Source organism: Heterodontus francisci, chromosome 30 (genome assembly GCF_036365525.1).
Source record: "Heterodontus francisci isolate sHetFra1 chromosome 30, sHetFra1.hap1, whole genome shotgun sequence".
NCBI classification, from domain to species: domain Eukaryota; kingdom Metazoa; phylum Chordata; class Chondrichthyes; order Heterodontiformes; family Heterodontidae; genus Heterodontus; species Heterodontus francisci.
Window position 1 is genome coordinate 42,466,859 of NC_090400.1, and position 288,358 is coordinate 42,755,216.

General features: G+C 43.9%; 3 protein-coding genes across 6 annotated transcripts in view; 1 reads left to right on the forward strand and 2 right to left on the reverse strand.

The window, feature by feature from the left end:
• Nucleotides 1-63,424: 63,424 nt before the first annotated feature.
• On the reverse strand, nucleotides 63,425-99,325 carry LOC137346441 (EF-hand calcium-binding domain-containing protein 5-like). Its single transcript, XM_068009891.1, has 7 exons — nucleotides 99,292-99,325; nucleotides 97,632-97,918; nucleotides 92,931-93,100; nucleotides 85,789-86,008; nucleotides 84,219-84,371; nucleotides 81,436-81,542; nucleotides 63,425-63,719 (listed from the first exon to the last, which is right to left on the reverse strand). The coding sequence occupies exons 1-7, from the start codon at nucleotides 99,323-99,325 to the stop codon at nucleotides 63,425-63,427; spliced, it is 1,266 nt and encodes a 421-aa protein (XP_067865992.1).
• Nucleotides 99,326-133,681: 34,356 nt separating this feature from the next.
• On the reverse strand, nucleotides 133,682-243,068 carry LOC137346711 (serine-rich adhesin for platelets-like). 4 transcript variants are annotated; one of them, XM_068010445.1, is made up of 6 exons: nucleotides 242,865-243,068; nucleotides 239,685-242,005; nucleotides 233,632-233,788; nucleotides 222,025-222,088; nucleotides 184,571-184,644; nucleotides 133,682-133,912 (listed from the first exon to the last, which is right to left on the reverse strand). In XM_068010445.1, the coding sequence occupies exons 2-6, from the start codon at nucleotides 241,988-241,990 to the stop codon at nucleotides 133,904-133,906; spliced, it is 2,610 nt and encodes an 869-aa protein (XP_067866546.1). In that variant the 5' UTR covers nucleotides 241,991-242,005; nucleotides 242,865-243,068; the 3' UTR covers nucleotides 133,682-133,903. The 4 variants fall into 4 exon arrangements, with proteins under 4 accessions (XP_067866546.1, XP_067866544.1, XP_067866545.1 ...); XM_068010443.1 differs by lacking the exons at nucleotides 133,682-133,912; nucleotides 184,571-184,644 and adding an exon at nucleotides 218,369-218,828 and having other exon boundaries at nucleotides 242,895-243,068; XM_068010444.1 differs by lacking the exons at nucleotides 133,682-133,912; nucleotides 184,571-184,644 and adding an exon at nucleotides 218,369-218,828 and having other exon boundaries at nucleotides 242,889-243,068.
• Nucleotides 243,069-274,418: 31,350 nt separating this feature from the next.
• The window catches only part of ssh2a (slingshot protein phosphatase 2a), a 175,127-nt gene continuing 161,187 nt past the window's right edge, over nucleotides 274,419-288,358 (forward strand). Inside the window, exon 1 of the mRNA XM_068010447.1 lies at nucleotides 274,419-274,654. Coding sequence (XP_067866548.1) covers nucleotides 274,592-274,654 — 63 coding nt within the window. The 5' untranslated portion in view covers nucleotides 274,419-274,591. The remainder of the gene's footprint in view (nucleotides 274,655-288,358) is intronic.

Consider the following 288,358-nt stretch of genomic DNA (forward strand, 5'->3'; position numbering starts at 1 on the left):
TGGCTATTTGGACATAACTTAAACACAGACTTTTTAAACATTTTGTGTAAGTGAATCCTGCAATATATATTACGAATATATTTAAATCTCCCTTCCGTATCCTCTAATTACGGCTCATTTTCAGTTGAAATTTTAGGCTCAGTATTTCAAAAGTTTAAAAATTGATAACATTGGAAGAACATTTCAATAATTTGTGAATTCCATTCATATTATTTCCTGGCTGCTGCTTATTAAATGACTATTAATTTTAGTTCCAAAAGCTGCTTCAGTTTTTTTCCAGATTTAGAAAACCTTTGTTTCCCATTCCTCTGGAACAGCTGAACCAATGAAATGCTGATTATTTACTGCTTTCTACATCTGTCCCTTATGTAATGAGAAGCTTTTTATGTTGTCTGATGCAACATAAATTAGATGTGTGGAGTTCAGTTGATTGAAGACCTCAAACAGGTTTATTAACAGCTAACAAATATATACAGTGCAGAGCTAACTATTTACATGACTTGCCTTTGGGTGTTACAGTTACTGAGTGAGACTGGCACCTAGTCACATGACTGCATCCTGGCACAGGCTCATTAGCATATGAAGATCTTAAAGGGACATCACTCTTAAAGGCAATCACACAATACCTTAATTCGAGATAAGTATTACTAAGACATTATGGTCAGCAGAGTGATGGAAGGTGTCATTGACAGTGCGATCAAGCAGCATTTATTCAGCGACAACCTGCTCACCGATGCTCAGTTTGGATTCTGCCAGGGACACTTAGCTCCAGACTCCATTACAGCCTTGGTCCAAACATGAACAAAAGAGCTGAACCCAAGAGGTGAGGTGAGAGTCACTTCCCTTGACATCAAGGCAGCATTTGACTGAGCATGGCATCAAGGAGTTTTGGCAAAATTTAAGTCAATGGAAATCAGGGGGAACTCTCTCCACTTGTTGTAGTCCTATCTAGTATAAAGGAAGATAGTTCTTGTTGTTGGAGGTCAATCACCTCAGCCCCAGGACATCACTGCAGCAGTTCCTCAGGGTAGTCCTAGGCTCTACTATCTTCAGCTGCTTCGTCAATGACCTTCCCTCCATCATAAGGTCAGAAGTGTGGATGTTCACTGCTGATTGTACAGTGTTCAGTACCATTCACAATTCCTCAGATACTGAAGCAATCCATGTCCTCATGCAGCAAGATCTGGACAACATTCAGACTTGGGCTGATAAGTGGCAAGTCACATTTGTGCTACATAAATGCTAGGCAATGACTATCTCCAACAAGAGAGAATCTAACCATCTCCCCTTGACATTCAACGGTGTTGCCATTGCTGGATCCCCCACCATCAACATTCTGGGGATTACCATTGACCAGACACTTAACTGGACTAGTCATATAAAAAATGTGGCTAGAAAAGCAGGTCAGATGCTGGGAATTCTGCAGTGAGTAACACACCTGAATGCAAAAAGTCTGTCAACCATCTACAAGGCACAAGTCAGGAGTGTGATGGAATACTCTCCACTTGCCTGGATGAGTGCAACTCCAATAACATTCAAGAAGCTCAACACCATCCAGGACAAAGCAGCCTGCTTGATCAGCAACCCACCCACCACCTTAAACATTCACTCCCTCCACCATCGGTGCACAATGGCAGCAGTGTGTGTACCATCTACAAGATGCACTGCAGCAACTCGCCAAGCCTCCTTCAACAGCACCTTCAAAACTGATGACCTCTACCACCTAGAAGGGCAAGAGCAGCAGATGCATGGGAACACCACCACCTGCAAGTTCCCCTTCAAGTCACACACCATCCTGACTTGGAACGATATCACCTTTCTTTCACTGTCACTGGGTCTAAAACCTGGAACTCCCTTCCTAACAGCACTGTTGGTGTAACTACACCAGATAGACTGCAGCAGTTCAAGAAGGCAGCTCACCACCACCTTCTCAAAGGCAATTAGGGATGGGCAAAATTGCTTGCCTTGCCAGCAATGCTCACATCCCACAAAAGAATAAAAAAAAGTTTGTTTCAGATCAGATACCTTGGTGAGAAGCATTATGGTAAACTAATATTTCTATTAGACATTGATAATACATAAGAGCATAAGAACTAGGAGCAGGAGTAGGCAATTCAGCCCCTCGAGCCTGCTCCGCCATTCAATACGATCATGGATGATCTCATCTCGGCCTCAACTCCACTTTCCTGCCCATTCTCCATAACCCTTCAACCCATTACTAATTAAAAATCTGTCTGTCTCCTCCTTAAATTTAGCCAATGTCCCGGCATCCACCGCACTCTGGGGTAGTGAATTCCACAGACTCACGACCCTTTGAGAGAAGTAATTTCTCCTCATCTGTGTTTTAAATCTTCTACCCCTTATCCTAAAACTATGACCTCTTGTTCTAGATTGCCCCACAAGAGGAAACATCCTCTCTATGTCTACTTTGTCAATCCCCTTAATCATCATATATATCTCAATTAGATCTCCTCTCATTCTTCTAAACTCCAGCGAGTAAAGACCTAAACTGCTCAATCTCTCTTCATAAGACAAGCCTCCCATCTCTAGAATCAATCTAGTGAACCTCCTCTGAGCCGCCTCCAATGCAACTACATTCTTTCTCAAGTAAGGGGACCAAATCTGTACGCAATACTCCAGTTGCGGTCTCACTAATGCCTTGTACAGTTGCAGCAACACTTCCCTACTTTTATACTTTATTCCTTTAGCAATAAATGCCAAAATTCCATTTGCCTTCCTTATTACCTGCTGTACCTGCATACTAGCTTTCTGTGATCCATGCACAAGGACACCCAGATCCCTCTGCACCGAAGCATTCTGAAGTTTCTCTCCATTTAGATAATAATTTGCCTTTCTATTCTTCTGACTAAAATGGATAACCTCACACTTATCCACGTTAAACTCCGTCTGCCAAAATTTGGCCCATTTATCTAATCTATTCATACCCATTTGTAAATTTCTTATTTCTTTGTTGCAACTTACTGTCCCACCTATTTTAGTGTCATCTGCAAATTTGGCTCTAGTACCTTCTATCCCTGCATCCAAGTCATTAATATAGATTGTAAATAGTTGGGGCCTGAGGACCGAACCCTGTGGCACCCCACTAGTTACATCTTGCCAACCAGAAAAAGACCCATTTATCCTGACTCTCTGTTTTCTGTTGGTTAGCCAATCCTCTATCCAAGCTATGGGCGGCACAGTGGCGCAGTGGTTAGCACCGCAGCCTCACAGCTCCAGGGACCCGGGTTCGATTCCGGGTACTGCCTGTGTGGAGTTTGCAAGTTCTCCCTGTGTCTGCGTGGGTTTTCTCCGGGTGCTCCGGTTTCCTCCCACAAGCCAAAAGACTTGCAGGTTGATAGGTAAATTGGCCATTATAAATTGTCACTAGTATAGGTAGGTGGTAGGGAAATATAGGAACAGGTGGGGATGTTTGGTGGGAATATGGGATTAGTGTAGGATTCGTTTAATGGGTGGTTGATGTTCGGCACAGACTCGGTGGGCCGAAGGGCCTGTTTCAGTGCTGTATCTCTAATCTAATAAATTACCCCTAACCCCATGTGATCTTACCTTGTATATTAACCTTTTGTGCAGCACCTTATCAAATGCCTTTTGGAAGTCCAGATATACTATATCTACAGGATCCCCATTATCCACCTTGCTTGTTACAGCTTCGAAAAACTCTAGAAAATTAGTCAAACACGATTTACCCTTCATAAAACCATGCTGACTCTGATGGACTGCGTTTTGACTTTCTAAATGTTCTGTTATTACTTCCTTCATAATGGATTCTAATAATTTCCCAACGACAGATGTTAAACTAACTGGTCTATAGTTTCCTATTTTCTGCCTCCCTCCCTTTTTGATTAAGGGTGTTACATTAGCTTTTTTCCAATCCACTGGAACCTTTCCCGTATCCAGAGAATTTTGGAATATTATAACCAATGGATCCACTATCTCTACTGCCACTTCCTTTAAGACCTAGGATGTAGGCCTTCAGGCCCTGGGGACTTGTCTGCCTTCAACCCCAATAGTTTGCTCAGTACTTTTTCCCTACTGATGATGATTGTTCTAAGTTCCTCCCTTTCTATACCCTCTGCATTACCTGATACTATTGGGATGGTACCAGTGTCCTCAACCGTGAAAACTGAAGCAAAATACTGATTTAGTGTCTCTGCCATTTCTGTGTTCCCTTCTATTAACTCCCCAGTCTCATCCTCCAAAGGACCAACATTCACTTTATCTACTCTCTTCCCTTTTATATACTTATAGAAGCTTTTGCTATCCGTTTTTATATTTTGCGCTAGTTTTCTTTCATAATTTACCTTTGCTCTTTTTATTACTTTTTTAGTAACCCTTTGTTGATCTTTAAAAGTTTCCCAATCTTCCAACCTGCCACTGGCCTTTGCAATATGGTATGCCTTAGTTTTTGTCTTTATGCTATCCTTAACTTCCTTGCTTAGCCATGGATGTTTTTCCCCCTCTTAGAATCTTTCTTCCTCTCTGGAATATATTTTAGTTGGGATAAACTGAATATTTCCTTAAACATCTGCCACTGCTCATCAACTGTCCTACCTTGTAGTCTTCCTGCCCAGTTCACTAGGGCCAAATCTGTCCTCATGCCTATGTAATTACCTTTGTTTAACTCCAGAACACTCGTGTGGGACTCCAGCTTCTCGTCCTCAAACTGAATTTGAAATTCTAGCATGCTATGATCACTTTTCCCCAGAGGATCCTTAACAATGAGATCATTTATTAATCCTACCTCATTACACAACACCAAATCTAGAATAGCCTGCTCCCTGGTTGGTTCCACAACATATTGCTCCAAAAAACAATCTCTAGCTGTCTTGATGTTAAGATACACAGAATTAAAGGTATTTAGAGAACACCACATGAAGTAGTTTACCAATGTCTGACAAACTTCAAAGACTTCAGTCACATGGAAGAAGAGGAGAAGGGAACAATATACAAAACCTGAGACAGCAAGACAACAGCAGAAGGAAAATTAATCTCTTTTCATGTGTTTTAATTTGAAGGCCTGAACTGATGATTGAAAAAGCAGGAGTTCAAACCCCACACTGGGCTGTTGTGAATTTGAATTCTGTTTTTTCTAAAAAAAAAACATAAATCTGGAATTAAAAAACCTCTAGGATGGAATGATTCATTCCTGTCTACTAGTGCAAAGCCCGTGTGTGTCTCAGTCTCGCTGTATTTATTAACAATTTAAGATGATGGGGTAGAATGCCACATACCCAAGTTTACCAATGACACAAAAATAGGCAGCATTGTAGCAGTGTAGCTGGAAGCATCAAATTACAAAGAGATATTAATATCTTAAGTGAATGGGCAAAACTGTTGTTGACAGATTTCAATGTCAGTAAAAAAGACTAGAACAGAGTACTTTATAAATGGTGAAAAACTAGAAACACTGGAGGTCCAAAGAGACTTGGTGGGGTGGGGGGTTGGCAGGGGCGGTGTCCATGCCCATTTGACTGCAGTGTAGATTTCCCAGAATGATTACTGGACTCCAAGGGTTAAATTATGAGATGATATTACACAAACTAGGGATGTATTCCCTGGAATTTAGGAGGATCAAGGTGATTTGATCAAAGTTGTTGAGATATTAAGGGGAACTGATGGGACAGTTTGGGAGAAATTATTTCAGCAGCTTGGGAACATAGGAACAGGAGTAGGCCATTCAGCCCATTGAGGCTGCTCTGCCATTCAATACTATCATGGCTGATCATCCACTTCAATGCCTTTTTCCTAGACTATCCTCATATCCCTTTATGTCATTGGTATTTAGAAATCTGTCAATCTCTGCTTTAAACGTACTCAATGACTGAGCTTCAACAGCCTTCTGGGGTAGAGAATTCAAAAATTCACAACGCTCTGAGTAAAGACATTTCTCCTCATCTCTGTCCTAAGTGGCTTCCCCCTTATTTTGAAATTGTGTCCCTTGGTTCTAGACTCCCCAGCCAGGAGAAACATTTTACCTGCATTTACCCTGTCTATCTATAACGTTGACCCCAGGGTGTCCACACAGCCTGTCTCCCTGTCCCCTTGCTTCTAAAATGTCTCAGGGTCTCCTGGCACGTTCTATCTCTCTGCTTCTGTCTCTATCCCTCACTATCTCTCTGTTCTCTCTCCATTTCTATCTCTCCCTATCTCTCTGTTACTCTACCTCTGTCCCTGTCTCTCTGTCTATCATTCTCTCCCGACATGTTGGTTATCATTAGGGGTCGAGTTAAATCACAGACAAAATAAATACTTCACCTGTCTGCCCCGGCATAAATTGCAAAATTTGTGGCTATTTTATGTCTGTATTCAGACAATATAGACAGCAAAGTATATTATATGATGGGATGCTGCAAATCGATTTACACTAGTACTGTAGGAAAAACAATTTAAAAACAATTATTCACAAGTCTAGTCTAACTTAACTACAGATTCGACCCGATAAGGTAATAAATGCCAATACTCTTGAGTTTGTTGGAGTACCTTAAGCTTTACTCTGTATGGCTTTCAGAAATTAAACATTACACATGTACTACAAGATTAAAGATTACACGTAGGTTCTTCTTCTTTGGCCTCCTTGTCTCAAGAGACAATGGGTAAGCGCCTGGAGGTGGTCAGTGGTTTGTGCAGCAGCGCCTGGAGTGGCTATAAAGGCCAATTCTAGAGTGACAGACTCTTCCACAGGTGCTGCAGATAAAATTGGTTGTCGGGGCTGTTACACAGTCGGCTCTCTCCTTGCGCTTCTGTCTTTTTTCCTGCCAACTGCTAAATCTCTTCGACTCGCCATGCTTGAGCCCCGCCTTTATGGTTGCCCGCCAGCTCTGGCGATCGCTGGCAATTGACTCCCACGACTTGTGATCAATGTCACAGGACTTCATCTCATGTTTGCAACGTCTGTAAAGCGGAGCCATGGACGGCCGATGGGTCTGATACCAGTGACGAGCTCGCTGTACAATGTGTCCTTGGGGATCCTGCCTTCTTCCATGCGGTTCACATGGCCAAGCCATCTCAGGCACCACTGGCTTAGTAGGGTGTATATGCTGGGGATGTTGGACGCCTCGAGGACTTCTGTGTTGGAGATACGGTCCTGCCACCTGATGCCAAGGATTTTCCGGAGGCAGCGAAGATGGAATGAATTGAGACATCGCTCTTGGCTGACATACATTGTCCAGGCCTCGTTGTCGTAGAGCAAGGTACTGAGGACACAGGCTTGATACACTTGGACTTTTGTGTTCTGTGTCCGTGTGCCATTTTCCCACACTCTTGGCCAGTCTGGACATAGCAGAGGAAGCCTTTCCCATGCGCTTGTTTAATTCTGCATCGAGAGACAGGTTACTGGTGATAGTTGAGCCTAGGCAGGTGAACTCTTGAACCACTTCCAGAGTGTGTTCGCCGATATTGATAGATGGGGCATTTCTGATGTCCTGTCCCATGATGTTCGTTTTCTTGAGGCTGATGGTTAGGCCAAATTCATTGCAGGCAGCCACAAACCTGTCGATGAGACTCTGCAGGCACTCTTCAGTGCGGGATGTTAATGCAGCATCATCAGTAAAGAGGAGTTCCCTGATGAGGACTTTCCGTACTTTGGACTTTGCTTTTAGACGGGCAAGGTTGAACAACCTGCCACCTGATCTTGTCTGGAGGAAAATTCCTTCTTCTGAGAACTTGAATGCATGTGAGAGCAGCAGGGAGAAGAAGATCCCAAACAGTCTAGGTGCGAGAACACAGCCCTGTTTCACGCCACTCAGGATTGGAAAGGGGTCTGATGAGGCACCGCTATGCTGAATTGTGCCTTTCATATTGTCATGGAATGAGGTGATGATACTTAGTAGCTTTGGTGGGCATCCAATCTTTTCTAGTAGACTGAAGAGACCACTTCTGCTGACGAGGTCAAAGGCTTTGGTGAGATCAATGAAAGCAACGTAGAGGGGCATCTGTTGTTCACGGCATTTCTCCTGTAGCTGGTGAAGGGTGAACAGCATGTCAATGGTGGATCTCTCTGCTCGAAAGCTACACTGTGCCTCAGGGTAGACACGCTCAGCCAGCTTCTGGAGCCTGTTTAAAGCGACTCGAGCGAAGACTTTCCCCACTATGCTGAGCAGGGAGATTCCACGGTAGTTGTTGCAGTCACCGCGGTCACCCTTGTTCGTATAGAGGATGATGATATTGGCATCGCGCATGTCCTGTGGTACTGCTCCCTCATCCCAGCACAGGCAAAGCAGTTCGTGCAGAGCTGAAAGTATAGCAGGCTTGGCACTCTTGATGATTTCAGGGGTAATGCCGTCCTTCCCAGGGGCTTTTCCGCTGGCTAGAGAATCAATGGCATCACTGAGTTCCGATTTTGTTGGCTGTACGTCCAGCTCATCCATGACTGGCAGAGACAGGGTTGCATTGAGGGCAGTCTCAGTGACAACATTCTCCCTGGAGTACAGTTCTAGGTTGTGCTCCACCCAGTGGTCCATTTGCTTGCGTTGGTCAGTGATTGTGTCCTCTGATTTAGATTTGAGGGGGGCGATCTTCTTGACAGTTGGCCCAAAAGCTCTCTTCATGCCATCATACATCCCTCTGATATTCCCTGTGTCAGAGGCCAGCTGGATATGACTGCATAGGTGTTGCCAGTCATCATTTGCGCAGCGCCTGGCTGTTCTTTGTGCAGCGCTTCTGGCAGCTTTAAGTGCTACGGATGTTAACTCGCTGGGGGCTTTCTTGTAGTTCAGCAGTGCAATGCGCTGAGCGGCTATGACAGGTTCCAGCTCTTCAATGTGAGATTGAAACCAGTCTGCATTCTGCTTCACACAATTGACATAGGTGGTGTCTCTGATGTGGGCCCACTTGGTCCCCGCATCCCCTGTGGGAGTGTTTTGAAGGGCTTTTTCAAGTGAATTTAGAAACTTGCGTAATAGCTGTGGATGAGACATTCTGCTAATGTTGATGCGCGGGCGGCCCTTCTTCTTGGAGTGATGCAGTTTCTTTGGTTTGAGTCTACCCTTGCTGCACACCAGGGAGTGGTCGGTGTCACAGTCCGCACTGTGGAAGCTGCATGTGATTTGAACGCTGTTTAAAGAGGCTCGCCTTGTGACGATGAGGTCCAGCTGGTGCCAACGACGTGATCTTGGGTGCCTCCAAGAAACCTGGTGACAGGGTTTAGTGTGAAAGAACGAGTTGGTGATGCAGAGGTTATGATAGGTACACAACTCAAGCAGTCTCTGTCCATTCTCATTCATCCTTCCAATGCCATAGCGCCCAAGGCAGGAGGGCCATGAATCATGGTCGGCCCCAACCCTGGCATTAAAGTCCCCCAGCAGGAACAGGTGTTCGGTATTGGGGATGCTACTAATGATATTATGGAGTTCCTCGTAGAACTGGTCTTTAGCTTCAGGTGGGGAGCAGAGTGTTGGAGCATAGATGCTGAGTGGGTGTACTGGACCAGAGGCGGTGAACAGTCGGATAGACAGAATGTGTTCTGAGCCATTTGAGGGTGGCTCTATCATGCTGAGCAAAGAGTTTCTGATGGCGAAGCCCACTCCATGCTGTCTTGGTTCTTCAGGATCCCTACCCTGCCAGAAGAAAGTGTAGTATTGCTCTCTTAGAGATCCGCTTGCAGGGAGGTGTGTCTCCTGAAGTGCTGCAATGTCCACATTGAGTCTACTGAGCTCATTGTTAATGATGGCGGTCTTCCGAGAATCATTGATCTGTGTAAGGTCTTCCGACTGGCCAGACACACATTTCTGACGTTTCAGCTTGCAAAACGAAGGGCTGGTACCTTCTTTCCTTTTTTAGTTGTGCTGTTTGCTGCGGTGTTACAGTCCACTTGTTGGGCAATGACCCTGAGCTCCAAGCACCCATTGAAGCAGGTGGACTGTGGTAGGACAGAACCTTACTGACTGGGGGCTGCCCGGTTTGAGGCGAGCGGTAGCTGTCCAGTGACATGCGATGACCTCTCCCACTGACAAAGGCAACCTGTGGCGCCCAATCTCTACGCCAATTGAGCTGGACTTATAACGCGTAACTGCTGCCTTCCGTGTTGTTTTGGTCGCTGTGAGGCGACTATGGAGTGACCACTCCATGGCGCATGCCTGGGCGGATGTATGGAGGTTGTGAGTTGCCCAAGCATCAAAACCCCCCTCTCAGCCTTCCTGGTGGGGTCCAAAGGAGTGCAGAGCACGACGTCTGGCACCGGTATGGCTGCAGGAACTGCCGGAAACATGCCAAAGGTGACACATGACCGCCTTCGGGGTTCCGCTCTGGATTTTCTGTTAGGGTTTACTCCCTTAGCCTTGGTCTCTCCTGAGATGCCCACAAGGCAGTGTGTTGTTAGGGCCCCTGCTCAGGGGTATGTGGATGCCGGTGGGAGGAGGTGGGGGAAGGAGGTTTGGGGGAGGAGGGGGTGCAAGGGGAAGGTGTGCGGTGGGAAGGGGTGGAGGGAAGGGGGTGCGAGGCTGAGCTGGGAAGGGGGCTGCAGGGGGGTAGGGGAGGGGGTGCAGGGGAAAGGGGTGTGAGGGGAAGATGGTGCGAGGGGGGAGCTGGGAAGGGGGTGCGAGGGGGTGGGGAGAAGGGGGGTGGGGGGTAGAAGGATTCCCAGCACACTCTAATCAGACTAATCCAGTCTATATGCATATTAAAATCACCCATGATTATTGCTGTAGCTTTCTTACAAGCCCCCAGTATTTCCTGGTTTATACTGTGCCCCACTGCTGAACTACTGTTTGGGGACCTATAGATTACTCCCACCAGTGACTTCTTTCCCTTGCTATTTCTTATTTCTACCCAGATTGATTCTACGCCTTACTCTCCAGTGCCTATATCGTTTCTCACTACAGCACTGATCTCTTCCTTTACTAACAAAGCTACACCATCTCCTTTTCCTTCCTGTCTATCCTTCCGAAATATTTAGTACCCTTGGATATTCAATTCCCAAACCTGGTTTCCCTGCAACCACGTCTCAGTAATCGCCACTAAATCATACCCATTCATCTCTATTTGCGCTGTTAACTCATTTATTTTATTCCGAATGCTTCATGCTTCAGATACAAAGCCTTTAAGTTTGTTCTATTATTAAATTTCCCTACTCTTGTACGATTCATAATATTGATACATAATATTAACTCAATTATTTGATAAATTACTCAAATTTATTAGTTTTCAGCCTGCTAACCAACACTGCCAACAGTAATTCTGTGTGACACTCCATTCCAGGCATATTGCTGTTTAAATGGATTTGTGATCCTTATTGGCTTAACTTTGGAGTAAAAGACTTGTGTAATTTGGATGATAAATTCATTGTGCTGTAATTAAACTTTAAGCAAAAGGCTTTCCTAATGTAAACAAATTGTTTTACAGCATTATGTTTGTATTGACATTTATGATAGGTTGTTAATGAATCTAAATTAGGTCTATACAAAATGCACATAAATTAACATAATTATATAACCACATGTACAAAATTCATATTATTCATACATTAATGATAAGTCCAGTCTACTGACCAAGAAAGGTTATTGTAGCTGTAGATAGGTGCAGGTAATAATAATAAAACTAGATCTCAAAGTCCTTAGCTTCAAATTTGTATATGGCCCCACTCTGTGCGACATCTGCAACCTTCTTCAGCCCACGTCCCAGAGAGCATCCTCTGTTGTTCTGACTGTGCATCTCTGATGTCTTCATTTCACTATCAAAGGCTGAACCTTCAGCCACTATATGCCTGCATGATGGAATTCTTATTCACATTACCTTGTAACCATTTTCATTAGCTTCTACAAGACTCCGTAAAACATGGAACATAGGACTTAGGAGCAGGAGTTGGCCATTTGGCCTTTCGAGCCTGCTCTGCCATTCGCTAAGATCATGGCTGATCCACCTGTGGTCTCAACTCCACTTTCCTGTCTACCCCCACCCTGCCATAACCCTTGACTCCCTTATCTATCAAAAGTCTATCTAACTCAACCTTGAATAAATTCAATGACCCAGCCTCCACTGCTTTCTGGGAAGAGAATTCCACAGACTAATGACCCTTTGAGAAAACAAATTCTCCTCATCTCCATCTTAAAAGGGGGTCTTCTTATTCTTAAACTGTGTTCCCTCTCAAGTCCCCTCATGAACTTATATGTTTCACTAAGATCACCTTTCACTTTTCTAAACTCCAATGGGTATAGGCCCTACTTAGAAACATAGAAACATGGAAAAACAGGAACATGAGTTGGCCCTTCGAGCCTGCTCTGCCATTTAATATGATCATGGCTGATCACCCAAACTCAGTACCCTGTTCCTTCTTTCTCCCCATATCCCTTGATCCCTTTAGCCCTAAGAACTACATCTAACTCTTTCTTGAATATATTTAAGGATTTGGTCTCAACTGCTTTCCGTGGTGGAGAATTCCACAGATTCAACACTCTATGGGTGATGAAATCCCTCCTCATCTCAGTCCTAAATGGCTTACTCCTTATCCTTAGACTGTGACCCCTGGTCCTGAACTCCCCCGCCATTGGGAACATCTTTCCTGCATCTAGTCTGTCCAGTCCTGTTAAAATTTTGTAGGTTTCTATGAGATCCCCTCTCATTCTTCTAAACTCTAGCGAATACAAGCCTAATCGACCCAATCTCTCTTCATATGTCAGTCCTGCCATCCCAGGAATCAGTCTGGTGAACCTTCACTGCACTCCCTCCATAGCAAGAACATCCTTCCTCAGATAAGGAGACCAAAACTGCACACAATACTCCAGATGTAGTCTCACCAAGGCTCTGTATAATTGCAGCAAGACATCCTTGCTCCTGTACTCGAATTCTCTCGCTATGAAGGCCAACATACCATTTGCTTTCTTAACTGCCTGCTGCACCTGCATGCTTCCTTTCAGCGACTGGTGCACAAGGACACCCAGGTCTCGCTGCACCTCCCCCTTTCCCAATCTATCGCCATTCAGATAATAATCTGCCTTTCTGTTTTTGCCACCAAAGTGGATAACCTCACATTTATCCACATTATACTGCATCTGCCATGTATTTGCCCACTCACGCAACCTGTCCAAATCACACTGGAGCTTCTCTGCATCCTCCTCACAGAGCTCACATTCCCACCCAGCTTTGTGTCATCTGCAAACTTGGATATATTACATTTAATTCCCTCATCTATATCATTAATATATATTGTGAATAACTGGGGTCTTAGCACTGATCCCTGCGGTACCCCAGTAGTCACTGCCTGCCACTTGGAAAAAGTCCCATTTATTCCTACTCTTTGTTTCCTGTCTGCCAACCAGTTCTCTATCCATGTCAGTACCTTACCCCCAATCCCATGTGCTTTAATTTTGCATGCTAATCTCTTATGTGGGACCTTATCGAAAACCTTCTGAAAGAACTATAGGTTACTTGTTCAACTTTTTTCATAAGATTAAGCCCCTCATCCCCAGAATTAGTCAAGTGAACCTTCTCTGAACTGCTTCTTATGCAATTATATCCTTTTTCAAAGAAGGAGACCAAATCTCTACACAGTACTAGTGATGTGGTCTCACCAAGGTCCTGGACAACTGCAGCAAAACTTTCCTACATTTATACTTGATTCCTCTTGACATAAACACCAACATTCCATTTGCCTTCCTAATCATTTGCTATAACTGTATATTAACCTTTTGTGATTCATGTACCAGGACACCCAAATCCCTCTGTGTCACTGAGTTTTGCAATCTCTTTTTGTATTTATTTGTGGGTTGTGGCCAGCATTTATTGCTCATCCACATTGCTGTGGCCTGGCCAGACCAGATAAAGATGGCAGATTTCCTTCCCTAAAGGGCAGTAGTGAACCAGATGGGTTTTTACAACAATTGACAATGGTTTCATAGTCACCATTAGATTAGCTTTCAATTCCAGATTTATTAATTGAATTCAAATTTCTCCTTCTGCTATGGTGGGATTTGAACCCACATCCCTAGATCATTGGCCTGGGTACTACGTTACTAGTGTGTCATTACCACTACACCATCGTCTTCCCCACTTAAGTAGTATACAACTTTTCTATTCTTCCTGCCAAAGTGGACAAGTTCACATTTTCCCACAATATACTCCATCTTCCAAATTTTTGCCCACTTACTTAACCTAGCTATCTCCCCATGTAGACTCTTTACCTCTTCTTGACAACTTACTTTTCTTCCTATCTTGGTGTCATCGTTAAATTTAGCTGTCATACATTCAGTCCCTTCATCTAAGTCATTGATATAAATTGTAAATAGTTGAGGCCCCAGTCAACCTGAAAAAGACCTGTTTATCCCTATTCTCTGCTTTCTGTTAGCTAAGCGGTCCTTTATCCATGCTAATATGTTACCACCTATGTAGTAATGATAGATTATGTAGTAATCTTTGATATGGCACCATATCAAATCCCTTTTGGAAATCCAAGTACACAACATCTACAGGTTCCCCTTTATCCACCTTGCTTGTTACTTCTTTGAAGAACTCTAATAAATTAGTTAAACATGATTTCCCTTTCACAAAACCATGTTGGCTCTGTCTGATCCCATTATGATTTTTAAGTGTCCTCCTACAAACTCCTTAATAATAGATTCTAGTAATTTCCCTATGACAGATGTTCGGCTAACTGGCCTATAATTTCCTGCCTTCTGGCTCCCTCCTTTCTTGAATAAATGTGTTAACCTGGGACCTTTCCAGAATCTAAGGAATTCTGGAAGATTATAACCAAAGCTTCTACTATCTCTGCAGCTACTTCTTTTAAGACCCTAGGTTGCAGGCCATCTGGTCCTGGGGACCTGTCAGCCTTTAGCTGTAATAGCTTTCCCAGTACCTTTTCCCTGGTGATGGTGATTGTTTTAAGTTCCTCCCTCCCTTTCACCTCTTGATTTTCAAGTATCTTTGGTAGGTTTTCTAAGTCTTCTACTTACTCTGCCTTTGGTAACCGTCCTCTACCACTCTCTTATTTCCTACCCACTGCCCTCCTGTAAAGTGTTTTGGGACAATTTCTTAAGTGCAAATATATATATATATATATACAGCTGATAAGTTGTTGCTAGGGTCCCAGAACAGTCAGGAAAATAGAGCTGTTCAAAGCATAACATCTTATGTAAGCCATTGCTGGAGGCTAATTAATATCCAGATTTCAGATAAAGCATAAGCAATAGACTTTTGGAAATCTGTTGTGTTACTAGCTCATGACACCTGGCCAAGGCCTAAAACATGTGGTATTTTGATTCACAGGAATTTCTTTTGATGGTTCAGCAATCAATGATTATGGGGTAAAAATTTGTCCAGACCCGTTTCAGACCAGCATTGCGATTAACACCAGAGGTCTGAGGATCAATAGGAATAGATTCTCAGGCCTCGTACACACTTGTGGCAAGCCTCCACAGGCAGCTCAACTGACGAGAGAAACGTATTTGAGGCCAGCAGCAACCCTCAGGTAAATACTAGTGGTTGGAGTGGCGGAGGGGGGTGGGGGGGGTGCAGGGGATTGAGGCAATCGTGATGCCTGTGGAGTCGGAGTAGCACTCCTGTATAAGATTCATATACTTGCAGCAGCATTAATGACATCATGCAGCATCAACTCCATGTTGGAAATAATTTATTATTGACACAGAATACTAAAGTTTCCTTCCTATTTTAGGCAATCTACATTATAAAGCTTACTAATGTGAGCTGAGTAGCATATCATATAGACACATACACTGTAATATTAGACATCTGTAAGCTAAAAACTGAATTTCAGTGCAAATGTAATTGAAGAATTAAGGGCATTCATATTTTTAACCACTTAGAACATAAATTTACCAGGATGCCTTTGTACTGTGCACAGTAATAGCTCTCTTTTCAGATGCCTAACCAACAGACTTAATAATAGTAGCTGAGCATGCAGCAGAGGCAGAATGAACACTGGCCATTTTATCATTGGATGTCATAAGATAAGGCATAGGGCAATATTTGTAATGAAACCTGCTGCTGGTTCTGTTCTGAAAACAATTTATTTCTTATCTGTAAAGCTGTACTAAAACAGTAATTTTGAAAGATAATAAAATATATGCAAAATACCAAAAATATTATTGTAGCAGTGCTTTATTAAAAAGTGCAGTATTACAAAGATAAAAATCAACATTTCAGAACTATTATTAATGTCAACGTAAAATTCACAGTAAGCAAGCTAAAATCCATCATCCTTCATCAATTAAAATAAAACTCCAGTGATTTACTATGTTCAGATGTGAACAAGCATAACATTCCTTTCGCTTGTTTTTAGAATAATGTAGATCATGAGCCTCCACAACTCAAACTGTAAACCACTATCCACAAAGTTTTTGACAAGCCTTCCACAAATGCGATTTGCATTTTTGTCTTTTCTTATTTATTCATTCATGGGATGTGGACATCACTGGCAAGGCCAGCATTTATTGCCCATCCCTAATTGCCCTTGAAAAGGCAGCATTGAGCTGCCTTCTTGAAACACTGCAGTCTGTCATAATGGTTTTGATACAACTGAGGGCTGGTTAGGCCATTTCAGAGAGCAATTAAGAGTCAACCACATTGCAGTGGGTCTGGAGCTACATATAGTCCAGACCAGGTAACAACAGCCTTCCCTAAAGGACATTAGTGAACCAGTTGGCTTTTTAACAACAATTTGACAGTTTCATGGTCACCATTACTGATGTCAGCTTTTTATTTCCAGATTTATTTAATTAGCTGAATTTAAATTCCCAACTGTTGTGGGTTATTTGTCTAGGCTTTGAATTACTAGTCCAGTAACACAATCACTGTGCTACCATATCCAGAGGTTAAACAGCCAATGGTTGTTGGTTTGTTCAGAACTGCAATCATGCTATTCATTGACGTTTGCTGGGAGAAAAACCCAGAATATTTGAAACTACCGTCAAAGGCTCTGTTGGGATTTAAAGCCACATCAAGCTGGAAATAGCTTGAGCAGTTAATACAGTTTCTCATGGGCCTGGGCCTGCTGCACAAAACTGAGACTATCAATCTTTCCAATTTATGGGCACCAGCTGGCTGAAACGAGAAATGGAAAATAAGTCACATGGTGCTCTTCTAAGGTGGATTAATGAAGCAGAGGAGAGAGAACTTCATTCTGCATCTAACCATGCTATGTGTAGGCTGGCCAGATGCTGACACTGGGTGATCAAAGTGGAATAGTGTTCTATTTCTCAGTGCTAAGACTCTCATTTTGATGAACACAAGAAATCACACCACCAAAAAAGAACTACCTTGTGTTTCATTGTATGGTGAGACTTTTTAAAACCAGATCAAAGTGTCTTTCAATAATCAGGAACGAGGGGTCAGATTCAGGACTAATGGGCATCTCTTCCATCTTAGACTGCAAGCTAAAACTGAACAATTCGTTTGTGACTCCTGTTTGCTGATGACTCCTCTTGTGGTCCAATCCCATGATGATATGTAATCGTGAACTGCTTTGCAACAGCTTCTCTGTAATTTTGCATGACTATGAGTTGTGAAAAGACAGTGGTCCTTGTCCAACCACCTCCAGGCAAAGATTACACTCCATCTATCAGTGATCAGATGCTTCAGGCTGTGGACAAATTCATCTACCTGAGTAGCAACCTGTCTGGAGAAGTACATATCAATACTGGAGCATCCTGCAGAATGGCAAAATCCAGCTTAACTTTTGGCAAACTCCATGAACACGTCTGGGACAAGAGAAGCATCGGCCTACAGACCAAGCAAAAAGTATACAGGGCTGTTGGGCTGACAACTTCACTTTATATCTGTGAAACTTGAGATCTCTATGCATGTCACATGAAGAAACTGAACCACTTTCAACTAAGCTGCCTGAGATGACTAATGAAGATCAAATGACTAGACAAGATCCCTGACACTTACGTTCTTAAAAAAAACTGACATGTTGAGTATGGATGCTCTGATGATGAAAGCATGGCTAAAATGTTCAGGTTCTGTGAAGTGAATTCCAATTTGATTTCCAAAGAAGAGCTTTTATGGCGCATTGACAAATGGGAAGCGATTTTGTGGTTGAGAACAAAAGAGATATAAGGACTGCTTAGAAGCAACATGGAAACAGTGAAAATAAAAGTGGGAACGACTTGCTCAGTATAGGAAAGAATGGTAAAAAAAAATTATGACACAGAAAGAGGCCATTTGGCCCATCATGTCTGTGCTTGTCTACGAAGAGCTATCCAGTCTAATCCCACCTTGCTGCGCTAGGTCTATCACCCTGCAGGTTGCAGCTCTTCACATATATATCTAAATACTTTTTAAATGTGGTGAGAGTTTCTGCCTCTACAACCCTTTCAGGCAGTGAGTTCCAGGTCCCTACTACCCTCTGAGTGAAAAAATGTTCCCTCATCTCCCTCTACTCTTTCTACCAATTACTTTAAATCTATGTCCCTTGGCTTTTAACCCCTCTGCAAAGGTAAATATGTCATTGCTATTTACCCTATCCAGGCACCTCATAAATTTATACACCTCAATTAAGTTACCTCTAAGCCGCCTCTATTTCAAGGAAAGCAACCCCAGCCTTATCTAATCTTTCCTCTTGGCTAAAGTTTTCCAGTCCCGGCATCATCCTTGTAAATTTCCTCTCCACCCCCTCCAGTGCAATCACATCTTTCCTGTATTATGTTAACCAGAACTGTACACAGTACTCAAGCTGTGGTCTACCTAGTGTTGTATGCAGTTCTAGCATAACCTCCCTGCTTTTATATTCCATGTCTCAGCTAATAAAGGAAAGTATGCCATTTACCTTCTTAACCATCTAATTGACTTGTCCTGCTATCTGTAAGAATCTGAGGACATACACTCCAAGGTCCCTTCTGTTCCTCCACACTATTCCCAGTTATTGTGTATTCTCTTGCCTTGTTGCAACTCCCAAAATGTATTACTTCTCCAGATTGAATTCCATTTTCCACTTTTCTGCTAAACTGACCAGACCATCTATATCTTCCTGCGGTCTAAAGCTTTCCTCCTCATTGTCAACCACATGGCCAATATTTGTATCAGCTGCAAACTTCTTTATCATGCCCCCTACATTTGAGTGTAAAATCATTAATATAAAGTACAAAAAGCAAAGGACTGAGTACTGAGCCCTGCAGAACCCCACTGGTAACAGTGTTCTATTCTCAAAACACCTGCCAACCATTACCCTTTACTTCCTAATTTTGGATCCAATTTGCCACTCCCCTTGGATCCCATGGGCTTTAATTTTTTGACCAGCCTGCCATGTGGAACCTTGTCAAAAGAATGTAAAAGCCAGCTGAGGAAGTCCCATTTGAAAAATCAAGATTCCTGACCCAGTGTATGCAAGTTTCACTGCACAATCTGCAGATGCTCATTCTGAGCAAAACTAGGTCTCACCAGTCATCAAAGAACTCAGTGCAAAAGGTGAGGTATTCTAGCTGTCTTCAATATCAAAGGATGAACAATGACATCCACAAAATCTCAGTAACTGTCTTTCGCAGATGTTTTTTTGTGGGGGGGGAAAGGGATTTTACAGGTGTGAATAAAGACCGTTAGATCAAATCTGACTTTAATGCTGTACAAAGGCTTTGCAAGCCCACCTAGAGTACTCCAGGCAGGCTGAGGGCCAATACGAGTCCTGCCTGCTTGAGATGTACTCCCTACCTGTTCTAGAATTGGATATTCCAGGAAACATATCCAACTTAAAACTAATTTCATCCCCAGGTCCCTACTGGACATGTAGGCCCAGGCACTCCTCAGCTTGCAACCATTGCCGAAGAAATCACATAGAATTTACTGAATAACATAACATATAAGCAAATGTTAAGAATGGCTTTTTTCACAGATCTGCCAATGGTTTCTTTTCCCACCCTGGTTTCCTTTTGCTTGTGGATTCTAATATCATTTGATCTAGTGGCTCCTCCTTTTGTATTTATCACTCTTGCATATACACAGACATAGGGCAACATTACTTCATAGTAATATTTTCCCTTGTTCACTCCCTTTGTGGATCTGCATCCATGCAGTTTTTATTCCCCTGCTCTGACAGCACATGCCATCAGCTCCAATAGAAAAAGCTGATACTCTGTCATAGCGGTTCATCTGCCACTTATTGAATACTGCACCAGAAGTCTTGACAAATGTTTTCCCCCTTTCTTGCCTTCTTCATGGTCCTTGAGTGTTTCATATATAATCTGTCTAACAGGTATGCTGAAAGCTCTAGTCTTGCCACTGCTAGTTTCTGCTGTCATTAGCACACCACCATCACCCTGGATCAAAGGGATGGGTTCATCTTGGATATCTGTTGAGAGAAGCCAGTCCATTTGCTCTACAGCCTAGGCAATATCTGGCATAACACCTATCTCTGAAAATGCCGCCTCACAGAAAGAATTCATATGAATAATCAGTTCTGAATACTGAGGAAAGTGATGGTTCATGTTGGGAGTGCAGCCAGAGTCAGGGCCATGGCATTATGTGTGGCTCAGCTGCACAAGGGGACACAAAGTAGACTGGAAGAGCAATAGTGATAGGAAATTCAATAGTTAGGGGAATAGGGTGTTTCTGCGGTCGCAGACATGAATCATGGATCGTGCTGCCTCCCTGGTGCCAGTGTCAAGGATGTCACTGAACGGCTGCAGAGCATCCTGAGGGAGGAGGGTGAACAGTTAGCAGTCGTGGTCCACATTGGTACCAATGACATAGTTATGAACAGTCCTGCAGGCAGTGTTTAGGGAGCTAGGTAAGAAATTAGCAATCAGCACCTCAAAGGTAGTTATCTCCAGATTACACCCGGCACCACGCACAAGTGAATATAGAAATAAGAGGGTAGAATAGATGAATGTGTGGCTGGAAAGATGGTGCAGGAAGGAGGGCTTTAGATTCCTGTGACACTGGGACCAGTTCTGGAGAAGATGGACCTGTACAGCACGGACGGGTTGTACCTGAACAGAGCTGGAATAAATTTCCTTGTGGGCCGATTTGCTAGTGCTATGGGGAGGGTTTAAATCAACTTGGCAGGGGTATGGGATAATACAAGAGAGGAACACCAAGATGCACAGAGATTTGGGAGAGACAGATTACACTAGTGTAGGAAGTAATAAGTTATTGGATGAGGTCATAGTAAGAGGAAAAGTAATAAAGTCTAAATTAGGGTTACTATGTATGTTTGTGAATGCGCGAAGTGTGGTAAATAAGGTTGGTGAGCTGCAGGCGCAGATTGCCACATGGCAGTATAATGGTGTGGCGATAACAGTGACCTGGCTCAAAGAAGGGTAGGACTGGTACTAAATATTCCTGGTGTTCAGGGAAGATAGGAAAGTGGGAGGGGTGGGCAGTTTAGATTTAGGACAACATTGCAGTGCTGGAGAAAGAGGATGTCCCAGAGGGGCCAGGGACAGAATCTATTTGACTGGAGCTGAGGAACAAAAAAGGTGCAATTACATTGCTTGGTGTAGTCTATAGGCCACCAACTAGTGGGAAAGATGGAGAGGAACAAATTTGCAAGGAAATTACAGGAAGGTGCAAGAATTATAGAGTGGTTATAATGGGGGACTTTAATTATCCGAATATAGACAGGGATAGTAGTAGTGTAAAGGGCAGAGAGGGGCAAGAGTTCCTGGAGTGTGTTTGGGAGAATTTTCTACAGCTGTATGTTTCCAGTCCAATGAGAAAGGAAGCACTGCTAGACCTAGTTCTTGGGAATGAGGTGGGCCAAGTGGATCAAGTGTGGGTAGGGGAACAATTAGGGGACAGTGATCACTGTATCATAAGGTTTAGTTTGGCTATGGAAAAGGACAAGGAATAATCCAGAGTAAGAATAATGAACTATGGGGAAGCCAACTTCAATGGGGTAAGAATAGCTCTGACCCACATAAATTGGAATCAAAGGTTGGCAAAATGGGAACTGAACAATGGGCTGCCTTTAAAGAATGATTCGGGCACAGTCAAGGTATATTCCCATGAAGGGGAAAGGTAGGGCAAACAAACATCGACTCTGGATCCCATGAAGTCTCATGGCATCAGGTCAAACATGGGCAAGGTAACCTCCTACTGATTACCACCTACCGCCCTCCCTCAGCTGATGACTCAGTACGCCTCCATGTTGAACACCACTTGGAGGAAGCACTGAGGGTGGCAAGGGCACAAAATGTACTCTGGGTGGGGACTTCAATGTCCATCACCAAGAGTGGCTCGGTAGCATCACTACTGACTGAGCTGGCCGAGTACCAAAGGACATAGCTGGTAGACTGGGTCTGCGGCAGGTGGTGGGGGAACCAACACGAGGGAAAAACATACTTGACCTCGTCCTCACCAATCTGCCTGCCACAGACGCTTCTGTCCATGACTGTATTGGTAGGAGTGATCACCGCATAATCCTTGTGGAGACAAAGTCCCGCCTTCACTTTGAGGATACCATCCATTGTGTTGTGTGGCACTATCACCGTGCCAAATGGGATAGATTTCAAACAGATCTAGCAATGCAAAACTGGGCATCCATGAGGCGCTGTGGGCCATCAGCAGCAGCAGAATTGTACTCAACCACAGTCTATAACCTCATGGCCCGGCATATCCCCCACTCTACCATTACCATCAAGCCAGGAGACCAACCCTGGTTCAATGAAGAGTGCAGGAGGGCATGCCAGGAGCAGCACCAGGTATACCTCAAAATGAGGTGTCAACCTGGTGAAGCTACAACCCAGGACTACTTGCATGCCAAGCTGCGTAAGCAGCATGCAATTGACAGAGCTAAATGATCCCACAACCAATGGATCAGATCTAAGCTCTGCAGTCCTGCCATATCCAGCTGTGAATGGTGGTGGACAATTAAACAACTAACTGGAGGAGGTGGCTCCACAAATATCCCCATCCTCAATGATGGGGGAGCCCAGCACATCAGTGCGAAAGATAAGGCAGAAGCATTTGCAACAATCTTCAGCCAGAAGTGATGAGTTGATGATCCATTTTGGCCCCCTCCTGAAGTCCCCAGCATTACAGATGCCAGACTTCAGCCAATTTGATTCACTCCGCATGATATCAAGAAATGACAGAAGGCACTGGATACTGCAAATGCTATGGGTTCTGACAATATTCCGGCAATAGTATTGAAGACCTGTGCTCCAGAACTTGCCGCATCCCTAGCCAAGCTGTTCCAGTATAGCTGCAACACTGACATCTATCCAGCAATGTGGAAAATTGCCCAGGTATGTCCTGTACACAAAAATCAGGATAAGTCCAACTCGGCAAATTACCGCCCCATCAGTCTACTCTCAATCATCAGCAAAGTGATGGAAAGTGTCATCAACAGTGTCATCAAGCAGCACTTGCTTAGCAATAATCTGCTCAGTGATGCTCAGTTTGGGTTCCGCCAGGGCCACTCAGCTCCTGACCTCATTACAGCCTTGGTTCAAACATGTATAAAAGAGTTGAACTCAAGAAGTGAGGTGAGAGTGACTGCCATTGACATCAAGGCAGCATTTGACCGAGTATGACATCAAGGAGCCCCAGCAAAAGTGGAGTCAATGAGAATCAGGGGGAAAACTCTCTGCTGGTTAGAGACATACCTAGCGCAAGGGAAGATGGCTGTGGTTGTTGGAGGTCAATCATCTGAGCTCCAGGACATCACTGCAGGAGTTCCTCAGGGTAGTGTTCTTCGGCCCAACCATCTTCAGCTGCTTCATCAATGACCTTCCTTCAATCATAAGGTCAGAAGTAGGGATGTTTGCTGATGATTGCACAATGTTCAGCACCATTCGCGACTCCTCAAATACTGAAGCAGTCCGTGTAGAAATGCAGCAAGACCTGGACAATATCCAGGCTTGGGCTGATAAGTGGCAAGTAACATTTGCGCCACAGAAGTGCCAGGCAATGACCATCTCCAACAAGAGAGAATCTAACCATCTCCCTTGACATTCAATGGCATTACCATCGCTGAATCCCCCACTATCAACATCCTAGGGGCTGCCATTGACCAGAACCTGAACTGCAGTGGCCATATAAATACTGTGACTACAAGAGCAGGTCAGAGGTTAGGAATCCTGTGGCAGGTAACTCACCTCCTGACTCCCCAAAGCTTGTCCACCATCTACAAGGCACAAGTCAGGAGTGTGATGGAATACTCTCCACTTGCCTGGATGGGTGCAGCTCCAACAACACTCAAGAAGCTCGACACCATCCAGGACAAAGCAGCCCGCTAGATTGGCACACCATCCACAAACATTCACTCCCTCCACCACCGACGCACAGTGGCAACAGTACGTACCATCTACAAGATGCACTGCAGCAATGCACCAAGGCTCCTTAGACAGCACCTTCCAGACCCGCGACCTCTACCAACTAGAAGGACAAGAGCAGCAGATGCATGGGAACACCACCACCTGCAAGTTCCCATCCAAGTCACACACCATCCTGACTTGGAACTATTACGCCGTTCCTTCACTGTCGCTGGGTCAAGATCCTGGAACTCCCTTCCTAACAGCACTGTGGGTGTACCTACCCCACATGGACTGCAGCAATTCAAGGGCAATTAAGGATGGGCAATAAATGCTGGCATTGCCAGTGATGCCCACATCCCATGAATGAATTAAGAAAAAAATTTTTAAATCCAGAGCTCCCTGGATGATGAAAGAGTTAAAGGTAAAAAAGAAAAAGTGTGCTTATGACAGAAGATAGGTGGATAACATAACTGGGAACCAGGTAGAATACAGAATGTTCAGAGGGGAAGTGAAAAAGCAAATAAGAAGCAGAGAGAGAGTATGAAGAGACTGGCAGCTATTTTAAAAGGGAATCCAAAAGTCTTCTTTCGCCATATAAATAGTAAATGGGTAGTGAAAGGAGGAGTGGGGTCGATTAGGGACCAAAAAGGAAATTTACACATGGAGGCAGGGGGCATGGCTGAGGTATGAAATGAATACTTTGCGTCTGTCTTTACCAAGGAAGGAGATGCTGCGCAGGTCATGGTGAAAGAGGAGGTAATTCAGGCACTTGAAGGGTTTAAAATTGATAAGGAGGAGTTACTAGATAGGCTGTCTGTAATTAAAGTTGATAAGGCACCAGGACCAGATGAAATGCAACCAAGGATACTTAGGGAAGTGAGAGTGGAAATTGCAGAGGCACTGGCCATAATTTTCTAGTCTTCCTTAAATTGAAGGGTGGTGCCAGAGGACTGGAAAATTACAAATGGTACATCCTTGTTCAAAAAAGATAAGCCCAGCAACTACAGGCCAGTCAGTTTAACCTCAGTGGTGGGGAAGCTTCTAGAAATGATATTTTGGAACAAAATTAATAGTTACTTGGGCAAATGTGGGTCAATTAGGGAAAGCCAGCACGGATTTGTGAAGGGCAAATTGTGTTTAACTAACTTGCAGGAGTTTTTTGATGAGATAACAGAGGTTGATCAGGGCAATGCTGTTGATGTGGTGTACATGGACTTCCAAAAATCATTTGATAAAGTGCCACACAACAGACTTGTGAGAAAACTTGTAGCTCATGGAATAAAAGGGATGATAGCAACATGGATGTGAAATTGGCTGAGTGACAGGAAACAGAGAGTATTGGTTAATGGATGTTTTTCGCACTGGAGGAAAGTTTGCAGTGGAGTACCCCAAGGATCTGTGTTAGGACTCTTGCTGTTGTTGATATATATTAATGACCCAGACCTTGATATACAGGGCACAATTTTAAAATTTGTGGATGATACAAAACTTGGAAACATTGTGAACTGTGAGGATAGTGTAGAACTTCAAAAGGACATAGACAAGTTGGTGGAATGGGCAGACAAGCAGTGGATGATATTTAATGCAGAGAAGTGTGAAGTGATTCATTTTGGTAGGAGAAACACAGAAACACAATATAAAATAAAGGGTACAATTCTAAAGGGGGTGCAGGAGCAAAGGGACCTGGGTGTATATGTGCACAAATCATTGAAGGTGACAGGACAGGTTGAGAGATCGAGCATACAGCATCCTGGGCTTCATTAATAGGGGCATAGAGTACAAAAGCAAGGCGGTTATGTCAAACTTGTATGGAACACTAGTTCAGCCTCAACTGGAGTATTGTGTCCAGTTCTGGGCACCACACTTAAGGAAAGATGTGAAGAAGCAATTGAGAGAGTGCAGAAAAGGTTTCCGTGAATGTTTCCAGAGATGAGGAATTTCAGTTACGTGGATAGGTGGGAGAAGTAGGGACTCTTTTCTTTGGAGAAGAGAAGGTTAAGAGGAGATTTGATAGCAGTCTTCAAAATCATGAGGGGTATGTACAGGGTAGATAGCGAAAAACTGTTCCCACTGGTAGAAGGATTGAGAACAAGAAGGCACAGATTTAAGGTAATTGGCAAAAAAAGCAATAGTGACATGAGGAAAAACTTTTTCACACAGCAAGTGGTTAGGATCTGGAATGCACTGCCTGAGAGTGTGATGGAGGCAGATTCAATTGAAGCGTTCAAGAGGGAATTGGATTGTTATCTGAAAAGGAAGAAAAGTAATCTGCAGGGCTACGGAGAGAAGGCCGGGGAGTGGCACTAGGTAAACTGCTCTTTTGGAGAGCTGGTGCAGCTACAATGGGCCGAATGGCCTCCTTCTGTACTTTAACAATTCTGTGCTTGTGATTCTGTGATACTGGCAGAAATCATTTAATGTAGGAATCTTCTTTGGCCTCCTTGTCTCGAGAGACAATGGGTAAGCGCCTGGAGGTCGTCAGTGGTTTGTGAAGCAGCGCCTGGAGTGGCTATAAAGGCCAATTCTAGAGTGACAGACTCTTCCACAGGTGTTGCAGATAAAATTGGTTGTTGGGGTTGTTACACAGTTGACTCTCTCCTCTTGCGCTTCTGTCTTTTTTCCTGCCAACTGCTAAGTCTCTTCGACTCGCCACACTTAAGCCCCGCCTTTATGGCTGCCCACCAGCTCTGGCAATCACTGGCAACTGACTCCCACACTTGTGATCAATGTCACAGGACTTCATGTCGCGTTTGCAGACGTCTTTAAAGCGGAGACATGGACGGCCGATGGGTCTGGTACCAGTGACGAGCTCGCTGTACAATGTGTCCTTGGGATCCTGCCATCTTCCATGCGGCTCACACGGCCAAGCCATCTCAAGCGCCGCTGGCTCAGTAGGGTGTATATGCTGGGGATGTTGGCCGCCTCGAGGACTTCTGTGTTGGAGATACTGTCCTGCCACCTGATGCCAAGGATTCTCCGGAGGCAGCGAAGATGGAATGAATTGAGATGTCACTCTTGGCTTACATACGTTGTCCAGGCCTCGCTGCCGTAGAGCAAGGTACTGAGGACACAGGCTTGATACACTCGGGCTTTTGTGTTCTGTGTCAGTGCGCCATTTTCCCACACTCTCTTGGCCAGTCTGGACATAGCAGTGGAAGCCTTACCCATGCGCTTGTTGATTTCTGCATCGAGAGACAGGTTACTGGTGATAGTTGAGCCTAGGTAGGTGAACTCTTGAACCACTTCCAGAGTGTGGTTGCCAATATTGATGGATGGAGCATTTCTGACGTCCTGTCCCATGATGTTTGTTTTCTTGAGGCTGATGGTTAGGCCAAATTCGTTGCAGGCAGCCGCAATCCTGTTGATGAGCCTCTGTAGACACTCTTCAGTGTGAGATGTTAATGCAGCATCGTCAGCAAGGAGGAGTTCCCTGATGAGGACTTTCCGTACTTTGGTCTTCGTTCTTAGACGGGCAAGGTTGAACAACCTGCCACCTGATCTTGTGTGGAGGAAAATTTCTTCTTCTGAAGACTTGAACGCATGTGAGAGCAGCAGTGAGAAGATCCCAAACAGTGTAGGTGCGAGAATACTAAAGTATTTATTCCAACATTTGAGACAATGACACTGACTGGAGCAGTTTCCAGCTTGATCTTAAAGTATCCGAATTAGATTGAAAATATTTGAGTAAAGAGTGAAGGAGCATTTCTTTTCATAAAATATTTATTCCCTTTCCCTTCCTTCTTGGTCTGTCCACACTATACACCATCCTTGGCTGAGAGGAAGGGTGGACGACAGCTTTCTTTGTAAATGCCCCTCTAAAATCAGTCATTGAAGAGTTAGCTAGAGTAGTTCAGGATATTTCTGCTTTAGACTTTTGTTTCCCCTCATGTGGGGAACTATCTCAGCTCCACTCAACACCTTGGGCTGAATTTTACCAGCCCCTCAACACCATGGGTCATGGCGGGGGGAGGGGGGCCTGTAAAATTCTGTGGGGAGAGGTCCGCCTCAACCTGCGACGTTGAGAAGGGCCCACCGCATATTACCAGCAACGGGGGGTCCTCGGTGTGGCCCCTGTGCTGCCTGGTGGCAGGCCCTTCATCTAAATATGTAAATGCACAGTAATGATATGTTAATTGACCTACCTGCAGGCGGTGGCTGTCCCACACCGATTTTACGGCTGCCGTTCATCCTTCGCGCACCTTCGGAACTCCATACAGAGTTCCGAGATGAGATCCTGGTGGGGAGGGAGGAGGAATAAAATTCTCAGGGCGGGAGGGGTGGGGGAGTGGGGAAAAGAATTTTTATTCGACGTGGAGATGGTGGGAAGGAGTTGAAGGGCAAAAGTTAGAAAGTTCAGGTAGGGAAAAAGGCAAGTGTTGGTTATATCGGACATTGAAATGGCCATGGTGGGGTGGGGGGGGGTGGCGGTTGGGGAAAAGCCTCCATATCTTTAATAATTGTTAAGTAAAAATTCCTAACACTTTACCTTTAAAAATTAAAATAACTTCAAAAGGCTTCAGACCCTTTAAAAATGTCACCGCACCTGCGCGGTGGCACCCGACACTGTTGTCAGGGGCGCAGCAGCCACCCCCTCTATGTCATCGGGGGCGGTCGCTCCACCCCTCTATTTAAATCAGCATAATATTATGGGGCTCAGGGACGGCGCATCTACATGGGATGCACGCCGCCATCAGTTCACGGTGGTGCACTAGTAAAATTCAGCCCCTTGTGATGACAGGGTCAAAGAAACAAAATTATTACATGGGTAATCTCAGGTAGAAACCTAAATCCTACCAGCTAAGTGATTAAATCCATCAGGTATAATGCCAGACAATGTAAATTTTTCATGCATGACAGAAGATTGAAAAGCCAACACAAATACATGGCAACAGCATGCATCTTCACAAAATATAACTTTGACCGCTTCATTGGAACACTTAATTTGAAAAAAAGACTTTCATTTATATGACATCTCATCCCATCTACCAGAAAGGTTTCACAGTGCTTCACATTCATGTTACTTTTAAATAGAGTAATTGTTATTAATGTGAGAAAGTGTGACACCTATTTGTCACACAGAAAGATCCTACAAACAGCATTGATGATTGACCAGTTAATCTGTTTTGATGATGTTGACTGGCAAAGGACTGTTCTTTTCTGTACATCTTCACACCTTATTTCTAACTACACACCATACCCCTGTGAACTAAACCTTCAAACACTCTCAATAATGGTGTTTATAATAAGACACCAACAGTGGAGGGAGCAGAACCAGAAAGCAGTAAGATTTAGATGAATAAATGCACGTCTGTTTCTACTAATCACATGGCATTTACAAAAAGGTAAATAATCATCAAACATATTTCTGAAGCTACAAAGCTTCACCCACCCATTTGTTCTGAAGACACTAAGGTTGTGATGTATATCATATCAAGCAGGTACTCTGCTGAAATTGGATATGCAAAGTGACATTTGAGTTTTTAAAAAAATCTCGACAGAAATGCATAGGAAAACTTTTCTTGCTGGTTCTCTTTCTTTTAAGTCTGAAATGAGTAAAAGCTGAAAGTAAGGCCACATAAAGTTGTACTTTGTCAGTTATTCACTTTGAGCTACTCTCTTTGCCATTACTGTCACACACTTTGAAGATAGAAGTATCTTCACCGCTCTGTTATTAAAGTCTACAGAATCAACTTTATCAGATATCATTTCCACTTCTGGTTTCACATTTTAATAAATGATTTGACATTTATACTATATCAAGCTGCTGAAAGAGCACAAACATCCCAGCTCATTTAATGCTTATCATCTGGCTTATCGAAGAAAGTTCAAGGCAAAATGATGAACGATTAAATGTTTCCTTAGTGTGGATGCTGCCTCAGCATGGAACATGTTTAGGACCATTAAAAGTCACTGTCAATCAATGCTAGGGCAGACGATGGAAAAACATATTAGTACTCCTTAGATCTGTAGAGCCTCAGAAGCTATATTTTTTTGCAGTGTTGTGTCCGTATGTTTAATCCTTTTAAAAATCTAGTCTCAGGATGTGGGTGACACTGGCAAGAGCGTATTTATTGCCCAATCCTAGTTGTTGTTTTGTCATTGACGTGTCCCACTGTGCCTCTATCCCAGCCCTGATGGTAAAATTGTAGGTTCAAGTCGCACTCCAGGGACTTGAGCACAATATCTCAGCTAATATTTCAGTGCACTGCTAAGAGAATGCTGCACTGTCAGAGGTGCTGCCTTTAGGATCAGGCGTTAAACCAAGGACCCATCTGCCCTCTCAGATGAACATAAGAGATCCCATGGCAATATTTCGAAGAAGAGCTGGGGTGTTATCTCTGGTGTCTCAGTCAACATTTATCCCTTAGCCAACATAAAATAAACATTATCTGGTTCTTATTGCATTGCAGTTTGTGGGAGCTTGCTGTGCCATGTTTCCTACATTACAACAGTGACTAAACTTCAAAAGTACTTAATTGGCTGTAAAGCACTTTGGATTGATCTGTGCTATATAAATGCAAGTCGTTCTTTTCTTTTTATGTTATCTGGCCTAGGCTACCACCATCTCCATCACCATCCAACGTCACCCCCCACCGATGTGGCTGATATCTTGCACCTCACTGCATCTGATCCTGTAAGCCATCGACACCTGGGCTGATGTGTCACGTAGCCAGCGTCCTGTTAAAACCCTGTGAGGCCCTGCTGTCCACTGAAATTTCCTGGCTGGACCTACTGTGACCTCAGCTGTGATTCCAATTCTTGATGCAGCTCCCAGCCATTATTTGCAAACGGCTCCCAATGTCTGCATGCCACGCTTAGCATATTGCACAACTCCCTCCTTACAGCTGCAGGATCTTTTGCCCCAGGCCTTGCTTTGTTTTATGCATATTTTTAACAGAAAACCTTGACAGATATTTGCAGTCACACTGGTACATTTTGTTTTAAAAAGGCAATTGATTTTATTTTTAAATACGTTTAAAGGGTCCATTTGATTTATTATAACTCTCCTTAAAGTCTACTTCTTTGATTTTTTAGTTACCACTTAATGTCTCTTCCTTTGGCTCAGCATCAATTTTTGTTTGATTACACCCTTTCTCAAGCAGCTTGGAATGTTTTTCTTCTTAAAACGTCTATATAAATACGTCATTGTAGTCTTTGGGTTTAGCTGATCAACTGCACCTTGGCTGTATCTTTGAGCCTGACATTTGAATATTTAGTGTGGATGCTGTGGTCATACATAAAATAAACTGTTAATTACTGGATCTGTTGCATATTCATTATTTGGAAATCACTTCTCTATGTCAGAGTCACATCTGGGGTTGCACATTTCTAGCACAAGATAGAGCTCCAGAAGACCAGAAAGCCTCACGTCAAGGACTCTGTGGGAAATTCGCTTTGTCTTTACGTTCTGTGAACAAAGCCACAGAGATCCATTGGAATATTAATACAAATCTTGTACTTCCTGTACACAAATCTTATTTCCAGCTGTCATGATTTTTGTCAATTTTTCGGTCAACGTTTACCATTAAAAATTGTCATGTCAACATTTGTCAACTGTCATAATGTAGTTCCAAGCTCTGGCTACTGTGTGGGTCTGTGGAGTGAGATTTTTCATAGTCTCTTCAAATTCTTTTGCTACTGTGCATTAAAAAAAACTTTACGTTCACAGCTGACTGCAGGCAACAACTTGAATTAAAAAGTTATAAAAATTCCACACAATTAATAATAGGTTACAAATTGCTTTTCTTTATAGATATTAATGCAAATATTAAAATACCTTTGTTATTCCTTTTTATTTTTATGTTGAAATGGGTAAATGCTGTTAATATTCACATGTGTAGTTCAGGCACCTGAAAGAATGTGTGAAGTTCTTCCAAATGTAAGGGTAGGGAAGATTCCAATGTGACACACTTACATGGATCAGTATGGGCGGTACTGGTAAACAGATACGACATTTTAAACTTAGATTTATATTGAAAATAAGGAAAGAAACAAAGAGAACCAGCACAGGCGGCACAGTGGCGCAGTGGTTAGCACCGCAGCCTCACAGCTCCAGGGACCCGGGTTCGATTCTGGGTACTGCCTGTGTGGAGTTTGCAAGTTCTCCCTGTGTCTGTGTGGGTTTTCTCCGGGTGCTCCGGTTTCCTCCCACAGCCAAAAGACTTGCAGGTTGGTAGGTAAATTGACCATTATAAATTGTCACTAGTATAGGTAGGTGGTAGGGAAATATAGGGACAGGTGGGGATGTTTGGTAGGAATATGGGATTAGTGTAGGATTAGTATAAATGGGTGGTTGATGGTCGGCACAGACTCGGTGGGCCAAAGGGCCTGTTTCAGTGCTGTATCTCTAATCTAATCTAAAAAACTTTTGAGCTGAATGGCCAGATTCATATTGCATAAAATAGTTTAGGCAGCACCTGTGCAGAAACAGAGTTAATGGGCTGAATTTTATTCTGGTGATGGGGGTTCCGGCGGTGGGCCGGAATGTGGGAGGAGACCCCACCTCAGTCCTCCGTCGGACCCCCGTTGTAATTCCATGGCAGACAGGTAATTGTCTGCCTGCCGTCGAGGCCACCACTCCTTCAAGGGTCGAGCTCCCACCTCCAGAACTGCCGGCCAATTGAAAGGCCAGCAGCTCTGCAGTACCAGCAGCGCCACTTGGAGATGAGGAGACCCCAGGAGAGGTAAGTGGGGTCAGGGTTGGCGGCGCCATTCAGGCAGGCCCTGGTAGACTGTGTGGGGGGCTCTTGCCGGCAGGGTGGCAATTGCCGCTGGGAAGGCCCTGGATTGCCCCCAAAAGAGGGAGCCTGACCCCACTAGGAGGCCTCCAGGTGTTACCTAGCAGCATCTCCACGTGGCGGTGGGCCCCTCCGTCCAACATTAATTTAAGGTGGAGGCGGGAAGAGATTCATAAGTGACCATTAATTGGCTACTTAAGGGCTTCAATTGCCTGGGCAGGAAGACTGTCCTAATCCTTCCCCACCCTGCACTAAATTGGAAAGTGTCGAGAAGGCTACGGGCACTCCAGCCCCTGCCTTCCCACACAATTTTATGGCCCCCTCCCACCCCTCCCCTTCATTCCTGGCCCTAGAGGGCCCATACAATTCAACCCATTAACTCTATTTCTCTCTCCACAAATGCTGCTTGATCTGCTGAGTATATTTATATCTTCTGTTTTTATTTTAGTCTTCCAGCATCTGCAGTATTTTGCTTTCGTTACATAAAATAGAATTTGTATTTGTAAGATAGGCAGAGAATAATTTGTAGAACACAAAAGGATATTAACCAATTGAACAAAGCAGTTTTAACCTCACAGACTTGTTTCAGTGCAGAAGGAGGCCACTTGGCCCATTGTGTCTGCACAGACTCTCTGAAAGAGCAACTCCCTCAGTCCCATTTCCCTGCCTTCCCCCCATAACCCTGCACATTCTTCCTTTTCATATAACTGTCTAATTCCCTTTTGAATGCTTCAATTGAACCTGCCTCCAGCATGTTCTCAGGCAGCGCATTCCAGACCTTAACCATTCGCTGAATGAAAAAGATTTTCCAAATGTCACTTTTGCTTCTCTTACCAATACTTTAAATCTGTGCCCTCTCGTTCTCGATCCTTTCACAAGTGCGAACAGTTTCTCTCCATCTACTCTGTCCAGACCCTTCATGATTTTGAATACTTCTATCAAATCACCTCTCAGCCTTCTCTTCTCCAAGGAAAACAGTCCTAACTTCTCCAATCTATCTTCATAACTGAAATTCCTCATCCCTGGAACCATTCTTGTAAATCTTTTCTGTACTCTCTCCAAAGCCCTCACGTCTTTCCTCAGGTGTGGCGCCCAGAATTGGATGCAATACTTCAGCTCAGGCTGAACTAGTGTCTTATACAAGCTCACCATAACTTCCTTGCTCTTGTACTCTATGCCCCTATTAATAAAGCCCAGGATTCTGTATGTTTTATTAACCGCTCTCTCAACCTGTCCTGCCACCTTCAATGACTTATGCACATATACACCTAGGTCCCTCTGCTCCTCCACCCCTTTTAGAATTGAATCCTTTATTCTATATTATCTCTCCATGTTCTTCCTACAAAATGAATAACTTCACATTTCTCTGCATTGAACCTCATCTGCCACCTGTCTACCCATTCCACCAACTTGTCTATGTCTATTTGAAGTTCTATACCATCGTCCTCACAGTTCACAATGCTTCCAAGTTTTGTATCATATGCAAACTTTGAAATTGTGCCCTGTACACCAAGGTCTAGGTCATTAATATATATTAGGAAAAGCAAGGGTCCCAACACTGACCCCTGGGGAACTCCACTACAAACCTTCCTCCAGCCCAAAAAATATCCATTAATCGCTACTCTTTGTTTCCTGTCACTCAGCCAATTTCATATCCATTTTGCTATCATCCCTTTTATTCCATGAACTACAAGTTTGCTCACAAGTCTGTTGTGTGGCACTGTATCAACCGCCTTTTGAAAGTCCATGTACACCACATCAACAGCCCTGCCCTCATCAGCCCTCTCTGCTACCTCCTCAAAATACTCCAGCAAGTTAGTTAAACATGATTTTCCCTTAAGAATTCCATGCTGGCTTTCCTTAATTAACTCGCATTTGTCCATGTGACTATTGATTTTGTCCCTAATTATTTTTTCTAGAAGTTTTCCCACTACCGAAGTTAAACTGACTGGCCTGTAATTGCAGGGCTTATCTTTATACCCTTTTGTGAACAAGGGTTAACATTTGCAATTCTTCAGTCCTCTGGCACCATCCCCGAGTCTAAGGAAGACTGAAAAATTATAGCCATGTAAGTTTGATAAAATGTTCCAAATATTAGCATATGTTTTGTAGGAGTTAAAAAGCAGTGGGGTTCAATTTATTCCAGAACAGTGCCACTAGGTAACAACAGTCCTGCAATCCATGTTGCTAACACTGTTGGCTAGTACGCTAAGCACCACAGTTTAATCCGTCCTATTATAGATGCGAGGTGGCAGGTGGAAAAAGGTAATTAGAGTGGGAGGAGGCTTATGTGAAATATAAACACCGGTATAGACCAATTGGGATTAATGGCCCATTTCTGTGCTGTAGATTTTATGTAATTTTCTGTAAAAATTCTTTGTAATTTTGTCACTTCAATTTCACCTGCACAAATCAGATCATTGACTCTTATCAGTATTCACTATACACACACACACGTAAACATGGCACTGTAGTTATTGAACACTTACAAGCTTCATTAATACAATGAGAAAACATTTCCTTGAAAATAAAGTGCAAAATTGAAGTTTGAAAATATTCTACTGGGAGTAGGTTTTCCCCTGGACTGTGAAGCATTAATGCATTTCTGTCATGTAGAGACCAAATGGCAAACAGAGGGAGGTCTGTAGAAACTTCCTAGCTTCCTAGTAAGTTGTTTCAACGAGAAGCAGATGAATGCCCAGTGATACAGGTAATAGATGGTAAAAGAGCCAAACTTCCACACTTCCTCAGTATCTAGACCTAGAAGATATGAAAATCAATAGTTTTGAACCCTCAAAAAAATTTTTATTACACACAAAATGTCTTAGCTGCAACATTATATGAGCTTTAAATAAAATATTGCAATGTTGCATTTAACAAAAACTACATGCATATTTGATATTTGTTTTAGTCAGATATCTGCCTTTATCTGTACTTATACCTCAAGGGTTCTGCAATGGTTTATGGCTCTCACATGGCATTGTTTAAAAAATGGTAATTGACTATAAGACAAACAGACAAGTGCAAGTAGCAAGGATCAATATTAAATGCAACTCACTAGATGGTGGATTAACCAAGAAAGCTCCAATATTATCAATCATCTTTGTGCCCTGGCATTGAACAGAATCTCTTTATGCATGAGGTAATGGGCTTTACTGGTGGAATGGCTTTTCTTTCCCTTGTCAATATTATTACAAATTCTATTTCCCCAAAGATGTCTGAACAAAGTGTGAACTTTTAAAGGAATGCTGAAAGTGCAGAGTCTGGTCCCTTAATTTTCTTGCATTTTCAGCCACTTCTGGATTATTCCACAGCAGCGAGGCCAGGTAAGTAATCTGTTGCCAGGCCTTTCCTGATTCCACTATGATCTTTCATGAAAGGTCTTTGATCTGAAATGTTAACTCTGTTTCTCTCTTTACATATGCTGTCTGAGCTGCTATGTATTTCCAATATTATCTGTTTTTATTCATTTACCACGTCTTTGCCCCGAGAACCTTAGTATAGCAACTTGATACAACTGAATGGCTTCCTAGGCAACTTCAGAGGACAATTATGCATCAAACACGTTGGGATGTAACTGGAGTTATATATAGGCCAGACCAAGTAAGGACAGTAGGTTTTCTTCTTTAATGGACATTAGTGAACCAATTGTATTTCTACAACAACTCAACAGCTTCATTGTCAGTTTTATTTTCCAGATGTTAAAAATTGAACAGAGGTCACAAACACAATTTTGTATTGCTTTGTTCATCGCAAGGTCATTGGGGGTTCCATCATCTTTTGTATATATTAAGTAAATGAAGTTGTACTAATGTTATGACATTTTTATATCAGAAAAGAATATAAAGTATAAAACACAATAACTCAGAGTGCTATCCTTGAGGATGATAACCAAGATCTCATGGATGGGGATTGTTTGGTATTTTATTAAACAACGTACAGTGCCTCTGCATGGTCAGGAGATGATACTACACTCGAACAAGGCACAACAACAGTAGTCTGTCATTCACATATGCTCTGACAGACTATGAATAGTTATCTTTTAATGAATATTTCCTCCTTTTTAAATATCCCCCTTCTTCTCAGGCTCATATTTGGCTAGAAATCCCTAGGGGCCAGGTGCCATCTCAGACTTCACCTATGTATACATTCTTTACAATCCCGCAGAGCCAGTGTCAGCAGGTTACAAATGAGGTCATATTCAAACTTAAGCCTATCCTCAATGGCTAACACTTTACAGCCGACATCACTAGGTAGCAATCAGGACTGGGAATTCTGGCTCAATTGTCATCTCCCCACACATCCTGGGTGTGTTGAGGCCCACTGTAGTTCTGTAGTTCAGCTGATGTCCTACCTGAGATCAGCTAACTTATCACAAACTAGAGATTCAATCTGGGACCTTCTTGCTTTAAATGGCTCAGCTAGTGAAACCTTCCATATCTTGGGGAATTTCACAGCCAGTGAATGGATTCAGTTTCACTGCGTGCAGTGAATTTTCCAAGTAAGCCATCAAGGGGGCCTGCTATATTGTTTTAAATACTAATTAAATATCTAAGCTTGATCCCAGTCTTGGGGTAGAAGACTAGTGTGGAGCATTATCACCAGCTTAGAACAATTGGGCCTAGTGGCTAGTTGCTGTGCTGTAGACTTTATGTAACCCTATGAAACACTCAGCCAGACTCACAAAGTTTGAGATTTAATTTAGTCCACTCCAAATTACAAAGTCCTTTGGTTATTTAACCCCAATGATTAGTAGATAAACATCATCTGACTCATTATCCAGATCAAAAGTCAATAGTTGTTTGCCTTTGACAATTCTCAGAGACCAAAAGTCTGACCATAGCAAAACCACCTGGGCCTTCCTTTGTTTCCAGGTGTTAAACTTTTCAACTCAAATCTGCATTTTAGAGCTTCTGGCTCCCTGTTTACAATCTGAGAGTCTGGGAAAGCAAAACCCATTGTCCTTTAAGCGTTACAACCTTGCACCCTGCTTCAAAAAGATCTTTGATCTGGGTTCCTTGTTCTCATGGTAACCAAGATCCCTAGCTTGTCTCTGGACAGATTTTGTATGAGGTCACATGTTTCCTCTGAATGTCCATTTTATACTACATTAAAGATCACAGTTTTTAAAACATATCCATACCACAATGTCCAGTGTTATGAACACCTCCCCCCATTATCAACATATAACATTTTAAACATTTTAATCATTAACATTTTACATACTACACAGGTAACAACAGTATTTTCATATCTCCGAGTTGTTTTCCTCTATTATACCTTTGCTTTAAATTCGGGACAGAGTATTGGCAATTACATCGCTTTTTCCTGTAACATATACAATTTTTAAGGTAAGTGGTTGCAATATTAAATTTCATTGCAATAATCTGGTGTTGTTGGTCTTGAACTTCTCTAAAAACCTTAATGGGTTCTCGTTGGTATAAATGGATATCTTCCCTTGACCATTATTGAGATATACTTCAAAATGTTGAAGAGCCAATATGAGATCGTAAGCCTCCTTTTCAATAGAAGAGTACTTCTTTTGGTACTCATTCAGTTTTCTAGAGACGTGACTGACCGGTCATTCAATACCAGCATTGCCATCTTGGAGTACATTGCTTCTACCCCCACATCACTGGCATCAATAGCCACTTTAAAGGGCTTGCTAAAATTTGGTGCCGCTAGGAAAGGTTAATTTATTAAAATGGCCTTAATTTCTCAAATGCCATTTGACATGATTCTGTCCACTCGACCTTCACGTTTTTCTTTAACAAGTTCATCAGCGGGGTAACTACTGTCGTGAAGTTAGGAACAGACTTTCGGTAAAACCCACACATCCCTTGGAATTGTAATATCTCCTTTTTTATCTTGGGGACTGGAAAGTCTATTATTGCCTGAATCTTAGTTTCTCTAGGCTACACTTGACCTTGACCTTGACCTAAGATATGGCCCAAATCAGTGACCTTAGGCTTGGCAAACTCGCTCTTTGCTAAGTTCATTACCAAATTGGCTTTCTCTAACTTGTTGAATAGAGCCTTTAGGTGTTCAACATGATCTTCCCAAGTGTCACTGTATACCAATAGCTCATCAACATACACAACACAATTGCTTAGTCCAGCAATCACCTGGTTCATCACTCTTTGAAATGTGGCCAGAACATTTTTTTATACCAAACGGCATTACTTTACACTGAAATAGGCCACCTAGGGTCACAAAGCCGGAAACTTCTTTGGCTTGGTTGGTCATGGGGACTTGCCAATATTATTTCAGCTAATCAATCTTGCTAATAAAAGCTAATTCCCCACTCTGTCATTACAATCCTCAAGTTGTAGGATTAGATAACTGTCTGCTTTGGTTACTGCACTGACTTTCATATAATCAATACAGAACCTTTTGGAAACGTCTGGTTTTTTTTTATTCGTTCATGGGCTGTGGGCATTGCTGGCTAGGCCAGCATTTATTGCCCATCCCTAATTGCCTTTCAACTGAGTGGCTTGCTACACCATCTCAGAGGGCATTTAAGAGTCATAGAGTTATACAGCAAAGAAACAGGCCCTTCGGCCCATCGTGTCAGTGCCGGCCATCAAGCACCTAACTATTCTAATCCCACTTACCAGCACTTGGCCCGAAGCCTTGTATGCTACGGCATTTCAAGTGCTCATCTAAATACTTCTTAAATGTTGTGAGGGTTCCTGCCTCTACCACCCCTTCAGGCAGTGCGTTCCAGATTCCAACCACCCTCTGAGGGAAGAACTTTTCCTCAAATCCCCTCTAAACCTCCTGCCCCTTACCTTAAATCTATGCCCCCTAGTTATTGACACCTCCACTAAGGGAAAAAGTTTCTTCCTATCTAACCTATCAATGCCCCTCATAATTTTGTATACCTCAATCATGTCCCCCCTCAGCCTTCTCTGCTTTAAGGAAAACAACCCTAGCCTTTTTAGTCTTTCTCCATAGCTGAAATACTCCAGCCCAGGCAACATCCTGGTGAATCTCCTCTGCACCCTCTCCAATGCAATCACATCCTTCCTATAGTGTGGTGCCCAGAACTGTACATAGTACTCCAGCTGTGGCCTAACTAGCGTTTTATACAGCTCAATCACATTGTTGTGGATCTGTAGTCACATGTAGGCCAGAGCAGGTAAGGATGGCAGATTTCCTTCCCTAAAGGACATTAGTGAACCAGATGGGTTTTTACAACAGCTTTGGCACTCACACAACCAGAGAATCCCAGCTACTTTGACTGAAGTTCAATTATATCATTCTTGGGCATATATTGAATCTCTCTCTGACCTGAGCCGATTTATCAGGATTGAGTTGATAAGGGTTCTGTTTAATGGGTGTAGTTGTCCCTACATCAACCCCATGAATAGTCACAGGAGTTTGACCTGGTTTATCGGCACATACTGCCTTAATCTCTTTTAACAGCTCAGCCATGTCCTTTTTATGTTGTTCAGAAAGATAGTGTAGAACTGTATCTGAACTTTCTAACACTTCTCTGTTTGCCAGTTTCACCACAGTGGGTTCAATTTGCGAGTTCTCAGTCTCTGCCTCTTCATCCAGCTCATTAAAAGTAACACGATCTTTATTCTCATCTTATCATTTGGCATACATTTACTGGCTGACAATGTTCATGGTTATAGTATCTTTTCAACATATTCACGTGACACCCCTTAACTTTGCTATCTGTCTGGGGTACTAACCAAATAGTTCACCTCACTGAGTTTCCTCAATGAAATAAGGTCCACTGAACCTGACTTTCATTGTTTCGCAGGCAAAGGCAACTAAACTGGGAGCCTATCTCCAGGTTGAAAACTACGTGCCTAAGCTATTCTATCCACTTGGGTTTTCATCAATTGCTCAGCAATCTTGAGATGTTCTCTGGCCATCTCACAAGCTTTTGCGAGTCGCTCTTGAAACTCTGATGCATAATCTAAGAGAATAGTTTCCTCCTCCTGTGCCAAAAATCTCTCTTTAATGAGGTTAAGGGGACCCCTAACCTTACGCCCATGGACCAATTCCAATGGACTGAAACCAGTAGACTCAGTTGATGTGTCCCTGGTGGCAAATAACAAAATGATATCCCCTTATCCCAATCATGGGGATACTCAAAACAGTAGGCCTCAGTCATACTCTTTAGGGTTTGGTGACATCTTTCCAAAGCACTTTGTGACTGCGGGTGATGAGCGGACGATTTGATCTGCTTCACTCCCAAATTACACATGACCTCTTGAAATACCCCTGAAATTTGACTCATGGTCCGAATGATTTTTTTGACAACCCATATCGAGTGAAAAACTGAATCAACCCCTCAATCACAACTTTTGCTGTGATCTTTTTCAAGGGTATTGCCTCTGGAAACCAAGTGGACAAACTCATGATGGTTAGGAGAAACTTGTGACCTGACTTAGTCATGGGTCAGGGTCCAACACCCCCAATCCACAAGAACCCGACTAAACAGTTCATCAAAAGCAGGTATCGGTATTAATGGGGTGGCTTAATTGAAGGATGTGGCTTCCCAATCATCTGACATGTGTGACATATCTTACACAAGTCAACCACATCTCTGTGCAGCCTCAGCCAGTAAAAATGCATCATTACCCAAGCCTGCATCTTCCGAATACCCAAATAACTTGTAACTTGAATCTCATGGCCCTGTTTTTATTTAATTCCTGAATTTTTGTCTGAAAGCCAATTCATAAGTATTGAGAACAGCAGTCTTTACTCTATCACAGTCCCTTGAGTGTTCATCTGAAAAAATGAGTAGACCTACAAATATTTCCCTGCTAAAACACTCTGTAGCAGCACTGGCCAAGATGATTTAGGCGACTCCAAATTCATGGCAATTTGCTCAAATGATACAAAGTACATTTCTACTCCCTCTTCACTAAACTTAGATACCAAGTGTATATTCTTTGCCAAATCAAAACTACAATGAGCTTCATCTGGGCCATCCTCAATTTTCACCCCGATGCACGCCCACTGTCTTTGAGCTTTTCCATTCCCACTTTGTAGTCTAATGCCAATTTTCTCATTTCCTGTTCTCTTCCTTTTTCATCTCTTTCCCTTTCTCTTTTGAATTCAAACTTTTTTATTTCAAATTGTAATTGTCTTTTTCTTTTTCTGTTTCCTCCTCTTTCCTTTTCTTTTTCTTCTCTTGCACTTTCTCTTTCCAATCTCAGCTTCTCCAACTCAGTTTTGGCTAGTTCCACTTGTTCTAGTGGAAAAGGTATTCTTGCAGTTATAAGTCCCAAACTCCTCCCAGCTGCAATGGGTTGGCTCTCCCAGTGTCCTTTGCAAAGCCAATGTTCCTTTCACTCATTTCTGCTGAGAACATTTGACTGGATTTCTATTAATAAGGCAACTGGTCTCTCCCTCTTGCTCTCTTTAGGCTGCACAGCTGACTGCTGGTCTTCGTTTCTTCCCTTCAGCCCCCAGACCTAGGAAAACCTCTCAAATTTGTCTAGATCAAAAGTCAATAGTCATTTGCCTTTGACAATTCTCAGAGACCATAAGTCTGACCATAGCAAAACCACCTGGGCCTTCCTTTGTTTCCAGGTGTTAAAATCTGTGAGTCTGACAGAGTGAAACCATTTGTCCTTTAGGTGTTTGATCTGGGTTCTTTGTTCTCATGGTAACCAAGACCCTTGGCTTGTCTCTGGGCAGGTTTTTATGAGGTCACATGTTTCCTCCAAATGTCAACTTTACACTGCGTTAATGCTCACAGTTTTTAAAACACAACCATATTACAAAGCCCAGAGTTCATAACAATCCTGACAGGTTTGCTCGAGGAGCCGGGGAAATCACTCCTGCTTGAAGGTGGGGGGTGGGTGGGGGGGGAGATAGAGCAGGACTTAAGAAGAAAGTTCCATAGTTTGAGGGAAAGATAATTGAAGAATCTTCCAATGATGCTACAGTGAAGAGAGAGGTGGCAGAGAGATCCAAGGGCAGGTGCAAATTCAACTGAAGGCAAGAATCAAAATAAGCCCTTAGACTTCCAAATTTTGACCCACTGCCCTTGCAAACTACCATCCCAGCTCCAACTTCCCTTTCCTCTCCAAAGTCCTTAAATGAGTTGCCGCCTTCCAAATCCGTTCCCATCTTTCCTGGAACCCCATGTTTGAATTCCTCCAATCAAGTGCCATAGTACCGAAACAGCTCTTATCAAAGTCACAAATTGTGACAAAGGTAAACTTTCCCTCATTGTTCTTCTTGACCTGTCTTCATCCTTTGATAGGGCTGACCATACCATCCTCCTCCAACGCCTCTCCACTGTCATCCAGCTGTGTGGACTGCTCTCACCTGGTTACCTTCTTATCTAATCATGGCCAGAGAATCACATGCAATTGGTTCTCTTCCTGCTCTCGCACTGTTACCTCTGGTGTCCCGAAGGATCTATCCTTGGCCTCCTCCTATTTCTCATCTACATGCTACCCCTTGGTGACGTCATCCCAAAGCACAGTGTTAGCTTTCACACATATACTGACGACACCCAGCTCTACCTCACCACCACCTCTCTTGACTCCTTCACTGTTGCTAAATTATCAGACTGCTTATCTGACAACTACTACTGGATGAGCAGCAATTTCCTCCAATTAAATATCGAGAAGACTGAAGCCATTGTTTTTGGTCCCCACTCCAACCTCTGTTCCCTAGTTAACGACCCCATCCCTCTCCCTAGCAACAGTCTAAGATTACGCCCATCTGTTCACAACCTTGGTGTCACATTTGACCCTGAGATAAGCTTCTCACCTCATACATTCATGCCATCACTAAGACCACCTATTTCCACCTCCATAACATCGTCCGACTTTTCCCCATCTCAGTTCACATGCTACTGAAACCCTCATTCATGCCTTTGTTACCTTTAGACATGACTATTCCAATGCACTCATAGAGTCATTGAGTCGTACAGCATAGAAACAGGCCCTTCGGCCCACTGCGTCCATGCCGACCATAATGACTAATCCCACCTGCCTGCATTAATTCCATATCCCTCTATGCCTTGCTCATTCAAGTACCTGTCCAGATGCCTCTTAAATGTTGCAACTGTTCCTGCCTCCACCACCTCCTCAGGCAGCTCATTCCAGATACCCACTATTCTTTGTGTGAAAAATTTACCCCTTTGATCCCCTTTAAACCTCCTCCCTCTTACCTTAAATCTATGCCCTCTAGTTTTAGTCAGCCCTACCATGGGAAACAGACTCTGGCTATCTACGGCTCTCATAATTTTATATACCTCTATCATGTCCCCTCTCAGCCTCCTTCGCTCCAGGTAAAACAGACCCAGCCTATCCAATCTCTCTTTATAATTCAAGCCCTCCAAACCAGGCAACATCCTTGTGAATCTTTTCTGCACCCTCTCTAGCTTAATCACATCTTTCCTGTACTGCGGCGACCAGAACTGCACACAGTACTCCAAGTGCGGCCTAACCAACGTTATGTACAACTGCAACATGACGTCTCAACTCTTGCACTCAATGCCTCAGCCGATGAAGGCAAGCATGCCATACGCCTTCTTCACCACCCTGTCTACCCCAAGGTCTCTGCTCAACAACACTCCCCAGGGTCCTGCCATTCACTGTATATGTCCTGCCCTGGTTTAACTTCCCAAAATGCATCACTTTGCACTTTTATGCATTAAATTCCATTTGCCAATCTCTTGCCCACTTTCCCAGTTTATCTATATCCTGTTGTAACCTTAGACAATCTTCTTCACTGTCCACTATACCACCAATTTTGGTGTCATCTGCAAACTTACTAATCATGCCCCCTACATTCTCATCCAAGTCATTAATATATATGACAAACAACAGAGGGCCCAGCACCGATCCCTGCGGCACACCACTGGTCATCGGCCTCCAATCTGAAAAACAACCCTCCACTACCCTCTGCCTCCTATCACCAAGTCAATTTTGTATCCATTTGGCTGGCTCACCCTGGATCCCATGTGTTCGAACCTTCCAGACCAGCCTACCATGCAGGACCTTGTCAAAGGCCTTGCTAAAGTCAATGTAGACAACGTCCACCGCCCTGCCTTCGTCAATCCTCTTGGTCACCTTCTCAAAAAACTCAGTCAAATTCGTGAGACATGATTTCCCACGCACAAAGCCATGCTGACTATTCCTAATCAGACCATGCCTTTCCAAATGCATATAAATCCTGTCTCTCAGAGTCCTTTCCAATAACTTTCCCACCACTGATGTAAGGCTCACCGGCCTGTAGTTCCCTGGCTTATCCCTGCTGCCCTTCTTAAATAAAGGCACATTAGCTATCCTCCAGTCTTCCGATACCTCACCCGTGGCTAACGATGATCCAAAAATCTCTGCCAGGGCCCCAGCAATCTCCTCCCTTGCTTCCCATAGCATCCTAGGATACACCTGGTCAGGCCCTGGGAATTTATCCACCTTAATGCGCTTCAAAACCTCCAGCACCTCCTCTTTTGTAATGTTGATATGCTCCAGGATATCGTTGTTTGCTCCCTTGAACTCACTAGCTTCTATGACCTTCTCCACGGTAAATACATACGAGAAGTATTCATTTAAGACCTCGCCTATTTCCCGTGGCTCCACACATAGATTACCACACTGATCCTTAAGGGGACCTACTCTCTCCCTAGCTACCCTTTTACTCTTAATATACTTATAGAATCTTTTAGGATTCTCCTTTATCTTATCTGCCAGGGAAATCTCATGGCCCCTTTTCGCCCTCCTAATTTCCTTCTTAAGTGTACTCCTACATCCCTTATACTCCTGGCCATTTTCGCACATTCTACTCTCCGCAAACTCGAGGTCATCCAAAACTCTGCTGCCCATATCTTAACTCACACCAGGTTCTGTTTCCCTATCACCCCTGTGCTCGCTGACCTACAGTAGCTCCTGGTCAAGCAATGTCTTGATTTTAAAATTATCATCCTTGTTTTCAAATCCCTCCTTGGCCTCGCTCCTCCCTATCTCTGTAATCTCCTGCCGCCCCACAACCCTCCAAGATAACTGCGCTCATTTAATTCTGGCCTCTTATGCATCCCTGATTTTAATTGCTCCACCATTGATGGCTATGTCTTCAGGTGCCCAACCTCTGGAATTCCCCCCTATACTTCTCCTCTCTACACGCTTTTCTTCTTTAAGACACTCCTTAAAACCTACCTCTTTGACGAAGCATTTGGTTATATGATCGAATATCTCCTTTTGTGGCTTGGTGTCATACATTGTTTTATAATGGTCCTGTGAAGCGCCTTGGTATGTTTTATTACATTAAAGGCACTATATAAATATAAGTTGGTGCTGTTCTGGTCCATAATAAATGCTACAAAAACACCTGCTGCAGTCAGCAGCTTCCCCTTCCCTTTAGCTGCTGGGTTTCCTCAGTCCCAGAAAACCCAGCCCACAGCTATTAAATTCAAATTGACAAAACCTGAGGTACTCAAACTCATAAATATTAACATTAATGACCTGCCTCTCAGGCGCGGATTACTCATCTGATACAAACCAGCCCTGTTAAACTGGAAGTAGGCACGTTTGCAGCACAGTGGAATCGTGTTTCTCATTTTTAAAGATTAGACCCCACTCCTTGACACTGTCCTGCCTGTCCTGGGAGGTTAACATTACTCCCACTGTATAAATGCAATTTGTGTTGGATACCACGAGAAAAAACAATAGACAGCCAGTGCCACTGGAAAGTATTAAGGACTGCTTGGGAGTGCTCACTTTCTGATTTTCCCTCTCTCTGTTTTGGGAACTGCCTTTCCTCTGCTCCACCTTTTCCAGCCACAGCAAGGGTAAGATCAGAGTCTCAGCACTTGGAGAATTGGATACACAATTGTGACCTAGCACAGCCTAGTGTAGTACATAAGAAAAACTAACCTCTTGTGATACTAGGTTGGCCATGGACATAAGTATTTTAACTACACAGCACAAATTTGTTAGCTTAACATGCATCACAATTTTTGATTGTGTCCTGACAAACTGGTAAACTGTGTTGGTTTCACTACTTTTGTTCCACCAGCAGAGGCCACTGTTGCACTTTAGAACAGTTGCTCTCGACTGATCACAAAAGTAAATTGGAGAAAATTAGTGGCATTGTTCTTTGCTAACAAAGAAATGATTGATACCTAATGGGATTCGAGCAAACCCTATACAACTCACCAGATATGTTAGTCAGGCTTCATTTGCCTGCCTTGGTTGTGTTAATTGCAGAAACTCATTACAAATGATGACAACAGCTTCAGGTGAGGTACAGAGGGTAGAAAACTGGAAAACAGCAAACTAGCCTGCTCCTGCCCCACTGAACTTATTTCTTCCTATCTAGACTCTATCTTTTCTCCGCTGGTCCAGTCTCTTCCCACCTGCATCCGTGACTCTTCTGACGCCCTAAGTCATTTTGACAATTTCCAGTTTCCTGGTCCCAACCGCCTCCTCTTCACTATGGACGTCCAATCTCTCTACACCTCCATCCCCACCAGGATGGTTTGAGGGCTCTCCGCTTCTTCCTGGAACAGAGGCCCAAGCAGTCCCCATCCACCACCACCCTCCTCCGCCTGGCTGTACTTGTTCTCACATTGAACAACTCCACGCACTTCCTTCAAGTAAAAGGTGTCGCTATGGGTACCCGCATGGGTCCTGGTTATGCCTGTCTTTTTGTGGGATATGTCGAGCATTCTTTGTTCCAGTCCTACTCAGGCCCCCTCCCCCAACTCATTTTCCGGTACATTGATGACTGTATCGGTGCCGTTTCCTGCTCCCGCCCCGAACTGGAAAACTTTATCAACTTTGCTTCCAATTTCCACCCTTCTCTCACCTTTACATGGTCCATCTCTGACACTTCCCTTCCCTTCCTCGACTTCTCTGTCTCCATCTCTGGGGATAGGTTGTCTACTAATATCCATTATAAGCCCACCGACTCCCACAGCTACCTCGACTACACTTCTTCACACCCTACCTCCTGTAAGGACTCCATTCCATTCTCCCAGTTTCTCCGTCTCCGACGCATCTGCTCTGATGATGCTACCTTCCATGACGGTGCTTCTGATATGACCTCCTTTTTCCTCAACCAAGGATTTCCCCCCATTGTGGTTGACAGGGCCCTCAACCGTGTCCGGCCCATTCCCCACACCTCTACCCTCACCCCTTCCCCTCCCTCCCAGAACCGTGACAGGGTTCCCCTTGTCCTCACCTTTCAACCCATCAGCCTCCATATCCAAAGGATCATCCTCCACCATTTCTGCCACCTCCAGCGTGATGCCACTACTAGTCGCATCTTCCCCTCCCTTCCCCGTCAGCATTCCGAAGGGATCGTTCCCTCCGCGACACCCTGGTCCACTCCTCCATTAACCCCACCATCTCATCCCCGTCCCATGGCACCTTCCCCTGCAATCGCAGGAGGTATAATACCTGCCCATTTACCTCCTCTCTCCTCACTATCCCAGGCCCCAAACACTCCTTTCAGGTGAAGCAGCGATTTACTTGTACTTCTTTCAATGTTGTATACTGTATTCGCTGCTCACAGTGTGGTCTCCTCTACATTGGGGAGACCAAGCGTAGACTGGGTGACTGCTTTGTGGAACATCTCCGCTCAGTCCGCAAGCAGGACCCTGAGCTTCCGGTTGCTTGCCATTTCAACACTCCCCCCTGCTCTCATGCTCACATCTCTGTCCTGGGATTGCTGCAGTGTTCCAGTGAACATCAACGCAAGCTCGAGGAACAGCATCTCATCTACCGATTAGGCACACTACAGCCTACCGGACTGAACATTGAGTTCAATAATTTCAGAGCATGACAGCCCCCCATTTTACTTTCATTTTTAGTTATTTTTTCTTCCTTTTTTTTACATTCTTTTTTACATTTTTTATTTGCATTTATTTCATTTCATCTTAGTGTGTTCAGTTTGCTTACCCACTGTTTTTTTTTCAGGTTTGCACTTGTTGCTGTTCAATATTCAGTGTATTAACACCTAATCTGTACTAATGCTTTGTCTTTCAACACGCCATTAACATATTGTTTGCCTTTGCTCCGTGACCTTTTGGTCAGCTATGTGGCCTGGTCCAATCTGGACCTCCTTTGTTATCTCTTGCCCCACCTCACTTGCTTATAACCTGTGACTTTTCTAATATTTGTCAGTTCTGAAGAAGGGTCACTGACCCGAAACGTTAACTCTGCTTCTCTTTTCACAGATGCTGCCAGACCTGCTAAGTGGTTCCAGCATTTCTTGTTTTTATTTCAGATTTCCAGCATCCGCAGTATTTTGCTTTTATATTAGACTATAAACAATTTGGTTTAGTGGTAATGTCACTAGTCTAGTAATCCAGTGCTTAGACTAATGCTCTGGGAACGTGGGTTTGAATCCCACCGTGGCAGATGGTGAAATATGAAACTATTATCAATTATTTAAACCCATTTGGTTGGCGGCACAGTGGCGCAGTGGTTAGCACCGCAGCCTCACAGCTCCAGGGACCCGGGTTCGATTCCGGGTACTGCCTGTGTGGAGTTTGCAAGTTCTCCCTGTGTCTGTGTGGGTTTTCTCCGGGTGCTCCGGTTTCCTCCCACAAGCCAAAAAGACTTGCAGGTTGATAGGTAAATTGGCCATTATAAATTGTCACTAGTATAGGTAGGTGGTAGGGAAATATAGGGACAGGTGGGGATGTTTGGTAGGAATATGGGATTAGTGTAGGATTAGTATAAATGGGTGGTTGATGTTCGGCACAGACTCGGTGGGCCGAAGAGCCTGTTTCAGTGCTGTATCTCTAATCTAATCTAATCTAATATCCTTATCTGGTCTGGCCCAGATGTGACTCCAATCTGGTTGACTCTTAAAATGCCCTCTGAAATGGCCTAGCAAGCCACTCAGTTCAAGGCAATTAGGGATGGCCAATAAATACTGGCCTAGTCAGAGATGCCCACATCCCACAAAGGAATGAAAAAAAACAATTAATTTGTACCACCAGATGCAATTGTTGATGACATCAACACATTGCCAATTGCTGGGTTTCTACTGAAGTAATGGCCCTTAGACCTTTATTGCACACAAAGAATGCTGGATACTTCAGTATTACATACATCTGGAATGCTAGGACTTTGATCCTGAGGTTCTATTTGTCTACAAATCTATGTTTATTTTGTGAAGAGCTGCTGCAGTAACAATCACATGAAGGTGTTTCTTTTGCATATTATTGAAACTCTGGTGGCAACATCCACAAAAGACTGTTCAGTTACCAGCTGTGTGCCCACCGGCTGCAACACAGAGAATTCCACCCCTTCCAGAACAGCCAAGAGCTCCTGAATTCTGAATAGGCACTTGAACATTACCAAAGGCAGATGTCCCTCTGTCAGCTACACTCCGCAGTGTAAGCAACCTGCTATTAGCAGAATTAGTGATATCATACACCCATGTAAATGAATGTATTGTTGAGTGAAAACAACCAGTGTCTCTGAAATAAAGGCAGAGAGCTGGTCCCAGAAGTTTGCATCTTGGGTCTCAGAACTGTACCATTGGTCTCACTCGACTACAGAACCCAGCAGGGGGATGATACTTCCAGGTCACTCTCTGAAACAGGATATTTTAATTCTGTTTAAGTGCCAAAGTAAAGATGCCTAATGAATGAACTGAGTTGGAGATTCGACTGCAATGTGAAGCTTGCTGAGCACTGACATCAATTCTTCACCTCAGTTCACAGTGTCATGAAAATGTGCTTTATGTCAAATGATGATTTTTAACCCACCAGCTGGAGACCCAAATTGAATTTAAAAAAAAGAGACTAAGGGTGGCTTGTTGCTCGCAGCTAAAGATGGCTAACCCAATTTGTATCACTGTACCTTCCACATTCCAATCCTTTGAGATGGAGACACCATGTCTGCAAAGACCCATCAAGGACAATGACCTGGGGAATATGAGTGAACCACATATCCTGTCCCCATTAGCAAGGCATCAAGGCAATCACCTGAGGTATTAAACTGGTGGAGACAAACCACTAAACCTAATCACTTGAACAACGGAGCCCTAGCTGTGAGAAGGGGATTCCAAGACATGGACTAATTAAGTTGCAAGGGGGAATACTGTAGTAACGCCCATGCTTGAATCACTGGGTGATGGTCATGTCCACCCTTGGTGTGCTTTTTTCTACCTTCCGTTTTCTCTGCAGTAAAAAGCTAGATGCTGACGACAGTAGACCCGAGTGGAGTCCTTCCTTCCTCCCGCTCTCTCTCCAACTCACCTTGCAAGCTTCAAATCCTGTCAGCTGACTGTGACCACCCAGGGATGCCCCTGCTGCAGATCCAGATGTCTCGAAGGAAATCAACTCCACACTGCTGCCTCCAGGAGAACAGCCAAATCAGCCATCCACATCTTCAAATCGGAAGCCTCAGGACCACTGAGGGCTAGTCAGACAACCATCAAATTCAGCCTGAAGCCAGCTGAGTCACCAACTTCCACAGTCTGTATACCCCTTTTATTTCTCTGGAGTCTAATTCGATCAATCTATCCTTCCCCACTCTGTAACCTATTTGTGCGTGTGTGTGTGAAAGTCAAAGCGTGTTTTATTGTTTTACTTAGATCAGTTTAAGTATAATAAAGCTAATCTCTTTCTTTGTTAAACTCAAGAAAACCTGTCCGATTGGTTCTTTTATGATCACAGCGTGTAAACAGTTAAACACTCACTGAATTGGCAAGTATATCCTTTTCAGAAAAGAAGTAAACCTGTTGCAGCCAAACAAGGAGAGGAAAGAAAGGGAACCATTCGACCCCTCCTCACATAATCATAACAAGACATATGAGATGATTCTTAGCTGACTGAGTAAGAGACAAGAGCTTTATATTGCTCTGAATTTCACTCCAGGGAGCAGAAAGATTTTCATTCATTTTCCACTTAAAAATTCAGTACTGGGAAAGATACTGGCAACACATTCAAAACAGGAAGCAATGGGCTACTGGAACTAACTGCCCACTGACTATGAATGGGTGATATATCTGGCCTAGTAGAACTAATCTCAAATTTTACGATTCATTGCACAATGAATTCTATTATGTGGCAAGGCTGGCACGACAATGGATTTAAAGCCATTTAAAGTTTGGCGCAAAAAAAAGAACTGAGGGTATAGTAATTTGTAATCAAATATTGTGTGGAATAATTGTTCTTTGAAAATATAAAAAAATTGGTCTTCAGCTCTGCCACCATGCTGACCTTTATCATCCATCAGTCAAAATCATACATCACGGAGCTGCCATGCTCACCACCCTGCAGTTTAAAAGAAAATGGACTATAGACTATTAAAGGAAGTACTTGCATTTACAATACGTATACTGCCACATTTTGTTGTCAAAACGATCAGAATGCTTTGCATGGTGAATTAAGCTTTGAAGTGTAATGGCTATTGTATGCATGTAAATTACCAAGAATAGTCAGGTGTAGTTCAGTGAGGCTGTACTCCTGCAATGGAGCTGAGCAAGATGGGAATGCAGATTCGGGATGGAGAGGTACAGTCCTATGTCCATGCCCCCCTCTAGTAAGGCTCTCCACTGGAAGGAGAGCCTTGCTAAACTTGTCGAGGTAAACTGATGGCAGTGAGTTTACGGTACTAATTCCATTTCATGGTGCATGTGATGCTGACGCTTCACTCGTTATGATTTTCTATAAACACAGCACATCTTACCTTTAAAGTAGAGTGACAAAAGTTGGGTGTTTACATTAACAAGCATTTTAGCAGGGTCAAAGGCGTAGACTTTTTGAATTAAATCACTGTTCAAGTTCTGAGAGGAGAAGAACAAAAAAGTGTTAACAGGACACAGTTGGAACTCCTATGGAATCAGAACAGCAGAAAAATACTTAAGGTGTTACCAGGCTATTATACAGAGAGATCAAATATTTCTCCTGTGCCAATCAGCAAAACAAATCACTTAATGTAAAACACTGTGGTGCAATTTTGTAGTTTGCCTATTACATTTTGAGGTTTTTGACTATTTGCATTAGAGTAATTTTGAGTTGATTTATATTAAGATGATGTTATTAAGTTCAGCTCACAAAAAAATAAATCCACAGGTCACGCAAGTTTTTGGGAATATAGATTAGATCCAGACAATGCAAGTTTGCAAGAATGGGGTTCATTTAGATTTTCTAGTAGCATTCTCACATCATCAGTGAGGGGTGGTGGAATAATCCAGGAGTCCAGTTCCTGATCACTATGTGGTGACTGCTGCCGAAAAGTACATGTGTGTGTGGACACTGGGTAGGAGACAAATTGGGCTGAACTGTGACATCCTTATAGTAAAATAGCCTGCCATCCTCACTGCTTTGGCTCACACACACAGAATGGCTACTAAGACTAAGTAACAGAGAGTGGCTAGCACCTGTGGAACTATATTCTAGCTTGAACCAGTACCTTCAGGGAAGGAAAGATGGAAATTATTGAGGGAAAAAATGTTAACACTTCCATTGAATTAGTGAACAAAGTAATGCTGCAGAAATGTTTTATATGTCTTTCTGATGAGATGTTAAACCAAGGTCTATTTGTCCTCTTAACTGGATATAAAAGATCCCATGACACTATTCAAATAAATTGCAGGTGTATTCTCCCAGTGTCCTTAAAAATATTTATCCCTCAAACAACATCATCACTTAAACAGATTATCATGAGTTTAACAACTTTCGATCAGCTTAACCATTTTCTCAGACAGCAGGAGCTGGTAATGGAGGATGGCAGAGCTACTGGGAGTGGAGGACCTTTGGACTGGTGCTTGGGATGATGATCCCCTATTGGTACATGTGTGACATGGTGGTCTGTAGCCCTGTGGTCCACCTGCCTTTCTCACAGGAGCTTTCTCTTTGCCAGAATTTTCATGCTTCCCTCCCTCTCTGCTATTCTGCCGTAACGATTTACACCTCCTCCGGACCCATCTATGGTGTTTTATTATGTTAAAGGCACTATATGAATGCAAGGTGTTGTTTTTGAAGTTGTCCCATTACCACCTCTTTTTATCTTGCAACATCATCCTTTTTGTCATTTAATCACTCCTGCACTCAAGCCTATCACAGACCTTCCCCTTTGTTCTTTTCTCCCTCAACCCTGAAGAGCATGTTTCTGTGCTGTATAACTCTATGACTATGACCATGACTCTATGACAATGACCACCCCCACCGCCCCCAACTACTCACCTTTTCTAACTCTGTTGCTGGGTCAAAACCAGGAACTCTGTCCCTAACAGCACTGTGGGTATACCTACACCGCACGACTGCAGCAGTTCAAAAAGGTTGCTCATCACCACGTTCACAAGGGCAATTAGGGATGGCAAAAAATGTTGGCTTTGCAAATGACCCTCATACCCCATGAATGAACAAAAAAAAGTACTTGGTTAAAAACCATTAATCTCTAACATCTTCCAGTGCTGATGAAAAGCCATTGACCTGAAATGTTGGGCTGAATTTTACAGCGGGCTTCGGGACCCTGACGCCGGGGCAAAAAGTGGGTCCTGATCGCTTGGCACTTGCTGGAAGCGGGACCAGCTTAGCTACTTTACCATCCAATTAAGAACAGCAGGCAGGCTCCTAATACTACCGGACCAATCAGCTGATTCAGTAGACTGGGAATTAAACCTCAGGTCTTCCTGGTCTATATGACCTAGAAGCAGTGTATCAGCATGCTGCAATTTTAATGATGTTTCTGAAATGCATCTTTTTTAAAATTCATTTTCAGGATGTGGGCATTACTGGCAAGACTAACATTTGTTGCCTATTCCTAGCTGTCCTTGTCCAACTGGGTGGCATGCTCGATCATTTTAGAGGGCAACGGACAGTCAATCACTTTAGTGTGAGACTGGAGCAAGAGTAGGTGAGGAAAGCAGATTTCCTTCACTAAAGGATGTGAACCAGTTGAGATTTTATGATAATTAAACAGCTTATTGTCACTTTTAAATTTTCACTCTATTTACAGGTACTTTTAAACTGAGTTTAAATTCTCAAACTGCTACAGTGAAATTTGAACCCACATTCCCCGGATTATTAGTCCAAGCCTCTGGATCATGAGTCCAATAAGTTTTTATGGCTGGAATTTTATGTTGGGCATGAGACCCCGTCCACTGGCCAAAAAGACGGGAGTGAGCCCACCTCCACTGGGCCTGGGGAGCCACGCCAGGATTTTGCACTCCCCAGGCCCTTAATTGGCCTTGGGCAGGACGTCCACCTCCTTGAGGCAGGAAGCCCTGCTTAATGGAGCTGCCAGCCAATCAACGGGCCGGCAGTTCTTAGTCTCAGTGGCGCCACTGGGAGCGGTGGCAACTTCTGGGACTACACCCAGCCGAAGAGATGACAACCCACGAAAGATGGTAAGTTTTTTGGACCTCACCGAGGCCAGGTCCTGGCGAGGTAAGGGGGGGGGTCGGTTGGGTGGGGGTGGGGTTGGAGGAGTGTTGTGCGGTGGGGGTGGTTGGGGCGTTGGAGGCGGCCCTCCGTGGGGCACAGGGTGCCTGATCAGGAAGGCCCCCCCCCCCACCCCGCAGCCCGCAAGAATGCCACCAGGTTTTACCTAGCGGTGTTCTTGGGGTCTTTGCCATCTGGTCGCCGAGGGTAAAATACCAGCGACAGCAGGAGACACTAAAGGGCCTTGATTGGCCTGGGGCGGGCGGGCTGTTTTTCGCTGCCCCGCATAAAATTGCAGCGAGGACAGGAAGGCATCGGGAACCGCCCCCCATCTCCCACTTGAATTTACGGCCCCCCCAGTGCCACCAGCCTGCTTGTTGTGGGGCTGTAAAATTCTGGTCTATGGTTCTGTAACATAGCCGCTAAACTACCTTAACCAATTGGTAAACTCTAAAATCTATTGAAAAATATATTATTAAATATGCAAACAACTTTTATCCTTTCAAGGAATTCTTCATTAGCATACCAAAGCAGATGATTGGCTAGTGTAACAACCATTTTCATTCATATAGTGCCTTCAGACTAGTAAAACATCCCAAGATGCCCATCATTTGTTAAGAGTGTCTTGTGACATTATCTTGAATTGAACTTGAATGGACAGCCAATTTAAAGGCCAAATTCTTTTGCTTTTCCAACTATTTCCTTCCCCCTCTTCTGAAGCACTCACTCTTGCGTCTCATCCAAGTGACCATTATTCAGGTGTCAGCTGTGGTGTTGCGTGGGCAGACTAGTCAAACATGGGGAGAGGGTATCAAAGCTAAAACACATACAGCAGGGGTCACTGGAGGTGTGGGAATGTTGGACAATTTTAATCCAGAATGACTAGGTCCATTATAGTGGTCCTATTGTTGTTCAGGTTGACTTTAGGTAAATTGAAGCAGACTTTGCTGGTCTGTATGCTCTAACTATTTGCTGGATACATTAACTAAGACAGCAGGGGGAGCCAAGCATTCATTTTTCAACAAGTCAACGAATATATGCATCACAGTTTTGGAACTGCCTGGTGCATTTACTCTCATACATCTCTGCAGTGGTCCCAAGTGATGCTTTCTATGTCCAACTTTGGTTCCAAGAGATACAACACGATCTGAAGAATGTCAATGACTATTGATGGAGGATCTTCAGAACTCTTGAGCTCTGCAAGTTCCTGCTCACTCAGATTTTTGATACTTTCTCTCAGATCCTGCAGCATCAATTGAAGAAACAGCATCTTTGCCCGCTTTTCTTCATTATCATGGTCTGCTGTTGGAAAGAGCAAAATGTTAATGAAAGGAAGCAAGAATTTCTGTCTACCAATGTCCTGTAATCTCTGTACTTTGTTTAATTCTTTGTTATTGAAGGTGCATTAAAGAGCTTATAAAGTTTATATCTTAAAATTCTTGCAATACAACTAGTATAATAAAGAAATACTGCAAGCACATTAAACTGTATACTGCAACTAGCATGAGGGCATAAATTTGATTTCTTTTAAAATGAATGGTAGCTCATAGCCAAGTTCAAATGGTCAGGTGATTGTAAAAACAAGTTCATTCTGTACATCACATCAATTTACTCTATACAGAAAGAAGCAGAAAGTAGCAACATTTCTTCTTATATCTAATGTAACAAGAAATCAAGAAGCAAAACAGTTCTAATGTGAAGTACATTTTTGTTTAAATACACTGAGCTCAGCTGATCTCAGCCAGGTGGGAGACTATTATCACTGCGACTGGTGGCAGTGACCATGGGCTGGGAAGAGGAGAAAATCAGGCAGCATTCCTCCTCTTGAATGATATTACTGCTGGAAAGTATGGATGAGCAGGCCCAAGTTGAGCTCAGCTATGATGCCCCCAGTATCAAATAGGTTGCTGACACAATGACCTGGATTTTTTGATTGACATTATTTTAATGCTCGCAGTAAATGACTTACTTTAACTGGTTAGAAAAAGCTGCATAGAAAATGCAGATTTTACCATCTAATCTCACAAAAAAGTAATGCCAAAAGAAGGCAGCTGTGCACCAGCACACATTAGCACCTTCAAGAAAAGGGGGTAGGTGTTGAAAGTTGGAGAGCGATTTTTAAAAAAGAAAATAAATGTTTTTAGGAAGTTGACATACACTGCAAAGGTTCCCTCAGTGGATTAGTGTTCATGTTGGTTTGCAATTGCTTATCATTAAATTGGAGAGGGTACTTGTTGCTGTAGGGGCTCAGTGTTATCCAATACACAACAGTGATTTAGACTGGTGCATGGTCCACTGCTATAGAGCAATAATAAGTTTATAATGAATCCACAAAATGTGGCTGTTATATATGTTGTATATACAATCTGTAAAGTGTTAGGAACTAATTTGCTAGGAACTAGTTATGTTTAAGTGTTCCAGTGGGGGACCTCATTCATGTCTGCACTGGGGAGTCATGTTATATGTAACACACGAATCAGGTTGCACAGTACAAAGCATGGTGCTGAAATAAACAAGACTTACTCCAGCCTTTTCCAAGATTAAAGTGTGATTCTTTCCAACATGTGGGAACCAGAAACAACATAAAGACGAAACAGTGGCAGCACATGAATTGAGAAGCTACCTTGAATAATTTGATGAATATACAACACTCAAATTTTTACCTAGAGAGCCCTAGTTTATGATCAAAGTAATTCACACAGTGAAATGGAACAATGTTACTTTTCTAAAAGCAAGACTAGCAAGTGACAGTTCCTACCATTTACACAGTTGTGGAGTTAACTATTTAACATGGAAGTACATACAAACATACGAATTAGGAGCAGGTGTAGGCCACTCAGCCCATCAAGCCTGTTCTGCCATTCAATAAGATCATGGCTGATCTGATTGTAACCTCAGCTCCAAATTCCTGCTTACCCCCAAAAACCGTTCACCTTCTTTCTTATCAAGACTCCGATTCCACTGCCTTTTGAGGAATAGAGTTCCAAAGACTCACAACCTTCTGAGAGAACAAATTCTCCTCATCTCTGTCTTAAATGGGTGACTGCTTATTTTTAAATAGTGACCCCTAGTTCTAGATTCTCCCACAACGGGAAACAGCCTTTCCACATCCACCCCGTCAAGACCCCTCAGGATCATATATGTTTCAATTAATTCCCTCTTACTCTTCTAAATTCCAGAGGATACAAGTCCAACCTTTCCTCATAAAGCAACTCACCCATTCCAGGTATTAGTCTAGTAAACCTTCTTTAAACTACTTCCTTCCTTAAATAAGTAGACCAATACTATACAAAATACTCCAGATGTGGTCTCATCAATGCCCTGTATAAATGAAGCATAACCTCCCTACTTTTGTATTCAATTCCCCTTGCAAAAAACAATCACCTTCTGTTAGCTTTCCTAATTACTTGCTGAACCTGCATACTAACCTTTTGTGATTCATGCACTAGACACCCAGATCCCTCTGCATTTCAGAGCTCTGCAATCTCTCACCATTTAGATAATATGCTTCTTTTTTATTCTTCCTGCCAAAATGGATAATTTCACATTTTCCCACGTTGTACTCCATTTGCCAGATCTTTTCCCACTCACTTAACCTATCTATATCCCTTTGTAGCCTCCTTATGTCCTCTTCACAACTTACTTTCCTAACTATCTTTGTGTCATCAGCAAAATTTAGCAACCATACCTTTGGTCCCTTCATCCCAGTCATTTATATAAATTGTAAAAAGTTGAGGCCCCAGCACTGATCCCCGCAGCATTCTTTACATCTTGCCAACCAGAAAATAACTCATTTATGCCTATTCTATGTTTCCTGTTAGCTAGACAATCTTCTATTCATGCCAATATGTTACTCTGTACATCATGTGCTTTTATTTTCTGCAATAACCTTTGATGTGGGACCTTATCAAATGCCTTTTGGAAATCTAAGTACTGTACATCTACCAGTTCCCCTTTATCCACAGCACATGTTACTTCTTCAAAGAACTCCAATAAATTGGAGTTTTTCTAAGTGCCCTGCTATAACGTCTTTAACATCTGGGGAGGCGGTGGTAATGTCACTGGACTAGTAATCCAGAGGTCCAGGCTAGTGCTCTGGCGATATGGGTTTGAATCGCACCATGGCACCATGGTGAAATTAGAATTCTATTGATAAATCTGGAATTTAAAAAAATTGCTGGTGACCATGAACCCATGTCAATTGTTGTAAAAACCCATCTGGTCACTAATGGTCTTTAGGGAAGGAAATCTGCTATCTTTACCTGGTCTGGCCTACATGTGACTCCAGACCCACAGCAATGTGGTTGACTCTTAGATATGCCCTCTGAAATGGCCTATCAAGCCATTCAGTTCAAGAGCAATTAGGGATGAACAACAAATGCTGGCCTAGCTAGCGACGCCCACATCCCACAAATGAATAAAAAAAAACAATAGCTTTGAATATTTTCCCTAAGACAGCTGCTATGCTAACTGTAGTTTCCTGCTTTCCGTCTCCCTCCCTTTTTGAATAAATGAGTTACATTCGCTATTTTCCAATCTAATCGAACCTTCCCCGAATCTAGGGAATTTTGGAAAATTAAAACCAATACATCAACTATTTCACTAGCCACTTCTGTTAGGGCCCTAGGATCAAGTCCATCAGGACCCAGGACTTGTCAGCCTGCAGTTCCAACAATTTGCTCAGTGCCACTTCCCTGCTGATTGTACTTTTCTTGAGTTCCTCCCTCCCTTCCATTTCGTGATTTACAGCCATTTCTGGGATGTTACTTGTATCCTCTATAGTGAAGACCGATGCAAAATACCTGTTCAATTCATTGGCCATCTTCTTATTTTCCCTTATTAATTCCCCAGACTCACTTTCTATAGGACCAACACTCACTTTGTTAACTCTTTTCTTTTTTAAATATCTAGAGAAACTCTTACTATCTGCAATTATATTTCTAGTTAGCTTTCTCTTGTACTCTAATTTGTCCCTCCTTAGCAATCTTTTAGTTATTCTTTGCTGTTTTTTACATTCTGTCCAATCTTCTGACCTGCCTCCCATCTTTGTGCAATTATATGCTTTTTCTTTAAGTTTGATACTATCTTTAACTTTTTAGTTAACCACGGATAGTGGGTCCTCCCCTTGGAATTTTTCTTTCTCGTTGGAATGAATCTATTCTATGTATTCAGAAATAATTCTCCTTAAATGTCTGCCACCACATCTCTATTGATCTATCCCTTAACCTAATTTGCCAGTTCACTTTAGCTAGCTCTGCTTTCATGCCCTCATAATTGCCCTTATTTATGTTTAAAATACTAGTCTTGGACCCATTCTTCTCTCCCTCAAACTGAATGTAAAACTTAATCATATTATGATTGCTGCTACCGAGGGGCGCCTTCATTATGAGGTCATCAATTAATCCTATCTCATTGCACAATACCAGGTCTAGTATAGCCTGCTCTCTGGTTGACTCCAGAACATGCTGTTCCAAGAAACTATCCTGAAAACATTAAACGAACTCTTCATCTAGGCTATCTTTGCCTATCTAATTTTTCCAGTCTGTATGTAGATTAAGATCCCCCATAATTATCACCGTACCTTTCTGACAAGCTCCTATTATTTCTTCCTTTATATTCTGTCCTACTGTGTGGTTACTGTTAGGGTGCCCGTACACCACTCCCATGAGTGACCTTGCCTTTATCATTTCTCATCTCTACCCAAACTGCTTCTACATCCTGGTTTCCTGAACTTAGGTCATCTTTCTCTAATGTACTAATACCATCAATAATTAACAGAGCCACACCTCCACCTTTTCCTAGCTTCCTGTCCTTCCTAATGTCATGTACCCTTTAATATTCTGGTCTCAATCTGTCATCCTGCAGCCATGTCTCTGTAATGGCTATCAGATCATACTTATTTGTATTCGCACTATCAGTTCATCTGTTTTGTTTCGAATGCCACATGCTAAATTGGTTTTCATGAAGACAACAGATTGACGTAATTCATTTGGGCAGTGCATCTTGCTCAATAAAAAGCTATGCGCACAGTTCCTCACACAGCAAGTCATATTTTGTTGCTAAGTGTGATAGGGAGAGAATGCAAGAGAGAAAAAAAGTGCAGAACAAAAACAGAATGAATTCACTGAATAATCCCAAACATCAGCTCCTCCTCTTCCATTTTCTTTGTAATGTTAAAGCCATAGAGTATAGCAATGGTTAGAAGGAAAAGGAAGGACCAATCAGGAACTCTGTAGACAATGACATTGCTGAAAATTGTGCTGGCCTCGGTGTATTAATACCCACAATGATCTTTTCCTCTCAGCACAAGCAGAGAATTTGAATTTAATTTCTTAAGTCCCTCGGTAGGTGGATCACTCTTCTGAAGATGGAATTGTGGGGGCTGTTTACTTACACTGCTGACTGTCAGTGGGGACAAATATTTTCACCACTTTCGTATGTTGGTGATGTTTTGCGGGTGCTAATGTTATGATGTGGGGGATGGGTAGGGGAGTGATGCTAAGCCTGAGATGACTACACTTTCTGAACACATATCACTGCATTCAAGTTGCTGGTTGTGGAATTAAACCTATTCCTGTGATGGGACTGTCCTTTTCCAGAGTTACTTGGAAATTGGAATTACACTATCTAGTCTGTCAGCTGGCAAGATAGAATCATAGAATGGTTACAACACAGAAGGAGTACATTCGGCTGTCATGTCTGTGCCAACTCTCTGTGAGCAGAATCCTCTGGACTGAGTCCCTGCTGGAATGGCAGGACGATTTTTGGGTCAGAAACCCGATTTCCTAATAGACATATTATGGTGAGGTTCTTTCCCAGAGGAACAGCGTTACCCTCCCACCTCCTGGCCAATTATGGAGGATGGGCAGGTGATGCATCCATTGGGCGGAATCTTACCCACATAAAAAATAATCACAGGTTAGGAACATTTCTTTGGCCTGACCCTGCACTTGCTGACAGTGCACCTGCTAGCGTGATCTTATGGGAGGCGGCCTCCTAGGGCGGAATCTTCTGCTCTTAGGCTATGAGCGTGTCGGGACTAGTCCTGGGTCCCAACCCTGCTCTGCTTGTCAGGGTGTCTGCCTGGGAGATCTTCCCGGAGGTGGCAGGACAGGTCTCTGAGCCTATAGGCCCAATCAGAGAGCCTGCAAACTTGGAAGGACAGCAGCCCCAACACCAGAAATGGGCGGTGCCATTGTCGGAGGGGAACAAAAGGATAGCTCCATTTTGAGGCGCCCTCTGAAGAGGCATTACCATTAATAAAATAAACAGCAGCCATAGCTGCAAGACTATCACTGTGGAGGAGAATCCACCCAGGATGGCTGGCGGCGGCAGCTGTGGCCCGCTGATGGCTGCGGTTCCAGTTGGCAGAGGGGTTAAAACAGGAGGTTTCATGGGCCTCCCAGGCCAGTGGCTGGCAAGCCACCTCCAAGCACCTGCCAGGCTTGGCCCTCAACGGAGGGCCTGTCAATCGCCAGGAAGATGTCAGCGGTGTGCCCAATCAGCCACAAATGCGCATTCAATAATGCAGAATGGCTACCTGCCACTGCCAGGCAGGTCGCCTCTTCCAGTGCTGACCCACCTCCAGCTTCAAGGCGGGACCAGCAGGAATTTCAGAGAAATGCACGTCAGGTTCATCAGCTTGATGTGTTCCCACCTCCTGGCAATCTTCCTGGAAGATTCCACCCAGCAAGAACAACTCAGCTAGACCCATGCCCTCGCCTTTTCCCCGTAGCTCAGCTAATTTTTCCTCTTCAGATAATTATCTAATTCCCTTTTGAAGGCCACAATTGAATCCGCCACCACCACACTCTCAGGCAGTGCATTTCAGATCCTAACCACTCTGACCTCCAGCTGGAAATGCAGATTCTGGAACACCACCACCTGCAAGTTCCCCTCCAAGTCACACACCATCCTGACTTGGAACTATATCACCGTTCCTTCACTGTCGCTGGGTCAAAATCCTGGAACTCCCTTCCTAACAGCACTGTGGGTGTACCTAACCCAAATGGACTGCAGCGGTTCAAGAAGGCAGCTCACCACCACTTTCTCAAGGGCAATTAGGGATGGGCAATAAATGCTGGCCTGGCCAGTGACGCCCACATCCCATGAATAAATAAATAAAAAAAAAGATAATGCATGAGGCTTACAATCTTCCATCCCAGCTCATCCAAACTCGTGCCATCTTATTGGCCTTGATCCCCCAATAAGAACAGATGCAAAACACTACCTGAGATCAACTTCTCTGGTGTTCCAGCAGCCTCCTTTACGATTATGTCGCAGGCTACATGAAGAATCTTCAGCATCTTCAGCAGGGCCCTGTATTCGTGAGCCATAAGCTGGCTTTGCATCCCAAGATCAAAATCAAGTACTGCAAGAGCTCTCCCTGTGATGTCTCGCAGAGGAACACAAACATTGCTTCCTTTAGATGTCTGAGTGTGAACTACTTCTGAAGTGTCAGCACACCTGAAGAGGTAGTTTCTGATTGAAAAAGATACTGAAGATTAGTTAAAATTGTACAACATTTTAGATGTAGAGCAACCAGCTAGGTTATTGTCTGACTGCTAAGATACAGATGGTTACTTACTAAAGAGGACTTCTGCCTTGTCTGTTTATTTGCATCTAATTTTAAAAATGCCCTTCATTAACATGGGTGGTAGTGTAGCCAATATGATACTGGACTAGTGGCCCAATGGTTATGAATTAAAATACCACTCTGGCAAGTTGTGAAATTGAATTAAATAAAACTGGTAATTCTCACATGAAAAAATGACTAAGAAAACTGATGTATTGTCATAAAAACCCCATTGGTATTCGAATGCCCTGCAGGGAAGGGAACCTACCACTCATACCCAGCATGGCTTATAAATAGCGAGTCCACTCATAATGTTCTCTGAAGTGAGCAAGCTACTTCAGTTGTACTATGCAATTGCTAGAAAGTACTATCACAGCTAGAACTGCAGCAATTCAAGGAGAAGGTCCACCATCACCTGTGCAGTACAGTTAGGGAATGCCGTAAACGTGGCACATATCCTGAGAACAAATTTAAAAAGCTAGCCTTAGAGGGAAACATTCAGCAGTATTGATTTATCACGGGGTACATTCTCTATTCAGTAATGCTAGTGAAAAAGTTATCATGAGTTTAAAGCAGGAAAACCCACTCTACTCTCACACTGACTGTGTTGTCATTGTTAGGAGGAAAGAAATGAGTCCCAGCATGCTCCCACCAGGTCCTGCTTGATTTTGCAAGTAAGAGCTACCAGAGCTGAACTGTCTTAAACTAAAGGCCTACTACCCGACCCGAACCCAACGGGATCCGACGACGTGTCGGGTTCGGGTCGGGTCGGGTTGCACTTCCGGGTCTGATATTCAGGCTCGAGTTGGATGGGGTCGGACACGATCTATCACAGGTACGTGGCTCCACTGTTAATTTAATTTTTTGACTAGAAAAGTGGGGTTTTTTTACATTATTTTAAGCTTGTGCAGATCAGCAACAAAGTAAAAAATGGAAGGTAAGTTAACTGATGGTCGGGTCGGGCATGGGAAAAAAATGGAAGGACTTGGGCCGGGTCGGGCTCAGGTCGGATGTGGTTCTGTCAGGCTTGGGTCGGATTTTTATTTGCAGACCCGAGCAGGCCTTTATCTTAAACCTCAAAGAGTATTGTTCCGCTTGCTGTGAGGATTATGATGGATATTTCCGACTCTAAGAAAGCTGAAGGTCATTAGTTTTGTAAACTGGATGTCAGGGGTTAGAAATTGGGCTCACTAGCCCACATATTTGGGCACTATGAGTGCCCTTAGAACTCAAAAATGGTGCCTGTGGCATTGGGGTACACTTTTGGGGTGAATTACGATGGAGCCTAAATTGCTGAGTTTGGACAGTGTGTGCAGTGAATTGCTACTGTAAGTGGGTAGGGCTGGCAGATCATGATGCCAATCAGCATGTGACATTGATTTGATGCCAGTGGTGCCATTTTGGAGCGCAACACAAGAGCTAACGTCCTCTCTTAACCTAGTAGAGCTGAATGAAAACTGTTTAAAAGCACAAAGGACCCTGCCACCAGTGCTATTTCAAGGGATCGTCAACCATTTACAGTTAGTTGCCGGTTGATTTCTTCTGTCTGTGGTAACAATTCTTCAACAATTTTGTGCTTTCTAAGTTGTTTAAAGTTACAAAAGTCTACAGGGAATGTAGCAGGTGCTCAAGGAGTTTTTTTGCTCATTTTAAGGCTTTTGCACAACTAGCCGCTCACAGACATGGATGCACTCGTTGGTATTCCCTCGGAATACAAAATGACTTGGAAAATGAACGGAGGTGATACAGAGAAGGACAAGCTTCTGGAAGAGGGAGGAGGAGGAGGGACAGATGGGTTCTTATAGTAGGCCACACCCACCCAGGATGTTCAGGGAGCAATTCTCCTACCTGAATCTCATGAGGAACAATGTGTGAGATGTCTGCCCTGCAGTAAGGACATTCTCACTGAAATCTGCCACCTACTGCAGCCACAACTGCCACCTCAGGGCAGGGCAAGGACCACATTTCCAGTGGCTACGAAGACGACTGTGACGATTAACCTTTATGCATTTGACACCTTCCAGGCTGGAGCTGGAGATATTTGCAACATTTCGCAGTTTGCTGTCCACTGTTGTGTGAAAGAGGTCGCTGAGGCTCTCTGTTCAATGACAGCTAACTACATTTCACTCTTTCTTGCCAGAGACAAGCAGACAGAGCAAACATGTGGCCTCACTAGGATTACAGGTTTTCACATGTTGCATGATGCCACTGACTGCCTGTGCATCACCTTGCAGTGCTCTATATCCTGCCAGCAGTCATGTTGCCTTTGTTCTATGGCAGTCTGCTGTGCCAGCTGCATTTGAGCCACCGTGGCAAATCAAAAGTTGGCTACTGGGCAATTAGAGATATCCGCTGACAACATAGCTGAAGACTCCGGTTTGCAAACTGCGCACATATCAACAGCATGCACACAATGAATGCCATGTTGCCCTCAAAATGTGATAGAGGAGACCATTGGCATGCTGAAACAATGGGCTGGATTTTAAGCAGCCTTCGATGTTGGGATCCGTGATGGGAGGGGCCTGAAGATGGCCCAGATGAGTCCCGCCATGGACCTCGATGCTGGCAAGGCCTCGTTCGATATTACTGGCGGCGGCGAGGCCTCGTGGCAGCCGCCACCCACCCCCCAACCACTTGGTGATGGGACTGCAATTTAAATATTTAAATAAATTTAAACAATTGAATTAATTAATTAATCTTATGTCTCCTCCTGATCTCCCGTGCGACCTTCAGCCCAGCGGCTGGCACTCCCATGCCTTCGGATCCCCGTCCAGGGAAACAAGGCACAACACTGGTGGGGAGGGGGGAGGAGGTAAGTTTCTCGGTGTGTGGGTGAGGGGGTGGGGGTTGGGGTCAAATTAACATCATGGGTGTAGGGGATGACGGGAAGGGTTGTAGGTTAAAGTTTATGCAGTTTGGGGGGGGGGGGGGAGCAGGGAAGTTCAGATGGCAAAAGTAAATGTTTTACAGGGGGAAAGGGCATGTAATTAATTTAATTGTTATTGTTGGGGGGGTGGTGGGAGAGGGGCAAAAGAGATATATTTATTTCTCTTAATTCACTTTTCCTTTAAATATTTAAATTTCCCAGTAGGGCTGACAGCCCTTTAAAAATGGCTTGTGCACAGGCAGCTGACACCATTGCTGGGGATGGACAGCCCGCCTCCTCCACGTGATCGGGGGCGGGGTGCGGTCTGCACCGGCTCTTTAAATGAGCCGCCATGCTTGGAATCGCGGCGGTTCTTTGGCGTGCGGCCCTCGCAGATGGGCCGCCATTTTCTTTGCCTGCCGCCGCTGATAAAATTCAGCCCGATTTTTCCACTGCCTCAGCTGCTCTGCAAGACTCCTGCATTACTCAGTAGAGTGGATGTCGTGATGCATGGTGATCTGCTGCATGCTGCACACTCCATGAGGGGACAGCCTTTGCATCAGCTATATGGCAAGCAGCTGAGGAACAGAAGCATGAGAAAGAGGAGGAGGAGGAAGAAGAGGAAATGGAGAAAAAGGTACGGAAAAGGCAACCTCGACAATTCCTTTCTGGAACTCATCCGAGTGTGATACCAGTAACCACAGCAACAATACTCCATTCACCAACAGTTCCACACTCTGTAGCTAAGCTTTTTAAATCTTGAACACTTAATTTGTTTAACTCATCATGAGATATCTCTCCCTGCTCTACAAATTCCTTAGCATTAAATGTAGCCAGCTCTTTGTTTCTAACACCGGAGAGAAAAAAACAGAAGAATACAGGAAAACTTATTTGTTTATTTTCCTAAATTTTAGAAGTCAGTTTTCCTCCCGTATTCTAAATCTCTCATTTGTCTGATGGTTCAGATCCTGACTTCGAGCCCCCAGTTTGTTATGACCTTGTGGTGTGACATGGGCGGTTCCCACTGTTCAACTCTCCACCTGACCACAGCAATTAGAGTTTAGCCCCTTTGGTGTTTTACTTTTCAAATAAATAGACAGCGACATATTTCCTTGTAGGCTTTAAAAAACAGTCAGTTTTTTATTGATCAATACACTTTATCCTGAAATTGTCGCAGCCGCGTCCACACTCACATTCATTGGTGCACACACGCACAAGAAACAGAGAAGGGAAAAAGGAAGGTGGCTTTTAGTGGGAGGGAGGGTGGAAGGTTACGATAAACCTGTTGAATTCTCTTGGAAATTAAGTGCTAGATGACTGCAGGCCAGAGATGATTGTAGATTTCTCTCTTGATTAAAGGTTCTGTTGAAGATGTTGGGTTACTTCTAGCTCTCACTGCTGTATTGTGCAGATGTTGAACTTTTCAGCAGGGCACATGCTTCCTGGCTTGGCTATAAATACATGAATAGGAAGGGAATAGAGGGATATGGGCCCCGGAAGTGCAGAAGGTGTTAGTTTAGGCAGGCATCAAGATCGGCGCAGGCTTGGAGGGCCGAATGGCCTGTTCCTGTGCTGTACTATACTTTGTTCTTTTGTTACATGTTACTTCTCTCCTGGGTGAGTCACGCTCTCTCTCTCTGACTGTCTTTTTTTAAGGTAGAGCTGTTATCTCTCACTTCCTGTTAAGAGACACTCTGGTTTCTTTCCCATGATGATTGCGCAGTGACCCAGGACATGGCTAGTTCACACCACCTTTTGTTTCAGAAGAAGACATTCAATTCTGGAATGTGTTGGGATTGGTGTAGGATGGGTTCCGTTGACACCTTTTAGCTTTGAAGATTTATCCTTTGTCTTTGTCAGACAATTTGAATACACAAAATCCTTTTTCTTAGGCAGCCATTTTGGACCATTGTTCACTTTTTAAAATAAAGGTTCATTTTTTAAAGACAAAGTCAGTTTTTTATAGCTCTCCAGAGTTAGTCCCTGATTGTTGTATTATTGCATTTCCGATGAGCGTGACATTGATCACCACAAAAGTTAAAGTAGATGCTCGGAATGTCCATACACCCTTTCTTGAATAAGGATGTCACACTTGCCACTCTCCAATCCTCTGGCACCTCCCCCGTATCTAGGGAAGATTGGAAAATTATGACAAGTTCTTCTGCTATCTCCACTCCAACTTCCTTAAACAATCTGGGATGCAAGCCATCTGGACCAGGCAACTTATCCAATCTCAGCATATCTTGCCTCTCTAATACATTTTGCCTATCAATTTTCACACCATCCATTACCTCTACCATCTCCACGTCTACCAATTTATTTTGTCCGCATCCTCTTCCTTAGTAAACACCGATACGGAGTACTCAGTAAGTAGTCTAACCTTGACCTGCATCTCTAAGCGTATATATCACCTTCTTTGTCCCTAATTACCCCATCCTGCCTCTTACTATCTGCTTACTATTTATATGCCAGCAGAAGATTTTTGAGTTCCTTATATGTCAACTGCCATTCTATACTCATTTAAGTTCTACTTTAGATTGTTCCTTGCTTTTCTCCATTACTAATCTAAACCTTATGATACAATGATCACTCTTACCCACATGTTCTCCCACAGATACTTGGTCCACCTCATTCCCAAGCACCAGATCCAGCAATGCCTCCTTCCTAGTTGGACTGAGAACATACTGGCCAAGGAAGTTCTCCTGAATACATTTCAAAAATTCCTTCCTCTCCTTAACCCTTTACTCAACATTATTCCAGTCAATATTTGGGTAATTAAAGACCCCCAATATCACCATTCTATAGTTCTAGAAATCTCTTTATAGAAATCTCTCATTTCCCTGCACATTTGCCTCTCACGCTATTTGGATGCTTATAGAATATTTCCAGTAATGCAATCATCCCCTTTTTATCTCCTTTTTGCATGTCATCTCTAACCAAATGAATTCTGTCCTTGCCCCCTCAAGAACTTCCCTTGTTCCAGCTTTGCATCCCTGAATATTAAGCCCCCAGTCCTCACCATTTTTAAGCCATGTTTCAGTTATTGCCACTACATCATATTTCCACATGGCTATTTGTGCTGGTAGCTCACCAACCTTATTTACCAGATTTTGCGCATTTACATACATGCATTCTAAACATGTCCTTACATACTGCAGAGTCCCTCTTAGTCTGCTGCTGTCTAATACTGTACTACTTCCTTCTCTAGACCTATCCACCACCCTCACTCCTTTATGCACCTTATTCCTCTTTTCTATATGATTCTGCCCATCCCCCTGCCAATTTACTTTAAACCACAGTAGTGAACCTCCCAGTGATTGATCCTCGTCCTGTTGAGGCGCAATCCTTCCTTTTTGAATAGGTGCCTCCTGACCCAGAACTGGCCCCAAGGCCCCAAGAATCTGAAGCTCTCTCTCCTGCACCATGTCTCAAGCCACACATTGATCCTCCCTATCTTCAATTTCTGCTCTCACTGATGCATGGCACTGGGAGTAATCCTGAGATTACTACCTTTGAGATCCTACTTTTTTACTTCCCTAGTTCCTGAAAGTTTTACCATTGGACCTGAATACCTGCCCTCTCTATGTCATTGGAACCTACGTGTACCACAATTTCAAACGCGCACTCCCTTCCTTCTGCAGAATATTCTGTATCCTCTCCATGATGTCCTTTACCCTGGCACCAGGGAGGCAACACACGATGTGGGATTCACAATGACAATTGTGGAAATGCCTGTCTGTCCACCTAACTGTAAAATCTCCTACAGGATCACAGAATTGTTACAGTGCAGAAGGAGACCATTGGATCCATCCTGACCGCACCGGCTCTCCAAATGAGCAAATGACTTAGTGCCATTCCCACGCCTTCTCCCCGTAACCCTGCATATTCTTCCTTTTCAGATTGCAGTCTAACTCCCTTTTGAATGCTTCAATTGAACCTGCCTCCAACACACCCTCAGGCAGTGCATTCCAGACCTTAACCACTCCCTGCGTGAAAAAGCTTTTCCTCATGTCACTTTTGCTTCTTTTACCAATTACTTTAAATCTGTGCCCTCTCGTTCTCGATCCTTTCACGAGTGGGAACAGTTTCTCCCTATCTAGTCTGTCCAGACCCCTCATGGTTTTGAGTACCACCTGTGCAATCCCTTGCCGATTGGTGCCATGGCCTGGACTACACTCTTTCAAGATGTCATTACTCCCAACAGTGTCCGGTGCTGAGTTCTGTTTTGAGAGTGGTATACACCCCAAAGACTCCTGCACTTCCTACTTCTCCTTACTCTTCTGGTTGGCCACCCATCTACTGTCCTGAACACACTCTGCCTGTGGGGTGGCATAGTGGTTAGCACTGCAGCCTCACAGCTCCAGCGACGCGGATTCAGTTCTGGATACTGCTTGTGCGGAGTTTGCAAGTTCTCCCTGTGACCGCGCGGGTTTCCGCCGGGTGCTCCGGTTTCTTCCCACAGCCAAAGACTTGCAAGTTGATAGGTAAATTGGCCATTGTAAATTGCCCCTAGTGTAGGTAGGTGGTAGGAGAATTGAGGGAAGGTGGGGATGTGGTCGGGAATATGGGATTAACATAGGATTAGTATAAATGGGTGATTGATGGTCGGCACAGATTCAGTGGGCCAAAGGCCTGTTTCAGTGCTATGACTCTATGACCTTTTCTTCCCTCTGTCACTAACCATCACAGCATCCACTTGGCCACAATGCAGAAATAAAAATACCACAAAATAAATATTCCAAACCAAAGTTATCAATGAAATCATGCTATGTTCCACACAAAAGCCAAGTAGACACCCTTGGTGCTTGTCTTCTGTGTACCTTTGCTGTCCTAGTGTTCCTATGCAGTGCTACTCCAGTGGCTGCAGCATGGCTAATGGAAGGCTGCTGACTTGCCATGGAGGATACCACAGAGAGCCTTGAAGGATGGCTTTGAGCAGCTCTTGGCCTAGGAGGCACCATCTTGGCATGGACTTTAGCCTGACTGGGTGGTTGATAGGCAATATCAAGGGCACTGGCAAAGTGGCAGAGGTGGGAGGATGAATGGTGACATCCTGAGAGAAGACAGCAGGCTCATGCTCCATACAGCCAATGCCAATCTCCTAGATGATGTCTCAACAATCCTCGATCCATGCACTCAGTTGGAGGACCAATTCCTGGACTGCTGTGACACCCTGCCACAGTAATCCACAGCCATGATGGCAGAAAGCTGACCTTGCATTACCGCAGTCTGAGCTTCCACCACAGTACTTAGGCGTTGGCTGCTGCTTGCGCTGCAATGGAAGCTGTGACAATGGCCATCTGACACTGCATCATGGTTGGGTCCAGAAGAGTGTGAATGGAGTTAGCCACCATTTCCAGGCTGGAAAGGACAAGCTCCAAGCTTAATGCAAAGCCCTATGCTAAGTTGTGCTGAACTCCTTCATGCTCCTTGATATTGTCCACAAGCTTCCTGGAAGGTTTCACAATGCACCAACATTTTGTTCTGTCATCAGTGTTCTTCTAGAAGCTGCCCCATCAAAGTTCTCAACTGATTCCTCTGCAACAGAACCCATGTGTGACCTCACCCTCCAGTGAGCTAGCACCTGTGCTATCCTTGCCCCCTGCCCTGACTCCAGCCATATTTGGTGTCCAAATGCAGATCCTAGCTCTAATTGATTCTCTAAGGTACGTGCAGTGTCAGTATCTGAGCTGGTGGCTGCGAGTGTGATGGTCCTGTGTATTCAATATCTTTGCCTTTTTGGTGTTCTTCCATTACCTGGCCAGGTTGCATCTCTTGGATATCTGAAGGGAAAAAGGCACAAAGGTAAGGTTATGGTGCAGGGTTGGGCGAAAATTAAGAGGTGCATGCTTACACCATCTGCAGTTTTTAAATCAGAAGAGAGTGTGGAATGAGGATGATGTAAGGAGGAGGATTAGATATGAGGATACCATCACTCAGGATGGTGAATCTTTGGAATTCTCTTACCCAGGGCTGTGGAGGCTCAGTTGTTGAGTACATTCAAGACTGAGATTGATAGATTTTCACCTATTAAAAGGGATACTGGAATAGTGCAGGAAAATTGAGTTGAAGTAGAAGATCAGCCATGATTTCATTGAATGGCGGAGCAGGCTTGAAGGGCTGAATGGACTACTCCTGTTCCTATTTCTTATGTTCTTACCTTAGATGGCTTCAGCTCCGCCGCTGGCCATGGCCTCAGCAATGGGAGTTCCATTAATGGCCAACGCTGTTTTTTCCATGGGGGTTAAGACATACAGGTGTGCCAGTCCCCCTCTGGTTAGCATCTGCTGCCTATAGTTGTGTGTCACTGTGTCTTGCAATCTGTTTGGCTGATGTGGCTGCTATGGTTGAATAGTGTTTGCAAGCTGTGAAGCATATGAGTGTTAGGTATGCGGCCTGATCAACAGAGATTATTGGCAGGTGAGTGATGGGGGTGTGGTGATTTGAGCAGTGTCTGAGGCTAGTGCACTTGGCATTTGAAGATGCATTCACTGATCTTCACCACTCATGTGAGGTCATTAAACTTCTACAGCATTGCATCCAGGCTTGACTCCTGGCATTAACCTCCATGACTATCTGCTTCCACTGCCTTTTCAGTGTCTGGAGGGCCTTCTGGCCCCCTGCAGCTGCAGTACATCTCTCCTCCTTTCCACCTCATCCATCAAGGTCTCCAGAGCAGCGTGTGAAAACCGTGCAGCCTGCTCTCTCCCATGTTGTGCTATCCTTCAATGTTTCCCAGGTCACATTCACTTCCTGCCTGACTGCCAGCACCTGCTCCAGCCACAATGCACCTCCCCTTTAAAAGGTGCAGTCTAGCTCCAAGCTGTGAAGGATAGCTTTCAGTGGTGCCAGAAAGTTACAATTTTGGGCCCCCATTGCTACATGCAGCCAATGAAGAGCGGATTAGTGCCGGCTGCACACAGCAATCATGGAAATAAGGAGGTCGCACAAACTTAGGGCTGGATTTTAAGAGCCTGCCGCTGAGATCGGCGGGCCGCACACCAAAGAGCCGACGCAATCTCCTGCACAGTGGCTCATTTAAATAGCTGGGGCGACAGCCCCCCCACCGTCAATCACGTGGAGGGGGCAGGTTGTCCGTCCCCAGCAACGACGTCAGCCGCCTGCGCACAGGCACTGGCACCATTTCTAAAGGGCAGCCAGCCCTACTGGCATATTTATATTTTTAAAGCTACCCACACCCCACCCCCGCAAAAGTTATCAAATACATTTCTAACACCCCTTTCCCACCCCCAAATAACAATTACATTAACTATTTGCCCTTCCCCCCAAAAACACTCAACTTTTCAATCTGACCATCCCCCCGCCACCACCCCGCCCCCCAGACTGCACAAATTTTAAAGCTCCCACCACCCCCTAATCCCATTACGTTTATGTGATCCTGTCTCCCTCCCACACTGAAAATCTTAACTCCTACCCCCCACACCCGCACCCCATCCCCACCAGTGTCACGTCAGCTTTACTCGGACGGGGAATAGAAAGTGCAGGAGTGCTGGCCGCCGCACCGAAGAATTAAGGTATGTTGATTTAAATTTATGCATGTCAGTAATTTAAATAATTAAATCCAGGTCCCATTGCCCAGTGGTAGGGGGCTGCCACGGAGCCTCGCCGCCGCCGGGAGGATAGGGCTAGGCCTTCCCATGGCGGACTGCTGCTGGAAGCATCTTCCAGCCCCCGTACCCCCCACCCCACACCCCGCTATCAAGCTCAACATCATGGGCTTGGTAAAATACAGCCCTTCGTGTGCTGCCTGCATTACAACGAGCTAGCATGGGTTAATCTTGCATTGTGATCCCCGTGCCCATTTTCTGGGTCTATCCAATTTAGCTTCTAATGACTCTCTAGCCTTTTCAGTATCTGCCCGAAATATTTAATGAGTGCAGAACTGTACACATACTCCATCTCTGGCCTAACTATAAAACGTTAGTTCGGCCACAGCTGGAGGACTGTGTACAGTTCTGGTCACCACACTATAGGAAGGATGTAATTGCACTGGAGAGGGTGCAGAGGGAGATTCACCAGGATGTTGGCTGGGCTGGAGCATTTCAGCTATGAAGAGAGACTGGATAGGCTAGGGTTGTTTTCCTTAGAGCAGAGAAGGTTGAGGGGAGACCTGATTGAGGTATACAAAATTATGAGGGGCATTGATAGGATAGATAGGAAGAAACTTTTTCCCTTAGCGGAGGTGTCAAAAACCAGGGGGCTTAGATTTAAGGTAAGAGACAGGAGGTTTAGAGGGAATTTGAGGAAAAACTTTTTCACCGAGGGTGGTTGGAATCTGGAACACACTTCCTGAAGAGTCGGTAGAGGCAGGAACCCTCACAACACTTAAGAAGTATTTAGATGAGCACTTGAAACGCCATAGCATACAATACTATGGGCCAAGTGCTGGAATATGGGATTAGAATAGATAGGCTTGATGGCTGGTGCGGACATGGTGGGCCGAAGGGCCTGTTTCTGTGATGAAAAACTCTATGACTCTATGATTTATATCAAAATATCTATGTCATATCAAGATAACATTTCATAAAGTAAAGTCATTAATATTGACTCCTGTGGGTTTGATTTAAGTTCCTGATACTTGACAGGTACCTCCGGATTTCTCTGCCTTTATTAATGCCATATGATCAATGCCCCAAGCTGCTGCTTCATGAAATGATACCGACATGGATCAGACCTATGATTTCTGCATAAAACATCCTAATTCCTGTCTGGTAACATGGAAGGTACCTACCAAAGACCAAATATATCCTTGTGGAGAACAAGGCCCCGGGCCCTCCCCAGTGACCTCCTCAAGAACCATTAACTGAGGCGTGCAAAGAGGAGAGCATAAATTTTTTAAAATTACTTTGTAGGATTTCATTTTACTGATTCAAGAACACGTATGGTTGGTATTGAATTCCACACTTCAAAATATAAAATCAATTCACACTTGTAGCATAAACAGAAAGATACTAGTTGAAGAATTTGGTGCATTTGAGAGTCAATCTCATGTTCTCCTTTGCCCATGAATTTTACAGTTTGCTCCTATTGTGAAATAAAAATCACATCAAATAGAACCATCCCCTACTTAGTTCACATGCTTTTGCTGCGATCATCTTCCGGGAGTAGGAAAGACCAGGCTAAAACATCAAGCTTTTTCAAGGGCCAGGCTTGGCTCTGCCTTCTCCACTGCCACACTAATATATCCAGAATATATTACATATGTGTGATGCAGTGATTAAAGTGGGATGGAATGCTTTGGAATGGGTTCCTAATACATTTCGTCTGACTAATCTCTGTTGAGACACTTCTCCTATAAAAGACTTGAGTCTATTCATGCCTGTCTCCCACCAGTGCAAAAATAGTAAATTAAGATTGATGGACCCTTGAGACAAAGACTTGAATCTAACTGCCATTAGGGAATTAAATTTTTAATTAATCTTTTTTTAATGTTATCCTTTCTGCAGTAGTACCTCATCTATTTAATAGGGAAACATTTAAAAATAAACATTTAAAACACCAAGGAGGCAATTTTGATCTTGGATGATAGTGAATAATGGGCTATAGCTATTCAGCTGCCCTTTATACATCTCTTCTCATTTTCCTTCCTGTTGAATTCAATTGAAATGAAAATTGGGAGAGATGCATATTGGACTGATAAAGCAATAGTGTCAGTTTTACACTATTGCCTAAAGTCAAAATTAAACTCGTTAGATCTTATCGTTCAGAAAAGGCCTCACACCAAACTCTACTTTAAACACAAATGTGTCACTGTTCTATTTTGTAGAGAAAAAAAATTCCACCTCATACAAAGTCCACCTGAAATGCATAATGGATAGAAATCAGCATTTAAACTTTTTGCAGAATACAGGTGCCTCAATAATAAACAATGAAAACAGAAAATGCTGGAAAATACTATCTTTTTTTATTCATTCTTGGGATGTGGGCATCACTGGCAAGGCCAGCATTTATTACCCATCCTTAATTGCCCTTAAGAAGGCGTGGTGAACTGCCTTCTTGAACCCCTGCAGTTCATAAGGTGTAGGTACACCTACAGTGCTGTTAGGGATGGAGTTCTAGGATTATGACCCAGCGACAGTGAAGGAGTGGCAATATAGTTCCAAGTCAGGCTGGTGAGTGACTTGGAGGGGAACTTACAGGTGGTAGTGTTGCTATGTATCCGCTGACCTTGTCCTTCTAGGTGGTACAGGTCACAGGTTTGGAAGGTGCTGTCGAAGGAGCCTTGGCAAGTTGCTGCAGTGCGCCTTGTAGATGGTACACACTGCTGCCTCTGTGTGCCAGTGGTGGAGGGAGTGAATGTTTAAGGTGCTGGATGTGGTTCCAATCAAGAAGGCTGCTTTGACTTGGATTGTGTTGAGCTTCTTGAGTGTTGTTGAGGCTGCATTCATCCAGGCAAGAGGACAGTATTCCATCACACTCCTGGCTTGTGCCTTGTAAATGGGAGTCCAGAACCAGGGGTCACTGTCTCAGGATACGGGGTATGCCATTTAGAACTGAGATGAGGAGAAATTTCTTCACTCAGAGGGTGGTGAACCTGTGGAATTCTCTACCGCAGAAGGCAGTGGAAGCCAAATCATTAAATATATTCAAGAAGGAGATAGATATATTTCTTAATGCCAAAGGGATCAAGGGATATGGGGAAAAAGTGAGAACAGGTTACTGAATTAGACCATCATGATCTTTTTTGAATGACAGAGCAGGTCCGAAGGGCCGAATGGCCTACTGCTGCTCCTATTTTCTATGTTTCTATGACAGGCTTTGGGGAATCAGGAGGTGAGCTACTCACCGCAGAATTCCCTCCTCCTCATAGCCACAGTATTTATATGGCTAGTCCAGAAGTTTCTGGTCAACGATAATCTGCAGTATGCTGGTGGTAGGGGATTCAGTGATGATAATGACATTGAATGTCAAGGGGAAACGGTTATATTCTCTCTTGTTGGAGATGGTCATTGATGGCATTTGTGGTGCAAATGGCAGTTGCCACTTATCAGCTATAGCATGAATATTGTCTGGGTCTGGCTGCATGTGGGCACAGACTGTTTCAGTACTTAAGGAGTTGCAAATGGTACTGAACACTGTGCAATCATCAGCAAACATCCTCACTTCTGACCTTATGTTGGAGGGAAAGTTATTGATGAAACAGCTGAAATGGTTGGGCCTAGGACACTACCTTGAGGAACTCCTGCAGCAATGTCCTGGGCTGAGATGATTGACCTCCAACAACCACAACCATCTTCCTTTGTACAAGTATGACTCCAACCAATGCAGAGTTTTCTCCCTGATTCCCATTACTTCAATTTTGCGAGGGCTCCTTGATGTCACACTCGGTCAAACACTGCCTTGATATCAAGGGGAATTACTCTCACCTCACCTCTGCAATTCAGCTCTTTTGTCCATGTTGTAATGAGGTCTGGAGCTGAGGGGCCCTGGCAGAACCCAAAGTGAGTAGGTTATTGATGAGTAAGTGGCACTTGATAGCACTGTCAACAGCACCTTCTATCACTTTGCTGATGATTGAGAGGGGTGATAATTGGCCTGATTGGATTTGTCCTGCTTTTTATAGCTGTACTGGTGCAGCTCAGCTAAGGGCGCAGCTAGCTCTGGAGCACAAGTCTTTAGTACTACAACTGGGATGTTGTCAGAGTCCATAGCCTTGGCTGTATCCAGTGCCTTCATCTATTTCTTGATATCATTTGGAGTGAACTGAATTGTCTGAAGACTGGCACCTATGATGGTGGGGACCTCAGGAGGAGGCCGAGATGGATCATTAGCTCAGCACTTCTGGCTGAAGATGGTTGCAAATGCTTCATTCTTGTCTTTTGCACAGAGTGCTGAGCTCCCCCATTTTGAGGATGGGGATGTTTTTGGAGCATCCTCCTCGGGTTAGTTTTTTAATTGTCAACCACCATTCAGCACTGGATGTGGCACGACTGTGGGGCTTTGATCTGATCCATTTTTTGTGGGATCGCTTAGCTTGATCTATAGCACAGTTTTGCTGTTTAGCATGCATGTAGTCCTGTGTGGTAGCTTCACCAGGTTGGTCGCTCATATTTAGATACGTCTGGTCCTGCTCCTGGCATGCTCTCCTACACTTCTCATTGAACCAGGATTGGTCCCCTGGCTGGATGGTCATGGTAAAATGAGGGCATATGCTAGGCCATGAGGTTATAGATTTTGGTTGCATATTGCTGCTGCTGATGGTCCACAGTGCCTCATGGATGCTCAGTTTTGAGCTGATAGGTCTGTTCTGAGTCCATCCCATTTAGCACGGTGGTAGTGCCACACAACATGATGGAAGGTGTCCTAAGTGTGAAGATGGAACTTCATCTCCACATAGGTACAGTGGTCACTCCTACAAATTCTGTCATGGACAGATACATCCGCAACAGGTGGACTTGTGAGGATGAGGTCAAGTAGGTTTTTCCCTCTTGTTGGTTTTCTCACTACTTGTTGCAGGACCAGCGTGATAGCTTTGTTCTTCAGGACTCAGCCAGCTCGGTCAGTAGTGGTGCTACTAAGCCACTCTTGGTGATAGACATTGAAGTCCCATACCCAGAGTACATTCTGTGCTCTCACCACCGCTTCTTCCAAGTGGTGTTCAGTATGGAGCAGCACTGATTCATCAGCTGAGGGATGGCAGTTGGTGGTCATCAGCAGGTTTCCTTGACCATGTTTGACCTAATGCCATGAGACTTTATAAGGTCAGGAATCAATGCTGAAGATTTCCAGCGCCACTGTGCCACCAGCTTAGGCAGGACATTCCCAGAAATGGTGATGGAGGAGTCTGGGAGATTGACTATAAAGTATGATTTGGTGAGTATGACCATGTCAGACTGTTGCGTGACTAGCCTGTGAGACAGATCTCCCAATTTTTGGCCCAAGTCCCCAGATGTTGGTGAGGAAGACTTTGCAGGATTGACTGAGCAGGGTGTGCCTTAGTCATTTCCAGTGCCTTGGTCGATGCCAGGTGGTCTGCCTGGTTTTATTCTTATTTGACTCTTTTGTAGCAGTTTGATACAACTGAGTGGTTTGCTCAGCCATTTCAGAGGGCAGTTAAGAGGTTGGTGTGGGTCTGGAGTCAAATGTAGACCACTTAAGAACTGCAGATTTCCTCCTCCAAAGAATGTTCATGAACCAGATGGGTTTTTATATCAATCTGGTAGTTTGATGAACATTAGAAATGAGACTATCATTTTATTCCAGATTTATTAATGAAATTTAAATATCCCCAGCTGCCGTGATGAGATTTGAATACATGTCTCCAGAGCATTAGTCCAGGCCTCTGGATTACTTGTCCAGTAACATTACCACTATGCTACAATTCCCTTACTGTCAGAGGGTCTGGCTACATCTGTGCAGAAGGAAACAGTGTTAACCTTTCAGGTTGATTACAAAAGGTTAACTCTGTTTCTCTCCATAGACACTGCCTGACCTGCTGAGTGTTTCCAGCATTTTCTGTTTCTATTTCTGATTTCCAGCAACTGCAGTATTTTGCTTTTGCGCATGCTTCAAGATTGCATGGAGCAATGGAAGCCTGAGGAATCCAGTTTTTCTCATCTCAAATCCAAAGCTGAGGAGCCAAATATTACAAGCATATGAATTAGGAGCAGGAGTAGGCCACTCGGCCCTTCGAGCCTGCTCCGCCATTCAATAAGTTCATGGCTGAACTGATTACTCCACATTTCCACCTAATTCCGATAACCTTTCACCCCCTTGCTTATCAAGAATCTATCTACCTCTGTCTTAAAAATATTCAAAGACAAGGGGAAACATCCTTTCCATATCCACCCTGTCAAGACCCCTCAGGATCTTATATGTTTCAATCAAGTCGCCTCTTACTCTTCAAAATTCCACCGATACAAGCCTAGCCTGTCCAATCTTCCCTCGTAAGACACCCCGCCCTTTCCAGGTATTAGTCTAGTAAACCTTTTCTGTACTGCCGCCAACGCATTTACATCCTTCCTTAAATAAGGAGACCAGTACTGTACACAGTACTTCAGACGTGGTCTCATCAATGCCCTGTGGAGCTGAAGCATAACCTCCCTACTTTTGTATTCAATTCCCTTGCGATAAACAATAACATTTTATTAGCTTTTCCAATTACGTGCTGTACCTGCATACTAACCTTTTGCAATTCATGCACTAGGACACCCAGATCCCCCTGCATCTTGGAGCTCTGCAATCTCTCACCATTTAGATAATATGCTTCTTTTTTATTCTTCCTGCCAAAGTGGACAATTTCCCACTTTCCCACACAATACTCCATTTGCCAGGTCTTTACCCACTCACTTAACCTATCTATATCCCTTTGTAGCCTCCTTATGTCCTCGTCACAAATTACTTTCCTGCCTATATTTGTGTCAACAGCAAATTTTGCAACCAAATCTTTGGTCCCTTCATCCAAGTCATTTATATAATTTGTAAAAAGTTGAGGCCCCAGCACAGATCCCTGTGGCACACCACTCGTTACATCTTGCCAACCAGAAAATGACCAATTTATACCTACTCTCTGTTTCCTGTTAGCTAGCCAATCTTCTATCCATGCCAAAATGTTACCCCCTACACCATGAGCATCTATTTTCTGCAATAACCTTTGATGTGGCACCTTATCAAATGCCTTCTGGAAATCTAAGTACAATAAATCCACCGGTTCCACTTTATCCACTGCACATGTAACACCCTCAAAGAACTTCAATAAATTAGTTAAACATGATTCATTCCTAATTATGGCAGACCTGAAGTAATTGTCCTTCCTCTGCAGGATTATTGGAGGCACATGTACGTCTGACCATCCTTGTTCAAAGTCATATTCTGTTGTCATCGTTTTGCATAAAACATAATCCTTTGGCATGTGAAAGACAAAAGTTAGTCGAAAAGAACTCATTACATTCGGTAGCTTTTTCATTAGACTATAGTGGACAATAAGCACAACATTTTCAGCGGTATACATCAGCATTATTAAAAAACATATTGCCTATCTTATCTGGCAGCCCACTCACTGCTGTGGTAGGCTACAGGGCTTGATTTTGAATCCCAGCCTTCAGTACCGTTCTTATTCAACTGTCTTGTATGGTCAAAAATCCACGCTAAACATTCCTTAATTTGGCAAATATTGAGTAATATTGACATTTTCAGCAGAGTTGATGATCAATCAAGACCAGTTAGTTTAGAAATAGCAAGAGGCAATAAAACAGAGGTAATATCAGATTGCTTTTAAAATATATTTTTTGAAAATAAATTACTCACCCTTAGGTAAGTCTGCTATTTAGGTAACTAATCTGTTGTATATATCATTTAAATAAGTAACAAAGATATATTTATGATTATGATAACAAATGATACTGGTTGAAATGACATGGTTTAAATGAAAGTTAAGCTGCAGGGAAAATGTTTAACTGCATCCACAGGCACAAAAATGGAAATATTTGGACATGTTGGGTGTCGTAGTAATGGTTACAGTACTGAAGAAACAGTACTGAATATGAAATCCCAAGCGACAACAAGAGCGGCTGGATCATTGCAAAAGCCCAACTGGAACACAACCGTCCTTCAGATATGAGAACCTGCCATCTCTCTCTGGTCTATCACACATGACTCAATGTCTTCTGAAGTGGCTTAGCAAGCCATTCAGTTGTACAACAGGACAACTATGGATAGGCATTGCCCACAATGTGGGAAAACATATTTTTTAAAAACCCATCTTCCCAGGATGAGTAACAGATGAAATTATATTTGAATATGAAGTGGCAAATGACAGAAAAAGGACTGTTTTGGCCAACTTAAAGTGAATCACTGATTAAACTGCAGAGAACAATTCTAAACTTTACAAATAATAGTCATGGTGTTGAGAAATTCTAAACTCTGAAGCCACTTTTATTCTAGCTAAGGGATCCCATGAGAGCCATGCTAAAATGGAGAGGCCCAAATTCCTTGACCATTTCACTCCACTTTATTTAATTGCCTCTAAAGGGTAACTGTTGGAAGCTGGAGACCCCTAATTCCCACTGCTAGAAGTGAAGGAATCCAGATCCATCTTTTTTCTTTTAAACATGACAGCAGTTCGTAATATTGACAAAAAAAACATTCAGCTCACCTGCATTCAACTGCACTTGTACGTACAAAGAAAAAATTGCTCATTGACTGTATTTTTGTAACACAAAAGAGCAGGGGGGCATAGTTAAGACTACATTTTTTTGACAAAGTAATTGCTTGTGGATTTTCACATCAACTCTTCAACGGTATGATGTAATGATTTGCACAAAGGATAAACGCATTTTTGAAATTCAGCCAACGACATGATCATCAATGGTCTCGGGCAGAAGCGTGAAAAGCTGGAAAATCATTTGACAAAGGATACCTTTAGAAGTGTTTTAACTTTGGACATTAGAATTTCAGTAAAGAATCCACTGCTTGTCAGAAGGTAGATTGGGGGTTGACTTAAGCAGCTATCTGTTTTAAGCAGCTAACTTTTCCCAAGTTTCTGATTTAATTACTAGCATATGCACTTCACAGCTACCAACTAATTCAGGTACAGGGACTGGTACAAACAGGTTAGCACATGGTTAAACAAAACAACTAAAAATAAATAGCAGTACTAAGAACACCATGGTCCCGATTTTGCTGTCATAATGATGGCAAAACTGTCAGTATTCACCGTCATTACTCTGCTGAAACTGACAGCAACTTCAGGAGTCCCGGGCATGTGTAGAATAAGTTGGAAATCCAGAAGCTACTGTATTGGGTGCCCTGTAGAGATCACCACAGACTGAAATCTCCATTGCAATTATGAATCGATCAGAACTTCCACTTTTGTGCTGTTAAGTCTCGCTGTAAACACCCTGAAAAAGTTACACCTTCTTGAATGAGGTGTAATTGGGTTTTTAAAAACATACTAACTTCATAATTACTGCTAAATACTGTTACTGGCCCTGAAAAGGTTAATTTTATACTTACGGAATGCTAAAACTCTCCACAATAATTAAAAATTCCACATATTTTAAAAAATATTTTTCTTTTGTTTACAAGTCTGTTTATGTTTATTTTATTTTAATAGTCATACATTTATTTTGCTATTTCAAATTTAAAATTAAACATGAAGGATTTTAAGTGTTTTTAACTTCCTGATTTGTTATGTGTATGAATACTTCAATTTGATTGAGTGCCGACCTGCTTGCTAACATTACTGTTATTGCACATCAACACATCCCCTTGATTTGGCACTAAATTTAAACTGTTATCGGGAAAGGGGAAAACTCCACCACAGAAATCGCTACATCTTTGTGGCAGCTTCCTTTGAGGTCAGCGGCAAGCACGCTTGCTTCACTGCTGACTGCAAAATCCAGGCCATTTTGTTTTTCCAAAATAAATTTATAAAAATATTTATACTGGACTGCAGAAACAGTCATAATGAGCCTTGATTGACAGCAGAAATGAAACGAAAGAGTAATACAACCTTAAAGAACAGTTATGTTCTGCTAAACTACCTGTGAAAACCCGGTGAGTGAAATAAATGGAATACCTTGTCAGCTACAGGTTCCGCCAGGTAGGTGGTTACAGTCTCGATATTTTCTGTTTCGTTAAACAGCCACAATATAGCACTATCCACAGCTTTCAGGATGTCATTCCGGACTCGAACATGATGATAGGCAATACTAAATGCCTTTGCTACGCCCTAAAAATCAAATTGTATCCAATGTGTTTTAATTTACAAATGTTCAACTTGTAAAAAGAATAAAAATGCACATTAAAATAAAGGTGCAATTGATGCTCCTGGAAGCACCTCAGATATAATATCAGTTTGCTTACAGGAATTGTACATTTATGCAAAGTATGGCTTGTCCACTGCCTAAACATCATACACAAAAATCATTTGGAAAGCACAGACAGTTAATGGACAGTCAGGCATGGAGTACAGCATTGCATACAGTTCCAAGTTAACTTCCAGTCAGTATGTAGATGAACAGCATGGGGGACCCCATATACACCTGGAATTTATCTCTGATTACTTACCACCCTGTTTTCCTTCAATTTGCTCCCATTCTGTTCCTGCTGGAGCTAACTCATGCTTCAGGCATTTTTCCTATGCTGTCAGTCTTCATGTTTGTGCCCTGGTGAGTGTCAGCAGGTTATTTGGCCACTTAAGCAAGTATACCAATGTAAGGGAAACAACAGATTTATACTGTACGAGAAGAGAGTGCTGACTGGTTGGCAAATAGTATATGGTGAAAATGGTAAAGCCCCAACAGATGAGCTGCGTCTAATTGGTACCTGCAGCTCTCCTGAATTATTATGAAGAGACCCAAGGATGAATTTAATATGATCTTCGGGCCTTTCTGTCTGGCACAGGATGTCTGTAGGACCTAAACCATGCATGATTTCATGCGCTGATGAATTTAGGGGTCATTCTATTGGTTTCCATTCTTTCGTCTGGTGCCAATAATTTAGGAGCTAAGTATTATCTTTGAAGTAATTCTTTCATATTGTTTACTCTGAGATTCATATTTAAATAAATTATTAACTAGGCTTATTTGATTTCAACTTACTACTATAGTAATTTTTCAGCATCCTTTTCCTGATAGTTTCTTAACCAAAATTTGGGCTGATAAAATTGTCAGTATAATGAAACACAAAGGAGGCTTAGCACTGAGGAATGACTGTATCATACATTCTGTAAGATTAGTCTTCCCAGCTCATGAAATCGTTTCTGTTATTTTAATTTATTTAGGTAATTTTTTCAAAATGCTTTGTACATGCTTTCAAGAAATAAGTGATTACCGATTAAACAAACAAGTTAATAGCCCCACCTCTAAGTAACTGTCATAAAATCAGTGCACCACAAGTATAACAACCATTTGTTGAATGACAATTTAACAAGATCTCAACAAAGAAAGGGCAGCTAGTTATTTGTTAAATCACCTTTTAAAAGTTAGGAACCTTCAGAGTAGCATTTTTCACAGGCAAGCTGCTCATGGCACTTACCACTGACTTTCCATGGTGCTTTTTGCTCAGCTCTGAACTTTAGTAAGGTTAATGAGGACTGGAATATAGGCCTCCGCCCTGGTGTCGGCACTTCTCCCTTGCACGCTCACCTGGTAAAAACTGATCTCATGAGTGGTGAAGAATTTCTCACAGTTGTCTCTCAGTGTGTCAGTACCCAAGACTCCAAACATTCTGTTGTGCTTATCTTTCAGTGGGGTCACTAGGAAGGATCCATCTATTTTTTCCCGATGACAGTTCCATATGTGAACCATGCCATGCTCTTGAACTTTGATGATGTGCAGTGGTTTCCCTTCATCAACTACAGCAAAGCTAGATTAAAAAACAAAAGGAGAAAAATAATTGATGGGTTAATGAAACATTTTCTTTCCTATTTATCAAAGTGAGTGTTACATTTCCGATAGCCGGGCAGTGAAGGATAGAGCTAGAGCCTAGCCTTTGTACACTTACAAGCTTTTATTTATAGACATGTATTACATCCCTGTCCCCCCATCTCTCCCTGAACCCCCCGCCTTCTCTCCCTGTCCCCCTCTCACTCCCTGCCCCCTCCTCTATCCCTGTACCCCCCCCCCTCTCTCTGTACCCCACCTCTCCCTGTCCACCCTCTCTCCAGGTCCCCCCCTCTCTCTCCCTGTCCCCTCCCTCTCTGCCTGTCCATCCCCTTCTCTCTCCGCTCTCTCTCTCTAACAGTTGCAGAGATTGGGAACTCTCAGCTTTGTGATTGGTCAGTTTTTTTAAAAAATGGACTGGAGCCAATGGGAAATTTCTCAACCCTGAAATTACCAGTCACAGACATCAAAATTTTTACCATGGACACTGATGTCCATGTACAGACACGTTACTGATCCTTGTTCCCTTGGAATATAGCAACACTTGGAGAATGAACTGATGCCATGTAGAACAGGATAAGCTACTGCAAGAGGGAGAAGGGAGAGAAGGGCTCTCAGCAGGAGGCTAGATCTGCCCAGGGTGTAGGGAGAAATTCTCCCACCTGAACCTCATTGAGGAACAATTTGTGAGATGTCTGTGTTTCAGTAAGGAGATCCTCTCTGAAATCTGCCATCTGCTGTAGCCACAACTGCAACCTCAGAGCAGGGCAAGAACCGAATAACCGATGGCTGTAAAGATGACTGTGGCCATAAAGGTTTATGTGTCTGGCTACTTCCAGACTGGAACTTGAGATATTTGCAATATCTCGCAGTTTGCCATCCACTATTGCTCAAAGGAGGTCACTGAGCGTCTCTGCTCAATGAGAGCTGACTGCATTTCATTCTCTCTTGCCAGAGCTTTGCTAGCATTGCAGGTTTCCCCATGGTGCAGCGTGCCATTAACTGCACACACATCGCTTTGCGCATATCAACTCTGCCCTATACCGGAACCTAAAGGGATTCCACTCCCTCAGAATCCAGCTGTTGCGTGATCATACACAGTGAATCACAGCCAGAGAATTACCTGCAATGTCTTCTCTTCCTGCTCCTGCACCATTACCTCTGGTGTCCCCCAAGGATCTATCCTATTTCTCACCTATATGCTGCCACTCGGTAACATCATCAGAAAACACAATGCAAATTTCCACATGTATGCTGACAATACCCAGCACGGTCTCTCCTTCACCTCTCTTGATGTCTCCATTGTCTCTAAACTGTCAAACTGCTTATCTGAAATCCGGTATTGGATGAGAAGAGATTTTACAACTAAATATTGGGAGGACAGAAGCCATTGTTTTCGTTCCACGTCACAAATTTTGTTCCCTTGCCATCAACTCTATCCCTCTCTCTGGCAAGTGTCAAAGGCTGAACCAGATTATTCATAACCTTGATGTCATTTCTGACCCAGAGATGAGTTTCCTACCACATATCTACATCATCACTAAGACCGCCTCTTTCCATCTCTGTAACAGTGCCCTCACCTCAGCTTATCTGCTGCTGAAATGCACATCATACTTTTGTTACCTCTATAGACTTGACTATTCCAACGCACTCCTGGCCGGCCTCCTTAGTTTTATACTCCACAGACTTGAGGTCATTCAAAACTCTGCTGCCCATGTCCTAACTTGCACCAAGTCCTGCTCACCTATCACCCCTGTGCTCACTGACCTACACTGGCTCCCGGTTAAGCAACGCATCGCTTTTAAAATTCTTATTCTCGTTTTCAAATCCTTCCGTGGCTTCAGCTCTCTCTATCTGAGTGATCTTCTCCAGCCTTACAGCCCCCAGAGATCCCTGCGCTCCGTCAATTCTGGCCTCTTGAGAATTCCCAACTTTAATCACTGCACCATTGGAGGTTGTGACTTCAGCTGCCAAGACCCTACGCTCTGAAACTCCTCTCCCCCCCAACTCCCCAAAATCTCTCAGCTTCTCTATCTCTCATTCCTCCTTTAAGACACTCCTTAAAACCTACCTCTTTGACCAAGATTTTAGTCATTTGGCTCAATATTTCTTCATGTGGCTCATTGTCAAATTTTGTTTGGTAACACTTGGGATGTTTTATTACGCTTAAAGGCAGTATCAATGATACCTTTACATTTTCTTTGTTGTGCACAGCCTGTTTATTTCAATGCACGATATCTTTAATTCTTTTTTTGCACAGCCGTGCACATCTGTTATCTTAAAGGGGACAGCTTGTGGGCGGTCTGTGTGGTACCTTCACGATTGCTGTGCGATATAAAAGCAAGTTATTGTTGTTGTTGAATCATGCAGATCAAAGTCTGGTATCCTGGCTGCAGTCATGAAGCCTTCATTCTGCTGTAGTTTGCTGTGCCAGCTACATTTGAGCCACCACGGCAAACCAAAGGGTGGTTCCTGGGTGACAATGGCTATCCTCTGATGACATGTCTTATGGTTACAATGCACAATACACGCACAATTGAAAGCCATGCTGCCACAGGAAATGTGATAAAGCAGATCATTGGCATGCTGAAACAATGTTTCCAGTGCCTGGAATGCACAGGAAGAGCCCTGCAGTACTCCTCAGTGCAGCTGTCAAGATTCACGATGTTTTACATGTTGCGCAACCTTGCCACCATGAGGGGACAGCCCTTGCCACCAGTTATACAGTGAGCAGCTGAGGAGCAGGAGGACAAAGAGCGGCAGGAGGAAGAAGAGGAAGGGAGGAGGCAACCTAGACTGCCTCTTTCTGCCTGGGCTATCCGTGAAGGACTCATCCAAGTGTGACACCAGCAATTGCAACTCCAATTCCCTGTTCACCAATAGTCCCACACTTTGGCTTCCCTCTGTCACTGTCCATCCCAGCATCCACTTGGCCACACTGCAAAAACAAAAGCAACCCAAAAAAAACCATTCCAAAGCAGATTTATAAATGAAATTATGCCATACTCTATACACAAGTCAACTAATCAGCTTGGTGCATTCCCTTAGTGCCTGTCCTAGTGCTCCTACTCAGTGCTACCCCAGTGGCTGCAGCCTGGCTGATGGCAGGTGCTGACTTTCAGTGGAAGGGACTGCAGATGCCTTGGATTGCATCCTTGCAGCAGACTGAGCTAGCTGGCCAACAGGCAACAGCAAGAGCACTCGTGGAGTGACGAGGTGGGACAACAAATGCTGTCTTCCGGAGACAGGATAGCAAGCTCATGCTCCATGGAGTTACTGTCACTCCCCTCAGGCAGCATTCATCTAATTCTGGAAACTTGCGCACCCCTGATTTTAAGCGTGCCACCATTGGTGGTGTTGCCTTCAAATTGCCTTGGCCCTAAGCTCTGGAATTCCCTTCCTAAATTTCTCCACCTTGTTACCTCGCTTTTTTCTTTTAAGACACTCCTTAAAACTTACCTCTTTGACCAAGCTTTTGGTCATCTGACCTAATATCTCCTAATGTGACTTAGTGTCATATTTTGTTTTATATTGCTCCTGTGAAGCACTTTGGGACATTTTATTACCACAAAGGCACTTGATAAACATAATTTGTTGTTGGTGACTGTGAGTATGAAAGCAAGTGACAGTGCGTCTTCCTCATCACTGTCTTCATGCTGTTCTTCCACTGCCTGGCCAGTTTGCACTTCATGGGTATGACAAATGAGAAAGGCACAGGGTAAAGTTGTGTTGAGGGGAAGTAAGAAGTGCATGCTTACACCATTTGCAGCTTTTAAATCAGAACAGCATGTGAAATGAGAGGGTGGTGGGACAGGAGAAGGAGAATTAGGTATGAGGGTACCATCATCTTCAACGGTTTCAGCCCCACCACTCCCCACGGACTCAGCAATGGATCTGCCAATAAAGGCCAGCACCATCTCCTCTATTGGGGTTAGGACATACAGGCATGTCTTTCCCTCTCTGGTTAGCCTCAGCTGCCTGCAGTTATGCACCATCTTGTCCTGCAATAGAGAGGGAATTGTGTCAGTGAATATTGCGCAATCTATTTGGCTCATCTGGCTATCATGGTTGAATAGCTGGCAGTGTGTGCAAGCTGTGAGATATGGATTTTTTTTTTTATTGGTGGGATGTGGACATCCTGACTAGGCCAGTATTTATTGCCCATCCCTAATTGCCCTTAAACTGAGTGGCTTGCTAAGCCATTTCAGAGGGCATTTAAGAGTCAACCACATTGCTGTGGGCCTGGAGTCACATGTAGGCCAGACCAGGTAAGAACGGCAGATTTCTTTCCCTCAAGGACATTAGTGAACCAGATGGTTTTTACAACAATAGTTTCATGGTCACCATTAGACTAGGTTTTAATTCCAGATTTATTAATTGAATTCAAATTTCACTATTTGGTGGGATTTGAACCCATGCCCCTAGAGCATTAGCCTGAGCGCTGGATTACTAGTCCAGTGACATTGCCACTACGCCACCAGCAGTACTAAGTGTGTGAGAGTGCAGCAGAGCTTATGAATGTCAGGTATGAGTCCTGATTGATAAATTGTTAGTAGGTGAGTGATGAGGGTGTGGTGAATTAAGCGGTTTCTGAGGCTAGTGGTTCAGTTGGTAGGATATGGCATCTGAGGGTGCACTCACTGACATTGACCACTTATGTGAGGTCATTGAACTTCTTGTCGTATTGCATCCAGGTCCTCGGGGCTTGAATCCAGGGGCTGGCATTCACCTCCATAGTCATCTGCTTTTTTTTTTATTCATTCATGGGATGTGGGCGTTGGTGGCCAGGCCAGCATTTATTGCCCATCCCTAATTGCCCTTGAGAAGGTGGTGGTGAACTGCCTTCTTGAACCGCTGCAGTCCATTTGGGGTAGGTATACCAACAGTGCTGTTAGGAAGGAAGTTCCAGGATTTTGACCCAGCGACAGTGAAGGAACAGCGATATAGTTCCAAGTCAGGATGGTGTGTGACTTGGAGGGGAACTTGCAGGTGGTGGTGTTCCCATGCATTTGCTGCCCTTGTCCTTCTAGTTGGTAGAGGTCGCAGGTTTGGAAGGTACTGTCTAAGGAGCCTTGGTGTGTTGCTGCAGTGCATCTTGTAGATGGTACACACTGCTGCCAATGTGCTTCCACTGCCTTCTGAGCACGTGTCTGCCCCCTAGCCCCTGCAGATACAGGACATCACTCCTCCTTTCCACTTCCTCCACCAAGGCCTCCAGTGCAGCAACAGAAAGCTTTGGAGCCCACTCTCTCCCATTTTTCTTTTTTTCCCCAAAAATAGACTTTATTCATAAAATCTGTAGAAATACATTACAAAACAATTCCGATTGGACATTTCATAAAGTGCAATAAAGATCAGTTTCTTTCAACACAGTTCATGAGGTGCCTCACTACCCTTGCTTTTTCAGGTGATATTTACAATGTACATTTGCATTACATACCAAAAAAAAATTCTCTCTCTCTCCCATATTGTGCCGTTCTTCAATGTTTCCCAAATCAGAGTCACTTCCGGCATGTCTGCCAGCACCTGCTCTAGCCACAATACACCTCCCCTTGAAGAGATGCAGGCTAGTTTTAACCAGTGCAGGCTAGCTTTAAGTGATGCTAGCAGTTCATGATATTGGTCATGCCTGTTGCTGCATGCAGCCAATCAACAGTGTGGTTAGCAGTTGCTAAACGCAGCAATCATTGAAACGAGCAGGTAGCACAAGATTGACTAACTGTGCGCCATGATCCCTGTGCCTGTTTCTGTGTGATATCAAATTTAGCACCCACAAACCAGCAGACAGAGGTGACTTTCACCCTGAGTTCAGGCTGAATTTAAATCATGGTTGTAAAGGCCAATAGGCTAATGTTTAATCCAATGGGTCATCCAATCCTACAGTTTAAATATCTTTAGTTCCAGGAGTTGGGTGGGTGAATTAACTGGTCCTTTAGTTTTAAAATTTAAAACCAGAACAGTAATTATAGGCAAAGCTGACATCAAAACTATCAGAAATGTTAGAAGAATCTGCAATTATATCAAACCTTATAATCATCAGGACCCCAAGGCACTTCAATAATTAATTATTGTTTGCAGGGCAGTCATTTGATTATTCAGGTGAATGTGGCCAAAGTTTTGTGTATGGAGAAGTGCTGCCCTTAGCAGTGAGACGCATGGCCAGATGATCTGTTTTTGGTGACATTGGTTGAGGGAGGAATGCTGGCCAGAACATGGGGAGATCTCTCTATTCTTCAAATAGTTCATTGGATTTTGTTACATCACCTAAATCAGCAGAACAGGTAGATAGCACTTTGCTTTAATGTGTCATCTAAAACACAGTACCTTCAGCAATGCAGCACTCCCTTAGTACTGTACTGGTCAACTTAGATAATGTGCTGAAGTCCTCCTGGAATAAGACTTAAATCCACAACCTTCTGATTCATAAATGAAAGTGCTACTGATGAAGTCAATCTTAAACAAACTTATCTTAAAAGTGTCTACAGTAAGGAGCTTTTTCTACCTCGGCTATAATTTGCTGCATCCACTTGGCTAAAAAGCCCTCTTGGGAGATAGCACAAGGCGGGCAGTATTGGATCAGGGGCCTGCTTTACACCCTCCCCGATATTCAGTTCTATTGACAGCAATGGAATTGAATGTTGGATGGGACATATAACAAGCAGTCCAATCAATACCACCCATTTTGTACCACCACCCAACACAACATTCTACCGGACTCTTTGGGTTGCCCAAGGCACAGACCTGACATTACCAGATTGCCTTCTTTTTGTTCGTCTATGATTTAGTCTTTTGGTTGTCATCAAGCTACATGCACAAGTAGGACCTGGGCTCAGGATTTCAACCTAAAACCAGTTTGACTATGCAAAAGCTGTTATGCACAGTGGGCTATGAATGTAAATGCTCACCTTACACCCATGTCTCTGTAGAGTGCCTGGTTCAGGACATACGGTGAATCTTCCAGAGTGCAAGCCACATAGTGCAGGAAATATTCACCCCTCTCTGGCCTGTGATAATTATGCCTCAGCAGGGCTATGGAAGAACTTATTTTCTTATTCTCACCATGAGCTTCTGAATCCTATTGTGGAAAAAGGCCCCCATTACAGAGTAGACAAGGACTATGTGCCAACATTCTTCCATATAAAAAGTCCAGAAAATACCCATATTTCAACTGCTTCGAGCAAAGGTATTCACCAACCTCTACAAAGGCTCCATAAGAATGCAGATGCAGGAATGATTTCCCAAACTATTCCATTTTACAGACTTTGGAATGACTGGCCAACAAGGGACCAGTAAATCTCTGAGAAGAGACAACGCAGTAATTTGAAAATCTTAATAGATTGTTCCAGACAGATTGAGGAAGGAATACTCTAGTTCTACAGTGAAATTGGAAATGAATTCATGAATATTTTCTTTAAAAGTCGGGAATGTTTTTTTATAAAGATGCGTTTACAATTTTGCAACCAATACTGACCAGATGAATTCTTCATGGACATACTAACAATACCACTAAGCACAGCAACCGAGCAATTCTTTCCCTTTGATGCCATATTGTGTGTTTTTCTCACAAAACCTTGGCAACAATTTTGCTGTACTGTGCTATATGGCAGGCTGGCTGGCTAGCTGTCACAGCGAAGGTGATGCTGCAACTGTAGAGGGCACATTTTCTTGTGCGGCCTGGTAAGAAACCCATATCCCACGGTTTAATGGCATATTCAGTACGGTTTGTGGTTCTGTAATTGGTTAATCCCTAATAACTGATCAAATCTGGCTGGTCTCAAGATCTACCTTCTGGCCTGGGGTGGGGGTGCTGGGAAGGTGGGAGAAAACTGCACATGTGTGTAAAGATGCGCGTGTGCAAAGACACCAAAAATGCCTTTAAGTGGCGTCAGGAGATACAGTGCAAATAAAAACCACAACTTGGATTTATATAATGCTCAGGCAGCACCTTCCAAACCCGTGACCTTTACCACTTAGAAGGACAAGGACAGCAAATGCCTGGGTGTACCACCACCTGCAAGTTCCCCTCCAAGTCACACACTATCCTGACTTGGAACTACATCGCCGTTCCTTCATGTCACTGGATCAAAATCCTGGAACTCCCTTCCTAATAGCACTGTGGGTATAACTACCACACATGGACTCTAGCGGCTCAAGAAGGCAGCTCACCGCCACCTTCTCGTGGGAAATTAGGGATGGGCAATAAATGCTGGCCTGACCAGCAACGTCCACATCCCATGAAACAAATAAATAAATAATAATGGTCTTCAAAATAACAAAATGTTCCATGGGGTTCACAGCTAAGAGTCAGGCTCGAGCAAGAGTTGGAGGTAGCTAACAGCACAGTTGAAGATGTAGAGGGGTATCAAGGTGAAAAGGGCTAGAGATCCAGAGTGCAGGAGTATGATGGCTTAAGGCTCTGTCATTGATTGTAAAGCAGAAAGTGGGTGAACACGTTAGAGCAGAGATTAGAAGCAAGGCCATAGTGCTAAAGGAGTTTGCAGAAGTATACAGCAGTGAGGCTATTGGAGGAATCTGTCATATTTTGAAGTCAGTGTATTGAGGGAGGGAGAGGCAGTGGAGAAGATCAATAAGTAATCAGGACTCCATGTGGAGTAGAATAAAGGTAGCAGAGTTCCGGATGAGGTGGAGTTTAATGGAGGATGGACCTTCGCAGCCGAGCAAGAAAGGAAAAGGAAAAGTGAGTCTGGAGGTAGCGTAGAGCTAGTGGTAGGGATAGGACTGGGTGATATTTCAGAGGTCAAAGTTGATGGCCTTGGTGATGGTCAGGATATGGAGAGTTTGAAGCTGACTCAAGCAGGACATTGAGGTTGTACACTGTCAGAATGAGCTTGATTTGGCATCCAGGATTGGGGATGGAAAACTAAAGGACAGAATTTCTGGTGTGGACTGAACAGGATGGGTTTTGCCTTGCTTATATTAATCTGCATAAAGTGCTGATTCATCTATACTCGTTCAGTCAGACAACAAAATATCAGTCATGGAATTAAATGTGGTACTGGAAAGTTATAGCTAGATATTATTAGCATACATGTAAAAGCTGATCCCATGCTTAGAGATAAAGTATCTGTAGGACAATGTATCAATAAGGAGCATCAATAGGCTAAAAAGGAAACTTTGGGGCATTAAGTAGCTGTCTTTGCAGGCATTGTAGGAGACGTCATTGTAAAAGGTGTGGTAGCTGATTTGACACAAGTGGGAATGGAACCACATGAGGGCAAAGCTATGGAAGAAGGCCATGGAGAATGGCAATGGAGGAAGATGGTATGGTTGATTGCACTGAAAATCATAGAAAGGTTGAGGACAAGGATGGGTAACCCAAAACACTTTGACCAGAACAGTCTGAGTGCTATGAGCAGGATGGAACTCAGCTGAAAGATTTAAATAGGGTGGGTGAGAGGGAGAGGTACATAGTTGGAAGGTGACAACACGCATCAGAACTTTGGAGAGGAAGCATAGGTTGAAAGTGATGCGATAGTCAAACAGGACTGCTAGATCAAGATTTTTTTTAAGGAGTAGAGTGCTACCCAGGTTAATAGGGCTGTTAAGAAGGCATATGGTGTGTTAGCTTTTATTAGTAAGGGGATCGAGTTTCGGAGCCACGAGGTCATGCTGCAGCTGTACAAAACTCTGGTGAGACCGCACCTGGAGTATTGCGTGCAGTTCTGGTCACCGCATTATAGGAAGGATGTGAAAGCTTTGGAAAGGGTGCAGAGGAGATTTACTAGGATGTTGCCTGGTATGGAGGGAAGATCTTACGAGGAAAGGCTGAGGGACTTGAGGTTGTTTTCGTTGGAGAGAAGGAGGAGGAGAGGTGACTTAATAGAGACATATAAGATAATCAGAGGGTTAGATAGGGTGGATAGTGAGAGTCTTTTTCCTCGGATGGTGATGGCAAACACGAGGGGACATAGCTTTAAGTTGAGGGGTGATAGATATAGGACAGATGTTAGAGGTAGTTTCTTTACTCAGAGAGTAGTAGGGGCGTGGAACGCCCTGCCTGCAACAGTAGTAGACTCGCCAACTTTAAGGGCATTTAAGTGGTCATTGGATAGACATATGGATGAAAATGGAATAGTGTAGGTCAGATGGTTTCACAGGTCGGCGCAACATCAAGGGCCGAAGGGCCTGTACTGCGCTGTAATGTTCTAAAAAAAAATCATAGAAGTTTTTAAAGCAGGTGGAAACAATCTCTGAAAAAGGGAGCAGGGAATAAAAAAAAGTGCCAAAAGGAAATGGAGCGAAGAGACACAGTAGTGATAGATAAATGATAACAAATAAAAATGAACAACAGAGAATTGGTGTGGAAGAAATGCCAATTGGTGATGCCCCTGCTCACAGTTAAATACAATGGAAGTTGTATCAATTAAGCAACTACATTCCCCATTATTACAAACCTGTTGGGTATTTGCTTTTCGAATGCGGCGATTTTATCACAGCAGAGACCTTCTTCAGTCTTAAACTCCACTTAAATAGACTGGGTTTTACCAAGTGAGGATTCTTACCAACTTTAGAAGGACAGCAATCACAGAAAGCAGAAGGATATGGTACTGCTTTAAAGAGGGTGCAGGAACAAAAGGACCTGGAGGTTCACATGCACAAATCTCTGAAGGTAGCAGGATAAGTCGATAAGGCTGTTAAAAAACATACAGGTTCCATGGTATCAGGGATGACGAACTTCAGTTATGTGGAGAGCAAGGGAATCTGGGATTGTTCTCTTTAGAGGAAAGAAGGTTAAGGGAAGACTTAATAGAGATCTTCAAAATTTTGAGGTGTTTTGATAGAGTACATAAGAAAAATAGTTTTCACTGGCAGGTGGGTCACTACCAGAGGACACAGATTTAAAATAACTGGCAAATGAACCAGGGAGAGAGAAAGAGAAATTTTTATTCCTTTAAGTTGTTATGATCGGGAATGCACTGCCTGAAAGGATGGTGGAAGCAGATTTCAACAGTAATTTTCAAAAGGGAATTGGATAGACACTTGAACGGGAAAAAGTGCAGGCTATGGGGAAAGAGAAGGCGAGTGGGACCAATTAGATAGATTTTAGATTTAGAGATACAGTACTGAAACAGGCCCTTCAGCCCACTGAGTCTGTGCCGACCATTAACCACCCATTTATACTAATCCTACACTAATCCCATATTCCGATCACATCCTCACCTGTCCCTATATTTCCCTACCACCTACCTATATTAGGGGAAATTTATAATGGCCAATTTACCTATCAACCTGCAAGTCTTTTGGCTGTGGGAGGAAACCGGAGCACCCGGAGGAAACCCACGCAGACACAGGGAGAACTTGCAAACTCCACACAGGCAGTACCCAGAATTGAACCCGGGTCGCTGGAGCTGTGAGGCTGCGGTGCTAACCACTGCGCCACTGTGCCGCTCTTTCAAAGAGCAGACACAGGCACAATGGGCTGAATGGCCACCTTCTGTGCTGTTTGATTCAATGATAGTGATGTAACTCAGTGCAGGCATATTTTGCAAGCTATTACATTCGACGTTTAAGTAGTCCAATTGGTTACTAACGTAAAGAACAGTATAAATGTACCCATAATAATCCATGCTATAGTACTGTCCTACCTTATAAAGAGTCTGGAAAACAGTTTTATAAACAAATTCAAGACTGGAACTAGAGGTCTCTGCTGCTCGTTGGATATCATGAAGCCACTTCCTCCTAGCCATAGATCGTGCTCGCTCCGTGCAATTCTGTTCATTTCTGGTTGTGAGAAATGTTACTAGATTGTCAAAATCAGATTCATTGTCAGAGATTTCAGCAGCAATCGTTTCAATGTATGAGCTAAACTCCAACTTTGACAAAGTGGGATTGTTTCCATAGTACTTGTGGAAGAGTTTCAGCTTGTGATGAGCTGTTGAAGAAATACATAATAAATGTTACACACAGCTCTCATTTTCTACAGTGGAAAGAATCAAACATGAAAAAGAAAACGTCTTTTTCAATTATTTGCTTTTCCATGTGTTGTTAAAAAAGTGACAACACAGCTGAATTGTTTTCTTTAAAATCAAGAACTTAATAATACAGCAAAGGAAGAATCTGTGAGTAGGACATAAAAAGTGATGGACAATGATAAAACTTATAGGTGGATAGTTGTGACCAGCAGAATATCCTTGGGATCAGTCCTGGACCCTCTAAATGATCTTGAAGGAGTATCTTGAGTATAATGCTTAAGTTTGCAGATGGTATCTGTTTATAGACATGTTACAAATAATTCAGTCCCTGGAGAGCCGATGGAATTTGATCACAATCTTGAACTGAATTATATGTTTTTAAAACATTATTTATTTTCAATTCCCTATTCTCACGATGGACTGGTGGACAAAGACACTGCCCAATATGGCACTAAGCCATGAAGACCAGAAGGTCTAATCTCATTTGGTGCTGAGTTAACTCCTTACAGTCAAGCCAACAGCTGATATGCTTATTGCCCTTGAACCAAGGAGGAGAGGGAATAAAGCAACTGCTCTTGACATACTGGTAAATATAGGTGTCTGGATATTGTGGTTTGTCCCCAGCCATACAAGCACAAATGTTCTAGGCTCAATTTCTGCTCTGTGTGAAGCAGGGATCGTCAACACGTCCATACAAAGACACCAGTGTCCGTGTTGAAAATTTTGAGGTCCATGACTGATAATATCAGGCATGAGAAATTTCCTATTGGCTTCTTCTCCCAGACCAGTCTGACTTTTAAAAAATTGCAGCCGTCAGTTTCACAGCTGACAGGTGCTTAGAGCAGAGACAGAGCTTCCAAACCTCGGACAAGTTCATGGTTTTCTGGCGGATTCCAATTTTTTTTACAAAGCCTGCCAAAATCCACAAGCTTCTCCAAAGTTCAGAAGTGCTGGCTCTGCTCTAAGCACTTGTCAACTGTGAAACTGATGGCTGCGATTTTTTGAAAAACTTTAAAAAGCCAGTGAGTTTGGACCAAAAATAGGCATTCTGTAATTTGATTCTGACCTACCTGGAAATCAGACCAAGACCCAGAAACTGGTTTACCTCTCTGTAAAGAATCCCTGCATCAAGAATGATACTGTTGCCTGCCACATTTTTAAGAAACCATGAATGCTTGCAGAAATCATGTCTCTTTAAAAAGGACTTTTGCATCGAATGTGTAACAGAGAACTAACACCTGTTGCTACACCCCTGATGGAAGATCTATATGAAGCCCGCTGCAATTGAATTTCCTTGAACACCTATCCATCACAGACTGTTCATCAACCTCACCTGGAAAGACTTTGAGTGGCATCCAACTATTCATCTTTGGGACACCTCATCTAACTGAAAATCTTCTTTCCAGATCATGACAGACTAAGTTTTTTTATTATTCCTTTCATTCCTATGAAACAGCTGTAAACCAAACTCCTTTTTTTTCCTGGTGAATAAGTTTTTGGATGTATGTGTATATGCATGAGGGCCAGGGAAAATAAGGAGCTTTAATATCGCAATTCATATATTGATTTGCTTCATTATTGGTGAAAGACTTGGTTTTATAATAAATAGTTAATTTTTTGTTGATTAAAGAAAACTGGTTTGTGTGCTTTATTCTGGGGACAAATCAAATATCTAATTGGCTGTTTTCGGTACGTGGGAAAATTTATTGATATGCTGTAACCTGTGGAGTAGTAGGACTGAATTAACAGTGCACTCCTCCCGCCTTGGTCGTAACACAAGCAATAAAGAAAAAGCAAGTCAGAGGTTTCAACAACCTTCCACAGCATTCCTGAAAGCTGTATCTTTAACCCTGCACAAATGCACCTGTTGATGGCTGACTTAAATTTGTTTGATGTGATTCCTGGCTTTGACAAGAACTGTAGGCTGGAGATTCCTACTTCTAAAAACATTGGAAAAGAAGCAGATCGTACTTTGCCTGTGCTGCAGTTTTGGAACTCTGTGGAATGCAGAATCCATCACCTTGCAAGGCTAGTACAACGCTATCTGACAATTCCAACTAACTCTGTGGACATGGAGAGAGCTGTGACTAAACACGGACAGGTGATCACAGCGCAGAGACAGGGAATGAAGAAAGAGTCAGTTGCAAGTTGCTCCATGCTCACATTCAAACACTGTCTTCAGTGAGTAAAGAATGTAACCTGTTTTTAGTCAGCTTTTTAAAATAGTTTTTGAGTATACAATAAATGGCACTTGAAACCAGAAACCTCCCTTGTATTTTTTTTGTTTTAAACTAGATCATTTTCATGGTTTGTTGCGACACTTTGAAATTTAAGATTTAAATACACGGAATTCATGATTCTTAAATTTCTGTGACCGTGAAATTTAGTAAAATTTGACAGTGAATTTGGTAGGGCCCTAAACATTATTACTACAATGCCTGAGAATAAACAATTATAGGAATGTACAATCAACACCTTACTTCATTATATTATCTGAAATTGCATTGACCCCCTGACAGTCTGCAGAATTTCAAATGCATTCTGAAGATGTTAGTTTCTCACGATAATTCCTAATTTCTGCAAACCACCAGGGATCGACATAGAGCAGAAGCCAGCTGCTTCTCCTAGCTGACAAGTGACATCTGGCAGCCTGCTTATCCTCTCAACCAGAGTATGGATGTGGCACAGGGAGACATTAAAGAAGGTGAAATAGTGCAAAGTCGAATTAGATTACTCAGAGAAGTTTCAAAGTTTAAAATCAGAATATTTACTATTTTTAATGCAAGAATTTCCCAGAAGACTCAAAGAAACGCAGTGGTTAGCACCGCAGCCTCACAGCTCCAGCGACCCGGGTTCAATTCTGGGTCCTGCCTGTGTGGAGTTTGCAAGTTCTCCCTGTGTCTGCGTGGGTTTCCTCCGGGTGCTCCGGTTTCCTCCCACATGCCAAAGACTTGCAGGTTGATAGGTAAATTGGCCATTAGCAATTGCCCCTAGTATAGGTAGGTGGTAGGGAAATATAGGGACAGGTGGGGATGTGGTAGGAATATGGAATTAGTGTAGGATTAGTATAAATGGGTGGTTGATGGTCGGCACAGACTTGGTGGGCCGAAGGGCCTGTTTCAGTGCTGTATCACTGAACTAAACTAAATTACTCTGGCCTTTTATCGTTAAGAGTCAGGCTCATTTTTCAAATAAAAAGAAACGTCCCATTCCATTTTCTTGGGCCACACTGCACCATACATATATCAAAACTTTCAAGACCCCTGACAATGTTGCTCTGAGAATGCCCAGCTGGAGGTGTACATTAGCCACAGCCCGATTTTTCTTTCTCTCCCCTTGGGAACTGTTTGGTCTCCCAATGGTTGTAAGGCTGAGATCAACAAGAGAACATGTGGCAGAAACAGAGCAAGATTCTCTAAAAATTACCTAAAATACTGATTAGCATTTCTGTGCAGTCAGCCCCATTAGTCTACTCTCAATCATCAGTAAAGTGATGGAAGGTGTTGTCAACAGCATCAAGCAACATTGGCTTAGCAATAACCTGCTCAGTGATGCTCCGTTTGGCTTCTGCCAAGACCACGCAGCTCCTGACCTCATTGCACCCTTGGTTCAAACATGGACACAAGAGCAGAACGCAAGAGGTGAGGTGAGAGTGACTGCCCTTGACATCAAGGCAGCATTTGACCAAGAATGGCATCAAGGAGCCCTAGCAAAACTGGAGTCAATGGGAATCAGGGGGGAAACTCTCTGCTGGTTGGAGTTGTACATAGCACAAAGAAAGGTTGTGGTTTTTGGTGGGTCAATCATCTCAGCTTCGGGACATCACTGCAGGAGTTCCTCAGGGTAGTGTCCTAGGTCCAACCATCTTCAGCTGCTTCATCAATGACCTTCCTTCAATCATGAGGTCAGAAGTGGGGATGTTCGCTGATGATTACACAATGTTCAGCACCATTCGTGACTCCTCAGATACTGAAGCAGTCCATGTAGAAATGCAGCAAGACCTGGACAATATTCAGGCTTGGTCTGATATGTGGCAAGTAACATTTGCACCACACAAGTGCCAGGCAATGACCATCTCCAACAAGAGAGAATCTAACCATCTCCCCTTGACATTCAATGGCAATACGATCGCTGAATCCTCCAGCATCAACATCCTTGGGGTTACCATTGACCAGAAACTGAACTGCAGTAGCCTTATAAATACCGTGGCTACAAGAGCAGGTCAGAGGCTAGGACTCCTGTGGCGAATAACTCACCTCCTGACTCCCCAAAGCCTGTCCACCATCTACAAGGCACGTCAGGAGTGTGATGGAACACTGTCCACTTGCCTGGATGGGTGCAACTCCAACAACACTCAAGAAGCTTGACACCATTCAGGACAACGCAGCCCACTTGATTGGCACCCCATCTACAAACATTCACTCCCTCCACCACCGATGCACACTGGCAGCAATGTGTACCATCTACAAGATGCAGTACAGCAACGCACCAAGGCTCCTTAGACAGCACCTTCCAAACCCACGACTTCTACCACCTAGAAGGATACAGGCAGCAGATACATGGGAACACCACCATCTGCAAGTTCCCCTTCAAGCCACACTCCATCCTGACTTGGAACTATATCGTCGTTCCTTCACTGTCGCCCAGTAAAATCCTGGAACTCCCTTCCTAACATCACTGTGGGTGCACATACCCAACATGGACTGCAGCAGTTCAAGAAGGCAGCTCACCACCACCTTCTCAAGGGCAATTAGGGACGGGCAATAATTGCTGGCCTAGCCAGCGATGCCCACATCCCATGAACAAACAATAAAAAAAACCTCGTGTCAAAAACCTGTTAGTTCAAGCCGTTGATTTTTTCTTAACTTGATCCCTGCATATTGGAGTTGAAATTTAAATAATCTGCCCATACTTTCACACTTCCAGTAGGGAATAGAAGCTTTAGTTAACTTTCCTTTCTCAGGATGCTGGTCAATTATGCAGCTTTAACAACATCCTGGCTGTGATTAGCTAACTCAGGACAAGAGATCAAACCTGGGATCTTCCTGGTCTGTATGGCTCAGGTGCTCAAAGCATTATCAAGTTAAGACAAGAGGTGTTGACAGCCTTTAATATTTAACCTCCATAATCAGCACAGTGATGTAATTACTCACAGGCCTGATACCAGGACTGAATTATCCAATGCTACAGATCATTGTCTGAGGAAATGAACAACAAACCTACCTATGTGTGCCGTTCGTCATGATTATACTGTTACCTGGTTCCTCTCTCCATGTGGGGCAGCTCTAAATTGGAAAGCTGCTCTTTAACATGTGCCTAGCTCTTTTGTGCCATAACTGTGACATTTTCTGTTCTATTCATGTGTCATAGCTCGACTATGGGTTTACTCTGAGGAATGCTCACATCCTGACACTATTATGCACAGGCCCAGCTCATGGCATTTAATAAGCTAAAGGGGCAATGGTAGCTCTAGGGGATGAATGGACAGTCCACAATAAAGCGAGCTGAAGCTGCTGTTGATCATGTCGAGGTAATAAGGCTACATTCACTAGTATCTTCGACTAAACAATACCTGGATATCACAGTTAGTCCATTTCAATCTGCTGATGCAAGTCCCTAGAAATATTAAGTCATGCTTTGACAGCAATTCATAAAGTAGGTTGGGAAGATACAGGGAAAAAAAGAGGAGAAATAAATCAAACCCAATAAAATCCAATGCTACCCTGCCTCCATTTCTCAATATTATGAGCTAGTGAGCAACCAGGCAACCAGCAATCTTCTGTTATTTTCATATAGGAATGTTTGTCTATAACATGATAATCTGCCATGTGGAAATTCTTCAATGCTGTGTGCAGTAACAGAATTATCTCATTCTTAAGTCCTTTTCCCCCAAGTTTTCAAGGAGGAATAAGGAGAGCGAGACAAACATAGTAACTCCAGGGTATAAACTCGGAAGGAAAAACTGCACTGAAAATCTTGTCATAGTACAGAATTCGAGACATCAATAGCTACATCCAATAAATGTCTCACTGATGTGAAATCCCTTGCCACTCATTTTATTTGAAACCATAAGACCTTTCCCCTTCAATATGAACTTATGAATTTAAACAATCACAAACACCACGATCCTTGGAATGATTAGCAGTTGAGAGATAGGCATGAAGGGTGGAATGGTATCATGAGAAAACCAGTAATCAACTACACAAAGCAGTTCCGGTCCATTTATAAATTGCAAGATGCACTCCCTATGAAGAAAACTGCATTTAATTCTATATTCAGTCAGGTATAGAAAGTGTAGGGGGGTACTAAAAAAAAGTAATAGGAGAGCGAAGAGGGGACATGAAAAAACACTGGCAGGCGAGATAAAGGAAAATCCTAAGGTGTTTTATATGTATATTAAGGGCAAGAGGATAAACAGGGAAAGAGTGGGGCCCATTAGGGACCAAAGTGGCAATCTGTGTGTGGAGCCGGAGGACACAGGTGAGGTTTTAAATGATTACTTTGCATCTGTTTTCACTATGGAGAAGGATGATGTAGGTGTAGAGATCAGGGAGGAGGATTGTGATATACTTGAACAGATTAGCATTGAAAGGGAGGAAGTATTAGCTGTTTGAGCAGGCTTAAAAGTGGATAACTCCCCAGGCCCAGATGAGATGCATCCCAGGCTGTTATGTGAGGCAAGGGAGGAGCTAGCAGGGGCTCTGACACAAATTTTCAAATCCTCTCTGGCCACAGGAGAGGTACCAGAGGATTGGCGGACTGAAAATGTGGTGCTATTATTCAAGAGGGGTAGCAGGGATAAACCAGGTAATTGCAGGCCTGTGAGTCCAACAACAGTGGTTGGGAAAATATTGGAAAAAATTCTGAGGGGCAGGATTAATCTCCATTTGGAGAGGCAAGGATTAATCAGGGATAGTCAGCATGGCTTTGTCAGGGGGAGATTGTGTCTAACTAACTTGATTGAATTTTTCGAGGCGGTGACTAGATGTGCAGATGAAGGTAAAGTAGTTGATGTAGTCTACATGGACTGCAGTAAGGCTTTTCATAAGGTACCGCATGGAAGATTGGTTAAGATTGTAAGAGCCCATGGGATCCAGGGCAATTTGGCAAAGTAGATCCAAAATTGGATTAGTGGCAGGAGGCAGAGGCTGATGGTCAAGGGTTGTTTTTGCGAGTGGAAGCCTGTGACAAGTGGTACACCGCAGGGATTGGTGCTGGGACCTTGCTGTTTGTAGTGTACATTAATGACTTAGACGTGAATATAGGAGGCATGATAAGTAAGTTCGCAGATGACATAAAAATTGGTGGTATCGTAAAAAGTGAGGAGGAAATCCTTAGATTACAGAACGATATAGTTGAGCTGGTAAGATGGGCGGAGCAGTAGCAAATGGAATTTAATCCTGAGAAGTGTGAGGTGATGCATTTTGGGAGGACTAACAAGGCAATGGAATATACAATGGATGGTAGGACCCTAGGAAGTACAGAAGGTCAGAGGGACCTTGGTGTACTTGTCCATAGATAACTGAAGGCAGCAGCACAGATAGATAAGGTGGTTAGGAAGGCATATGGGCTACTTGCCTTTATTAGCCGAGGCATAGAATATAAGAGCAGGGACGTTATGATGGAGCTGTATAAAACGCTAGTTAGGCCACAGCTGGAGTACTGTGTACAGTTCTGGTCACCACACTATAGGAAGGATGTGATCGCACTGGAGTAGGTGCAGAGAAGATTCATTAGGATGTTGCCTGGGCTGGAGCATTTCAGCTATGAAGAGAGACTGAAGAGGCTGGGGTTGTTTTCCTTAGAGCAGAGAAGGCTGAGGGGGGACATGATTGAGGTATACAAAATTATGATGGGCATTGATTGGTCAGATAGGAAGAAACTTTTTCCCCTTGCGGAGGGTCAATAACCAGGGGGCAAAGATTTAAGGTAAGGGACAGGAGGTTTAGAGGGGATTTGAGGAAAATAAATTTCACCCAGAGCATGGTTGGAATCTGGAACGCACTGCCTGAAGAGGTGGTAGAGGCAGGAACCCTCACAACATTTAAGAAGTATTTAGATGAGCACTTGAAATGCCATAGCATACAAGGCTACTGGCCAAGTGCTGGAAAATGGGATTAGAATAGTTAGGTGCTTGATGGCCGGCACAGACACGATGGGCCGAAGGGCCTATTTCTGTGCTGTATAACTCTATGACTTTATGAAGTGAAATCCTCCTGCACTGGAAAGCATTCTAATGTCATAGATCCCTGGGCATGTTGACGTTAGTGCAATTGGACTTGCTTCAAGCAAACAAACCTTAGTAAGTATAGGGCAGATTCTCCAATTATAATTCACAGGGTGCAGAAGATTTTATTCATTGCAAAATTGGGAGCCTGACCTTCACGTTCAATTATTTAATCCACGAGCCTCTTCAATAAAATTCCATGCCAGTATTCCTGTCTTGTAAATTTACCCTTTAAAATCTTGGTGGCGGTGTTGGGGGCAGACATTCCAAATGGTAAAAAAAGGTAGCAATAAAATGGCAATGCATTCTATAGACTGAAAGGTCGCAGGTTTAGTCCCCCTCTATGCTGAGCTAGCTGACCTCACTTTGGGTTGACAGTATGAAAGCTATGATTAGCTTCTGTGCCCCTGTGCTAGACTGTGAGAATATAGCAGGATCACTGCTCTTGATCACTCTTAATGACTCCTGCCGGAAGAGGCAGAGAGACATTGGGTGAAGGCAAGACTGTCTTGCTTCTTGCGGTCTAATACCTCACTGTTAACCACACTTTGTGCTCCCTCATGAGAATGAGTACTTTAATGAGGTAGGGGAGGGCAACCAGCAACTGTGGCACGTTATGCCCGTCACTGCCTTCAGGGGTGAGCAAATTGCCAAAAAATGATGTGAGAGCACAGCGAGCAAATTGATGGCATAAAGTGATAGGACATGACTCCAAACTGAAATTCCTTGAGTTGAATTTGATAGCTGTCAACAGAAAGTAGGCCAGATACTTCCCACTGAGAAGGAATTGAAATTGGAGAGAAGTCAGCTCAGGAAGGCCATGCATAGCTTCTACTGCATGGTTACTGAGTATCATTGAAACAGGCCTGTGAGCAAATTGTCTTCTGAGCCAGAGAATAATGCAGCCCAGTAGTCCTGACAAAAATTGTAAATAATTTAACAGAAAGACACATCCAGCCTGGCTTCTAGGCTACTGTAGCTTTCAACCCAGCTTTATAGCATAGCCGTAGAGCAGCACAGCTGGCTGGTTTTCCAGAAAAAATAGTTCTGACTAAAAAGACATGTAGCTTCAACAAATGATTTGCTGGTGCTGTTTCTCTTACCTCTCTTTAAGGCCTTCTTCTCCATTCCATCCTTGTATGTGCTCAAGACATCTGCTAGCTCTCTCAGATTAAGGTAGCCTGAGACATTATTATCCCATTTTTCAAACAATGCCTCCAGGACCAGCCTGCGCATGGCAACTAATGCCTCACGATTTGCCTGGAACAAAACCATGGGGCATTAAAGGTGAAGTTCAAAAAAGGACAATCCTTCTGTAAACTGCTTTTGCAGCTGTCTTCTATCCACCTGGTATAGATAAAGGGGGAAATCAGCACACCATAAATGATTTTTTGGTAACAAAAACAAGAAATGCTGGAAATACTCAGCAAATCTGGCAGCATCTGTGGAGAGAGAAGCAGAGTTAACGTTTCAGATTAGTGACCTTTCATCAAAACTGGCAGAGCTAGAAATGTAAGTAAAGCGGGGATGGGGCAAGAGATAACAAAAGAGAAGGTGCTGATAGGACAAGGTCTCAGAGAATAACTGATCAGAAGGTCATGAGCAAAGGCAATTGGTGTGGTGAAAGACAAAGCGTTAGTACAGAGATGGTTTTCATTGACAGAAAACTGAACAGCCTGGCCCCAAGAACAAATATGAAACAAACAGTGGGTAGGCACAGTAGAAACAAACTAAACAAACTAAAACAAAATAAACACATAAAAAATATAAAACATTTTAAAATGGGGGCCCGTCATGCTCTGAAATTATTGAACTCAATGTTCAGTCAGGCAGGCTGTAGCGTGCCGTATCAGTAAATGAGATGCTGTTCCTCGAGCTTGTGTTGATGTTCACTGGAACACTGCAGCAATCCCAGGATAGAGATGTGGGAGGAGAGCAGGGGGGAGTGTTGAAATGGCCAGCAACCGGAAACTCAGGGTCATGCTTTCGGACTGAGCGGAGGTCTCTCTGCGTTTGGTCTCCCCAATTAGAGGAGACCACATTGTGAGCAGCGAATACAGTATACTAAATTGAAAGAAGTACAAGTAAATCGCTGCTTCACCTGAAAGGAGTGTTTGGGTCTTGGATAGTGAGGAGACAGGAGGTAAATGGGCAGGTATTACACCTCCTGCGATTGCAGGGGAAGGTGCTGTGGGAAGGCGGAGGAGGTGGTGGGGGTAATGGAGGAGTGGATCAGGGTGTCGCAGAGGGAACGATCCCTTCGGAATGCTGACAGGGGAGGGGACGAAAGGGGAAGATGCGTTTGGTAGTGGCATCACACTGGAGGTGGCGGATATGGCGGAGGATGATCCTTGGGTGTGGAGGCTGGTGGGCTGGAAAGTGAGGACCAGGGGAACCCTGTTGTGGTTCTGGGAGGGAGGGGAAGGGGTGCAGGTAGAGGTGCGGGAAATGGGCCGGACACGGTTGAGGGCCCTGTCAACAACAGTGTGGGGGAATAAAAACAAGAAATGCTGGAACCACTCAGCAGGTCTAGCAGCATCTGTGAAAAGAGAAGCAGAGTTAACGTTTCGGGTCAGTGACCCTTCTTCGGGGGGAATCCTCGGTTGAGGAAAAAGGAAGACATATCAGAAGCGCTGTCGTGGAAGATTGCATCATCAGAGGAGATGCATCGGAGACGGAGAAACTGGGAGAATGGAATGGAGTCCTTACAGGAGGCAGGGTGCAAAGACGTATAGTCGAGTTAGCTGTGGGAGTCAGTGGGCTTATAATGAATATTAGTAGACAGCCTATCCCCAGAGATGGAGACAGAGAAGTCGAGGAAGGGAAGGGAAATGTCGGAGATGGACCATGTAAAGGTGAGAGAAGGGTGGAAATTAGTAAAGTTTATAAAGTTTTCCAGTTCCGGGCAGGAGCAGGAAACGGCATCGATATAGTCAGAAATCTGTAAAGAGTGCAGTGGAAGGACGAGGAAATAGGTTGAAACCCAGATATGCCAGGTGAAGCACTTTAGGGCATTTTTACAGTCTCACTCTCTCGGCAGTGTGACCAAACATGACTTTTTGGCAAGTTGGTCAGACGTCTGGTTAGCACAGCAGAGCTTGGCAAGAAAACCCTCCATGTTCAGTCTGCCAGTACTGACTATCTCAGCAACTACAACTTGCATTTATATAGGTCCCTTAACATTAAAAATTGTTCCAAGTAATGTCCTAAAGTGCTTCACCTGGCATATCTGGATTTCAACCTATTTCCTCGTCCTTCCACTGCACTCTTTACAGATTTATGGCAGGAGTGCACCAGAAAGCCTATGCATTTTTACAATCTCACTCTCTCGGCTGTGTGACCAAACATTTTGCTTTTGTGGTTCACTTAGAAGCATACCCTGGGGCCTCCAGGGCTACATATGAATTGTAATCAACTTATTTATATAGATATCGTAACCTGCCGATAATAATACATCTAAGTATTTCATACAGGATTTATCCAGCAATAAAGAATTTTCCAAACTTTCAGATTTATAAACATCCAAAAGGATCACCTACAAGCAAGAAATATGAGCACCAATAGAACTGAGTCACCTGGGCTTCATGAGCTGGACTGGCAAGGCTCAAGGGCCAGAAATGTCACATGGGCCAGTGTATGGCACATGGCTGCAGTTTGGACATCTTCTGATGAAGACTCACACATGAAAAATGGCCACTGAAGCCAAATGCTGAACGGAACAATGTTTTTTCAAAGTAAGGCATAAATATCAAACTGTAAAGGAGTCCATTACATAAATTGGCACACAAAAAATACATCAGTACTAGATGTTCATGGATTAGAACCAATTTTCCCATTAAGCTGTGCGTGTGCACCATCGTGCATGCCTAGTAGGTACTGCACAGGCCTTGTTCTGTGATAAATATTGCGAGTGTGTGGCTGCACAAAAAAATTTAAAAGGACCATGCACTGAGAAATCTGGCTGCTTACAACAACTAACTTTTAAAGGGAACATTGATTCGAATCCTGTTCACACATTATGTGTTGTGTGATTGCCTTTAAGCGTGATGTCCCTTTAAGATCTTAGTCTGCTCATGAGCTAAGTACCAGGATGTGGTCATGTGACCATTTACAGCTCTGCACTGTATATACTTGTTAGCTGTTAATAAATCTGTTTGAGATCTTTAATCAACTGAACACCACGCATCTCATTTATGTTGCATCAGACAACATAGAAAGCTTCTCATTCCATTATGAATGGGACAGAATTCATTGCTGGTGTTGAGTAATTATTGGCTTTCGCTTATAATTAATAAAATGTCTATGTTTATAAACTGAACCCAATAAAATCCCCTCTGAAGATATAACCAAATCAGTTCTAGGAAACAATACACTCAGAAGATTTCTTCTGTGTGTTATGTGCAGTGAAAATATAGAAACATTTACAAAGGTGCTAGAGGTTATTAAGCAAACCACTGTAAATTCTGTCAGTGTTATAGATGTGGACATCACAACTGTTTTACATGTAGTCTAATGGGTGATAGCGGCTGAATTTCAATGTTTGGACCTGCTCACAGCGGGGGAGGCCAGGAGCAGGTAGGGGACCTGAAAGTTTGTGAAACGGGTTTTTCCATGGTATTTTAACTGAGCCATTGCACAGACTGATCAGTTGGAGCAGGCGGGCATAATCATGACCCGCAGCTGACTGTTGAAGCCTCAGTATTTAAAGCTGGGGTCTCCAACCTTTTCTTTAGTGAAAGCTACTACTGACAAATGAAAAATATCACAAACTACTTAAACATATATTGAAAAATATGGATAGATAGATCTGCAAGAGCAACACAACTAGTCCTACTCCCCTAAATAAAAGCAAAATACTGCGGATGCTGGAAATCTGAAACAAAAACAAGAAATGCTGGATTCACTCAGCAGGTCTGGCAGCATCTGTGGAAAGAGAAGCAGAGTTAACGTTTCGGGTCAGTGTGTTCCGAAGAAGGGTCACTGACCCGAAACGTTAACTCTGCTTCTCTTTCCACAGATGCTGCCAGACCTGCTGAGCGAATCCAGCATTTCTTGTTTTTGTTGTAGTCCTACTCCCCTGCATTTTCCCCATAGCCCTGCAAATTTTTTTCCTTTAGATAATTATTCAATACCCTTTTGAAACTCACAATTGAATGTGCCTCCACAACACTCTCAGGCAGTGCATTCCAGATCCTAACCACTTGCTGCTTAAAGTTTTTCCTTTGGTTCTTTTGCCATTCACCTTAGCCTCTGGTTCTTGACCTTCCGCCAATGAGAACAGTTTCTCTCTATCTACTCTGTCCAGAACCCTCATGATTTTGAACACTCTATCAAATCTTCTTTCAACCTTCTCTTCTCTAAGGATAACAGCCACAGCTTCTCCAATCTATCCTCATAACTGAAGTCCTTCATCCCTGGAACCATTCTTGTAAATCTTTTCTGCACCCTCTCTAATGCCTTCCCATCCTTCCTGAAGTGTAGTGTCCAAAATTGGACAAACACGTTACATCAACCCTCTCTGTTCATTGTATTGTATGTGATATTTGTATTTCTATTGTTGGGGCCCTCACAACCTTCAAAACCCAGAGAATGTTAGCCATGAGAATTTCAGCATTCAGAGCACGGAAACGAACAGTCTACCTTGAGCTCTGCTGAAGTCACATGGGTAGCATCACTTAGAAGTAATAGGAAGAGAAAGACTTTGCTGCTTCACAAAGGAAATTACTTGGGAGTTTAACAGTTTGTTGAATTGTCACTTCTATTGTCAATGCTTATGCATCATAAACTTTATTTTAAAAGCTCCACTGTTCATCCCCATTGGTGTCTGTCTCCTGCCAAGTGACCTTCAGGCTTGAAGAAAATGCTATGACATGGATAGAATATAAGTAATGGGTGTCAGTGAGAGGGATGGATTGTTGATTATGGGATTATTTTGTCCTAGGGCTGGAGATGGGCACAGTGCATTCAGAATTGGTGTGCCAGATAGCTGCACTACCTTAGATTAGCTGAAGTGTGCCTGAATTAGTCCATCCAGGTGTTACTAGTTAAGCTAAGTTTGTGGCTGTAGGTACCCTGGCCACATCAGGCTCCTCCTTCTGCTCTTGCTCCTCCTCCTGTGAAGATGCAGAGCTGTCATCACTTTCCTCCTCATGCAGCTCCAGTACTCTCTGTTGCACTATGCTATGCAAGGCTTGGCAGACCATTATCATTCTGGACACCCTTGCTAGTGCCTACTGAAGGGCACCCCCAGATCTGCTCAGGTACCTGCTTTGCATCTTCAGCATCCCAATGGACACTCATGCTCATGTGGCATCAGTTGTATCTTTTCTGTCCGTCAGGGATAGGGATCCTCACGGGTGTCATCAGCCACGTCCTTACAGGGTAGCCCTTGTCTCCAAGGGGCCACCCGCTGACCCTGCTTGGAGGTGCAAAGATCTGTGGCAGACTTGACTAATGCAGAATGAAGGCATCATGGCAGCTTCCTGGATATCTTGTGCTGACATGCATGATAATCACTTGGTAGTTTCATACCAGCTGAACATTAATGGAGTGGAATCTCTTTCAATTGGTGTACACTGTTGGTTGATCTGAGGCTGCCTTGATTGTACATATGTGCAATCTATGACTCCCTGTATCTGTAAGAATCCAGTCAGAGCAGCAACTCTGAGGGCCCTCTCATTCTTTTGAGGTGAAATGGATGTAAGTCGCATCGGCCCCCTAGGAGATGCACTTGAGTACAGCAAACTGTGAGATTCCGCAGATGTCACCATGGAAGGAGCGGGAGGTGAAGAAATTCAGGGCTCCAGTGACCTTGACCACTACTGGCAAAGCATGCCCTCCAGTCCACTTGGAAGGAATCTTGTTCCACGAGGCTGCAAAAGTCAGCCTTCTAAGGCACTGCTGCTCAGTCATGGATCATTTCTCTGCCTGTATAGCCTATGTTGGGGTATTGCCTCCCGTGAGCTGGATCTGTCTGTTTATCTCCTCTGTCCTATGGAATGGCAGGTAGCTGAGGAGAAGGTAGCATTCAAGATGACTCTTGGGCAATCAGCTCCCTAGAAAGCTCCTCACTGTGCATATTATTCCAAGGCCATCTGTTGCACTTTCTCCCCCCTAAATCCTCTCTTCTGCAGTTTATGTTCCCCTGATTTTAACAGTGGGTGTATTTTAGCTCAAACTTCAAGTTAATTGTTAGTTTAAACAGTTTCAAAACCCAACCACGATCTTATCTTGTGAGTTCTGGTAAAGATCTGGATAAGAGCTGGATGTGGATTTTCTCTCAAATCTGGCTTCAAATTCCTGGCTTCACTGGACATCAATACCACGTTTCTGCACTGGAAAAACATGGAAGATTCTGCTTCCGTCTACAATCTGCTGCTATGTTTTGATCTGTGAGCAGTGCACAAGATCTGGAAAAAGTCTAGATCTAGATCTTCTTTCAAAATTGGCTTAAAATTGCTGGACTTCTCTCGACATCAAGAAAGCGATTCTGCTCTGGACTACACTGGTTATACCGTAAGACCCAACTTCTGTCTCTCATTTTCTGCTCTTTTGCGCTATTTAAAGTAACTTTGATCAATCTACTGTCTGCCCCCACCATTGCTGTGATTGATTGACCACAGTCTCCTGCTGAACCTGTGACTGGCCACTGGTTAGAGAGGTTTTTTAGCTTCAGTCTGCTCCTGGGCTGAAGAACAAACCTGCTGCTTCTGGATTTTATGGCACCCTCCAACGTCGTCATCATCTTTTGATCCTGCAACTGATTCTGCACACCTCCTGGATCTTCATTTCTATGAAAATACCTCCATCAGTGCATCCTCTGATACTCTACCTTCAAACAATTTCTGGACTTCACTCGCTACACCTATCTCCGTAGTCAGACAACGGCTCATTCGTGCTCCATGCTGATTCCACCCTACCTAAGTCAGCGTTATTCCACCACGGGGGATCTCCGACTTTAACTTTGGACACCTTTCTATTAACTCCATCTATTTCCTATTTCTCATTTATCGTGTTTTTATGTACCCTAATTTTTATTAACTAGACCTATGTAACTTGAGCTGTCACTGAGTACATTTGTGTGTGCATTTTGGCTGTCACTCCAGACACGAGCCCATCAATCTATTTCCACTTTTGCTCTTTCACTTTAACTTCTTTTCTTTACCCCTCCTAGATGCTCTTCTGTTGCCATGCCTCCTTTCACTTCTCTACTCTTGGGTATTCTGTCCTCCAAATTCCCTACCCTAAACCTCCAGCACTCCTTGAGCTTCATGACTCTCTATTAGATAAGTCTACAACTTCCCTCTGTGCCTTTCTTGGCATTCTCCGATGGGCTCATCAAGGCACACTGCGCTGACTCATTATGAGCAGCAACCCCAGTTGCTCCATCCCACTCACTCTCATCGACCTTCCTGCCCAGTGCACCCACTGGGAGCTAATCTCACCAATCTTCTTCCTGTCCAACTCACCCCTCCCACTGCTGACCCTGTGGATCCTGCCTGTGGGTCAACTCAACACCCCTCTACAAATCTCCCTCCAGAATGACCGTTCACTTGTGAACAAGACCCTTGCCATCCATGAACTTAATCTGGATGATTGCATCGACATCATGGCCTTAATGGAAACCTGGCTGTGAGGTGATGACGCCTTGCCACTTAACGAAGCCTCCCCGCCTGGCTACATCTTCCACCAATTCTCCCACCAAGACTGTTCTGGTGGCAGTGTAGTGCTTATCACCAGATCACACCTTGGCCTGACCCCCTACTCCTCTGGCACTTTCTTCTCCTTCGAGCATCTCACCTTGTTCCAAGCCTCTCATCTCTCTTTCAAAATGATCGTTCTCTAACGTCCTTCCAAGTCCGATGAAAATTATATTACCGAGATAGCTTCACTGCTTTCCTCCCTCAGCCTCCGCACCAAACGACTTCTTATCCTTGGTGATTTCAATCTCCATCTCAACTCACTGTGTTCTCTCTCCTCTGAATTCACTGCCTTCTTATCCTCCCTAAACCTTTCCCTGCATGTAAACTCCCCAACCCAAATTCACCGCCACCCCTTCAACCTGGCTAATGGTCTTGCTAGTCCTATTGCATCATTTACAGATAAGGCCATCTCTGATCATTTTGTTGTATCAATTTTCACCCACATTCCACTTCCAAGCCCCAACCCTACATCAGTCTGTATTCCATCCCTGGAAAAAACCATCCCCCTATTCACTTACAACTGCACTTTCAAAATCTCAACTATCTAGCCTTTAGTCCTCCGTTTAGCACAATATTTCTACAGCTTCTGATATACTCAATTGGATCATCACCTCCACCTTTGGTGCCCTAACCCCCAATAAAAAGATTAGTCTCTCTCACCCTGGCCGTTCCCCCGGTACGTCACTTATCTCCGTCCCTTAAGTCCAAGGGCCGCAGACCTGAAAGGATATGGCAGACAACTGCTCAAGCCATCCACCACCAGATGTGGCTGGTACACTTAAAACAGTATTGGGTCCTGTTCTTGTTTGCTAAAACTGTTTGCTATTCCAGGGTCATCCTGGAATGCAAAGATAACCCCTGGCTTCTTTTCTCTACTGCAAACCATCTTGTTAAACCCCTCTCCCTGTCCCCTTCACCCTCACCTCGAAGGATAAGTGCGAGGAGCTCAGGGACTTCTTTGTCACGAAGATCAAGATCATCCGATCAGCTGCCTCTACCGCACCCTCTCCCTTCCACTAGCCCGCCTGACCAAACTTCATATTATGCTCTCCCCGCCCTAGCTCTGAACTCGCATCGTTCTTTAGTTCTCTCCTATCTCCCCTCATGCCTTCTCTGAGTTCACCTTGTCCATGAGACCCACCTCTTGTTCCCTCAATCCTATTCCTATCAAACTGCTGATCACCCAACTTCCCTTCCTGGTCCCCATGTTAGCAGACATTGTAAACTGTTCTCTCTCTCCAGGTGTTGCCCCTCTCTCCTTTAAATCTGCCATCATCACCCCTCTCCTCAAAAAACTAAGCCTTGACCCCACTGCCATTGCAAACTACCGTCCCAGCTCCAACCTCCTTTTCCACTCCAAAGTCTTTGAACATGTTATCACATTCCAAATCCATTCCCATCTTTCCTGGAACTCCATGTTTGAATCCCTCCAATCAGGTTTCCATCCCTGCTATCGTACCGAAACAGCTCTTATCAAAATCACAAATGCCATCCTATGTGACTGTAACAAAGGTAAACTTTCCCTCCTCATCCTTCTCGACCTGTCTGTAGCCGTTGACACGGTTGACCACACCGTCCTCCTCCAACACCTCTCCACTGTTGTCCAGCTGGGTGAGACTGCTCTCGCCCGGTTTCATTCTTTTCTATCTAATCATAGCCAGAGAATCACCTGCAATGGCTTCTCTTCCTGCTCCCACACCATTACCTCTGGTATCCCTCTAGGATCTATTAATGGCCCCCTCCTAATTCTCATCTAGGTGATGCCTCTCGCGACATCGTCCGAAAGCACAGCATTAGTTTTCACATGTATGCTGATGACACCCAGCTCTATCTCACCACCACTTCTCTCGACTCCTCCACTGTTGCTAAATTATCAGACTGCTTATCTGACATCCAGTATTGAATGAACAGCAATTTTCTCCAATTAAATACTGGGAAGACTGAACCCATTGTTTCTGGTTCCTGCTGCAAACTCTGTTCCCTAGCAACCAACTCGATCCCGCTCCCTGGCAACAGTCTGACATTAAGCCAGTCTGTTCGCAACCTTAGTGTCACATTTTGACCCTGAGATGAGCTTCTGACCTCATATTTGTGCCATTACTAAGATTGCCTATTTCCACCTCCATAATTTCGCCTGATTTTGCCCGTCCCAGCTCATCTGCTGCTGAAACCCTCATTCATGCCTTCATTACCTCTAGACTTGACTATTCCAATGCACCCCTAGCTGGTCTCCCACATTATACTCTCTTCAAATTTGAGGTCATTCAAAACTCTGCTGCCCATGTTTTAACTTGCACCAAGTCTTGGTCCCCTATCACCCCTGTGCTCGCTGACCTATATTGACTCCCGGTCAAGCAATGTCTTGATTATAAAATTCTTATCCTTGTTTTCAAATCCATCCATGGCCTCGCCCCTCCCTATCTGTGTAATTCCTCCAGCCCCACAACCCTCCAAGATACCTGCGCTCATCTAAATTCTAGCCTCTTGTGCATCCCTGATTTTAATTGCTCAACCAGTGGTGGTTACGCCTTCAGTTGCCCAGGCCCTAAGCTCTGGAATACTCTCCTGACACCTCTCCACCTCGCTTTCCTCCTTTAAGACACTCCTAAAAACCTACTTCTTGACCAAGGTTTTGGTCATCTGACCTAATAGCTTCTTTTGTGGCTCGGTGTCATACTTTATTTTATACTGCTCCTGTGAAGGACGTTTTATTATGTTAAAGGCGCTATATAAATATAAGTTGTTGTTGCTGATGCTGCTCCTCTTGTTCCTCATCAGATATCAAAGGTAGAGCTGCATTAGTGGCTCCCATGTTGACTTGAAGATTGATAGCTGTGAAGCACAGATCAATGGAAAAAAGTCTAAAGTAGCAGAAATGACCTCCAAAATCTTGGAAATCACCTCCAAAGCAGTGAAAGCACACTCTCAGAACAAGTGTCCTTTGAGCAAATGCCTTTCATCTAGCCAAAGAAAGTGTTGTCAGATGTCAGTGTTTAAAGGCTTTCTAGCCTGTCAATTGCGCAGCCCCGTTAATCCCCACCATCCTTTCACCTTGTTCAACTTGGTGAGTTTCAGGCTGCCCAGGAAACCCATGCGCTGGCCGTCAAAGCCAGAATCCAAGGTTAAAGATCGCAGAACTGCCTGTCTCACGGGGGTTTCCCACATGATCATAAATGCGCTCCAGTCAAATGTGGAAGTCAGCGAGGTACTGCTGGCTTCCTGACACACCAGGAATTTTTGCTTCTTTAACCTCCTGCACGCACTGACACCCATCCATCCTGGCAGGTGAAAACTCCCCCTTGGAATTGATTAAAAGGTTGCAATCCAACACTGAGCACCTTCCAATTTTTACTTCAACATTATGATTTGATTACAGTTTTGAAATCACTCTGAGCCTGTTCAAAAGAAAACTGCTTCTGAGTTTCTGTATCTATGTGCATCATACATTCCACCCATCCTGCCCCATCATAAAGATACAGGCTTTCCTCAGCATAGTTTCACTGATAATGGCCACCTTGTCCAAGTGTCCATCCTTTATATGTGTCAAGATTGTGCCAGTAGATTATTTCATAGAGGGACCACATCAGAACCTATTCTCATCCATGTGTGCATTTTCCAGTAGATATCACATAAGTGCTTAGGAGTGTGAATCCCAGCTGAATTTTTCTCCTGTCCCAGGGATGTTAAGGCTAATTGTAGCCTAGTTGTCCTGGCTGAGATCAGTTAACTCAAAGTGGACTGGGGATCTGCTTGATCTGTGTGACAGTGTTGCTATTGTGGGAGGTAAAATATCACACAGGGAAGGGGTTTACTATTTTTGGCCAGGTTGAATTTTAGGTCTACTTCTTGGGGTCAACAGAGAGTTTCAGTTTGGATGTCAAATGTAGCTGCATGATTTCCCTTAAAGTGTAAGGATGACAATTATGCTTCATTACTTCAAGTTTATTGGGAAACAATCTGCTGTTGATTACTGGAAAAGTCTAAATCTGGTATGATTCCTGGACATTGTATCGCATACAACAGTTTCTGTAATCTATGACACTTGTTTCATGGCTTTATCCATCACTGTGCAAGTGTATGTTTAGAAACGTTATGTTCATTTTGGATCAATGACCAGTTACGAAGGAAGTGTTAAATTCACATAATCTGCAATCGTAAACTCACAAACTGACTTTTTTAAAAATCCCAACGTGATTCGCAGAATGACCCTACTTTGAAAACAAACTTTTTTAGTTGTCTTTATTACTGAGCTATGGCATTGTGCCCTTGTTGCATTTGTTTACAACCATGTTCAAATTTGTTTGAGCATAGGCCACTACTAAAATGACACTTGTACTTCTCACCATGCCTGCACAGTTAGGTAAAAAGTAATAAACTCTAAAAGTCATGGAAACACAACAAATGTAGCATTGTTAAATTAAAAGCAAAATACTGGAGATGCTAGAAATCTGAAATAAAAACAGAAAATGCTGGAAATACTCAGCAGGTCTGGCAGCATCTGTGGAGAGAAAAGCAGAATTAACGTTTCAGGTTTGTGACCTTTGATCAGCACTAGCAAAGGTTAGAAAAGAAATAGGTTTTAAGCAAGTGAAGGGGAGGGGGGCGGTGGGGAAAGAGAACAAAGGGGAAGGTGTTTGATAGGGCAGAGGGCAGGTGAGATTAAATAACAAATTTAACAAACAGTATTGTTAAAATTCAGCATTGTTATGGCTTTACAGTTTTTCTTCAATGTGTTGGACTGTTCTGGGAAGTGCTTGAAGATCAAATAGAGAAAATTTCATGGTTATGTAGTTATAAATATCTTATGAAAGCCAAATCTATAGATACCAAGTGCTACAGGCACTGACATAGGTCAGAAAAAGCACAGCTCAAATACATGAGCTAATCCACTATTTCTCCTTCTAAAATAATCTTACATTTGGCAAAAAAAACATTTAAATCTAAGCCCACACTTACAGCCTATTCTCAAACAACTGAACATTGCCTATAAGGTGAGTGTAGGAAGGAAGTGTGGGAAGGTTACAAGTAACTTAGCAGGTTGTGAAGAATGGATTGTAACAGAGCATGTTCAAAGTCTTAAAAATAATTTTTAACATATCAAATCTGTATACACTACCATGTTTCTAAAAATTGCAGACTTTGTGAACTTGAAGCCTTTCAAGGAGCCTCTGGTTCTGTTAGCACTGATTTTAATTGACCACATTATGCTCCACTGGCTGTTGTGCAGCTTTGGCATTCTGAAGGCTTCTGGACTAGGGCAATCTGTTATATGACAGCAGAACCTTCAGAAATGTCACAGTGAGCAATTTTTTCTACGATAGATGAGGATCGAATTGGAAAGTAAGTGTAACCATGTTATTGTCCTGGAGTCTCCAGGAATTGAAGATTAATCTCCAGGAGAACCTGCAGCTACCAGGGAGGAAAATCATAGGGCAGTAAAGAATTAGATTCTTTTTATTTTCTGTTTATATTTTCATTGACTTGTAATAAAAATGCTGCAAATGCAAGAAAAAAAGCTGTTTTAACTGAGAGTTAAGAATTATTCAACCAGGCAGCAATGTATCTGCTCGTTTCCCAATTAATGTGGGAAAGCAGTACACTTTGAGGACGGGCGTGGTAGGTGACCAATGACAGAAGTGTGGGGGTCAGGCAGTTGAAGGTCATGTGGTGAAGCCTCCAAGAACACGTCCAACCCTATTCTGACCCCACAACTTGGAATTGTGTTTACACAACTAATCAGTTACCTAAACCATTTTCTGATGAATAAACTCTGCACTTCCTGTGAATGCACCAATCATAAAGTTGCAGTTTACAGAGAACAGTAGCTGACAATGTGTTAGAAGGCTGCAAAATACAACTTAATTGACAGGCTCTGATGATAGCCCATAGGAAGCTGTTCTGTTTGATTTTCTTTAGTGATGTAGCCATAAATGATGTGTCCTGTATAGGATACTGTGGTTCTGAAATCATTCTATTGCAGTATATGGTCTGCAGGGCAGCTAAAAATGTGAAGAAATTAACATCCACCGTCATTGCAGCTCCATAGACAGACTAAAAGAATCATGTTTTACTTGTGATAAATTACATCATAGTTTTCTAACATACTCCCATTTATCAGGGATGGTACCTAGTTTAACATCCTAGCAAAAAACTAAAGAAAGTCACACAGCTGAAGCATGTAGATTCACGTGACAGTTCATCCATTCACTTCAATGCATTGTCATTACAAAACCAGCTTTTATCTCAGGTTGTTTTCAGGTTGGCAGCTGTTATTACTGGGGTGCCACAACGATCAGTGCAGGGGCCTCAGCTATTTACAATCTATATTAATGACTTAGATGAAGGGACTGAGTGTAATGCATTCAGGTTTGCCGACAATACAAAGCTAGGTGGAAAAGTAAGCTGTGAGGAGCATACAAAAGGTCTGCAAATGGATATAGACCGGTTAAGTGAGTGGGCAAGAAGGTGGCAGATGGACTACAATGAGGGGAAATGTGAGGATATTCGCTTTAGTAAGAGAATAAAAAATATATATTTTTAAATGGTGAGGAACTATTAAATTTGGTGTTTAGAGGGATTTGGGTGTTCTTGTACATGAAACACAGAAAGTTAACATGCAGGTAAGCAATTAGGAAACCAAATGGTATGTTGGTTTTTATTGCAAGGGGTTCAAGTACAAGAGTAAGGAAGTTTTGCTGCTGTTGTACAGGATTTTGGACTTACCGTACTGTATACTGTTTTGGTTTCTGTACCTAAGGAAGGTGTTACGACCAGGTGAGAAAGCGGTCTAGGGTTCCCTTTCAGCCTTCACCTGGTCTTACCATAACAGGGTTTTATTTTTAAACACACCGTGTTTTTAGCTCCCCCTTGGTGAATCTTTGTTCACCGCTTTCCAATTATAAGGCAAAGAAACCAGCACAAACAAGCTTTTTTAAATTTAAAGAAAAAAAGTTGAAATTTTATTAAACTTAAACTCTAATTCAGTTGACGCCTACGGATACACGACGTGCCCAAGCTAGCATGCATATGCGATACACACATGCAAATAGAGACAGAAAAGAGCAAAAGAAATAAAGTGGAAAAGTTTGAGGCAATATCTGAAGAGTTTTTGTTACAGTTCTTTGAGCTCATTGTAGAGTCCTTGATTGTAGGTACATCTTGCTTTTCATTGGGGCCCAGTATTCTTCTTAAACCTTGTTCGCTGTAGGAGACTTTTCTCTCTTGGGGTTTATATGTCTTCAATGGATTCAGAGGCTTGTGAGAAAGAGATGGGAGCAGACAGGAGAGGTCTTCCCAGTTCAGCAGTAAACAGACTTTCTGCTCAAACTGTTTGTACAAATTCAAAAAACTCAGGTTGCCCGGCAGGTTAGTCATGTGACTAGCTGGTTCGACCATGTCCATTTGTTTATTCGGCCATATTAGCAATCAACCTGGAATGCGAGCACCCCCACCTTTAACGTCTGGTGATCAAAGTCCATTGTGGGTTGAATGTGACAGGGAATGGTCCTTTGTCCTTTCCAAGCACTGTCTGTTAATATGCAAATGTCTTTCCAGCCAAGGGTCCATTGTGGGTTGAATGTGTCAGGGAATGGCTGCTTTGTCCTTCCAAACACTGTTGGTTAATATGCAAATGTCTTTCTAGCCAAGATCTGACAATTTTTTAAACCAAGTCCTTTCTTCACTTCAACAACAGTTTGAAATTTAATGTCCATGTGGCAAAATTAATATGCCTCATGCTTGACAGGTGGGGCCTGCATGACACCTCCACACCCAGCAGAATGAAATGCAATTTGAGAAAAGAGCACTACATTAAAAGGGTCGAGAGAAAAATGTAAGATAGTGAAAAAAACTATGCATTTCTCTCATTCATTACCATTCATTCATAAATCCTAAAACTTATTACAGCCTGTCTACTCTTGGCACCAGTGCTGCTTAAATTGTCCCTTTTTGGCATCCCAATAAATATGTGGTTCTTTTTTCTGGGAAGTTTCTCTTCTGTTAGTCCATTTCCATGGCTGCCTCAGGTCTTTGTTCCTGTTGCGATCTGAAAAGGGGGATGGGATGGTTTCTCTTTGGTTCTGACTGTGGGGGTGTATTCTTTGTGTCCCAGAGGACACTCCTGCCCGCAGGTATTTGTGCAGACTCTACTGCACGCCCCTGTGACACTTTGACTAGGTGAGGCACCACCCTCACAGTTTCTGTGCCCCCTAGAGGTCTTTCTTTGTCTCTGCAGGTTCCTGTAAATGCTACCAACTCTGGTGGGGTGCTTCTAGTGTCTGCATTTACATAGGAGGTTGTGCGGTCAAACTTTTCACATTTTTGGGGGTTGACTGACCAGACAATAGGGGTTTCATCCGGAATTCCTGCCGAACTTCCTTTAACCTGCCCTCTTGGAGACTTTTTCTCCTTCCCTTTCTAACCTTTTGCCAGCCATGTGCCTGCCTGTGCCTTTTTGTTCTCGATGGGGGTCCCTTACAGTTCACTAGCCCTCTGCTGGCGGGTCCTCCAAACACTGGTACAGAACTTAGGGGTGCAGGTTTCATTATAGGTTGGTGTTTTCCCTCAACCTGGCACATGTGGCAACTCCTGCAGTACTCCACCACATCTTTGTTGAGTTTTGGCCAGTCAAACTGCTGACTTCCGCAGGCTTTTTTCTTTCGTAAACGGGCATGTACAGCCACTGTAGTCTCATAGGCCCTTCTTAATATTTCTCTCCTGTACCTCTGTGGCACTACTAACTGGTGAACTACTGTCCACTCCTTGTTCTCAGGTCTGTGTGGAGAACTTCACTTCTCATCAGTACCTCATTCGTTAAATAGTAGCAATCAGCGACTCCCTCTGCTTCACTTTCAGACTGGGCAGCCTGTGCTAACTCTCACAATACTGGGCCAGCTCGCTGAACCTCAGCTAGGGAAAATCCATTTAATTCATTCCCTGGGTCTCCTAACTTTCCAAAGAAAGTCTTAGACAGGCAGACCTCATGGTCATTTGCCTGCAGTGCCAATGCAGTGTCCTCTGGGGGAGCTGGTTTGATCATGGCCTGATCCACTATACATTCAGGGAAACTGCAGGGGTCCGTCTCCCGCCACTGCCCTGTCTCTGACTTCCTGCGGTCTTTCTTTCACTACTGGGGGGACTACCACCTTCACCCCCGCCAGATGATTACCTAGGAGCAGTCAACCCCATCCACAGGCAAACTAGGGACAATCCCTATGGTCACCGGTCCCGAAACTAGGTCGCACACCAGGTACACCCAGTGTACAGGTACAAGCATACACTGCCCTCCAATACCATTCAGCACCATTCTGCTGTTCACTGAAATCTCAGGGGGAAAGGTCAGGCCTTTTCCCAGAAAAAGGGGTCTAGTGGCCCCTGCGTCCCTGGTAATTACTATGGGCTTGCTTACCCCACTCGAGGGGTATGGGGTTACTTTCCCTTCAGACACAAAACCCTGATAACCCTCAAGAATCCTATTAAACTTTGCTGAACTTGCAGCTGTAAGCTTCCTGGGTCTCACTCTTACTGCAGTTAAAGCAACAGCTTGTTCTGCTGTCCTTTCCATCAGGTTTGCTTCTTCACTGAATGGGTGTGCTCTGATTAACCCTACCAGTTTTCCCTTTAGTTTCCAGCAGTCAGCTTTTAAATGCCCTGCTTTATTACAATGGAAGCACACAGGTCTCTGGGTCTCACTCTTGTTCATAGCACCTCGCTTTTTGGCTGTAGGAGGACTTCCTGTGTCTCCTGCTTTCCTTTTTCTCCCAGGACTGCTTGGGCTCCGGTCACCTTCCCATCCTTTGTCCTTTTCGGATTTGTGGGGGTGACTAGGAAAGGTTCTCCCCTGGGAAACCGACTTAAAAATTAAAGAAAACATCAGTTAGAACAGCCGCTTTCCGGGCTCTCTGAACTCGCTGCTCCTCTATATGGGTTTTTGTGGAGAGTGGGACAGAGTACTTAAATTTCTCGAACAGAATTATTTCTCTGAGATTTGCATAGCTGAGCTGTACTTTAAGAGCCCTCAGCCACTGGTCAAAAGCCAGCTACTTACTTCTTTCAAACTCCAGTTAAGTTTGATTAGCTTACTTCTTGAGGGTTCTAAACTTTTGGCAATAGGCTTCCAGTACTAATTCATATACCCGAGGATAGCACTTTTAAATGTCATGGGCTTTTCCAGTTAGCTTGCTTTGCAGTATAAGAGGCCAGGTCTCAGCTGGCCATTTTAGCTGCCTTGCCAGTTTCTCAAAGGACACAAAAAATTCTGCTACATCTTTTCCATTGAATTTTGGAATTGAGATAGCTTTAACAATTCTGTACCCAGCCCTGAATTATACTCCTCCATATTGGCCATGCTTTCACTGGGCTTACTCAGTCGCCCCCTAGTTAACTCAAGCCGTCTTAGCTCCCTTTCTTTGCATTCCTTCTGGAATATTCTTTCTCTCTCTCTCTCATTCCTTCTCGTGCCTTTCTTTTTCTTCACATACCTTCAGAAAGGCTCTTTCTTTATCCCTCTCCTGCCTCTCTCTTTTTCCTGACTCTCCCTTTCTCTTTCTCATTCCCTGTCTTCTAATTCAAGTTTCCTTTGTTCCAATTGTATCTTTGCTAGCAGTACCCTGTCTGGTTCGACTTCTCACACTGCTTCTGCTTCTTCAGATTCAAGGGAAAAATGGTTGGCCACTAGCCTCAGGAGTTCAGACTTCCTAGACTTGCCATGTATAGTGATCCCACACTGCTCAGCCATTTTTATTTATTTATTTATTTAGAGATACAGCACTGAAACAGGCCCTTCGGCCCACCGAGCCTGTGTTGACCAACAACCACCCATTTATACTAATTCTACATTAATCCCATATTCCCTACCACATCCCCACCATTCTCCTACCACCTACCTACACTAGGGGCAATTTACCTATCAACCTGCAAGTCTTTGGCTGTGGGAGGAAACCTGAGCACCCGGCTGAAACCCACGCGGTCACAGGGAGAACTTGCAAACTCTGCACAGGCTTTTTCCTCAACTCCTCCATAGACAGCACTTTTAACTTATCCCAAGTTACTTCACCCTGGCTTGGAGAGCTACTAGCTTCAGTTGCAGACATGCTAGTATTCAATCACACAGAACCACCAGAAAATCTGTATTGAAATCTTACTCTGGTCTTACCGTAACAGGGTTTTATTTTTAAATACACTGTGTTTTTCGCTCCCCCTTGGTGAATCCTTGTTCACCATTTTCCAATTATAAGGCAAAGAAACCAGCACAAACAGGCTTTCTTAGGCTTAATGAAGAAAAGTTGAAATTTATTAAACTTAAACTCTAATTCGGTTAATGCCTATGGATACACGACGTGCCCGTGCTAGCATGCATACGCTATACACACATGCAAAGAGAGACTGAAAAGAGCAGAAGAAATAAAGTGGAAAAGCTTGAGGCAATATCTGAAGAGTTTTTGTTTCAGTTCTTCAAGCTCACTGTAGAGTCCTTGATTGTAGGTAGATCCTGATTTTCGCTGAGGCCCAGTATTCTTCTTAAACCTTGTTCGCTGTAGGACACTTTTCTCTCTTGGGGTTCATGTGTCTTCAGTGGATTCAGAGGCTTGAGAGAAAGAGATGGGAGCAGACAGGAGAGATCTTCTCAGATCAGGAGCAAACAGACTTACTGCCCAAACTGTTTGTAATTCCAATTCAAAAAACTCAGGTTGCCCAGCAGGTTAGCTATGTGACTAGCCGGTATGACCATGTCCGTTTGTGTATTCGCCCATCTTAGCAGTCAATCTAGAATGCGAGCTCCCCCATCTTCAATGTCCGATGGGCAAAAGTCCATTGTAGTTGAATGTGTCAGGGAATGGCTGCTTTGTCCTTCCAAACGTTGTCTGTTAATATGCAAATGTCTTTCCAGCCAAGATCTGGCAATATATTTAAAGCAAGTTCTTTCTTCACTTCAACAACAGTATGAAATTTAATGTCCATGTGGCAAAATGAATATGCCTCATGCTTGGCAGGCGGGGCCTACATGACAAAGGATATACTTGCCTTAGAGGGGGTACAATGAAGTTCACTAGATTAATTCTTGTGATGAGAGGTTTCTCCTATGAGGACATAACATGGGCCCTGACAACAGTCCGGCAATAGTATTGAAGACTTGTGCTCCAGAACTAGCTGCACCCCTAGTCAAGCTATTTCAGTACAGCTACAACACTGGCATCTACCCGACAATGTGGAAAATTGTCCAATTATGTCCTGTGCACAAAAAACAGGACAAATCTGACCTGGCCAATTACTGCCCCATCAGTCTACTCCCGATCATCAGTGATGGAAGGAGTCGTCAACAGTGCTATCAAGTGGTACTTGATCAGCAATAACCTGCTCACTGAGAGCCACTCAGCTCCTGACCTCATTACAGCCTTGGTCCAAACATGGACGCGAGCTAAATTCCAGAGGTAAGGTGAAAGTGACTGTCCTTGACATCAAGGCAACATTTGACTAAGTATGGCATCAAGGAGCCCTAACAAAACTGGAGTCAATGGGAATCAGAGGGAAAGCTCTGGCTGTCTGGAGTCATACCTAGCACAAAGGAAGATGGTTGCGGTTGTTGGAGGTCAATCATCTCAGTCCCAGGAGTTCATCAAGGTAGTGTCCTAGGCCCAACCATCTTCAGCTGCTTCATCAATGACCTTCCCTCCATCATAAGGTCAGAAGTGGGGATGTTCGTTGATGATTGCACAATGTTCAGCACCATTCGCGACTCCTCAGGTACTGAAGCAGCCCGTGTCTATATGCAGCAAGACCTGGACAACATCCAGGCTTGGACTGATTAGTGGCAAGTAACATTCGTGCCACACAGGTGCCAGGCAATGACCATCTTTAACAAGAGAGAACCTAACCATCTCCCCTTGACGTTCAATGACATTACCATCGCTGAATCCCCCACTATCAACCTCCTGGAGGTCACCATTGACCAGAAACTGAACTGGACCAGCCACACGCTGTAGCTACAAGCGCAGGTCAGAGGCTGGGAACTCTGTGGCGGGTAACTCACCTCCTGACTCCCCAATGCCTTTCCGCCATCTACAAGGCACAAGTCAGGAGTGTGATGGAATACTCTCCACTTGCCCGGATGGGTGCAGCTCCAACAACACTCAAGAAGCACATCACCATCCAGGACAAAGCAGCCCACTTGATTGGCACCCCATCTGCCACCTTCAAAATTCACTCCCTCCACCATCGATGGACAGTAGCAGCACTGTGTACTATCTACAAGATGCACTGCAGCAACTCACCAAGGCTCCTTCAGCAGCACCTTCCAAACCCATGACCTCTGCCACATAGAAGGACAAGGGTAGCAAATGCTGGGATAACCACCACCTAACACACCATCCTGACTTGAAACTATATCGCCATTCCTTCACTGTTGCTGTATCAAAATCCAGTAGCTCCCTTCCTAACAGCACTGTTGGTGTACCTACATCCTAAGGACTGCAGCGGTTCAAGAAGGCAGTTCACCACCACTTTCTCAAGGGCAATTAGGGATGGTCAATAAATGCTGGCATGGCCAGTGATGCCCAGATCCCCCGAATGAATAAAAAAAAGTAGGGATTGAGTAGAATGGGCCCATACTCTCTCGAATTTAAACAATTGAGAGGTGATCTCATTGAACATATAAGATTCTAAGAGGCTTGAAAGGGTCAGGAGACTGTTTCTCCTGGCTGGAAGGTCCAGAACTAGAGGGCAAGAGTCTCAGGATAAGGGGCCGGCCATTTAGGACTGAGATGAAGAGAAAATTCTTGACTTAGAGGGTTATGAGGTGTTGGAGATCTCTGTCCCAGAGGACTGTGGATGCTCAATCGTTGAGTATTTTCAAATTTGGCCTCAAAGGGCTTCTGTGACAACATGCACTACACTGTACAGTTTGATGTCTCCACTTCTGACAGTTTCAAAGTGAAGAATGGAATGAAACAGGATTGTGTCCTAGCCTCCACTCTGTTTGGCATCTTCTTCTCCATGCTCCTGAACTTCGCCTTCCCTGCGGACATGGAAGGAGTCTTCTTTCACACTAGGTCAGATGGCAAGCTCGACAATCTATCAAGGCTGAAAGCGAAGACAAAAACACATTGCATCCTGATCAGAGAACTCTTCTACACTGATGAAGCTGCGCTAGTCACTCACATGGAAACACAGTTACAAAGACTCATGGACTGTCTCTCCCATGCCTGTAACTTGTTCTCCTTGACCATCTTTCTTTTTTCTTTTGGGCCTCCTTATCTCGAGAGACAATGGATACGCGCCTGGAGGTGGTCAGTGGTTTGTGAAGCAGCGCCTGGAGTGGCTATAAAGGCCAATTCTGGAGTGACAGGCTCTTCCACAGGTGCTGCAGAGAAATTTGTTTGTTGGGGCTGTTGCACAGTTGGCTCTCCCCTTGCGCCTCTGTCTTTTTTCCTGCCAACTACTAAGTCTCTTCGACTCGCCACAATTTAGCCCTGTCTTTATGGCTGCCCGCCAGCTCTGGCGAATGCTGGCAACTGACTCCCACGACTTGTGATCAATGTCACACGATTTCATGTCGCGTTTGCAGACGTCTTTATAACGGAGACATGGACGGCCGGTGGGTCTGATACCAGTGGCGAGCTCGCTGTACAATGTGTCTTTGGGGATCCTGCCATCTTCCATGCGGCTCACATGGCCAAGCCATCTCAAGCGCCGCTGACTCAGTAGTGTGTATAAGCTGGGGATGTTGGCCGCTTCAAGGACTTCTGTGTTGGAGATATAGTCCTGCCACAGTTACAAAGACTCATGGACTGTCTCTCCCATGCCTGTAACTTGTTCTCCTTGACCATAAGCATCAAGAAAACCATGGTCATGAGACAAGGTGTTGCACCTCCGCCCCTGATCACATTAAATAATACCCCACTGGAAGTGCTTAGCAAATTCTGCTGCCTTGGGTCCACGGTGACAGACTATCTGTCCCTTGATGCAGAACTTGATACATGCATTGGGAAAGCAGCTACCACCTTTGGCCAACTCTTGAAACATGCATGGGATAACACCAAGCTTACCCCTAGGAACAAGCTGATGGTTTATAAGGGGTGTGTTCTCAGCACCTTGCTGTATGGTTGTGAAACATGGGCAATTTACAGCTATTAGGAAAAGAAGCTCAATAATTTCCTTCTTCACTGTCTGTATTATGGGTATATCCTGGCAAGACAAAATCACAAATGCGGCAGTCCTCTCAAAGGCAGAGCTGCCAAGTGTGTTGGCACTAATCAAACAGAGGCGGCTTCAGTGGATCGGACACATTCACAGGATGGAAGACGGTCATATATCCAAGGACCTTCTGTATGGTGAGGTAGCCAGGGCCAGATGACCAGTGACCAAAAGCTTTGCTTCTAAGATGCTTGCAAGTGTGACATGAAGGCTCTAAATATCAATTATCGCACCTGGGAGTCATTAGCTGGCAAAAGAGGGAAATAGCGACACATCCTGTGGACTGGTGTGCACTACCACGATGACTAGTGGTTACAGCAGCTTGGCAACAGGCGCCAACGTCAAAAACAACAATTCACAGCATCACCTGGCAGCTTCATGTGCAACACTTGTGGCAGAACCTGCCTCTCAAGGATTGGCCTTCACAGCCATCAGCAAAGGTGCACCAAGAGAAGATACCCCACCTCAAATGGATTGTTTGCTGAGTGTCCATCATCTTTTGTAAATGGAAGGATGCCAATGGGAATCAAGGCATATGGGGATTGGGCAGGAGAATGGAGTTTAGGTGGAAGATCAACCATGATCTTATTGAATGGTGAAAAAGGCTTGAGAGGCCGAATGGCTTACTCCTACTCCTATTTCTTATGTTCTTATATTTTTATATTCCATGAGTATCAGAATTAGTTTCAAAGCTTTGTTTAAATTTAGATTCATCCCGAGTTGTTCAGTTTCGGGATTTAGAACAAAAGTGAAAGTGGATCTAGAACTTTTTTTCTCATTCTTGGTATGCGGGCATCACTAACAAGGCTGGACTCATTGCCCACCTCTAGATGCTCTGAGAAGGTTTGGTAGATCATTTCAGAGGGAAGTTAAAAGTCAACCACGCAGGTTTGGGACCGGAGTAACAGCTAGGCAACACCAGGTAAGGTAGGTTTCTCTGACTTGATAAGGTGTCACATGTTCTGATTTAAAATTGGATTCCTCTCTCCTAGCTTATCAGTATCACTGGTCAGTGCACTAGTAGAACATAAAATAGCCACTTCCTTTGGTAGCATGGATTGCACTGGGGTATAAGATGGGAAATAAAAAATAAGGCCAGTGACAATATTTTGGCTACAAGGCCTTCTTGAGGTGGAATGTTGAAAGACAAGGAGAGGAAAATGAAGTGAGATGATTAACAGTTATTGGGTAATCATAGGAGTGGGTGAAAAGATAAGAATATGAAAGAGTCTGAAACAGGATAAATAATGAATACTAAAAAACAATAAGGTGATACAAGAGGTGACAAGAATAAGTACAGGAGGATACAACCATAAAGCTGTTGGTATGACATGAAACCATAGAGGGGAATGGATGAGGAGGCAAATCCATCTACTTAAATTAATAACTATACACACATTCATGTTGAAATCAATGCCACACCTACATTACCAGATGCAGAAACAGGAAGAGTCCCTGCGTGATTTACCTGATTTAATCTGTCTATCTTTTCTTCTTTGGTTTCTCTATATTCACCCTGAATATAGTTTATAAGGCTTTCAATAACTGAAAACTCAGTAGTGCTTCCCAAAAATGTCTCCATCAACTGGACAAACTGCTGCTTGTTTAGAGAACTCTTGTCAAAGGGACTTGTAATCAGAGTATGATCATGGGACTGGATGTCTGAGATAAAGCTTGCCAAATCTGTACAAAGACAAGCAAAAAAGAGGCTCTATTTATCTTTAAGCAATTTAATCCTTCCGTCTGAGTAGTATTTTCTCACAGATGATGTTTTACTGTTTAAATTCTTTTAGTGTTGCTACATAAAAGGAAGACCTTTTTGTATTTCAAGCTACTCTATGGAATGTAGCAAGGTTGTGATCTTAATAAGAAGGCTAAAGAAAACATCAGTTGGATATGCAAACTAAAGCAATTGTATAAAACTAAATCATTTACTTATATTTGTTAAATGTTTTTGCCTAAAAGGTTGACTGCATACATTATCCCAATGGCTCAGAACACACAGATCACAACTACCACCCCTCACATGCACTGAGTTAGCTGATCTCAGCCAGGGGACAGGAGAATATTGACAAGAGCGAAAAAAGATATATTCCAATGGCGAATTTTACATTTGTACAAAGTACCATAATTTATAGAATTTAAAGCTCAGGAAGAGGTCTTTTGGGCCAATACACTTACGCTCCTTCTATTATCAATGTAGGCAAATTAAATGGCCAAACAAGTGCAAATCTTCAGCTTTGTGCATCTCATTTCATCTTGGCCTGCCCAAATAAAACCACCATTTCTGATTCAAGATCCCAACATACATAACTGGGTGCTTCAATGAGTTAAGCGCCGGGTCCTCTTGCTTCAGTGATGGGTATATCTCACAATACTTGAAAACTATAGCAGGACAATAAATAAGCAGTGATCCAGCATCCATTTTACATGTGTTGATCAAGTGTAATGAATCAGAAAATTTATTCTTGGGTACCAAAAGTGAAAAGAATGTTCCTTTCCTTGGCACTAACATTCCTCACATTTTGTTGAATACAAAGAACTCATTTCATAAAGGCTGCAAAAATGGATGATAATACTTAATCTCTCGATCTATTTTTATTGCTATCAGTTTCTATGCATCCTTATTGTTTTTCAAGTTTTGTGACGAACCTATAAAATGGACAAAAATGCAGGGAGTACCTGGAAATTTAGATATTGCTGCAGTCTGCTCATCAGGAATGCTATGCTGAGAAACTTTATCAGAAATAAGGTCACCTGCAAGTAATTGTAAATGAAAATCCACAATTATGTTGGTACAACAGCTTTTGGAAAAATTCTAGATCAACAGCTTTCTCTGCGCCAGGATCAAATGTGAAGTTTACATTTATAAAGAAAAAGTTCTAAGAGCACTTTGGTCTCTTAATCAACAAGAAGTAATGTACAAACAAATCTCAAAGTAATTAATTAATGGAAATGGAGGAACAGAGCCTGAGTATTGGAGGGAGAGTTTGGAGACTGAGAAAAAATTTGTTTAAGAATGTGTTTTGAGTTGGCTTTTAAAGGTGAAGAGAATAATGGAGAAGCATGGGTAATTAATGAGAAAGTTTCAGAGTGTGAGGCTGAGGTACCTGAAGGTTTGCCATCAATGGTAGTGTCAACGGAGAGGTGGGGGCTGATACTCTGAATAGTCAATCTAAACATTGCATTTTATTGCCAAAATACTATTTCATGTGAATTTTCGATGGGTGATACTGTAAGTGGAGCAAATAAGGTAAAAATCTTTATCTGTTTCATTTCAGATTTCCAACTCTGCACTTTTCACTTCTTGTGAAAGACATTATATAAATGCAAATCTTTCTATTGAAACACAAAACAAGTTTTTTAAGTATTAAATTTAGTTCTCAAGCACATTTCAGGGAAGAGATGTTTTTGGCATCTGATTAATTTCTCTCTGCCTTTCACTATCAATTATTTCTGATGCTTTGCAGTTTTCTTTGATCTTACTCTGTGCTACGTTGTCTCCTTTAAGCCCTCATTCTACTGATAGCATATTTCCCGCTTTACTTCGGCTACCATATCAATTTTCTTTTGCTCATCCTTACCATCATTTGCTGTTAAACTGAATCGGGCCAACTTTTTTTGTGTACTCTCTCTACCTTCCACCACATGGTCTTCTTCAGAGTCTCCATTTTCTATCTCTCTTTGAAATGGTGTCTGGTCAGCCACTTCAGCTTGCTCCTGGTCAGCTGTTACCTCATTTTCAGTATCCAGATGTGCTTCAGCACTAATGTAGTCATTTCCAAAGTCAAGAATAAAGTCATCAAGTTCCATTTCATCAAGCTCAATTACTGGCCCTAGTGAAATGGCAAACACACAAAATTTAAACAGCATTCTAACAAACAAGTTTTGCACAGTTATTGTACCTATTTTTTACATTTACTGGTGTGTTTTTCCCATATTTCACTACTGCTTTGAAAGTTATATTTAAATTTGAGAATTGAATTATCTACTTAATTATCAATACTAACATTAGGTCAGAAAATTCACTTGCTGTAATCTTGTAAATTTACAATTCTGACCTACAAAGCAGCCCACTATATGGTAAGCATATGAAATCGGAACAGTAATAAATGTGAGTAGTTTGTAGGAGTGTCAGAAATTCAGTTAGTCAATCATTTGTCAAAGATAGTGTATGGATTCAAATGGAGTTGTGCCACAACTGTATTTATCTTGTCTGGAACCCTGAATTTTAATCCAGGCTATTAGCTAATAAAGATCAACTGGGGCCATTTTGAATATTACTTAGTTGTTAATAAAATCAGTTGTAAATCTAATGTATTTGGTATTCCAATTGCAAAAGGATGTTCAGAGGAAATCCTAATGAAGCTTTAATGAATGCTTTTGAGGTCATATCACATTTTAAGTTTTCAAAACATTACACAGAATTAGTGTACAGCACATAAAACAAGCCATTCAGACCAACTGTTGTCATTTGTGTGGTATTTATGCTCTACGCGAGCACCCGACTTGATGTAATCCGATCAACATATTCTTCTGTTCCTTTCTCCCATATGTACTTACCAGGCATCCATGCTACTTGCCTCAACTACTGCTTGTGGTCGCAACTGCCACACTCTAATCACTCTCTGGGTAAAGAATTTTCTTCTAAATTACCTAATGGAGTTATTAGTTACTATTGTATATTTATAACCCCTAGTTTTGTTGTCATCCGCAAGCAGAAACATCTTCTCTATGTCTACCTTACCAAACAATTTCATAATCGTAAGGACCTATTTCTCTATTCTATGATTCGTATAAATTATTCCCTCTAGAATATTAATAGTTGATCTTACAAAAAGATCAGATATGAACAGAGCTAAAGTCACAGGTTTGTTGAAAGAAAGGAATTATATCATTGAATTTGCCACGGAGATTTTCCACAATCTGCAAGAGACTCTGAGAATTTATCTTCTTTTTTCATTCTTTTCCTAATTACACTGGGGTTAAATTGGATAGCACTGAAAATGGGCATGGGGATCGCGATGCATGAGTAACCTGTTCAATGTAATGCAGGCAGCATGCCAACATCGTGCTGCCTGCTAATTTCAATGGCTGCTGCGTGCAGGCAGTGTTGTTCATTGTCTGCACACATCAGCAGGTGGCTCCAAAATCATAATTTGCCAGCACCATTTAAAGCTATATTGTGTCTGGAGCAGGTGCTGGCAGTCGTGCAGGAAGTGAATTTTGCCCAGGAAACGTGAGAAACGGTATAACATGCAAAATAATGGGCTCCAAGGTTTTCAAACGCTGCACTGAAAGCTTTGGTAGAGAAGGTAGAAGGTACAAGGAAGATGTTCTTTATTTGTAGGGGGCAGGAGTCCCTCCAGACACACAGTCAAAAGGCAGTGGGAGCAGTTGATCGTGGAGGTCAATGCCAGTAGCCAAGCCCCAAGGACCTGGATGCAGTGCCAGAAATTGTTCAATGACCTCACACAAGGGGTTGAATTTTATTGGGGTGCTGCCGTCTGCGTTGGCGCCCTTTGAACTCGGTGGTGAGTCCGCATTCGCTGGCCGCCGCCGAGCCCCCGCAATATTAATCACGGGGGCTCATTAGAATCACAGCGCCGAGCCACCCTCCCCATATTACGTGGGGAGAGGCGGGACATTCGGCACAGTAAGAGTTTTTGACAGTTGTGCAGCAAGTGCTGGGGCCCTGTTTTAAGCACCCCAGCACCTGCTTCCTGACAGCTGTCAAAGAAATACCTACCTCACTGCTGAAGAGTGGGGCTGCTGTCAATCTGGAAGCAAAGCAGAAAGTGCTGCAGAAATCCAGCAGATCAGGCAGCAACTGCGGAGAGAGAAGCAGAGTTAACTTGTCCAAGTTCACTGACCTGAAATTTAACTCTGCTTCTCTCTCCACAGATGCTGCCTGACCTGCTGAGTTACCCCAGCACTTTCCGTTTTGCTGCCACATACTTACCCTGCTGTATCCCAGTGTCCTGTGAAGTTGTGATCCTCTTCTCCCATACAAGTGTAACATTCCTTCTTGTAGGCGTGCCGCACCTGGGTGAATAATCTTAATTTTGCATATTCCACGATGTGAGACTTAAACAGACCATAAAAGGTATTACAGAGGTTTACAGAGAACACAGTGACACAAATGGGAATGCACGGGTGTCACAGCAATGTAAATACGTCTTTCACTAAATGTTCCTCACCAACATGTGTGTCCTTTTCTCCGTGTGAATGATGTGTGCCAGCATGTAGCGCCAATGTCACATCCCTTTGCACAGTTGGCTCTTCAGGACTCAGGACTCAGCAACATGGACATTGGCTCAGTCAGCTGCTGCCTCTAATGGTTTACACAGGGATGGTGCAGATGTAGACTGGTGCACAGCAGGTGAGCGAGGGTGATGTGTGGCTTACAGAGCCCTGTGGAGCAGACAGCCTTTGTCGGATAAGCCACTGCCATACATCCCTAGCTCACTGCTAGCCCTGCGTGCAGAGCCTGGGTGCCATCTGCCCTCCCATGCATCTTTCATGTTGTAGGTCCTCAGAGTCCTCATAGTCCGAGGAGGAATCCTGTTGACGCCTCTCCTCATCATGCCAGGCCTGGCCCCCACTGGGTGCGTAGTTGTGCAGAGCAGCAACGAAAGGAGCTGGCCTTTTCAGCCCGTAGTACAGGGCATCACCCTATCCGTCCAGGCATTGGAAGCGCTCTCAGCATGCCGATCTCCTGTTCAATAGTGGCTCATGTAACTCAGTGGCTGGCATTATCTCTCCTCTGCAGCAGTGGTGGAGTCTCTCACTGGTGTCGGGAGCCATGTCTGCAAAGGATAGCCCTTATCTCCTAGCAGCCATCCTTCCATCTGAGCCAGTTCAGTGAACAGCGGTGGCAGGCAGGACTGGCGCAAGACCCAGGTGTCATGGCAGCTGCCTGAGAAGCGGTCACACATTCTCTGCAAACATCTGCAGTGATCACATACCATCTTCATCTAGATTGAGAGGGCTCCTTTAATGGTGATGTCTGCAGGTGGTAGCCTGGCAGGAGGCCTGATGGCCACATGAGTGCAGTCTATGAACATTATAACCTATGGTTCTCCGGCAATGGTGCCAGAACCAATGGCACTCTGGGTCTGGCTGTGAGACTACATCCTGAAGCGGTGCTGCTGACTCTGGTGGGCCCCTAAAAGGCTGCAGAGGCGTCAGGCTTGAGAACCACTGCCATTATGAGGAACAAAGGCGTGGGATGTCCACCGGAGCCCATGGGCTGCAGGTCATCCTTCAGCAGGGCACAGAGACATGTCACCACCCTCTCTTTATGCGCAACCTACTCTGACACTGGCGCTCTGACATCCGATGGCATGTCATGTGGGGCATGTAGATGCACAGCAACCGTAATGGCGAGCTCCCCTTGGGGGCTGATGCTCATGACCGGGGGCCTCTACATGGATCGCACCTGCCTGTTGATATTGCCTCTGGAGCATACGGATCCTCACGTGCAGAGAATCACACAATGTAGGATGAGCCATACCTATTTCCATGTGAGATAAAGTTGAACACCGCATGTATTTGAAGGTTCCTAACAGGGCACGGATTGGTGTTGACGGGCACATCAGCTGCTTTCCTGGATCAAATATGTGGCGTGCCATGGCATTGCCCATCTTGGCCAACACAGTGTGGCACAGCATGACCACATCAAGATCCTACCTGCTGAAACGATTGCCCCCATCATCCATAAAACCTTAATGCTCCTGCCCTTTCTAGCACCCTCCCCACACACAGGGTGCCTAGTCTGCCATTGTCCCCTCACAAACACAGAGTACACTGTTAATGGAGGGATGGTCCATGGTACCTCCCTTCATGCCAGCACAGCTTTCCCTCCAGTAATCCCAAACCCCCTCCCTTTCAGAATGCAGAGCGAGACCCCTGCATATACCCCCCTCCCTCCTCCCTTTAAGAATGCAGAGTTAGACCCCTGAATATTCTCCCCCTCCCTTTAAGAATGCAGAGTTAGACCCCTGAATATTTCCTCCCCCCTCCTCCCTTTAAGAATGCAGTGTTAGACCCCTGAATATTCTCCCCCTCCCTTTAAGAATGCAGAGTTAGACCCCTGAATATTCCCTCCCCCTCCTCCCTTTAAGAATGCAGAGTTCGACCCCTGAATATATCCCCCCTCCCTCCTCCCTTCTGTAATGCAGAGTGAGGACCCGCTGGCTTTTCAGATCGAGAACGGGACGACATGTGACGGCTGCCCATTCAACGATAAATCCAGCAGTGTTGGTGGAGAGGCGGCGGGCTGCATAATCAGCAAAGGTAAGTAATTATTACCATATGTTGATTGTGGAGCTGCCTCCATACGGCAGGGGGCCGCACCGAAGTCCTGCTGCTGCCAGAAATATGCGGAGGGCCCTTCTCAATGTCGCGGGTCGAGGCGGGCCTCTCCCTGCAGCATTTTAATGCCCCCGCGCCACGACCTGCGGCATCGAGGGGCCAGTAAAATTCAGCCCAAAGGATCAAAGTAGATGAATTCATCTTCAAATGCCATATTCTGTCAATTGCACCACTAGTCTGCTCAGATCACCACACCCCATCACACACCTACTGAAAATATCTATCAGTTAGGGCTCACACCTCACCCTCACTTAGCAATGCTGCAAACCTTGCATTCACATCTCACAGCTTGCACACACTTCCAGCTATTCAACCATGACAGTCACATCAGCCAAACAGACTGTACAATACTCACTGATGCACTTTTCTCTCTCTTGCAGGACACGGTGACACACAACCAGAATCCCCATGGAAGAGACAGTGCTGGAGGGACAGCCATTGCTGAGGCCCTCGCCAGCGGTGGAGCTGAAACTGTTGAAGATGACAGTATCCTCCTACCTAATCCTCCTTCTCACATCTTCCTTTCCTCTCATACTACACTCTCTTCTGATTTACAAGCTGCAGATGGTGTAATCATGCACCTTATACATTTCCCCATCCCTCCCCACACCACAACCTTACCCTGTGCCTTTTTCCTTTCAGATATACAAGAGGTGCAACCTGTCCAGGCAGTGCAGGAACACCAAGAAGAGAGCGATGAAGAAGACACAGCACTGTCACTTGATTTCACATCCTGATGGCTGATATTACGACCTTCATTGCAGCATATGTAGCAGCCACCCAACATCTGAGTGCTGTAGTGGAAGCTCAGACTGAAGTTATTCAATGTCAATTTGTTGCAATGCAATTGGCCTCTTGGTAGAGGGGGAGTGGGGGGGGGTGCTGCTGTCTACTAGATTCCCTGCCGCTGGTAAAATGCCAGTGGTAGTGGGAAGGCAAGGGACATGCCATCCCCTGCCCTCCCACCCAATTTCTTTGGAACCCTACCTCATCCACTCCCTGAGGCTCTGTAAAATTCCAGGCACTATTTCTAACAGTACTGGGAAAAGAATCTATTATCAGATATCCAGAACCTTCCCTGTTCACTGTTGCTTACTCTCTACTATCTCTCTTCTTGTTTGTACTCACATTGTCTTGGGTTACGGAATTCAGCTCTATGGATGCCTGAATGACGATCATAGAACTGTTCAAGTAATAAGATAACCCTGTGTCTATAGAGAAATCCTGTCTGCAGAGAAGAAAGATGTTGAAAAAATATAACTTAATTATTTAGCCAAGCCAAATACACTATATTGCATAAATTAAAGCATTGTGATATTAAAATTAAATCATTCCTGGATTTTCCTTTTTTTATGTCAGCACTAATCAGTAATGGTTATCTATTATAGGTAAAATCATGAAACATTTCTCAACTCAGTATACAGTGATCCAACAGGAGACATTTTCTGTTCAATCCATTCTGTGCTACTGGTATTAGTTGAGGGTCAATATCTGTCACATCTGTATGTGTCTGGGTACAGGATTTGTATGTGCCTTTCATTATTATTCACTTAAAACATTTTTCATAGTCATATAACATAAAAGGAGACTAAATTTGGCCTATTGTACCTGTGTCGACTCTTTGAAAGTACTATCCAAATAGTTCCACTCTACAGCTTTTTCCCCACAGCCCTGCCAATTTTTCCTTATCAAGTATATATTCAGTTCCCTTGTAAAAGTTACTACTGAATCTACTTCCACCACCCTTTCAGGTAGTGTATTTCAGATCATAACTGGATGACTCTTAACTGCCCTCTGAAATGGCCGAGTAAGCCAGTCAGTTATCAAGGGCAATGAGGGATGGGTAACAAATGGTGGCCTTGCCAGCGACAGCCATATCCCATGAAAGAATTTTTTTTAAACTTGCAACTTAAAAATTTCTCCTCCTATCCCCCTGGATTTTTGCCAATTATCTTAAATCTGTGTTCTCTGGTTACCAAACCTCCTGCCAGTAGCTACTCTATCAAATCCCCTCCTAATTTTGAAGAATTCTATTAAATCCACCCTTAACCGTCTCTGCTCCAAGGAGAATAATTGTAGCTTCTCTCATCTCTCCACATAACTGAAGTGCATCATCCCTGGTCCATTCGAGTAAAGCTTCACTGCACTCTGTCCAAGGCCTTGACATCCTTCCTAAAGTGTGGTGCTCAGAATTGGACACAATACTCCAGTTGAAGACTAACTAATGATTAAAGGTTTACATAACTTCCTTGCTTTTGTACTCTATGGCTCTATTTATAAAGCAAAGGATCCTATAAGCATTTTAATAGCCTTCTCAAAGTTGTCCTGCCACCTTCAAAGATCTGTGTATGTGTATCTTCAGATCCCTTTCTTCTTGCAGCCACTTTAAAATTGAGGAATTTAATTTTTATTGCCTCTCCTCATTTTTCTTTGGAAAATGCTTTACTTCAAACACTTCTGCATGAAATTTCATTTACCGTGGCCCCAATATTTATTCGGGGCTGTGAATAGAGTTGATGAGGAGGGGTAAGTATATAATGATGAGAAACTCGGAAGTGAGGGTTTCAGACATCCTCTAAATTTAAATGCAGGCATCTTTAAACCTTTAACAGTAACTTCTCCACCCGACACAGCCTGATTAACAGGCTGACTCCCTGTTGGTCGGGAAAACTGCCGAGAAGCAGATGCCAAGTTAGTAGGAGATTGCAGGATTTTGCTGTGGGCCGGGAGTGGGGGTGGGGAGGCAGGGTGGTGGTGGCGTGGAGGGTCGGAGTTCCTGGGGACATGGGGGAGTCAGAGGTCATGGAAGTGTGCAGGGTGTTGGAAATTGTGGGGAGGTTGGGGATTCAGAGATTGCAGGGGCAAAAGGTAGTGTAGGTGCCAGCTCACTGGAGGGTGAGGTTGTACATGAATTCTGCTGCAGAGGACTCAGATGAGAACTTTGATGGGGAAGCCTAAAGAAAAAGTCTGATTGGTATGCACAATGAAATGCTGGGAGTATTGGAAGGCCTGTCAGAAAAAGCCTGCGTTCACTGCTAAGGAGCATGTAGGGGTCCGGCACCGTCCTTGCACAGAGCTTGATGTCCATTAATGTACATTGCAGACCCAAGCATTATGCAGCGTCTGATGGCTGATGTCTCAGATTCCAGTGCAGCACAAACAGAAGCTACCCAATTTCTGGGTGCTATAGTGGAAGATCAGACTGATGTCATGCAAAGTCAGCTTGCTGCCATGCACATTTAGATTGCTCAACATCCCTGGATATAAAGTTTCCAAGGCAGGATAGAGATGGGGATAAAAAAGGAGGGGGTGTAGCATTATTGGTTAAGGAATCAATAACAGCTGTGAGGAGGGATGATATGCTAAATGAATCATCAAATGAGGCCATTTGGGTTGAGCTCAGAAATAAAAAAGGGGCAGCCACACTACTAGGAGTGTACTACAGACCCCTAAATAGTGAGAGGGAGATAAAAGAACAAATATGTAGGCAAGTTTCTGAGTGCTAAAACAATAGGGCAATAATAGTTAGGGATTTCAGCTACCCCAATATCAAGTGGGATACAAACAGTGTGAAGGGCACAGAGGGCACAAAATTCTTGAACTGCATTCGAGAACTTTTTTAGCCAGCAGGTAACAAGCCCAACAAGAGGGGGTGCAATTCTAGATTTAGTCTTCAGAAATGAGCTGGACAAATGGATGAAGTAGCAGTGGGTGACCATTTTGAAGATAGTGACCATAATACAGTTAGTTTCAGCATAATCATAGAAAAGGACAAAGGTGGACCAGGAGTAAAAGTTCTAAATTGGGGGAAGGCAAATTTTACGAAGCTGAGAGGTGATCTGGCAAAAGTGGACTGGAAACAGCTACTTGAAGGAAAATCAGTGGCAAACCAGTGGGAAGCATTCAAAAGCAAGATTCTACGGGCACAGTGTAGACATGTCCCCACCAAGAAAAAGGGTGGTACTGCCAAATCTAGAGCCCCCTGGTTATCGAGAAGCATACAGAGAAAGATAAAGCAGATAAAAAAGCTTATGACGGTCACAAAAAACTTCAGAAAGCCAAGAAGAGCATAGAAAGTGCAAGGGTGAAGCAAAAAAGGAAATAAGGAAAGCAAAGAGAAGACATGAAAAATTATTGGCAGGTTAAATTAAGGCAAACTCAAAAATGTTTTAACAGTACATTAAGAGCAAGAGGATAACTAAGGAAAGGGTAGGGCCTATCAGAGATGTACAAGGGAGCTTATGCATGGATGCAGAAGATGTGGGCAGAGTTCTTAATGGGTTTTTTGGCTCTGTCTTTCACAAAGGAGAGGGATGATGCAGACATTGCAGTAAAAGAGGAGGACTGTGAAATATTAGATTCAATAAGCATAATGAGAGAGGAAGTACTAGAGGATCTGTCAACCTTGAAAGTGGTTAAATCACCAGGGCCAGATAGATTGGGCCCAAGTTGTTAAAGGAAGCCAGGGAGGAAACAGCGGATACTCTGAGGATCATCTTAAAATCCTCACTATATACAGGCAAGGGACTAGAGGATTGGAGGTCTGCAAACATTGTACCATTGTTTAAAAAGGGCCATGTAGTTAATAGTGAAGATTATAGCTGTAAACTTCAGAATGATATCAAATGGTTTGGTTCAGTGGGCAGAAAAGTGGCAAATGGAATTCAATCCGGAGAAGTGTGAGGTTATGCACTGGGGAGGGCAAACAAAGCAAGGGAATACACAATAAACGGGAGGATATTGAGAGGGGTAGAAGAAGTGAGAGAGCTTGGAGTGCACATCCACAGGTTCCTGAAGGTGGCAGGACAGGTAGATAGAGTGGTAAAGAAGGCATATGGAATGCTTTCCTTTATTGGCCGAGGTATAGAATACAAAAGCAGGGATGTAATGCTGGAAATGTATAAAACGCTGGTTAGGCCACAGCTGGAGTATTGTGTACAGAAAGGGCATAATTGCTCCGGAGAGAGTACAGAGGAGATTTACAGGAATGTTGCCAGGGCTTGAAAGTTGCAGCTTTGAGGAAAGATTGGAAAAGCTAGGGTTGTTTTCCTTAGAACAGAGGAGGCTGAGGGGTGACTTAATTGAGGTGTACAAAATTATGAGGGGCCTAGATAGAGTAGACAGGAAGGACCTGTTTCCCCTAGCAGAGAGGTCAGTTACCAGGGGGCACAGATTTAAGGTGATTGGTAGAAGGATTAGAGGGGACATGAGGAAAACTTTTTCACCCAGAGGATGGTGGGCATCTGGAATTCATTGCCCGGATCGGTGGTGGAGGCAGAAACCCTCAACTCATTTAAAATGTACCTGGACCTGCACTTGAAGTGTTGTAACCTGCAAGGCTACGGACCACGTGCTGAAAGGTGGGATTAGATTGGGTAGCTAGTTTTTTTCAGCCGGTGCAGACACAATTGGCTCTATGGCCTCCTTCTGTGCTCCAACTTTTCTATGGTTCTGTGGTTCTAAATGATGCACATTGCAGCTACTGATCTGTGACATACCTGTAAAACTTGTCTTTTAATCCAATTTGCAACAAAAAAACGTTAATGACTGTTGCCAACATGGTCACTGAGACATATTGGGCTGAATTTTATGAGCCCTCCGGCGCGGGGTCATGGCAGTGGGGGGGCCCAGAAAATTCTTCCGGGAGAGGTTTGCCACGACTTCCGACACTGAGAAAGCCCTGCCATATTTTACCGGCTTGGTGGCAGAGCAAAGAACAAAGAACAATGAACAGTACAGCACAGGAACAGGTCATTCGGCCCTCCAAGCCTGCGCCCATCTTGATGCCTGCCTAAACTAACACCTTCTGCACTTCCGGGGCCCATATCCCTCTATTCCCTTCCTATTCATGTATTTGTCAAGATGTCTCTTAAACGTCGCTATCGTATCTGCTTCCACCACCTCCCCTGGCAGCAACTTCCAGGCACTCACCACCCTCTGTGTAAAAAACTTGCCTCGCACATCCCCTCGAAACTTTGCCCCTCGCACCTTAAACCTATGTCCCCTAGTAACTGACTCTTCCACCCTGGGAAAAAGCTTCTGACTATCCACTCTGTCCATGCCGCTCATAACTTTGTAAACCTCTATCATGTCGCCCCTCCACCTCCGTCGTTCCAGTGAAAACAATCCGAGTTTTTCCAACCTCTCCTCATAGCTAATGCCCTCCAGACCAGGCAACATCCTGGTAAACCTCCTCTGTACCCTCTCCAAAGCCTCCACGTCCTTCTGGTAGTGTGGCGACCAGAATTGCACGCAATATTCTAAGTGTGGCCTAACTAAGGTTCTGTACAGCTGCAACATGATTTGCCAATTTCTATACTCTATGCCCCGACCGATGAAGGCATGCCTTCTTGACTACCTTATCCACCTGCGTTGCCACTTTCAGTGACCTGTGGACCTGTACGCCCAGATCTCTCTGCCTGTCAATACTCCTAAGGGTTCTGCCATTTACTGTATACCTCCCACCTGCATTAGACCTTCCAAAATGCATTACCTCACATTTGTCCGGATTAAACTCCATCTGCCATTTCTCCGCCCAAGTCTCCAACCGATCTATATCCTGCTGTATCCTCTGACAATCCTCATCATTATCCGCAACTCCACCAACCTTTGTGTCGTCCGCAAACTTACTAATCAGACCAGCTACATTTTCCTCCAAATCATTTATATATACTACAAACAGCAAAGGTCCCAGCACTGATCCCTGCGGAACGCCACTAGTCACATTCCTCCATTCAGAAAAACACCCATCCACTGATACCCTCTGTCTTCTATGACCGAGCCAGTTCTGTATCCATCTTGCCAGCTCCCCTCTGATCCCGTGTGACTTCACCTTTTGTACCAGTCTGCCATGCGGGACCTTGTCAAAGGCTTTACTAAAGTCCATATAGATAACATCCACTGCCCTTCCTTCATCAATCATCTTCGTCACTTCCTCAAAAAACTCAATCAAATTAGTAAGACACGACTTCCCCTTCACAAAACCATGCTGTCTCTCGCTAATAAGTTCGTTTGTTTCCAAATGGGAGTAAATCCTGTCCTGAATAATCCTCTCTAATAGTTTCCCTACCACTGACGTAAGGTTCACCGGCCTATAATTTCCTGGATTATCCTTGCCACCCTTCTTAAACAAAGGCACAACATTGGCTATTCCCCAGTCCTCTGGGACCTCACCTGTAGCCAATGAGGATGCAAAGACTTCTGTCAAGGCCCCAGCAATTTCTTCCCTTGCCTCCCTCAGTATTCTAGGGGAGATCCCATCAGGCCCTGGGGACTTATCTACCTTAATGCTTTGCAAGACACCCAACACCTCCTCCTTTTTGATAATGAGATGACTGAGACTATCTGCACTCCCTTCCCTAGGCTCATCATCCACCAAGTCCTTCTCTTTGTTGAATACTGATGCAATGTTCTCATTTAGCACCTCGCCCATTTCCTCTGGCTCCACACATAGATTCCCATCTCTGTCCTTGAGTTGGCCAACCCTTTCCCTGGTTACCCTCTTGCTCTTTATATATGTATAAAAAGCCTTGGGATTTTCCTTAATCCTGTTTGCCAATGACTTTTCATGACCCCTTTTAGCCCTCCTAACTCCTTGCTTAAGTTCCTTCCTACTGTCTTTATATTCCTCAAGTGCTTCAGCCTTCCAGCCCTTACAAATGCTTCCTTTTTCTTTTTGACTAGGCTCACAATATCCCATGTTATCCAAACTTCCCGAAACTTGCCAAACTTGTCCTTCATCCTCACAGGAACATGCTGGTCCTGGATTCTAATCAGCTGACGTTTGAAAGACTCCCACATGTCAGATGTTGATTTACCCTCAAACAGCCGCCACCAATCTAAATTCTTCAGTTCCTGCCTAATACTGTTATAATTAGCCTTCCCCCAATTTAGCACCTTCACCCGAGGACTACTCTTATCCTTATCCACAAGTACCTTAAAACCTACGGAATTATGGTCACTGTTCCCGAAATGCTCCCCCACTGAAACTTCGCCCACCTGGCCGGGCTCATTCCCCAATACCAGGTCCAGAATGGCCCCATCCCTCGTTGGACTATCTACATACTGTTTCAAGAAGTATGCCTGGATGCTCCTCACAAATTCTGCCCCATCCAAGCCCCTAGCACTAAGTGAGTCCCAGTCAATATAGGGGAAGTTAAAATTACCCACCACCACAACCCTGTTACCTTTACATCTTTCCAAAATCTGTCTACATATCTGCTCCTCTACCTCCCACTGGCTGTTGGGAGGCCTGTAGTAAACCCCCAACATCGTGACTGCACCCTTCCTATTCCTGAGCTCCACCCATATTGCCTCGCTGCATGACCTATCTGAGGTGTCCTCCCGCAGTACAGCTGTGATATTCTCCTTAACCAGTCATGCAACTCCCCCACCCCTTTTACATCCCCCTCTATCCCGCCTGAAGCTTCTAAAGCCTGGAACATTTAGCTGCCAATCCTGCCCTTCCCTAAACCAAGTCTCTGTAATCGCAACAACATCATATTTCCAAGTACTAATCCAAGCTCTAAGTTCATTTGCCTTACCTGTTATACTTCTCGCATTGAAACAAATGCACTTCAGGCCACCAGTCCCGCTGTGCTCAGCAACATCTCCCTGCCTGCTCCTCTTAGTCCTACTGGCCTTATTTACTATGTCCTCCTCATTTATTTCACTAGCTGTCCTACTGCTCTGGTTCCCACCCCCCTGCCACACTAGTTTAAACCCTCCCGAGTGACGCTAGCAAACCTTGCAGCCAGGATATTAGTGCCCCTCCAGTTTAGATGCAACCCGTCCTTCTTGTACAGGTCCCATCTGTCCCTGAAGAGAGCCCAATGGTCCAGATATCTGAAACCCTCCCTTCTACACCAGCTGCTCAGCCACGTGTTTAGCTGCACTATCTTCCTATTTAATATGCAAATGAGATGTCGTCCCACGCCTATATTCCGGCCACCAGCCGGAATTCCCACGCCTTCAGAACTCTGTTCGGAGTTCCGGGGTGTGACAGAGGTGGGGAGGGGAGAGGAATGAAAATTTCAGTGCGGGAGGGAGGGGGGAATTATTGTAATTGGTTGTGGGGATGATGGGAAGGGGTTGAAGGGCAAAGGTTCGGTGGGGGGGGGAACTGTTCTGGTTGGGAATTAACATTATTTTGGATGGGATAGGCCAAAAAACGAACATTGGATTGAGGGGGGGTGGGAGGGCGGGGAGAGGGAATTCCAGCTTTTATTTAGTTTTTCACACAAATTTCCAAATAATGTCCCTCTAAAATTTAAATTGTTACTGCAGGGTTTGAAGCCCTTTAAAAATGCCACAGGTACCTGCGCGGTGGCGCCGGAAGCTGTTGCTGGGGACAGAGTGGCTGACCCCACTACGTCATCAGGGATGGCTGTTCTGCCTCCTCCATTTAGATGAGCCCCCACGTGAAATGTCGCGGGGGCTCAGCAACAGCGCATCCGCGCCTGAAGGCCACTGACAGCAGAGCGCACTGCCGCAATTTGCAGCATGCTCATAAATTTCAGCCAATAAATTTTTACTGTCTTCCCCAATGGTTTTTAAAACTGCAAATGCAGCATGGATATTGTTAAGGAGTGGAAACAGTTCATCACAGATTAAAATTTAATAAAGCTATCTGTTACATTGTATTTACTAACTACTGTATATGGGTCAGCAGCATCCTGTTTTAGCAATATCACTCAGCCCTATGACACCGTACTCTTGTATTCATGAGGATCTTACAGTACTGACTTCTGGAGATCCTTGGATCTTCTTGCCTGTTTTCCCCTCAATACAAGTTCTGGAACAATGTAATTCCAAATGGATAGCAGTAGAATTGTGGCATACATATAGAAGTTAAAGTCCAGCAAATTTCAACATGTCACTGAGTTTGTGTCCCAAGTGAAGATAATGTGTGCCAGAATGTAGAAATCGGGCCATTCCCTAAATGACTTTTGCCATTTTAAAATGAATTTACATACACAAGCTAGGTTATTTTAAACCACAACATTAAAGGCTTGGAGCAGGGGTGTCCAACATTTTCGTGTGGCGGGGGCACATTACAATCTTTGTCTTTTGTAGGGGGCCGGTGAGACAATTTCAGAAAGATAAAGGGATTAAAAAGTTATCTTACTATTAATCAAAACAACAAATGTGCATTTTTATGAAGAACCTTTCTGAAGATTAATTAATTGACTTACTTTCTCGTCACTATGTTGGACACTGATTTAGTGAGATACCTAGCAGTTTTTTGCTTGCACAAGTAGTCATTTGTTGTATCAATGTAGAGTATTCCAGACAGATGTCCATCTGTCAGGAGAGAGAGGGAGACAGAGAGAGAGGGTAGAGAGAGTGGGGGAGGCAGAGAGAGAGAGGGGCAGAGAGAGGGCGGGGAGAGGGAGTATTCCAGACAGATGCCCATCTGTCAGGAGTGATCTTGATTGCTCTCCCTCCTCTCTCTGTCTGTGTCTATCTCTCTGTCCCCCTCTCTGTGTTCCCCCTGCATTTCTCCCCCCCAGTGTCGTCCCCCTTCTCTGTGTCGTCCCCCTCTCTCTCTGTGCCCTCCTCTCTCTCTCTGCCTCTCCCTCTTTCCCTTTTTCTCTCTCTCTGTCCCCCTCTCTATTTGCTCCCCCTCTTCCTCTGCCCCCCTCTCTCTGTTCCCCTCCCTCTTTCTACCCCCTATTTCTCTCTGCCCCTCTCTCTCTCTGCCCCCTCTCTCTCCCTGCCCCCTCTCTCTTCCTGCCCCCTATTTCTCTCTGCCCCTCTCTCTCTCTGCCCCCTCTCTCTCCCTGCCCCCTATTCTCTCTCCTCCTCCCATCTCTCTCTGTCCCCCCTCTTTCTCTCTGTCCCCCCCACTCTGCCCCTGCCCTCTCTCTCTGTTCCCCCCTCTCTCTTTCTTTCTCTCTGACCACTGCTGAGAGTGGGAACAGTGTTTTCCAAACTTTGGACAGCTTTGTGGTTTTCCAGAGGCTTTTAAAAAATTGGAACACGCTGGAATCCCCAGATCTGTCCAAAGTTCGGAAAACACTGTTCTTGCTCTCAGCACCTGTCAGCTGTGAATATGGAAAGAAGTGTTAATGAGCATTAGATAAAGATCTGAGCTTAGAAATTCCAATTCAGCTGTGAAACAGATAATACGATTTTTTTTTAAAAAGCACCGTCAGTTCGTAAGGAAGAAGCCAATGGGAAATTTCTCATCCCTGAAATTACCAGTCATGGACCTCAAAATGTTTTACCATAGACACTGGTGTCTGTGTACGGACACGTTACCAAACACTGGTACAGTGGACCTGCGCAGAATAAAGGCATTATGACTGCTGGAAGAATACAGGGCAGTGACAAGCATGATGAACTGAGCATGGGCACATACCAGCTACACACTGAGGGAGCGGAACCCTCTGTAGATACATCTCTGAACTTAAATGCTGAGCCCACAAAGCCACCTGTGTGTAGTCAGTTGCATACTGCACCGTGGGGAAGCCCACTCTTCTGGAGAAGGCACATGCACGCTCCACCTGCTTCTCGCCGGAACAAGCAAAGGCAATGTATTTGCCTCTCTTTGCATGCATTGCTTCAGTCATCTCCCTTATACACCAGTGGATGGTGAACTGCGAAACATTGGAGATGCCCCCTGCTTGAACCTGGAAGGAGCCCAACGCAAAGAAGTTCATGGCCAAGATCAACTTTGCCACCACTGGCAATGCCATCCTTGCCCTGCTCAGAGGGTTGCAGGTCCGGCTGCAACAGGTGGCAGATTTCAGTGAGCATCTCCTTCGTGAAACTGAAATGTCATGCACACTGTTCCTGGCTTAGATTGAGGTAGGAGAAATGCTCCCTGATGCGCTGGGTGGATCTGGCCTCCTGCTGATAGTCCTTCTCCCTCTCCAAGTAGCTTGTCTTCCTCTGTCTCACCTCTGCTCATTCTCCCTGTCATGCTGCAGGTCAAGGGGATAGAAACTACAGCACCTATATCTGGGCAGTTCTGAGCAGAACCTTTGAAGTAATGACACAACTCCCTGTAGACTTCACCAACTTTAAATAACAGTACAAACCACCAAACACTAATTCAGCAACAGCTAAAAGAAATCAATCAACAACTAACTTGAAAGAGTTGATGATATCTTTAAAAAGCACTGGTGGGTGGGGGAGGCGGTGGTGGCGGGGGGGGGGTTCCTTCTAGCTGCTGAACGCATGTTCAGCTGCATGGTTAAAAAAGACCGCTAGCTGGAGGTCAAAAATGACACTGCTGGCTTCAAATCAGAGTTACATGCTGACTGACGTCACAATCTTCCTGCTCTGCATACTTCTGATACACACTCCCAATGCCCATGCTAACACCTCACTAAAGTGGTGTCCAGCTCAGCCCACACCAAAAGTCTGTGTGCACAGCACAGATCACCATTTTGGACTTGCAACAGCACCCATAGCACCAAAAATACGGGCATTACGCATCCGAATTCTGCGGCCACACTATCTTTAGCACAATTTGGAGACGGCAAGTGTATGCCTTTCAGATATATGTATCCCAACAATAATTCTTCAGTCTTTGACATTATTAACAACTTTAACAGAGGAAAATGGCATAATCAGAAATAAATGGAGAAGCTAAAAGGGGACATTATGAAGGGCAGCCAAAAGCTCAGTCGAAGAGGGGTTTTAAGAAAGTTCCTAAAGGTGGAGAAGTGGGGAGGCTTAAGCAGGCTATTCCAAAGCATGGGTCCTAGGCAGCTGAAGGCATGGCTGAAGGTACAAGAGGAGGAAGGGATGGAAAAAAGGCCAGAGTTGGAGATATGAAGGGCAGGATTTTCTCTTCAAGCTTCTGAAACCTTCCCAATAGGCTCAAACGGGTAGAAGAAGCCTGCACTGGGTCGGATCCTGTTCTCCCCTCGACATCGGGTTCCATGGTGGGGGGCAGGCTTGAAAATCAGAGCGGCAGCGGCCCGCCATGGAACTTGTCGCCGGGATTGCAAGGCCCGATCTTCCTGGCAGTGGGGAAGCTCCGTGGAGGCCCCTCCGCCACTCTGCAACAAGACCCGAGCTTGCATATTTAAATTACATCTTTGCATTAATTAAAATGTAATCCGCAGCGATCTTTCCTTCAGTTCCTGATCTTCAGTGTGATGTGCGGCACTCACACGCCTTCACTTTCCCGTCCAGGGAAAGCTGGTGCCACCGAGGTGGGGAAGGGGTCAACTCTGCACTATATACAGTATATAGGGGAGTAGGGGGCAACTCTGTGTTCTATTGTGTATGGGGGAAAGGGGTCAACTCTGCACTATGTATTATATGGGGGGGAGGGAGAAACTCTGCACGATGTACTGTATGGGGGGGGAGGGGGAAACTCTACATTCTGTTGTGCTGTTTGCAGGGCTGGCAGCCTTTCAAAAATGGTGCCAGCACTTGCTCCTTCAACAGGTGACGCCATGAACAACGTCACCGAGGCCGCCCCCACCTCGTGATTTGCGGAGGTGGGGGGGGGGGGGGGGGTGGCGGCCGCGATGCATATGCAAAGTGCCCGCCACCTGCAAGATCACGGCGGTGCAGCGACGCGGGGCCCATGTGTGGTGGCCACCATTCTCTGCATCTGCCACCGCTCACAGCAGCGGGAGAACAAGAACCAGCCCAAGATCTGTGTGGGAAATAGTCATTCAATGTGATTTTCTCTGGAATGGCCAATTGTTGGCGAGAGGACAGGCTCACCCTCCAATTAAGAAAGGAGGGCGCGGTGTTGAAGCAGGAGGTCCAATCAGAGGCCTTCCATTTTGAACACAGCAGCAGGAAGCAATGGAAGGGAGAAGGCACCCCAAAATGGCAGCACTCTGTCTCCATCATTTTTAAAGTTTAAATTTAAAAATGGCTTATGCAGCCAGGCCCCCACAGGGGGAGGGTCCCTTCTGTAGGGTGCCCTGTGGCTGCTGCGGCACCCAGGCCTGGAGAGCTAGCTCCCCAGTTTGCTGCCGGGAGGCCGCTTCCAGGCAGCTAAACTAGCCCCTGCCACCTCCAAGGACAGCGAGGCTGACTGGAAAATCTCAGTTGGCCTCTGTTAACAGGCCGTAAATAGGCCTTTAATTGTTTTCATTGGCTACCTGTCACATGCGGGTGGGTAGCCCTACCAAACCCCATTCCTCCTCCTGGAACATGGCATGGGGATGGGATGGAGCTAGGGAACTGGCACACAGCCAGCGGCGCTATTTTTAGCGCCAGCCCATCCGCCTCCGTTCCTACCCCCAGCGCGGGCTATAAATCAAGTCCGAAATGTTTAGGGAGAGGATTGTAGGCTAAATGAGGTTCCAAATAGGGAGAGGTGAGGCCATGAAAGAATTTAAACATGAGGATGATGATCTTCAGTTGAAGGCGTTGGGGAACTGGGAGCTGTTGTAAGGACAGGAGTCAGCAGGACCTGCTGTTCAATATCTCAAACTACCAGGGTTTCTGTCTGTTTCTGGTGGTGAGGGTGAACTTTATTCCTTTGGCCTTGGGGTGGGAGCAATGTGGCAACTATTATTCAATGGATGCTTAGAAGAGTTACTCATGATAAACCTTTTACTGGAAGTTATCCACCTGTTTTTTTTCCAGCTTTGTTAGGAAAAAGCCATTTACAATCAAAATTGCATATTATGGGAATGCTGTGCTGTTGGGAATAATCTGGACTTGTCAGACTTTCTTACTCCACATCTGCATACTTGCAGATTTGACTCTACATAAATATGGAAATTCCCAGTCATGCCTCATCAAGCACTTGGTTAAATGGAATTAATTCTACTTATCTTTCTGTCTATCAATATGTCATTCTCTCAGGCAGTATTTTCTCTAATCACTGACCTTTCCAATGTCACATGCCAGGAACAAGTCTGCAAACTGCTCCCTCCACCAATCTTTTTGTCCTTTATCACAGAAAAATTCTGAGCTGTGGGAAAGATATACGAGGAAATCCTGGAAAGGATCATCAGACAGACTCTTGACGTAAGAGTACATATACTGGTGGGAAGAAGAGAAAACAAACTCTCATGATTCATTGAGACTCTGAAAGGCTTCCTGAGTGCACATCAGGAGAGATTCATGATTCCTGTGATGTGGCTTTTGGTAGGCTACTCACAGCATCACACTGCCAACAGATTAAAATTGACAAGACTTCCTTTCCCATTTACTTTACTGGATAGTGGAAATATTCTCAGAGCAAACAGCTGCTTATCAACATAACTGCTTCTACATGAATGCATAAATCCACTGTAAGGAACAATATGAAATCTGGTAAAGATCTGCTTGCTGTGGGAATTGCCAGAACTTTTCTTATTCCAGATCTTTAGTATTACTGTAGTACCTAATACTCTGCAAAGCCGACATAGAATATTTTCACAGTGACATGATTCATAATTAATGTAAAACATGTCAGTTCTACTGGCATGATTGAAATAATGGCATCATTGACGTATACAGGTCTGCTGCTTCAGGTAGCAAGAATCACCATCTGTTACACATTTGAACAGCTCCAACAGTTAGGAAGTCCAGAATCAAATCAGTACATGGATTTAAAATAACAATCAATTCAGTGAACCCTTTTCTATTTTAGGCTCATTTTCATTGCAGATTCCTGCTAATTTTCTTTCATTTGACCAGAAACACTTTGCTTCCATTGCTGCTTCCATTGAAGCACATGGGAAAAGATAAAGCAAATGGGATTAGGGTAAGTAGACCCTTCGTGGAACTAGCAATGGGGCTTTGTTCAATGGACCACTTTCCACACTGAATCCAAATCACTTGTTGATGAGGATTCCATTGAGGCTAACCCAGTAAAGCAAACTCAATTCAGATTAAACAGCTCCATGTTGCAGTCATGGCCTGTTTCCATCACCTACTCAGAAGGTCATGTGTTCAAGCTCCATTCTGGAATTTGAGCACTAGTCTGCCACTTCAGTGGGATCCTGCATTATTGGAGGTGCCATTGTTTGGACAGCATGTTAAACCAATTTGTCTACCTGTTACAGTGGTTAAGTTGGAGGTTAAAGGTCTCATAGCTCTATTCAATAAGAACAGGGAGTTCTCCTCAACTGACACCACCAAAAATAGATTCTTAGGTCATTCTGTCATTGCTGTTGTGCAGTAATGCTGTGCAAAATAGCTGCTCTATTTGCCTACATAGGAATAATGACTGCACTTCAAAATAATTTACCACACGGCAAACACTATGCGATGCTTCCAAGAAATTTTTAAGGCTCTATGTAGGTGCAAGTTCTTTCTTCATTCTTACTTATCTGGTGTTAATGAAACCTCTAACCTTACAATTCTCAACAAAGTACCAAAATGAATACGCTACCATGTTAAAAGTGTTACCTCCTATATTTCAAAGAGAAAACTTAAGGCTATTTAATATAGCACAGAACATATAAACATTTTCCATTAATTTACACTCTAATGCACTGAAAACTTCAGGACTACTGATATGCAATTGACTATAATCTTCCGTTTCAGCACAATTTTAGGAATGTAACTGGAATGCCTTGTGACAATGCTTTCCATTGTGGTTTTATAAACTCAGCCAAATTCTCCTTAATGAGGACACAATGCTGGTAGGTGTGGGGGAAGTGGGAGGTGGGGAGGCTGCACTCATGGTGTTGGCCTATTTTTTTCTCATTTTGGGACTGGCAGACATTGTAGTTTTTAACTCTGTTCGACAGTGTAAAATGGATAGCGCACCAGCAGCCTAGTTTACTTTTCTCCTGATTTTTTATTTCTATGTCTTCATTTTGCACAAAGTCAAGATCTACCACACTTTGCCAGAATTTCTTTTTGAACTCCTGCATTTGCTGTTTTTCCTCTTTCGCTATTTCCCCTCATTTTCTCACCTGTTTGTGCAGCTTCTTTCATGGCTTTGCAACTCTCTATTTGTGCCTTCTTTTAATATCACGGATGATGGTTTATATCATCGACCGTTTTCTATTAAGCATTCAACAAATGAACTCCTTCTCTGTGACTGGCATATCTTGTTTCTCGCTTCTTCCTTTCTTTCTTTTTTCCCCAACATTAATAAACCACTTTTCGTCTTCTGTAACGATGAGGGGTAAACAAACCTATTTACTGAAGGAATGCTGCTTTGTTCGAGATGCCATGTCTCAGATGATATGTTAAACTGAGGCCCATGTCTGCTCTCTCAGGTGAAGATGAAGTATCCCATGGCACTATTCAAGGAAGTGCAGGGAGCTCTCCCCAATGTCCTGACCAACTTTACCTTGCAACTAACCACCAAAACAGATTATTTGGTCATTTATCTCATTTTGGTTTGTGGGTTTGGCTGCGTGCCAACTGGATGCTGTGTTTACATTTCAAAAATCATTTATTAGTTGTGAATTGCTGACTGTAAGTATGTGAAAGGCACTATATAGATTGAAGTTAACTCTTTCACTTTGAGTGCATCAAATAAACCAGTCCGATCCCATGCATTTAAATTGCTTCCACTGTGGAGAATCAATAGTATCACAAAGATATTACTTTTATTGTCAGGAGGAAGTAATCCTAGCCTTGTATGTATCAGCTAATGAGAATTCATCACTCTCTGGGACTATTTAATATTCAATTTGAATTGCTTTCTGTCTCTAATCCTCAGCAACACCAAGCTTCAGCAAAGAGATTACAGAGCTTTGCAGCAGTTTTCAAGGATAAAGCAATGGATCAAAAAATATTCCTGACAGAACACAATGTTATCAACAGTTTAAGATGTCTCCATATTTTGCATCATTTAATGCATACATATCTATGTTAGGTTTTTTCTCCCCTTGCGTTTTAAACTCTGATGAAAATGTGGTGTAAGGACTTCCATTACATTTTGAGAAAGACACTACCACCCATCCCCCATCCCCACCCTTTTTATTTCCTTCCATGATTTATTGCAATAATATTTTTCCCTTTGCTTTACAGCGGAGGGGAGTGGGCAGCTGGGTGCCACTAAGTCTCTGCGACTACTGCTAATGTTGCTCGATGTTGAGCAAGAAAGCTGCACAGGCCACAAGCCAAAACTGAGTTCCAACTATTCTTACTCTCACAGTGATGAGCGCCTCATCTCGGGGCTTTTTCAATTACTCTCTTCATTTTGTACCTCGATTTAACTGAAATATACAATTCCTGATAAATAGGATTAGAGATTTAAAAAATAAAAATGTAATGCCATACATAGGTAGAAATGATCACACTGAGTATCAGCAAGAATCTACATAACTGAAGTTTTTTATATTTGTGATGATAAGCAAATGTATTCTAGCTGTTTATTTCAGAAGCTAGTCAAGATTGAAGTGACAACAGTCAGGGCCAATAATGTTTGCTAAAACAAACCTTGACAAATTTCTCCATAAAGAAGCAATATCAACCTAAATGTGGCTTAAATTTGTTAATGTAATACAATAAGACAAAGGCAAAATACTGCAGATGCGGGAAATATGAAATAAAAATAGAAAATGGCAGAAACATTCAGCAAGTTAGGCAGCATCTGTGGAAAGAGAAACAGAAATATTGGGCTGAATTTTATTAGAACACTGCAAATCGCGGCGGCGCACTTTGAAATTCATGGTCCTCTGGCATGGATGTGCTGTCGCCGAGCACTCGCGAAATTTCGCGCAGGGGCACGTTTAAATGGAGGGGGTGGAGTGGCCGCTCCCGGTGTCGTAGAGGGGGCAGCAGCTCAGTCTCCAGCAATGGTGTCCGGCGCCACCGCGCAGGCGCCATTTTTAAAGGGCTTCAGGCCCTTCACTTTCATTTGCATGCTTTGGTCACCCTCTTCTTCCCTCCCCCCCAACTGAGTTCTCATTTCATATATTGACATTTACTCCCCCCAAAAACCACTTTGGAAAATGCCGACCTTTAACCCCCTACCTTCAGAACATTTGACCCTCAACCCCTTCCCACCATCCCCACAACCAAATGGAGCGGTTTTCCCTGCTCCCACACTCCTCCTGACCTGAAAATTAAACTCCTTCCCCCTCCCCACCAGTGTCTGGCCTTGAATCCTCAAACAGGGATCCGAAGGCACAGGACTTCCACCCACTGTCTGGAATATCGGCGTGGGACGGCCGCCCAGTCCAGGTAAGGTAATTAACATGTATTTGCATAAGTTTATTCGGCCAATGAAAGTCCCGCCGCTGCTGCACCAAAGCCTCGCCGCTGCCAGTTAAATGCGGCGAGCCTTCTCACCGTCGGGTGTCGTGGCGGGCCTCTCCCAGAAGAATTTTCTGGGCCCCTTCGCCACGACCCCCGACGCTGGAGGGCTCATAAAATTCAGCCCATTGTTTTGGTACAATTTTAAAGGGGGTGCAGGAATAGAGAGGTGTACGTGCACAAACCTTTGAAGGTGCCAGGGCAAGATGATAGGGTTGCTAAAAAAAGCATATGGGATCCTTGGCTTTATAAACATAGGTATATAGAGTACAAAAGCAAGGAAGTTTTTCTAAATAAAAACCAAATATGCTGGAAACATTCAGCAGGTCTGGCAGCATCTGTGGAAACAGAAGCAGAGTTAAGGTTTCATGTCCGTGGTTTCATACATCGCTTTTATGTGAAGTTATTCTAAATCTTTATACATCACTGTTAGCCACCAGCTACAGTATTGTGTCCAATCCTGGGCACCACACTTTAGGAAGGTTGTCCACGCCTTGGAAAGGGTGCAGAAGAAATTTATTAGAATGGTAGCAGGGATGAGTGAATTCAGTTATGTGGAGAGACTGGAGAAGCTGAGGTTGTTCTCCTTAGAGCAAGGAAGGTTTAGGGGAGATTTAATAGAGGAGTTAAAAATCTATCATGAAGGTTTCTGATGGTGTAAATAAGGAGAAACTGTTCCCAGTGGCAGAAAGGTCAGCAACCAAAGGATACAGATTTTAGATAATTGGCAAAAGAACCAAAGATGAGATGAGGAGAATTATTTTTATGCAGCAATCTGATATGCACTCCCTGAAAGGGTGGTGGAAGGAGCTTCAATAATAACTTTCAAAAGAGAATTGGATAAATACTTGAAGTGGGGAAATTTGCAATGGGGAAAGGGCAGGGGAATAAGAGTAATCAGATAGCCCTTTCAAAGAGCCAGCATAGGCACTGTGGATCAACTAGCGTCCTTTTCTGCTGCATCATTCTATGATTCTATGACCTATCAACAGAACTGGTATAAGTTTGTCTCTTTTTCAATCCCCACATTCCTTATCCTTGGTCCCCAGGGAGGCTGGCTATTTCAACAATACTAAAATTCTGGTACTTGAATCACAAACATCCCAGGATGACTGAAGTGCTGAACAAAGTTCATCTGATATGGTCACTGTGCAGAGGAGTTGCAGCCAGATAGGGTCACACAGGGAGAGCAGATGAGTGGAGAAGAAAAGCTTGTGAGAGTGAAAGAAACTAGTGATAGACAGGAGTAGTCAGAATTTAAGATATTGCATGGTAAGAGCCACAGGTAAGAGAGATTAACTAGGGCAATTCAAACAAAGAAACACTAGTGTATGCGGGAGCAATGAATAGAGTAGCTGGAGCTCGAGTACCTGATAACAGTTGATAAGTGTGAGCAACAGCCAGTCAACATTAAATACCTTCAGAAGCAAGAAAAACAGGTTATCAGAGTGATTAGTTAAAATACTTCAAACAAAAACAAGAAATGCTGGAATCACTCAGCAGGTCTGGCAGCATCTGTGGAAAGAGAAGCAGAGTTAACGTTTCGGGTCAGTGACCCTTCTTCGGAACAGAAGGGTCACTGACCCGAAACGTTAACTCTGCTTCTCTTTCCACAGATGCTGCCAGACCTGCTGAGTGATTCCAGCATTTCTTGTTTTTGTTTCAGATTTCCAGCATCCGCAGTATTTTGCTTTTATTTTAGTTAAAATACTTGTTCGATTGTACTGGATCAATATCGTAGATAGATCTGCTACATCTAGTTATTAAGTTAGAAGCCTGTAAGTACTAAAGCAGGAGATGATAAAGGAGAGAGATCTTACTCGCAGTATGAAAGTTCCGACATGGGATCTCAAGGTTGATTCTGGAAATCTCAACAGACATCTACGATAGCAAAATCTATTTGTCTTCAATGGGAAGACTTCAGTGGCAAATAAAATATTTAGTTATTGCTGTGATAATCAGATATGCTGATCACATGTGGCAGCAATACATCAGTTCTCAGGAACTCATGTCATTCCAACTCCCCCAAAAGCAGATTTATATTCAGTGATTAAAGGGTGTAAAGTTGACTGTTCAAGCTTCATTAGACTGGGCCAATTGTACGTCAATAGCAAGCGCTTATCCAAAGGCTGCTCAATCATTTTAACTGTCTATGCAATCCCTAATTCCATAGGGTCCTAGCACCCAATTAACAAGACGCAAATTAAACTCTTGCTATTACGCCTTGTTTATCACACCAGAATTACATTTGCTAATCCAGTTATAGATGGTGTTATAGTTATAGTTCATCCCAAAGAGCCACATTTTTAGCCCTAGCATTGTGTCAGGCAGTGGATTTATTTAGAGATACAGCACTGAAACAGGCCCTTCGGCCCACCGAGTCTGTGCCGACCAACAATCACCCATTTATACTAATCCTTCATTAATCCCACCATTCTCCTACCACCTACCTACACTAGAGGCAATTTACAATGGCCAATTTACCTATCAACCTGCAAGTCTTTGGAGATGGGAGGAAACCGGAGCACCCGGCGGAAACCCACGCAGACACAGGGAGAACTTGCAAACTCCACACAGGCAGTACCCAGAACTGAACCCGGGTCGCTGGAGCTGTGAGGCTGCAGTGCTAACCACTGCGCCACTGTGTTTTAAGTTGAATAGCAATGACATTTTTTTCTTAATGCATCCAACAACAGCGCCAAGCACTCCTAGGTCAGGTATTGCATGGCTCACATGCTTGGTTAATATACCTGGAAACACCAAAAAATAGCCTTGAACCCCAAAAACGAATGCTGCTTATGGTGTCGGTGCATCATTTGCTTTTCCCACATTAGTCAGCTGGTTGCTGTCTCTTCCTATTTGCCCAGCATGTGCTGATGGCAGAAACATATTGTGAGCTACATTTATGGGGAACTGGGATGATGCACCAACAAGAGAAATAAGGGGCTGGACTTTTTGGAGGTGGCAGAGGTCCCACCCCAGGGGCTGAAAGTAGGGCTTGAACCCACTTCAGCAGTCAGAGGGACCCAGGGCTACATCTTGTCACTTATTTGGCTGCCACTGGGGCTGCCAGCCCTATTAAGGACAGTGGTCTGACCCCAAGAGCTGCCAGCCAATCAAAGGGCCAGCTAGCGGTGGCACTGCTGAGCTGCACCTGGAAGATGAGGGCGCATAAATGACCGTGTGCCCTCAAATCAGGTAAGTGGGGTTTGGAGGCGCTGCGGCCAGTCAGGTAGGCCCCGGCGTCAGGTGGGGGTTTTGAAGGCAGGCGGCGCCATTGCCACAGGGGCAGCCATTGCCACGGGGGGGGGGCCCTTTGTGGGTCAAAGAGTGCCCTAAAAGGAGCCCCCGCCCCCAAACCTGCTGGGGGGCAGCGAGGGTTTGGCTGGCGGTCTCTCCATACAGCAGAGGGCCCCCTCCCCCAAAAGCAGTGGTAAAAAGCCAGCGGAGGCAGGTAAACACCCTTAATTGAACTCAAAAGTGGCTCAATTGGGCTCCAGGTAGGTGGGCCGTCTGCCACCTCTCCCACTGCTGGTAGGACGGCATAGTGACGGGAACAATGGCAGGCATGCCATGCACTGCCTTCCCATGACATTTTACCAAACTATCTGCCTCCTAGCCCATCCCCAAAGGTTGATAAAATCTAGCCCAAGAACACCAACCTCATCAGTCTAGACTGGATTTACACTTAGGTCATGGGGGAAGAGCAGTATAAGAACCTACTAAATTAACTACTGTCCAATAATGAATCCACCCATAGCAATAGAAAGCTTCACAGGACATAAAATATTGGAAGTATATGAATAAATACCTTCCAGGAGAGTAGCAGAGAGGAGTCTAGGCGTGCTGGAGTTTGAAAACAAAGTGAGCAGTAACATCACAGGAAAGCTACAAGGTGATTGGTTGGTGAGTAACTGCTGTTAGGGAATAACGCTAAATAGCTGGGTAAGTAACTAAAAGTAAAGGGAAAGGTCTACAGTTTTTTTAAATATAGTATGTAGTTTTTTTTTTAGGGAATCAAGGTCCCTAGTGTAAATAATCTAATTTTTGGATAATTTAAGGGGATAAATTAAGGGTTAGTCATGGTAGGGCAGCTCCACAATGTGGAGAGCCCCTTCTGTGCAATGTGGGAAGTCAGGGACACTTCCAGTGTCCAGGGTGAACACGTGTGCAGGAAGTGTCTCCAGCTGCAACTACTCGAAATCCGCGTTTTGAATCTGGAGCAGCGGCTGGAGACACTGTGGAGCATCCGTGAGGCTGAGATCATCGTGGATAGCATGTTCAGGGAGGTGGTCACACCGCAGGTAAAGACTGCTGAAGCAGAAATGGAATGGGTGACCGCCAGGCAGAGTAGAAGAACTAGGCAGGTAGTGCAGGAGTCCCCTGGGTCCATCTCCCTCTCTTACAGATTTTCCACTTTGGATACTGTTGGGGGAGAAAAAGCTACTCAGGGGAATGCAGCAAGAGCCAAGTCTGTGGCATCACGGGTGGCTCAGCTGCACAGGAGGGGAGGAAAAGGAGTGGGAGAGCTATAGTGATTGGGGATTCTATCGTAAGGGGTACAGATAGGCATTTCTGTGGCCGCAAACGTGACTCCAGGATGGTATGTTGCCTCCCTAGTGCTAGGGTCAAGGATGTCACGGAGCGGCTGCAGGACATTCTGAAGGGGGAGGGTGAACAGTCAGAGGTTGTGGTACACATTGGTACCAATGACATAGGTGAAAAGAGGGATGAGGTCCTGCAACAAGAATTTAGGGAGCTAGGTAGCAGATTAAAAAACAGAACCTCAAAGGTTGTAATCTCTGGATTACTCCTGGTGCCACGTGCGAGTGAGTATAGGAATAGGAGGAAAGAGCAGATGAATGGGTGGCTGAGGAGATGGTGCAGGAGGGAGGGCTTTAGTTTCCTGGATTACTGGGTCTGTTTCTGGCAAAGGTGGGACCTGTACATGTTGGACGGGTTGCACCTGAACTGGGACGGGTTGCACCTGAACTGGAACGGGTCCAACATCCTTGCTGGGAGGTTTGCTAGTGCTGTTGGGGAGGCTTTAAACTAATTTGGCAGGGGGATGGGATACAAAGCAGAGGTACAGTAGGGGGTGATGCACAGTCAAATATAGAAGAGAAACTGAGTCAGTCTGGAAGGCAGAGCAAATATAGACTTGTTAAGGCACAAGTGAAAAAGGCAAGGCTGGATTGCATCTATTTTAATGCAAGGAGTCTTACTAGTAAGGCAGATGAATTGACAGCGTTGATTAGCACATGGGAATATGATATCGCTATCACAGAGACATGGTTGAGGGAGGGGTAGGACTGGCAGCTCAATATTCCAGGGTATAGAAGCCTCAGGCGTGATAGGGGAGGGGGTAAAAGAGGAAGTGGCATTGCACTGTTGATCAAGGAGTCAATTACTGCAGTAAGGAGGGGTGATATCTTAGAAGGTTCCTCAAATGTGGCCATACAAAAATGGGGCAATAACTTGGCTGGGAGTGTACTACAGGCCTCCAAACAGTCAGGGAGAGATAGAGGAGCAGATATGTAGGCAAATCTCTGAGAGGTGTAAAAATAATAGGGTAATAATAGTAGGGGATTTCAACTTCCCCAATATCAACTGGGACAGTCTTAGTACAAAGGCTTTAAGGGGGCAGAATTCTTAAAATGCATACAGGAGAGCTTTTTGAGCCAGCACGTAGAAAGTCCTACAAGAGAAAGGGCAGTACTGGACCTGATCCTCGGGAATGAAGCCGGACAAGTGGTAGAAGTGTCAGTTGGACAGCATTTTGGGGATAGTGACCATAACTCTGTAAGATTTAAGGTAGTTATTGGAAAAGGACAAAGATGGACTGGAAATAAAAGTACAGAATTCGGGGAAGGCCGATTTCAATATGATAAAACAGGACCTGGCCAAAGTGGACTGGGAGCAGCTACTTGTAGTAAAGTCTACAATGGACCAGTGGGAGTCATTCAAAGAGGAAATAGTGAGAGTTCAGAGCCAACCTGTTAAGGTGAAGGGTAGGACCAACAAGTCGAGGGAACCCTGGATGTCAAGGGATATAGAGGATTGGATCGGGAAAAAAAGGAGGCTTATGGCAGATTCAGAGTGCTGAAAACACCGTAGGCACTAGAGGAGTATAGAAAGTGTAGGGGGGTACTTAAAAAAGTAATTAGGAGAGCGAAGAGGGGACATGAAAAAACACTGGTGGGCAAGATAAAGGAAAATCCCAGGGCGTTTTATAAGTATAATAAGGGCAAGAGGATATCCATGGAAAGAGTAGGGCCCATTAGGGACCAAAGTGGCAATCTGTGTGTGGAACCGGAAGATATAGGTGAGGTTTTAAATGATTACTTTTCATCTGTGTTCACTATGGAGAAGGACAATGTAGGTGTAGATATCAGGGAGGGGGATTGTGATATACCTGAACATATTAGCATTGAAAGGAAGTATTAGCGTTTTATTGGGCTTAAAAGTGGATAAATCCCCAGGCCCAGATGAGATGTATCCCAGGCTGTTATGTGAGGCAAGGGAGGAGATTGCAGGGGCTCTGACAAAATTCTCAAATCCTCTCTAGCCACAAGAGAGGTACCAGAGGATTGGAGGACAGCGAATGTGATACTATTATTCAAGAAGGGTAGCAGGGATAAACCAGGTAATTACAGGCCGGTGAGTCTAACATCAGTGGTTGGGACAGGATTAATCTCCACTTGGAGAGGCAGGGATTAATCAGGGATAGCATGGCTTTCTCAGGGGGAGATCATGTCTAACTAACTTGATTGAATTTTTCGAGGCAGTGACTAGATGCATAAGATTAGATTAGATTAGATTAGAGATACAGCACTGAAACAGGCCCTTCGGCCCACTGAGTCTGTGCCGACCATCAACTACCCATTTATACTAATCCTACACTAATCCCATATTCCTACCAAACATCCCCACCTGTCCCTATATTTCCCTACCACGTACCTATACTAGTGACAATTTATAATGGCCAATTTACCTACCAACCTGCAAGTCTTTTGGCTTGTGGGAGGAAACCGGAGCACCCGGAGAAAACCCACGCAGACACAGGGAGAACTTGCAAACTCCACACAGGCAGTACCCAGAATCGAACCCGGGTCCCTGCAGCTGTGAGGCTGCAGTGCTAACCACTGCGCCACTATGCCGCCCTAGATGAGGGTAAAGCAGTTGATGTAGTCTACATGGACTGCAGTTGGGCTTTTGATAAGGTCCCGTATGGGAGATTGGTTAAGAAGGTAAGAATCCTGGAATTTTCAACCTAGCACTAGGACAACAGAACAAAATGAAAAAAAGAAACAAGGAAAAATTCTAAATTATTTAAGAAAAAGATAAGCTAAATATAGAATTAAAAACTTGTGTACCAGCAATTACAGCCCTTAGGGGAAACATCAGTTCATACCGCAGATTTGTCAATGAGGAGACAATGAGAAATGTGAAACAAAAGGGAAGGGGAAGTAGCCATGAATGAGGGTGGCTTTCTATGCAGTCAGAAGAGGAAGTTGCTCCTCCATCACATGCCCCACATTCCCCATCCCCCAATAAATTCCAACAGACTGGCTGAACTCAAGAAGCCCTGAGAGAAAATAAGTGTGACAAATAAAAATACAGGATGTCTGGACTGCCACAGTGACAAAGATATCAGGCTGGTCGTAAAAAGCTCAGAGCTATTGAGGAAATGAGACAAACCACAGTGAAACCAGCAACTAACACATTTAGAACTGTGCTGGTTTCTAACGTGCAGCAGCCGAACTAAAAGAAAATCAGAAGAAAGCAATTGCAGGAATTCACAGAGACATTGTGTACCCTGTCCTCATTATAGACTTCCAGAATATTGATTCATTTATAAATCGATTCAACCTTGAAATCCACTGTTAAAATGGTACATTTCCAGCATTCATTACAATACATGAAAGGGAAAATTCTAGCACCTTTGGCTGGAGGCAAAACGAATTGGTGTTTTGTCCTGTTGTTGCAAATGCATTTTGTTGAGAGGCAAATGATTTTTGTAATTTTGCCTGTCGTGTTTTGTAGTAAATTAACTGAGATCATACCCTATTCATTTTTTTCTGTCACCAATTTCTCCTCACTCCTATTCTTCTGAAGATGGAGATGCCTTGATTGGGAATGATTCCAAGGGTGCCAGGCACACCCCTCCCCCCCTCCCGATACCTCAGCTAAGTGGCCCAATATTCATGTGTGAGCCCATTGAGCGTAAGCAGACCATTCATGTGCAGCATGTATCATAGCCAAGCCTAATCCTGTCCTCGCAATTATATTTTTTAACTTCTTTCACAAATCAGTTCGAGTGTATTGCAAGAGCTGATTAAAAGCCATGTTTTTGGTCTCTCTCTATCGTTGGTGGTAAACTGACATGAAATGATCCAATATATTTGTAGATTCTGCAGCATGTAAAATCACTTTTTTCTTACTATAAACTCCCACAAAATAATTTGGCAATAAAAATATCTACAAGGAGCTGGGACAATCTATCTCAGTAGTCAAATTTGCAGGGAATTGGCTTTGACATTAGTAGTGAGATTAGTTCTATCTATATTTTGATAAAATCATTCAAGTACTTAATTATAATGCATGGTACAGTTCTTTTTCAAAAAAAGTTGCAGCCATCACAATGTTCACCATTTAATTTCACTCCGATTCCATGATTATGTCATTTTACAGATGAATGGCTGATTGGATGAATAGTTCGCTGAAAGATTGCATATGATGTAGCAGGTGATATGAGTAGATAATATTTACCCCCATGGCCCAATGACATCATCAACACCATGGCTTAAACTTAACAGTAAGTGGGAGGGAGGTCCGAGCTGCTGGCTGCCCGCCGGCAGATCTGAGGTGGAAGGAGCCAACTGTCTGAGGTATGTGCTAAAGATCTGCAAAACAAAACTCAATGAGCTTCATTTGCAAACACGTCTGTGATGATTTAAGTGTGTTATGATGTCACATTAGCTCACCTGTGCACAGCAATATTTTTATTTAATATAAAGATTTTTTTGAAGCACAAGTCAGAGAAAGGGTCAGACGGCATAAGACAGAACACCTGCTTCAGCGTGCTCTTTAGTCAGACTGCCAGCCTCCAGGCTGATCCAAGGGCTCAGTCTCCATATACAGTTCAGGCCTCTTTAAATATTGGCAGAATTTTGTTGTTATATAGGAGTTAATTAACAGCCCAGTTAATTATGAAAGACTTGAAATATGTAAGTAGGTGCCGATTTTCCTGTTTCTGAGATATTGGCCACAATGACAACAGGAAAATCAGGTGGGGAGGGGCACTCACCTGTGAGGAAGCCTGCCCCATTTTCCATCTACTTAAATTATGGATGGAAAATTTGGGGGGTGGGGGGAGGAACTGTGCCAGGAATATGTGCTCCTACCTGTCTGATTTTCTTGTGTTCACTGTGTAGTACAAGGGTTTGAAAAGGTTAATGTCTGGGACAGTGTAACACCTCCCACTATGATGATCTAAGAGATCACATGTGAAGGAAAATTGAGAAGAAGAAGCATCATGACCATCAGAGGAGTTAGACATGTTGTAAGTAAAGTGTATATAGTTACTTAAATGTAATAAATGGTTATACTTCAACCTTACCAAAGACTCTGTAATCTCTGCTGGATGGTGTAACCAAACATACAACAAACTGCGCCCAGACGATCCAATTGCCGAGGAGCTAGAACAGGTAAATGTGCCCCAAAATCTTTTTGCACATGAAAATAGCATTATATATATATTTTTAGAGTCTGTTTGTCCAGGTAACACTAAATCAGAATGCATCATCCTTCCCTTGGATAGACTGTAAGGAAAACTGCCTGGCAACTATGAGGCACCACACCCCTCCACACAAATACATATCTCAGTCACTATCCTAATCCCCGATTACAGTTGATGCTTGGTTTCCTGATCACTGCTTGCAGCCACCAATCAAAACTCAATTCACTACTCCTGTCTTATAATACAGCCTGCAACATCAAAGTGAATATAAAATAAGTGCAATAAATAGGCCTAGTGAAATAAGCTAAAGAACAATAAAAACAATTTGTAGCTCTGAGGGCCACGGACTTATCAATAATGGTCCAGATGTCTGCAGATATCAGAACTGCTCAAATTAAAAAAATTGTCCCATGCAATTCTCTTTATTGTTTGCCAGCTGTGGCTCAGTTGGTAGCACTCTCGCCCCTGAGTCACAAGGTTCAAGTCCCACTCCAGGGCTTGACCACAAAATCCAAGCTAACACACCAGTGCAGTACTGAGGGAGGCGTTGTCTTTTGGGTGAGATGCTAACCGAGGCCTCGAGTGGATATCAAAGTTTTGTTTATTCTTTTGTGGGATGTGAGTGTTGCTGGCAAGGTCAGAATTTGTTGCCCATCCCTAATTGCCCTTGAGAAGGTGGTGGTGAGCCGTCTTCTTGAACTGCTGCAGTCCATCTGGTGTAGGTACACCCACAGTGCTGTTTGGAAGAGAGTTCCAGGTTTTTGACCCAGCGACAGTGTACGAACGGAAATATAGGTCTAAGTCAGGATGACTCCTAGCACTATTTCAAAACAGAGCAGGCGAGTGTCCTGGCCAATATTTATCTCTCAATCAACAACACAAAAAATAAATTATCTGGTCAGCATCACATTGCTGTTTGTGGGTGTTTGCTATGCACACACTGGCTGCCCCATTTCCTGCATTACAACAGTGACTGCACTTCAATAAGTACTTCTTTGGTTGTAAAGCGCTTTGAGACGTCCGGCGGTCATGAAAGGTGCTATATAAATGCATGTATTTTTTTTCTGTGAAAATATAAATGATTCCCAAAGTATTTCTTAAACAATGGAATATGTCCCTGATGTACAATTGACTGTCCTTTTATTTCTCAATCATTTACAATTATTATATCAAAATTGCAATTTCTGGATAATGAATGCCATCAGGTGTTAAACACACAGCAGTCTGGCTGACAGCACCTGAACCATTAGGATATAAAAGGAAACCCAAAAGTGAATTTTTCATCTCGCAAAGCTTTTTGTAAAGAGTTGAAATTGCAGTCCATGGGATCTCCCTGGGTACAAGCTGGGTCAGGCTTTGGTTGCAACTTTGTAGTCCCAATTTTACATCCATACATGTGTCAAAAGCAGAGCCTCACACTTGCTTCCCTTATACAGAAATTGCAGCTACTCTGAATTAACCAGTAATATAATATCAAGGTTTGAAAGATAATTATAAACCACTTGCTTTCGCAGTCACAATCTTTGTCATTATCTGAATGTCGAGATTAGATTGCAGCTATTTATTCTTTAATTCTCCAACATTCAGTAGACAAACCAAATTATCAATGTGTTAAATGATAAACTTTAAAGATCTCAAAAGTCTTGTTCCTTACAACCCTTCTATTGTGCTCACACTGCTGTCCAAATACAGTGGGTACTAGAAAAACTCGAAGATAATTCTTGTGTAATGTTTGTGCAAAGGCCTTGGGTACAGCACAAGATTAATCTCGATGAATCAGAAAATGGAATATGAGATTCTGATGGCAGTAACAGTCTCCTGGGTTTCCAAGAGTTTCTGAACATCTGTTGCAGAAATACTTCCTGTTTCTTGTCGCTGTGAAAATCCTCTTTTATTTTACACTGTTCAAAACAAAAAACTGAGATGAAAAGGGAGATTTTGTTCAATTGACTGGCCCACAAAAACAGGATTTGTTTCCCCATAAAATGCATGGTACTATATTTGGGGAAGTAAAAAAAAACTTGTCTGGTAAAGATTTTGAGCTTTAAAAGCAGTTACTAGCTGAAGTTAGTCGGGAGGACTGTTGCCCTGGTGCCAGATGATTACTTAGTTGCTGTTTTGGGTATGGTGCTAAAGCTACAAACAAATTATATGTTGAGGTGGATTGCGACTGGTCAATAAAACGGCTATTGTGCTCACCATGCATCCATTTACAGAACTAATATTTATCTGTATGTTATTAAAAATCTGTCACTTCCTGTCCAGTTTCCTGTTGTCATGATTTTTAATCATGCTTTTGTCAACATTTAACACTGAAACGACTACCATTGGACAATTTTAACTCGACGTGGGAATCAGGAGGTGCTGACTGCAGTATATGGCAAGAGATAATTAGATTGTAATACTGCCCTCTCTGTTGGGAGGATATATGAATAAAGGAGTGAGACAACATGGCCGATTAAGTAGAGTCTCCATGTAAGTTATTTCCAATCCAAACACTGGGGTTGAAATGGATGGTGAACAGTTTGGCCCGCTCGCCCCCACCCACCCTCCCACCACCCCGGAGCATGAAGCCTGGGGGATTTAAACTACTGTGCCTCATTTGCATACCCCAAAGCTTGTGGGAGTCAAAAATGGTGGGTGTGGGATCAAAGGGCGGAGGATCAGGTTGTGCGGGCTTGGGGTGTGGGAGGAATGGAGCCCATGTCAGGAGGGGCTCATAGTATCCTTGTGGAACCAAGAGGAGCGGTCCTACTGGTCCTGGGCCACAAGAAACCTATATAAAAAATGTAAAATGCATTTACCTGGGCCTCCAGTGGCCAAGATCTTCCTGCAGCAGCTTTTGGTGGTACATAGAAACATAGAAGCAGGAGTAGGCCATTCGGCCCTTCCTGCTCCGCTATTCATTATGATCATGGCTGATCATCCAACTCAGTAACCTGTTCCCGCTTTCTCCCCATACCCTTTGATCCCTTTAGATCCAAGAGCTATATCTAACTCCTTCTTGAAAACATACAATGCTTTGGCCTCAACTGCTTTCTGTGGTAGCGAATTCCACAGGCTCACCACTCTCTGGGTGAAGAAATTTCTCCTCATCTCAGTCCTGAAAGGTTTACCCCGTATCCTTAGACTATGACCCCTAGTTCTGGGCTCTCCCACCATCGGGTACATCCTTCCTGCATCTACCCTGTCAAGTCCTGTTCGAATTTTATAGGTTTCTATGCGATCCCCCCCTCACTCCAGCGAACATAATCCTAACCGACTCAATCTCTCCTCATACGTCAGTCCTGCCATCCCAGGAATCAGTCTGGTAAACCTTTGCTGCACTCCCTCTATAGCAAGAACATCCTTCCTCAGATAAGGAGACCAAAACTGCACACAATATTCCAGGTGTGGCCTCACCAAGGTCCTGTATAATTGCAGCAAGACATCCCTGCTCCTGTACTCGAATCCTCTCGCTATGAAGGCCAACATACCATTTGCCTTTATTACCACCTGTTGGACCTGCATGCTTACCTTCAGTGACTGGTGTACGAGAACACCCAGGTCTCGCTGCATATTCCCCTCTCTCAGTTTATAGCCGTTCAGATAATAATCTGCCTTCCTGTTTTTTGCTACCAAAGTGGATAACCTCACATTTATCCACATTATACTGCATCTGCCATGCATTAGCCCAGTCACTCAACTTGTCCAAATCACCCTGAAGCCTCTCTGCATCCTCCTCACAACTCACCCTCCCACCCAGTTTTGTGTCATCTGCAAATTTGGAGATATTACATTTAATTCCCTCATCTAAATCATTAATATATATTGTGAATAGCTGCGGTCCTAGCACTGATCCCTACGGTACCCCACTAGTCACTGCCGGCCATTCGGAAAAAGACCCATTTATCCCTACTTTTTGTTTCCTGTCCGCCAACCAATTTTCTAACCATCGCAATACACTACCCCCATCCCATGCGCTTTAATTTTACACGCTAATCTCTTATGTGGGACTTTGTCGAAAGCCTTCTGAAAGTCCAAATAAACCACATCCACTGGCTCCCCTTCATCAACTCTACTAGTTAAATCCTCGAAGAATTCTAGTAGATATGTCAAGCATAATTTCCCTTTCGTAAATCCATGCTGACTCTGCCCGTTTCTACCACTGTTCTCTAAGTGCTCTGCTATAAAATCTTTGATAATGGACTCTAGAATTGTCCCCACTAGCGACGTCAGGCTGACAGGTCTATAATTCCCTGCTTTCTCTCTACGTTGGAGACTGTGGGCTTTAGTTGGACTCGTGGTTAAAATAGTTTGCGCGTCTCCAATAACGTCATTGGCTGTGACACTGCCATTCAAGTTTGGCCCCTGCTCATTTGCGCCGCACTATATACCTGTGCCTGAATTCAAAAAAGTAAAAATCGTGGTTGGGGGGATGGGGGTGGGGGTGATGGTAGGGTGAGGAGTAGGGCATTGGGAACACTTTGGGAACACAGCACAAACTCTCACTCTTGCCATCTTAAGCCCCTTCCAGCATCATCATAATTTGCATGACTGTTCTCATATCTCTTTATATTGTTTCCTTCAACCACCGATGTAACCCATTCTTAACATTTACATTGGTTCTGCTTCTTATTTACTCTGGTAGAGTAATTGCACAGCCTTTACGTAGCCTTATAGCAGGGAAGTGTCAACTGGAACTTTGCATGACAGCATAGCTGAGGTTGGGAAGCCCATTCCTGAGCACCCCTTTGTTGCAGAATGTTGCTGCTGCAATGCACTGTTTTTAGACTAAAGTAACAAGCATGAAGCACATATACACACAACCTGCAATCTTGTTACATTTCTTTGAAGGCACATGTTATCCTGAAAGCGTTCAAATAATTACTTGAAAGGTCAGATTTAACAACACTGATATTAATACATTTCATTGCAGTAATGCAGATCTACAATAATATCTTTTATTTCATTGCCTTAAAAAAGACTTGAGAGTACTCATGTTAATCCATCTGCTTTAGTGTCGAAATAATAAGATGCAGTAAATCTCTTTTAGAAGTCTAGTTATTATGCTTGTAAAAGGACCATTATGCAAAGTTGAGCTTTGTATTTTGACATTTTATATTGAGGTATCATTACTATTGAGGTGCGCTTTCAATTTAAAGTGCTTCCACTTTTGAATTTTAAGACGGGAATGGATACCAGGCCTCTATATTAAGCCCACATGACAGGTCAGAAGAGGGTTGTTGGGGGGGAGGGGGGTAATTAAAAATTTAAAATCATGGAACGTTTCCCCAACTTGCTGCAAAAGTATATGCCACCATTTTGACAGCTGGCATGCTTCATTACATATTTAAATCAGGCTCCCTCAGTGTAATTGTGAGCCTGGTTTAAATTTAACAGTTGCAATGCAGATTTCCCAGGACTAGAAACCCAGAAGTAAAAGGGAGGCGGGAGCCGCCGGCTCCAGAAATTAAGTACCTTTTACAGCACTCCTACTGGGCCAGGAGGCTCCAGCCCCTCAAGGGAGCCTTCAGCCTCCCCTGTGCATGATCATGGCTTCTCTCTTACCTCTGCTGCAATCGCTGACCTTCCAACCATCCTTCAGCTCAAATCTCCCGCTCCCTCCATCCTGTAATTCTCTCTTCCACCTTCTCTCACCCCTCCAGTCCTGATCAGTTACTCCCTTCACACTCCGGATTGCAAGGGGCTGTCTTCAAGGATCCCTGTCTGTGGCCTCCTGCTGCTGGTTTCGTGCCCTGCACACCTCCAGCTAATGGTTCAACAGCAGGATTGCCAGGTGTCTGGCAGTAGATTACATGTCACTATTACGACCAGGTGAGAAAGGTATCTAGGCGTCCCTCTCAGCCTTCACCTGGTCTTACCATAACAGTGTTTAATTTTAAACAAACCGTGTCTTTAGCTCCCTCTTAGTGAATCCTTGTTCACCGCTTTCCAATTATAAGGTAAAGAAACCAGCAGAAACAGGCTTTCTTAGGTTTAAAGAAGAAAAGTTGACATTTATTAAACTTAAATTCTAATTCGGTTAATGCCTACAGATAAATGACGTGCCCGCGCTAGCGTGCATACGCTATACACACATGCAAATAGAGACAGAAAAGAGCAGAAGAAATAAAGTGGAAAAGTTTGAGGCAATATCTGTTATGGTTCTTGGAGCTCACTGTAGAGACCTTGATTGTAGGTAGATCTTGCTTTTCGTTGGGGCCCAGTATTCTTCTTAAACCTTGTTCACTGTAGGAGACTTTTCTCTCTTGGGGTTCATGTGTCTTCAGTGGATTCAGAGGCTTGTGAGAAAGAGATCGGAGCAGACAGGAGAGATCTTCTCAGTCCAGGAGCAAACAGACTTTTTGCCTTCAAACTCTCTGTGGCCAGTTCAAAAGAAAACATTGGAACAGTCAAGTAGTCATGTGACCAGCTGGTTTAACCAGTCCTGGCCCTTGTGGATTGTATCCTCCTTAGCAGGCCCTGGAATGCGCTTCCTCACTTTCGAAGTCTGTTAGTATGTAAATTTTTTTTCCAGCCATGGCTGATCTGTTTAACAAGTCATTTCCTTACTCCAACAGCAGTTAAAAATCAATGTTCATTGTTATGACTGACCGCTCCTGTCAAAGCCCCCAATCAAAATATACGATTCTGATTGTGGTGGGACCAACACATGGTAATTCAATCCTGCCGCTCCACAGATCAGCTAACATATCATTTAAAGCTTTCCAAATTAAACAAAGACCCAGCCAAATTGTACCATCTATTAACCCCCCGAATGAGGCTAATGAAACCAGGTGTCTTTAAATCAACAAATTAACTCTTTAATTAGAACTAAATTCTTAAACACTATGAAGCTATAAACAACATTTAAAATAGAAAAAATTACAGTCCTTGCAAATTTACAGTCCAAAGTTGCTTGAAGACCTCACAGTCGTCCAATGCAGGAAAAAAGGTTCATCCACAGTAGAACAGTACGTAGTCTAACTTCAGTAGGTGATGCTTTCCTTCTCCAGCGAATTTCAACAATTAAGGACTTGCAAACACTTTCAGTGGAATCAAGCTGTCTTTAGAGTTTTTGAGGGATAAAAGGTTGTCACAGTCTAACTTCCCTTTCTTCAATTTAAATTACCAGAGATCTCTGTTTTAGCTTGACTTTTTTTTAGAATTTTGAGAGATAATAATAAACAGACTAAAATCCTCTTCCTTCAGTTTAAGTGGTTGAGAGCTGTTTTTCAGGTGTGCTCATCACAGTTGTGTCCTCTGTGTCAGTGTGTTCTGTTAGAACAAACTGTCTTCAACTCAAAGCCAGTTCAAAACTGAATTGTAACAAATGTATCGCATGAGACTCACTCCCAGTGGCTGTTTCCATGGTAATGAGAATGCACCCTTTGAATCGCAGTCTCCAAATGGCTGTTTCTAAGGCAACAAAATGCACCTTGCTATAACTCCTGAGGCTTGCTGGTTCTTAAAGCGATACTGATCCCTTGCAAACCTTAAAGGCAAATCACATATTCCTGAAAAAAACCTACAGGACCATGACATCATGACAAAATTGATGTGCCTCATTCTTGGCAGGTGGGGGTCTAGCATGACACCACTTTCTCATGCAAGGGATGGAGCATCTGGATGAAAAAAAACTACATAAAAAAGAAAAACAGATTCCATTGAAAATTGGAGCATGCTTAAATATTTTCCTATGCACGCCCTTACAACTAGTCGTCCCTAAGATCACGACTAGATGTTGCTTCCCCTCATACAGATAAAAACAAATGACAATGAAAATTAATATGAAGTTTCCACATCCAACAAATATGAAAGCTTTGATTTTGTTTGTAACAAAACTTTTAATTTGAAATACCATTGATGAAAATGTGCTCCTACATTTAAACTTTCATTTTCAGTCCCTTTTGTGTTTGCACCAGATGGTGCTTTGTTGTGCTTTGTGATTGTTAACTGTTGCATGGAGCAGCTGCAGGCAAGTCTACATTCCTAGCTCAAGGAGGTGCAAGGCTACAGGGTCAGGGAGGGGTGGGAGGGAGACAAAAGAAGAAAACTGGGAGAGGATATCAAGTTGAACAAAGCTTCACTGTAAAACGCACAGCGTTACTCTCAGATCTTTCCACTTTGCTGAGAAAATGGTATTTCATCAATCTTATAGGGAAAAAAAGTGGCTGGGTTTTGAACTGCTGCTCCTGATAAACTAGCCATTACCATAATGGGCAGTGTGTCAGAACTTCTGTTCTTTGGGGAGCAGCAACATTTATTTTCCCCTGCCAACCTTTTCAGAATTAACGGGAGTCATTAATAGATTGCTATTTCCAAAGGTAAAAGATTAAGGGCTGGATTTTGTACTGAAGGCAGGATTCCCGGTGCCAGGCAGAAAAGGCAGGGGAAACCCTGCCTCTGCCTTTTCCTTCCACCCACCTGCCCCGTCCCCAGCCGGAGCGATCCTCCGGTCTTTTTTTGTCAAAGTTTTAGGAGGCGGGATCCCCATCTCTTTGAAGTCTTTAAAGGCTCCAAGAGCTGCCTGTAAATTAGAGGGTCGGCAATTTAGCGGAGGCCCAGCACCGGAACCCCAGAGAAAAGGTTGGCGGGCGTGGTCGGCGGGGTCAGTCCAGAAGGCCCCAGCGAGGGGGGCTGGAGGGGTGTTCTTGCGGTCCAGCGGGAGGGGGCTCCTTGCCCACGAAGGAGGAAGCCCCCTCCAAAGCCTGCAAGGAGGGCATCTCGTGCAGCGCCCCCTCCCCTCCACCGCCGCTGGTAAGATCCCAGCAGCGGTGGGAAGAGGCCTTTAATTGGCCACTTAAGGGCCTCAATTTGCCGCTGGGCGGGAAGGCCATCGTCAGCCTATCCCGCCCCCAGGAAGATCGCTGGGCGATATGGAGGCGATGGGCTCTCCCCCGCTGCGATTTTCTGTGTCCTCCCACCTCTGATCCCGCCTCAGGGTGGCCCATTAGATCCCAGCCTAAGTAATCTGCAATCTGTATTCCCAACCATACTCTGGAGACTTTATGGCTCTATACTGTACAGTCAAACACTTGAGGACGCACAAATTCAAAAAGAACATTTTAAAAATTCCATCACAAGCAAAATGCTGTTGTACTCAATGAGAACTTTATGAATGTACTTCAATCCAGTAAATCATTTCTAACACTTTTCCCTTACCACATACAGTGGAATTCCACCATAATGTAGGCACAAATGAGGATTCTTTCTTAAGTATTGACAGCCTTTGTTGGGTAAATTTACTTATGCATATATAAGTTGTGCCAGAGAATTTGAAAGATGTCATTGGGACAAATTAGCTAAGAGTATACATTCCAATGTGCTAACTGATGGCCGGAACAGGCAGTCCTGATTAGTCAGGAGCAACTTTTAATACATAAACAATCCCCCAGAATATGCAAAAATAGGTTGCAGAAAGCCAGACTTGGTTACATTTATTTCTGACTGTGGAAGGATTGATGCTGGGCTCCTGAATTATGGTCACACTCTGCAATATTAGCATATAACTGCTAAGCACGTAAGAAATCCCTTTGTTTTCTATTTTAGCAGTGCTATTATCCTGTTTAAAACAAAGATATTTCATATGCATGCATTACGTGTTTGTACAGTAATAGCAACCATTCATTCCGTAATAATTTACACATGTTAGGGCAGAGACAGAAATGTAAGTTTTTTGAGTTAATTGATCATGAAGTCAGAACACACAGCATTCTAAGATTCTTTTGGGCCTCCTTATCAGAGAATCTTACAGCATAGAAGACCATTCAATCCATCATGCCTGTGCCAGTTCTCTGAAAGAACTTTCTAATTAGCCCCACTCACCCGTATTCATTTGGAATTTGCACTGAACAAATTATCAGCATTCCAGAGTTCAATGCAATTTCAGAATCAATGCAATTTTCCGTTAATTGAGAAACTGAGGTGAGGGGCCAAAGCTCAAAATATGTCAGGGTTAGAAAGAGTATAAGAGTAGACGATATAAATCAGGATGAAATGGTTCCATGACACCAAGCTCTGGTTGTAAAAAAAATTGCAAGAGGAAGTAACAGGGAGATAAAGAATTGCACAGTTTCAAGGTCCTGGAAAATGAGGAGTTTATGCAGGAATCTGTGATAAATCCTGCAGACATGTAACACTGGCAACCTAAATGGAGCTCCTAAACAGCTGCAGTTTTATATTCATTGTGACTATTTTAGTTACACTCTTATTTGTCAAAATATGATGGCATAATGGTTGCAGTGTAGCAATTTTTATCTGTAAAATGGATTGAAGGTCAGTGTTGACAAGTACATTTGAGGTTTCATGTACAATATTAATTCTTAAAAGCAGAAACCCCTTTTTCAAACCCCCAGTGGCCTATTTGTCAATTTCAGTAGCAATATTCCTTTTGAAATTAATGATTTTCAGTTACTGACACCATTCATAAACACTAGGTGACTAGGACTGTTAACCCAGCAGACTACTGTCATACAGTAGGTCCTCTTTCTGTGGCACAGCATGCTGTTGGATCAATGTTCGCAATGAATATGAATACATTAGTTTCTTGATTGTACCACCTCAGTCTTACACACAATATTAAACATGTTCAGCCATAAATATGAAAGATACCGTATAAATGATACATTAGCTACAGAGAGCTAGACAGCTGTCATCTAATCTCACAGTTCTGATGCTGTCATAAATCACCTGAGTTTATCTTTAAGATACTATTTGTTTCCCCTTAATTGAATTCAGTCTTGTAACTTGCTCGCAGGCCTATTTTGTCCTAAGAAGCTTAGGGTATACCATACTTCCATGATAAAAGTCATTACCCTATGTTACTGCGGCTGCAAACACGTACCCTACAAGAATCAAACCATATGACCATCTGAGTTAGTTTCATTCCCACTGGTAAAATATGTTTAATCTTTATCTTTAAATCAACGTTTCTGAAAAAGAAACTGCAAACACCCATAAACATAATCTTTTCATCTTTTAATTGTTCCAAGAACTCACCGCTGACCCAAGCAATTTTGGATGTACTGGGCTGAATTTTCAGGTCCACTGAGGGTGGGGGACAAAAATACCAGTGTTGGCTGGCATGCCAGTTTCATGCTATTCCTGCTGCCGGCGAGTTTCAATAGAGTGGGGGGAGGGTGGCCCTGAGATCCTGCCCAAACCATTAAAAGGGCCAATTAACATTGTTTAAAAAAAACTCTGACAGCTCGTTAAGGGGTTATGTTCTGATTTTGATGGGGCGCACGGGCTGCATGTACTGTCTGGGGAAGACCACATGAATGGAAGCAGACACACAGTTGGGAGCCAGTCATAGCTGCCCCAGGGAATTAGGTGGGCCCCATGAAAGGGTGACTGGCGCAGAGGAGGACTCGGCCATTGGCACACAGGTTCCATTGGGTCAGTGGAGGTTGAGGGAAGCGTAGGGGGTTGTCCCCCTCCTGCCATCATGGAGCCATAAGAGGAGGGAGCAAGGCTGCCAAACATAATAGGAGGCTGCCTGAGCACAAGGAAGACAGCAGCTGACAACTGAGGCACGACTCAGATTTTAGGTCCAGTGGTGATAAGGAGCAACACCCTTCACAGGAAAGGCAGAGTTCTGAGCATCAGGAGGGCAGAGGAGAGGAATGAAGGGTAGAAAGGACAGGGAGGCCATACCCTCAGCATACTGCTGAAGGCAGAGCTACCTTGAGATGACCAAGAATCAGTGCTGTAGGGGACTGTAATCTCTAGGCAGATGGTCATAGAGATCTGTGCTCTCGTCGCCAAAGGCCACACACCTCACAGCACTGCTTGCCATGTCCTGGCACTAGCCATCAAAGTCACTGTGGCCTTGAAAGTCGCTTTTGGCTCCTTCCAAGGATCAGCTGCGGACCTTAGTGGCATCTCGCAAATGGTTGCACGCTACTGCATTTTGCAGGGCACTGGTGCTCCATTTGTGACAGCTGGGCAGTATATTCAATTCCAGACAGACACGGCCTTTCAGGCACAGAGGACAGTGTGCTTTACCTCCATCGCTAGATTTCTTCAGGCGTAGGATATCATCGATTGTACCCAAGTGGCCATCAAGGCACCCAGTGACTGGCCAGTTAGATTCATCAAGGAAGGGCTTCCAGTCCTTCAAAGCTCAGCTGCTCTGTGACCACAACAAGAACTTCCTCCATGTGTGCATTCACTTTCCTGGCAGCTGCCATAGCCCCTTCATCCTCTGCTAGTCCAGGCTGCTGCAACTCTTCACTCCATCCCCCAAACTCCATGGGTGGAATCTAGGGGACAAGGGATATCCCTTGAAGAGAACTCCTCTATGAGAACCAGGGACAGAAGAATTGAGGCGATACAACTGAAGTCATCTGCTCACTAGGACAACCATTGAGCAAGCTATCGGGCTTCTGAAAATATAGTTCCCATACCTGGACCAGTCTGGTGGTGCCCTGCAGAACACTCCTGCAAAGGTCTTGTTCATTATGGTGGTCTGCTGCGCTCTCCATAACATGGCCCTCTAGAGTGGACCTTGAAGAGGGTGAGGCCCTGGAGGACGCTCGGGAGGAAGAGGAAGAGCAGGACTTGGAAGAGGAGGAGAAAGAGGAGGCAGAAGGGCAGCAGGGGAGAGGTGGCCAGGCTTGGTGTGGGACTCGAGGGTCTCGTCAGGGATCATCTGATCCAGGCACGTTTGAGTAAAGCCCCTCTGACCCAGCAGAGGCATGGTATGGAACTCACTTTGAGCTCTCTGTGCTAACACTTCCATTGAAGATGCAGCCTGGAGCATGTAAACGTTTACTGCCAATAAAGGATGCACATCTGCCCAGAGGTTTCACTGTCACTGTAGATAGACCCTTGCTCACTTTCACCACTTCATACTTCTTTTCTTGTCCTGCCATTAATAAAAGGAGGCTCACACGTCTGGCTTTGTGTGTCAATATTTACACGGTGCTCATAAAGGAATACACAGTGTTCCTCTTATGGCCTTGGAAGAGGTGGGGGCAGCCTTCTCATTTGTCTTTGCCTGCGGCTGAGATGCATGGGGTGGTCGTCCTTGTCGAGGAGACACCTCCTGAGGCTGCTGCACCTGCATCATTGCAGGAACACTGATGCTCCCTCCATCAGAGTGGCCAAGGAGGCCAATTATGATGGTGCCCCGTGAAGGGTGGCACTCCCATCCTCCTTGGTGACTGCCTCAGCCTGTGACTAGCGCTCCAGTTGTCTGGAAGGGAGGATCAACTCGGGTGCAAATAGCATCCCCTCCAGACTTCCCTGCGCCATTAGCACCACTGATCAATCAAGGCTACATAGTATGGAATGCATCCTTTGAACATCATTATGCAGTTCCTGCATGCACTCCAAGTCCTGCCACATATGCCTCTCTAAGAGATTGGCCACTTTCTCAATGGAGGAGTTCATGCACTCAAATCCCTGAGCCATGATGGCGCACATAAGCTGGATGGACTCCTCCATACTCAGCCCATGACCCTGCAATGCTTCAGAGAACTTTGACATATAGGAGCACATCTGTTGCTGCTGGTCTAGGTAGAGCCTCCTTACCTGTGACTCCTGTACCCAGCTAAGCAGGGCTGTGTCTGTTCTCCATCCTGCCTATGGCACCTCCTCCTGCACACTAGTGGCGTGCGCATCACCAAGTGCCACCATATCTAACTACATGCGAGGACCCACCGAGGTGGCTGTATCTGTGCTGGTGGAGGGTGTGCTTGTAAGATGTGATGGTGCCTCTTCTGAGCTTTGCTGTTGCTGTGCTTGGCCCAGTGATGGTGAGGGAGTTGGTCTCCTTGTCTCGAAGTCTGCACCTGTGGAAGACACAAGAAGGGATCAAGAGAACTAGCCTTGACAAGCAGAAGCATCTGCTGTGTTTCTCAATGCAACTCAAGTCTTCAGTATGCTGCCGAATGGGATGCAGTGCATTGCGCCCCGTTAATGAACGCATTCCACTCTCCAATCACCATCTCCATTGCGGATGCCCAATTTGGCTTGCACGGCTCCCTCGCTAAGGTAGGCAACATCTCCTCCCGTCAGGGCCCTCTTGCGGGCATTATGAGCCTTTTTCTCCTGCAAGAACAAAAGGGAACATGATGCACTGCTGCTCCTATTCATTAGAAGCTGCATGTTTCACTGATTACAGGTCCTCAGACTCTGAGCCATTCTGAGGAGTCAGTAAGTGCCCTGAGCACACACTCCTCCCATGTTCAGCAGTATGTGGCCTCGGGCTCCTCTGCTGGTGTATCTGCTGGAGGGTGAACACCCAGAGGCCTGACCTGAGGGTTGGGGTAGCACTCACCTTGCCAAAGCATTTACGGTTATTAAACCTTTTCCCACACTGTGTCAGCCATCTCCATCCATGCCTGCTTAGTCTGGGTGGGTGGCCTCCTCCTGCCACCCTCTGGGAAAAGGACCTCCCTCCTCTCCTTTATGGCTTCGAGGAGGACTTCCAGGTCCACATCTGCGAATCGAGAGGCTGCCCTGCCCCATATTCTAGGCCTCTGCCTCTCCTGAGACATTTAATGATTTATGCTTTTCCAACTGAAGATGAAACAATGAAAGGGTGGCCACAGTAAAGACTGCCATGGTCTGTTTAAATTGGGCCTGCACTTGAATAGCCCCGCCTCCTTCCTGCCCCACAGCCACTAATTGTCTGCCAAACCCGGCTCCAGGCCAATTAAGGAGACACCCCGTGAAAGTCGGGGCTTGTGACCATCTCCTACAACCACCCCCCCCCACCCCCACCCCCGAGGCAGGTTTGGGATCCAGAAACAGTCCCAACTTCCATTTCCTGCCCCCGGCCTCATGAATATTCCTGACCTTCTCTATATTCTCCCTTAAAACTTTACAGCTCAGTCTACCCAACTGAGGCCTGTCATTCTGAGCCAAAAGACCACACAATAACAGGGGTGAGCTAGCAGGCACTCTAGTGTCCATCACAATGCATACACAAAGCATCTGATTGTTCTGTGAGGCTGTTGCAACATAGAATCATGGCATCATACAGCACAGAAGGAGGTCATTCAGTCCATTGTGTCTGTTCCAGCTCTTTGAAAGAGCTATCCAATTAGTCTCACTCCCCTGCTGTTCCTCCATAGTGTTAATTATATATTAATTGTGTTTAATTATATGCAGGTGGTGGGTGTTGAGTGTGGATTCACTTGAGCTCCTATAAATAGACACAGACTAAAACTGTGGTTGTTGGGTTAGGAGGTGTATGCTCTGTAAATAAATATAAAAGTGTGTAAAGATTGGCTGCAGTTCTATCCTTCACCAACTGGCTTTCTGGAATAGAACACATAGTCTTGCAAATTTCTCCTTTCAAGTGTATATCCAATTCCCCTTTGAAAATTACCAATGAATCTGCTTCCACCATCCTTTCAGATAGTGCATTCCTGATTGTAATGATTGTAACAAAAAAAATTCTCCTAATTTCTCCCCTGGATTATTTGCCAATGACTTTAAATCTGTGCTCTCTCATTACCAACCCTTCTGCCAGCGGACATAGTTTATCCTGATCTACTCTCATAAACTTCCTCATAATTTTGAACACCTCTTTTAATCTTATATCAAGCTTCACTGCTTCAAAGAGAACAATCTCAGCGTCTCTTGTCTCTCCACATAATTGAAGTCCCTCATCTCCAGTGCCCATAACAAAGAAAACAACCAGAATACATTTTTGGAAGCCATCAGGCTGCCACATGTCTCTCTAGCCCTTCGCACCCAATCCAGAGCAGCCCCAAGCCCCATACTTCAACAGACCTTCATAACTTCAACTCTGATTTGATTGCCTGCTGTTCCCAAGCCTGCTGGATTGATTTACAGGCTTTACTCAATTCCCTCTCATTCCCATTGAAGCCCTGTTCCTAGGACTCTCACTCCTGATTTGGAGCATGCTTTATTGCTGTCACCGAGCTGCTGTTTGCTCTAATCTCTGATCTACAGCTATGCCTGTCTCAATGGCACTTGTTCTCTAGCCTGAGGTTCTTTTCTAGGTCAGAACCTGAAAGCATATTCCTTTCTATCCTTTGTAATCTAAAGTATACCACAGGTATACTCCCTTCCCTTCCTTTTACATTTTTGGAGGACACAATGCTTGCTTCAGAAAAGAACTGAAATTTTATAAAGGCCAGTTAGAGAAGAGAGGAAACCCGAAAAATCAAATGGGCTTTAAAATGGCACAAAAGAGGAAACATTTTGTTAGCTGTCTCCTTGCAGGGACATAGCAGACCCATGCCTGTCATTTACCTGGTGTGTACCTGGAGAGGAAAAGCTACGCTATACTGAAGAGAGCTGAGAGAAAGAGGGAAGAAGTTAAGCAAAAGAGAGAGTTACAAAAGACACATGGACAGGGATTCAAAGAAAATGTGTGAGAGGCAGGCAGACAAAGGGAAAGTGGGAAACAGAATGAATTAGAAGAAGGGACAAACGGAGACAGCTCAAGACTTGGTAGCTTTATCTCTATTCTGTGCAAAATAAAGGAATTTATTTTCAGCAGTAAACCTGAGGAACTTATGTGGGGATGCTCTGATCCTACTTCACTGTAAATTCATTGGAAGATCTGCTGAAACCCCAGAGAAATGACATAAGCGGTCAGTTTTCCTGGGTTTCTGCCCGTTACAGTGGATATTTGGGGAACCCCATGGAAATTTTACACCACTGCTTTTCAAAATTTTTGACCATGTGCAATACCACAAGAAACTAAACAGTGTTTTCTAATTTTTAAATAGAAATCATCATCACCTATACTGGCAAAAGGAATGATGTTTTCAATAACCAAGAAGCCACTAATCAGATGTTCATTCTACATTGTTCATATACAAAAATGAAACTGGTAGGATCAACAAAATACAGCTATCTTAATCATTTATCTTTGAAAATCCTTCCTTAGTTGCTAGCGTAAGTCAAGAAGCCATATCAATCATGTATAAATATTTTTCAATTAGATATATTGTAAGAAAGAATAAATGTTGAGGATGATTTACGAACAATTCTTCATATATGTTGGGAAATCACTGCAGAGCAGTGCTGTAAATATGCAACTAAAAAGCCGAGCATGCATATAAAATTATAAGTAATTTTCTTAAAAACACTTTCACTCTATTACTATTTTCAAGTTCATAAATTTGGAAACCGTTCCAGTGTTCCAATTGCACTTAGTTTGTCAACATGAATTGACCAAATGCCCGCTGTTGAAAATTAAAATATACTGCACCAAAAAGAATGGACTCAAATTGGTTTTATTTAGTCGACTGAGAGATCTATTTCTCACCTCTACAAACTGCTCTTCATTTAATGTTTGTCCTGTTGTATCTATCTCGTCCAGTTCCTTGTCATATCTCACGTCTTTATGGAAATACACAGAAACATACAAGCACACTGTTACAGAAGTATGGAATGAATCACATGAAGATGAAGGAAATGTGACACAACATTGATTGTTGAATAAAATGCTAAAAACCACAGACACTATTTTTATGTCCATATTAGAATAAATTAAGATGTAAATATTTCTGAAGAACTAGGTAATGTACTCAATATGAACAGCTTCAACTCTGGGACTTGGCTTTGAATCTACCACAGGTGGACAGGCTGAACTTTTGATAGATGTTAGACTTCTAAATGAACTTCTCAAGGTAATCTCTAGCCTTTTTTTTGACATCATGAGTTCACAGTACCAAACTGCTCTGAACACACTGTTAAATTGGCCAATCTCCCACCAAAAAGTGAAAGATTTGACAAGTGGAAACATCACATGTAAAACTGTGGATGTGGCATTGCGTTAAACTGACTGAGCTGAAACTTGAAAATACATCTTTATGGTTGTCTATATTTTTAAAACCATATATAACTAAAATTAAAATATTCCAGTCATTTTTCCATGGAATTCAGATGACTGACAGTCCATTTGCCTGATGCTTTGACCTGGTATTTACATAAGAGATAAAATATAAATTTATGCGAACATAGTGTCAGAGATAACTTATATGTGTATAACTGTTGGTTGTTAAAGCTGAATAAACAAACTGGAGTTCAGCATTAGCATTCTGTAGTGTTTTGGGAATATTGTATTTTAATTTTAGAGTACTATTAGGAAGGACAACATAATTGTTACTTTTCAAAGTATTGGTTCTTTTATTTGCAATCATGGCGTCAAAGAATTTGAGCTTCAAAGCTGCCAAGTTTGGCTGACAGACAAGAGATCATTTTGAATCGGAGCACTGAAATTTGAACTATGAGATTACTGTAGATGGAGTCTTGGAGACACCTTTCAAAAATCAAATTAATTCTTGAGTAAAGCAGTCATAGCACTTTGCAGCTTTAGAGGTCACTCTGTTGTATGTATGGGAATATTGTTCTGTCCTGTCCAGTTATTGCTTATTTCACCTTGTTATTAGTTTACTGTAAGTATTTTAACCAATACATTCCGGTCTTAGATCTGTATTCTGCCACTTGGAGAAGACTAAAGATATGACGTGAGGCTACGTATAGTCCAGTACGCAATTTACTAGAATTGTTTAACTCTTTGACCGGGTCAAGTAACCTCCAGAATGGCAGAATACCTAAGATGTACTCTTACTTATAACAGGCATTGAGAACAACTCATGGGAAGAGCTGTCTAAACTGTTGAATGTGAAATGGTGTGAACCACACCCAGTTATAGCTGTCACTGGAACCTTTGATATTGATGGCAAAAAAAAACTGAGAATGTACATTTGTCCAGCTTAAAGTTCAACATGGATGAGCACACATAAACTTGTTAAGCACTTTAGTTTACATTCATTCGTAGGATGTGAGGTCACTAGTAAGGCCAGCATTTATTGTCCATCCCTGTACAACTGAGCGGCTTGCTAGGCCATTTCAGAGGGCAATTAAGAGGCAATTATGTTACTGTGGGTCTGGAGTCACATATAGGCCAAACCAGGTAAGGATGACAGCTTTCCTTCCCTAAAGGACATTAGCGAACTGGATGGATTTTGATGACAATTCGGTAGTTTCATGGTCACCATTACTGATATTAGCTTTTTATTCCAGATTAATTTGATTAACTGAATTTAAATTCAGTGGTCGCATCGCTGGATCATTAGTCCAGGTCTAGGAACATAGACTAGAGATAGGATAGGTTAGGGCCAATCAAGGATAGTAGTGGGAAGTTGTGTGTGGAATCGGAGGAGATAGGGGAAGTGTTAAATGAATATTTTTCGTCAGTATTTACAGTGGAGAAAGAAAATGTTGTCGAGGAGAATACTGAGATTCAGGCTACTAGGCCAGATGGGATTGAGGTTCACAAGGAGGAGGTGTTAGCAATTTTGGAAAGTGTGAAAATAGATAAGTCCCCTGGGCCAGATGGGATTTATCCTAGGATTCTCTGGGAAGCCAGGGAGGAGATTGCAGAGCCTTTGTCCTTGATTTTTATGTCGTCATTGTCGACAGGAATAGTGCTGGAAGACTGGGGGATAGCAAATGTTGTCCCCTTGTTCAAGAAGGGGAGTAGAGACAGCCCTGGTAATTATAGACCTGTGAGCCTTACTTCGGTTGTGGGTAAAATGTTAGAAAAGGTTATAAGAGATAGGATTTATAATCATCTTGAAAATAATAAGTTCATTAGAGATAGTCAGCACGGTTTTGTGAAGGGTAGGTCGTGCACCACAAACCTTATTGAGTTTTTTGACAAGGTGACCAAACAGGTGGATGAGGGTAAAGCCGTGGATGTGGTCTATATGGATTTCAGTAAGGCGTTTGATAAAGTTCCCCACGGTAGGCTATTGCAGAAAATACAGAAGTATGGGATTGAAGGTGAATTAGTGCTTTGGATCAGAAATTGGCTAGCTGAAAGAAGACAGAGGGTGGTGGTTGATGGTAAATGTTCATCCTGGAGTATAGTTTCTAGTGGTGTACCGCAAGGATCTGTTTTGGGGCCACTGCTGTTTGTCATTTTTATAAATGACCTGGATGAGGGTGTAGAAAGGTGGGTTAGTAAATTTGTGGATGACACGAAGGTCGGTGGAGTTGTGGATAGTGCCGAAGGATGTCGTAGGTTACAGAGGGACATAGATAGGCTGCAGAGCTGGGCTGAGAGATGGCAAATGGAGTTTAATGCGGAAAAGTGTGAGGTGATTCATTTCGGAAGGAGTAACAGGATTGCAGAATACTGGGCTAATGGGAAGATTCTTGGTAGTGTAGATGAGCAGAGAGATCTTGGTGTCCAGGTACATAAATCCCTGAAAGTTGCCACCCAGGTTAATAGAGCTGTTAAGAAGGCATATGGTGTGTTAGCTTTTATTAGTAGGGGGATCGAGTTTAGGAGCCACGGGGTCATGCTGCAGCTGTACAGAACTCTGGTGCGGCCGCACCTGGAGTATTGCGTGCAGTTCTGGTCACCGCATTATAGGAAGGATGTGGAAGCTTTGGAAAAGGTGCAGAGGAGATTTACTAGGATGTTGCCTGGTATGGAGGGAAGGTCTTACGAGGAAAGGCTGAGGGACTTGAGGTTGTTTTCGTTAGAGAGAAGGAGGAGAAGAGGTGACTTAATAGAGACATATAAGATAATCAGAGGGTTGCACAGGGTGGATAGTGAGAGCCTTTTTCCTCGGATGGTGATGGCAAACACGAGGGGACATAGCTTTAAGTTGAGGGGTGATAGATATAGGACAGATGTCAGAGGTAGTTTCTTTACACAGAGAGTAGTAGGGGCGTGGAACGCCCTGCCTGCAACAGTAGTAGACTCGCCAACTTTAAGGGCATTTAAGTGGTCATTGGATAGACATATGGATGAAAATGGAATAGTGTAGGTCAGATGGTTTCACAGGTCGGCGCAACATCGAGGGCTGAAGGGCCTGTACTGCGCTGTAATGTTCTATGTTCTAGGAGCAGAAGTAGGCCATTCAGCCCATCGAGCCTGCTCCGCCATTCAATACAATCATGGCTGATCATTCACTTCAATGCCCTTTTCCCACACTATCCCCATATCCCTTTATGTCATTGATATTTAGCAATCTGTCAATATCTAAATATACTCAATGACTGAGGTTCCATAGCCCTCTATGGTAGAGAATTCCAAAGACTCACAACCCTCTGAGTAAAGAAATTTCTCCTCAACTCTCTCCTAGATGACACAAAATTGGGTGGGAGGGTGAGTTGTGAGGAGGATGCAGAGAGGCTTCAGGGTGATTTGGACAAGTTGAGTGAGTGGACTAATGCATGGCAGATGCAGTATAATGTGGATAAATGTGAGGTTATCCACTTTGGTAGCAAAAACAGGAAGGCAGATTATTATCTGAATGGCTGTAAACTGAGAGAGGGGAATATGCAACGAAACCTGGGTGTTCTCGTACACCAGTCGCTGAAGGTAAGCATGCAGGTGCAACAGGCGGTAAAAAGGGCAAATGGTATGTTGGCCTTCATAGCGAAAGGATTCAATACAGGAACAGGGATGTCTTGCTGCAATTGTACAGGGTCTTGGTGAGGCCACACCTGGAATATTGTGTGCAGTTTTGGTCTCCTTATCTGAGGAAGGATGTTCTTGCTATAGAGGGAGTGCAGCGAAGGTTTACCAGACTGATTCCTGGGATGGCGGGACTGACATATGAGGAGAGATTGAGTCGGTTAGGATTATATTAGCTGGAGTTCAGAAGAGTGACAGGGGATCTCATAGAAACCTATAAGATTCTAACAGGACTTGACAGGGTAGATGCAGGATGTGCCCGATGGTGGGGGAGTCCAGAACCAGAGGTTCTGAGGATACGAGGTAAACCTTTCAGGACTGAGATGAGGAGAAATTTCTTCATCCAGAGAGTAGTGAGCCTGTGGAATTCGGTACCACAGGAAGCAGTTGAGGCCAAAACATTGTATGTTTTCAAGAAGGAGTTAGATTTCACTCTTGGGGCAAAAGGGATCAAAGGATATGGGGGGGCGGAAGCGGGAACAGGTTACTGAGTTGGATGATCAGCCATGATCATAATGAATGGCGGGGCAGGCTCGAAGGGCCGAATGGCCTACTCCTGCTCCTATTTTCTATGTTTCTAAATGGCTTCCCCCTTATTTTCATATTGTGTCTCTTGGTTCTAGACTCCCCAATCAGGGGAAACATCTCATCTGCATCTACCCTGTCTATCCCTTTAAGTATTTTGTAGGTTTCAATGAGATCACCTCTCATTCTTCAAAACTCTAGAGAATACAGGTCCATTTTCCCCAATCTCTCTTCATGGGACAGTCCCGCCAAACTGGGAACAAGTCTGGTAAACCTTTGTTGCACTCCCTCGATGACAATAATATCCTTCCTAAGGTAAGGGGACCAAAACTGCACACAGTACTCCAGGTGCGGTCTAACCAAGGTTCTATACAATTGAACAGACTTCACTATTCATGTACTCAAATCCTCTTGTGATAAAGGCTAACATGCCATTAGCCTTCCTAAATGCTTGCTGCACCTGCATGTTAGCTTTCAGTGACTTATTGACCAGGATACCCAGGTCCCTTTGTACATCTATACTTGCTAATCTCTTACCATTTAAGAAATACTCTGCACATCTGTTTCTCCTACTAAAATGGATAACCTCACATTTTTCCACATTATATTCCAACTGCCACATTCTTCCCCACTCACTAAGTCTGTCCAAATCCGTTTGAAGCAGCTTTGCATCTTCTTCACAACACACATTGCCCCTAGTTTTGTGTTATCTACGAACTTAATATTACATTTGGTCCCCACATCCAAATCATTGATATATATTGTGAACAGCTGGGGCCCAAGTATTGATCCTTGTGGTACCCAACTAGTCACAGCCTGCCAAAGCGAGAATGGCCCGTTTATTCCTACTCTCTGATTTTTGCCTGTTAACCAATCCTTGATCCATGCCAGTATATTACCTCCTATCCCATGTGCTTTAATTTTGCCAACCAACTTCCTGTGGGGGACTTTATCAAAAGCCTTCTGAAAATCCAAGTATACCACGTCCACCGACTCCTCTTTATCAATTCTGTTAGTAACATCCTCAAAAAACTCCAACAGGTTCGTCAAACATGATTTCCCATTCATAAATCCATGTTGACTATGCTCAATCAGATCATTATTATCTAAGTGTCCATTTATCACATTTTAACATTTTTCCTACTACTGATGTAAGGCTAACAGGTCTGTAGGTCCCTGTTTTCTCTCTCCCTCCCTTCTTAAATAGTGAGGTGACATTTGCTACCTTCCAATCTGCAGGAACCATTCCAGTATCTATAGAACTTTGGAAGATGATCACCAATGCATCCACTTTCTCCATAGTTACCTCTTTCAACATTCTGGGATGTAGAATATCAGGTCCTGGGGATTTATCAACCTTCAGACCCATTAATTTCTCCAATACAACCTTCTTACTAATACTAATTTCCTTCAATTCCTCATTCTCCCTACTCCCTTGGATCTCTAATTCTGGGAGATTTCTTCTATCATCCTCAGTGAAGACAGACACAAGGTAATCATTTAGCTTCTCTGCCACTTCTCTATTCCCCATTACAAATTCTCCTGACTCTGACTGTAATGTACCCACATTTGTCTTAGCCAAATATTTCCTTATTGTGTACCTATAGAAACTTTTACAGTCCGTTTTTATGTTTTTTGCTAGTTTACATCCATATTCTATTCTCTCTTTCTTTATCAGTTTCTTGGTTCCCCTTTGCTGTATTCTAAAATCCTCCCAATCCTCAGGTTTACTACTATTTCTGGCAACATTATAGGCCTTTTCTTTTAATCTTATACAATCCTTAACTTCCTTTGTTAGCCATGGTTGACTGCCTTTACTTTTGGGGTTTTTGTGCCTTGGAGGAACGTATCGTTGCTGTAAACTATGTAATAATTCTTTAAAGACTATCCATTGTCTATGCACTGTCATACCTTTTAATGTATTTTCCCAATCCACCTCAGCCAATTTGCCCCTCATAACTTCATAATTTCCTTTGTTCAAATATAGCTTCAGATTGAACTACCTCACTTTCAAACATAATGTAAAATTCTATCATTTTATGGTCTCTGATCCCTAAAGGTTCTTTTACAACAAGATTATTAATTAGCCCATTCTCGTTACATAATACTAGATCTAAAATAGCCTGTTCTCTTGTCAATTCCTCAACATACTGCTCCAGAAAACCATCCCTAAAACACTCCAGAAACTCGTCCTCCACAGTATTAGTGCTCATTAGGTTTACCCAGCATATGTGCAGATTGAAGTCACCCATAATGACCATATTACCCATGCTACATACTTCTCTAATCTCCTGATTAATTCCATGCCCCTCACTACCACTACTGTTTAGTGGTCGATAAACAATTCCGACCAATGTTTGCTGCCCCATGCTGTTTCTCAGCTCGACCCAAACAGATTCCACATTTTGTTCTTCCAATCTGAGATCCTCCCTTACAAAAGTACTGATCCCATCCCTTATTATCAGCGCAATACCACCTCCTTTTCCTTTTTTTCCTGTCCTTCCTAAATGTTGAATATTGGTTACTGGCCCAGTACCATAAACCACTATGCTACCATAGCCATTATTAAAAGGAGTAGGCCTAGATTTCTTGCCAAAACTCTGAATCTTAAGTACTTCAACATCTAAAATATGGTGTTTATGCCTCTTGTGAATGTGATACAAATGTTACATTGAAACATGCAGATATATCACAGAACAGAGGACCTGTTCTTTCACAATGTGCTATTTGTGTCTTATTCAAAGTGGTTGCTAGCACCAGACTGTACATTATCTGATTATTTTGGATATTTCTGTTCATAATTCCTTCAGTGTTCCTTTGGTGTTTTTCACCAGCCTAGTGCTGTATTTTAACACATCCATTTAAGAAGTGTTTTATCTATCTCTTTGTCCCATTTTATCCATTGACCTCCAACCCGTGCTACCTTTGTTTATTAATTCGTGGGATTGTGCATTGCTGGCAGGGCCAACATTTATTGTCCTTCCCTAATTGCCCGTCAGAAGGTGGTGGTGAGCTGCTTTCTTGAACCCCTGCAGTCCATGTGGTATAGGTACACCCTAGTGCTGCTAGGGAGGGAGTTCTCGGATTTTGACCTAGCAACAGTGAAGGAGTGCTGATATAGTTTCAAGTCAGGATAGTGTGTGACTTGGAGGGAAACTTGCAGATGGTTCCCATGCATCTGCTGCCCTTGTTCTTCTAGGTGATAGAGGTTGTGGGTTTGCAAGGTGCTATTGAAGGATCCTTGGTGAGTTGCTGCAGTGCATCTTCCAGATGGTACACACTGCTGCCACTGTGCGCTGGTGGTGGAGGGAGTGAATGTTTAAGGTGGTGGGTGGAGTGCTGATCAAGTGGGCCGCTTTATCCTGTATGGTGTCAAGCTTCTTGAGTGTTGTTGGAGCTGCATTCATCTAGGTAAGTGGAGACTAGTGATCCCCTGACTTTTCATCATTTCTCTCTTCCCATACTCTAAACTTTCTCCTCCTCTCCTGAAGTAGCATTTTGGCCTTCCCAATGTGAGTTTGTTGATCACTATCCCATTTAATTCTACAGGAATTGGGAAGATGCGGCCATCAAAACAGGGCATTTACTTGCGTGAGGAACAGTGACTAAGAAATAAAACAAGTTGTGCAAGCAGGGACCAGACAGTGAAATAAGTGTTGCAGTGGAGCTGGTTAATTAATACATGAGGGGTGGGAAATTCCTTCACTACAATAAAATTCAGTGAGGCTGTGCTTCTAGAACAACACATCATTGGACAGGAGTGTGGGTCAGAGAACTGAGGCTGTCAAGTAACAGCCCTATCTCCAGCATATACTCCCATCTTGAAAGACTCTTCTCTGAAAATGCAGCATTACCTAATTTTCCCTCAATTGTACTGAAGTTGTAAATGTGCTTATGATTTCACCACACACAAAGCAAATCTGGCCATAGTGGTTGGGATGCAAGTTTGGTTTGTCACTCTGGTTAGCAATACGAAGGTATGATTCAGAATGGCATCGGCAGCAGATTTGGAGCAGGTTGCCTGCTCAGCACAACGACCAGAATTCATCTCGAACACCAATAGAGAATGCAGAGGTGCAAGCCCTTGCCTCCTAACCAGTAAAAAGAATCGAATGGAGTAAAATATTCTATAAACGCACATCTGTCACTGATTTATTCCTAGTTTCGGTCACACCCAAATATTCTAAACACATGTAAATTTATTTGCACTAACCTCCTAAAAGCCTAATTTCATACCCCAGAGAACTAATGGTGGACGTTTCTGAATGGAATGAGGGATTGATGCAAAAGGTCTATTTTCTTAAGAGAGGACAGTCTGGTCAGCTCAGAAAATGTAGATGATTTATACCATGGTGCCTTTTCCAGCATTTTGTAATATACATGTTTTATGATAAAATAAGAGCCAGTATTTCAATAAACTGGGCACTGATATGTGACTCAGCGTGCTAAAGTGCTTCAACAACAACAACTTGCATTTATATAGTGCCTTTAGCACATTGGCACCAACGACGTAGGAAGGAAGGGTGGCACAGATGTTAGAAGTGAGTTTAGGGAGTTAGGCTGGAAGCTGAAAGCTCGGACGGACAGAGTTGTTATCTCTGGTTTGTTGCCGGCGCCACGTGATAGTGAGGCTAGGAATAGGGAGAGAGCACAGCTGAACACGTGGCTGCAGGAATGGTGTAGGAGGGAGGGCTTCCAGTTCTTGGATAATTGGACTGCATTCTGGGGAAGATGGGACCTGTTCAAACAGGACGGGCTGCATCTGAACCAGAGGGGCACCAATATCCTGGGAGGGAGGTTTGCTAGTACTGTTCGGGAGGGTTTAAACTAGTTTGGGAGGGGGATGGGAACCGGACTTGTAGTCCAGGGACCAGTGGGTCCACTCAGAAAGACAAAGAGTGTAGTGAGGTATTGGGGAAGGTAGCACTGTCGCAGAGGACAGATGGGCACGGAGAAGGGTTAAAGTGCGTATACTTCAACGCAAGAAGCATCAGGAATAAGGTGAGTGAATTGAAGACGTGGATGGGCACTTGGGACTACGATGTTGTGGCCATCACTGAAACGTGGATAGGTGAGGGGGAGGAATGGTTCTTGGAGGTACCTGGTTATAGATGTTTTCATAAGATTAGGAATGGTGGTAAAAGAGGTGGGGGGGTGGCATTGTTAGTTAGAAATAGTGTAACAACTGCTGAAAGAATTTTCGAGGAGGATCTGCCGACTGAGGCACTGTGGGTTGAGGTCAGGAACAGGAAAGGAGCAGTCACCTTGATGGGAGTTTTCTATCGGCCCCCCAATAGCAGCAGGGAGGTGGAAGAGCAGATTGGGAAACAGATTTTGGAAAGGAGCAGAAGTCACAGGGTAGTAATTATGGGGGATTTCAACTTCCCAAATATTGATTGGCAACTCTTTAGATCGAATAGTTTGGATGGGGTAGTGTTTGTGCAGTATGTCCAGGAAGCTTTTCTGACTCAGTATGTAGACTGCCCGACCAGAGGGGAGGCAATATTGGATTTGGTACTAGGTAATGAACCAGGGCAAGTGATAGAGCTGTTGGTGGGCGAGCACTTTGGAGATAGTGATCACAATTCTGTAGCATTCACTGTGGTAATGGAGAGGGATAGGTATGTGCAACAGGGCAAGGTTTACAATTGGGGGAAGGGTAGATATGATGCTGTCAGGCAGGAACTGAGGAGCATAAGTTGGGAGCATATGCTGGCAGGGAAGGGCACGGTCGAAATGTGGAACTTTTTCAAGGAGCAGATAGTAGGGGCCATTGATAAGCATGTCCCTGTCAGACAGGGAAGGGATGGTCATGTGAGGGAACCGTGGTTGACAAGAGAGGTTGAGAGTCTTGTTAGGAAGAAGAAGGATGCGTATATAAGGTTGAGGAAAAAGGGCACAGGCATAGCTCTGGAGGGATACAAGATGGCCAGGAAGGATCTGAAGAAAGGGATTAGGAGAGCTAAGAGAGGGCATGAAAAATGCTTGGCGGGTAGGATAAAAGAAAACCCCAAGGCCTTTTACGCGTATGTCAGAAATATGAGGATGACTAGGGGGACCGTAGGTCCGGTCAAGGACAATAGCGGGAGACTGTGTGTTGAGCCGGAAGAGATAAGTGAGGTTTTGAATGAGTACTTCTCTTCGGTATTTACGAATGAGAAGGGGTGTATTACTGAAGAGGACGGTGTGAAACAGACTGGTAAGCTCGAGGAAGTGCTCGTTAGGAGGGAAGATGTGTTGGGGTTTTTGAATAACTTGAAGATAGACAAGTCTCCCGGGCCTGACGGGGTATATCCAAGGATGTTATGGGAAGCAAGGGATGAAATTGCAGAGCCGCTGGCAATGATCTTTTCATCTTCTCTGTTGACGGGGGTGGTACCAGGTGATTGGAGGGTGGCAAATGTTGTGCCCCTGTTCAAGAAAGGGAATAGGAACAACCCTGGGAATTACAGGCCAGTTAGTCTTACTTCGGTGGTAGGCAAGTTGATGGAAAAGGTGCTGAGGGATAGGATTTCTGAGCATCTGGAAAGACACTGCTTGATTCGGGACAGTCAGCACGGTTTTGTGAGGGGTAGGTCTTGCCTCACAAGCCTGATTGAATTCTTTGAGCAGGTGACCAAGCAAGTGGATGAGGGTAAACCAGTGGATGTGGTGTACATGGATTTTAGTAAGGCATTTGATAAGGTCCCCCATGGTAGACTTATGGAGAAAGTCAGGAGGCATGGGATAATGGGGAATGTGGCCAGTTGGATTAAGAATTGGCTAACTGATAGAAGGCAGAGAGTGGTCTTAGATGGTAAATACTCAGCCTGGAGCCCAGTTACCAGTGGCGTGCCACAGGGATCAGTTCTGGGTCCTCTCCTGTTTGTGATTTTTATTAACAACTTGGATGAGGAAGTCGAAGGGTGGGTCAGTAAATTTGCAGATGATACAAAGGTTGGTGGAGTTGTGGATACCGAGGAGGGCTATTGTCGTCTGCAAAGGGACTTGGATAGGTTGCAGTGCTGGGCTGAAAAGTGGCAGATGGAGTTTAACCCTGAAAAGTGTGAGGTCGTCCATTTTGGAAGGACAAACACGAATGCAAAATACTGGGTTAACGGTAGGGTTCTTGGGCATGTGGAGGAGCAGAGAGACCTTGGGGTCTATGTGCATAGATCGTTGAAAGTTGCAACTCAAGTGGATAGGGCTGTGAAGAAGGCATATGGGGTGTTAGCGTTCATTAGCAGAGGGATTGAATTTAAGAGCCGTGAGGTGATGATGCAGCTGTACAGGACCTTGGTAAGGCCTCATTTGGAGTACTGTGTGCAGTTCTGGTCGCCTCATTTTAGGAAGGATGTGGAAGCCTTGGAGAGGGTGCAGAGGAGATTTACCAGGATGTTGCCTGGAATGGAGAATAAGTCTTACGAGGAAAGGCTGAACATTCTAGGCCTCTTCTCATTAGAACGGAGAAGGATGAGGGGTGACATGATAGAGGTTTATAAGATGATCAGGGGAATAGATAGGGTAGACAGTCAGAAACTTTTTCCCCGGGTGGAGCAAAGCGTTACAAGGGGTCATAAATTTAAGGTGAAGGGTGGGAGATATAAGGGGGATGTCAGGGGAAGGTTCTTTACCCAGAGAGTGGTCGGGGCATGGAATGCCTTGCCTGGGGAAGTTGTTGAGTCAGAAACTTTAGGGACTTTCAAACGGCTTTTAGATAGGTATATGGATAAAGGAGAATGATGGGGTATAGATTAAATTGTCCTTGACAGAGGACAAAGGATCGGCACAACATCGTGGGCCGAAGGGCCTGTTCTGTGCTGTATTTTCTATGTTCTATGTTCTATGTTCTATGTAAAACATCCCAAGGCACTTCACAGGATAATTTTCAAACAAAATACACTAAGTCCATATAAGGAGGTATTAGGACCAAAAGCTTAGTCAACGAGGTAGGATTTCAGGACTGCCTTCCTAAAGGAGGAGAGAGAAGTAGAGAGACAGAAAGGTTTAGGAAGGGAATTAGAGATGCTCAGGGTCTAGGCAGCTGAAAGTACAGTTGTCAATGGTGGAGCAATTAAAATTGGAGATGCGCAAGAGGCCAGAGTTGGAGGAGTACAAAGATCTGAAGGTCGTACAGCTGGCCATAGTGGTTGCAGAGGTTACAGAGATAGGGAGAGTCAAGGCTATGGAGGAATTTGAAACAAGGATGACATTTTTAAAATTGAGACATTGCTGGACCTAAAGCCAATGTGAGTCCGTTGCAAGCAGTGACGGAAGTACGGGACCTGGTGTGAGTAGGGTACAGACAGCAGCTTTTTGGATGAGCTCAAGTTTATGGAGAGTGGAAGATGGTAGGCCAGCCAGAAGAGTGTGGGAATAGTCAAGTTTAAATGTAAGAATGAACATCCTGTGATCATGAAAGGTGCTATATAAATGCAAGTTCTATTTTAATGCAGTGAAGATCTTAATCTCAGTCAGCATTGCAAGCACTATGACATTTGCTTACTAAATTTAAATTTGTTTTCAGGATGGAAATGAGAGCCGGGGACAACAAGAGAATGGAAAAAAAATCCAAACCACTCAATTATGGATGACTTTTTTTAAATCATCCAAAACAATGGGACAGAAACAAGATCTTGAAAAATCTGTTTTTCATGTGCAAATTATCTATTTCCTGCTGAATCTGTCACCATTGCCAACAGCAAAAATTTAGACAAAGTGCAAACTACACAAAGGAACAAGGGGTTTGCAATAAAACCACTTCCTTTCCCTGTGTGCACAGCTGCTTATACCCTGATTATCCCAATGTGTGCCATTTTTGGACAGATTACTAAATGTTAGATAAAGAAAAAACATCACCTAATCCAGTCCATCCAGACACCTAATATTCAATTCGAAAGTAAGGGATTTTTTTACTGTGGTAAACTGCAACATTTGGCACTGTGGTGATCTGAATGTGTTGGCATCCATAAATCTATAAAAGATGATGGACATGCAGCAAACAATCCATTTAGGTGGTGTGTCTTCTCTTGGTGCACCTTTGCTGATGGCTGTTTTGATGGAAATCCCACATGCTAAACAGAACATATTAATTTCGTCGTATGGAACTTTGCCTGAGACATTTTACTGGACATTATTACAAATAGCTTTTAAAATGCAGAACAGAGCAGTGAAAGATGGCCACGCACAATTTGCATATGAGAAGCCAAAGGTCGGCTGGGGTCAGAAGTGATTACCCAGTCGAGCCAAAACAATGGGGGTGCTCTCTGATTCTATTACCTAGAATGGTTTTGCCAACATCAAAAGCCATCAACAACCATTGACTTTGAGTCAACCACCACATCCCCCCCCGATCCCACCAAGTATGTCCGAACAGCCTTGAATTTCAAAGATCCTTCTAGAAGGTGCTGTTTCAAACAAAGAGGTGGCCACATGACATGACTACCTGTGTAACTCTGAGAGTTTGTGAATTGTGCTGAGAAAGACAGAAACTGAACTCCAAAGAAGGAACTCTCTCTCTCTCCCTCTGTAGCAAAGTCTCAGGGGAGCCTCGGCTACAGCTACACCACAAATCTACAGATCCTCACAGTCAGCAAAATAGGATGAATAAAGCCTCTCTTCGGTCTTCCAGAACCAGAGAAGCAAGCCTGAATTGTGCATGTGGCCCAACGAGGACTTCAAGACTTCAATTTCAACTAAGAACACTGGGACTACACTTCTGTATTTAAATTCCATTTTTATTAAGGACTCGACTCCAACCCCCAACTCTGTTTTTTCCCAACTGTATCTATTTGTGTGTCTGTGTGTGTGCCTTTCGTATGAATGTGAGTGTGGATGCATCACATATTGTAGTAATTTTAACCAGTTTAGAGTGATAAGGTTAATAAACTTACATCTTTCTTGTTTAATCTCAAGATAACCTTTCTGATTGGTTCATTTACAATTATAATTAGAGGAGCAGGAGCAAGTGCTCACTGAGGTGTTAAGTTAAATCACTGTGTTAAAAGGATAAATCCTGTAGTGGTCAAATCAGAGAAGAGGTGAAAGGGGGAGCCTGAAACCCCTTCCTCACCTGGTTGTAACACCGTGAAGGCCAATCCTTGAGAGGCAGGTTCTGCCGCAAGTGCCGTACATGCAGCTGCCAAGTGACGCTGTGAGTTGTTTTCGGCGTTGGCACCTGTTGCCAAGCTGCTATGTGCTTTAGAATGAGAGCCAAGGGATAACAGGTTTGAAAAGGGGTGCAGTCCATTTACTGGAAGAAAGAAGTACTAACTAATAGCCAGAGGGAGCAGCTGACACACTTGGCAACTCCACATATGGTCGTTATGGTAGTGCATTCCAGTCCACAGGATGTGTCACGATTTCCCTCTTTCGTTAGCTAGTGACTCCCAGGTGCCATAGTCGATGTTTAGTGCCTTCATGTCACGCCTGCAAGCATCCCTGAAGCGGAGCTTTGGGTGCCCCACTGGTCCCTGGCTACCTCACCACATAGAAGGTCCTTGGGTATGCGACCGTCATCCATCCTGGGGACGTGTCCAATTAACCGAAGCTGCCTCTATTTGATTAGTGCTAACACACGGGTGATCTGAATATTCATCATTATAAATCTGAGCTATTACATGGTATAGAAAAATCCAGGGCCCTACAGAAAGCTCTTCAATGATAATAGGCCAAGGATAAAGGTTAAAAATGGTGAAAAGCAAAATAGTGACTGATTTTAGGAAGTACATCACGCAGGATGATTTACACTTGGAATGGACTTCTGGGCAGAGTAATGAATGCAAAAATCTTGGGAGTCATTTAAGTACTTAGATGGAGAGCTGTGAATGAATAAGAAGAGATGAACCAATCTTATGTCTTTTTATCTTCTGATCTTATGAACTAAAAATCACCTTTGGCAAAAGTTCAGATATTAATTAAGAGTATCTCCTGTAAATTTCCCTGCAGGAAACAGGAAAAAAAGCTTCTTCTGTCGCACTTTTTTATAGCTGCAGCTTCTATTGGCTGGCATTGATTCAAAATTCAGGGAGCATAATCTTCACCTTACTTAACTGCCTTTTTAGTTCAAGTTAAATATGTGGAGTTGCCAAGTGTGTCAGCTGCTCCCTCTGGCTATTAGTTAGTAGTTCTTTCTTCCAGTAAATGGACTGCACCCCTTTTCAAACCTGTTATCTCTTGGCTCTCATTCAAAAGCATTCTCAAGTTTTGAGCAGGATAAAGGCAGTTTGAGATGAGGAAAATAATTCAAAATGATTAGTGGTGAGTAAAAGCATTTGGTCAAGATGTTTTCAGCTCCACTCTGAACTGCAGGTCATAAATATCAAAGACAACATTACCACAGTGATACTTGTGTTCAAAATATAATGGGGCCAATTTTCATCTAACTACTTCTCCATTTGGTAGTGAAGTCAAAATGGGGTGGCCTCTAGTACTGTCAACTTACCGCTGTTTTGAGGTCTGTTTGGATTTTTGGGTGGACTTGAATCCTGCCGGCTACAGCTCCATCAGAAACAGGAGGGAGCCTAATGCATTCACGCAAATCATGATCAAGTGATGTTTAGATGCTGTCACATGGTCATTTCCATCCACCTGACTACAGTCAGTTCCTGCTCCCTCCCATCAACCATGAGTGGCACAAGCCAAAAAGTGGCCATTTCTGGTAATAATTAAGTATTTCTCCTCAGTAAGAAAGAAGTCAGCTGGAAGATAAAACACCCTTAAGAGCGGCATAAGCTCAGATGAATACTCAATCAGACAGGGAATAAGGAATGGCTTCAAGAAGATGAGATCTATAAGCTAATCATAGAACAATGCACACAGAAATGGTTGAAAAATCAAAACTAGATAGCAGGTTGAAACCATAATGACTTTGGTAGTGAAACTGACAGTTCAAAATAAACTGCAGTTAAAAGGCACCCCTTTGATGATTATATCAATGAACTGTCAGGCAGAATATATACAAGGTAACAAGGGATCTAAACATACAAAGCTAAACAAAGAATAAGGTAACCAGACCTCAACAAGTTTGAATTAATCATCAGGAGCTGGTCCAAGTGTGCAGAAAAGAGAATTACTTCCCATCTGACAAAGCATCCTTGGCAAAAGGCAGAAACAATCGCGGAGAATTGTATAAAATAAATTATATTGTAGGTTATTTTTCTCAAGCTGTATTAACCAAAACTAAAAGTGGGATTTTACAATGCACCCATGCATGGGGAGAATTGGGTACTAAGACTGAGAGCATGCTGACCAATATTTTTCAACCGGGCAGCTTTAGCAGAGGAAGAGGTTCATGCCAAGTTGATCCTTCAAAAAGCCTCTATGTTTTCCAATGGCTCACTGAACCTGTGTACTGTCATCATCATGCACCTCAACAAACAAGCACAATTGCAACCTGGCATCCTCGAATACAGTAACCAACATTATTCTTTCTTCTTTGGCCTCCTTATCACGAGAGACAATGGGTAAGCGCCTGGAGGTGGTCAGTGCCTGGAGTGGCTATAAAGGCCAATTCTAGAGTGACAGGCTCTTCCACAGGTGCTGCAGAAAAATTTGTTTGTCGGGGCTGTTACACAGTTGGCTCTCCCCTTGCGCCTCTGTCTTTTTTCCCGCCAACTGCTAAGTCTCTTCAACTCGCCACACTTTAGCCAACATTATTAAAGTTCTATTATCAGTAACAATGAGATTGCCATTTTCCTGTGCTAAAGGGTCGTTCTCTTTCCAGACTTCGTTTTTGTGACAGTTTTCGGTTTATTTAAGATTTATTTTTGGTGCTTCTTTTGTATCTTCATACAATTTTGGGTTACCAGTTCACTCTGCATACGATGGACTTTTCTTTTGGAATTCTTCTTACCTTTAGACATTTAGAGAGCAAAGAGAGGATCCAGAAGAATGATCAGAAAGAGGTCTAACTTTAACCGAGGTGAATTGCAGACTCTTGCCAGAACTACTGTCAGAAAAGATGCTTCTTTGCTACCTACCCTTGTCAGGCAGACCTTTCTCCAGTTTGGGAATGGGGTCCTCAAGTTTCCATCTTGTTTTACAAGCAGAAAGGTAGTCTTAGGATGCTGGGTGTTGAAGGTGCGTGTGCTTTTTCTTGATGGACGTGCAAGTTTGGGTGTCAGTAAGTGTGCATTGTACAGTTAGGTTGTTTTACAAAGAGGAGGTGTTAAGGTGTTAGAAGACGTGATTGTGGCAAAGTTTTCAATTATATATTGTATCCGGAAGGTTGTCATACTGATGTCTGGGTATGCATAAGATGCAGTTAAAGAGCTGTAAGGTTGTATGAGGATTTGGTAGGACTGAACAGTAAATGTGGAACAGCTTGGCAGACAAAGCATTGTGGCATGGAGTCTTGGGCCACCTATGAAGTACATGATACTGTTAACTCAGGGGTCGGCAACATGTGGCTCCAGAGCTGCATGTGACTCATTAAGAACTCTGTGCACTCCCAGCCTTGAGCAATCAAACCCATTTTTTCTCATTTTCAGTTTTTAGAAAATAGTTACCTAAATGTGTTTCTAATTTAAAAAGAATGACATATCTAAAAATCCCCTTGATGATGAATATTTTAAAAAGTAACAGCTGGAACTTGAGATGTTAATCACAAAAATATGAAATTCTATCGAAAACCTGCTTGGACCAAAAGTCATAACAAATTACAGTTGCACTGTTTTGCCAAGCAAAATGACATGTGCCATTGCGTTAATGGCTTACATATCGCCCACTCGCCAGTCACACGAGTCGCTCGCAGACGTAGCTGTATATATCAATGAAGAACTGTGGACCTTGTTTTGAAGCTGCTTTGCTACTAGAAATTTAATTTATTCCAAGAAACAGAAGTTTGCAACATTCTTCAGTTGTACTCTGCATATACTAAGGTCAACAGACATTTTTTTCAACTGATTAGCATTTGAATTTAATTTGAAAAAAATTGGAATAATTCAAGGGGTTGAAACTGATACAACGACCATGAGGGATAGAAGATTGAAAATGACCACAGGTATTATCAGCCAGCAGATTGAGAATATATATTTAACTCCAGCCTTCTCTATTGTTTGTGATGAATCATGTGACATTGATGATATTGCACAGATTGCTCTTCTCTGCAGGTATATGAATGAGCAACAGTAACAAGGTGTTGCATAGAAATCCATAAATGTGTCTTTGTCCTTGTTTTTCATTATTATTGACATTTGAGCATTACAGCTGTTAAGATATTGCATTTTTGATTACATTTTAAAAATGGCTCTTCTTGTTATTAAGGTTGCTACGTGTTAAGTTGTGTTAAGTTGTCTTTCCTTGCTAGATTCCTTTAAGTGTGCCGGGTCCTGCAGTGTACACAATATTGAGCCTGCTGAGATATGACCTACCACCATAGATTGGTGCACTGAAGTACCAAGCAGGGTCACCCTTCATTCACCAGCTTCTCTTCATGTCCAGTTGTCTATTCAAAGACTTGCCCAGAGAATCTGTTTTGTGCATCTACACTCTGTTTCCTTTCAATGGCACTTTAGTTAAGTTAAAATGCATCTCTGTTCTCTTTCAGCATTGGCCACAGCTGGGAAATATCTAAAATGATGCTGATCCTGTAAAAAGGCTGAATCAATAGTCACCTTCCAAATACAAACATTTATCTTTCAAAGTGACTCCTGACAACGCAGAAACCCGCTGATGTCATCGGTGTGCTCCAAGCTGCGCAGATGCGCAAACGGTTTCCTGCTGTCACTGAGATGCTGGGCACGTGCAGTCTATGTCTTGCCAGGACTAATTTATGCATGCGTGGGAAAACATCATCGCATAACACCAACGTCATCGTGTAACGACAACGTCGTCAAGCGGCTGAATGAGGCACTTTGAGGATGGAGCTCGATCACCGCTACTCACTCCCGCCCCACTGGCTGCTCTCCCCCCTCGGCTCCAGGCCTCCACGTTTCTGCCCCTCCCCCCTACTGACTGCTTCCACCCCTCAGCCACTCGCTCCAGACCTGGCCATTGTTCCCTGCTCTTCGCTCCCCCCCATCCCCGCCACCCCACTCTCCAGTTGCTCGTTCCCCCTCCCCGCCTCCAGCCACTAGCTCTAGGCCGCGCCGCTTCACTCCTCTTGGCCACTTGGTCCTACGTCACCCCGTCACTCTTCGCGGCCCTACTTGCTTCTTCAGGTTGTGGAAAACGATCGAACGTGGGAGCGAGTGACCGAAAGGAGAGAAGTGGTGCGGCCTAGAGCCAGCAGCCGGAGGGGGGTAGGGAAGCAGGGAGTGAGTGGCCGGAGAGTGGGGTGGTGGGGGTGGGGGGAGTTTGTGGGAAGCGAGGAACGGGGAACAATCGGCCTAGGGAAGGGGAATGGGCGGAGCAGTGGCGAGGTCTCGAGTGAGTGGCTGAAGAGGGGGGGGGGAATGGTGAGGCTGTAGCAAGTGGTTAAGAGAAGGTAGCGATGAAAAGATGGGTGCAGGAGGGACCGATAGAGGGGGTTTTGGGTTTAAGTTATTTATCTGTGATAAATTCAGCAGTGCCATCTTTAATCCTGGCAGCTGCCTGAACTTTGCAGACTGTGATGTTTCAGTGGAAGAGGCTACATTTGCGCATGTGCTAGTACTGCGCCACCTGGTGGTTTGCGCTGTCAGCAAATGCAGCCTTTATCTTTAAGTGCATACATTCCCTTAAATTGAGCGCGATTGCCATATTTTCTGCTTCCCCAATAGGCTTGTTCCTGACACAAGGGCAAAGAAGAGACAGCAATAATAAATTATTGAAATGACCTGTCAACGCACAATTGAAGGCAGTCAATTCATTTTGCTCCTGGTTCGCTATGGTCCAGCAATGTAGCATGAAAAGTTCGATTGCACCTCTCATGGAAATTCTCCCCTTGCATCTCAAACAATGGTAATGCATCAGAACTCCATATTTGTCCACCATAGGAATACCTGAGCAAGTCATGTCATTCCTAGTTGCCTAGAGGACTTCAAAAATCAACCACATAGTCTAACACTCAGATCATGACAGCCCAGGTAGGATTGGTAGTTTCTCTTCCCTGAATGACATTTGTGAACCAGCTGGGTCTTTTTGACAATCCAGCAGTTTTCCTGCTCATTTTCTGGAACAAACCCACAAATTCAAATTCATAATTTGCTATGGAGGGATTTGAAATCATGAACATAACCACGAGGCTACTGTACATGAAACACTTTTCAAATTAATATATTAAAATGCACTAAAATAAAAGCAAAATACTGTGGATGCTGGAAATCTAAATAAAAAATGCTGAAAACAGTTAGCAGGTCAGGTCGTATCTGTGGAGAAACAAACAGAGTTAATGGGGCTAATATTAATCTCCAAAAAACCTGTGGGTTGGGGTCAGGTGAGATGTAAAAATCTAAAAGAATTTCAAATCTAACCCCTATCTGCCACAAATCTGCGGACTTCTGGGTTTAATGGAAGGTGCACAGGGGTGATAGCTAACCCGCTCTCATGAGGCGGGTTGGCCACTTAATTATTTTGTGAGACTGGGTGCCTCATGTTTAAACTCTCTTACAGGTTTAACCCTGGCTGGCCAGCTCAAGGGAGGTGAGGACACCTTCAGGGTAAGGTGCCCTTACAGCACTGCCAGAAGGAGTAGGGCTGCTTTCTCTCAGATCACCAAGCTACCTGCTTGCCTGCCATCAGACAGGCCATCCCTCCTCCTGCCATCAGACCTCCCCCAGGATCGGGGATTGGTCCTCCCACTCACATCCCCACAGCTGGGGATCGGATCCTCCCCACTAGCAACTGCAAGTTCCCTATCTGCTCCTGCAGCTTGCTCCGGAGTGTTCCCTGCCCAATGAGAACCAAACCAGGCTGACTTCAGGGTGGGCCAGTTAGCTTAACATCTGTCATAGGGAAAATGCTGGAATCTATTATTTAAGGAGGTTATATCAGGTCATTTAGAAAATCTCAATGCAATAAAGCAGAGTCAACATGGTTTTGTGAAAGGGAAATCATGTTTGACTAATTTTATTAGAGTTCTTTGAGGAAGTAACTAGCAATGTGGATAAAGGGGAACCTGTGGATGTGGTGCACATGGATTTTGAGAAGGCATTTTACAAGGTGCCACATCAAAGGTTACTAAATAGAATAAGAGTCCATAGTATAGGGGGTAATATATTAGCACAGATAGAGGATTAGTTAACAACAGGAAACAGAGAATAGCATAAATAGGTCGTTTTCAGGTTAGCAAGCTGTAACTAGTGGAATTAGAATTAGAATTAGAATTAGAATATTACAGCGCAGTACAGGCCCTTCGGCCCTCGATGTTGCGCCGATCATCTGACCTACACTATTCCATTTACATCCATATGTCTATCCAATGACCACTTAAATGCCCTTAAAGTTGGCGAGTCTACTACTGTTGCAGGCAGGGCGTTCCACGCCCCTACTACTCTCTGCGTAAAGAAACTACCTCTGACATCTGTCCTATATCTTTCACCCCTCAACTTAAAGCTATGTCCCCTCGTGTTTGCCATCCTCATCCGAGGAAAAAGACTCTCACTATCCACCCTATCTAACCCTCTGATTATCTTGTATGTCTCTATTAAGTCACCTCTCCTCCTCCTTCTCTCTAACGAAAACAACCCCAAGTCCCTCAGCCTTTCCTCGTAAGACCTTCCTTCCATACCAGGCAACATCCTAGTAAATCTCCTCTGCACCCTTTCCAAAGCTTCGACATCCTTCCTATAATGCGGTGACCAGAACTGCACGCAATACTCCAGGTGCGGCCTCACCAGAGTTTTGTACAGCTGCATCATGACCCCGTGGCTCCGAAACTCGATCCCCCTACTAATAAAGGCTAACACACCATATGCCTTCTTAACAGCCCTATTAACCTGGGTAGCAACTTTCAGGGATTTATGTACCTGGATACCAAGATCTCTCTGCTCATCTACACTACCAAGAATCTTCCCATTAGCCCAGTACTCTGCATTGCTGTTACTCCTTCCAAAGTGAATCACCTCACACTTCTCCGCATTAAACTCCATTTGCCATCTCTCAGCCCAGCTCTGCAGCCTATCTATGTCCCTCTGTACCCTACAACACCCTTCGACACTATCCACAACTCCACCGACCTTCGTGTCATCCGCAAATTTACTAACCCACCCTTCTACACCCTCATCCAGGTCGTTTATAAAAATGACAAACAGCAGTGGCCCCAAAACAGAACCTTGCGGTACACCACTAGTAACTAAACTCCAGGATGAACATTTGCCATCAACCACCACCCTCTGTCTTCTTTCAGCTAGCCAATTTCTGATCCAAAGCTCTAAATCACCTTCAACCCCATACTTCCGTATTTTCTGCAATAGCCTACCGTGGGGAACCTTATCAAACGCCTTACTGGAGGGCCACTAGTGCTGCAGCCTCAACTATGCACAATCAATATTGTAAGATTACTTTCTTTCTTTCTTCTTTCTTTCTTTAGCCTCCTTGTCTCGAGAGACAATGGGTAAGCACCTGGAGGTGGTCAGTGGTTTGTGGAGCAGCGCCTGGAGTGGCTATAAAGGCCAATTCTACAGTGACAGACTCTTCCACAGGTGCTGCAGATAAAATTGGTTGTCGGGGCTGTTACACAGTTGGCTCTCCCCTTGCACTTCTGTCTTTTTTCCTGCCAACTGCTAAGTCTCTTCGACTCGCCACACTTTAGCCCCACCTTTATGACTGTCCGCCAGTTCTGGCGATCGCTGGCAACTGACTCCCACAACTTGTGATCAACGTTACAGGACTTCATGTCGCATTTGCAGACATCTTTAAAGCGGAGACATGGATGGCCGGTGGGTCTGATACCAGTGACGAGCTCGCTGTACAATGTGTCCTTGGGGATCCTGCCATCTTCCATGCGGCTCACATGGCCAAGCCATCTCAAGCACCGCTGGCTCAGTAGAGTGTATATGCTGGGGATGTTGGCGACCTCGAGGACTTCTGTGTTGGAGATACCGTCCTGCCACCTGATGCCAAGGATTCCCCGGAGGCAGTGAAGATGGAATGTATTGAGACATCGCTCGTGGCTGACATACGTTGTCCAGGCCTCGCTGCCATAGAGCAAGGTATTGAGGACACAGGCTTGATATACTTGGACTTTTGAATTCTGTGTCAGTGCGCCATTTTCCCATACTCTCTTGGCCAGTCTGGACATGACAGTGGAAGCCTTTCCCATGCGATTGTTGATTTCTGCATCGAGAGACAGGTTACTGGTGATATTTGAGCTTAGGTAGGTGAACTCTTGAACCACTTCCAGAGCGTGGTCGCCAATATTGATGGATGGAGCATTTCTGACGTCCTGTCCCATGATGTTCGTTTTCTTGAGGCTGATGGTTAGGCCAAATCTGTTGCAGGCAGCCACAATCCTGTCGATGAGTCTCTGCAGACACTTCAATGTGGGATGTTAATGCAGCATCATCTGCGAAGAAGAGTTCCCTGATGAGGACTTTCCGTACTTTGGTCTTTGCTCTTAGACTGGCAAGGTTGAAGAACCTGCCACCTGATAATGTGTGGAGGAAAATTCCTTCTTCTGAAGACTTGAACGCATGTGACAGCAGCAGAGAGAAGATGATCCCAAACAGTGTGGGTGCGAGAACACAGCCCTGTTTCACGCCACTCAGGATAGGAAAGGGGTCTGATGAGGTGCCGCTATGCTGAATTGTGCCTTTCATGTTGTCATGGAATGAGGTGATGCTACTCAGTAGCTTTGGTGGACAACCTATCTATGCTGGTAGTCTGAAGCGACCACGTCTGCTGACGAGGTCAAAGGCTTTGGTGAGAACAATGAAAGCAACGTAGAGGGGCATCTGTTGTTCGCGGCATTTCTCCTGTAGTTGACGAAGGGAGAACAGCATGTCAATGGTGGATCTCTCTGCTCGAAAGCCACACTGTGCCTCAGGGTAGACACGCTCAGCCAGCTTCTGGAGCCTGTTTAAAGTGACTCGAGCGAAGACTTTCCCCACTACGCTGAGCAGGGAGATTCCACGGTAGTTGTTGCAGTCACCGCGGTCACCCTTGTTCTTATAGAGGGTGATGATATTGGCATCGCGCATGTCCTGTGGTACGGCTCCCTCATCCCAGCACAGGCAAAGCAGTTCGTAGAGTGCTGAAAGTATAGCAGGCTTGGCACACTTGATTATTTCAGGGGCAATGCCGTCCTTCCCAGGGGCTTTTCCATTGGCTGGAGAATCAATGGCATCACTGAGTTCCAATTTTGTTGGCTGTTCGTCCAGCTCATCCATGACTGGCAGAGAATGGGCTGCATTGAGGTCGGTCTCAGTGACAACATTTTCCCTGGAGTACAGTTCTAGGTAGTGCTCCACCCAGCGGTCCATTTGCTTGCGTTGGTCAGTGATTGTATCCCGATTTAGACTTGAGGGGGGGGGGGGGGGCGATCTTCCTGATGGTTGGCCCAAAAGCTCTCTTAATACCATCGTACATTCCTCTGATGTTTCCGGTGTCAGAGGCCAGCTGAATACGACTGCATAGGTGTTGCCAATAGTCATTTGCATAGCGCCTGGCTGTTCTTTGTGCAGCACTTCTGACTGCTTTAAGTGCTACGGATGTTAACTCGCTGGGGGCTTTCTTGTAGTTCAACAGTGCAATGCGCTTCGTGGCTATGACATGTTCCAGCTCTTCAAAGTGAGATTGAAACCAGTCTGCATTCCGCTTCACACATTTGGTGGTCATTGCTGAGTCATAGATGGCATCTCTGATGTGGGCCCACTTGGTCTCTGCATCCCCTGTAGGGGTGTTTTGAAGGCCTTTTTCAAGTGAATTTAGAAACTTATGTAACAGCTGTGGATAAGAAATTCTGCTAGTGTTGATGCGCGGGCGGCCCTTCAGCTTGGAGTGATGTAGCTTCTTTGGTCTGAGTCTAACCTTGCTGCACACCAGGGAGTGGTCGGTGTCGCAGTCTGCACTGTGGAAGCTGCGTGTGATTTGAACACTGTTTAAAGAGGCCCGCCTTGTGACGATGAGGTCCAGTTGGTGCCAACGACGTGATCTTGGGTGCCTCCAAGAAACCTGGTGACAGGGTTTAGTGTGAAAGAACGAGTTGGTGATGCAGAGGTTATGATAGGTACACAACTCAAGCAGTCTCTGTCCATTCTCATTCATCCTTCCAATGCCATAACGCCCAAGGCAGGAGGGCCATGAGTCATGGTCGGCCCCAACCCTGGCGTTAAAGTCCCCCAGCAGGAACAGGTGTTCGGTATTGGGGATGCTACTAATGATATTATGGAGTTCCTCATAGAACTGGTCTTTAACTTCAGGTGGGGAGCAGAGTGATAGAGCATAGATGCTGAGTAGGTGTACTGGACCAGAGGCGTGAGCAGTCAGATGGACAGTATGCGTTCCGAGCCATTTGAAGGTGGCTCTATCATGCTGAGCAAAGAGCTTCTGATGGCGAAGCCCACTCTATGCTGTCGGTACTTTAGGATCCCTACCCTGCTAGAAGGTGGTGTAGTCTTGCTCTCTTAGAGATCCGCTCGCAGGGAGGCGTGTCTCCTGAAGTGCTGCAATGTCCACATTGAGTCTACTAAGCTCGTTGTTAATGATGGCAGTCTTCCGAGAATCGTTGATTTGTGTAAGGTCTTCCGACAGGCCAGGACACATAGTTCTGACGTTCCAGCTTGCAAAACGAAGGGCTAGTACCTTCTTTCCTTTTTTTGTCGTGCTGTTTGGTGCGGTATTACAGTCCACTTGTCGGGTGATGACCCTGAGCTCCAAGCACCCATTGAAGCAGGTGAACTGTGAAGGGACAGAACCTTACTGACCGGGGGCTGCCCGGTTTGAGGCAGGTGGTAGCAGTCCAGTGAGATGCGATGACCTCTCCCACTGACAAAGGCAACCCGTGGCGCCCAATCTCTACGCCAACTGAGCTGGACTTATAACCCATAACTGCTGCCTTCCGTGTTGTTTTGGTCGCTGTGAGACGACTATTGAGTGACCTCTCCATGGCGCATGCCTGGGCGGATGTATGGAGGTTGTGAGTTGCCTAAGCGTCAAAACCCCCCTCTCGGCCTTCCTGGTGGGGTCCAAAGGAGTGCAGAGCACGACGTTTGGCACCAGCATGGCTGCAGGAACTGCCGGAAACATGCCAAAGGTGACACATGACCGCCTTCGGGGTTCTGCTCCGGATTTTCTGTTCGGGTTTACTCCATTAGCCTTGGTCTCTCCTGAGACGCCCACAAGGCAGTTGTTTTGTTAGGGCCCCTGCTCAGGGATAGGTGGATGCCGGTGGGAGGAGGTGGGGGGGAAGGGGGTGCAAGGGGGAGCTGGGAAGGGGGCTGCAGGGGGGTAGGGGAGGGGGGTGCAGGGGAAGGGGGTACAAGGGGAAGATGGTGCGAGGGGAAGGGGGTGCGAGGGGGGTGAGCTGGGAAGGGGGTGCAGGTACTAAAACATTTCATCAGCTCCCACATAATGCATTCCCCATGTAAAGTTGGGGCTGCCTTGTGTAGTTTCACCCTCGACACAAAATTTTGCCGGTCTAATTTAAAAACAAAATTAAAACTACCCTGATTTGTTTGCGATATTTTCTTCTAGGATTCTTGGGATGACATCGATCCTGCCAGGTCTACCCCTCACTCGCTGCACCAAGAATTTTGAGAAGCAGGGGCTTTTAATGCCTTTTACTCTCCATGCTGGGGGCGAGGCGGGGGGGGGGGGGGGGGAGGGGGGTGGGGGGGGTCGGGGGTGAGTTGGGAAGGGCATGCTGGGAGGAAGATGGTATAGGGAGGTGTGTAAGATTAGATTAGATTAGAGATACAGCACTGAAACAGGCCCACCGAGTCTGTGCCGAACATCAACCACCCATTTTATACTAATCCTACACTAATCCCATATTCCCAACAAACATCCCCACCTATCCCTATATTTCCCTACCACCTACCTATACTAGTGACAATTTATAATGGCCAATTTACCTATCAACCTGCAAGTCATTTGGCTTGTGGGAGGAAACCGGAGCACCCGGAGAAAACCCACGCAGACACAGGGAGAACTTGCAAACTCCACACAGGCAGTACCCGGAATCGAACCCGGGTCCCTGGAGCTGTGAGGCTGCGGTGCTAACCACTGCGCCACTGTGCCGCCATTACTAGGTTACTAAAAAGTAACTAACAAGAATACTAATTGTTAAAATCCAGCTATTATAAACTAACAAATAAGTTATCATAAACTAACATTTAGCTTTATTAGAACCCTTCTTTGTAGTGTGGTAAAGTGGAAAAACTTAGGAAATAGGGTACAGCATTGATAAGATCTGAAGGTAGAGGGATTCTGCGAAATTATGTCAAGTTTTAAAATGCTTACTTGCAGTAAAAGGGTCTTGAGAGCAGACAGTGAAAAGAAGCTTGTGCGAACAAAGTGTCTCTTAATAAGACAAGGAACTTCGGAATGTAAAAGCATTGAGATAAAGTAGTCAACACAAAGGGGTGTTACTCACGTAAATCCGAAAGGTTAGCAACCATCACAAAATGATCCTTGGTTTGTTAAGAAAGGCATCCTTTCATACAAGACTAATCACTGATTGGAAGAAGGGAGAGTTAATTGGAAAGCTGCCTGGATAAAAGAAGTCTTGACTGTGTCGCTGTACGGCAGAGAATTTTCCAACAACAGGAGACGAGAGAGACAGACCGACCAAAAAATCTTAAGACCAAAAACTGCAAGAGAAAGAGTCTTGGACTCTGTCGTCCAGTCCTTAATATGGGTAGTATTTGTGTTAGACGGTTAATCACCACTTGAGTTTGTGACCATTGGTTAATCTGAAGACTTATTAAAGTTGTCCTTACCTTTATCTTAATAAAGTTGATTCATTTTAAAAAAAATTCATTCATGAGATGTGGGCGTCACTGGCCAGGCCAGCATTTATTGCCCATCGCTAATTGCCCTTGAGAAGGTGGTGGTGAGCTGCCTTCTTGAACCGCTGCAGTCCATTTGGGGTAGGTGTACCCACAGTGCTGTTCAGATGGGAGTTCCAGAATTTTGACCCAGCAACAGTGAAGGAACGGCGATATATTTCCAAGTCAGGATGGTGTGCGACTTGGAGGGGAAATTGCAGGTGGTGGTGTTCCCACGTATTTGCTGCCCTTGTCCTTCTAGTTGGTAGAGGTCGCGGGTTTGGAAAGTGCTGTCTAAGGAGCCTTAGTGCATTGCTGCAGTGCATCTAGTAGATGGTACACACTGCTGCCACTGTGCGTTAGTGGTGGAGGAAGTGAATGTTTGTAGATGGGGTGCCTATCAAGCGGGCTGCTTTGTCCTGGATGGTGTCGAGCTTCTTCAGTGTTGTTGGAGCTGCACCCATCCAGGCAAGTGGAGAGTATTCCATCACACTCCTGACTTGTGCCTTGTAGATGGTGGACAGGCTTTGGGGAGTCAGGAGGTGAGTTATTCGCCTCATGATTCCAAGCCTCTGACCTGCTCTTGTAGCTAGTATTTATATGGCTATTCCAGTTCAGTTTCTGGTCAATGGTAGCCCCTAGGATGTTGATACTGGGGGATTCAGCGATGGTACTGCCGTTGAATGTCAAGGGGAGATGGTTAGATTCTCTCTTGTTGGAGATGGTCATTGCCTGGCACTTGTGTGGCATGAGTGTTACTTGCCACTTATCAGCCCAAGCCTGGATATTGTCCAGGTCTTGCTGCATTTCTACACGGACTGCTTCAGTATCTGAGGAGTCACGAATGGTGCTGAACATTGTGCAATCATCAGCGAACATCCCCACATCTGACCTTATGATTGAAGGAAGGTCATTGATGAAGCAGCTGAAGATGGTTGGGCCTAGGACACTACCCTGAGGAACTCCTGCAGTGATGTCCTGGAGCTCAGATGATTGACCTCCAACAACCACAACCATCTTCCTTTGCGCTAGGTATGACTCCAACCAGCGGAGGGTTTTCCCCCTGATTCCCAATGACCTCAGTTTTGCTAGGGCTCCTTGATGCCATACTCGGTCAAATGCTGCCTTGATGTTAGGGGCAGTGACTCTCACATCACCTCTTGAGTTCAGCTCTTTTGCCTATGTTTGAACCAAGGCTGTAATGAGGTCAGGAGCTGAGTTGCCCTGGTGGAACCCAAACTGAGCATCAGTGAGCAAGTTATTGCTAAGCAAGTGCTGCTTGATGGCACTGTTGATGACACCTTCCATCACTTTACTGATGATTGAGAGTAGACTGATGGGGCGGTAATTGGCTGGGTTGGACTTGTCCTGCTTTTTGTGTACAGGATATACCTGGGCAATTTTCCACATTGCAGGGTAGATGCCAGTGTTGTAGCTGTACTGGGACAGCTTGGCTAGGGGCGCGGCAAGTTCTGGAGCACAGGTCTTCAGTAGTATTGCCGGAATATTGTCAGGGCCCATAGCTTTTGCAGTATCGAGTGCCTTCAGTCGTTTCTTGATATCACACGGAATGAATTGAATTGTCTGAAGTCTAGCATCTGTGATGCTGGGGACTTCAGGAGGAGACCGAGATGGATCATCAACTCGGCACTTCTGGCTGAAGATTGTTGCAAATGCTTCAGCCTTATCTTTTGCACTGATGTGCTGGGCTCCCCCATCATTGAGGATGGGGATATTTGTGGAGCCACCTCCTCCAGTTAGTTGTTTAATTGTCCACCACCATTCATGGCTGGATGTGGCAGGTCTGTGGTTGTGGTTGTTGGAGGTCAATCATCTGAGCTCCAGGACATCACTGCAGGAGTTCCTCAGGGTAGTGTCCTAGGCCCAACCAGGTCTGTAGAGCTTAGATCTGATCCATTGGTTATGGGATCACTTAGCTCTGTCTATCGCATGCTGCTTACGCAGTTTGGCATGCAAGTAGTCCTGTGTTGTAGCTTCACCAGGTTGACACCTCATTTTGAGGTATGCCTGGTGCTGCTCCTGGCATGCCCTCCTGCACTCTTCATTGAACCAGGGTTGGTCTCCTGGCTCGATGATAATGGTAGAGTGGGGGATATGCCGGGCCATGAGGTTACAGATTGTGGTTGAGTACAATTCTGCTGCTGCTGATGGCCCACAGTGCGTCATGGATGCCCAGTTTTGCATTGCTAGATCTGTTCGAAATCTATCCCATTTAGCACAGTGATAGTGCCACACAACACGATGGATGGTATCCTCAATGTGAAGGCAGGACTTTGTCCCACAAGGACTGTGCGGTGGTCACTCCTACCAATACTATCATGGACAGAAGCATCTGCAGCAGGCAGATTGGTGAGGACGAGGTCGAGTATGTTTTTCCCTCGTGTTGGTTCCCCCACCACCTGCCGCAGACCCAGTCTAGCAGCTATGTCCTTTAGGACTCGGCCACCTCAGTCAGTAATGGTGCTACCGAGCCACTCTTGGTGATGGACGTTGAAGTCCCCCACCCAGAGTACATTTTGTGCCCTTGCACAAAAGTGGATAAAGTGAGTGGATAAAGATTTGGCAGATGGAGTATAATGTGGGAAAGTGGGAACTTGTCAACTTTGGCCAGAAAAATATAAAAGCAACATATTATTTACATGAAGAGAGATTGCAGAAATCTGAGAAGCAAACGGATCTGGGTGTTCGAGTACACAAAACATAAAAGTTGGTCAGTGCTTCCTCCAAGTGGTGTTCAACATGGAGGAGTACTGAGTCATCAGCTGAGGGAGGGCGGTAGGTGGTAATCAGTAGGAGGTTATCTTGCCCATGTTTGACCTGATGCCATGAGACTTCATGGGGTCTGGAGTCGATGTTGAGGACTCCCATGGCAACGCCCTCCCTACTGTATACCACTATGCCACCACCTCTGGTGGGTCTGTCCTGCCGGTGGGATAGGACATAACCGGGGATGGTGATGGCAGTGTCTGGGACATTGTCGGTAAGGTATGATTCCGTGAGTATGACTATGTCAGGCTGTTGCTTGACTAGTCTGTGGGACAGCTCTCCCAACTTTGGCACAAGCCCCCAGATGTTAGTAAGGAGGACTTTGCAGGGTCGACAGGGCTGGGTTTGCCGTTGTTGTTTCCAGTGCCTAGGTCGATGCAGGGTGGTCCGTCCGGTTTCATTCCTTTTTATTGACTTCGTAGTGGTTAGGTACAACTGAGTGGCTTGCTTTGCCATTTCAGAGGGCATGTAAAAGTTAACCACATTGCTGTGGGTCTGGAGTCACATGTAGGCCAGACCAGGTAAGGACAGCAGATTTCCATCCCTAAAGGACATTAGTGAACCAGATGGGTTTTTACAACATTCGACAATGGTTTCATGGCCATCATTAGCCTAGCTTTGTGCTGCCAAGTCTGTTCCCACCTAAGAAGGGGGCATAAACCACCCCTATTTTATCAGATCTTACAACATCAATGACTTGGATGAAGGGACAGAACGTATGGTTGCTAAATTTGCTGATGATACAAAGATTGGTATTAGAGTAAATTATGAAGAGGACATAAGGAGTCTGCAAAGGGATATAGATAGGTTAAGTGAGTGGATAAAGATTTGGCAGATGGAGTACAATGTGGGAAAGTGTGAACTTGTCCACTTTGGCCAGAAAAATAGAAAAGCAACATATTATTTAAATGGAGAAAGATTGCAGAAATCTGAGAAGCAAACGGATCTGGGTGTTCGAGTACACAAAACATAAAAGTTAGTATGCAGGTACAGCAAGTGATTAAGAAGGCAAATGCAATGTTGTCATTTATTGCAAGGGGAACGGAATATAAAAGTAGAGATAAAAGCAAAATACTGCGGATGCTGGAAATCTGAAATAAAAACAAGAAATGCTGGAACCACTCAGCAGGTCTGGCAGCATCTGTGGAAAGAGAAGCAGAGAATGTTTTGCTACCGTCGTACAGGGCATTGGTGAGACCATATCTAGAGTATTGTGTACAGTTTTGGTCTCCTTACTTAAGAAAGGATATAAGTGCATTGGAAGCAGTTCAGAGAAGATTCACTCAACTGATTCCTGGGATGAGAGGGTTATCTTATGAGCAAAGGTTGGATAGGTTGGAGTTTAGAAGGATGAGAGGTGATCTTATTGAAACATACAAGGTCCTGAGGGGACTTGACAGGGTGGATGTTAAAAGGATGTTTCCCCTTGTAAGAGAGACTAAAACTATGGGGCATAGTTTAAAAAAAAGGGGTCTCCCATTTATGATAGAGATGAGGAGAAAACTTTTCTTTCAGAGGGTCGTGAGTCTGTGGAATTCTCTTCACCAGACAGCAGTGGAGGCAGGGCCATTGAATGTTTTTAAGATGCAGGTGAACAGGTTCTTGACAAACAAGCGAGCCAAAGGGTATCGGGGGTAGGCAGGAAAGTGGAGTTGAGTCCACAAATAGATCAGCCATGATCTTATAGAATGGCGCAGCAGGCTCGAGGGGCCAAATAGCCTAATCCTGCTCCTAGTTCATATGGGATCCTGTTGAAAAGAATGGCGCACACTGTGGAGTCAAAATTCAACTGAAAATCCTACTCCTGCTCAAAAAATCTGCCCTTGTCAATATCGGGGCCAACGTTTCAGATCAGTGGCCTTTCCTCAGAAATCAAGTTCAATATCAGGGTTCTGACGAAAAATCACTATCTGAAACATTAACTGTTTCTTTCTCAGATGTTGCATGATCTGTTGAATATTTCCAGCATTTTTTGTTTTTTATATTAAAATGCTAATGATACTGAAGAATCACACAAGTAGCCACAATAAGGAATATCAACCAAGGCAATCAGATAAAGTGAAGGCCGATATTAGCAATGCAAGACCTTACTGCTTTATGTAAGACATGAACAGGCAAACATTTCACTCAGTTATACAACTACATGTTTGCAATCTAATGCTTTTTTATATTTACAGTGACCGCATCTTTTTGGATGTAATAGTACAGATAATAATGTAGCAAAATGAGCCAATTCTACCAAATTAACCAGAATCACAGTGTTATAAAATAAATTCGTTCTTTTAACATTTTTCTGAGGTAAACTGCCCCCACACCCTGCCAGCCCCTTAACCCAAAAATAGCAAAAAGAAACGCATTCGTGGGAAAACACTAGTAGCAATTAACGTGATGCTGAAATATAGCTTATGTTGGTGAAATATTGGACTAATTTTGAGGAACTTCCAATACATGGTTCTCACATTATACTAACTTAGAAGGAGCTTTATTCTTGTCTGTCAGCTGTGGCTCAGTGGTAGCACTCTCACCTCTGAGTCAGATAGTTCTGCGTTTAAGCCCCACTTTATAGACTTGAACACATAATCTACATCAACACTCCAGTTCAGCTCGAAGGGAACATTGCACTGCTGGATATGCCATCTTTCTGATAAGGTGATAAACCAAGCCTGTGTCGACCCTCTCAGATGGAAGTAAAAGATCCTACAGCACTATTTGAACTTATCCTGGTGTCCCAATCAAATATTATTCCTCAAGCAACATCACTAAAACAGATTATCGGGTTATTTATTTCATTGCAGTTTGTGGGCAAATTGAATTCTGCAATTCCCTGTGCTACAATTTCAGTACAGTTCAAAAGTACTTCATTAGTTGTGAAATGCTTTGAGACATCCTGAGGTTGTGAAAGGTGCTATATAAATATGTTTCTTCTTTATCATCTGTGATAGTCCCTGGATCAAGAGGGTTAGAAATGTTAAAAGCAAGCCAAGCACCATTGCTGTTTCTAACACAAACTGACTATTAGATCAATCAATTTGCCTAACCTCACTTGAAATTCTGTTGTCATGGGATCAAATCCAAGTGGACTTGATATTGAGTTTGTCATGCTCACGCAAGGAAAATTTATGAACTATATAATGAACTTATGGAACAAACCCAAAACAGACACTTTAACTGCAAAACATGAAGAGGTCAGATGACCTTCTCTGTACAGCTAATACACATGGAAATTGCAAGAGCCCTGAGCCAATTTTTATGTCTGGACAAGCCTTGGAGAAGGCATTAAAATGTAAGTGACCCATTCTGCATTAATGGCTACTTCTCTCCAACATATTAGGTTAACAATGGCATCGCAGACTTAGTGACTTCAGATTCAAACTCAAAAGAATGGGCATGAAAAAGCTTCACTTTATCAAACTGGAATGATGAGTGACACCCAGACCCCATTATCTAACAATGGCCTCACCATCAGACAACATTTATGAGAACAATGAGACAGAAACTCTGGTTACACGACAGAAACCAGGACCAGGATTTTATCAGGGTGACGGGGGTCTTGATCTCCAGCAAAAGCACCAGCGAGAACCCATATCGTCCCTTTTGTGGGAGGCCCGCTGAATCGTGCCAATTAGGCACTTAACTGGACAGTGGCGGGCCTTCCACAAGATCAAGGACCCCGGCGACAGAGGTCCCAACCTCTGAGAGTTGCCGGCCAATCAGAGACCATCAGCTATTTAACTGATCAGCGGCACCACGGAGGTGGTGGCTGCTGTCAGTGGCGGTCCCAGGCCACATGTAGGTCAGGGCAGGAGGGGTCTTGTGGGGGAAGGCAGCAAGGGCAGCGGTGTGGCTCTCAGTGGGCGCACCCCCCCCCCCCCCCCCCCATTCCCAATACAGAGTCCCTCATCGGGCACTAAGTACCTTTTAATGAGGGACCTGCCCCCTGGAGCTGGCAAGCAATCCTCACGGTTTTTCTTGCCATGCTCCCTGTTCAGCAACAGGCCCACCTGCCGCTGGGCTAATTGTGGCGGTGGTAGGATGAGGCCCTCAATTGGGCATTAATTGCCCACTTAAGGGCTTCAATTGGCGGCGGGGCTGGAAGGCCATTTACAGGCCTTCCCACTCCAGACTTAATGTCAGCGGAGGCGGGAAGATGGCGCAGTTCCTCTGCCACCACCCCACCCGATTATGTGCTCTCCCTGCTTCCAAGCCCGCAGTAGGGGAGAGCATAAAACTCCCCCCCCCAGGTTTCTAATAAGGAGGCTAGTAAAAGCATATTCAGTGCAGACAAAGCCTGAAGGAGAAGATTGATTCCAACTATTCTTGCGAGGAGGAAGGACCCTGCCTAAGAGCACCATCTTTAAATTACAAGTAGCCAAAGACTGGAAGGGGCCCTGAACTCCATACATGAGAAATCAGACCAGGGTTTTTGCCATTGAACTGTGACTGAGAGATAACCAAAGAGGTCTGCAACAACAGATCCATCCTCCTCAATCTTCCAAGTTTTTTCTTCAGTGAAGCATAAAAAAGGAAAAAAACCAGGCCTGCACTGTGCCAAGTCTTCATCCCAGGAAAAAGCAAGGTTTATAGCGAACTCTTTTTAAAACCTAAACACATGTTATCTTTTAATCTTTATCTTTTCTTGTGTGTGTGCATCTGTATGTATGTGAGAGTGGGTGAAGTTGCATGTATTTTCGGGTGTTATATAATAAACATTTATCTTTCTTTTAAACTTATGAGAAAACCTGTTATTTGTCTGTTTGTTGACCATTAAAATACTCAGGGGTTAAAACATTTTTTAAAAACACACTGTCTTCAGTCAGTTGAGAGGTGAAAAGGGAAACCACCTCTATCATCTCCCACCTCTCCATACTGAAGTCTGATAGTCACAATCTTTGTTCAATATGCCAGGCCATAAATGGCAAACCATTTCCAAATGGGCAGCAATTAATTCTGTCACCTCTCCCTCCATTCTACCACCATCTGCATATATGTAAAAGTGACCCTCTTATCAATTGAATCATATTGTTAGAAAGTGCAAGGGTCTGTGCTCTTTGACATATTTATACTTCTGGAATGCAGCCGACTGCAGATGTATAGTCCTTTCTCCAAAGGCAAATCAACCTATCTAGGGTAAACCAACAGCACTGTAAACATGAAAATGCAGGTCTTCAAAGTTACCATTGGGTTTCAAAGGACAACAGCATTACAGGGGCCAGCTGCTTAAAAAAGGGGCTTAAAAAAAATACCTCATGGACATTGCTCATTTGAAGTAGGTCAAAGGTCATGTAAAATATAAATGCAACACAAACAGCTTGCATTTATACAGTGTGTTTAATGTTAAAAAGCACCACTTTTTTGCATGCTATGCTATCTTAGACTGTAAGTAACATCAAGAATTTTCTGCTTACAAACTAAAAATACTTCTTTGCAGACAAATGCCTGTTATCATAAAGATGACTGTCAAAATGCAGCAAAAAAATGTCAGCGCATAACGGCACACTGGCCAGTCTGGAGTGTGGGTCACATGTCGCGTGGCTAACAGTAAATAATGGATGAGTTTGGGGAAGTCTGCAAAGCAGGAAGGGGAAAATCAAATATATGATACAAATTCAATATTTAGAAACATTCTATTTTGAAGATATTTGGAAAATTTCTTCAAATTTTACATGTTTGGCATCACGTTTTGACAGCTACCGATGAATTATTTTCATGTCAAATAATCAACAGTAGTGAAGTGGGTTAAACTTATGCTCCCTACATTGGTCTAGTGGGTTAAAGCACTGCCTGTATTAAAACTATGCTACACAGACTGGGATATCCCAGGTTTCATTCCCTGAGTTAGCAGATCTCAACACTTCCAGGATAAGGGAGTAAGAAAATCAGCCAGCATTCTCATTGCTGATTGCTAACTAGAAAATCCTGCTGGAAAGTCAGATGGGTGTAGGTTTGGTCTCGGATGTCATGGTCTCCATGATCAAATAACCACATATTGGTGGCTGGACAGGTGAAGTACTGGAGAGCTGCTGTCAGCTTAACCCCAGTATGAGCTAGCACCCACAGGGACAGAGTACAGAAGTCTTGGGCAGGTGGATAATAAAACAAAAAAGAAGTCACACTTTTATCACCATTTGGTGTTGGCCTTACCTTCAAACGTTTCAAAAAGATAATCAGCAAAAGCCTCCGAAAAGGAAACCAGAACACTTTGTGCCTACAATGGAAGCAGACAATTTTGAAATTATTTTCGGGTTCATACCAATATCACATTTGGATCTGTCCCAAACCCCTGAATAATGTAGCAGTGTTGAAAAATAAAATTAAGGAATTGATTTTTGCTTCTGAGCAGGAACACAGCTGAGCAACCAAGCAAGCAGACGGCGAGTCCAGGAATAGTAGCAGGGAGGCTCGTCTGATTTTAATGGCTTGGCCTTATTAGTGTGCCGCTTGCTGACTTCCTGACCAGAATTGCTGCCTGGCCATTAAAATGGAGCAGATTGGAGGCTGCCTGCTGGGACAGGTGGCAGCAGTACCTTGCACAAGAGAAGTGGATTGTCGGGGCTTGGCTGGGTAATCGTGTTTTGGTTGAGGGGTAGAAATCCTGGGGCAGCAGAGGCCCACAGTTTCCTTGTGTGGCCTGGAGGAGCACTTGGAGAGAAGCAGTGGGAGAGGAGAACATTCAGAAAGTGCACCAGAATCTCGGAGTTTCGGAGAGGAGCAGCGGGAGAGGAGCGTGAGGTTAGGAGGCATATCAGAAATCGAAAAGTGATGTCACAATCAACAGAGAGCGCGGGGAAACAGAAAGCAGGCCGGGGTGAGTATACCAGTAGGCTTTTAACTTAATCTAAGTTAATCAAATATAAAATAAGACTTGATCGATTCATTAGTATCAAAACTAAAAACTAAGGCGGATTTTATAATTTACCATATATAGAGAGAGAGAGAGAAGGACCAGCAGGGAGGGTACTGGTTCAAATTAGGAGCTGGGTAATTAAAATGTTTTCAATTGTGGTAGCGTGACAGTAAGTGTTATAATAAGAGTATAAACACAGAGCAGGACTAGAAGTATTAATTACAATTGATTGTTTAAACAGGTACTTTTAGTTTAATTTAAATCAAACATAGCATCAAAGATCCAAATATGTAACATCCAAATTAATTAATTAAATAGAATAGAGATGGCTGGACAGGCGATGTGTTGCAGCTGTAGTATGTGGGAGCTGGTGGAGGCCGGTGCAATCCACGATGACCACAGCTGCAGCAGAGGACCTGCGGCTCAGAATCGATGAACTGGAGTCTGAGCTGCGGACACTGTGACACATCGGGGAAGGGAGAGTTACCTGGACACTGTGTTTCAGGAGACCCTTTAGATTAATTATATCAAATTTGGACCGTGCTCAGGGACAGGAGGGTATGACTGCGAGTGAGGATGGTATGGGGATCCAGAATTTAGCTTTGGAGGAGCCTCATCCAGTGCCCTTATCCAATAGGTATGAGGTTCTTGCTCCCAGTGTGGATGAGGGCACAGACTGCAGGGAGGATGAGCAAACTGACCACAGCACCGTGACTCAGAGTGCCATTCAAGTGGGGGAAGAAAAGAGAAATGTAGTAGTAATAGGGGATAGCATAGTTAGAGGAATAGATACTGTTCTCTTCAGCAAAGATAGAGAGTCCCGAAGGCTGTGTTGCCGACCTGGTGCCAAGGTTAAGGACATCTCTTCTGGGCTGGAGAGGAACTTGGGAGTGGGAGGGGAAGGATCCAGTTGTCATGGTCCACATAGGTACCAACGACATAGGCAGGACGAGGAAAGAGGGTCTGCTGAGGGACTATGAGCAGCTTGGGGCTAAATTGAAAAGCAGAACCTCAAAGGTAGTAATCTCGGGATTACTACCTGAGCCACGTGCAAATTGGCATAGGGTAAATAAGATTAGAGAGCTAAACGTGTGGCTCAAAGATTGGCGTGGGAGAAATGGGCTCTGATTCATGGGGTATTGGCACCAGTACTGGGGAAGGAGAGAGCTGTTCCGTAGAGACGGGCTTCATTTGAACCATGCTGGGACCAGTGTCCTGGCAAATCGTATAACTAGGGTTGTAGATAGGACTTTAAACTAATTAGTGGGGGGGAGGGTTCAATTGAAGGGAAGTTTTAAAAAATCAAGAAGAAACGAGATAGCAGAGGTGCGGCATAGTGAAGAGGCGAACAGTAATCAAAGTGTGACAGGAAGGGGCAGAAAATATAAGCAGAAGAGTGCAGCAGAAATTAGAACCAGAATGAGTAATAATGGTAAAAAGTCAAAGCTTAAGGCTCTTTATCTGAATGCACGCAGCATTTGTAACAAGATAGATGAGTTGACGGCACAAATAGAAATAAATGAATATGACTTGATAGCTAATACAGAGACGTGGTTGCAGGGTGACCAAGACTGGGAACTCAATATTCAAGGGTATTCAACATTCTGGAAAAATAAGCAAAAAGGAAAAGGAGGTGGGTAGTTTTGTTGATAAAGTTATCAGTGTGGTGGTGAGTAGTGATATAGGTGCAATAGATAGTGATGTGGAATCAGTTTGGGTGGAAACAAGGAATAGCAAGGGGAAGAAGTCATGGGTGGGAGTTAGTCAAGAGGCCCCAGAAGAGTTGCCTCACTGTAGGAAAAAGTATAAATCGGGAAATAACAGAGGCGTGTAAGAAGGGCACTACAATTGTCATGGGTGATTTTAATCTGCATATTGACTGGACAAATCAGATTGGCAAAGGTAACATGGAAGACAAATTTGTAGAGTGCATCAGGGATTGTTACTTAGAGCAATACGTTGCAGAACCTACCAGGGAACAGGCTATTTTAGATCTAGTAATGTATAATGAGGTAGGATTAATAAGAGATATCGTAGTTAAGGATCCTCTAGGGGGTAGTGATCACAACATGGTAGAATTTCAAATTCAGTTTGAGGGTGCACAACTTGGGTCTCAAACCAGTGTCCTCAACTTAAACAAGGGCAATTACGGAGTCATGAAGAAAGAGTTGTCTAAAACGGGCTGGGAAAATAGACGAAGGGGAAGGTCTGTGGATGAGCAGTGGCAGAGATTTAAGCAGATATTTCATAACATTCAGCAAAATTTTATCCCGGTCAAAAAGGACTCGACGAGAAGGAAGAACCAGCCATGGTTAACAAAGGCAGTCAAGGAGAGTAGCCAATCAAAAACTAAGGCATACAAAGTGGCGGAAAGTAGTGATAGGACAGAGGATTGGTAATTTTTTAGGGAATGAGGATGAGGATGACTAAAAAGCAAATAAAGAGGGAGAAAATTGATTTTGAAAGTAAATTGGCAAGAAATATAAAAACAAACAGCAAGACCTTCTACGGGTATATAAAAAGAGAGTAGCTAAAGTGAGTGTGGGACCCTTGGAGGATGCGACTGGAGAATTGATAACATGGAACAGAGAAGTGGCAGATAATTTAAACCAATATTTTGCATCAGTCTTCACGTTGGAGGACACTATAAACATCCCACAGATATCAGATAAGCAAAGAGCTAATGGGAGGAAAGATCTTGTAACAATCTCTATCACGAGGGACAAAGTATTTGACAAACAAATGGGACCAAAGGCTGACAAATCACCAGGACTTGATGGCCTGCATCCAAGGGTTTTAAAGGAAGTGGCTGCAGAGATAGTGGAGGCATTGGTCGAAATATTCCAGAACTCACTGGAGGGTCCCAGCGGATTGGAAAACCGCTAATGTGACACCCCTGTTCAAGAAGGGACGGAGACAAAAAGCAGGAAACTATAGGCCACATCGGTTGTTGGGAAAATGCTAGAGTCCATTATTAAGGAAAAAATAGCAGGACATTTAGAAAAGCTTAACCCAATCAAACAGAGTCAGCACGTTTTGTGAAAGGGAAATCATGTTTGACAAATTTTCTAGAGTTCTTTGAGGATATAACAAGCAGAGTTGATAAAGGGGAACCAGTTAATGGAGTGTATTTGGATTTCCAGAAGGCATTCCATAGGATGCCACATAAAAGATAGGAGCTCACGGTATTGGGGGTAATGTATTAGCATGGATTGAGGATTGGTTAACTCACAGAAACCAGAGAGTTGGGATTAATGAGTCTTTTTCAGGTTGGAAAAACGTAACTAGTGGAGTGCCACAAGGATCAGTCCTAGGGTCTCAATTATTTACTATCTATATTAATGACTTGGGGGCGGGGGCAGAGTGTAATATATCAAAATGTGCTGACGACACAAAAATAGGTGGGAGGGCATGTTGTGATGAGGACATAAGGAATCTGCAAGGGGATATAGATAGATTGAGTGAGTGGGCAAAAACCTGGCAGATGGACTTTAATGTCGGAAAGCATGAGGACATGCACTTTGGGAGGAAGAATCAAAAGGCAGAATATTATTTAAATGGAGTGAGACTCCAAAAAAGTGCAGCACAGAGAGATCTGGGTGTTCTTGTGCATGAAACACAAAAAGGTACCTTTCAGGTACAGCAAGTAATTAAGAAGGCAAATGGAATTTTGGCCTTTACTGCTAGGGGGTTGGAGTTTAAAAATAGGGAAGTCTTTTACAACTGTACAGGGTGTTGGTGAGGCCGCACCTGGAGTACTGTGTACAGTTTTGGTCCCTGTATTTAAGAAAGGATAAACTGGCATGGTAGGTAGTTCAATAGAGATTCACTAGGCTGATTCCGGGGAGTTGAGGAAAATGGCTGAGCAGAGTGGGATCACTGTATGTGGCAAGGCTAGGAAGTCTGAACTCCTAAGGCTAGTGGACAACCATTTTTTCCCTTGAATCTGAAGAAGCAGAAAGAGGGTTAGAAGCAGACTCCAAAAAGGTATTGTTAGCAAAGATACAACTGGAACAGAGGAAACTTGAATTTGAGGAAAGAGAGAGGGAGAAAGAGAGAGCCTTCCAGAAGGAACATGAAGAGAAAGAGAGGAGAGAGAGAAAGAGAGAGAAGACAGGAGAAGGAACGAGAGAGGAGAAAGAGAAAGAACATTCCAGAAAGAATGTGAAGAAAGAGAGCTGAAGCAACTTGAGTTAACTAGGGGGCGACAGAGTAACCCCAGTGAAAGCATGGCCAATATGGAGGAGCGTAATTCAGGGCTGGGTACAACATTGTTAAAACTAGCTCAACTAATTACAAAATTCAATGAGGAGGATGTAGAAGTGTTTTTTGTGTCCTTTGAGAAACTGGCAAGGCAGCTAAAATGGCCAACTAAAACCAAGCCTCTTTTACTAGAAAGCAAGCTAACTGGAAAAGCCCATGAGGTTTATTCCCTGTTGCCAGGTTAGAGTTCATCAAATTATGAACTGACAAAAATGCTATCCTCGGAGCATATGAATTAGTACCCAAAGTGTATCACCAAAAGTTTAGAACCCTCAAGAAGGAAGCTAATCAGACTTATCTGGAGTTTGAAAGAAGTAAGCAGCTGGCTTTTGACCAGTGGCTGAGGGCTCTTAAAGTACAGCTCTGCTATGAGAATCTCAGAGAAGTAATTCTGTTAGAAGAATTTAAAAACTCTCATTTTCCATAAAGACCCATGTAGAGGAGCAGCGGGTCCAGAGAGCCTGGCAAGCGGCCGTTCTGGCCGATGAGTTTGCTTTAATTGATAAGTCGGTTTCCCAGGGGAGAACCTTTCCTAGTCACCCCCACAAATCTGAAAAGGATAAAGGGTGGGAAGGTGATAGGAGCCCAAGCAGTCCTGGGAGAGAAAGAAAAGCAGGAGACACAGGGGGCCCTCCTCTAGCCAAAAAGGAAGGTGCTGTGAGCAAGAGTGAGACACGGAGACCTGTGTGCTTCCATTGTAATAAGGCAGGACATCTAAAAGCTGACTGCTGGAAATTAAAGGGAAAACCTGTAGGGTTAATCAGGGCACTCACGCTTAGTGAAGACTGGAACCTGATGGAAAGCACAGCAGAACAAGCTGTGGCTTTAACTACAGTAAGAGTGCAATCCAGGAAGCTTACTACTGCAAGTGCAGGAAAATTTAATAATATTCCTGAGGGCTGTCAGGGTTTTGTGTCTGAAGGGAAAGTAACTCCATACCGTCAAGTGGGGCAAGCAAGCCCATAGTAGTTCTCAGGGACACAGGGGCCAGTAGATCCCTTTTACTGGGAAAAGGCCTGACCTTTCCCCCAGAGAGTGCAGTGAACACCAGAATAGTGGTGAATGGTATTGGAGGGCAGTGTATGCCTGTACCTGTACACCAGGTGCACCTGGGGTGCGACCTAGATTTGGGACCGATGACCGTAGGGATTGTCCCTAGTTTGCCTGTGGACGGGGTTGACTGGCTCCTAGGTAATGATCTGTCGGGGTGAAGGTGGAAGCCCCCCAGTAGTGAAAGAAAGACCGTAGGAGGTCAGAGAGACAGGGCCGTGGCAGGAGACGGACCCCTGCAGTTTCCCTGAACGTGTAGTCGATCAGGCCACGGTCAAACCAGCTCCCCCAGAGAAGACTGTATTGGCACTGTAGGTAGATGACCATGAGGATTTCCCCTAGCTGAGGCTCAGCGAGCCGACCCAGTATTGCGAGAGTTACCACAGGCTGCCCAGTCTGAAAGTGAAGCAGAGTCCCTGATTGCTACTATTTAAAGAATGAGGTACTGATGAGGAAATGGAGTTCTCCTCACAGACCTGAGAGCAAGGAGTAGACAGTAGTTCACCAGTTAGTGGTGCTACAGAGGTACCGGAGAGAAATATTAAGAAGGGACCACGAAACTACAGTGGCTGTACATGCCGGTGTACAAAAGACCAAATCCTGCATAAGACAGCAGTGTGACAGGTCAAAACTCCACAAAGATATGGTGGAGTACTGCAGGAGTTGCCACATGTGACAGGTTGAGGGGAAATACCAACCTCCAGTGAAACCTGCACCCCTAAGTTCTGTACCGGTGTTAGTAGGACCCTCTAGCAGGGGGCTGGTGAACTATAAGGGAACCCCGCTGAGAAAAAAAGGGACAGGCAAGCACAAGGCTGGCAAAGGTTTAGAAAGAGAAGGGGAAAAAGTGACCAAGAGGGCAGGTTAAAGGAATAAAAGCAAAATACTGCGGATGCTGGAAATCTGAAACAAAAACAAGAAATGCTGGATTCACTCAGCAGGTCTGGCAGCATCTGTGGAAAGAGAAGCAGAGTTAACGTTTCGGGTCAGTGACCCTTCTTCGGAACTGACAAATATTAGAAAAGTCACAGATTATAAACAAGTGAGGTGGGGGTTGGGCAACAGATAACAAAGGAGAAGGTGCAGATTGGACCAGGCCACATAGCTGACCAAAAGGTCACGGAGCAAAGGCAAACAATATGTTAATGGTGTGTTGAAAGACAAAGCATTACTACAGATTAGGTGTGAATATAATGAATAATGAACATCAGCAAGTGCAAACCTGAAGAAAAACAACCTGAAAAAAACAGTGGGTAAGCAAACTGAACAAACTAAGATGAAATGAAATAAATGCAAAAAAAGATTGTAAAAAATGTAAAAAGGAATGCAAAAAAAAAAGGAAGAAAAAATAACTAAAAATGACTAAAAATGAAAGTAAAGTGGGGGGCTGTCATGCTCTGAAATTATTGAACTCAATGTTCAGTCCGGCAGGCTGTAGTGTGCCTAATCGGTAGATGAGATGCTGTTCCTCGAGCTTGCGTTGATGTTCACTGGAACACTGCAGCAATCCCAGGACAGAGATGTGAGCATGAGAGCAGGGGGGAGTGTTGAAATGGCAAGCAACCGGAAGCTCAGGGTCCTGCTTGCGGACTGAGCGGAGATGTTCCGCAAAGCGGTCACCCAGTCTGCGCTTGGTCTCCCCAATGTAGAGGAGACCACACTGTGAGCAGCGAATACAGTATACTACATTGAAAGAAGTACAAGTAAATCGCTGCTTCACCTGAAAGGAGTGTTTGGGGCCTGGGATAGTGAGGAGAGAGGAGGTAAATGGGCAGGTATTACACCTCCTGCGATTGCAAGGGAAGGTGCCCTGGGACGGGGACGAGGTGGTGGGGGTAATGGAGGAGTGGACCAGGGTGTCGCGGAGGGAACGATCCCTTCGGAATGCTGACAGGGGAAGGGAGGGGAAGATGCGACTGGTAGTGGCATCACGCTGGAGGTGGCGAAAATGGCGGAGGATGATCCTTTGGATATGGAGGCTGGTGGGATGAAAGGTGAGGACAAGGGGAACCCTGTCAAGGTTCTGGGAGGGAGGGGAAGGGGTGAGGGTAGAGGTGCGGGGAATGGGTCGGACACGGTTGAGGGCCCTGTCAACCACAGTGGAGGGAAATCCTCGGTTGAGGAAAAAGGAGGTCATATCAGAAGCACCGTCATGGAAGGTAGCATCATCAGAGCAGATGCGTCGGAGACGGAGAAACTGGGAGAATGGAATGGAGTCCTTACAGGAGGTAGGGTGTGAAGAAGTGTAGTCGAGGTAGCTGTGGGAGTCAGTGGGCTTATAATGGATATTGGTAGACAACCTATCCCCAGAGATGGAGACAGAGAAGTCGAGGAAGGGAAGGGAAGTGTCAGAGATGGACCATGTAAAGGTGAGAGAAGGGTGGAAATTGGAAGCAAAGTTGATAAAGTTTTCTAGTTCGGGGCGGGAGCAGGAAACGGCACCGATACAGTCATCAATGTACCGGAAAAAGAGTTGGGGGAGGGGGCCTGAGTAGGACTGGAACAAAGAATGCTCGACATATCCCACAAAAAGACAGGCATAACTAGGACCCATGCGGGTACCCATAGCGACACCTTTTACTTGAAGGAAATGCATGGAGTTGAAGGAGAAGTTGTTCAATGTGAGAACAAGTTCAGCCAGGCGGAGGAGGGTGTTGGTGGATGGGGACTGGTTGGGCCACTGTTCCAGGAAGAAGCGGAGAGCCCTCAAACCATCCTGGTGGGGGATGGAGGTGTAGAGCGATTGGACGTCCATAGTGAAGAGGAGGCGGTTGGGACCAGGAAACTGGAAATTGTCAAAATGACGTAGGGCGTCAGAAGAGTCACGGATGTAGGTGGGAAGAGACTGGACCAGCGGAGAAAAGATAGAGTCTAGATAGGAAGAAATAAGTTCAGTTGGGCAGGAGCAGGCTGACACAATGGGTCTGCCGGGACAGTCCCGTTTGTGGATTTTGGGAAGGAGGTAGAAGCGGGCTGTCCGGGGTTGCGGGACTATGAGGTTGGAAGCTGTAGAGGGAAGATCTCCAGAGGAGATGAGGTCAGTGACAGTCCTTTGGACAGTGGCTTGATGTTCGGTGGTGGGGTCATGGTCCAGAGGGAGGTAGGAAGAGGTGTCTGTGAGTTGGCGTTGAGCTTCTGCAAGGTAGAGGTCGGTACGCCATACAACAACAGCACCACCCTTGTCTGCAGGTTTGATGACCATGTCGGGGTTAGACCTGAGAGAACGGAGTGCCTCAAGTTCAGAGGGGGACAGGTTAGAGTGAGTGAGGGGGGCAGAGAAATTGAGACGACCAATGTCTCGCCGACAGTTTTCAATGAAGAGATCAAGAGCGGGTAAGAGGCCAGGGTGAGGGGTCCAGGTAGAGGGAGAATGCTGGAGGCGGGTGAATGGGTCTGCTGGTCGGGGGGAGGACTCCTGGTCGAAGAAGTGAGCCCGGAGGCGGAGGCGACGGAAGAAGAGCTCAACGTCATGCCGAGCGCGAAATTCATTGAGGTGGGGGCGTAAGGGGATAAAACTGAGACCTTTGCTGAGTACAGAACGCTCAGCATCAGAGAGGGGGAGGTCAGAGGGTATAGTGAATACACGGCAAGAGGTCAGATCAGAAGGGGTGGGGTCAGAGGGAAGTGAAGCGGAAGGAGGATCTGGAGGGGCATTAGTCCCCATCAGCTGCTGGAGCTTGTGTTCCTTAACACCTGAAAGGAAGAAAAAAAGTTTTTTGTTAATGCGTCGGATGAGACGTAAGATGAGATGAAACTGCGGAGTAGAACAGATTTGAGATAAGGTGAGACGGTGCTGCTGGAGAGCAGGTTAAAGGAAGTCCGGGAGGAATTCCGGATGAAAACCCCTACTGGCCAATCAGCCAACCCCGAAAAATTTGAAAAGTTAGACCCCACATCCTCCTATGTAAATGCAGATACTAGAAGCACCCCACCAGAGTTGATAACAGCATTTACAGGAACCTGCAGAGACAAAGAAAGACTCTAGCGGGCAAAGAAACTGTGAGGTGATGCCTCACCTAATCGAAGTGCCACAGGGAAGTGCAGTAGAGTCTGCACAAATACGTGCGGGCAGAAGTGTCCTCTGGGACAAAGGCGAGATTAACAAAGAATCCTCCCCCATAGTCAGAACCAAAGAGAACCATCCATCCCCCAAAGTCAAAAGCTTTTGCATGACTCAGCAAAGCAATGAGAATTCAGGATAGACCCGCTTACTACTGACTCTCCTGAAAAAAAATTACCTCAGCAAGAACAAAGACCCTAGGTAGACATGGAAATGGGCAAATGGAAGAGAAACTTCCCCATAAAAGAACATGTTTACTAGGATGCCAAAAAGGGGGAGGGGCGGTTTTAATAAGTTTCATGATTTGTGAATGAATGAGAAATGCATGTTTTTTTTTCTGTATCATATTTTCTCTTGACCCTTTTAATGAAATTCGCCTTTTCTCAAATCACATTTCATTCCGCTGGGTGTGGCGGTGTCATGCTAACCCTTCACCTGTGAAGAATGAGGCACATTAATTTTGTCATGAACATTGATTTTAACCTGTTACTGGAGTGAAGAAAGGACTTGTTAAAAAGATCAGCCATGGCTGGAAATTACATTTGCATAGTAACAGACGGTGATTAGAAGGACAAAGGACCGTTCCCTGACACATTCAACACACAAAGGTAAAAGCAAAATACTGCAGACGCTGGAAATCTGAAATAAAAACAAGAAATGCTGGAAATACTCAGCAGGTCTGGCAGCATCTGCGGAGAGAGAAGCAGAGTTAACGTTTCAGGTCAGTGACTCTTCATCAGAACCTTGATCACCAGGTATTGTGTGTAAGAGGTGCATTCCAGAGACTGCTAAGGTGATACAATCCAAGATGTGGTCAGACCCAGTTAGACACATGACTAATCTGCTTGGAAACCTGGCTTTTTCTGAATTGTACAGTTTGAAGTCAGAAAGACTTTTGCTCCTGGACTGAGAAGATCTCTCCTGTCTGCTCCCATCTCTTTCTCACAAGCCTCTGAATCTAATGAAGACACATGAACCCCAAGACAGAAAAGTCTCCTACAGCAACAAAAAGCAAAATCTACCTACAATCAAGGACTCTAGTGAGCTCGAAGAACCATCACAAAAACTTTCCAGATATTGCCTCATATTTTTCCACTTTATTTCTTCTGCTCTGTTCTGTCTCTATCTGCATGAGTATATCGTGAATGCATGCTAGCGTGTATCCGTAGGCGTTAACCAAATTAGAGCTTAAGTTTAATATATTTCAAATTTTTCTTCTTTCAACCTAAGAAAACCTGTTTGTGCTCGTTTCTTTGCCTTATATTTGGAAAGCGGTGAACAATGATTTATCAAGGGGGAGCTAAAACATAGTGTGTTTAAAATTAAACCCTGTTACAGTAAGACCAGGTGAAGGCTGAGAGGGACCCCTCGACACCTTCTCATCCGATCGTAACAATGGTGACATTTTCTTTTTGAAACAAAAATTCACATCAAATCATATAGGATATTCCACTAGAATAGTTGGTAGGAATTAGACTCATCTGGACTCAGATTTGTTGCTGACAAACTGGATCTGATTTAAGTGCTTTACCAAGCTAAGCATCACGTTTCCATTGGTGCTCAGCAGCCAATCTCTGAACTGCAACCGAAGGTTTTCTCTTCTCTTCTCTTGCTTGTCCACACGAATTTTCTCCTGTCGCTCCCTCTCCTTTTGCCTCAGCTTTGTTTCTGCTTTAAGAGTGGAAAGTCTGCAATGTAAAAGTCATTATTAATATTTTCAGGTTACAATCCTCTGAATATAGTCTTCGATACCGATTTAACTGGAGACTCAAAGAGGGGTTTCACGGTCCTCCAACCTTTGTAATCCCTTTTGAGTTCCTCAACGTTCTCTGGGGTTAGCAGTGTAGCATTGAGCTTCCATATCCCCCTGCCAACCCACTGGTCGTCCTGAAAGTGAAAGTCAGCCAGTAAGAGGCAATGGTCGGAGAAGAACACCGGCTTGACATCGGTGGATCTGACCGTGACAGCATGGGACACAAACAGGAAGCCAATCCTGGAACGGGCAGACCCATCCGTTCTGGACCATGTGTATCTACGCTGCACTCCATCTGCAGGTTTGCTGAAGACGTCGTGCAGTTTGGCATCTTTTACTGTTTCCATTAGGAATCTGGACGTAGCGTCCAATTTGCTGTCGTCTCTGCCGGATCATCCAGTTGCATCGATGACGCAGTTGAAGTCACCGCCTAGGATGACCAGCCTGGACGTCGCCAGCAGCAGTGGGAGCTGCTGGAAGACGGTCAGCCGCTCACTGCATTGAACCGGGGCGTACACGTTGATCAACCGCAGTGGAGCACTGTTGTACATTACATCTGTTAAGAGGAGGCGACCGCCCACCACCTCCTTAACTTCGGAGATGGTGAAGTTACCTCCCTGCAGCAGAATACTCAGGTCAGAGGAACGGGAATCATTACCCCCTGACCAGATCGATGGCCCATGCGACCATCATCGCAACCATTGCCTGTAGGTGCTGAGGTGTGGTATTCCACACTCCTGCAGAAACAGTAGGTCGGCTTTGACCTTGGCAAGGTAATCCAAGGTTGAAACACATCGCGTAGTGGATTTAAGGCTACGCACATTAATTGAAGCAATCCTTATACCCATTTTTAAAGTTAGTTGTTGCTTCCCATACCATTTGTCCTTGCTAGTCCCAGTCCTTCAGTATGTTCCTGCATACCCATAGTGTACGCAAGCTGTTTCATGATAGTTGGGCTCAGAAACCCCTCCTGGTTTCTCATGCAGGGTTTGTTACACTGGGGTGACATCGGGGGGCGGGGGGGGGGGTCTTGTAGGCAGCAAGGATGGGGCTGTCCTCTGCTGTTCCCCTCTGTTCCTCCTCAAAAACATCACTTCTCCCGGCTTCCCGGAGCTGGGGGGGCGGGGGGGGGGGGGGGCGCCAGACGTGTTGTTGCTCTCAGTGTCCCGGAGCTGGGATGCGCCGCGCATGTCGCTAGGTTTGGCGCTTTGGGTTTGGGGTGCGCCGCCCCATCACAGCTTCCAGTGCCCGGGGGCTGGGGGGCTTTATCTTCCAGCTCCTTTGAGTTCTGCCGCCTCTTTTGAAGGTGCCGTCGTTCCGGCACTTCCTCGTCCAGTGAAGAGGAGCTGCTGTAGTCTGTCTCAGACGGTAGCCTCCTCTTGCCACTGGTTTGGGTGATGGCCTGTTCCGCTTTTGGAGGTTTTTTCTTTGTGGTTTTCCTTTGTACCACTTGCCACTGACCTGTTTGTCCAACTGCTGCCTCCTCCTCCATTGATTCTGTCTGTGGAGGAGGGGTTTCCGGGCGCAGGGTAGGTGCTGGGTCGCTGGTTTCAGCTGCCTCCCCTTTCTTCTCCTTCTCAGGTAGACTTTCCTCACTGTGGAGAAGGTTGCTTGTCTCCTTTCCAGCCTTCGTCGTTCCTTCTCCCGGCCTTTTCTTGGACCTAGCCGCCTGAGCATAACTGAGGCAGCGTTTGGGGCAGGTTTTGTAGAGGTGGCCTGCCTCACTGCACAAGTTGCAACACTTACTCTGCTTACAGTCCTTGGTCTGATGGCTTTCTTTCTTGCAGACAACCGTACTGCAGTTAGCTGCCATGTGACCAGACTTGCCACAGGTGTGACAAACTCTGGGCTGCCCGGCGTAGACCAAGAAGCCTCGACTTCCCCCCGATAGCGAAGCTGGAGGGAGGATGGATGATGGCTCCATTGGCATCGACCTTCAAGGTCACCTTGACCTGCCACTTGCTGGTCCAAATCCCAAATGGGTCCTTGACATCAATGCTACTGTTGGCCGCCTTGACGTACCTGGCGAGAAAGGTGAGTACATCCACCACCGGAACATGGGGGTTGTAGAGGTGAATTGTCACCACCCGGCCACGTTGTGCCGGAAGCTTGAAGAGTGGCTCCGCTTTGAGGATGGACAGTGGCGCCAGGTTCCCTAAATCCCTCTGAACATCGACATTTAACAGTTTCACACCATTTAAACATATTCTGCTTTTCTATTATTCCTACTAAATGAATAAGCTCACACTTCCCCACATTATACTTAACCTGCTTTCTCTCCTGTTGTGTGTCATCTTCTCCTGCAAGGAAGAGGTCAGAATACCATTGGCTGAGTCAGTGTGATGCTTGCCATTGTTGATTAGCTGGGGATATGTGTAGAAAATGAAAGGTGCCTGTGCAGCTGCTATGCTTTGAAAGTGTGTGTGGGTGTGGTGTAGGGCTGAAGTTTTAAACAGCCACAAAGACAAGACCAGAGGTGGATGGGCCTGCAATTTCCCAGCACAAGCCGGCGTGCCAGCATGTTCCCACCTACGCGCTATTTTAGAAGTTGATGGTTCGGGGTGGGGTTGTGGGGGTAGGCAGATAGCCAATTAACGCCCTTAAAGGTCCTATAATGGGCAGAATGCAGACGCTGACTGGAATTTTCCAGTTGGTAGTCAGGCCATCACTGAAGCCAAATCTTGGTCGATGAATGGAGACAGCTTCCCAGCAGCATACCAGGTGGGGCCAGCGCTCCATATAACATTTTTAACTCCCCGACCACCCCCCAAGATAGCAGTCTGACAGCTGTTTCCAGTATAAACTTAAAAGCTCTTCAGAGGGCACCTCCATCCTGAGACGCGCTCTCTCTCCTATCTAAATCAGCAGCTCTCACCTCTGATGGTGCAGCTGCCAATCTCTTAAGGCTGGAGGACCTTCTATTGGCCCTCCCAGTCTTGCGTGCCTGCCTACCAACCATTAATTGGACGGCGAGTACACGCCCTGGTCACAAATTAGACAGCTGGCCAAAAATCAAGTCGACCCTCAGGTGCCAATGCGATGCTGGTTCAGGACTTAGAAAAGTAACCGAAGTCGGGGTCCTGACCCCAAAACAAAAATCCTACTCGTAGTGTCAGGCTATTAGGAGTGAGTCCTGAGAGTAAGGGTGTGGTGCTACATCAGTGATGGAGGTGCGGTGCAATGAGCAGTGATGTGTGTGTGAGATGTGATCTGCAGATGCATTCACTCACTTTGATCATTCGAGTGAGGACATTAAACCTCTTTTGGTACTGCTGCCAGGTCCATGGTGCTGCACTCTGGGCATTGACTACTGTTGTGTTATACTTCCACTCTCTTAGGGTAAATGTGGAGGACTTCTTGCCCTTCGCTGGAAACATGGCCTCCATCCTGCCTTCAACTTCCCGGCACAGTACGCTCAGGATGGCATCGCTGAATCTCAGAACTCTCTCCTTTCCTTACAGCAACGTGACTTCTCTTTGAGTGTCCAAAACCAATTATCCAGCAGCCTGCAGTGCATTGCTGGAGCTTTCCTTTTATAGGCACTCTGACTTTAAATAGGCAACATCTGTCTGGAACATGGAGCCGGTTTTTACTCCGGCGACAGGGGTCCCTGGGTGGGCCGTAAGGTGGGGGAAGACCCCGCCTTGGCCCTCCACTGGATGCCCGATGCAATCTCACAGTGGACAGCCAATTAACTGCCTGTTGTTGGGGATGCCGTCCCTTTAACGGATGAGCTCCCGCCTCCAGAGCTGCCAGCCCTGCAGTATTGGCAGTGCCACTGGAAGCAGTGGCAACTGCCAGTATTGCAGGAGGCCTGCAGTACTGAAGAATGGAAAAGACCCCAGGACAGGTGATTGGGTCGGGATGCTTTGGCCAGTCATGCAGGCCCCAGCGACTAGGTGGTGGTGGGTGGGGGGGGGGAGGGATGGTAAGGGTGGGAGGGGGGGTGGAGGGAGTCTTGCCAGGGAGACGGCAGTCGCCACCAGCAGTGACCCCCACCCTGACACCGTGAGGAGGCTGTCAGGTCTCACATTCAATTGTCTCCGGCCCCTCCATCCTCCGCAAAATTGAAGTAGAAGTGGGAAGAGTCCTTTCCCACCCCGACAAAGTGGCAGGGGGCCTAAACAACGTTGGGAATGGTACCCTTGCCATGTTGTGTGCCCGCCCTATTCCCCAACCTCAGTTCACATCGCCAAGAGCAGGATAAAATATTGCCCATGCTTTCTAATGAACACAACCCAGCCCCCTGGAATGCACAGAGGTAGCCTGCATCGATATGGACACCAGGACTGCATGGGGTCTGCACCTTTTGATGCCACAATCATGGAAATGAGGTGGGTAAATCAATTTTCTGTTTTCCCCACATTGTTTCCAACAGGCGTAGGCATGCTGTGAACCGCCGCCCCCATGCCTGAAAATTGAGGTGATTGGATTTTGCGACCATTCATTTTCAAAGTGCAAGATTGCCTGTTCTTCACTGAATGCTCCTGCTCTCCTTTGACAATGCTTTGATTAGCCCTAGCTATTTCCCTTTATGTTGACTTCCACTCTTCTTTCATACTCCCTCTTAGCCTTCCTAAGCTCTGTTTTTTGTTTCTATATATTTCTCATGGGGTTTTTCTATATTCTCTCCCTTATATTTATCAGAGATACAATCTAGTCTTCTCAGCGATTTTACAAACAATGTGTCTTGGCACCTATCCCATTTGAACATTTAATGATATACCAGTAAGATATTTCAGATTTTTATTGCCTATTTGTTTGCAATCAGTGACAAAACATGGGCATATAATATCTGCATTGTGGAATAATGTTAAGCTCAGTATTATTTCCTTTCAGAACTTGAGTAAATGTTTAATTTCACTTTACTGTGGTGTTTATGCTGTACAATTCATTCACTTCTGCCATGAAATAACTGACATATTACACACCCAACTCACACCAATGTTAAGATGTATAATGGAATTGGAATTCAGTTAAATCAGAACAAGGCTGATCCAAATTTAATCTGATATAATGATGTGAGCCTAGAAACTGAGCTGCATAATACCCATTTCTCTGGTTCTACATAGCATACTCAGGCCCCAAATAGCTGTATGAAGAGAAGGCACAATTCTGGACCGAAGTGCGCCACCTGCCATATTGGGTAAGAACAAACAAGAGGTACCTTTTCCTACATGTGAAACAGGCATTTGTCCCTTTGCATCTGCAAATAAGTGGTCAAACACCTGCTTGAGTTCCCTGCTCCAATATTGATGTGCCCCGAGGCAGCCAGTGCCAGCATGGGCTTCACTCAGGGAAATCAGCCCTACAGATCTCCTGCAACAAAGAAGACATAACTTGTGGAGTCAGGAGCAGGGGTGCATCTCTCAACTCCACATTGAAGCATCTGATTTTTGCTCCTGACCTGCCAACACACTCTTCCCAATAACAACACTGCCCCTCCTGACTGCTGATCGTTCACCACGGCCCAACCTGATCTCCCAGACTCCCAGATCTGATCTTCAATCTCCCTCTTGAACCTCCACCAGTCCTAATCTCCCTCCTCCAGGCCCCACTACTCCCGATCACCCAACTCCCAAGCCTGACCCGAGGCCTGTGTTGTCTTGCTACCTCCCCCTCACCAGCTCAATCTATAGAAATATTTACCTGAGGCCCTGATGTCTTACTAATTACAATGTCAAGGCCCAATATCAGCATACCCTCAACCCCCCGAGCACTCCCTAATTTCTAGGCAGTGATCCATAAAGGTGGTTGGAAGAAATCTATGACGAAACATCTGCAGCTTAATAATCTACAGCAAATAGGTACTTTGAAAAGCAATATCCTGCCTGTTATCTTTGATGTCAACATGAGTTTTCAGCTGTTTCACCACATGCTTCAAGCCAAGTATATATGGATCTTCTTCTGGGAAGCTGCAGTACTGTGGATTATTCCTTATCAGATATTGTGCCAGGAAATTAATGGGGTTAAAGTAAGGATGTGGTGCCTCCAACACAGTCAAACTTTTTTTTTCAACTTCCATTAGCAGCTTCTCTAGTCCCAGAATCAGGGTAGGCAACAACTTTTCCAGTAGGTATATACGGGTCTGCACTGTCACTTTATTTTCATTAAACCATTCCTTTGTCAACAAATCCATTGGGACCTTCTTTTCTAAAATAGCTTTTTCAGGTCTGCGCTTTTTGAGAAAGATTGACTTCTGGTCCTGTAATTTTAGCACACGCTTTGCTACTTTTCGTTCAAACATTCTCTTCCAAAGTAATTTGTCTCCTTCGCTGTCATCATCTTCCTTTGTATCATCTAGTGAAAAACCTTCAATTACTGCAGTCTGAAAAGAAGCTCTTTTACTTTGCAATCTACCTTTAGGCACAGATGGATCATACATTACAGAACCAAAAGGTTCTGTGTCAGTTTCATCCAGCACATCCTCAAAGATTTTCTTTTCAGTAGGAGCCTTACTGCCATATTGATCTGTTACAGTTTCTGCAATTGAGACCCTTCTCTTTACAAGTTGATGAAAATGGTTACTGCCATCTTCATCTGTTACACCCAAAACTGTTTCAGTTTCAAGTGAAAAACTTCTCTTTGTAGCTTGATGAAAAATTGTGTGGTGATCTTCAGTTGTTATTTTTCCAGTTGCAAGAGAAGCACTTCCTTTTGACAATTGATGAAAAGTGCGACTGCCATCCTCATCTGATACATCAATTACTTCAGTTCTAATAGAGATTTTGCTCTGTGAAGCTCCATCAATTTGTTTCCTGCCACCTTCATCTGCTACACCCAGAACTGTTCCACTTGCAAGAGAAACACTTCTCCGTGAAGCTCCATAACTGGGTTTCCTGCTACCTTCATCTGCTACACCCGCAACTGTTCCACTTGCAAGAGAAACACTTCTCCGTGAAGCTCCATAACTGGGTTTCCTGCTACCTTCATCTGCTACACCCGCAACTGCTCCAATTGCAAGAGAAGCATTTCTCTGTGAAGCTCCATAACTCGGTTCCTTGCCATCTTCATCTGTTACACCCAAAGGTGTTCCAATTGCAAGAGAAACACTTCTCTGTGAAGCTCCATAACTCGGTTCCTTGCCATCTTCATCTGTTACACCCAAAGGTGTTCCACTTGCGAGAGAAACACTTCTCTGAGAAGCTCCATAACTCGGCTCCTTGCCATCTTCATCTGATACACCCAAAGGTGTTCCACTTGCGAGAGAAACACTTCTCTTAGAAGCTCCATAACTTGGTTTCCTGCTATCTTCATCTGTTACACCCAAAGGTGTTCCACTTGCGAGAGAAACACTTCTCTGAGAAGCTCCATAACTTGGTTTCCTGCTATCTTCATCTGTTACACCCAAAGGTGTTCCACTTGCGAGAGAAAAACTTCTCTGTGAAGCTCCATAACTTGGTTTCCTGCTATCTTCATCTGATACACCCAAAGGTGTTCCACTTGCGAGAGAAACACTTCTCTGTGAAGCTCCATAACTTGGTTTCCTGCTATCTTTAACTGTTACACCCAAAGGTGTTCCACTTGCGAGAGAAACACTTCTCTGAGAAGCTCCATAACTTGGTTTCCTGCTATCTTCATCTGTTACACCCAAAGGTGTTCCACTTGCGAGAGAAAAACTTCTCTGAGAAGCTCCATAACTTGGTTTCCTGCTATCTTCATCTGTTACACCCAAAGGTGTTCCACTTGCGAGAGAAACACTTCTCTGAGAAGCTCCATAATTTGGTTTCTTGCTATCTTCATCTGTTACACCCGAAGGTGTTCCACTTGCAGGAGAAACACTTCTCCGAGAAGTTCCATAACTTGGTTTCTTGCTATCTTCATCTGTTACACCCAAAGGTGCTCCACTTGCAAGAGAAACACTTCTCTGAGAAGCTCCATAACTTGGTTTCCTGCTATCTTCATCTGCTACACTCGCAGGTGTTCCACTTGCAAGAGAAGCACTTCGCTTTGAAGCTCTGTGCATTTTTTCACTGCCATCTTCATTTACTTTACCTTCAGTAGTAGCTTGAGTGGGATCTTTCTCATTATACGTTGCTGTAGTCTGAGAATTGTTTTCACTTGTGATGATCCCTTGATCTACATCTGTATCTAACACAGCTTTAGAAGTTTCTTCATCTTCAGGATTGGTAGCCATGATTTACTTTATTTGCTGAAATAAACATTCATTGTGTTATTATAACAGGTGTTAACTCCGCTACCTTGCAGCACAAACGTTAACTGATTTTAGGTATTTGCAATGCCTCGTGCAAAATATTAACACCTAAATGTTAAGTAATCTTACTTGATTTATCACCTGAAATTACATTCTAATAAAGCACATTAATAAAATAATTCACTATTAGTGGCACAATATTATATACCATGCAATAAACTCACAATTCCCATCTATTTTTAATTTGAACTAGATTATTCATTTTATATACATCATCAATACTTGCAAGAGAGTGTGTGTGTGTGTGTGTGTGTGCGGTGTAACACGTGACAATGTTATTCCGTTAACGCAGTTTAATAGGTTGCCAGAATTTTTAAACCATGGATTATATTAAACTACTGGTTAATTTAAAGCTAATTTTACAACAAATGCAAGTGCTGATGAAAGGTCACAGACCTGTAACATTAACTCTGCTTTTCTCTACACAGATGCTGCCAGACCTGCTGAGTATTTCCAGCACTTTGTTTTTATTCTAAAACAAAATATCGGCAATTTTATTTTAAGTGAAAGTCATTGAGATTATGGTAAAAGAAGGCTTGTAAACAGGATGGCTACAGCTGTTACAGTACATTACTAAATAATCTTGACGATAACATCCAATAATTAACGCATAAAGTATTGTTAATTTCCCACCAATTTCTCTGGAAAGTTTTAACTGGTGAAAAGTGTTCCCTCTGCTTCATATGTATTCCCTGACACAAGTATCGGAAAGTACAATACTGCGTACTTGTCTCTATCCAACAGGATCTTGTTTTTATTAAATTTGATCTAAATTCAACTCGTATAAACTGATTACCTCTCTGTTTTACTGCAAAAGTACCTGCACCTCTTTCGTAAGAATAGTGTCTGTCCAACTTCTGTGTTTGCGTTTAAGAGTTGCTAAGCAATAGGGAAAACGTTTCCATGTTTCCTTCCGGTAAGCTTCACCAGTTAGCGGAAGACTGCGCTTTGTACAGCTTGAGTGCAGTTTTGTTTAAAAGTCCGCTCAAACCGATACCGACCGCATTTGAGCCGCTGTATCGGGCGTCGTCTGCATTCAAATGCGTCATAAACGATGGGGGTGCAGACTGACAGCATCACCACACGCTGATAGGGATCCTTGGTATCCTGTTGCCAGGGTGGGGGTGGGGATTACAAATAAATTAAGACATATTGCTTGTCAGTAAACAGGAATAAAGGAATCTGATCTCTATTGCACTTTGCAAAATGTAAAATTTGAACTGTTTTGTAATTTGTTTTGCAATTTTTTATGAATAAAGTATAGATTAGAGAGATACAGCACTGAAACAGGCCCTTCGGCCCACCGAGTCTGTGCCGACCGTCAACCACCCATTTATACTAATCCTACACTAATCCCATCACCGGTCCCTATATTTCCCTACCACCTACCGATACTAGTGACAATTTATAATGGCCAATTTACCGACCAACCTGCAAGTCTTTTGGCTTGTGGGGGGAAACCGGAGCACCTGGAGAAAACCCACGCAGACACAGGGAGAACTTGCAAACTCCACACAGGCAGTACCCAGAATCGAACCCGGTATTTTTGGGAAAAAACACAATCTTTAGAACCTAGATGCAAACATGGTCTTTATTAGATCATTAGAAAGTAATGTTTAATTAGAAGCTTCTTCACTCCACAATATTCATCTGGAAAAGTATTGTTGTACTCCAAGAGAGATTCGTTGGTAAGAGAATATTGATGTGATTACATTTTCCAAAATTATTGATGTGAAAAACTGGCATCAGGAAATGACAATACTGAACTTTATTTATTGGGCATCCTCATTGTGAAAAATTGTTAGGCAAAGGGTTTATTTATACCACATTGGTTGCACTAATGTGGGTACTTGAGTTGTGTAAGTCTTGAGTAGTTTGATCTGACTTCAGCTTTGTTCCATATCAAGTACAACCCTGGATTTAGGCTCAATTTACATTCTAGCTGGTGTCACTGCCAAGAATAACTGCTTCACATCCACACTACATTTACAGGGTAAATTCACATTCAGTTATACAGTAGCAAACACGGTATCATGAAGACCCCCACCTGCCAAGAATGAGGCACATTAATTTTGTCACGTGAACATTAATTTTAAACTGTTGCTGCAGTGGAGAGTTGACTTGTTTAAAGAGATCAGCAGTGGCTGAAAAAAAATTGCATTCTAAGAAATAGTCGCCTAGGAAAAGACAATGGGAACTGCTCACTGATTCAATTAACCGAGATTGGTCTGAGCATTGGTGATCCACATCTTGTCAGTGTAAGAGACAGCACTGCACTCCCCACCCAGAGCTTTGAAATCCACAAATGCAGGAGTTTGTTCAGTGAGTCACATGATTAACCTGCTGGCCCAGGTCTGGTTTTGAACTGCTCACAGGACAGCTTGGGTCAGTCTGCAGATTGCAACTGAACTTAGGACAAGAGCCTCTCTCCTGTCTGGCTCTCTTTCTCCCACTAACTTCCAGATCTACTGAAGTCACTTCAACCTCAAAGAGAAAAGCCTCTTATATTGAAACAGGTTTTAAAGTGTGCACTGGGCCTCAACGAAACTGTAAGACTTATTGGCAACCAAAGACTCTACATCGAACTCAAAGGACTGTAAATAGAAACCCAGCTATTGCCTCAAACTTTTCCTCTTTATTCTTTCTACTTTTTCTGTCTCTATCTGTGTGTGTCTATCACGTATACATGCTAGCGTGGTCACATCATGTATCCGTAGTCGTTAACCAAATTAGAGTTTAAGATTAATAAACTTCCACCTTTCTTGTTTAAATCTAAGAAAACCTATCTGATTGATTTCTTTGCCTTACAATTGGAAAGCAGCGAACAAGGAAGGATTTACTGAGGGGGAGCAAAAAACTGTGTTTTTAAAAATTAAACCCTGTTACTGTTAAACCAGGTAAAGGCTGAGAGGGAACCCCTAGACCCCTTTCTCACCTGGTTGTAACAACAGCCATGGCAGAAATACAGTAGGCCAGTTTTGCTGGCTGGTTGTTCGCCTTATACTTAATGAGGAGCTGTTTTCTCATGTTGCTTTGCCCCGGCCACTAGTGGTGGAGCTAACTTTAGCTAATTTGGCAGGAAGGGGACTGAGTTGGGAACTGGGGAATGGCGACTTACCTACTCCAAAGGCCGTGCAAAGAACCATACAGATTTGCAGGCTGAACCAGGGGGCCAAATATGAGTACCAGAGATTCCTGGGAGTGAAACGGAGGTGGTCCTCCAAAGCCACCTTGGTCAACCTCAAAAAGATTGAGGAGGTTATACCCCACCCCACCCAGCTCCCGCAGTGACTCTGATCATGTGCTTCAAATAGAATAGTTGATGAAATTAGTCAATATTTTTACAAGTTAATTAGACTTTTTAATTGTGAACACATAAAAGAGAAGAAATTGCTACTTCTGTACAATATGCTTATAGCAGAAAAATAATCCAAGGATTGGAAGACTATTAATATACCATGACAGCAAAGCATGAATTTTGCCAACATCTCAGCTCTGCACAACACCTTGCATTTATATAGCATCTTTAATGTAGGGCAAAATGTCCCAAGGTGCTTCACATGAGTGCTGTCAAACAAAGTTTGACATGAGTAGCACAAGGAGATTCCAGGATAGATGACCAAAAGCTTGGTCAAAGAGGTAAGTTTTAAGGAGGGTCTTAAAGGAGGAGAGGGAGGTAGAGGGGCAGAGATTTTTGGGGGAGTTCCAGAGCTTAGGGCCTAACAGCTGCAGATATGGCTGCCAATGGCTTCAGATCACTAGAGTCTTGTTACATGCCCCACATTCTCCATGACTCCATATTTTCTTTCATTAATTTAAGTACTATCCCATCTACAGGTGAACAAAGTTTTTAAAAAATCAGATTGGGCTCCCACCTGCCTTGTACACTTCTGCAGCTGAGCAAAATGTTTCTATAGTATTAAAGTTTATCTTTTAAAACATATTTTCATTGACTTCTAACTTAGGGTAACTTAACTTCTTAGCTTAGTTCGCACAAAGATGTTACACCATTGGAGAATGGTCTGGTTGATGGATGTTCTTTGTAAAATGACTATGGCGCAGTGGTTAGCACCGCAGCCTCACAGCTCCAGGGACCCGAGTTCAATTCTGGGTACTGTCTGTGTGGAGTTTGCAAGTTCTCCCTGTGTCTGCGTGGGTTTCCTCCGGGTGCTCTGGTTTCCTCCCACTGCCAAAGACTTGCAGGTGATAGGTAACTTGGCTGTTATAAATTGCCCCTAGTGTAGGTAGGTGGTAGGGAATATGGGATTACTGTAGGGTTAGTATAAATGGGTGGTTGTTGGTCAGCACAGACTCGGTGGGCCGAAGGGCCTGTTTCAGTGCTGTATCTCTAAATAAATAAATAAAAATCCCCCTGTGCATGTTCTGATATCATGCAATGCTCCTAATACAGACTGATATTCAAACAAAATGATGCAGTATAAAAGCAACCATGTCCAGTACAAGTCAAGATTTCTTTTTCATGTTTTCGCCTCTCCCAGTCACGGCCAGTCACTAAATTGCTGCCATACAAAGTTCAAAAGTATAACTGGATTAAAAATATTCATGTTATTAACTTAGGGCCAAATGTAAACCCATTTGGATCCAAATAGAGTGCTACTTTCCATCACAGAAGCAGCATTAAAAATGATTATGGATATTATTTGTTTTTGATAATAGTGTTGATTTGGGTATAGTTGAAATGGGACTTCTAAATTCCAGGAGATGGAATTGAGTTGCTTAGCTCCTCATTACTATTTTTGAGCCACGATTGTAGTAACTGGGCAATTAAAGGGATATTGTGATCCAAAATGTTGAAGAAAGACAAACTGTTATTGTAATGTCTTAGAAGTAAGTTGTTACCTAGCCAAAATGGTGGCAGGTAAGGAATCTATTAGAACCAAACAGGGCCAGAATAAGGATTATGTCTCGATTTCTGACATTTGTTTTACTACTAATGTAAATTCATTTTCAACCTTTGTAACCTTAAAAACAAATGGAAATAGGCATTGCTGGCTTAATTTTAGAAATTCCAAAACTAGACTGTTCCGTGCAAAATTGGTTGAGTGGCAAACCAAGGAATCTATCACAATCTTTTGCACAACCCAGTTTCTTCAGGGTTTACATAGCAACACCTTTAGATAAAATAAATCATCTCAAGAGAAGAATGCATTAAGAACTATAGAAATCATATTACTAAAAAGATGAATGTTTGTTGTCAGATTTAGTAGTAGGTACAGAGAATACAGTTTGTTTCTTTCAAGAAATAAAAGACTTTCATTTATATTGTGCCTTTCACAACCTCAGCATGTCCCAAATCATTTACAGCCAATGCAGTACTTTTGAACTGCAGTCATTGTTGTAAGGTAGGAAACGCAGCAGCCACATTGCACGCAACCTAAAAAACAATGTGGTATCGACCAGGTAATCTGTTTTTCAGTTTTGTTAGTTGAGGGGTAAATTGCAGACAGGGGACCAGGGGACAACCCCCTGCTCTTCTTTGAATTTGTGACATGGAGTCCACCTGAGAGGGCAGAATGGGCTTTGATTTAACATCTCATATGAAATACGGTACCTCTGACAGTGCAGCACTTCTTCAGCAGTGTGATGCTGTTTCATCTTGGATTATGTGCTCAAGTTTCTGGGACGTGAACCAACAACCTTCTAACTCAGAGGTGAGTGCTACCACTGAGCCACGGCTGACACCGCAAGAGGTTTGCAAGCCAGAAAATTCTGCATTTAGAGTTTCTTAACAATAATGGCCACAACAACAGTTCCTCACATGAAAACACCATAAAGCTTCATGGATCACCAACTATACAGGTTGTGTTTTTTTTGTGGTAACTTGGAAACACATCTATCTGTTCTAATTCTGTGATCACCAATGTTACATTGGAATTCTGTTCACTACAAACTCTGCACTATTCTGGTCAGGCTTGCATGTTATAGGATGCCCTTAACTTATTACTGAAACCAAAAAATTTAAACAATTCTCTTAAAGTATTTACTGAGTAGTAGATAAGAACAGGATTTTTGGAGTGGAGGTGGGCAGGTGCTGAAAATAGTGGCATGGTCGGCATGCCCGTTTCCTGTTGCTGGCAAGCTTCATCAGGGTGGGGGAAAGTTGACCCTAGAAACCTGCCTGATTCAGTAATAAGGCCAACTGATCTAGTTAAGGAGCTCATTGAGAGCTTGTGGAGGGCCAGTTTAGGATTTTGGTGAGGGCGTATGGGTTGCACACTGGGTCGGGGCAGACCAGGTGCATGGAGGAATCAAGACAGTGGGAGCCAGTCATTGCCACAGCCCCCTCCCCCCGAATGTAGTCGGGCCCATAAAAAGGAGAACGGCTGAGAGGGGCACTCAAACATTGGCACACAGGTGCTATTTGGGTGTGCACAGGTTATGTGAAAAGTATTCAATGCACGCTTAGGCAGTGCAGGGTGTTGTCATCCCACTTGGTATCACAGAAGCATAAGGGGAAGGGGTACACATTATTAAGACTCTAGCTGAGCACAATGAAAGCAACAGCTGATAATGGGAGCAGGACTCTCAGAGTTTGGGTCTAATGGCAATGGGAAGCAACATCCTCAGTCCTGGGCATGAGGAGGGCAGCAGAGAGGGATGAGGGACAGAAAAGCAAAGGAGGCCATACCCCCAGCAAAGGATCTACCAGCAAAAATGGAGCTACCTTGAGATGCCGGAGAAACAGTGCTGCAGGAGACTGCGACTCTCCAGGTAGATGGTCACAGAGATGTGTGTTCTCATGGCGGAAGACCTCACACCTCGCAGCACTGTTTGCCATGCCCTGTCAGTAGCCGTTAAAGCCACTGTAGTGTTGAACTTTTTTTGCCTGTGGATCCTTCCAAGGATCAGCTGTGGACCTTGGTGGCGTCTCGCAAATGGCTGTAAACCACTGCATCTCACAGGTGACTGATGCCTTTTCTGCAAGAGCTGGACAGTGCATTCAATTCTAGACAGATGGAGCACCACATGCACAAAGGGTAGTGTGTTTTGCCTCCATCACTGGATTCCCTTAGGTGCAGGGCAGCATCAATTGTACCCATGTGACCATCAAGGCACAGAGTGACCAGCCAATGAGATTCATCAGACAAACATACGAATTAGGAGCAGGAGTAGGTCACTTGCCCCTTTGAACCTGCTCCACCATTCAATAAGTTCATGGCTGAACTGATTACTCCACATTTCCACCTACCCGCTATAACCTTCCACCCCCTGCTTATCAAGAATCTATCTATCTCTGCCTTAAAAAGACTCTGCTTCCACTGCCTTTTGAGGAAGAGAATTCTAAAGACTCACGACCCTCTGAGAGAAAAAATTTCTCCTCCTCTCTGTCTTAAATGGGCAACCTCTTATTTTTAAACAATGACCCCTAGTTCTAGATTCTCCAACAAGGGGAAACATCCTTTCCACATCCACTCTGTCAAGACCCCTCAGGATCTTATATGCTTCAATCAAGTCGCCTCTTACTCTTCTAAATTCCAGCGGATACAAGCCTAGCCTGTTCAATTTTTCCTCGTAAGACAGCCCGCCCATCCCGGGTATTAGTCAAGTAAACCTTCTCTGTACTGCCTCCAACGCATTTACATCCTTCTTTAAATAAGGAGACCAGTACTGTACACAGTACTCTAGATGTAGTCTCACCAATGTCCTGTATAGCTGAAGCATAAGCTCCCTCCTTATGTATTTAATTCCCCTTGCGATAAACGATAACATTTGTTACGACAAGGTGCGAAAGGTGTCTAGGGGTCTGTTACTATCTTCAACTGGTCTTATTGTAACAGGGTTTAATTTTAAACACACTGTGTTTTGAGCTCCCCCTTTGTGATTCCTTGTTCACAGCTTTCCAATTATAAGACAAAGAAAGCAATTCACACAGGTTTTCTGTGGTTCAAAGCAGAAAGATGAAATGTTATTAAAACTTAAACTCTAATATGGTTAACGCCTACGGATATACGATGCGCCCACGCGAGCATGCACATGCGATACACACATGCACATAGGGACAGAAAAGAGGAGAGGAAAATATAGTAGAGAGGGGTTTGCGGCAAGAGTTTCTTGTTTGCTGTGCTTCGAGTTCACTTGATTGTAGATAGTTTTGCTGTTTGTTGGGGCCCAGAGTTCTTCTTAAACCTTGTTCACGTAGGAGACTTTTCTCTCTTTGAGGTTCACGTGTTTTCACGAGATTTAGTTCCGTGGGAAAGAGATGGAAGCAGACAGGAGTGGAGAGGAGGTTCTGTTCCAACCAGGAGCACGTGGCTTTTTCAGTTCAAATCCTCTGTTGGAAGTTCAAATTCAAAACCTCCAATAGTCAGTCAGTCAATCATGTGACCAAAACTGGTCTGACCTCTTCTGTGTATTTGGGAAGCAACGACTGGGTCCCCATTGTTCCAGCACTGTCAGTTACTATGAAAATATCTTTCCAGTCAGAGGCTTGCAATTTTAAGTTTTAATGTTCATGTGGCGAAATCATGTGTGCCTCAGTCTTGGCAGGGGTGGGGTTTGCCCGACACATTCTATTAGCTTTCCTAATTACGTGCTGTACCTGCATACTAACCTTTTGCAATTCATGCACTAGGGATACCCAGATCCCTCTGCACCTCAGAGCTCTACAATCTCTCACCATTTCCCCTCTGCGAAAATTGGACTGCTTTCCCTCCGGGGTAGGATCAGGACCCGGAAACAGTCCTGACATTGGTTTCCCAGCCCGAAAGGAGAATCAGGCCCTAAGTCTCTTCCCTATGCCTCTGTAGTGTAGCAAGCTGAGCTATATAGACTAGGAAGGTTCCAGGTTCAATTGCTAGAATGTACCAAGTTAGCTGTTCTCAAACAGGGAACAGTAGGATTACGAAGAGGAAAATTAGGCACTGAGTCCTAATGGAAGTATGTGCGTGGAGGTTGGGCAAGGATAGGCACAGACTCATCAGTGATGCCTGCCATGGTAAAATAGTCTGCCAGTACTCACTACCTGGCTCACACAAAGATTCTCCATTAGAGTAGGAGGGCAAACTGTTCCAAAGTCTCCTTGCAAATCTGGTTTCAATGTCCTGAGTGATTTTTTTCTTTCACTTCCTCTTCATTTGGTGCCTCTTTCCAGTAATATGACTATCAACTGTATTTATGTACCAACATCAGCTTGCTGATGTGGGCAACTATTCCAAACTCTCAAATCCAAATCTGACTGGAAGAGTACGGTTCACAGGCTGACACACCATCCCAGTACTGAAGGAATGCTGCACTGTCAGAAATGCCATTTTTCAGCTAAGTCATTAAACCAAGGCCCATTCTGCCCTCAGGTGGAAATAGAAGGTTCCATGACAAGATTTTGAAGAACAGCAGGGAAGTTTTCCCTGTTGTCCTGGCCACAATTTATCCCTAAACCTACAACAGTAAAAAAACAGATTACCTGGTCATTACAACATTGCTGTTTGTGGGATCTCACAATGCACAAATTGGCTATTGCATTTCCTACATTACAACAATGACAAAACTTGAAAAGTACTTCATTGGCTGCAAAGTGCTTTGGGATGTACTGATGTTACCAAAGATGCTATATAGTAGCAAGTCTTTTCTTTCTTGAGCTGCAGTAGATAGTGATTCTGAACATTTTTTACATATATATAACCTTTAACGCCTGTGTGTATTACAGAGGCTGCTTTTTGTCTTGAGTTTATGGTGTTCTCTTTCAGTTTAATACTTCCTTGCCAGCCACCCTCCTTCAGCTGGTCAGATGAGGTGGATACAACTGCATTTTCTTTTAATCCAGTGTCACGTTACGCTGGTTCTTTCTGATTCTAGCTGATGTCTCATGCCAGTGGTTGTGCCTAACCACAGTATAGAGCACATATGTGATGTTTAGCTGCTAAGATGGGGTTCTATTTAACCTGGCCAAACCAGGTTCTCCATTTGGGTAAGTGGGACCTTCTGAAGTCAATCAGAGGATAATTTTGGGACAAAAGCAAAATTCTATTACTTTCTCCACAGATGCTGCCAGATCAGCTGAGTATTTTGAGCATTTTCTGTGTTTGTTATTGATAATTTTTGGGAGGTTTCATTAGATAATAGGTTCCTGTACATCCTCAGCACTGCTTCTAACCTTGAGGCAAGGCCACTTCATTACGATCAGAAAAGCCAGCAAGGCAAGGCTTAGTTTCTTTTTTTTAAAACACTGAAACATGACAGGTGGGTACTAAGTGCAATATCTTGATACTAGATTGGCAAGTCAATATCTAATAACAATAGGGGTTGTATCAACAAAGTGTGAAGGTAAAGTATTAAAGAATTAAATGTGATGCATACAGGAAGTGCGAGGTATATTCAAAACTTTTACGAGTATTATATATAGATACACAGGGCAGCTTGTTGCATAGAAGTCTGAGAATATTGACCCTTCTCCCAGCATAAACTTGAAACAGTTATTTTGATAGGGGTGATCAATCAGTAATCAATCCATAAACATGGCCTTGCCTTTTACAATCAGGTCAGTTAGCTCTGGTATTCTAAATCACAATAACCACGTTACAATAATGTTTTAGTTTACCTTAGCAACTCAGCAGTTCATTAATTTTTTAAAAATTGACTCCATTCTCAAGCTGAATGTCTAAAAGTTCTGAACATATAAACTATTTGGTTTGGCTTTCATTGATAAAAAGGCAACAAGCCACACCCATGTTCCAGTTTGTAAAATACATTTAAAGTATGCAACATTTCAGTTTATAATCATAATAGTTCACAGTCATATAAATCAACAGTGCTCAGACCATACAGAGATTTAAAGCAGAACAAGATAAGAGTAACATGGAAGAATTGGATAAAGACAGTGACCTAAAATATGAAAGCCCTATTTGAGATGCACTGTATGCTTATGGTTAATTTGATGGCATTGAGCACGAAGATCACTTTTTTGGGGGGCAGGCAGTGGCGTAATGGGGAGGCGGTGGCGTAGTGCTATTGTCACTGGACTAGTAACCCAGAGACCCAGGATATTGCTCTGGGGACATGGGTTCAAATCCCACCACAGCAGAAGGTGGAATTTGAATTCAATTAATAAATCTGGAATTAAAAAGCTAGTCCAATGATGGCCATGAACAGCATTGTCGATTGTTGTAAAAACCCATCTGGTTCACTAATGTCCTTTAGGGAAGGAAATCTGCTGTCCTTACCTGGTCTGGCCTACATGTAACTCCAGACCCACAGCAATGTGGTTGACTCTTACATGCCCTCTGAAATGGCCTAGCAAGCCACTCAGTTAGGGCAATTAGGGATGGGCAATAAATGCTGGCCTGGCCAGCGACACCCACATCCCATGAATGAATAAAAAAAAATACTAAATCATACATATTTCAACTTTTCAAGTGTCCACTCCCAGTATACTTCTTTTGTTTCAGTCACCATCTGGCACTGAATGGCAACTTCGGAGTCCGGAAGTTGCAGATCTGGAGGGCAGCCAGGATTCTTAACAATGGGGGTGATGTTTTGGCAACAGATCAGAACCGACCATCTGGAACACATGTGTCTTTGGGATGTGTGATCTCGAAATTATAACAAAAAGTATTTCCTGGTATTTTAGTACAATTACAATGCTTGAATTTACATTTACTCATTCAGGTATGTTGTGCTGTATAACTAGCTATGAAAGAAAGGTCCATAAAAGTACTTGTTCATATATAATACCTCAATTGAGAGAGGCCTCTAAATCAGAACTACCATCACAGTACTATTACAGCATGTGTTTTAATTAAAAATTACAACATAAACAAATATTTAATTTACTCATCAGGCTAAATAAATCAGCTGCATTGCTTCTTGTACATGTTGTCATAATACAAAACAACATTCTTGCCCCTCATGAGATAGTTGGCAAGCACACAATTATGCCACTGAGCTATAAGAATCAGCAAGGTGAGGTTTGATGTCTGGTCTACACTAATTCAGCCATGGCCTCAGCTTTGCTGGGCTTGGGAAGGAGGAAAATGTAACATAAATAGAGGCACAGAGTACAAATGCAGGGAAGTTATGCTGAATCTTTATAAAGCGGCATCCATTTCTGGTCACCACACTTTAGGAAAGATGTGAGGGTTCTTGAGAGGGTGCAGAGGAGAATTACCAGAATAGTTCCAGGGATGGGGGATTTTAGTTACAATGGATTTCCAGAGGGAAATGGGGAGGGAGATGGGGAGAAATTTTTTCTCTCAGTTGGTCGTCAATGGAATTCTCTTCCTCAGAGACCAGTGGAGACAGGGTCATTGAATATTTTAAAGGATGTGTTAAATAGATTTTTGATTGACAAGGGAGTCAAAGGTTATAGCAGGTGGACAGGAAAGTAGAACTGATGCCACAATCAGATCAGCCATGATCTTATCAAATGGCAGAGCAGTCTTGAGGGGCCAAATGGCCTACTCCTGCTCCTAATTCTTATGCTCGTGTGAAAAGCTGGGGTTGTTCTCTCCAAAGCAAAGGAGATTGAGGGGAGATTTGATAGAGGTGTACGATTATCACAGGCTTACATAAGTTAGATAAGGAAAAACTGTTCCCATTAACTGATGGTACAAGGATTAAGGGACACAGATTGAAGGTGTTGGGCAAGAGATGCAGGGGAAATCTGAGGAAGAATCTTTTTTACACAGTGAGTGGTAATGACCTGGAACTCGCTGCCCACGAGGGTGGTGGAAGCAGAGACAATCAATGATTTCAAAAGAAAATTGGATGGGCACTTGAAAGAAAAAACTTGCAGGGCTACAGGGATCGAGTGGGGGAATAGGACTGACTGGATTGCTCCGCAGAAAGCTGGAATGGACTCAATGGGCCGAAAGGCCTGTTTCTATGCTATTAATTACTCTATGACTATGACTTCAAATTTCTATCTACAACGTTAGAAACCATAAAATGGGAAAAGACTACTCAGCCCATTTGAACTATTTACTCCAACATCTCACGCAAAGCCATTACCTCCATCTATCCCAATTCAAAATTGCTGAGGAAGGTGATTTTAAAACAAGAAAAACATCAAATAATACAAAAAATAAACTTCCTCCAAATACCCTTGCCATATGCTCAACAATATATATTTTTTTCTATTCATTCTCAGGATGTGGCCATCACTGGCAAGGCCAGCATTTGTTGCCTATCCCTAGATGACCTTCAGAAGGTGCTGGTGAGCCTTTTTGAACTGCTGTAGCTCATGTGAAGGTGGTTGCACAGTACTGATAGGGGGGAAGTTCCAGGATTTTAACCCTCTAATGATAAAGGAACAGGATATATATCTTTCTTCTGTATGGTATCATTCTACAATTCCATGATTCTGTAACTCAGGATGGTAAGTTACTTGGAGGGAAACTTGAAGGTGTTGGTATTCCCATGCTCATAAGAATACCAGTATGGGATTGGGCAGTAATATATTAACATGCATTGAGGTTTGGTTAATGGATAGAAATCAGAGAGAAGGAATCAATGGATCATTTTTGGAATGGCAAGGTATAACTAGTGGCATGCCGCAAGGATCAGTGCTTAGGCCTCAGTTACTTACAATCTATATGAATGACCTAAATGTGGAGATCTTCTGTAATATATCCAGGTTTGCTGATGATACAAAGCAAGCTTGGAATGTAAGCCATGTCAAAGACCCAAAAAGACTGCAAAGGGACATAGACCAGGTAAGTATTTTGGCAAGAAGGTGGCAGATGGCCATGATGTGGGAATTGTCAAATTATTCACTTTGGTACGAAGAATGGAAAAACTGAATAATTTTTAAAAGGTGAGAGGCTAGTAAATGTTGGTATTCAGAGGAATTGGCTGTCCTTGTACACAAATCCCAGAGAGTTGGCATACAGCTACAGCAATCAATTAGGAAGGCAAATGTTATGATAGCCTTTATTGCAAGGTGGTTGAAATATAAGAGCAATAAAGTCTTGCTGCAATTATATAGGGTTTTGTTAAGACCTCACCTAGAATACTGTGTATAGTTTTGTCTCCTTACTTAAGGAAGGATGCAGTTTACTAGGTTGATTTCTGGGATGACACGGCTGTCCTATGAGGATAGATTGAGTAAAATGGGCCTATATTCTCTGGAGTTTCGAAGAATAAGAAGTGAATTCATTGAAATGTATAAAATTCTTAGGGCTGGATTTTGTTTTGGAGGCAAAGCTCCTGGCGCCGGGCCGAAAAGGCAGGGGGAACCCCACCTCGGCCTTTTTGTGCCTCCCCCTCCCCGTAGCAATCCACCAGTCTTTTAACATCCAAGTTTCACGAGCTGTCCCTTTAAAGATGGGGATCCCGCCTTCAAGAGCTGCTAGCCAATCAGAGGGCCGGCAGCTCAGTATTATCGGCAGCCCCACTGGGAGCAGTACTGCAGAGACCACTGATACAGGCCCAGCACTGGAACCCCAGGCCTCAGGTAAGTTAGGCGAGGTCGCTGGGGTCAGTCTGGAAGGCCCCAGCGAGGGGGGCTGCTGGTGGGTGTGGGGGGGGGGGTGGTTGCGAGTGGGGGTTAGTCGTGAAGACCAGGGGGTTGGGGGTGGGGGGGGTGGGAATCCAGGGTGTTAAATTCCAGAAAGCTTGTTATGGAAGGATAATGCTGAAGCCTATATTTACTCCGTTTCACATTTATTGTGCAGAGTAAAAAGGATTACAAACACGTAGCTCCTCACTCAAAGTCCTCCACAGTGAGTGTCTGCTTATAAGTGCTCAACCCAGACCCCAATTAGCCCCCTTCACCTGCATATAAGCAAACATTTGACACACAATTAACAGATTAATAGATTCCCTTCCTGCTATTACAATACAACTTGGATTAACATGCTCAAAATAAATTCCATGTTATGCAAAAAGTATTAACATGCTCAAAGAACATTTCAAAATAAATTCCATATTGGGTACAAAGTATTACATTGTGGGATGCCCCTCCTCTAGCACCTCTAACAATTTCTCTGTACAAGCATTTCTTTTTGTGAACCAATCAGATAGCTGATGACTTGCATCTACCTTTTAAGTTTGGAGATTTCCTTTCTCTCCAGCATTTGTTTCAATCCAGCAAGGTCAATACATAGTCTTTGTGCACTCTACAAAAAGTGTGAGTGAGAATTGTCCCACAAAGAACAATTATCCACATAATATTCAATGGGTATCCTATCTTCAGTATGTCCCTTGTTCAGAATTTCACGCAAAATAGTTGACAAATAGAACCCCGTATCCACTGAGTCCACAAGGCCCAGTGTTTCCACAGATAACGTGCTTTTAATAACCTGTTTTATTTTCTTAACCTCCCAAGCTAAGGACAACATTTCCCATTTTCACCCATCAGAAATATTATGAAGCCAGCTGCACTCAGATACCCATCAGCAAGATTAGCATGTAAAGCATCACTAAAATGTATTAGCTTCATGTCCTTTGGGTCACCTAAGGCTGGGAACCTCAGTACACATTTCTCCAGATTTAGTTTTTTCAGAGTTTTATTTGCCCTTAAAACATTCTCAGCTTTTGGATGTTTCATCATCGCGTTTAACTCCAGCACAACAAAACTAGTATCAGGCCTAGTCTGAGAGCACAACCAGTTTAATTGACGCACTGGGCATCGCAATTGCTCAGTCTCTGCTTTAGATAGGTCATCACAGAAAGATGATGATCTAACACAATTAAACGGGATGAGAATAACACTCTCTAAATAGGATTGTTGATTCAAACTTAATATCTAAACCAATATATTTAAAGGCCCCACAAACCTGACTCCCAATCTTAAATTCTACCCTAATCTTATTAATAACATATTTCTCAAAATCTGCAGTACCACCCCATAAGAGATTATCAACATGCATCATGAAGATGCCAGAAAGTTTCCCTTTATGATACCAATAAATCATTGCAGGATCTGCTTATCGTTGAACATGACCAATTTTCACAAAACAGATCTCACCGAGAAATACCACACCCTGAAAGCATCATTAAGGTCATAGACGCATTTGTTCAGTTTCCACAATTTTCCTTCTGCATCAGCTGCCTCTTTAGATTTCGATTAGGTTTCAGATGCACTTCTCTCTGAAAAGTATCACCTTGCAGAAATGCAGTTCTTATGTCAATAGATCTACACTCCCATGAATATGTGGCCAAAAAAGCCAAAACGATTTTCAAGATTACTTTTCCAGCTGTAGGAGAGTCCACTCTAACATCATTATCACCCAGGCGCTCTTCAAACCCCTTGCAACTAGCCTCGCTTTAGCCTTGTAAGTTCCAGCAGGAAGGACTTTTTCAGTACAAATCCATCTATGTGACAAGGCTGGCTGTACCCTATCTGGTACCTCAGAATAAACTCCAAACTCTCTCCAACTCTCTAATTCCTTATGTTTTGCTTCTCTTAGTTTATCTTCAAGTTAGAAACATAGAAAATAGGAGCAGGAGTAGGCCATTCGGCCTTTCGGACCTGCTCCGCCATTCAAAAAAGATCATGGCTGATTGTCTAATTCAGTACCCTGTTCCCGCTTTCTTCCCATATCCCTTGATCCCTTTGGCATTAAGAAATATATCTATCTCCTTCTTGAATATATTTAATAACTTGGCCTCCGCTGCCTTCTGCGGTAGAGAATTCCACAGGTTTACCACCCTCTGGGTGAAGAAATGTCTGCTCATCTTGGTTCTAAATGGCATACCCTCTATCCTAAGACTGTAACCCCTGGTTCTGGACTCTCCTGCCATCAGGAACATCCTCCCTGCATCTAGCCTGTCTAGACCTGTTAGAATTTTATAGGTTTCTATGAGATCCCCTCTCATTTTTCTGAGCTCTAGTGAATATTGGCCTAGTCAAACAAATCTCTCCTCATACGTCAATCCTGCCAGCCCAGGAATCAGCCTGGTAAATCTTCTTTGCACTCCCTCCATGGCAAGAACATCCTTCCTCAGTTAAGGAGACCAAAACTACTCCAGAAGTGGTCTCACCAAGGCCCCGTATAACTGCAATAAGACATCCTTGCTCCTGTACTCAAATCCTCTTGCAATGAAGGCCAACATACCATTCGCCTTCCTAACTGCTTGCTGCACCTGAATGCTTGCTTTCAGTGACTGGTGTACAAGAACACCCAGGTCTCGTTGCACCTTCCCCTTTCCCAATCTATCAGCATTCAGATAATAATCTGCCTTTCTGTTTTGACAACCAAAATGGATAACCTCACATTTATCCACGTTATACTGCATCTGCCATACATTTGCCCACTCACCCAACTTGTCCAAATCACATTGGAGCCCCTTTGCATCCTCCTCACAGCTCACATTCCCCCCCAGCTTTGTGTCATCTGCATGTTACATTTAGTTCCCTCAACCAAGTCATTAATATATATTGTGAATAGCTGGGGCCCAAGCACTGATCCCTGCGATACCCCACCAGTCACTGCCTGCCACCCGGAAAGAGATTTGTTTATTCTTACTCTCTGTTTTCTGTCTGTCAATCAATTCTCAATCCATGCCAGTATATTACCCCCAAATCCAATGTGCTTTAATTTTGCACACTAACCTCTTATGTGGGATCTTATCAAAAGCCTTCTGAAAATCCAAATACACCACATCCACTGGTTCTCCCTTATCTATTCTACTAGTTACATCCTCAAAAAAACTCCAGTAGATTTGTTAAGCATGATTTCCCTTTCGTAAACCCATGCTGACTTTGTCCAATCCCATTTATGCTTTCCAGCTGTTCTGCTATCACATCCTTTATAATAGACTCTAGCATTTTCCCCACTACTGATGTAAGGTTAACTGGTCTGTAATTCCCTGTTTTTACACTCCCTTCTTTTTTAAATAGTGGGGTTACGTTTGCCACCCTCCAATCTGTAGGAACTGCTCCAGAGTCTATAGAATTTTGGAAGATGACCACCAATGTATCAACTATTTCCAGGGCCACTTCCTTTAGTACTCTGGGATGTAAATTATCAGGCCCTGGGGATTTGTCAGCCTTTAACCCCATTAATTTCCCTAGCACTATTTTTTTTCTAATACTGATTTCCTTCAGTTCCTCCCTCTCATTAGACCCTTGGTTCCCAACATTTCTGGGAGGTTATTTGTGTCCTCCTTTGTGAAGACAGAACCAAAGTATGTGTTTAATTGTTCTGCCATTTCTTTGTTCCCCATTATAATTTCCCCCGTTTCTGACTGTAAGGGACCTACATTTGTCTTCACTAATCTTCGGGGCAGGCTTGAGGTACTGAATGGCCGACTCCTGCTCATATTTCTTATGTTCTTTTTGTCTTCACATAATTATAGAAGGTTTTACAGTCAGCTTTTATGTTCCCCGCAAGTTTACTCTCATACTCTATTTTCCACCGATTAATCAACCTCTTTGTCCTCCTTTGCTGAATTCTAAACTGCTCCCAATCCTCAGACTTGCTGCTTTGTCTGGCAATTTTATATGCCCTCTTTGGATCTAATACTATCCCTAATTTCTTTTGTAAGCCACGGTTGAGCCACCTTTCTGGTTTTATCTTGGCAGCAGACAGGAATGAATAATTGTTGTAATTCATGCACATGTTCTTTAAATATTATCCATTGCCTATCCACCATCAACCTTTTTAGTAAAATTCCCCAATCTACCATAGCCAACTTACGCCTCATACCTTTGTAGTTTCCTTTATTTAGTTTCAGGACCCTTGTTTCGGATTCAACTACTTCACTCTCCATCTTAATGAAGAATTCTATCATGTTATGGTTGCTCCTCCCCAAGAGACCCTGCACAACAAGATTATTAATTAATCCTTTCTCATTGCACAATACCCAGTCTAGGATAGCCTGTTCTCCAGTTGCTTCCTCAACATATTGGTCTAAGAAACTGTCACGTACACACTCCAGGAAATCCTCCTCCACAGTATTATTGCTAATTTGGTTTCACCAATCTATATGTTGATCAAAGTCACCCATGATTATGGTTGTACCCTTATTGCATGCATCTCTAATTCCCTGTTTAATGCCATCCCTTACATCTCCACTACTGTTTGGGGACCTATAGACAACTCCCACCAACCTTTTCTGCCCCTTGGTGTTTCAGTTCCATCCATACATATTCCACATCATGATTTTCCGAGCCAATATTCTTCTTCACTATTGCATTAATTTCCTACTTAGCTAACAACGCTACCCCACCTCCCTACCCTTTTTGCCTGTCCTTCCTAAATATTGAATACCCCTGGATGTTCAGTTTCCATCCTCGGTCACCCTGCAGCCATGTCTCCGTAATCGCAACTATATCATAACCGTTTACATCTATTTGCGCTGTTAATTCATCTACCTTATTGCAAATACTCCGCACATTAAGACACAATGCCTTTAGACTTGTCTTTTTAACATTGTTAGTCATCTTAGCTTTATTTTGCACTATGGCCCCATTTGTTTCTCGCCCATGTTTTCTCTGCCTTCTGTCTTTCATTTCTATCTTTGTTTCCCCCTCCTCCTGCCATTCTCGTTTAAACCCTCCCCGACAGTTTATTGGCAGCCACTAAAACTTCACGATCATGAGGACTTCTGCTTCTCGTTCTATTCCGAGACTGCCCTCTAGCCATTATTTTATTGTGGAATCTGTTCAAACTATTGCCTCCATTAGCACTTTGATGTCTTTCGGAACTACTGCTAGAATATCTCCCTCGCACTTTATCGGAGGCTCTTTCTCCAGCACGTGATCGCTTCCTAACACAAGTCACTTCCAGACCCACTATCAAAACTTGAACTGCGCTTTCTTACCCTCCACTCTTTCACCCCACTCTGCCAGTCCATGGCTCTGGCTTCTTGGCCATCATCTTGAACATTTAACCAATATTTAAACTTGCCTGTAGATTTTCCTGCACATCCCACAACTTTTGCATCCTTTTATTTATTAGACTCCTCTGGAATATATGCCACCCAGTACCTACTCGGGGCAATTGGCCTTTGGATGCGAGAGCTCTTTGCTGAGCATCTTGATCGGTCACATACTATCCAACTCTTGATCTACCATATTTTGTGCCTCAGGACCTTCATCACAAAACACATGAGTATTTGAGGTACAAGATGCCTCTTTTCCCTCTATCAGCTGCTCAGATTCTGAGATTTTGTAATCAACTCCGATTAATCGTGAGGAATGAACCTCAACAGTTTGAGTTCCATGCTTGATAACTACTGTCTTACCATCACAACAGATTACCTTACCAAAGCCCTTCCATTCCCTATGGCCCTCTCTTTTATAATACACCAAATCTCCTGAACTAAATTCCATCTCAGAGGCCTTATACCATGTCTCAGAGCTCTGCGAGTTTTCTCAGAGACCACAGCCTTGATGAAAGCCCATCTCCCTGCATGTAAAGCATTCAAATGTAAAGAAAAAAACTGAACTAATTGTAGTACTTTCTAGAGCAGGAGGGCTGTTGCACAGTACAGAAGGCAATTTGGTATTCTGCCCATAGACCAATTGATAGGGATATATCCTCCAACCATCTGAAATGAATTCTTCGCATGAACTGCCCATGCCAGGGCAGTTATCAACATGCAGTTTGGCTGGTCAGCTAAGATTTTATGTAACATTTCATCAACCACTGTGTGATTCTTTTCACAAAGCCCATTGCTGAAAGGACTTTCAGCTGCAGTATTCATAACTATAATGTTCCTGTTTTTACACATCTCTGAACTCGTCATTGGCAAGTTCCCCTCCATTATCAGTCAGAAACTTAGCTGGTGCCCGAAGCCCAGTCCCTATCCATTTCTCCATTATTTTGTCTATAATCACCCTTTTGTCCTTACTATTTATTATTGTAGAAATACTAAATCTAGTTGCTAGGTCTATAAAATGTAGAACGAAAATATTTTTGTCTTTGTCCCATACCTTTAAATCCATGCAACTACTTTGTTAAAGTCACATGCCAATGGAAGGCTGACAATAGGACGTGATGGTGTCCTGCGATACCTTTTACAAATTTCACACTTTTCACTTATCTCTTCTATTATCCTCGTGTACTCTCCATCAATCAAACCTGCATCTTTTAGTAGGGTTTTTAATCTGTGACAAGGAGGGTGAGCAAATTGTCTGTGTAACTTTAAGATAATTTGCCTTTTATCTCTCTGATTGTTAACACCTGATGCCATCAATACTTCTCTAACACTCTGATTAGAAATATCAGGTTTTGTTAAGGGGATACAATAATGCTCTGACTGGGTAAACTGCAAATTCACTGGCTTACAAAAACAATTGCATTATCGTGTTCCATATCAGGTGTCATCTGTGCTTTTTTCATTGAAGGCTTACTCAACAGTTAAGGTATCTCACTGGAGACTTGATCAGTACTGATAAGATGGCATACTCCAGCTATTTTACATGGGATTACTACTCTCTTCAGTGACTTCAATGTGTTGTCATCACTAAACCTAAAGCTGGTAGTACTTTTAACCTCCTTAACCTTGCATAGATCCTCACTACTAAGTGAATCCAGATAACACTGTAACCAATCAGTTCCACATACTATCGACGTACAAGCACAATCCAGTACAGCACAGTTGAATGAATCCGCAACTAACACATTCATCACAGGACTAAAACTCCTTGTGACTGGTACAATTCATTCAGATCCATCAGTATCTTCCTTTTCCGCCTCAGAATTCTCTGCGTCATGTGTTATTTCGAAGACTCTGCCCCTCCTCTTCGAGCAGTTCATTGCATAATGATACTTTGAGTCACATCTGAAGCACCTATTAACTGTTCCTTGGGCATTCCTGGGATTCATTCACCTATGATTGCTGTTCCAATTCTGTCTTCCACTGTAATATTCAGACCTGCTAAAGGTGCTTTCATCTAGAGGCCTGCTCAGGTCGGGAAAAAAGAACCCGACCCGAACCCGACTGATCCACAGCAGACCCGAGCCCGACCCGGCCCGAGTCCCTCCGATTTTGCCCCGCGCCCGACCCAAACTGGCCCCGACTTGACCCAACCCGAGCATCCGTTTACTTACCTTCCGACTCGGAAACTCCAGGAAGCTGCAGCGCATGCGTGATGACATCATAGTGACATCACTCGCTCACTGCGCAGACTCACTTTCATCCCGGACTCCCAGCTCAGGTAAGTTTTTTAATTTCAATACTTAACGGCAGAGCACTTACCGCGTGTGTCCGGTGTGACCCAGCCTGATTTGGACTCGGCCCGACCCGACCCAAGCCCGAAAGCCGTACCCGGAAGATGGGCCCAGCCTGACCTGAACCCGACACATGTCGTCGGGTCTCGTTGGGTTCGGGTCGGGTAGCAGGCCTCTACTTTCATCCTCATTCCTCCTGTCTTCCATTGTACTTCTGCTTGCTTCCAGTATCCGGATTATTTCTAAATCTAGTAAACATTGAGTCCTCCATTCTTTGTGTCAATGCAGAGTGCCCTGCTTGTCCTACCAGGTTTTTTTTAGATTAGAGATACAGCACTGAAACAGGCCCTTCGACCCACCGAGTCTGTGCCGACCATCAACCACCCATTTTTATACTAATCCTACACTAATCCCATATTCCTACCAAACATCCCCACCTGTCCCTATATTTCCCTACCACCTACCTATACTAGTGACAATTTATAATGGCCAATTTACCTACCAACCTGCAAGTCTTTTGGCTTGTGGGAGGAAATCGGAGCACCCGGAGAAAACCCACGCAGACACAGGGAGAACTTGCAAACTCCACACAGGCAGTACCCAGAATCGAACCAGGGTCCCTGCAGCTGTGAGGCTGCAGTGCTAACCACTGCGCCACTGTGCCGCCTGTGCAGGTAATGACTTTCCCAGGAATTTCTTTAAGGGTGCAGACATTTGGTCCAACAGGGAGTCGTTGTCCAAGATCCGAACCCCAGTTAGAACCAGGAGCTTGTCCACATCCGACACCTAGCACAATCTAGCAATTTAAAAGCTAGCACTGAACCAGGGATCTCCAAACTGAATTTCCTCAATCTTTTATACAGTCTGTTGAAGTGCATAATATATTCCTCCATTGAATAACCATCTGTTTTCCAAAATCTATCAAAGTCTGATCATGCCGCAATAGGTCATCTTTCTTGTAAATTTCATCCAAATATTGTAACAGAAGTTCCAACCCTTCATCAGTATTGAACTGACGAGCATCCAGTTCAGAAAACACTTTACTTCTTATTTCACTTTTGGTAGGAAGTGACAACGCCAAAGCCATACCTTGTTTCCTCTCGTTACGACCGCAGCTGGAGCCAAGCACTGTCAATTCAGTCCCATCACTCCAAAGGTCGCAGCATACTATTAAGCTTTCACACCCAATCGGGAAACAGCCAAATTAAAAACTCTAGTAACCCCAGAATGAAAGAGACCATCCAGATATCTTTAGACAACAACAAATTAATTATTTATTAAAAAACTAAATCTTAAAAACTACTAAGATAAACCTATGTCTAAAGACCTTATAACTTGGTATTTTAATCTAACTCCCACACATTCACACACATATACACAAAAACGAGTTACCTGGTTTTAAAAGCCGAGTTAATTAAAAAAATTAGCTGTCTCTTAAGAATAAATAAAATAAGTTTTTGTAGGTTACCTTCCTGATGGATGAGGTCTTCTAATGTGAAAAAATAATCAAAGGTCACTCGAAGTCTTCTCGTGAATTTGATGAAAGTAGTCCTTCGGTAGATAGGCAGACAACTCTTCGGCTGCAGCAAGCATTGAACAATTGTTTGAACGATGAGCACAGCAATACAAACGGTTTCTTGAAAAATAAGGCTTTTCTTCTTTACTCAGGGAATTTACTTGGCTTGTAGCTCCTTGTAGAATTTTTGCTGAGAGAGAATAAAACAGCTCCTTTTTCTTCAGTACACCTCACTGGAAAGTCTCTCAGAACTAACTGGTTCACACCGGTCCCTGCCAGCTCCACACACAGTCAAGTTGAAACAATACCATGTGACTTTTCTCTCTCCTGCTGTTGCCCAGGGTAACCAAAATGCAGCTGCTGCACACTGTGTCTCAGGAATTCCAGACCTTTTCTCCCTGAAAGGTGCACTGTTTTTAACAGTCTTAAAGGCACACACACTATTTTTAATCCGAGGAGAAAAATAATTACAGGTCTGTGACACTCTTTGGTAGAAATGTAACCTGTGTCCACATATTCACTTCATTCTTCCACTGGTCATATGGTTCGGACTCTGAGAACATCAGAGGGTAATCATACCCTGATAATTTAAACTTGCTTTCTGCCTTGCTTTCTGCCATATTTTCCATAATAGCCTTTGGGATTTTAGTTCCTGTCCAAAAATTTTTTTCCTATTTTCCAACCTGCAGCTTTAGGCAACTATCCTGGGCTCCAATGTTAAATTCAAAAAAACTTGCTATGGAAGAATAATGCTGGAGCCTATATTTACTCAGTTTCACAGTTTTATTGTGCAGAATAAAAGGATTACAAACATGTAGCACCTCACTCAAAACCCTCCACCAGTCTCAGTGAGTGTCTGCTTATAAAGTGTTCATCTAAGATCCCAATTGATACCCTTCACCTGCATTAAATTAAACCATTGGCACACAATTAACAGATTAACACAGGGGGATAAAGTGGTTTCTGGCGGGTGTCTGCTGTGGGCCACAATTTTTTATTAATTCATTCATGGGATGTGGGCGTTGCTGGCTAGGCCAGCATTTATTGCCCATTCCTAATTGCCCTTGAGAAGGTGGTGGTGAGCTGCCTTCTTGAACCGCTGCAGTCCATGTGAAGTTGGTATACCCACAGTTCTGTTAGGAAGGGAGTTCCAGGATTTTGACCCAGCAACAGTGAAGGAACGGCGATATATTTCCAAGTCAGGATGGTGTGTAACTTGGAGGGGAACTTGCAGGTGGTGGTGTTCTGCCCTTGTCCTTCTAGTTGGTAGAGGTCGTGGGTTTGTAAGGTGCTGTTTAAGGAACCTGGGTGTGTTGCTGCAGTGCATCTTGTAGATGGTACACACTGCTGTCACTGTGCGTCGGTGGTGGAGGGAGTGAATGTTTGTGGATGGGGCGCCAATCAAGCGGGCTGCTTTGTCCTGGATGGTGTCGAGCTTCTTGAGTGTTGTTGGAGCTGCACCCATCCAGGCAAGTGGAGAGTATTCCATCACATTGCTGACTTGTGCCTTGTAGATGGTGGACAGGCTTTGGGGAGTCAGGAGGTGCGTTACTCGCCTCAGGATTCCTAGCCTCTGACCTGCTCTTGCAGCCATGGTATTTATATGGCTAGTCCAGTTCAGTTTCTGGTCAATGGTAGCCCCTAGGATGTTGATACTGGGGGATTCAGCGATGGTAATGCCATTGAATGTCAAGGGGAGATGGTTAGATTCTCTCCTGTTGGAGATGGTCATTGCCTGGCACTTGTGTGGCACGAATGTTACTTGCCACTTATCAGTCCAAGCCTGGATATTGTCCAGGTCTTGCTGCATTTCTACATGGACTGCTTCAGTACCTGAGAAGTCACGAATGGTGCTGAACATTGTGCAATCCTCAGTGAACATCCCCACTTCTGACCTTATCATTGAAGGAAGGTCATTGATGAAGCAGCTGAAGATGGTTGGGCCTTGGACACTACCCTGAGGAACTCCTGCAGTGATGTCCTGGAGCTCAGATGATTGACCTCCAACAACCACAACCATCTTCCTTTGCATTAGGTATGACTCCAACCAGCAGAGAGTTTTCCCCCTGATTCCCATTGACTCCATTTTTGCTAGGGCTCCTTGATGCCATACTCGGTCAAATGCTGCCTTGATGTCAAGGGCAGTCACTCTCACCTCACCTCTTGAGTTCAGCTCTTTTGACTATGTTTGAACCAAGGCCGCAATGAGGTCTGGAGCAGAGTGGCCTTGGCGGAACCTAAATTGAGCGTCACTGAGCAGGTTATTGCTAAGCAAGTGCTGCTTGATGGCACTGTTGATGACACCTTCCATCACTTTACTGATGATTGAAAGTAGACTGATGGAGCGATAAGTGGCCGGGTTGGACTTGTCCTGCTTTTTGTATACAGGACATACCTGGGCAATTTTCCACATTGCAGGGTAGATGCCAGTGTTGTAGCTGTACTGGAACAGCTTGGCTAGTGGCGTGGCAAGTTCTGGAGCACCGGACTTCAGTACTATTGCTGGAATATTGTCAGGGCCCATAGCCTTTGCAGTATCCAGTGCCTTCAGTCGTTTCTTGATATCACGTGGAGTGAATCGAATTGGCTGAAGTCTGGCATCTGTAATGCTGGGGACTTCAGGAGGAGGCTGAGATGGATCATCAACTCGGCACTTGTGGCTGAAGATTGTTGCAAATGCTTCAGCCTTATCTTTTGCACTGATGTGCTGGGCACCCCCATCATTGAGGATGGGGATATTTTGGAGCCACCTCCTCCAGTTAGTTGTTTAATTGTCCACCACCATTCATGGCTGGATGTGGCAGGACTGCAGAGCTTAGATCTGATCTGTTGGTTGTGGGATCGCTTAGCTCTGTCTATTGCATGCTGCTTATGCAGTTTGGCATGCAAGTAGTCCTCTGTTGTAGCTTCACCAAACTGACACCTCATTTTGATGTATGCCTGGTGCTGCTCCTGGCATGCCCTCCTGCACTCTTCATTGAACCAGGGTTTGTCTCCTGGCTTGATGGTAAAGGTAGAGTGGGGGATATGCCAGGCCATGAGGTTATAAATTGTGGTTGAGTACAATTCTGCTGCTGCTGATGGCCCACAATGCCTCATGGATGCCCAGTTTTGCTTTGGTAGATCTGTTCAAAATCTATCCCATTTGGCACAGTGATAGTTCAACACAACATGATGGAGGGTATCCTCAATGTGAAGGTGGGACTTCGTCTCCATAAGGACTGTGCGGTGGTCACTCCTACCAACACTGTCATGAACAGATGCATCTGCGGCAGGCAGATTGGTGAGGACGAGGTCGAGTATGTTTTTCCCTCTTGTTGGTTCCCTCACCACCTGCCGCAGACCCTGTCTAGCAGCTATGTCCTTTAGGACTCAGCCAGCAGTGGTGCTACTGAACCAGTCTTGGTGATGGACATTGAAGTCCACCACCCAGAGTACATTCTGCAGCCTTGCCACCCTCAGTGCTTCTTCCAAGTGCTGTTCAACATGGAGGAGTACTGACTCATCAGCTGAGGGAGAGCAGTTGGTGGTAATCAGCAGGAGGTTTCCTTGCCCATATCTGACCTGATGCCATGAGGCCCGGAGTCGATGTTGAGGTCTCCCAGGGCAACTCCCTCCCGGCTGTATACCACTGTGCTGCCACCTCTGCCGGGTCTGTCCTGCCGGTGGGACAGGATATACCCGAGATAGTGATTGCAGTGTCTGGGACATTGCCTGTCCGGTATGATTTCATGAGTATGACTATGTCAGGCTGTTGCTTGACTAGTCCGTGGGACAGCTCTCCCAACTTTGGCACAAGCCCCCAGATGTTAGTAAGGAGGACTTTGCAGGGTCGACAGGGCTGGGTTTGCCATAGTTATTTCCGGTGCCTAGGTCGATGCCGTCCAGTTTCATTCCTTTTTATTGACTTCATAGCAGTCAGGTACAACTGAGTGGCTTGCTTGGCCATTTCAGAGGGCATGCAAGAGTCAACCACATTGTTGTGGGTCTGGAGTCACATGTAGGCCAGACCAGGTAAAGGACAGCAGATTTCCTTCCCTAAAGAACCAGATGGGTATTTACAACAATCGTCAATGGTTTCATGACCATCATTAGACTAGTTTTTTAATTCCAAATTTATTAATTGAATTCAAATTCCACTTTCTACTTTGGTGGGATTCGAACCCATGTCCCCAGAGCAATACCCTAGGTCTCTGGGTTATTCGTCCAGTGACAGTACCACTACTCCAACGCCTTCCCTATTGCCCATAGAGAGACTCCAAGCTCGCTGGGAGGGCACCTCTTGTGATAAGGCATCCTCCCCGCCTGGCGGAGACATTCACCGTCGCTGTTAAGATCCCAGCAGCGACATTAATAGGCCAATGAAGGGCCTCATTTGGCCTCTGGGATGGAAGGCCTGGGTATGCCTGCCTATCCCGCCCCCAGGAAGATCGCTCGGTGACAGGGAGACGATGGACCTTCCGTGCCCCTCCCACCACCAATCCCGCTTCAAGGGGGCCACATAACATCCTGGCCTTAGAGTATATGACAGGGTGGATGCTGAGAGACTGTTTTCCTTGGCTGGAGAGTCTAGAACTAATGGATACAGCCTCAGGATAAGGGGTCAGCCATTTAGGACTGAGATGAGAAATTTCTTTACTGAGAGTGTTGTGAAATCTTTGGAATTTTCTAACCCAGCGGGTTGTGAAGGCTCAGTCATTGAGTATATTCAAGAACAAAATTGATAGATTTTGGGGCACAAAGGCTATCAAGGGCTATGGCAGCGATAGAGTGGGAAAGTGGAGCTGGTGTAGAAGTTCAGCCGTGATCGTACTGAATGGTGGAGCAGGCCTTAGGGACCGTATAGCCCATTCCTGTTTCTTATGTTCTTACCTTCATGCACCTGCTGCCCTTGTCCATCAATGTGGTGGGGGTTTTGGGTTTGGAAGGTGCTGTTGAAGGATATTTGTGGAAGTTAGATATTTTGTGTTATATACCATAAGTAATCTTTACCTAAATTTACCTTAAATTACTCTTCCTTTCAGATAACTACCAACTTACTTTAAAGAAGCTCAATGAAGTCAGGACGGCACAGTGGTTAGCACCGCAGCCTCACAGCTCCAGCGACCCAGGTTTGATTCTGGGTACTGCCTGTGCAGAGTTTGCAAGTTCTCCCTATGACCATGTGAGTTTCTGCTGGGTGCTCCAGTTTCCTCCCACAGCCAAAGACTTGTGGGTTGATAGGTAAATTGGCCATTGTAAATTACCCCTAGTGTAGGTAGGTGGTAGGAGAATTGAAGGAAGATGGGAATATGGGATTAATGTAGGATTAGTATAAATGGGTGGTTGATGGTCAGCACAGACTCAGTGAGCCGAAGGCCTGTTTCAGTGCTGTATCTCTCTATGACTACAAATTAACACTAAAGAATGAAGGAACTTGCATTTGTATAGAACTTTTCATGCCTTCAGGATGTCCCAAAGTGTATTACAGCCAAAGAATTCCTTTTGAAGTGCAGTCATTGTTACTTTGGTAAATAGAAAAGATCGTGAAGTGCAATGAGTTCCTGGCCAAAATTCCTCTCTCAATTAACAGCAGAAAAAAGAAATGAACTGGTCAGTCACTTCACTCATTGATTGTGGGGCATTGCTATGTTAAAATTGTCTACTGCCTTTTCCCATATAACAACAAGAGCACTTAAAAAGAAATTTATTGATTGTGAAAGTGCTTTTAGTTATCATTAGGACTCGATAAGGTGCTATATAAACGAAAATTCTTGTTTCCTGCGAATGATCGACAATCACATCCAAATCTTTCTCTCCTTAATGTAAATCTATCTAATATTTACAAAAAGGGCATTATATACACAAAGTCACCATTTCATTATTCCCTTAATCTTCTCTCTGTTAAACTCAATTTGCCATTCCTTTGTTGATGTAAATAATTTGTCCAAGTCTAGTTGATATTTTCTGTCTTCTGAACATCATTGTATCGTATGTTCAGCAAAATTTATTACACCAGTAGTATTCGTTTCCTGAAAATGTACAAATTATGTCAACAAAATAGGATCCAAAACAGACTGCTGTGTAACTCAACTAGTCACAGACTTCAGATAGAGCCTTCTTTATTGATCTTTACCTCCCGATTTCTATTGTTTAATCAATTTAGCATCATCTAGCTATTTTACCAGTGATAACTTGCTGGATTTCACCAGTGTAGATGCTTGGCATAAATAGAATTGAATTTGATTGTGATGGTCTCACAGCTGAATTGTGAATAAACACTGTCCAAACCAAGATATTAATAAGTCACTTCGATAGGGTACTGTAGGGCACTGATACTTTTGGAGTGGTAGTCCAATATGTCATCATCATTGGGAGAGGTGGGGCAAAGGAAAAATAAAAAAAGGAAAAGGTTTGGCAAAAAATCCTTAATTACACAGTAGTGAGTGATAATTATAAATCTCAAGGCTTATATTTCTTTTGGGCCTCCTTATCTCGAGAGACAATGGATACGCGCCTGGAGGTGGTCAGTGGTTTGTGAAGCAGCGCCTGGAGTGGCTATAAAGGCCAATTCTGGAGTGACAGGCTCTTCCACAGGTGCTGCAGAGAAATTTGTTTGTTGGGGCTGTTGCACAGTTGGCTCTCCCCTTGCGCCTCTGTCTTTTTTCCTGCCAACTACTAAGTCTCTTCGACTCGCCACAATTTAGCCCTGTCTTTATGGCTGCCCGCCAGCTCTGGCGAATGCTGGCAACTGACTCCCACGACTTGTGATCAATGTCACACGATTTCATGTCGCGTTTGCAGACGTCTTTATAACGGAGACATGGACGGCCGGTGGGTCTGATACCAGTGGCGAGCTCGCTGTACAATGTGTCTTTGGGGATCCTGCCATCTTCCATGCGGCTCACATGGCCAAGCCATCTCAAGCGCCGCTGACTCAGTAGTGTGTATAAGCTGGGGGTGTTGGCCGCTTCAAGGACTTCTGTGTTGGAGATATAGTCCTGCCACCTGATGCCAAGTATTCTCCGAAGGCAGCGAAGATGGAATGAATTGAGACGTCGCTCTTGGCTGGCATACGTTGTCCAGGCCTCGCTGCCGTAGAGCAAGGTACTGAGGACACAGGCCTGATACACTCGGACTTTTGTGTTCCGTGTCAGTGCGCCATTTTCCCACACTCTCTTGGCCAGTCTGGACATAGCAGTGGAAGCCTTACCCATGCGCTTGTTGATTTCTGCATCTAGAGACAGGTTACTGGTGATAGTTGAGCCTAGGTAGGTGAACTCTTGAACCACTTCCAGAGCGTGGTCGCCAATATTGATGGATGGAGCATTTCTGACATCCTGCCCCATGATGTTCGTTTTCTTGAGGCTGATGGTTAGGCCAAATTCATTGCAGGCAGACGCAAGCCTGTCGATGAGACTCTGCAGGCATTCTTCAGTGTGAGATGTTAAAGCAGCATCGTCAGCAAAGAGGAGTTCTCTGATGAGGACTTTCCGTACTTTGGACTTCGCTCTTAGACGGGCAAGGTTGAACAACCTGCCCCCTGATCTTGTGTGGAGGAAAATTCCTTCTTCAGAGGATTTGAACGCATGTGAAAGCAGCAGGGAGAAGAAAATCCCAAAAAGTGTGGGTGCGAGAACACAGCCCTGTTTCACACCACTCAGGATAGGAAAGGGCTCTGATGAGGAGCCACCATGTTGAATTGTGCCTTTCATATTGTCATGGAATGAGGTGATGATACTTAGTAGCTTTGGTGGACATCCGATCTTTTCTAGTAGTCTGAAGAGACCACGTCTGCTGACGAGGTCAAAGGCTTTGGTGAGATCAATGAAAGCAATGTAGAGGGGCATCTGTTGTTCACGGCATTTCTCCTGTATCTGACGAAGGGAGAACAGCATGTCAATAGTCGATCTCTCTGCACGAAAGCCACACTGTGCCTCAGGGTAGACGCGCTCGGCCAGCTTCTGGAGCCTGTTCAGAGCGACTCGAGCAAAGACTTTCCCCACTATGCTGAGCAGGGAGATTCCACGGTAGTTGTTGCAGTCACCGCGGTCACCTTTGTTTTTATAGAGGGTGATGATGTTGGCAGCGCGCATGTCCTGGGGTACTGCTCCCTCGTCCCAGCACAGGCATAGCAGTTCATGTAGTGCTGAGAGTATAGCAGGCTTGGCACTCTTGATTATTTCAGGGGTAATGCTGTCCTTCCCAGGACAGCATTACCCACCCCTTAACTCTTGTGCTGCAGTACAGTTCAATTGATTGCACAAGTGGATATTATTTATGCGTGAGCTTCGGCGACTGTTTAACCACGGGGAACGTCAAGTTTAAATCCATCTGTGTCTTCAACAAATATTTATCAGTTTCGAACAGAGACACTGTAGAGCAATCAACAGTAGAATCCATTTTTTTCTTGCCTGGGGCAATAAGGTTGACTGTGGTTGACGGAAGAGTTCCTATTTCATATGTGGCTTTGGCATGTACAGTATTATTTTTACACATTTTCACCCCCTAATGGATATTTTCTTTGCGCTCAGCAGTAAGCGGAAAGCAACAGAGGTGAAAATGAACTGCCTATTCCTTTCAGGGGTCTTGCAAAAGTATGATTCATACAGCAACCTTTCTTCTGTCCCTTGATAGTGGACCGGTGCATTTTTGTTATTGCATTCGGTCTGTGCTGGTACTCCACGATTTTTCTCTTCATTTCTGCCTTCCACCGACCGGTGTTTCATTTGCACTGGAAAGAGTTAAGTTTTGTTGACAAGGCAGGTCGCTGGCGCTTGCGCAGATGCGCCGCCAAAGGGAGAAGGGGCAGAGTCGGCGAGTGCGAAGCATCGAGTTGCAGGGCGTTGGTGTTTCAATTACTGTATTTAATCGATAGATTTAAGAATAGAAACAAATACCCTAACGACTTTTCATATGAGAATGAGACTTGTAGTGTACGGGATTCTATAGATGGCTCTAGTAACAGTCCAGCGGTCTCCGACACCCAGTACCACCTCAAGCCCCTGTGTTTCGGTGAGTCTTTTTTCCTGTCAGCCCGGCTCTTCTGTTGAACGTCGTCTCCAGAAGGCGCTCGAGGGGACAGTGCGCCTGCGCAGCACCGCTCCTGGCGGCATTTGGCGCTCGGTCGGCGTCGGTCTGGTCGCGCGCACTTGGCTTTAAAAATAACGTTTTAGAATACTGCGAGCAGGTTCTCTCTTCCCCCCCATGTAAAATGTTATGGAGGAATTATTTACTTGCATGATTCTATTTATGCATTACATTCCCCTATACACGTAGAGGGTTGTTGTTGAATACAACTAGGCGGTTATTTGTACATTTAAACGGTCGCTCGCGCTTTCTTCCTGTTCCTGGTTGGCTATAAAGGGATGGGCCCTACTCTTTCCTGTAGTTATTTTTAGTCCACCTGCACGTTATGTCAAGTGTTTTTACCTTTTTTTTTGAGGGTAGAGCAATATCTGTTTTCTGAAATGCTCCAACTGTAGTATAGTGTTTTTAATATCTTAAGGTGTGAACTTCACTTGACAGGAACAAGTTTTTTGTTGAAGAATAAAGGACAAAAGGCGAGACTTTTGCTAAATGTATTGTCCGTAAAGGCGCAATTCCGAGTAACTATTGATAACGTGTACGTCCTGCATCATCGATGGCGTCAGAATGACTGTTGACAGCGTGGTTGGCGTTGGAAACCGCTATTACCAACGCCATTGTTACTGGAGGCAATGGATCAAATAATCTGATCCTTTGTAATCTGGGGCAGGTTTGTCCAAATTGTAGCCCTGAGCCTTGGAAATTGAGTCTTGTTTGCATCTTTATTTCTTATTTGTTTGTTTCTTGTTTGGAAAGGACTGTATTTACTGTTTTAATTGGTGGATAAGTCCTAAAACAGAGCATCAAAATCTGTTGGTGTCAGTCCATTTAGATTATTAGTAATCTTCTTTGGCCTCCTTGTCTCGAGAGACAATGGGTAAGCGCCTAGAGGTGGTCAGTGGTGCCTGGTAGTAGTATTAGTAGTCTTCTTTGGCCTCCTTATCTCGAGAGACAATGGGTAAACGCCTGGAGGTGGTCAGTCGTGTGTGGAGCAGCGCCTGGAGTGGCTATAAAGGCCAATTCTAGAGTGACAGGCTCTTCCACAGGTGCTGCAGAAAAAATTTGTTTGTCGGGGCTGTTACACAGTTGGTTCTCCCCTTGCGCCTCTGTCTTTTTTCCTGCCAACTGCTAAGTCTCTTCGACTCGCCACACTTTAGCCCCGCCTTTATGGCTTACCGCCAGTATTAGTAGCAATAAGTTTAAATAAATGTTATGTGTCTCCCCCCCCCCCCCCCTGGAGACTTGGTGGTTTATTCATTTCTATTCAGCCCCCTCCAGGAAATGTGAATTTATCCTACTTTTAACATGTTCTGGAAGAGTAACTGGCTACATTGTAATAAAGTTGCTTTAAATATGTGTCTGAAAATTGTCACGTTTCCACATAATGCTTTTAATCTTAGCAATTAATTTCTTCTATAGTAAAACCCCAATTGATATCACTTCAGTTAATGAGTACACACCTCACCAGACAAAAATGATTGGATAATATCCCATTATATCACCATTTCATCATTTCCTGTTGATGTCGTTACATCAGGTTTCATTCAATGTAAAAGGAATACATTGAATCTAGAATGCAGTGATTGTATCTTTTGCTAAGTACAGGCTGATTTTGTTTTGGTTGTAAATGAAGCAGGTGTTCTGTATACTACATTTTTAAGTTTTTGACCTACCCCTTGCTTTTTTACAAATGACTTTACAGTTTTACTACCAAATTAAATCTCTGATCCAGTGCTTAAGCAGTTGATTTAACTGAAGATTTAAATGGATACATTAGTAGAGTAGGTCCTTGTAAACAGAAACATGCATCACTATTGGGCAATCGTCATATTGGCCACAAGGCACTTTATTTATTTACAATGCCAAGATGGATATTTACTGACTAGTGTATAGTAAGTGGATTATAGGTAAAATTTTGTTGCCGTTATAGTGTCATAGTTATACAGCACAGAAACAGGCCCTTCAGCCCATCGTGTCTGTGCCGGCCATACAGCACCCAACTATTCTAATCCCATGTTCCTGCACTTGGCCCATAGCCTTGTATGCTATGGAGTTTCAAGTGCTCATCTAAGTACTATTATTTAGAAATGTGTTCATACAAAGTAAGTAGTTTGCTCTGGATAGTATTAGTTATCTTGAAGATAACATATCACCATTGAATTTTCATCCATTCATTTAATTCCCTAAACCCTTTCTTAGTTGTTTGTTCTCCCAGCAAACCAATGAACCTCTCCTGTGGCCTACTTAAAGCTGCAGAGGATGTTCAGTATGTCTGTACTTGCTTCGAGATGCAAACATGATGACATGCAAGACCAGTTTAGTGTCTCTTTTGTGGATTGTTGCTTTAGTTTGATTTTGCTCCACACTCCCTCTATAACTATGGGGTGGGGTTTGGGTCGGGTGGGGGGCGGTGTGGGTGCACAAAATGAAGAATAAAACAAATGTGTTCTCAACTTCTATTGCCCTAGGCCTCTAAAGCCAAGTTGATCTTTTTATTTTTAAATCAACCTGTAATAGGCCTATTGGGGAACAAAAGACAAAATGTGTGCATAGAGCTTGGCTTGGTATCAACCTGGATTAAGTGGAATAAAACATATAAGTGCTTTAGGTGAAGGATAAGGGTCTATCGGTGAACACAGTGCCACAATGGGAACGAGAAATACAGAAGGTAGTGATTAGATGACACAAAGTTTGAGTTCTGTCCTTAATTAGATCTTGACCATTTTTTTTTTTAAGTACCCTACTCTTGTCATGTAATTGAAAAGTAATCAATCAGAGCACTCCACATGACCCCAACTTGCTTGCATATATAATGTAATTTATTTTTTCAACAATTTTGAACTTATTTTAGGATTGTATAAAGCTTATGAAGTAGTTTTCTCATGCACTATAAACATTTTGCATGAGCCCTAATTTGTCTCTTCTCTTTCATGTGAAAATGCTTCATAAAGTTTTCACCAAATGTCATATATTTTCTTGGTTCTTTTTCAAATTCATTAAGTTAGCAGGTATAGATCTATGGGATTGCATATCTATACAACTAACTTATGACCAATAATATAATGCCATTCTGGGTCTGTATTCATTGGAGTTCAGAAGGATGAGAGGTGATCTGATTGAAACATCTAAGATCCTGAGGGTCTTGACAGGGTGAATGTTGAAATGATGTTTCCCCTTGTGGGAGAGACTAAAACTAGGGGTTACTGTTTAAATATAAAGGGGTCTCCCATTTATGACAGATGAGGAGAAATTTTTTCTTTGAGGCTCCTGAGTTTGTGGAACTTTTCCCCAGAGAGCGGAGGAGGCAGGGCCATTGAATGTTTTTAAGGCAGAAGTAGACAGATTCTTGACAAACAAGGGAGTCAAAGGGTATCGGGGATAGGGAGGAAAGTGGAGTTGAGTGTGCAAACGGATCAGCCATGACCTTATTGAATGGCAGAGCAGGCTGAAGGGGCTGAATAGCCTACTCCTGTTCCTAGTTCATATGTTCGTATTATTTTAATAAAACCTTTTAATGGGTAGTTTGTTATCAAATGGTAGCGATTCAGCATTGGGACCCGGTTTTTGTGCTTTCTCTCTGCTACCGATTTGCTAATTTGAGCTATGTTGATTTGGGGCAGTCTGAGCTAAAGGACTACTGCACATCTGGAGGGAAGGTGAGCATGAGAATTACGCTTGGTCGTTGACTACACTTCCTAGCTGCTCATTTACGGTCTTTATTGGGAAAGGTTTAGAAGGAAGTTGGCTGCCTACCTTTTTGTCACAATTACATTACTAGCTTGGTCCCAGAATATTCTTAGTTTGCACAAAGGCAAGAAAAATCAGGATTTGCATAAACAAGAAAACATCAGTGTTCAAGCATTGAAATACTATTAGTGCAAAAAAACTTATTTGTTCATGGGATGTGGGCATCACTGGCTAGGCCAGCATTTATTGCCCATCCCTGATTGCCCTTGAACTGAGTGGCTTGCTGGGCCATTTCAGAGGGCATGTAAGAGTCAGCCACATTGCTGTGGGTCTGGAGTCACATGTAGGCCAGACCTGGTAAGGACTGCAGATTTCCTTCCCTGAAGGACATTAGTGAACCAGATGAGAATTTTTACAACAATAGGCAAAGGTTTCATGGTCGCCATTAGACTAGCTTTGATATTCCAGATTTATTAATTGAATTCAAATTTCACCATCTGCCATGGTGAGATTCAAACCCATGTCCCCAGAGTACTACCCTGGGCCTCTGCATTACTAGTCCAGTGACATTACCACTATACCACAGCCTCCTCCACTTGCTCCTACTATGACCTAGGGTTGCATTTTTGATCATCAAACTCAAAATCTACAATACTGTTTTATGTATATTTTCAATGATTTCCATAAACATTTTTTAATTACATTTCTATGGGAATTGAGTGAAGTGGTTCCAAATGTAGCATGAGCCCGCCAGTACTCAAATAGTCATTTTTTTGTATTTCAGTCTATACATGGGAGTGCCAGCAGCTTATTATTCTTTGGGACATCACACTAGAAACGAAACCCCTCTTTGCTCGATGTCCAAAATTACATGTACGAGTTGCTGTCACTGGTTTGTGATCAGAAGTGAAATGCTCCCTGAATTTTTTTTTCCTTCTCTTGTCCAGGGAGACTTAAGTGGTTTTGGCTGTACCACTGGCTAGCTGATACAATCCCACAGCATAGATTTATTTATGTTCAAAGTATTGTTTGCATTTCTAGCTTCAAAATGCTTATTGACCACAGATTGACATGTTGCATGGAAATATACATAAACACAGATGAGAATTAAATATGCAGCCAGTGGCATACTTATTTTAAGTTTACTTTAATTGTTTTAACAAAACAGTCAGTATTATCAGTCACTGACAATGTTTAACAGTTAGGAATAAATGAGAATCTCACGACTGGTGGGATAGTATACAAAAAAAGCTTCAAATGATTTAGAGGAGATGATGGCATAGTGATAATGTCACTGAATGTAATCCCGAGGCCCAGGCTAATTCCCTGGGGACACGGGTTCAAATCCCACCATGGTAGTTGGTGGAATTTAAATTAAAATTCACTTTTATAATCGGGAATTGAAAATCAGTAATGGTGCCATTAAACTACCATCGATTGTTGTCACTAATGCCCTATATGGAAAGGAATCTGCCATCCTTACCTGGTCTGGCCTACATGTGACTCTAGACCCACAGCCATGTGGTTGATTCTTAACTGCCCTCTGAAATGGCCTAGCATGCCACTCTGTTGTCAAGGGCAACTAAGGATGGGCAAAAATGCTGGCCTTGCCAATGGCATCCATATCCCATGAAAGAATTTTTTAAAAAAAGGATGCTTTTTATATCATCAGCAACAACTAGCAGCAGTAAGCTTTCACTCATGCCATGACCTGTGGTTTATCCACAACTGATAATTTTCAAAAGCTACACGCTGCTTCTGATTCAATGGATAAATGCACAGAGTAAAAGGAAACTGAATTATACAGACCAGGGGGGCCCAGAGTTCAGTTGCTAGTTCAACTGAGATGAGATGACTACTGGCGCCCAGTTAGGCTGATATTTGGGGGGTGCTGGTGAGGGAGGAGAGAATGGAGAACCTGATCATGCTTTGGCAATCTTGACTGGTGAGTTGTGTTTGCAAGCAAGATCAAACTTGGTTGTGATATCCTCCATGTTGGAATAGCCTGTTAATGCTCACTATTCAGCAATGCACTTGAAGAATGATCATCTGGGATAACTGAGACCAAATTAGTTATGGAACGATACCTGAAAGGTGAGAATTGGGTGTACAATATTATCATTGTGCATTACTGGGTCTGTTCCACAAGTATGGAAGATGTTCTTGCCAGAAAAATAAACCAAATGCGTTGAAATGACAGCAATATATTTATCAAATGTTAATACACCAAAATATAATTTTTAATACAAATTAGTTTTGCTCTACATAAGGCTGGTTTAATGAGTTCCTATGATTTATGCAATATAATTTCATTCATTAGTTGATTTATTTCCTTAAAACATCATGTCATATAGTTCCTTTTTCACATTTGTTTTTCTTATTGGTACTCACTGGGAAATGCATAAGTAATGCAAATGTTCGTAGAGCAGAATTACAGAATGTTCAGCAGTGAAGTTCTATTTTAGGAAAAAGTTTAATTTTGAAATGTAATGAAGCAATTGAATTTCATAGAACTTTTCAAGCATTAAATAAAGAATACTGGTTAACTTTTTTGAGTAACACTGAAATACATTTAATTTACAGTAACCTGTTACCTAGAGCTATTTTAATTATGGACATCTGACACAGTTGGCCACACCATCCTCCTCCAATGCCTCTCCACTGTCATCCAGCTGGGTGGGACTGCTGCCACCTGGTTCCATTCATAGCCAGAGAATTGCTTGTAATAGCTTCTCTTCCTGTTCCTGCACTGTTACCTCTGATGTCCCCCAATGATTTGTCTTTGGCCCTCTCCTATTTCTTATCTCCATGTTGTCCCTCAATGACATCATCTGAAAGCACAGTGTTAGTTTTCCCATGTACTCTGACGACACTCCGCTCTACCTCACCATCACTTCTCTTGACTCTTCCACTGTTGCTAAATTATCAGACTGCTTATCTGACATCCAGTATTGGATAAGCAAAGATTTCCTCTAATTAAATATTGAGAAGACTGAAGCCATTGTTTTTGGTCTCCGTTCCCTAGCTACCAATTCCTTTCCTCTCACTTGTAACGGTCTGAGATTAAGCGTCTGTTCGCAACCTTGGTGTCACGTTTGACCCCGAGATGATCTTCCAACCTCGTATTCGTGTCTTCACTAAGACCGCTTATTTCCACCTCCATAACATCACCCTACTTTGCCCCTGTCTCAGCTCAATTGCTGCTGAAACCCTCATTCTTGCCATTATTACCTCTAGACTTAACTATTCCAACGCACTCTTGGCTGGTCTCCCATATTCTACTCTCCGTAAACTTGAGGTCATCCAAAACTCTGCAGCATGTGTCTTAACTTGCACCAAATCCTGTTTCACTATCACCCCTGTGTTTGCTGTTGGTTGGCTCCTCGTCAAGCAATGCCTTGATTTTAAAATTCTCATCCTTGTTTTCAAATTCCTTCATGGCCTTGCCCCTCCCTATCTCTGTAATCTCCTACAGCCCACAACTTTCCAAGATATCTGTGCTGCTCTAATTCCAGCCTCTTGTGTATCCCTGATTTTAAGTGGTCCACCATTGGTGATCGTGCCTTCAGTTGCCTTGGCCTCAAGTTCTGAAATAGCCTCCCTACACCTTTCCACCTCGCTTTCTCCTTCAAGACACTCTTTGACCAAGCTTTTGGTCATTTGACCTAATATCTCCTTTTGCAGATGAGCGTCATACTTTGTTTTATAATACCTCTGTAAAGGGCCCTGGTGATCTATAAATATATTTTTGTTGGCATCGCAATTACATTGATTGAAGATGATTATTCTGGAAGTTACAACTTAGTGTGTGACTGCATGGGGCATGGTCTCATGGCAGTGAAACAAACTTGTAATGTTGCCATCTGTGTGTATTTCCTGAGCAAGGGGTCTGCTCTGGCTCTTAATGTACCTGCTGCGTCACCGCCCAGGATCAAACATCACCCCAAGTGCACATGGTGTAGTTGTTTTTGTTTTAGAGATACAGCACTGAAACAGGCCCTTCGGCCCACCGAGTCTGTGCCGATCATCAACCACCCATTTATTCTAATCCTACACTAATCCCATATTCCTACCACATCCCCACCTGTCCCTATATTATCCTACCACCTACCTATACTAGGGGCAATTTATAATCACCAATTTACCTATCAACCTGCAAGTCTTTTGGTGGTGGGAGGAAACCGGAGTACCTGGCGAAAACCCACGCAGACACAGGGAGAACTTGCAAACTCCACACAGGATCATTTGATTGAAACAAACCAAAGTACAATCTGTGCTTGGTTGGAATGGGGTCATTTTTGCTCTGAACAAGTGTAGAGAGGAGGAGAATGCCTATCTTGTTTTACCTGTGTTTTCAGGGGAGGTGTCTTGAAGTGAGTCCATGGACCTGGCAAGTGTCACTGTGACACACTTGTTTTGGTTTAATAGCTATTTTAATCTTTTTGTTACTTTTAAAGCCTCTCTGTTACTTTTGTTGTTAGCTCTATTTTTATGTACGGGGCAGATGGGGGTGAGGAGGAACTGCTAGTCTGCTGTTTGGTATGCTGTTATGTTTTTTGTATGGGGTTATGGAGGAACTTCCACTCGTTGAATCCTCTCCGCTCAGAATTATACCACCCACCACTCTTTCTGGTGTGTTTGCCTGCTTATTCTGCTCTGATATGAAGTCACGTTTATTTGTTCAGGGGAGGGTTGGAAATGCCCTTTTTAAGGACCATTAATCAGTACGATTGCAGATTAGAGTATGTGTTTTTGCTGTGAGTTGTGGAGGTTCTGGATGAATGGACAGAAATATAAAGAAAATGAGCTCATTGGAGTGTGATTTATAGGCACAATTAAACCAGTCTGATACAGCTCTAAAAGGATTTGTTTATTTGGCAACAAGCAAAATCCCAGTAAAGAAACTAGCACCTTTGCTATAATATGCAATTAATTGTACCTTAATGCTGATAAAGATGTAGGAAATGAATTCTCTCATTTTCCCCAGCAGTATTGTGTAATAAATTGTCCTGAATATAGAGGAACAATATTATTAGGTAGCAGTGAAAACATGTTCAAAGGTACTGTAGGTGAGTAACTATTGTAAGTTTAGTGGTCTTTTTGAAAACTGTTAGGTTTTTATTTTAATATATTTTGGGTATTAATGATGGAGCATTACCTGCTCAGCTGTGTATGCTTTTATTCTGACGCAATAAATAGAGGGTCAGATAAGGTCTAAGTGGGCTTTGAAAAATATTTGGGAACAAACCTAGATCTATTCTGGCAGTGAGAGGTAAGCAATATAGAACCTAATGGCTCCTTTACGATTATACCAGCACTGCCGATTGAAGCCCTGATTTTGGCAGCAGTACAGTACGATAAATGCGGCAGCACTGCCTCCTTTCTGGGGGAATAGAGATCCACCTTGAGGTGGTTTTTCAGGGGTCCTATTTTAAGTTGGCTCAAAGGAATTAGGATCACCCAACTCTTTAAAGGATCACCCACCCAAACCAGTCTCAGTTAAATCAAAACTGGTAAAGTCAGACAAAGTCAAAATGAAAATTCCATGTATTATCCACTGGTCATGGCGTCACTCAACAAAGTATTTGAGCACCACCCCAGCTGCAAATAATGGCTTGAAACATGGGCAAGTAGTTGGAGGATTTGTACTTGATGATCCTGTGTGTTATGGACCGGTGTGTAGCAGATTTCCATGGGTCCTCGAGGCAGCAGCAGCAGAGGTGACACTGACCAGTTGCATTTTTCTCTGACTGATTATGCTCCAAGCATGAGCTTGCGTGTGCTGGCAGAAATATGATTTTCCACTTGATGGTTTGCAAAGTTCTAATTCAGCGGCTGTCACCATTTGCAACTTTCTAACAACTTCAAGTATGCAAGATAGATAGTGACAAGTAACCGCAATGTTATTGTTGGTTGGCTTTATTTCCTTATCTGTAAATAGTTTGTAAGTGATGCTTGTTTATCTTCAAAGTAAAATATTTTGAACAATTTTGTATGTTTGGAAAGGTAATGGAATACAGTCAAACTTAGGCTAGCACATTCTGCAGTGATGGGGTTTGTCTGCTGGATTTTCTGATGGAATGACTTTTATTTTTATCTTGCTGCCATTCTTTTATGTCTCTCTCTCCTTTGTATTTTCTTTGGGAAGGGGTCTTGGGCTCCCCTCTTGCCCCTTTACCGGTTTGGCTGTAACAGGATTTATCTTTTAAAACGCAGTGATTTTTAGCTTACCACCTCAGTGAGTCTTTGCTCACTGCTCTCTGCTTCAATTACAATTAATCAGACAAGTTTTCTTAGGTTTAAACAAGAAAGATGCAAGTTTATTAGCCCTATCACTCTAACCCAGTTAAAACTACTAAAATACGCAAAGCAACCATGCTCTCATCCGTATGAGAGAAACACACATCCAAATAGCTATGGGGGGTGGGGGTGTTGAAGCAGAGTTGGCAAATAATGGAATACAGGTACTGTCTTTTGCTTTTGATGTAATGTCCTTAATTGAAGCTGAGGGCTTGGAGTTCTCGCTGGGGCCTGGTGCACAATTTCAGAGTTGCTTTTCTGGTACCAGAAGGCCGAAATATGCTTTGTCTGTAGTCTTGAAGTGTAGAAACTGCCACCTTGGTTGTTTTTTTTAGTTTTTAGAGATACAGCACTGAAACAGGTCCTTCGGCCCACCGAGTCTGTGCCGACCACCAACCACCCATTTATACTAATCCTACACTAATTCCATATTCCTACCACATCCCCACCTGTCCCTATATTTCCCTACCACCTACCTATACTAGGGGCAATTGCTAATGGCCAATTTACCTATCAACCTGCAAGTCTTTGGCATGTGGGAGGAAACCGGAGCACCCGGAGGAAACCCACGCAGACACAGGGACTTTGCTGGAGAGAGAGACAGAGAGAGAGAGGTCTTTTTGGTGTTTAAAATTGCAATCTCATTCCTTTCTGTGTGGCACAATTCAAAAGGCCCCCAGTCTGGCCAGCAGGTAGGTCGTGTGACCCCCTCTTTGTGTGAAACAGCAGCTTCTGGGAGGGTTGTTGATTTCAAAGCTTTCCAGATACACTCGTGGTAGTGGAGTTCTGGCTCTTACACAGACAAAGGATGTTGGTCATCGCGATTGCCGAGTCCAATCTTGTTAATTGAATCAGTGAGCACTCCCATTGTCTATCTATTCAACTATCTCTCCAAATTCAAATATTGAATCATATTTTCAGCTGGCCAGCTCTTTTTTAAACAAATTCTTTGCAATGTCCAGCAAAAAAGTTTCAGTTGTGTCCCATATGACGAAAGTAATATGTTTCCATTTGGCAGGTGTGATTTCCGTCACAATGACCACACGAGTATGGTCCAGGTAAGTCAAACCTCTAGTGCCCATATACATCCTGTACCACTTTCAACTTCACACAATTCCTTACCAATCATACTCTTCCTTTCTTAGCACCTAGCTATGAGGGAAACTTTTTAAAAAATTCATTCATGGGATGCGGGCATTGCTGTCAAGGCCAACATTTATTGCTGATCCCTAATTGCCATTGAGAAGGTGGTGGTGAGCCGCTGCTGTCTGTGTGGCGTAGGTGCACGCACATTGCTGTTAGGAAGGGAATTCCAGGATTTTGACTCTGCGACCGTGAAGGAATGCCGATTATATTTTCAAGTCAAGATGATGTGTGACTTGGATGGAAATTTGCAGGTGATTGTGTTCAAATGCACTTGCTGCTCTTGGTCTTCTAGGCAGTAGAGGTTGCGTGTTTGTAAGGTGCTGTCAAAGAAGACTTGCCGAATTGCAGCAGTGCAGTTTGTAGATGGTATGCACTGCTGCCACATTGTGACGGTGGTGGAGGGAGTGAATGTTTTATGGTGGTGGATTAGTTGGTCAGTCAACTGGGTTGCTTTGCCCTGGCTGGTGTCAAACTTCGAGTATTGCTGGAGCTGTACTCATCAAAGCGAATGGAGGGTATTCCAATACACTCCTGACTTGTCTTGTATATGGTGGAAAGTCTTTGGGGAGTTAGGAGGTGAGTTACTTGCTGCAGAATACCCACCCTCATGTTGGGTGGCTGCTAGTATTGTAGCTGCACTGGAACAGCTTGGCTAGTTCTGGAGTAAAAGCCCACAGCTGGGATGTGGTTGGGGGTCTATAGCCTTTGCGCACACTGGATACAGCAATCATTTTTTGATATCCCATGGAGTGAATCTAATCGGCTGAAATCTGTTATCTGTGATGGTGGGGATCTCAGAAAGAGACAGAGATAGATTATCCACTTGCCACTTCTGGCTGAAGATGTTTGCAAATGCTTCAGGCATGTCTTTTGCACTCGCATGCTGGGCTGCACCATCGTTGAAGATGGGGATGTTCATCGAGCCTCCTCCTCACATTAGTTGCTTAATTGTCCACCACCAGAACGACAGAGTTTTGATCTGATCCATGCTTTGGGGGATTGTTTAGTTCTGTCTATAGTATGTAAGTAAGTCCACTGTTTAGCATGCAAGTAGTCCTGCGTTATAGCTTCCCCAGGTTGGCACCTCATTTTTAAGTATGCTTGGTGTTGCTTCTGACATGCTTTCCTACACTTCTTTGAACAAGGGTTAGTCTCCTTATTTGATTATGGTGGAGTGAGGGATTTGCAGGACCATGACGTTACAGACTGTGCAGAATACAGTTCTGCTACTGATGATGGCCCATCGCGCCTCATGAATACCCAATTTTGAGTTGCTAGATCTGTTCTGAATCTGTCCTATTTAGCACAGTGGTTCTCACAACACAATGGAAGGTGTTCTCAGTGTGAAGGTGGGACTTCATCTCCACAGGAGTGTGCAGTGATCACTCAGTAACCACAGCAACTCTTTATTTAGATAGTGACATTAACATAAATGTCCTGAGGTACTTTCTAGGAGCATATTGAACAAGACATCTAGACACATCGAGGCTATTATGCCAGATGACCAAAAACTTGGTCAAAGAGTTAGATTTTATTCCTTTAAGACACTCCTTAAAGAGAGATAGCAAGGCGGAGAGCTATAGGGACAGAATTCTAGAGTTTACGGCCTAGGCAGCTGAAGGTACGGCTGCCAATGGTGGAGCAATTAAAATTGTGAATGCTCAACAAGCCAGAATTTGCAGAGTGCAGAGATCGGGGGTGTGGCAGTTGTAGGGCTGAAGGAATTTAGAGATAGAGAGGGGCGAGACCATTTAAGTAATTTGAAAACAAGGATGAGAAATTTTAAATTGAGGAGTTGCTGAACAGGAGCTGGTGAGCACAGGGAGATGAGTGAATGGGACTTGGTGCGAGTTAGGACATGGGCAACAAAGTTTTGAATGACCTCAAGTTTGCGGAGAGTCGAACTTGGGAGGCTACTACACCTGGACTTCACTATAATGTGGTCTGCTATAGCGCAGAACTCAGTATAATGTGCGTCCGTCTTTTCATTTTTCATTTAGATATAACATTTCAGAACATTGTTGAAGCATAAATGCTCCACAAATGATTTTGAACAAACCAATGAGATGGCAGCCTCGTGACTAATTAAGGTGCCAATTTTCTTTGTATAAATACTGGTCAAACTTGCACTGATAGCCAACAACGATCAACGCGAAATCATATGTACTGAAACACAAAAGATAATATCTTACATCATCGCTGAGAAGTTGAAAGTCATCGCCCACATCCAGTAAGGCAGTAAGCAAGCATCCGCTTCACACAGAATGGGGATCGCTGAATCAACAGATTGTGGGTGGCTTAAAGATGAAGAGAAGTTGAGAAGGATGTTGATGGAGATGGGTGAAGGTGGTCAAGCAAGATAGAAATCCAAAAATGCTGACCACATGCTTCTCAGCAACGCCATGTACACTTGACTCACCCAGGAGAGAGCCAAGGCTGTACCTGTATCTGGTCCTATTATTCAAGATCAGACTAAGTTTTGCCACCAAATGAATGAAA

Coding starts and splice junctions, on each gene's coding strand:
- LOC137346441 (XM_068009891.1), bottom strand. CDS start 99,325: ATGAATAGTTGGATGCCACTCAAAGTCTTTCCAG. Junction 97,919..99,291: donor GCCACTCAAAGTCTTTCCAG/GTGAGGTTGATG, acceptor TTTCTTCAACAG/CTCATCACAAGCTGAAACTC. Junction 63,720..81,435: donor AGGAAGGACAATTACTTCAG/GTCTGCCATAAT, acceptor TTTTTCAATCAG/AAACTACCTCTTCAGGTGTG.
- LOC137346711 (XM_068010443.1), bottom strand. CDS start 241,990: ATGGCTACCAATCCTGAAGATGAAGAAACTTCTAAAGCTGTGTTAGAT. Junction 233,789..239,684: donor GTTGACATCAAAGATAACAG/GCAGGATATTGC, acceptor TTTACATTGCAG/ACTTTCCACTCTTAAAGCAG. Junction 222,089..233,631: donor GAAACGTGATGCTTAGCTTG/GTAAAGCACTTA, acceptor CTTCCATTGTAG/GCACAAAGTGTTCTGGTTTC.